This window comes from Elephas maximus, chromosome 1, assembly GCF_024166365.1.
Source record: "Elephas maximus indicus isolate mEleMax1 chromosome 1, mEleMax1 primary haplotype, whole genome shotgun sequence".
Classification (NCBI taxonomy): Eukaryota; Metazoa; Chordata; class Mammalia; order Proboscidea; family Elephantidae; genus Elephas; species Elephas maximus.
The window spans coordinates 112,851,972-113,140,329 of NC_064819.1; the positions used below are offsets into that span (position 1 = coordinate 112,851,972).

The following is a 288,358-nucleotide window of genomic DNA, read 5'->3' on the forward strand; positions in this document are numbered from 1 at the left end:
ACCTCACAAGGTAAAACACAAATTCTGTGGAAACAAATGGGAATCAAATGGGAAAGAGAACGCTTATGTGATACAACCACAAAGGAGGGCAATTTCTTTCATAGAATATTCATGCATAATCTATCTTCAAAGAGGTCTGTGGTCTTTGGAAGAATTGATGGGATGACATATAAACATGCCTTTTTTTTTTTATTAACAAATATTAAGCATGGTCTAAGTTAGCATATGATTACCTTTAACCATAAGAGGTCAAGAATCTAATTTTTAGTCAAATCATTCAGATGGGAACACCTGCAACAAATCTCTTCCAATACTGTAGGTGAGTTCCTCTTTGAAGCTTTATAAACCATCATGGGGAGTAGAGTTAATATGGTAATTTCTTATTCAAATGTAAATTCTGAACAGGGGAAACAAATCCACATTCTAGTTTAAATTCAGAAGAGATGTGGTCTCTACAAACTTACGAATTTCTTACTTTAAGAGAAAAACTCATTTCAACTAAATAAAATACTCCACACATCTGAGAGAGTCCCCACAATTTCTTCTCTTCTAGGAGTTGATGGGTCACCTGTTGGCAGATCAGTTCTGAATTTGAACACCATCAGCACTTCAAAGATGGACAGAACCATGGGAGTAAACTTGAAAAATTAGGGAGAGGCTCATACAAGCTACCAAACAAAAAAGGTTAAGGTTGGGGGTTACCTGCAAATCATGATCTCATATTTTAGAATGTATCTTGGCATTCAGTAAATGGAAATGTTGGAAATATATGTTTCACAGTGAGGTTGGGAGGTCAGAGGATGCTCAGTAGATTCTTCCTGGACTTAAATTATCTCTGAGGACTGGGTTAATGCATTTTGGGAGGTATGTTAACTCTTCCAGAACAAAGAATTCCATCTCAGTAAATTATCGCTACAGTTCACTAAAGAGTACCAAGGTGTCCTGGAAAAGATAATGTGCCTTCCAAAATGTCACCCCCCTAGCCACTTGGACCATGAGAAATTATACTTATCTCAGACACTTTGATCCTTAAAGATATAACCTAAAAGAAAACTGTCTTCCCTATCCAAGTAAAGATTATCTGGATGGAGAAATGCTATTAGAAATGCCCTATTGGTTTGGCAGTATATGCCACTATCCCCATATGCGTTCAGCAATTGACATGCTTGCTTCTTTCTTTATAATAAGCCCGTCAATCTTCTTTGCATGTAGAATAGTCTTTGATAAGCAGGGGAAAACTGACCCAAATAGGCAAATTTTAAAAATAGCTGAATGAATAGAGCATGGCTCACTGTGGAAAGAAATGGAGTGATAGTTAATGGAATTTCTCAGCGGACTACCTACCATATTTTGAAAGAGATGTAAAACAAATCTCTGCAAATGATGGGTAATCAGTGAAAGAGGAATTCCTCTACCCCTCAAACAAGTAAACTCATCGGAAATTTCTGCTTCAGATATGAGATCATGGTCTGGAGGTCTACTAGTGCCAAATAGCAGTTCATCTTAGCAGAGTAGTTCATGAAGCAAAAGGCTAGTGTTATCTGTGGCATGACTTTACAATAATGCAAAAACAACACTCTGGTTATAGGCAATCCTTTTCCATATCCAAATTCATAGATCTTGTGCCCAGACAAACATAGTCAAGAAGATACGGATTATTTCTACTAGAAAGTCAATAACCTCAAGGTAGGACAAGATAAACTCCATTCAGTAAAATATAACTTTGTGTAGATGTTTGTCATCTTAGAGGCTGTTCTGCTTTCCCTTAGTATTCTGGTGAACTATTTATTTGTGAAAGCACAACCGTTTTGTTACTTCATTAATCTATCAACTTCATTTCCAAATACTGAAACCAGAACAGAATGGTTTGTATCTCTTTTTTGAACTCAACTGAGTCCAGGAGTTTCTTTATTTTGTTTTGTTTTTAGGTTTTAATAATATAAATTCAATTAAAACTGCAGCCAAAGTTGGTGGGAAACAGTGTCATCTTTCAGGTAAAAGAGCTTACTGGCAGATTTTATAATCATTGGGCATTTGTTCAGTCCTACCTGAAAATGAAGTTATTTTACTGCTTGACACAAGAAAAGGCATTTTCTAGTAATTTTCTGTGACAGGAAGCACAACATTAATTCAAGTAAGCACCCAACAGACTAAAGTCTATCTGCTAGGGAGCAGTTTTAAACTTAGCTCAATGAAAACATTTGCCTCAGAACTTCTTTTTTTTTTTTGGAGAAAGAATTCAGCAGCGGTTACAGTTAAAATGCCACCTGTAGAAAGCTGTCACCACCCTAGGAGGTGAACCCATGAGGAGCATTTTCCAGGTAACAAGAGCAATGATATTGCAGGAAGCTACAAACAATATTGCTGTAGTTACGGTGACCACTACTAGAGCGGTCATGGCCTGGATTAATGTTCCAAATATTAATGCAAGGAACACACTAGAATTTATAGGATTAGAATATTTTGCTTATGCTAAGAACCAGTTAACGGCGCGCGATGAATAGTGACAACCCGTTTTTCTCTGTTTCACTCCACGACAAGTTTTAGTTAGATCTCCTTTCTCCTATGTTAATAATCTATTCCACGGCAGTATATTTTCACCATCTGAAATGAGCATGCTACTAACTATGGAACGCCCCAATTCACACACACACTCTCAGAACCCTACACGCGTATGTTTGAACAAAATGTTGGAAGTGCTCATTTGCAGTTGAGTAAGCTCGCTGAAGGCAGTCATATCAGCCTTCCCAAGTACAGGGAACCATTTAAAGCCAGTGGAAAGCCATATGAACTATTCTGTAACGTGAGATTTTAAACTTTTTCCATGTGGAAATTAATTCAAATGACTTTTGTCGTCTCTGATAAGTCATCCAAAGCAAAAGTCTCATAGGGTCTAATGGACTCACATCTCTGTTTATTTCACTCTCACACAGTTGAATGACACTCTTACTGCTGAAAAACTTGAGTTGATTTTGAGCAGCCATCAATGAGTCCATGTATTGGACCGAGGCTGATTTGATGTTTTAGAAAAGGCCAACCTATCTGCAAATGGACATCTCTCTCCACACAAACATCAATGTACAGTGAAGATAAGTCTAAGCATATGTATATATAAGCATATATACATATATATGTATGTACACATAAAATGGATTGGGAAATCCTTTGGTTTAAATGGGATTAAATATGTACTTCCCAAATGCATAGGTTTCCTTTGACCAACCTGTTCAAAAAAACAAATATGAAAAGTGCCATGGCAATTTTGACATTTCCTGTGTCTTTTCCCCTATTTAGAGGCCCCCTTTCCTCTATTCTCCACCTCTCCCATTCATTTTCTTTCTAAAAGCGGTTTGGTCTTTTGACCATCTATTTTAACACTCCATTGATTCGTCCATTCCTTGGAGGAGCTTTAAGATCACGTTCTGAAACTTATCCTTAGTGGAGAACAAGGTTTCAAAGAACTTTTCCTCCTCTTTTATTCCCTCTCCCCCCCCAGAAGTGGGCACCTTTGATGTATCATGAATAATTCACTCTTGATCTGACTTGCCTTGTTACCCCTGGCCAGCCCAAGCAGCTGAGGTCTGAGCTTTGCCTGCCCTGCATCGTTGTGCAATACTTGAAAAGAAAATTAATCCATTGGTCTACACCCCTCAGACTGTGGTGACGTGATCAGGGTTCTCTTGAATTTCTATGCATTCAATTTCCTCTCTCTCCTTTCGTTTGGCATGTTTCTTTTTCTTGTGGTGCTTTTTGGAAGGGGGGAAAAAGGTTAGGAACACAGGTAAAATAACAAAACAGTGCAAAAGTGTGCAACCCCCGGTGAGCAGCAAGCATTTGAACAGTGTGAAGGTCAGGTTCGAAGGCACAAATAGGAGGGGGACCAACCCAATAAGAAAAGAAGTAACATTTTGCAAAATGGCTGTCCCATGCTCTTGCAGGGAACTCTTTATACATTGTGTTCGGGTGTGCTCAGTTGCCAATACAAACGTGTAAAGCAGTGGTGCACAGTGGTCAATGGCGAAATTTAAAGTGTAGATAAGGCACAAGATAGAAACGCAATCCATGTCAACATTCCATAATGTCATTAAGCCCAGAACGCCCAGCTCAATTGAGGTGACACTAAGAATCAGCCAGAAGTTTCCCAGAGGGTGGATCACTAGGAAGAATGTCAGGATTAACACCAGGAGAACACCAAAGCCTGCAATTAGAACAGGCACGGTGACGGACAAACTGTAATGGTCCATGAAAACAAAGGAGGGGTTGAACACAATAAATCGAATGCTCTTCGAGAGGGACAGGGGCCTCAACTTCTCCAATACTTCGACGACTTCCTTCTGCTTGTCTCTGCTAGTCCTGGCCACCAAATACAAGCGAGATGCAATGATATTGTTTTCATCCCCTGCCTTGGAGAAAATGATATCGTTTCGAAAATGCTGGAATTCTGGCTTTTTTAAAAAGGAGCTTTGCAGAATGTTGATGAAGTCACTCTTGTTATTGGCACTGATGTTGCTGACTTTCAGGAACTGGTAATACTGCTCCACCCAGGACACTGCAGTGAACCCACTACAGAGTCTCCGGAGATCCTCCTGGACGCTGCTGTTCCAGTACTCAAGGGGCTCATAGACGTAGAATCCTATCACAGGGCTATAGTTGCTGAAATATTTTTGCTGAACCATGGCATAGGAAACGCTTGGGGAATCACTGACTAGTAGATTGATGATGTTGGCCCCTTCACTGATCTGCAAGCACCCCATAAAGGAGAAGGAGGCATAAATGAGATAGAGGATGACGACAAATGGCTTCACGTAGATATTGGTAATCCATTCATTGTAATGTTCACGGAGGAAGTGCTGAATGAAGTGGTGCTGGTAGGGGTTCGCTTCATGATGGGATGCCTGCTGATGCCCATCACTCATCACTGCCTGGAACCACACAGGCTTGCGGTCCAGGTACTCTGCAGAAGGGATCTTACAGCAAAAGATGCTGTGGTAGCGGTTTTGCTCGAGTTGGCCAGCGAAGACCAGACAGGAGCCAAAGAAGGAGAAAATGTAGAAGTAGTTCAACAGAATGGAGACACACATGTTCTGAGAGAAGACTTTCACAGCCTCTATGTTCGTGAATGGGCTGGCACCCATCCCAAAGGTGATGAAGTACAGGGAGCTGGTCATGGTATAGGTGACCATCACATCAGAATAGGCATCTGCCACCCTGTCTTTGAAGGGCAAATTCTCTCTGGTTCTCCGCCATCCAGACAGAAGCTCAAACACTCCTTTAGTACCATGACCTAGTGTTAAAAAAAAGAAGAAAAATAATTTTTTTTTCTTTCTACCTATGGTTCAAGTGAATTCCTTATAGATTACCTATGCTGAACAGTACTTTATACTAGAGTTAATACCAGGTTAGAACCTTCAAAGTGCTAGAATCCTCCTATCAGGGTGTCAAAATTTGATTTATATAACATGATATATTTGGTCCATGTTTCCATTTTAGCAAAGTCAGAATTTATTGGCATTCTGAGAAAAAAGAAGCATTTATCATCTATTCTATTAGTTTGAGAAGTTGTAAGTACGATGTTCCATTATGAAATGATTTTTTTATGATATCCCTAAATGGATCATAAGTTGTTGAGGACAGGGGCTATTAGTTGTGCATCTTCAAATTCCCCTCAACACCAGTTCGTGTGTATTCAACTGATTCATCGACTGATAGTCCCTAACCCTTATTTCAAGCTAACTTGTATGTTAATTTAGGAAATTACAAGATAATTTCAATGCTTAAAAATGAGTTTCAATTGATTTTAAAATGTTGATCAGTTGCCTGTTGGCCAAATGGCTTAGAAACTAATTCCTGTTGAGTTGATCGACTACCATTGGATGTGAGCCAAAAAACTCTGCCAGGCCACAAAAAAGCTAAAGCAAGAACTTCTGGGCCAGAGAGCACAGCGAGTATTTCCCTCAGGCCACTTGCACAGCTTTTAATCCCAGGGAGTGGGTGCCGACTACATTTTTTTTTCCTAAATTTTATTTATTTTGTTGTTATTTTTGAGAATATACACAGCAAGACGTACACCAATTCAACCGTTTCTACACGTACAATTTAGTGACATTGATTACATTCTTTGAGTTGCACAACTATTCTCACCCTCCTTTTCTGAGTTGTTCTTCCCCCATTAACATAAACTCACTGCCCCTTAAGGTTCTTATCTAATTTTTCCAGTTGCTGTCATCAATTTGATCCCATACAGACAGTTCTTAAAAGAGCACAATACTCAAGGCAGACTTTCTTTACTAGTTAAGCTAAACAATTGTTGGGTTTTAAGAAGGCTTCAGGGAATATTTTTGGTATAAGGTTTAAAGATTACCTCAGGGCAATTGTTGATTCAGGGGTTCATCTACCCTCCATGGCTTCAGAAAGTCTAGAGTCCATGAGAATTTGAAATTCTGTCCTACATTTTCCCTCTTTTGATCAGGATTCTTCTATGGAATCTTTGATCAAAAGGTTCAGTAATGGTAGCTGGAACACATCCAGTTCTTCTGGCCTCATGGGCACTGGTCTCGTGGCAGAGGAGGCAGTTGTTCATGGAGGCAATTAGCTATACACTCCTTTTACTCCTTCTATTCCTCACACTCCTTCTTTCTCTGTTGCTCCAGGTGTATAAAGACCAATTGTTGTGCCCTGGATGGCCATTTGTTTTTGCCTGCCTCATTAAAGTGGATGAAGAATGGTTCTTTTTAATTACTTCTCTGCATTCTTTGATAAGGATAAATAGTCAAAGGCTTTTACTTGCAGCCGAACCTTTTCCTAAATGACAAAGTCAATTTTATAGATGAGTTTACATTTACTGAGGCCTCTTTTGTGGGAGTCTAAGAATTCGTGCTTTATTAACTAATTTGATTACATTAGCAAAATTAATTTGACTGTTTATATATATAGGTTTTAAAGCATATGATGCTTATTTTTGATCACATTGTTCAATCTATTTTGGGATTATCATCAATTATTAATTGTTATTGAAGGGAGCTAGGCGTTGGAGTTCTTTTTTCCCCCAATATAAGGCCTATTTATTTTCTGAAGTTCTCATTACTAGGTCTCTAGTCAGGAAGAATAAGGTTATCCCAGAGGTCTCTATCAGGTAGAAAGGGTAATGAAAATTGCAGATAGGTAAAGGGAGGTGGTTTTTGAGGCAACAATCTATTCCATCTTGCATTTAATCACTAGCTTAATATAAACTAAGTCTAGTAATTATTAGCGAACAACATTGGTTGCTCACTCCTATCTTCTGCAAGAATCCTTGACCAAACAGAGTACTTGCTGTCTGATTCCCTTGACAAAAATCTGACATTAGGATAATAGTTAAGGTAATTAAAATACTTCTTTAATTAGAGCTCCTCTCTTCAGAAATCAGGACTCTTGCTATCTTTGTAGTCACAAGGGGGAAAAGGCTACATGGGGTTATGGCTAAATTTGACTTGCCTTTGCTAATGGTCACTTTTATGGAACATTAAGTGTGCTATGTAGGCCAGACATTTGCTTTATATAGTACAAGGTCTGTGTAAGTGGGAAGATGATGTGAAACCATATTAGGTCAAGGAATCACTTTGTGGACTAGAGACCGGATGCCCAACTTCCAAACTTTGTTTGGTAATGGCATATTTCACTCCATTCATGGGTTTAGATATTTTATAAGATATTCCAGTAGTAACTCACCCATTTGATTCTCACTATGAGCAGTTCAAATTTGTTACCTGCTATAGCCAGGGGTGCTGTGAGTCAGAATCAAGTCGAAGGTCATGGGTTATAGCCAGGGAAGTCTTCTCACTGTCCTATGCACTTATTCATGATCAGTCTTAACTTTTTAGCTTTGCTCATGCTATTTTCTCTGTCTCACAACACCTTCCCCTCACCACTGGTTGTGTTAAAGTTCTATCTATTGGTCTGTTAAGAGTTAGTTCAATTTTTGTCTTTTCCATGAAGGTATCTCTGACGATTCCAGATATGTTGATTTTTTTCTGTTCCTTAAACTCTCATTGAACTAATTAGTTACTCATTTTGAAACTCAACCACATGCTCAGGAACAAAATGGTTTTCTCGGGATATGTATGTCATATCCCTTTGGTTAGAGTGCAAATCTTCAAGGTCAGAGAATTCATTTTATGTTACTTTTATACTCTGCAGAACATCTGGCAAAGTGATAGATACTGAGAAGATGCCTACTAATCTCGTAATGAATTAAATCAATGTTAATCCTTGATTCTACATTGGTATGAAAAATGTATCTTTTTTCTATTACTCTATCTAAAACGTATTATGCATCTTTATAACTATGTTAAATATGTTCAGAAGAGTTATACATTATTTAATTCAATTTAATCCAACATATATTTATTTACAGTTTGCTGTATACAAAGAACTGTGCTAGGGAATATAAACAAACAAACAAACAAACCCATTGCCGTCTAGTCAATTCCAACTCACAGCAACCCTATAGGACAGAGTAAAACTGCCTTATAGGGTTTCCAGGGAGCACCTGGTGAGTTCGAACTGTTGACTGAAAGGTCAGGAGCCATAGCTCTTAACCACTATGCCACCAGGGTTTCCATGGCAATATAGAAGACATAAATATAAACAAGAAACACAATCTATTCCAAAATCTGTCAGTCCAGAATATCACTTACTTGGGTAATTCTGAGACAGTGATTATAACTACAAATGTAACTTCTTCAAAAATAGGGGTGGGAAAATGGGAAAATACAATGTCACTTATGCCCTGTGACAAAGCTGCAATATTTCTATATAAATAAAGAAACAATGACACTGGTTAAAAAAAGAATATGATCAAAATATGCGGTTTTTATAGGTATTTCTTCTAGTTTCATTTAATAAGAAAATATGCTTTCTTCTTGAGGAAATAGCTTAATAGGGTGCCTATTGTGAACCCTCAGTCATGCAAGTCGAATGTTTTTATTTGTTAGAGTGTTAGAAGTTCATTAAGTTTTTAGATTTCAAAATAAACAAATTAACCTGAAATAACTAGGTATAATATGAATGGAATTAATCGTAGGGAAAGATAATTGCTTTATAAAAGCTTTATTTGTTTAACTCAGTTTCTTAATTTTGACACTATTGACACTATGGGATGGGTAATTGTTTGCTGTAGGGATCTGTCTTGTGCATTGTAGGATGTTTAGCAGCATCTTTGGCCCCTATCCAGTAGATGCCAGTAGCACACCCCACAGTTGTGACAATCAGAATATCTTCGGACATTGCCAAGTATCATCTGGAGAGAAAAATTACCCCTTATTGAGAATTACTGGTTTAAACAAAAGGAAATATATATATATATATATATAAAATAACACACACACATTTAATTATCTTTTTCTGATTATAAAATCAGGACATGTCCCCACAGAAAATTTGAAAAACACAAAAAAATAATGGAGAAAAAATTATTCTATATTCCCACAACCCAGATAACTGCCGTTAACATTTGTGTTTTCGGTTATTTATATACTCATTCACTTGTTTGCTAAATCAATCAATAAATCTATCTACATACCTACCTACCTATCTCTCTGTTTCTATCATCTACCTACCTATGTATCTATGTATCTACCTACCCAATCTATCTATCCATCTAGATAGATAGATAACCACTTAAATAATTCATTGACAGAACTGAGCTCCTAACAAGGAAAATTGTTGTTGTTGTTATTAGTTGACATCAAGTTGATTCTGACTCATGGCAACCCCCATGTGTTACATGGAAAAATACGATATCACTTATGCACTGTGACAACCAAAACCAAACCAAACCCAGTGCCGTCAAGTCGATTCCGACTCATAACGACCTTATAGGACAGAATAGAACTGCCCCATAGAGTTTCCAAGGAGCGCCTGGCAGATTCCAACTGCCGACCCTTTGGTTAGCACCTGTAGCACTTAACCACTACGCCAAAAGTCACCATATTTCTACAGAAATAAAGAGACAATGGCACTGGTTAAGAAAAGAACATGATCAAAAAGAGAGTTTTTTTTTTTATTAACTTTTATTGAGCTTCAAGTGAACGTTTACAAATCAAGTCAGATTGTCACATATAAGTTTATATGCATCTTACTCCGTACTCCCACTTGCTCTCCCCCTAATGAGTCAGCCCTTCCAGTCTCTCCTTTCGTGACAATTTTGCCAGCTTCCAACTCTCTCCATCCTCCCATCCCCCCTCCAGACAGGAGATGCCAACACAGTCTCAAGTGTCCACCTGATATCATTAGCTCACTCTTCATCAGTATCTCTCTCCTACCCACTGTCCGGTCCCTTTCATGTCTGATGAGTTGTCTTCGGGGATGGTTCCTGTCCTGTGCCAACAGAAGGTTTGGGGACCGTGACCGCCGGGATTCCTCTAGTCTCAGTCAGACCATTAAGTATGGTCTTTTTATGTGAATTTGGGGTCTGCATCCCACTGATCTCCTGCTCCCTCAGGGGTTCTCCACTGTGCTCCCTGTCAGGGTAGTCATCGATTGTGGCCGGGCACCAACTATTTTTTCTGGTCTCAGGATGATGTAGGTCTCTGGTTCATGTGGCCCTTTCTGTCTCTTGGGCTCTTAGTTGTCGTGTGACCTTGGTGTTCTTCATTCTCCTTTAATCCGGGTGGGTTGAGACCAATTGATGCATCTTAGATGGCCGCTGATTAGCATTTAAGACCCCAGACGCCACATTTCAAAGTGGGATGCAGAATGTTTTCATAATAGAATTATTTTGCCAATTGACTTAGAAGTCCCCTTAAACCATGGTCCCCAAACCCCCGCCCTTGCTCCGCTGACCTTTGAAGCATTCAGTTTATCCCAGAAACTTCTTTGCTTTTGGTCCAGTCCAATTGAGCTGACCTTCCGTGTATTGAGTGTTGTCCTTCCCTTCACCTAAAGCAGTTCTTTTCTACTAATTAATCAGTAAAAACCCTCTCCCACCCTCCCTCCCTCCCCCCCTCGTAACCACAAAACTATGTGTTCTTCTCAGTTTATACTATGTCTTAAGATCTTATAATAGTGGTCTTATACAATATTTGTCCTTCTGCCTCTGACTAATTTCGCTCAGCATAATGCCTTCCAGGTTCCTCCATGTTATGAAATGTTTCACAGATTCGTCACTGTGAAAAGACAGTTGTTATAGGTGTTACTTCTAGTTTCATTTAATAAGAAAATATCATATTGTGAAAATAGCTTAAATAGGTTGGAAACCCTGGTGGTGTAGTGGTTAAGTGCTATGGCTGCCAACCAAGAGGTCAGCAGTTCTCATCTGCCAGGCGCTCCTTGGAAACTCTATGGAGCAGTTCTACTCTGTCCTATAGGGTCACTATGAGTCAGAAACGACTCGATGGCAGTGGGTTTGGTTTTTGGTTTAGGGTATTTAGTGTGAATCCTCAGTAATGCATGTTAAACTGCTCCATAGGGTTTTTTTTTTTTTTTTTTTTTTGGCTGTAATCTTATCAGAAGGAGTTGGGATTGCTCTTGCTGCTCTGTCCAGTAGGCCTGAGAACCACAGGGAGCTTCCTTTCTAATCAACAGTGTTTTCTCAGTTTTTGTGGCTGGGCTTCTCTCTTGGCTTCTTACTTTTCACTTTGGTTCCATTCTGGGGATGAACAATTTGCTGAGCCTCTGCTTGCTTGATAGGAGCCCTAACTAACTCTCTGCCTAGCTTTTTATGAAAGCATATGTTATTCTCCATTGTCCTACCCTTACTCTGAGAGTCCTATTCCAGTTCAAACAAAGCCTCTGGAACCAAGACGCTGGTGCCCATTAGAAAGATACTGGCAGCCCACCATCTCAGATGGTGATGCATAGTTTAAGCCACACATAAGTGTGATTTGCCCCACTGAAAAAGAACCTGAACTAATTCCATTCTATTAATTCCCAAGACTCCAGTCCTGATTGTTCTTTGCTTCTCTTTTTCCAGCAAACACTCAGTCTTCACTTAAGACCTCAGTTTGTCTTATAATCAAGTCCAGCCAAGTTCCTGTCTGATGAGAGAGACATATATGTAAACATTTAACTGATATGTAAGGAAGAATTGCATTCTTGCCAAATAGGGATGTAAGCTGTATACTGTGAAAATGTAGCTGATTCTTTCTGAGGGATCAAGGAAAGCCCCAAGAGATTTTGATAGGCAGAGAATGAGTCTAAGTGAAGTCCAGGCTAAGTAGATAACATGAAAAAAGGCAAAAACACCTGAAAACTAAGAGGAGCTGGTGAGCTTTTTAATGTTTAAAATTATAATTTTTTTTTTTTTTCTCTCAGCAAAGGTTAGCTTGCTAGTACATCAAGTTAAGCTATTGTCTGAAAGGTACATTTTATTTAATGTTCCAAAAGATGACTGCCGATCTGTGATCCCTTGACTATATTAGTATGGATTTGCAAAATATATTGGAATAATATAGTCAACCTTTCGCCTGGTGCCTTATTGGATGACTAATATTTCCTTTGGCAAAGTTTCATGAAAGGAAGGAGAGATGACTCTTAGGAGTGCACAAGGTTTGGACAGAGGGGGAACTAGGGGAAAAATTCAAGGAGGGAGATTAATAGAAATCAAAGATTTGTGTGTGTACATGTGCACATCAAACATTCCAAAAGTCTTAAGGGATGCTGCCCAGGGGAGACTTCTTTCTAAATGAAAATATTGTATAATAAGAATGAAAACTTACATAGCAGTTTGTTAATACACTGCATTTAGCTTTTTAAAATTTTTTTAATATGCTCTGCTATTTGCAAAGGAGACATAACAACAACAAAAAATCATATGGGTTCTTCTTGTAACAGTGGTGGTGCAAGTCAGCCACAGCAAATCTTTTAAATGATTAAATTAAAAGCAAAACAGAACAATTTTCTGTTACCAGACAGAACAGATCTCAATCCTAAGTGAGCTGAACCGTATTCAGAAGTGGTGAGAGCTCTATTTGCATCTCAAGTAGTGATTCTCCAGCAAATAAAGAGGACTCTTAAAGTGAGATGGATCTTCTCAAGAACCAGTTATAATCCACATTTAACAACGTTACTCCAAACTTTTGCTTTGCCTATGGGAACTTTCCTACTGTGACCGATCGCTCCTAATGTTGCTGCAGGAAAACTCTCTGGTGACATGGCTTGTCTTCAAGTGACTTCTTTCAAAGGAGTGTTAAACTCCCGTGAACCTAATATAAATTTTACAGTTACCATTTTAATCCCAAATTCATTCTCCCTAAACCCCACAATTTCAAAGAAAATAGTTTTAACAAGGATCAAATCCAATCAGAACTAATTGTAACTGACTCAGTTAGCACTCCCTACTGGGTTATTCTTTGATGTACTGTTTTAACTAAGCACCATCTGTGGGTTTCTAATTCTTTCTAATCAGCAGAATTAGAATTCTCTACATTTGCCTCAGGAAGACCTACTGGTGGGTCTACCTTTCCACTTGAACATTTTAAGCCCTAGCAGGACATGGGAGTTTGACACTTGCATCAAAGACATAAGAAATAGAAGCAAAAATTATTCCTCCTCACAGCCTGTTCCAGAGCAATCTTTCTATTTTCTCTTTGCAGTTGTTTCTTCTTGGTTTAGCTATGCTTTCAAGAATCGCTTTGGTGGAAACCACCCTTGAGCTCAGGTGGAAAAGAGCATTTTGACTTTTTATCTAGCTTTTAGGGTATGTGGCTTCCTTACGTCAACCAAATAAATGAATAATGAATGAAAAAATAAGAACCCAGTCAACTAAGAAAACGAAAAAACCAAACCCACTGCTGTCAAGACGATTTCAACTTATAGAGACCTTATAGGACAGAGTTGAACTGCCCCATAGTCTGCTGTAGTCTTTCAGAAGCAGACTGTCACATCTTTCTCCCAAGGAGCGGCTGGTGGGTTCGAACACCAACCTTTAGATTAGCAACTGAGCACTTTAACCACTGTGCCACCAGGGTTCCTTCCAGTCAACTAAGCAGCTGAAAAAAATCTGGATACTGAATCAGCATTCTGAATCATTTACACATTGTTCCTCTTCTTTAGTTGGCTGATTCCTATTTAGCTTATTCAGATGCTCCTCAAGCATGATCTCATCCCTGTAACACTCACCCCTTGGCCTCTGCATCCCCACTTCACCGGTGTAGGAGCCTCTCTTCTCTGTGTCCCAACATATATTGTAGTACTTACTACACACATCTGAAATTATTCATTGGTGGGCTTGTTTTTCCTACCAGCTCCTCACTGTCCAGCCAAGGGTCTTGTCACTTTCATTTTTGTAACCCAGTTATTTGGCAATACAAAAACAAACAAACCAGTTGCCATTGAGTAGATTCCAATTCATGGTGACCCATGTATGGCAGATTACAGCTGAGCTCCATAGGGTTTTCAATGGCTGATTTATCAGTAGATTGCTGGGCCTTTCTTTCAAGGTGCCTGGAGTGGACTCAAACTGCCAACCTTTTGGTTAGTAGCCAACTGTTTGCACCACCCAGAGACTCCATTTGGCACATAGTAGGTGCTCAATAAATGTTTGTGGAGCCAAATTGGTCACAATTAGCATCTAGTTTCAAAGATATTTTAACAAGTTCCTGCAATAATTATTATTAATGGTCCTATGTTCAGCACAGGATTCTGTGAAATAGATACAAGCTGCCTTATTCCACTGAAAGGGATACTTGCTTGAATGTTGCCCATGATTCTATGGCAGATATGGTGATAGATATCAGTGATACCCAATTATAAAATTAACATGCAATTCATTAATTTGGTTGGTTCAGCATTATGGATATGAATATGGGAAGAGTGGAGTCCATAAGGCACTCTTGCTAATCTAAGATAAACTTTTTAGACATTTTCTAATTCCCATGGTTCCTAACCCAGATGTGGTGATCAGTGTGTGTTTGTAGACTGACTAACTAACTCTCATCTAGAACAAATAGGTGATTATCAGGCCTCCTAAAGGTTATTCAGTTCCTAAAGAGTAGCCAAGTCTTTTGCTTCTTTGTGCCTATATTCAGCTTACAAAGACAATGGGTAGGGAGTGATTTAATAGGAATTCTCCAAGTAGCTGTTGTCAGGAGCATAATTCATGGTTTTATCTAGAAACCTGTGGTGGTGTTGTACAATGAAAAGGGCCTAGTTTGTGTTGCCCTGAAACAGGAAGTGATTCCTCCTAAAATGTCTTCATCCCAGTATAGAACAATGCAGGGTAAAACACAGGCAGAAAGGGAGAGGCAGGATAATACACGGAAAAGGAATTTAGAAGGAATGAATTTGCTGGCCTTAGCACTTAGCAGGGGGTTACAGAGTTTTATTAGACCCCTAATTAAAAAAAAATGAATTTAGTAACTGATTCTCACTGTATGATATTCAGAACTATTATATATTTATATGTATCTTAATGTAGACAAAAAGGCACAAAGTTTCATTATAGAATTTGCAGTCAGTTATCTGCAACAATTTATTTTGCAATTCCACCAAGCCAAAAAAAACCAAACCAGTTGCCGTTGAGTCCAACTCATAGCCACTGTATAAGACAGAACTGCCCCATAAAGTCTCCAAGGCCATATATCTTTACGGAAGCAGACTGCCACATCTTTTCCCATGGAGCAGCTGGTAGGTTAGATCTGCTGACCTTCTGGTTAGCAGCTGAGCACTTAACCACCACGCCACCAGTGCTCCTCTGTAGCTCTACAGAAAGTCAAAATTTTAGAGAATCCAGTATACATATATATAAAGATGGGAAGAAGGCTCTAAAACCTACTGGTTGTTACAGTCAAAGTTCTAATGCTTACAGTGCACAAAGCAGTTAAGTAGCTCTATTTGATACTGTGGTTAGGGGCACATTCCCTACAACCAGACTGTTTGAGTTTAAATACCAGATAGCCTACTTCTTAGCATCGTGACCTTGGTGCAGATTGTTTTTAATTTTGTTTTTAATCCCTCCATGTCTTCGGTTCTTCATCTGCAAAAGAGAGTAATGATGGCACCCACTTCATAAGATTGTTATGACTTTTAAATAAGTTACAGTAATATATGTAGTTGCACTGGGTTTGGGTTTTTTTATGTAGTTGGCACGCAGTTGGCACTACGTTGATTGGAAAAGCTCAGTTCTGCCAACTGCGGGAGGTTTGCCAGGAGGAATATTCCGAGTCATTTGACTTGGACTGCCAGCCTCTGAGTGCAGCTTGGTTACTGATTTTGGTTACTTTACCACCATGGCTGAGTTGGCCTTTTGGGGAGGATCTGCAGCACTCTCTTTTTAGCTTTCCTTGCTGGGGGTCCTCGGTGCTGCCAAGCTCTGAATCATCAGTGCAGAGCCTGCACATACATGGTGGTTGGCTTTTTGTTTTCTCCCTCTTCATGATATTCCCATGGCGGGGCGTGGAGGAGGGCGGAGGAGGCTATCAAGAAGCTTTTCATTTTCCTCTCAATACTGTCTTTCTTTCCCAAATTTTATGAAATAAATATCCATTATTTTTGAGACAGAAGAAAGCAGCTCCTGACAACTGGGAGCTAGCCTGATATTGTCAAGTAGGCCTAGGTATGGCCAGGAGCTGCTGTGGCCAGTCTCATGGACAACATCAGACAAGGGCACTCTATGATCGAAATGGTGTAAGACAAAGCAAGACTACTCTGTAATCACGTCTGAGCACAGACAAAAACACATTGTCCAAAACACAAAATGGACAAAACATTCTCTATCAGGGAGGTATTGCTGCTTCTTTAACAATTACAACTCTTGGTTTGCTCTGGTCTTCTCAGCTGAAGAATTATTAAGATAACCAATCATAGAATTATCTTACTTTTCCGACAGTACCCAACTCAGACAAAGTCTTGTTTCCTGGGCCCTGCTCCAAGTTACCTATTAGACAAAATCCTGTATGTCCTTTCTAATAACGTCTTCCTGAAATGCTCCACAGTTCCCATGTTCTGTCTTCCTCATTACAATGAGCCAATAAGTCCAAATTTGTTGCACCGTTGGTGCATTCCTCTACCAGCTGTCTGTCGGTTTTTCCTACTGTGGTGACTTTCATGTTGTTATTATACTGGAAACTATGTCACCAGTATTTTAGATACCAGCAGGTTTCAGCGGAACATCTAGACTAAGACAGACAAGGAAGAAAGGTTGGTGAGCTACATCCAAAAATTTGTCAGTGAAAACCCTACGGATCACAATAGAATAGTGTCCAATATAGTGCTAGAAAATGAGCCCTCTAGGTTGGAAGGACTCTAGGTTGGAAGGACTCGATGGCACTGGGTTTGGTTTTTTTAGGTTGAAAGGCACTCCAAAGACAGTGGCCGTAACAATGGACTTGAGCATACCAGTGACCATGAAGATGGTGCAGGACCAGGAATGTTTCATTCTATTGTACATGGGCTTACTATGCATTGGAGCTGACTTGACAGAAACTAACAACAGCAACAAGAGGTGTATTCCTGGTGTTCTTTGGCTAGAGAGAATTGATGTTTTATAATAAATAATATGTATTTTTGGAAAATGAAATTAAAATTGCTGTTACTGTTGACATTATAAGATGTTTTTTCTGAGTATAGGTGTTAGAGCAGGGTCATTGCAAGGGGTTTGAATTCCAAACCCTGCCACTGGTAAAAGAGATGGCTTCCTGGTGGAAGTAATATTTTAGTTTCTCTCCAGGGCTTGAAACTGATTTCTTCCAGTTTGAACCCCTGATGAAAATTTGCATTTCCACCCGAGATAGACTGAATCAGAATCTATATTTTAACAAGATCCCCAGGCGATTCTTAAGCATAACAAATTTTGAGAACCACTGCTCTGTTAGTGGTTGTTAAAACTGGTTTCTACCCAGCAGTATTAGCATTGCCTGGGAACTTGTTAGAAACACAAACTCTCGGGAGGCGGAGACAACATGGCACTATAGATAGAAGCATCATGCCATCTCTCTGCAGCAAAGACCTGGAAAACTAAGTAAAACATACAAACGTCAGTTCTGGAATGCCAAGCATCAAATGAAGTGATAAAGAACTAGATCAAGCACTGAATGGAAGAAGAAACTGATGGAGAACAGAGAATGAGGAGATACAGAGTGGATGTTCCCTGCCAGCTAACTTGGCACAGCTTTGCCATCTTGAAGCACAGCCACCAATTACCCTGGACAGGGAGTATAGGGAGGCAACTTCATGGAGCTCCCAACAGGAGACAGAGCACCTGGTAACCAGAGAAACACTCTTTCCCACCCCTTCCTCTTCTTCCCTGTACTCTGCCTCTGGCCCCTCCCAATGGGCCACAACCACTCAGCAAGAGAGACACTGGCTCAGTGCTACCCTGGGTCCACCCGGAGCCCACCAGTCAGCTCCTGCTGAGGCATTTTTTCCTCTTTCCCTTTCTTCTTTTGTCCCTCTTACATAGTCCCCTGTGCCACCTCTGCCCCTTTCGGAAAGACTGTGTTGCATAGCTCAGCTGGAGAGGTATTGGCTCACCCCTCCCCACTGCCTTACCCCACCCCACTGGCCAGCTTCTGCTATGCCAATTTTTTTTTCCTCTTTCCTTTCCTTCCTTTTCTTTCTCTCTCCCACCTAGCCTCGTGTGTTGCTTCCACTCCTTCCCAGTGGGTTGTGCTGCACTGGTTGGCTAGGGAGCCACTGGCACACAGTTGCTACAGGTCTTCCCTGCTCCCCCCCCAGGCAGCTTCTGCCACACTACCATTTTTTCTTTTTGTCTTTTCTCTGTTTCCCCTTCTTATTTTTTGTTCTTCCTCCCACCTAGCCCCATATGCCGCCTCTACTCCATGCAACCAGGCCATGTCTCACTGCCTTGGCTAGAGAGCCACTGGCCCACTGCCACTTCAAGTCTGTCCTGCCCCCACCTGCCAGCTTCTGCTGCACCACCAGTTGTTTTATTTTTTCTTTTACTTTCTTTCTTTTCTTTCCACCTCCCACCTAACCTCATACACCACCTGCCCCCTTTTTCCCGCAAGTTCCCAGGTCCACCCAGTCCCCACCTGCTGGCAACTTTTTAAAAATCTTTCCCTCTCTTTCTTCCCCTGCCACTTAGCCCCATATGCCATCCCACCTTCCCACCAGCCCCTGATGTGCTACCGTGGCTAAGAGTACCCCTGGTGCTCAGGTAAGCTGCCACACCAGGCCCACACCTTTTGAGCAGCTTCTGAATGGTGGGAAGAAAGCCCACACCACTCCCCATCCAACTCCCCTGCCTATCTGGCAAGGGGCTGTGAAATCTCCCACACCCTTGGACCAACATCAGAAGACAGTGCTTGCCCAGTCTACCCTCAGCCAAAAGCCAAACCAGTATACAGCAGAGTGGGCTCACCTTGCCTGCTGCTGCCCTGCCCACCCGAAAAGGTGGTGAGAACTATAACGCACACAGATGAGCAAGCAGCAAAACATACCTGGTCTCCCTGCCCTGACATATCAAACAAAACAAAAAAGCAGGATGAAACAAATGAACAAACAATCAATAAATAAAGAAAATTATGCTTTAAAGTCTCAGAGACAGCGGACAATATTGAAACATAAAAATAAGCAGGAGAAGCTGGCTCCAGCAAGTGACTAAAATAATCAGATGACCTTCTGGTAGAAGAAAAGGCAGCGGAGCTACCTGATAAGGAATTCAAAAGACTAATATTTAGGGCTAGCAAAAGATTAGAAAAGAAGTAAAGAAAAACACAAGATAAAACCAAGGAAAAAATAAACAAAATCATGAAAAATACAGAGAAAAACATAGCCAAAGTCAAGGAAAATACAAAGCAATAGAAGAATTGAGGAAAATAATACAAAAACAAAATTTCAAAATAAACAAACAATTAGAAATTACACACAAACAGCAACTAGAAATCTAAAAGATGAACAAGATTTCAGAAATGGACAATTCAAAAGAAAGTTTTAGGAGCAGATTTGGAACAACGGAAGACAGAATCGGCAAGGTTAAAGACAAATCCATGGATGCCACTTTGAGCAAAAGTCAGAGAAAAGAATGAAGAAAAATAAAGAAAACCTAAGAATCATGTGGGACAAATTTAAGAACAAAAATCTGTGCATGATCAGAGTGCCAGAACAGGAGGAGAAAATGGAAAACACAGAAAAGATTGTTGAAGATTTGCTAGCAGAAAACTTCCCAAATATCATGAAAGACAAAAAGCTCAATAAACCCCATATAGGATAGACCCTTAAAGAAAGTTACCAAGATACATCATAATTATACTTGCCAAAGACAAAGCAAGAATTCTGAGAGCAGCTCGAGAAAAAGAAAAAGTCACTTTCAAAGGAGAAACAATAAGACTAAGCTGTGATTACTCAGCAGAAACTATGCCAGCATGAAGACAGTCGGATGACATATATAAAACCTTGAAAGAAAAAAAACTGCCAGTCAAGAATAATATATCCTGCAAAACTCTCAGATACGATGGCAAAATTAGGGCATTTCCATATAAACAGAAATTAAGGGAATTCAACAACAACAACTACGAAAACTTAAATACTAAAAGGAATCCTTCATTTAGAGAACCAACAACATCAGACAACAACCAGGATCTAGGACATAGGACAGCATCAGCCTAGATAAAGTACATTCAATAATAAAACAAAGCTAAAAGACTTAAAACAGGGAAACAGACATCAATCTGTAAATGATGACAACGTTAAAACAGTAAAAGGTGGAATAAATGGTATAGAACTTTAAATGGAGAGGAAGTCAAAGTGATATCAAGTAATAAAAGACTGGTTCAAACTTAGGAAGATAAGGGCAAATATCAATGTAAGCACAGGGAAAGCTAACAGACCTATTCATCAGAATAAAAAAGAAGAAAAATATAAAGATTCAGTAAACACAAAATCTACAATAACAAAAGAAAATCCACAAAGAAAAGGAACTCATCACAGGAGAATAAGAGGAACAAAGAAAATGTCAGCACCTCACACACAAAAAAATGACAGCAATAAACTCACACCTATCGATAATCACACTGATTATAAATGGTTTAAATGAGCCTGTAAAGTTACAGAGAACAGCAAAACGGATTAAAAAAAAAAAAGATCCATCAACATGCTCTGTACAAGAGACATATCTTAGGCACAAAGGCATAAATTTATTAAAAATTGAAGGATGGAAAAAATGTATCAAGCAAATGGTAGCCATAAAAGGGCAGGGCTTGCAATACTAATCTCAGATAAAATAGACTTTAAGGCAAAATTAACAATAAAAGACAGGAAGGATATTATATAATGATTAAAGGAACAATTCACCATGAAGGCATAACCTTAATAAATATCTATGTACCCAACGACAGGGCCCCAAAATATATAAAGCAAACCCTAACAACACTGAAAAAAGAAATAGACAGTTCCACAATAATAGTAGAAAACTTCAACACGACACTCTCAATAAAGGACATAACATCTAGAAAGAAACTCAACAGGATACAGAAGATCTAAAGGCCAAAACTGACCAACTGGGCATCATAGACATATATAGAACACTCCACCCAACAGCAGTAATGTATAAATTCTTTTCCAATGTGCATGGAACATTCTCCAGAATAGACCACATGTTAGGCCACAAAGCAACCCTCAATAAAATCCAAAACATAGGAATAAAGCAAAGCATTCTTTCTGATCACAATGCCATAAAAACAGAAATCAGTAACAGGAAGAGCAAGGAAAAAAATCAAATACATGGAAACTGAATAACACCTACTTAAAAACAACTGGGTAATAGAAGAAATCAAAGAAGGGATAGAAAAAAATTCCTAGAATCAAATGAGAATGAAAACACATCATACCAAAACCCACGGAACACAGCAAAGGCAGTGCTAGGTGTCAATTTATAGCAATAAATGCACACATCAAAAAAGAAGAGGCCAAAATAAAAAATGTTAGCCCTATGACTCGAACAAATAGAAAGAGAACAGCCACCAGAAGAAAGGAAATAATAAAGATTAGAGCACCCACAGGCAGCAGGTTAGAACATAAATAAATGAAATAAAGAACAGAAAAACAATAGAAAGAATCAACAAGACCAAAAGTTGGTTCTTTGAAAAGATTAACCTAATTGACAAACGATTGGCCAAACTGACAAAAGAAAAACAGGAGCAGAAGCAAATAACCCAAATAAGAAATGGGGGAGGGGGGGAGTGAGGTATTACAATAAAACCAACTGAAATAAAAAGGATCATAACAGAATACTATGAAAAACTGTATTCCAACAAATTTGAGAATCTAGAGGAAATGGACACATTTCTAGAAACATACTACCTTCCTAAACTAATACAAAGTGTGATAGAAAAACTAAACAGATCCATTACAAGAGAAGAGACCGAAGAAGTAATAAACACACACACACACAGGCCCTGGCCCAGATGGCTTCACTGCAGAATTCTGCAAAACTTTCAGAGAAGATCTCTGTGTACTACTATTTTGAGTAGTACACTAGTACTACTGAAAATATTTCAGAGCATAGAAAAGGAAGGAACACTCTTAAATTCATTCTATGAAGACAGCATAACCCTGATGCCAAAGTTAGACAAAGGCACCACAAAAAAAAAAAAAAAAAGACAGAAAATTACAGACCAATATCTCTCATGAATATAGGTGGAAAAATTCTCAATGTAATTCTAGCTAACAGAATTCAGCATCAAACAAAACAAAACAAAACAAAACAAAACAAAACAAAACAAAACAAAAACATCAAGACCAAGTGGGATCCACACCAGGTATGCGAGGATAGCTCCAAACCAAAAAAACAAAAACAAAAACCAAACGTGTTGCCATTGAGTTGATTCCGACTCACAGTGATCTTATAGGACAGAGTAGAACTGCCTCATAGGGTTTCCAAGGAGCGCCTGGTGGATTTCAACTGCCAAACTTTTGGTTGGCAGCCATAGCTCTTAACCACTACACCACCAGGATTTCTGAGGATGGTTCAGCATTACAAAATCAATCAATGTAATCCATCACATAAATAAAACAAAAGAATCACAAGATCATCTCAACTGATGAAATAAAGGCATTTGATAGAGTCCAACACCCATTCCTGATTAAAAAAACTTCCAGCAAAATAGAAATAGAATGGAAATTTCTCAATGTGATAAACGGCATCTATACAAAACCAACAGCTAACATCATTCTTAATGGAGAGAGGCTGTAAGCATTCTGCCTGAGGAAGGGAACAAGACAAGACTGCCTTTTATTACCACTCCTATTTAACATTGTACTGGAAGTCCTAGCTAGAGTAATAAGGCAAGAAAAAGAAATAAGGGACATTCAAATTGGTATGGAAGAAATAAAACTATCCCTATTCGCAGATGATATGATCCTATATATAGAGAACCCCAAAGATTCCATGAGAAAACTACTGGAAAGATTCAGCAGAGTAGCAGGATACAAGATTACCATACAAAAATCACTTGGATTCCTATACTCCAACAAAGAGAACTTCAAAAAAGAAATCAAGAAAACAAGACCTTTTATAATAGCCCCTAAAAACAAAAAACTTATGGATAAATCTAACCAGGGATGTAAAAAACCTATACAAAGAAAACTACAAAACACTACTGCAAGAAGCCAAAAGAAACTTACATAAATGGAAAAACATACCATGTTCATGAATAGGAAGACTCAAGTTCATGAAAATGTCAATTCTACTCAAAGCAATCAACAAATATAATGCAATCCCAATCCAAATACAACAGGATTTTTTATAGAGATGGAAAAACTAATCACCAACTTTATATGGAAAGAAACAGGCTCCAGATAAGTAAAGCACCATTGAATAAAGAAGAAGAAAGTAAGAGGTCTCGCACTACCTGATCTCAGAACCTACTATACAGCCAAGGTAGTCAAAACACCATGGTACTGGTACAACAGCAGACACATAGACCAATGGAACAGAATTAGAATCCGGGCATAAATCCATTCACCTATGGTCACCTGATCTTTGACAAAGATACAAAGTCTGTTGAATGGGGAAAAGAAAGTCTCTTTAACAAACAGTGCTGGCAAAACTGGATGTCCATCTGTAAAAAAATGAAACAGGATCCATACCTCACACCATACACAAAAACTAACTCAAAATGGATCAAAGACCTAAATATAAAACCTAAACCTATAAAGATCATGGAAGAAAAAACAGGGACAATGTTAGGCGCCCTAACATACGGCATAAATAGTATACAAACCATGGCTAACAATGCAAAAACACTGGAAGATAAACTAGATAACTGAGAACTCCTAAAAATTAACATTTATGCTCATCAAAAGACTTTACCGAAAGTGTAAAAAGAGAACCTTTTGGTTATAACGTATCTGACAAGGGTCTAATGTAAAATCTATAAGATACCGCAACACCTCAGCAACAAAAAGACAAAGAATCCAATTAAAAAATGGGCAAAGGATATGAACAGAAACTTCACCAAAGAAGATATCCAGGCGGTTAACAGATCTATGAGGAAATGCTAGCAATCACTAGCCAATTAAAAAAAAAAAAAATTAAACCCATTGCTGACAAGTTGATTCCAACTCATAGCAACCCCATAGGACAGAGTAGAACTGTCCCTTATGATTTCCAAGGAGCACCTAGTGGAATCAAACTGCTGACCTTTTGATTAACAGCTGCAGCTCTTAACCACTACACCACCAGGATTTCCCATTAGTCGTTAGAGAAATGGTATCTCAAGGTTTTGATTTGCAAATCAAAACACTGAAATACCATCTCACTCCGAGATTACTGGCATTAATTAAAAAAACAGAAAATAACAAGTGTTGGAGAGGTTGCAGGGAGACTCGAAATCTTATGCACTGCTGGTGGGAATGTAAACTGGTACAACCACTATGGAAAATAATATAGTACTTCCTTAAAAAGCTAGAAATAGAAATACCATATGATCCAGCAATCCCACTCCTAGGAATATATCCTAGAGAAATAAGAGACCTCACATGAATAGACATATGCATACCCATGTTCCCTGCAGTGTTATTCGCAATAACAAAAAGATGGAAACCTAAGTGCCCATCAACAGACGAATGGATAAACAGATTATGGTACATACACACAAAGGAATACTATGCAAAGATAAAGAGTAATGATGAGTCTGAGACATACCTCACAATGTGGATGAACCTAGAGGGCATTATTCTGAGTGACACACGTTAATCACAAAAGGACAAATACTATATGAGACCACTCCTATAAAAACTCAAGAAATGGTTTACACAGAGAAAGAAACAGTCTTTGCTGGTTATGGGGGAGAAAAGGGTAGGGGAGGAGAAATCGTTAACTAGATAGCAGATAAGTTTTAGCTTTAGTGAAGGGAAAGATAATACACAATATGGAGGAAGTCAGCACTGCTTCACCAAGGTAAACTCATAGAAGCTTCATAGACACATCTAAGCACCCTGAGGGACTGAGTTGCTGGGAATCATGGTCCCAGGGTCAATTGGCAAAACAAAATTTGTAAAGAAAATGTTCTACATCCAACTTTGGTGAGTGGCATCTGGTGTCTTAAAATCTTGAGAGTGGCCATCTAAAAGACCTCTACTGTTTTGATCTTTTCTGTAGCAAAGTAGAATGAAGAAAACCAAACACACAAGGGAAATATTAGTTCAGAGCATTAATGGGCCACAAGTACCACAGCCTCTACCAGTCTGAGCTCAGAAGAACTGGATGGTAACCACCTACCTCCACCAACTGCCCTGACAGGGATCACAATAGAGGGTCCTATACAGAGCAGGAGAAAAATGTAGAACAAAATTGAAATTTACAAAAAAAAAAAAAAAAAAGGACCAAACTTACTGGTCTGACCAGAACCCCTGAGACTACCAGCACCGGACACCCTTTTCACTCAGAACCGAATCTACTCCTGAAGTTCACCCTTCAGCCAAAGATTAGATAGGCCTATAAAACAAACAATAACACATGTGAGGAACGTGTTTCTTAGTTCAATAATGTGTATGAGACCAAAAGGGCAACAACTATCCCAAAGCAATGACGAGGTGGCAGGAAGGGAAAATGAAGAGATGGAAATGGGGGAAATGGGGTGTGAAATGGCAGAGTGTTGACATATTGCAGGAATTGCAACCAATATCACAAAGCAATTTGTGTATAAATTGTTGAGGAAGAAACTAATTTGCCCTGTAACATTTCACCTAAAGTACCCCTCCCCCCCCCAAAAAAAGTGGGAAAAAAAGAAATGCCAGTTCTCAGCAGGGATTTCAACTGAAGGAACTGGTTCAAAGCCCTGTTTCTTGAACAAAAGTGAATGCCAGTTGGGCATATGGAGGTGGGAAGATGGTGTGAGAGGAAGACAAGATGGAAATTAATATAGGATGAGGGAGGAAGAGCCGTGTGGAACTAAAAGCCCATTGCTTCAGGAAGAGAAGAGAAATGAATGGAAGATTTTGGTGGCACTGACCATCTCGCTATTGGTGAGGGGAATGGATGGGAAGTTGAGAAACTTGTTTTAAAAAAAGCCAAGACCTACGATACAGGATAAGATTAACGAAGGAAACAGTAAATGCAAGACTTTGTAGAAATGAAAATTTAGATAACCTTAGCACGTATTGAGCTAAATAAATTTAAAGAACCAATATTAATTTGAAAATTAATTCACTCATTTGAAGGACATTCCCTGCGTGCCTCCCACTAGGTAGCTGTGGTAAAATGCCATTGCTTTGAAGCTTAATAACTCCTATTTGTCCTATTTGAAAACCACATCACATTGATAAGTCTGAATTTAACAGTTCATTAATTATGAGCTTTGGGGATCTTCTATCCTACAAAAAGTTAGAACTGATGATGAATCAGGATTTCTGTAACACCAAGAGCTGGAGAAAGCTTTAAAATGCATTAATAGCGTGCTTTTAAAATGTCTGATCCAATCAGTAGAAAATACTTTTGAAATGGAAGGACTTTTACTCAGCAAATTTAAATTATGCATAGTTTTAGTTTCTAGTGAATATCACTCAAGAGAAGATCTTCAAAGTTGTAGCACAAATGCTTGATAAAAGCACAAGGACTCAAAGGGTGAGTTTTCTGGGGCAACTCTAAGTGTTTTGCTGACTTCCTCACCAATAAAGATGAAATAAAAACATTCCCTGGGCTGGAATTCTCTCAGAACAGAATGGCCTGAAGCCAGTGGAAACTCAATTAACCGGAAAGCTCACCAACTGGATCACTCTGGTCATTTGAATAGTCATTAAATTAATCAACCAGAACTTCCTTTTTGGTTCAGCTTTCATTAGTTGATTAACTTTATTGGGGAAGATCTTTCTAAAATGCATTAACCTGCCTTCATCTTCTGTATCCAGTCCTGAAAAGAAACAAAACAAAACAAAACAAAACAAAAACAAAGCAGTATGTATAAAAAAAAAATGAAAAATATACACTCTGGAGTTAGGTATTTTGATTCCAGCTCTGGCTCCATCACTATGTGAAGTCTAATGTGGGGAGAATTAATTTAATCTCTATGTGCCTCAGTTTCCTTATCTGGAAAAGGGATAAAAATACCACTGGTTTTAAAAGGTTGATAGGAACATCAAATAATAGTTGTAATGTGCTTAGAAGAATGTCTGGAACACAGAAAATACTCAATAAATGTTAGCCGTTGTTATTTGTTAAATACACTTCAGAGTCATTATTTTAAGCACTAATAAACAAGAGGCCATATGATGTACTAGTTAAAGCATTGAGGTCTGTGGGTTTACATCTCCAAACCACCATTTATTATATGTGTGACCTTAGGCAAATGAACTACTCTGTGACTCAATTAAGGAGCTCTGGTGGCCCAGTGGCTAAAGCACTCAGCTGTTAACCAAAAGGTGGGCAGTTTGAATCCACCAGTCACTCCTGAGAAGAAAGATGTGGCAGTCAGCTTCTGTAAAGATTTACAGTCCTAGAATCCCTATTGGGCAGTTCTACTGTGTCCTATAGGGACACTAAGAGTCGGTATGGACTCGATGGCAAGGGGTTGGGTACTTTTGGCTTTATGACTCAATTTGTTAATCTGTAAAATGGAGAGAATAACAAAACCTGCCTCTTAGGATTGTTGTGTTAAAAGAGACACACTTAACTCCATTAATACAAATATTTGGTGTATAAATTAATGCTCCCATGTTGTCTATCATTGAATAATATTATATTGTTGTAGAAAGTGTGCGAGTTTGTATTGAATGTGTACCACATTTAGAGCAGAGTTCAAAAGTTTTCTCCTCGGATAATTATTTTGAAATTTGTTCCATTTTGACTTTAGAAGCTAGTTGTGAAAAAAAATGCTGACTAATAAAGGGTTTCAGTTAACTGGATTAAACCAATTGAGGCATTCCTTACATATGTGTCCTTATTCAAAATAAGCTAATAAAGTTGCTCTTGTTTAGCAGGAGAGAAGCTGAAAGGGGGCTTTCCAGAGCTTAGTTTATTCTAAAACTCAGAAAGCAAACCAGAGTTATTCCCAGGAAGAAAAGAGAGGCTGCAGAGCCTTCTGGTCTAGTTCCATTAGTCCATGGGGTAAAGAGACCTTTGTCAGAGGTCTTCTCAGAAGTGAGAAGCCAGGTGTCATTTGACTGTATCCCTGATAAGTAACAGTAAACCAGTTTCTGCCAAGTTGACTCTGAGCCATGGTGACCCCATGTGTGTCAGACTAGAACTGTGCTCCTTAGGGTTTTCAATGGCTGAATTTTTGGAAATATAGATCACCAAGCTTTCCTTCTGAGGTGCCTCTGGATACTCGAACCTCCAACCTTTCATTTAGCAACCAAATGTGTCAACCATTTGTACCACCCAGGGACTGCCTAATGAGTACAAACTCCCCTTTCAGCTGAAAAGGGCCTCTTCTCACTATGTTGTTGTTAGACGCCTTTGAGTCAGCTCTGACTCAGAGCAACCTCATGTATAACAGAACAAAATGTTGCCTTCTTGTGACACCCTCACAATCCTTGCTATGTTTGAGCTCATAGTTGCAGCCAGTGTGTCAATCCATCTCACTGAGAGTCTTCCTCTTTTCTGCTGACCCTCTACTTTACCAAGCAAGATTTCCGTCTGTAGCAATTGGTTTTTTCCTGATGGTGTGTCAAAAGTAAGCGAGATGATATCTTTCTATCCTTTCTTTTAAGGTGCATTCTGGCTGTACTTCCTCCAAGAGAGATTTGTTCCCTTCTTCTGGCACCACAGTTTTAGCATGAGTATTAGGTGACTGAAATATCATGGCTTGGGTAAGGCACATCTTAGCCATCAAAGTGACATCTTTGCTTTTTAACACTTTAAAGAGGTCTGTTGCCGAAGATTTGTCCAAAGCAATTTGTCGTTCTAACCCTATTTTCTGTAACCAGTCTGACTTCAGCAGTCCGTAGCTTAGCTTGGGTTTATCACAACATACATTTATAAACTGAAACTGTCTCAGAAAATGTTCCTGAAAGCAAGGGCAGAGGGTGGAGTAGGGGTGGTGGGGTGGAGTATAGGGGTGCTTGTACAGTCTCTAGTATTCACTGCTTGGGTTCAAAGCCAACGCAGCTTCACTACTTCCTTACCAAACAACTTTCAATAAGAAACCTCTCTAATCATTTTCCTCACATTGAGAACAGAGAAGGCAAGTACCTACTTCACAGGGTGGCTGAGAATAGTAAACAAGATAAGTTGTGCCTTTGGCATATATTAAATACTCAATAAATATTAGCCATCATTTTTATTTATTGGTAAATAGTCATTCGGGGTCTTAGCTAGATACTCACAGCACACTAAAGTACATTTCTGTGATTCATTCTTAAAGTTATCAATAGAAATGACAGTTAATCATGTTAGCACATCAGAGACCCAGCAAAGCTTCAGTGAATAGGAGATGTACTTATTGCTCTCTTGTGATAAATCTCATCCTTTCTTTCCCTCTGGATAATCTGCATGGACTTGTCCTGTCCATTTCCATCAGGTGAAGATTAATCAAGAAACACTAAATATGCCACAGCCAAATGAAAACTCTCCAGATAGCTACTACTCAAAAACAGTTAACCGGACTCCAGGTGAGGATGACTTTGGCACGTGACCATCAGGAAGTTTAGGCAAATGATCCGAAGGCTTCCAAACCTTAGATATGAAAACTCCAGGGCTACTGAAGCAATTTAAATAAAGGAAACAAACCAGATTCACATTATTTCTTTTCAGAACATTTTTACCTCTAATTAACTGAGAACAACACAGGGCCTAGAAATATTACATAAAGAGCCAATAAAAGCATGTCAGAAGCTTAAAGAAATTTATTACCTCTCTGACACTTGCTAAGATTTCTCATGGGGTGAACAATATTAACAACGGAATGGGAATCTTCAGTAAAATAGCCTGCCTCTCAAGGAAGTCAATCAACTAATCCACAGGCATTAATTAAGCACCTACCATATCTTGGTGCTATGTGCAACAGGGGAAATAGAGGCATCCATAATCTTGTCCTTGACCTCCTAAAATCTTAGAGCAGAGAGTACACTTAACATTCCCCCTGATGCGTGCAGTCCTTCTATGTGCCCAGCAAGTGCATATACTGTCTATATGCTTTCTGAAATTTGTAAAGTTCTTCTGTATTTAGAGTTGAAATTGTTGTTTTTAGTTGCCATTGAGTCAGTTCTGACTCATGGCGACCTTATGTATAACAGAATGAAACACTGCACAGTCCTACACCATTGTTACAATTTTTGATATGTTTGAGCACATTGTTGCGGCTATCATGTCAATCCATTTCATGAAGTGTTTTCCTCCTTTTCACTTTCTACTTTACCAAGCTTTTCTATTGATTGGTCTTTCCTGATGATGTGTCCAAAGTAAGCAAGACGAAGTCTCACATCTTTGCTTCTAAGAAGCATTCTGGCTATAAAACCATACTTTCTCTAAAACTGATATGTTCATTCTTCAAGTACTCCACGATATATTCAATATTCTTTGTCAACATATTTCAAATGCCTCAGTTCTTCTTTGAGCTGTCTTTTTCACTGTTCAGCTTTTGCATGCCTGTGAGGCAATTGGAAACCCTGGTGGCATAGTGGTTAAGTGCTACAGCTGCTAATCAGAGGGTCGGCAGTTCAAATGCACCAGATGCTCCTTGGAAACTCTATGGGGCTGTTTTACTCTGTCCTGTAGGGTCACTATGAGTCAGAATCGACTCAACGGAAGTTTTTTTTTTTTTTTTTTTTTTTAATAAATGAGGCAATTGAAAAGACCATGGCTTGGGTCAGGCACACCTTAGTCATCAAAGTGACATTTTTTTTTTTTTTTTTAACATTTTAAAGAGATCTTTTGCAGTAGATTTTCCCAATGGGTTTGATTTCTTGACTGTTGCTTCCACGGACATTGATTGTTGATCCAAGTAGAATGAAATACTTGACAAAAATTTCTTTGCCATTTATCAAGATGTTGTTTATCAGACCTGTTGTTGAGTTTTTTTTTTTTTTTTTTTAATGTTCAGGTGTAATCCATACTGAAGGCCATAGTCTTTGACCTCCATCAGTAAGTGCTTCAAGTCACCTTCAGTTTTGGCAAGTGAGGTTGTATCATTTGCATATCCGAGGTTTTTAATGAGTCTTCCTCTAAGCCTGATGTCACATTCTTCTTCCTATAGTTCAGCTTAAAAATCAGTCACCCTGAAATTTCCCAAATATGCTCCAAGTTGTATCCTTTGGTATATATGCCAGTTATGCTCCCACATACCCATACTTTAAATATCAGACACAGTACCAGGTACCTTCCATCTTCCTCAGACTAACCATTTCATTACTTCCACTGTTTCTCTGATGCCACTTGCATGGAATTCCATCTGAAATACTAAACTGCTGTGAAAGTGACTTGAATCAAGGACCATGTTTTCATTTTTATTTGCTCCTCACTATCTAGAATTGTCATGAGAATAGCCAGTACTCAAGACATACTTTTTGAGTGTAGTTCTGATAAAATATTTTGAGGCTGAATTTGCAAAGCTCAAAAAAAAAAATAGGCTGAAGCATTACAGGAAGCAGCAGATCATAACTTCTTGTGATCATCACTTAATTTTAGTTATGCAAGGAAAACAGCCGAGGAGTTGATATTCATAAGTTTTGAGTTGTTACACCCCTTCTGTCTTCTCCTGTACTGTAGTGAGTGATGACACTCCTTCCCAACTTGAGGGCTGAGGTGATTCCTGCGGCAGATGTGGTCAAGTCAGTATTGCACAAGGCCTGTCCTCTTTAACTGTGGAGGTCCTCAAAGGAAAGACCCATTTCTCTTACATGAAGCAGAACATACAAAGAATATTTTTTGATAGGTTTACAAAGTCTATGAATAAATTAATATATATTAAAAAAAAAAAAGGAATTCATGAATTTTCTATACTGGGTCTCCATGGAGCAGAGCTGGCCTGAGTTGTCAGTGGAGTTGCCTGCTACTTAAAAATAACTTCAGAAAAAAATCTTACCACATGAAAATTTACAAATGAAAATTGTTTTATTACTCAATTTGATGAGTTAGTCTTCTATTAAAATGTGAATACACCTGGAAAGAACCAGTTTATAAGAAAAAAAAAAAAACTAATTACCAGTGAGTCAACTCCAACTCATGATGACCCCTCATGTGTCAGAGTAGACCTGTGCTCCAAGAAATTTTCAGTGGCTGAATTTTTGGAAGGAGATCACCAGGCCTTTCTTCCAAGTACCTCTGGGTGAACTGGGACTTCCAACCTTTCAGGTAGCAGCCAAGCATGTTAACCATTTGCAGTACTTATTCCTTTGGGTGAATGAATTATCCTTCCCTGGGTTGACAAAGTAAACTGGGTGCAAAGAAAGGGCCCACTGAGAAGATATGCTCAAAGAAAACTCTAGAGAACGTCATAATATCTGGATTTCATGAACTCCTTGCAAGGCAGGTATATAACTTTCCTCCTTCTTTGATGGTTAGTAAATGGAAATTCAGAAGAATCGGAGACTTATTGCGATTACAGAATTTGGTAGTCAGGACCAGAGCCCAAATCTTTAGTTTCTTACCCCAGTATGAGTGGACTGTGAGCTCCTTGAGGACAGAGACTCTGTCTTGCTTTTATTTTATTTTTTGTGCTTTAGATGAAGGTTTACAAAGCAGATTAGTTTTTCATTAAACAATTAATATACATATTGTTTTGTGACATTGGTTGCCAACCTCTTGCTCTTATTTTTGTATCACTATTTCCTAGGTCAGCGCCTGGTACATAGCGAGGCACTTAGTAAATACTTATTTTAAAATTGAGGAATGAATGTGTGTGTTTGAGCTTCCAAGCTTCCTGGTGTTTCAGTATGTTGGGGTGGAGATACTTGTTCCCTACTTCTCATGCTTCCATGAAGCAGGGACTTTCACTAACTCCCATTTGGGCAATGTTAGAGAGCACGCTTTCATCCTCCCTACTCTGCAGCAAGGTCACACTTCTCCCTGTGTGGAAGAATCCAGTGAAGGCATCAAATTATCAAGTGATGAGTGGATAATTAAAATGTCATATATATATATATATATATATATATATATATATATATATATATATATATACCATACATATATTGTCTTAGTTATCTAGTGCTGCTACAACAGAAATCCCACAAGTGGATGGTTTTAACAAAGAGAAATTTATTCTCTCACAGTCTAGGAGGCTAGAAGTCTAAATTCAGGATGCCAGCTCCAGGGGAAGGCTTTCTCTCTCTGTTGGCTCTGGGAGAAGGTCTTTGTCAACAATATTCCCCAGTTGAGGAACTTCTCAGCGCAGAGACCCGGCGCCCAAAGGATGTGCTGTTCTCTTGGCTCTCGTTTCTTGGTGGCATGAGGTCCCCATGTCTCTCTGCTCACTTCTCTCTTTTATATCTCGAAAGAGATTGGCTTAAGACACAACCTAATTTAGTAGGTTGAGTCCTGTCTCATTAGCATAACTGCCTCTAATCCTGCCTCATTAACATTATAGAGGTAGAATTTACAACACATAAGAAAATCACATCAGATGACAAAATGGTGGACAATTACACAATACTAGGAATCACGGCCTAGCCAAGTTGACACATATTTTTGGAGGACACAATTCAATCCATAACATATATAAGTACATACATTCATACAATAGACTATTATTCCACCATAAAAAGGAATGAAGTAATGGGATCTTGATAGGTATTATACTGAGTAGATCAATTTGGGGAAATATTTCCATTTTAACAATATCAAATCTTCCTAACAAATGGACATGAGATATCTTCTCATTTACTTAGGTCTTTTAAAATTTCTTTCAATGTGTTTTGTTGTTTTCTGAGTACAAGCTTTGCACGTCTTTTGGTAAATTTATTTCCAAGAGTTTTATTCTTTTTCGTGTTATTATGAATGGAATTTTCTTAACTTCATTTTTGGATTGTTCGTTGCTGGCATATAGAAATATAACTGATTTTTTTTTTTTTGTATATTGATATTGTACTCTGCAACCTTGCTGAACTCTCTTAATAGTTTTAACAGGTTTTTTAGTCATTTTCTTGGGATTGTCAATATACAAGATCTTGTCACTTCCAAATAGACATAGTTTTACTTTGTCCTTCTGATGTGGATGCCTCTTATTTCATTTTCTTGCCTAACCACCCTGGCCAAAACCTCCAGTACGGTGTTAAATAGAAAGGGGACATTCTTGTATTGTTCCTAATCTGAGAGGGGACTCTTTCTTTCATCATTAAAGATGTTGTTAGCTGTGTTTTTTTCATAGATGTCCTTTATCACATAAAGGAAGTTCCCTTTTATTTCACTTGCTGAGTGTTTTCATGTTTCCATGAAAGAGTATGGAACTTTGTCAAGTGTTTTTTTTTTTTTTTTCCTGCATCTATGGAGATAATAATGTAGTTTTCCATCTTTATTCTATTAATATTGCATATTACATTTATTGGTTTTCAGATGTTAAACCAACTCTGTATTCCTGGGATTAAATCCCAGTTTGTCATGCTATATAATCCTTTTCCTATGTTGCCAGATTCAGTTTGCTAGTATTTTGTTGGAAAGTGTTGTGTCTACATCCAAAGAGATACTGGTCTTTAGTTTTCTTTCTTTGATGCTTTTTTCTGAGTTTGGTTTCATGGTAGTACTGGCCCATAGAGCGAGTCGGGAAATGTTCTCTCCTCTTGCTTTTAAATCTCTTGGATACAAAAATTGTTCCTACCTCTTGTATCTTTCCAGGTAACCTCTTTCATTTTGTTTAGAAATTACAGCACATCGAAACTTCCTCATCAGTCGGTACTTAGGAAAGTACCTACGTGATTTGAACCAATTTACTCTCATCACCAAACAGTATTTATAAAGCTCCCAAATGATTTAAAACAACTTAGTATTCCCAGGAGAGAAGCCAGGAGAGGGAGGAGAGAGAAAGGTTTCTGCTGCAGATGTGGGGCAGTTAAGCACGTGGGAGGAATGATTAAGTTAAGGAATGCCTGGAGGATACCAAGCTACCCTCCAAGCAGCACAGAGCTAGTTTTTTAGACCAGAATAAAAGCTCAGTATTCCACAGATCACTCTGCTTCTTATTATTACTGCTACATTGTTTCCGAAATCTCAGATTCTAGGAAAGAAGTGTTCATTCCTAAACTTCCAAATCCTACTGCTTTCTTTTCTTCTTACCACCGAAGGGTTTCCTTCTCTCCTTCCCTCCCTCCTTTCCCCTTCCTTCGTTCTTTCCCTCTTTCCTCCTGCCCTTCCCTTTCCTTCCTTCCTTCCTTCTTGGCTCCCTCCCCTCCCTTCCTTTCTCCCTCTTCTCCCCCTTCCTCCTTCTCGTGCTTCCTTTCTTTAGCTAGAGCTAAATTTTCTACTAAAAAAAACAACCCAGTGCCGTCTAGCTTGAGGTAAACTCAGTGGAGGTAACCTACTGATGCCTTAAAAATACCATAAGTAAGTCAGTAACTAGAGTTAGACTAAGTGTTATTTTCTTAGCCTAACTCAAATATCAGACTTACTATTGTGAAAACACCAGGGAAACCGATTGTAAAACAACAGCAGCAGCAGCAGCAGCAGCAAGGGAAACAACACAATAACCTACCTACTTCTGGAAGAGTCAACACCTTCTCACTCCCCTAACAACACTAGCGTTTACTGTGATATTCCATTTCAAACACGGTAAAAGTATAATCCTTTAATTCTTAGATGTTTGCTTCCTTTGATATTTCTTCTTAAAAAATGAAGTTCAATAGGTATTTCTTTAGTAACTAGTCAAAGCCAGTTGGTGTGGTGTCAATTCCAACTTATGGCAACCTCACGCATGTCAGAGCAGAACTGTGCTCCATAGGGTTTTCAGTGGCCGATTTTTCAGAAGTAGATCATTAAGGTTTTCTTCCAAGGTGCCTCTGGGTGGACCCAAACCTCTAACCTTTAGGTTAGCGGCCAAGCGTGTTAACCGTTTCCACCACCCAGGGACTCTCAGTAACTAGGCTGTGCTAGGTATTGCAGGATTAGAGAGGAAAGGAGGTTCAGGTACTTTCTATTTTGAGGGGTTTACAGTTTCATTGAGAGCAGGCATACATTTGAGAAGTGCTTATGTAACACTTGAAGACACTTTAAAGAGCTTTAATCCTGGGAAACAGGCATTTATTGTTTATCTACTATGTTCAAGGCACTGCATGTAATTCAGAGGGGAGAGGAAACATAGACTTTGCTATAAAGGCTCAGGAAAAGGAATAAGTGGGAAAGCTGACATGAAGGAAATGATTCTGAATTCAGGAAGATGGTGAGGATGTGGATTGATAAAGAAATGGAAGACCCCTGTGATGAGTTCAGCCTGCAGATTAATCAGCCATGTATTTTCCCTACCGTTTCAAACAAAACCAGCAACCTTAAAGTGTCAACTGATTTTCCTTACTGTGGTCTCCTTTTGTTCTTTTCTCACATAGAAATAAATTCAAATATTAATCTTTCTTTTGTTTTATCTCTTTCCCTCTGAGGGGTCATTGCCAAGTACGTATGGATGAATTAGGGAGGAACTTAAGGAGGCAAGAGGCATTAGGGTTGAGGTTGCAATTTTAGGTAGGGTGGCAAAGCAAGAAGACGGTTTTGGGGCAATGATGTAAAAGAGTGAAGGAGCTAGCGTTGATGTCTTCAGGAGAAGAGCATTACCGGCAGAGAAAACAACAAGTGCAAAGGCACTGAGACAGAAGCTTGTCTGACATGTTCAAGGAACAGCCAGTGAGCCAGTGTGTCTGAAGTGGACTGAAAGAAAGGAGGATTGATAGATGAGCTCAGAGATCATGCTGTGGGGCAGACAGAGCCTTGTAAATCACATTGAAGACTTTGGCTTTTACACTGAGTAAGATGGTAGATGCCTGGACAAAATCACTTTGGTTGCCGTGTTGAGAATAAAAGGCAGGGGAGCAAATGAAGAAGAACTGAGACTTTTACAATAATCCAGGCCCTATGGATTTGCTATCTAAAACCGTGTCTGTGGTCATTTAGAACACCTATGGGCCAAAATCAGCCTGCTGCCTGTTTTGTGAATAAAGTTTATTGGAGCACAGCCACACTAACTCATTTATATATTGTCTATGGCTGCTTTTCCTTTACAACAGGTGAGCTGAGTAGTTGTGACAGACCATATGGCCAGCAAAGTAAAAAAAAAAAAATTACTATCTGGCTCTTTGCAGAAAAAGTTTGCTGACCTCTGACTTAGAATCTCCTGGGGAGAGGATTATGGCAGTGAAGTTGCTTCCTAGATATGCAAAACAATGCAGGCATAAACCATTTTTTCTCTTCACTATGATTCTATTTAATGTATACATTTTGCAGAAGATAGAGGGAATTTTTTCTGGGTTCTATTGAATGGAACAATATGAAAATAAGATTGTCTTTCAATAACAGATAATGAAGAATATCATTCATTCATTTATTCAAGAAATATTCTTTCAATGGTTAGTTTGTGCCAGGCACTGCTCTCTAAAGATAGTAGTGAAAGATAGTAGTGAAAAAGACATTTATCACGTACGAGATTTAGTGTGCTTGGCTGCTAATCAAAAAGATTGGCAGTTTGAATCCACCACCCGCTCCTTGGAAACCCTATGGGGCAGTTCTACCATGTCCTATAGGGCTGCTATGAGTTGGGATCGACTCAAAGAAACATCCAATAAGTAAACACATAAAGAAATATATAATTATAAGCAGACTAAGTGCTATGAAGGAAAAGGATAGGATTCAATGAAAGAGAATAATGGGGATAATACTTTAGATTAGGGAAGCCAATGGAAATATCATTTGAGACCTGGAGGATGAATGGGGAAGGAAAGTTGGGGGAAGAAGCATTTCATTTACAAGGAAGAGCGAAAAGCGTATACAAAGGTGGTAAAAGTGGATGGAGAATTACAGGAACTTAGAAGAAAACACATATACATACAATGTACATGAATGAATGGATGGGACTTTGACAGCAATGAGGAAGAGTCATGAACTATGGTTGGAGATGAAGAGAGGGTTGGAAAATACTGGGCTTTGTGAATCATGTGAAGGAGTTTTTATTTTAAGACTGCTGGGGAGCCACTGAAGGGTGGAAGGCAGAAAAGTCATGACAAATTTTGGCTTTTAGACAGCACTCTGGCCACAGTGTTGAGTATGGATGGAAGGGGGCCAAGAATTAAAGTCTAGGGTCCAGTCAGGAACTGGTTTTCGGTAGTTCAGGAGAGAGATAATGAAGGCTTGGACTAAATTGGTGTCTATGGTTTAATTCAATGAACATTTATTGAATTTTTACTGTAAACCAAATATTTTTCTTGATTCTATGAGTGGGGAGGGGAGAAGATAAATTAGAGATTGTCTCTGCCTTCAACATACCTACAGTCCTAAAGAGTAAAAGAAGTATACAAATACTTGTTTTATATACTAGACTAAGATAAATTCTGTATAACCACTTGAGAGAAGAATCCTATTGAGGCCTAAGGGAAGGAAAATTTCTATTGCTTGATTGGTGAGAGAATTTTTGTTACCCCTCTACTCCCAATGCTAAGAACAGTACCTCAACCACAGTGGATGCTAGGAAATATTGGGAGAAGGACTGGAGCATGTCACTGGACATGTGGATCAGTCACTTGTCTTGTTCATTATTTCCAAACACACTGATTTCAGTAACTGGGTATCCCAATCTCAGCTTCCTTCTGCATTGATATGTTTCCACCTTTTGCTTTAGCTGCTTGACGTATGAGAGCAAGTTTCAGAGTCCCCTCTGACATCCATCTTGGTCCTTTCTTTCTTTTCTGTCTTTTCAGTGACCTCTTGCTTTCTTCATGTATGATGTCCTTTCACATCAGCTTGCTCTCAAACAAACATCCAGCAGCTAAAGCAAAAGGGAGAAATGATGAAGTAAAAGAACTGAACAGAAGATTTCACAGGGTGGCTTGAGAAGACAAAGTAAATTATTATAATGTCATGTGCAAAGAGCTGGAGATAGAAAACCAAAATGGAAGAACTCGCTTGCATTTCTCAAGCTGAAAGAACTGAAGAAAAAATTTAAGCCCCAAGTTGCGATACTGAAAGATTCTAAGGGGAAAATATCAAACAATGCAGGAAGCATCAAAAGAAGATGGAAGGAATACACAGAGTCATTATACCAAAAAGAATTGGTCCATGTTCAACCAAATCAAGAGGTAGCATATAATCAGGAACCAATAGTACTAAACGAAGAAGTCTAAGCTACGCTGAAGGCACTGGCAAAAAAACAAGGCTCCAGGAAATGACAGAATATCAGTTGAGATGTTTCAACAAATGGATGCAACACTGGAAGTGCTCACTCATCTATGCCAAAAAACATGGAAGACAGCTTCTTGGCCAACTGACTGGGACAGATCCATATTTATGCCTATTCCCAAGAAAGGTGATCTAACCGAATGTGGAAATTATAGAACAATATCGGTAATATCACAGGCAAGCAAAATTTTGCTGAAGATCATTCAAAAGTGGCTGCAGCAGTATATCGACAAGGAGCTGCCAGAAATTCAGGCCAGATTCAGAAGAGGACGTGGAACCAGGGATATCATTGCTGATGTCAGATGGATCCTGGCTGAAAGCAGAGAATGCCAGAAGGATGTTTACCTATGTTTTATTGACTATGCAAAGTCATGCAACTGTGTGGATCGTAACAAATTATGGATAACATTGTGAAGAATGGGAATGCCAGAACACTTAATTGTGCTCATGAGGAACCTGTACATAGATCAAGAGGCAGCTGTTCAGACAAAACAAGGGGATACTGATTGGTTTAAAGTCAGGTAAGGTGTGGGTCACGGTTGTATCCTTTCACCATACCTATTCAATCTGTATGCTGAACAAATAATATGAGAAGCTGGACTCTATAAAGAAGAATGGGTCATCAGGATTGGAGGCAGACTTATTAACAACCTGCAATATGCAGATGACACAACCTCACTTGCTGAAAGTGAAGAGGACTTGAAATACTAGTGAAGATCAAAGACCACAGCTCTCAGTATGGATTACACCTCATCGTAAAGAAAACAAAAATGCTCACAACTGGACCAATAAGCAACAGCATGATCAACAGAGCTAGGATTGAAGTTGTCAAGGATCTCATTTTATTTGGATCCACAATCAACACCCATGGAAGCAGCAGTCAAGAAATCAAAAGATGCATTGCTTTGGGCGAATCGGCTGCAAAAGACCTCTTTAAAGTGTTGAAAAGCAAAGATGTCACCCCGAAGACTAAGGTGCACCTGACCCAAGCCATGGTATTTTCAATTGCATAATATGCATGTGAAAGCTGGACAATGCATAAGGAAGACTGAAGAAGAATTGACACCTTTTGTAGTGTTGGCAAAAATATTGAATATACCATGGACTGCCAAAAGAATGAACAAATCTGTCTTGGAAGAAGTGCAACCAGAATGTTCCTTAGAAGCAAGGATGGTGAGGCTGCATCTTACATACTTTGGACATGTTGTCAGGAGGGATCAGTCCCTGGAGAAGGACATCATGCTTGGCAGAGTACAGAGTCAGCGGAAAAGAGGAAGACCATCAGCGATCTGGATTGACACAGTGGCTGCAACCATGGGCTGAAGCATAACAACGAATGTAAGGGTGGCGCAGGACCTGGCAGTGTTTTGTTCAGCTGTGCATAGGGTTGCTACGAGTCGGAACCGACTTAATGGCACCTAAGAACAACAACATGTTTCCCCCACCTGTTGCTTGCCACCAGATCCTCCTGATACCATGATTAGACAGCCTGCCAAAGACAACTGTGCACCTCCCCAGTGCTAGCAGCCTGCTTGATTCTGCTTCCGCACTGGGTTTTTTTTTTTTTTTTTTTTTTATAGCCAGTTACTGGTTGGGCCTCTGTAGGCCTATCAATTATCTCCATATCTGTCAGTCTGTTTCTGGGCTCACAGTGTGAAAGGGAGCCAGGAGTAAGAAATGAACAGGCCAAATAAAGTTGAAATAATTTCCCAAAGTCCAGGCTATAACAAATTCATCCTGTAGTGTGGCCAAGACATAACAATTCAGGCTGGATCTATGTGTGGGTTGCAGAATCCCAGCCCATCAAAGAGTCCCTTGCATACATTAAGAGTTTAATGAATGTCAGTTGAATCCAAAAATTAAATGTAAATTATGGTGAAGCTTCGGTCAGGCCAGTTCACCACAGTCATCCTACACAGTGAAGAATATTTAGGTATGTTTTCCTGCTGCTAGTGAGAGGCTGCCAAGCCCCATTCTTTCCTTTTCCTTCCAAGCTGGAATCACTTTTACCAGTAGGATCAGTCTCACCCAGCATGAGTCCACTCAGTGTATTATAAGCCTTAATCGCAGCAAGAGGTGGAGCCTGGAATTGGGCCTGGGAGCACAGACTCAGTCATTTGGGGGCAGAATAGAGTACTGATTGAAGCGATTTGGAGACTAACTTCTCTCATTTCCTCTCTGTGCATTGCCATTTGAGCAAATTTCTTAGCTTTCCTGAATTCTAATTTCATCATTTCTAAACCAAAACCATCCCAGTTGCCATCAAGTCAATTCCGACTCATAGCAACTGGATAGGAAGGAGTAGAACTGCCCCATATGGTTTCCAAGGAGTGCCTGGTGGATTCAAACTGCCAACATTTTTGTTAGCAGCCACAGCTCTTAACCACTAAGCCACCACGGTTTCCTCATCATTTATAGATGGTGGATAATGAAATCTCCCATATAGGATAAAGTCCTTAGTGTAAATCTAGACATCGGATTAGTGTTAGATAAGTGATTGTTTTTGTTAGTTGCCATCACGTTGGTTCCAATTTACGGTGACCTTATGTATTTTTTTTTTTTTATGTATAACAGAATGAAACCTTGCCTGGTACTGTACTATCTTCATGATTGTTGGTACGTTTGAGTCCGCTGTTGCTGCTATTGTGTAGTACCTTTCAATCTTGGGGGATTGTCTTCCAGCACTATCCTGGAAAATATTCTGTAGTGATCCATAGGATTTTCACTGGCTAATTTCTGGATGTAGATCACCAGGTCTTTCTTCCTAGTCTCTCTTAGTCTGGAAGCCCCACTGACATCTGTCCACCATGGGTGACTCTGCTGGTATTTGAAATACCAGTGCTATAGCTTACAAAATGATAGGAACATGCAAACCACTACAGTATGACAAACTGACAGACGGGTGGTAGGGGTAAGTGGTAAGTGGTAAAAAGAAGAAAAAAAAACTACAGTATGACAAACTGACAGACGGGTGGTAGGGGTAAGTGGTAAGTGGTAAAAAGAAGAAAAAAAAACTTAAGTGGTAGTTACTGTAAAATCCCTGTGGAGCCGTGCCTCCATTTTGCAAATTTTGGGTATAAGGGAATTGTCAGTTTCCCACAGCAGGCTCAACCTCATCATTCTATTAACTTTGCAACAGTATGACCTTGACTTTTTTGGATTCCACTTACAGAATTAGGGTGAGTTTTACTATATTATTATTTGTTGAGCTATAATGTTGTTGTATGCTCATGCAGAAATCTGACATGAATTTTAAGTAAGTCTGAGAAGAAGACAGAAAATTGCAACTCTGCCACCTTTCCTCCCATCTTTGTTTTCCAAAGCAGGACCACTTTGAATGGCCAACATTGGCATAATACCAGGATTTAGTTCTTTTCACATATGTGAAACAAACGTGCCTTCCGATCCTGAGAAGTTATGTCTCTAGTGGCCAGGGAGAACTGGTGGAAAGGGATTTTGGAAATTACTGCACCTTGGAATTGAGAAAACCTTTCTGAGTCTAGAAGGCCGTTTGCCTCCCCAGGGGGCCAATAACATTTCCTATGATTCTGCCAGCCAAACAGTATTGGTCTTATTTTACATTTATCCAGGTCCCCGGGAGCACAGCCATAGTGAGGATGTGTTTTGTTAATGGTTATAACAATTAATGTTATTACTGTTATTGAGGTGAGATTTTTGGTCCTGAACAAGATAGAAAAAAACTCATTTTTCTCCATATCGCCTGCTAAGAATAATTACAAATCTTGGACCTAATACAACAGACAAACATAAGAAGACTGAACAGTGGAAAGAAGAGGGACCTTAAGACATGAACGATAAAAGGTTAACCCCCTATGTTTTATTTATTCCTTCCATATTTCTGGGACTGGGTGTCGGGGAATCCCCTGACTCGGAAAATGCCAAAAGGCAGAGACAAAAAAAAAAAAAAAAAAAAATCCCAAGAAAAGGATGAGGAAATGGTTAGCCTAGAAGGAGGGCCGATAACGTTTTTGACAATAGCTTTTTTTTTTTTTAACCTACTCCAGCCAAACACTGTGGAGAAGCCACGTCCTTCACTGTAGTGCCAGGAGAGTCGGAGTGGGGAGTATGGACTTTTAACTAAGGAGCTCTGGTGGCATAACGGTTAAGTGCTCAGCTGCTAACTGAAAGGTTGGTGTTCGAACCCAGCTAGTGGCTCTGCAGGAGAAAGACCTGGCAACCTGCTTCCACAAAGATTACAGCCTAGGAAACCCTAAGGGACAGTTCTACTCTGTCACATGTGGTCACTATGAGCCTAAAATCAACTCAATGGTACCTAACAACAATAACAAGTGGCAGTGGTGATTCAGTGGTAGAATTCTCACCTTCCATGTGGGAGCCCCGAGAGCCCCTGTGGCATAGTGGTTAAGAGCTATGGCTGCTAACCAAAAAGGTCAGCAGTTCGAAGCCACCAGCCACTCCTTGGAAACCCTAGGAGGCAGTTCTACTCTGTCTATAGGGTCACTATGAATCGGAATTGACTTGACAGCAATAGGTTTGGTTTGGCTGCTGGAGACTCAGGTTTGGTTCCCAGCCAATTCACTTCGAGTGCAGCCACCACCCTGCTGTCAGTGTTGGCTTACATGCTGTTAGGATGCTGAACAGGTTTCAGCAGAGCTGACAGACTAAGACTAGGAAGAACAGCCTGGTGGTCTACTTCTGAAAATCAGCCAATGAAAACCTACAACCGATCATAGAAATGGTACAGGACCAGGCAGTGTTTTGTTTTATTGTGCCTGGGTCCTCATCAGTTGAGGGCTGACTTGATAGCAGCTGACAACAAACAACAGGAGTAGCACATATCAAGGTTGTAGGTAGGACTTCTATTCCTCTGCAGCCTGGGTGTAGTCTGCAGAGGCCTAGGCTGATGGCAAAGCCTGGACTCCTACCAATTAAACAGTAAGGGAGGGTTTTGAAGAGGAGGGTGCTGGATAAGGTTTTTTTTTTTTTTAATCTAAGTATATAGTCCTGGGCAGATCCTAGTGGCCCACACATAAAACTAACTAGAATTAACTCTATAAAGGGTTTGTGAACCGAGCTACAGTGTAAAGTACCACCCAAGTTTTCAGATTGGCTTCTGGTTAACACACAAAGTAGACCAAAATAGCAAAGGCTTTGAACACTAATTTGTCAACGGAAGCACAAAAATAGCCCGTGAACTGAATGATTAACCCAAAGGAGGTGACTCTTTGCTGAAAAAGGTTAGCTAGGGTACAATGTTGCATAACAGGATACCCAAAATGACCAGTTACGGATACTGGAATGAGCTCTGAACACTCTAATACTCAGTAACCAATTCTTGGCCTGCTCTGGCCCTCCAAATCTTGCCCATTTGGCATGACCTATGAATAGGAATTCTGTTTTCCTTTTCCTGTCTAGCACTTCGCACCTTGATTCTCCAGGACATGACTAATATTTCAGGAGAGGCAGCTGGTTCTGCTCCACATGTCTCCCGCAGTGAATATGCAGCAGTGAATGGACCAATTGAATAGAAATACGATGCTGCCCCATTTTTCTGGGCCTTCTTGGATATACTGTCCAAAGGAGCCCTAGAGCTTCATCAGTTTCTCTGATGACACTCTGCCCACCCAGTATGGGCTGGATTAATTCCACCTCTCCAATAACCTATGCTGTTGAGATCCCACCATGATTTCTGCCAATGATCTCCTAAAGAAATATCATGGTTTTCATCAAAAATGACAAATTGAACCCATCAAATATTTTGGTCATATTTCCTTCTGCCATGACTCTCTAAATGCAGCCATATAGGGCCTGCATCTTTCCTAGTAACTTCAATTTTTAAAATATCCATTTTAATAAACTTCTTTCCTGAGAATGAGCTTAAAGCTGTAGGTGGCTAATGACCCGTTTGAGAAGATTACAACCTGTGAATAATGAAGTAATAGTAGTGATATAAACAGAAAAGACCACACTGGCTCCCTTATTTTAAAAGCCTCTCTTTCTCAGGAATGCTGCATGGATTGACTGTGAAGCTACCTAGCAGGTGCCTGGTATAAAGTAGGTGCTCAATGTATATTTGATGAAATTAAAACCACAAGTTACGGTCTGAATGATTTGTTCATACTAATGGACAGTCCAAACTCTGTTTTAATCGAAATGGTCAAGAGAAATCTAAAAGTGAAATATAATGCTGAGATAGAAGTTATCTTGTATTTGAAGTAGTGACTTCGTGTGGAAGTTGTTTAAAAACCAGCAAGAATACAAGTCAGACACCTAGAAACCATAAAAATAGATGCTGTTAAGTCACTGAAGATCTATAATCTCAGGGGAACATTTACTTAAATACTTTGCTTACATAGCCTGAAGCAGATTAGTAACCAGGACCAAGTGCTTACCCGGTGGGGAGATTGAAAGAGTTTGTTCACTTGATACTATTACAAACCACTAATAATACAAGGGGGCATTTCTTTAATATAACTATATTAAAGATGGCAGTCATATGCTTGAAATATTATCAATATTAAAAACAAATTTTAAGATTTTAGTATCTTCTAGTGTTAGGATGGGGGTCTGGTAGTGCAGTGGTTAAGAGCTACAGCTGCTAACCAACACGGCGGCAGTTCTAATCCACCAGCTGTTCCTTGGAAACCCTACGGGGCAGTTGTACTCTGTCCTATAGGGTTGCTATGAGTTGGAATCAACTCAATGTAAAAGGCTTTTTTTTTTTTGTTTTAGTGTTAGGATGCACAGGATGGAGCATTTTCTTTGATTTGGAGATCAGGGCCTTAAAACTAAGAAAACAGTTACTATGGGCTACATGGAGGTGTGATGGTCAGTGGTTAAAAGCTCGGCTGCTAACCAAAAAGGTTGGCAGTTTGAGTCCACCAGCCACTCCTTGGAAACACTATGGGGCAGTACTACTCTGTCCCATGGGGTCGCTATGACTTGGAATCAACTCGATGGTAGTGGGTTATAAGCTACATGACAGACGTTTTTGTTGTTCTCATTTTGTCTAATGATGGTTTATTAGCTTATAGTTCAAACTGAATTACTATGCCATTTCAGTCTTTATTGTTTCATTTCTAGGACTCTTTGAAGTGAGTCAGCAATATTTTTCACCCTTTTTACAGATGAATATACAAGCACTAACAATGAACAGATTGGATCACAAAGGTTAACAATGGAGACAGGGAGATGAGCGATTGGGCTCTGTAAATCTTGCCCCCGCTAGGCTATGGGCTTTGCTGCTTTGCATTGCTGGCAGGCTTCACACATGCATTACATCACACAGAAATAGAATGTGTCCCTCCAAATATAAGGAGTATAAGCCTCTCTCCATGTGGGAATCATGACTACTGCAACGGTAGGATCTGGTTTGGATTCCTTTCCGACTGGGAAAAATCATTTTACCTCTTCCTGGCCAAGTGGGATCGAAGTACTCACCCCACCTTTATGACCTTCAAATTTCAGATCTAGGATTTGTATTAGATGGTTTGTAAGATTTCTTCTGGTATTAAATTCTCTGATCTAGCACCAGAAGATAACAGCTTTCTTTCTTTTGAGTATCTCTTCCTCTGAATTTTTTTTTTTTTCCTCTGAATAGCAGGACCTGTTAAGATCTTGATAGGGAGGTGATTTGATGTGGCTAGAAGAGAAGCTGAAAGGTGAGCTGAGCTCTAGTACACTGCACAGGCATGCACACATGGATGGGTGTGCTCTGCAGAGACGCGCGCACGCGCACACACACACTGCAAATTTTAGTCAGACCCTTGCAACTTGGTTGGGATACAGAGGTATATGTTCTGTTTAAAGGACCTGTTTTACCTTGTATGCTAATTAGGTTTTTACTTATTTTTCATCTATCTTTTTATCTTTCCATCACAGTATGTCTTTGATTTGAAACCAGGTACTGGAGATATAACTGGCCCCGGAGCTGAGGAGAACAAAGGAAACTGAGCAGCTCCTGCTTTTCTGCTCCCCCTAATGTTTGTGCCAGAAACCCTGGTGGCATAGTGGTTGAGAGCTACGGCTGCTAAACAAAAGGTTAGCAGTTTGAATCCACCAGGAGCTCCTTGGAAACTCTATGAGGCAGTTCTATTCTGAGACTCTGGTGGCATAGTGGTTAAGTACTACGGCTGCTAACCAAAAGGTCAGCAGTTTAAATCCATCAGTCATTCCTTGGAAACTATGAGGCAGTTCTACTCTGTCCTATAGTGTCGCTATGAGTCAGAATTGACTCGATGGCAACAAGTTTGGTTAATGTTTGTGCCATCTTTTTCTCTAGCATTGACTGTCCCATAATAATGCCAGAAAACAACAAACAACAAAACAAAACACAGAAAACAAACAAAAAACTGAGACACTTCTGGAAGCCCTTGGCTTAGGAATAACAGGACTTGTCAGTGACAGGTTCGTTAAGCCATACCTACAGTCACGGTGTTGGAAGGCTTCAGCACAAGAGGAACAATCACAGCCATTTGCTCCTCCTCCCACAACCTCCCACACCGGCAACCAACTGCAGGTGCAATGCAGACATCCTCGCCCCATTTCTTCTTTCTCCATTGGTCTGATTTCCCTCTGTAATCCATTTCATACTCTGTCTCTTTCCAATTTTATTGCTTTTGATTTCTTTTCAAATTTTCTTGGCAAAGTCTTTCCTTCTTCCCTCCCTCCCTCCCTCCTTTTCTTCCTTCCTTTCCAATAAATGTCATTACAACATAGCTCCTGGTTCTGACTTGGTATGGGAAATATCAAGTTCATTATCTGAAGTTTATGTCTCCAGTGATTTTGGGGGCATGCTGAAATAAGTTGCTATTAAAATTTCAATAAATGATTTTGTATTTAGCTGCTTTTAGGAGCTTATTAATAACTAATCAATATTTATGAAATCTGACCAGAAGTGGTGAGCTCAGTGGGGGATAATTAAGATCTTGGCACTCCCACCCTTGCTCTTAACTGAACGTGTAAAGTACTTCCTCTCTTTCTAGGACTTTCCCGGTTGCAGACATCGGCAGTATGTCATCTTGCTGAATTATCTAATATTTTGTTGCTTTGCTTTCACCATTTATTCACCTTATGACATTATGGGCCAGACACTGTTTGCCTCTTGCCTCACCCACCAAAGATGTCTGCAGCCATCTGGAGCTCCTCGAAGCCTGGTGCACAGGATGAAGAATACATCAGTCATAGCACTGAGGGAGGACACATTTCCGTCCACGAGAGCAGAGCTTTATTTTCCATTTGTTGGAGTTTTTACTTTCTTTCCTATTTTCCCTTAAATAACTATAATCAAGCTTTTTACTTAATAAAACCCATTAGAAAGAACTTTCCCATCCATGTTAATTTTTTCTTACTATATATTTTCACGTAAATAATAAAGGGAATGAATGTGTTGGAGAAATTCTTTCTTCTAGCTGTGCTAGAAACCATTCCCATTCTGTAATTCAAGAGATCTCTGTGAGCTGCCACGTTAGCCTGAGTCCGTACCTTTTCTGCTCTCTAATATGGCTTTATTCACAGCCCTTTCTCCCACTCCTTAGAATTCCTTCCCTTGCTCCAAGGAAGATTTAGTCTTCTCTCTTGGTCAGGGATAATTTTATACCTCAAGAAGCTGAGAAGTTTTAAAGAATGATAAGCCCTTTATTTGAGACTTTGGATAGAAAAACATGTCCCAAACATGGTGAGTTACAAACACTTCCTCCCCCCCTTATATATATGTCTCTATTTGCACTGCAGTATACCAGGCATGGTTTTAGACACCAGGGATATAGGAGAAAACAAAATTGACAAAGTGCATGTCTTTATAGGGCTTATGTTCTAATGGGGAAGACAGACATTTAAGGAGAAGAACACCACCACCAACAAAAAACAGCTGAGTATATAAAGTCAAGGAGTGATTATTTTTTTTTAGTCCCTTGCTACTGGGTTGGGTGGTCCCTTGCTAACTGCCCTCAGATCCATTTTCAGCGCTTCCCTTGGAAAATATATTTCTGAGGGTCCCTTGCCCCGGCTTCCAGGTTTAGCCAATGAGAGGCACCAACAGGAGACCAGAGGAGAGAAGGATGGGAAAATACAGGCTATTTCTCTTCCCTTCTCTCTGTTTCAGGCAGTTTGTCATATAATGGCTGCATGCCCTATATAGTTCTAGCTCATTCCAGATTGACTCCATCCTTGGTCCCTGCTCCTATCTGGAAGTCACCATGTGAATCCACCTCTCACCTTCATTCCAAGGGCGGCCTAGGCTCTTGAGCTGTAGTGATACCATCTCCTTCTCCTTCCAGGACTAAGGGTATAGCAGCTTCTAGTTCTTGCTAATCTCTGTGTTGCCTTTTCCAACACCTTTGTAACTATTTCCTTATGTTATAGTTTTTCCTTAGGGCCACATAATCTGAGCTCATACATTTCTTGAAGGCACAGATAAGATTGTATCGTATCCCCAGGATTTGAAAACTGTACTTGCTGGAGTTGTAAAAAGTGGCAGTCCCACCTGGGATGGTACCTGGAACACAAAATTTGCTCTTAATTGTTTCTTACATTAGCAAACTGTAGAGTATCAATAAGGCAAAACCTCCAAATTTGCCATTCATTCTAGAAGCAAAATTACTTGCTGTAAGCTTCCCCATTAATTGCCATCAGATTCAGGGTGAACAAATAAACAATTGCTTATCTTAATTTTTACTGCATCTCTGTATACCACTTGTTTTTATACCCTCAGAAGGCTGATTTCTGCACCACACCCCATTGACTGAGTGCCAGTTATTTGCCTCTTGGCTCTCAGGCTCCATTCTTTTGTAGTCTGCCCTGCATTGTGAGGGGCTGGAAACATGCAAACTATATTCTCCAGGCTCTTTTGTCAGTTAGCTTCAGGGTATGATCTACCAGGGGTAGGCAGTGGCGGAAGAATGGAAGGCAGGAGGAAGGGGAGATACAGCTTTCTTCCTCCTGTGGTTTCTGGTGGAGTTTTGCCAGCAACGGAGGGAGAACACAACTGTGGCTACAGAGTTGACAGCTATAAGAGCACTGGCGGTGGTTTCAGCCCTGGTCGAGGTGGAAATTCCTTGGTAGATTCAGAACTAACTGTGACAACATCTCTAAAGGTTCTGTTGCAGGAGTAAGCTTGTGGCTCCAGCCCAGTGATAATAGCAGCTTCTGATCTCTGGCTACCACACCTTCCTACGTTTTGCTCCTCCAGGTACTTCCTTCTGCTTTTGATCTTCTAGCTCTTCCAGCATCTTTGCGACTAAGCCCCTGTATTAAATTCTCTGTTGGAGATATTTAGAGTGGTTTGTCCTGTCTCAGCTGGGCCATGACTGATACAGATTGTATTGGAGATGATATGCATGGGAACTGTCTAAAATGTTGTTCATGTTTCTATTCAGAAATTGTTACATACATTTAGTGATTTACTGAGAATTTCAGGGCATAGTCTTTGGTTGTATTAATCTCTCATATTTTATCATCAGTTGCAATAATTTTGGATGCCTCTGTCCTGTACATTTTTAAAAGAGAGGCACATAGTTCTGCCTAGAAGTGAGCTAAACCTCTGACTCAGCAAGCACGGTTGTGCAAAACAATAGCTTCTCCAGTAAGTGATAATTAACTCAGCCCCTTAGGTTTCCAGGAGTTTCCTTTCTTCCATTTGGTACAAGTAGACTTTATTACTAGTGGAGGAGCCTAGTGGTATATGTTCCGTGAACTACCTTTTATGGTGCTCCCCACGGGGACAGTGTTTCTCATGATTTTCCCCACCAAGAAAAATCTTATTTATTCCTCTAATGAGGACAAGTATTTCATACTATTTAGCTTCTTTTCAATTTGAAAACCAACCCCTGTAATCCCAATTCTCATTCCCAAAAACTGAAGCAATGGTCTGCTCTTTTACGTTGCAGTTTTTTCCCTTCTAGTGAAAGATCAGGGAAAGAAAAGAATTGAGACAAAAGGTTTTGCACTTTCAGGATTGTCATGGGTTGACTTGTGTCCCCAAAAATATATGTCCACTTGGCTAGGCCATGACCCCAGTATTGTGTGATTGTCCACTGTCTTAGTTATCTAGTGCTGCTATAACAAAAACACCACAAGTGGATGGCTTTAACAAAGAAAAGTTTATTTTCTCACAGTAAAGTAGGCCAAAAATCCAAATTCAGGGCATCAGCTCCAGGGGAAGGTTTTCTTTCTCTATTGGCCTTCTCATCAATGTTCCCCTAGACTAGGAGCTTCTTTACTCAGGGACCCCTGGTCCAAAGGATGCCGCTCTATTCCTGACACTGATTTCTTGGTGTTATGAGGCCCTTCCTCCCCGCTCTATTCTTTCTTTTATGTCTCAAGAGATTGCCGCAAGACACAATCCACTCTTGTAGATTGAGTTCTGCACCTCACTAACACAAATGCCACCCATCCTCCCTCATTGACTTCATAGAGGCAGGATTTACAATGTATAAGAAAATCACTCAATACTGGGAATCATGGCCCAGCCAAATTGATACACACGTTTTTGGGGGGGACACAATTCAATCCATGACAACCGCCATTTTGTCATCTGATGTGATTTTCCTATGTGTTGTAAATTTTGCCTCTATGATGTTAATGAGGCAGTATTAGAGGCAGTTATGCTAATGAGGAAGGACTCAATCTACAGGATTAGGTTGTGTTTTAAGTCAACCTCTTTAGAGATATAAAAGAGAGAAGCAACAGAGAGACAGGGGGACCTCATACCACCAAGAAAGCCGCACTAGGAGCAGAGTGCATCCTTTGGACCTGGGCTTCTTGTGAGGAGAAGCTCCTAGTCCAGGAGAAGATTGGTGACAAGGACCTTCCTTCAGAGCTCACAGAGACAGAAAGCCTTTCCCTGGGGCTAGCACCTTAAGTTTGGACTTTTAGCCTCCTAAACTATGAGAGAATAAATTTCTCTTTGTTAAAGCCACCCACTTGTATTTCTGTTATAGCAGCACTAGATAACTAAGATAGTGGCGAACAGGCACTTACTTGGTAAAATGAAATCATTTTACTCACTATAGGGAAAATATTATAAATTCTGGATAAGACTGATGAAGATAAAATAGCAGAAACCCCTTTGAAAAGAACTTTTACCGTAAGTAGTGAGCCCAGTGTAGAAAAACAAAGAGATTCCAAATTTCTTCCTCAGAGCTCCCTCTATTTACAAGTTACCAGTTGCCTTCCAGTTGGTTCTGACTTATGGTCTCATATGTGTCAGAGTAGAACCTTGCTCCATAGGGTTTTCAATGGCTGATTTTTCAGAAGAAGATTGCCAGGTAACTCTTCCTTGGTACCTCTGGGTGGACTTGAACCTCTATCCTTCTGGTTGGCAGCTAAGCTTGTTAACTATTTATACCACCAGAGGCTCCTCGCTCTATTTAGGCTCCAGTTGTTTCAAAGAAATAGGCTATGAACAGAGGTTCTCAAACTTCAGTATGCTTGAGGGGGTTGAAGCTATTGAGGTTGTTAAAATGTAAATTCCACTGCGCCTTCCCCAGACATTTATCTGTAGATCAAGTTGGAGTTCAGAAACCTGGATTTTTAACAAGCACCTGAGCAATTCTGATGCCTTTCATCTCTGGATCAGATTGTGTGGGTCTTTAAATTTTATTGTGGTAAAATATATATAACAAAATATTTGTCATCTTGACCATTTTAAAGTGTACAATTCAGAGGCTTTAATTACATTCACCGCGTTGTGCAGCCATCACCACTCTGCATTTCCAAATATTTTTCATCACCTTCAACAGAAAGCTCCCTGTAAACCAATTACCATCTGGTTGACTCCAACTCATGGTGATGGATCCAGTGGCCGATTTTTCAGAAGTAGATCACCAAGGCGTTTCTTTCCAAACAGCAGCTCAGCACCCCTTAACAATAACTTCCCACTGAAGTACTCTGTATCTAGAAGGCTACATCCTGTGGCAATGACTTCTTATTATTTTAGAATATGCCTTGTTCACCAGCTTTAACATGATGCTGATTATTTTCTGTGATGTTTGTTCTTGTCCAAACATTCAAATCCTCTAAATACATTCAAATATCTGAATGTTTGGATGTATATGGATGACAAAATTGGGTTTTTCTTCACCAGTATGTTTCCCACGTATTAATATCATAGAAACCAATAAAGAAGAAAAAGGAACGAGTACTTCACAACTCAGTCCCTAAAGACAGCATGAAAATAATACATTATTTATCATAAGGTTCTCTTTCATCAGCTTTGTCAAAATTCCCCAAAGCTATTTCCTGAATCCTTATTAGAATTCATTTCAGATTTCGGGCAATAAAATACATCTGCCTAAGGCAGTGATTAGCCATCCATACTGAAGGGTCTACAATGATAATTCCAGGGAAAAAGAAACCTAATTAAATGTCACAGGCTTTTTACTACTGCTCTGCTTAAAAAAGTAAAGCATGAAGAGAGTCGCCTCAGGCTCTTCAAAATGCTTGTCAATATGAATTGTAAGAGCTGATGTTAAATCTTTAAGTTCTTATTTACTCAAGAGAATAATACAGTGTTTCTTTACATGGCTAGGTATGCTGATTTACGTATTAGATTGTAATAGTTACCACTGCTGAGGCGTAGTTGGAATTTAAGTACATGCCGGAATAGAGAAAAACTCTTTATGGAGATCACTTCACAGTGATGACAGTTCCTGGGTATGGAGGAGATCTATCTTTTGCCTTTGGATGTTCTCAGCAGCTTTCATGATAGTTACATGAATTCTGAACTAAACTTGTGCGATGTCTCCAAAAGGCTCTGAGTTGGTAGGGTAGACTCATAGAAGACACAAGAGAGATTCTTATGCATATAAGAAAATTGAAGATTAAAAAAAAAAAAAAAACCAGTAAAAACTAAAAGGTGCCTACTAGAAACTAGGCTTCTCAATGCCATTGACTTTGTAAGGAATTTAATAAGAAATTATGTTGTTGTTAGCTGCTGTCAAATCCATTCTGACTTATGTATACTCCCTAGGTTACAGAGTAGAACTGCTCCGTGGGGTTTTCTTGGCTGTAATCTTATACGAAGCAGATCGCCAGGTCTTTTCTTCTGTGGTACTGCTCTGTGTGTGAACACTAGGTTAACAGCGTGCTTAGCATTTACCTAGGCCACGGTAGCTAATGTGTTGTTGTTAGGTGCCGTCGGACTCACAGTGACCCTATGCACAACAGAACGAAACACTGCCCGGTCCTGTGCCATCCTTACAATCGTTGTTATGCTTGAGCTCATTGTCGCAGCCACTGTGTCAGTACACCTCGTTGAGGGTCTTCCTCTTTTCCGCTGACCCTCTACTCTGCCAAGCATGATGTCCTTCTCCAGGGACTGATCGCTCCTGACAACACGTCCAAAGTATGTAAGACACAGTCTCGCCATCCTTGCCTGGAAAGAGCATTCTGGCCCCACTTTTTCCAAGACAGATTTGTTCATTCTTTTGGCAGTCCATGGTACATTCAATATTCTTCGCAAACACCACAGTTCAAAGGCGTCAACTCTTCTTCGGTCTTCCTTATTTGTTGTCCAGCTTTCACATGCATATGATGCGACTGAAAAATACCCTGGCTTGGATCAGGTGCACCTTAGTCTTCAGGGTGACATCTTTGCTCTTCAACACTTTGAAGAGGTCCTTTGCAGCAGGTTTGCCCAATGCAATGTGTCTTTTGATTTCTTGACTGCTGCTTCCATGGCTGTTGATTGTGGATCCAAGTAAAATGAAATCCCTGACAACATCAATCTTTTCTCCGTTTATCATGATGTGGCTCATTGGTCCAGTTGTGAGGATTTTTGTTTTCTCTATGTTGAGGTACAATCCATACTGAAGGCTGTGGTCTTTGATCTTCATTAGTAAGTGCTTCAAGTCCTCTTCACTTTCAGCAAGCAAGGTTGTGCCATCTGCATATTGCGGGTTGTTAATGAGTCTTCCTCCAATCTTGATGCCCCATTCTTCTTCATATAGTCCAGTTTCTCGTATTATTTGTTTAGCATACAGATTAAATTGGTATGGTGAAAGAATACAACCCTGATGCACACCTTTCCTCACTTTAAACCAATGAGTATCCCCTTGTTCTGTCTGAACAACTGCCTCTTGATCTATGTACAGGTTTCTCATGAGCACAATTAAGTGTTCTGGAATTCCCATTCTTCACAGTGTTATCCATAGTTTGTTATGATCCACACAGATGAGTGCCTTTGCATAATCAATAAAACACAGGTAAACACCCTTCTGGTATTCTCTGTTTTCAGCCAGGATCCATCTGACATCAGCAATGATATCCCTGGTTCCACGTCCTTTTCTGAAACCGGCCCAAATTTCTGGCAGTTCCCTGTCCATATACTGCTGCAGCTGCTTTTGAATGATCTTCAGTAAAATTTTGCTTGCGTGTGATGTTAATGATATTGTTCTATAATTTCCACATTCGGTTGGATCACCTTTTTTGGGACTAGGCATAAATATGGATCTCTTCCAGTCAGTTGGCCAGGAAGCTGTCTTGCATATTTCTTGGCATAGACGAGTGAGCACCTCTGGCGCTGCATCTGTTTGTTGAAACATCTCAATTGATATTCCATCAACTCCTGGAGCCTTGTTTTTCACCAGTGCCTTCAGAGCAGCTTGGGTTTCTTCCTTCAGTGCCATCGGTTCCTAATCATACGCCACCTCTTGAAATGGTTGAGTATCGACTAATTCTTTTTGGTATAATGAGTCTGTGTGATCCTTCCATCTTCTTTTGATGCTTCCTGTTTCATTTAATATTTTCCCCATGGAATCCTTTACTATTGCAACTCGAGGCTTGAATTTTTTTCCTCAGTTCTTTCAGCTAGAGACACACCGAGCATGTGCTTCCCTTTTGATTTTCCATCTCCAGCTCTTTGCACATGTCATTATAATACTTTACTTTGTCTTCTCGAGGTGCCCTTTGAAATCTTCTGTTCAGTTCTTTTACTTCATCAATTCTTCCTTTTGCTTTAGCTGCTTGACGCTCAAGAGTAAGTTTCAGAGTCTCCTCTGACATCCATCTTGGCCTTTTCTTTCTTTTCTGTTTTTTCAGTGACCTCTTGCTTTCTTCATGGATGATGTCCTTGATGTCATTCCACAACTTGTCTGGTCTTCGGTCACTAGTGTTCAATGCGTCAAATCTATTCTTGAGATGGTCTCTAAATTCAGGTGGGATATACTCAAGGTCATATTTTGGCTCTTGTGGACTTGCTCTGATTTTCTTCAGTTTCAGCTTGAACTTACATATGGCCTTGTTCTGACTGATGATATTGAGCTTTTTCATTGTCTCTTTTCACAGGTGTAGTCAATATGATTTCTGTGTGTTCCATTTGGTGAGGTCCATGTGTATAGTCACCGTTTATGTTGGTGAAAGAAGGTATTTGCCATGAAGTCGTTGGTCTTGCAAAATTCTATCATTCGATCTCTGGCATTGTTTCTATCACGAAGGCCATATTTTCCAACTACTGATCCTTCTTCTTTGTTTCCAACTTTCGCGTTCCAATTGCCAGTAATTATCAATCCATCTTGATTGCATGTTTGATCAATTTCAGATTGCAGCAGCTGATACAAATCTTCTATTTCTTCATCTTTGGCCGTAGTGTTGGTGCGTAAATTTGAATAATAGTCGTATTAACTGGTCTTCCTGGTAGCTAACGACAACATATTTATTAGACATGTAGGCTGGGGCTTTCCCATTGCCTCAAAATTTCCCAGAAATGGGACAAAGAAGCATAAAGTACCCTGAGAACACCACTAACTTGCACAAAATCAGAAACACAGTCTTAAAGAAATCATTGAGTGTCTAAATGTAAGAAAGAAATTAATTTTCGAGAATGGGGGTGGGTTGGAGATGCAGGCTATGCTCCAAGAGAATACTGCAGAGAGACTGTTTGGAAGATTTCTGAGCTGTACCATCTGAAGCCCATTCCAGTGCTGTCATCTAGTGCTCGATGAAACGTTTCTTGAGAGACTGTGATGAGCACGCACCCTCTGAAGCCGTAAGTGTGAACAAAGAGATTGGTGGCTGCTTCTGGTCTGCCAGTTTCAGAGACTGATGGAAGGCTGCTGAACCAGTTCACACCAGCCAAATGGAAAGAGAATGGACTGATATGTTGTGTGATTTGGGAGAAAAGGGTGGCAGCTCTCTCCTCAAGTTCTCTGTGGCTCTCTGAGTACGTAGAGGAGGACCTTAGCAGCTCTTCTAGCTCCAATAAAGGGGCAGGAATGTAACTGAAGGAGGCAGGAGACAAGCTGCCAAGGCATAAATTAGCCAAATGAAGTAATACCCCACCCAGGACTCCATAAGCTGGTGGGTCTGAAGGGAGATAATTGATCCTCTTTGAGGTAATTCTCAGCAAACTACCCCCATTATCCAACTGGAGACTACCCTAACTGTGGATTCCTCAAGAGGTAGGTGGAGCCATTTTGAATCAGAACAGGATGGGGGGGGGGTGCCCTCTCACCAGTTGTTTAAGAAGATCTGCCCTCTTAATAAGGTGTTGCAGTGGTTAAAATGACCAACTGCTAACTGAAAGTTTGGCAGTTCAAAACCACCAGCAGCTCCGTGGGAAAAGATGTGGCAGTCAGCTTTCTTAGAAATTTATGCCTTGGAAACCCTATGGAGTCGCTATGAGTTGGAATTGACTTCATGGTGGTTTGGCCCTCCTAATTGATTCCCTGAGTGGTGAAAATGGTTAACATGTGGCTGCTAACCAAAAGGTTGCAAGTTCAAGTCCACCCAGAGGCAATTTGGGAAAAAGTCTTGGTGATCTACTTCCAAAACTGCAATCATTGAAAGCCCTATGGAGCACAGTTCTACTCTGACACACATGGGCTCACCATAAGTCAGAGTCAATTTGATGGCAATTGGTTTAAAACTGGTTTGCCCTCCTAATTCCTCTTCTCCATTCTCAGTTACAGAAGAACTAGACCCAGGAGAGGGAGCAGGTCATGGATGAAGTGAACCTTCCCTCCCCCATAACTACATATACACGCATACCCCTCAGGAGTTAAAGGGTAGGAACATGTCAGTTCTCCTCCCACTAGCCTCCTTGGTGATGTATAATGGGATAGGTGGTGATGGATAATAGGATAGGTGGTATAGTGGTTAAGAGCCATATCTGCTAACCAAATGTCAGCAGTTCGAATCCAACAGGCACTGCTTGGAAACCCTATGGGGCAGTTCTACTCTGTCCTGTAGAGTTGCTATGAGTTGGAATTGACTCAACGGTATCGGGTTTGGTTTGCTTTTTTTTTTTTTTGGTCCTAGATTAAGGCTCATATTTAAGGCAGTAATTGTAGAAAAATAAAACCACTTTGTATTTACACTCCCCCAGGTCTAGGCTTGCTATGAGTCGAAATTGATTCCAGGGCAATGTTTTATTTTGAGGGGGGAGGGGGTGGGGAGGGATTGGCCTTCCTTACTAAAACTTTTAAAGAAATTCCCTGATTTTAAAACATCTGAATTAAATAAAATCCAGTGGTTTATCTGTGTTACAAAGACTCCTTCTCTGAACTAAAACTAGAGCACAAAGTAGCACACAGTGAGCAACTTGGCATTTAAAATGTTTTTTTCACAATTCAAAACATATCAACTTTTTAGAACAATACTATCTTTGACTAAAACAACTACTGTCTTTCTGAGAAATTGTTTTAATTCTACTAGAATACAGATTTCCGGCTTCCCTAGAAGTTGGGGTGTCCTTTTGAACTTTAAGCCTTGAAAAAACTGGTTCCTAAAAACCACCTTTGAGTCAAACAGTGGTCTAGATAAAGTAGTAAGATCATTTTGTTTTGGGTTTTGTACTGTTTCAAAGAATTCAGTCAGTTTCAGGAAACACTCCAAGGGTCAGAATGGGAGCTACATTTAGAGTAAATCAGTAATTGTTTTAATTGTTCTTCAAGAGAGTGCCGTTTGAAAATCCTTCCTGACCAAAAATTTCTTTTTCAGTTCTGACTGTTTTTTTTCCATGGCAATGCCAATAAGACTGGGTATAAGAGTGTTTCAAAGTTCTCTCATCTTCTGAACTTTTTTGACTCTCTAGTCAAAATGTTGGAGCCCTGGTGGCACAGAGGTTAAGAGCTTGGTTACTAACCAAAAGGTCAATAGTTGGAATCCACTAGCTGCTCCTTGGAAACTTTATGGGGCAGTTCTGCTCTGTCCTATAGGGTCACTGTGAGTTGGAATTGACTTGATAGAATTGGGCTTGGTTTTTATTTTTGGTTTACTCAAAATGTTACCCCAATTTGCAAAGAGCATATTAAATAAACTTCAATCAATTTCTATTATTGGCTTAATACAGTTTTTGTTTTAACATTTCTAAAGAATCAGAATAAGAGAATTAGTCATTCCTTCCAAAGTTCCTATGCCATGAAGAAGTAAATTGTTCAAGGTCATTGTCACAGATTGAATTGAGTCCCCCCAAAATATGTGTCACCTTGGCTAGGCTATGATTCCCAGTAGTGTGTGGTTGTCCTCCATTTTGTGATCTGTTGTAACTGTCCTATGTGTTGTAAATCCTAATCTCTGCCTGTGGTTAGTGAGGCAAGATTAGGTTATGTTAAAGAGGATTAGGGAGGGTTGAACGCTCTTAATCAAGTCACAGCCCTGATCCAATATAAGGGAAGTTTCCCTGGAGTAGAGCCTGCACCACCTTTTCTCTTATAAGAGATAAAAGGGGAGGAAAGTGAGCAGAGAGAGTGAGACCTCATTACCAGGAAGCAAGAAGAGCCCGGTGTGGAATACATCTTTTGGGCCCTGGGTCCCTGTGCTGACAACCCCCTAGACCCAGGGGAAGATTGATACTGAGACACATGGGGATCTCCAAGGTATGTTGGGCCCACAGATGCTGAAAAGAGACAAAGATCTTCCTCCTAAACTGTGAGCCAACAGAGAGAGAAAGCCTCCCTCTGGAGCTGGTGCCCTGAATTCAGACTTCTAGCTTCCTAAATTGTGCAAGCATAAAGCCATCCACTTGTGGTATTTGTTATAGCAGCACTAAATAACTAAGACAGTCATATTTTAAGCCTAGTTTAGAATTGAATGCATCACCAGTCACATAATAAAAGCCAGACTGATGAAAAATGTATCATCAATGCAATGGATGGTGTTGTTGTTGTTAGGTGCCGTCCAGTCGGTTCCAACTCATAGTGACCCTATGCACAACAGAATGAAACACTGTCCGGTCTTGAACCATCCTTACAACTGTTGTTATGATTGAGCTCATTGTTGCAGCTACTGTGTCAATCCACCTTGTTGACAGTCTCCCTCTTTTCTGCTGACCCTCTACTCTGCCAAGCATGATGTCCTTCTCCAGGGACTGGATAACATGTCCAAAGTATGTAAGACACAGTCTCGCCATCCTTGCCTCTAAGGAGCATTCTGGCCCCACTTCCTCCAAGACAGATTTGTTCATTCTTTTGGCAGTCATGGTATATTCAATATTCTTCACCAACACCACAATTCAAAGGCATCAATTCTTCTTCTTGGATCCACAATCAACAGCCATGGAAGCAGCAGTCAAGAAATCAAAAGACGCATTGCACTGGGTAAATCTGCAAAGGATGAAATGGATAGTGACTCTGAAATACACAAATCATGGAGATTATCTTGTAGACAGGTGCTGAAGAATACAAGGACCCCGGTCTTGAAATGGTTTTATTTTTACTCTTCCTTCTTTAAGGATCCCATAACTCTTTTAGATCGCCAGCTAATCTTAAGGAAAGTACTTGATTCTACCCTACATATTCTTTTATAAATTTTCTCAAACTTAAATAAATTGAGACATTTTCTAGAGGAAAGAGTTTTGGAAGCTCCCAAGTGCCAATTAAAGTACAGCATGTATGTTTTAAGTATAGTTATTAGAAGGCTAGAAGAAGATTTATCTCCAGGAATCTCAGCTTACTTTCTGGAGACATACATATGTGAAAATTTATTTCTATCCTGATATGTTAAATGTGTTGTTGTTGTTGTTACGTGCCATCGAGTTGGTTCCAACTCATAGGGACCTTATGCACAACAGAACAAAACACTGCCCACTCCTGAGCCATCCTTACAATCATTGCTATGCTTGAGCTCATTGTGCTAAATGTACTCACAGGGAAAAAGGGAAAAAGGAAACTCAAGTAGCAAGATGGTAAGTCATGCAGTTGTAACTACTAAATAATATAAATGAAGTAGTAAAATTAAAACTCCAGCTGAGCAGGATTTTATCACAAGGAATAACTTTCTACAGCAGTAGAGACTACTTGTGGCTGGCTATGGGTGGAGTGATGAAGATGATGTGCTAACAGTAGTCAGGAAAAAATCAGTCAAGGGAACAGCTTCCCAGCACACATTATCTAGCTTAAACTCAACATAGAAGTTACCTTTCCACACAAAATCCAGGGAAGCCTCCGAGGTCCTTACAGTACACATGCAGAGGGCATTCATAGCCACTACTGAGAAGCTTAGAAAACTCATGTTGGCATCAGAAAGCCACAACTTTCAAATTTTCAATTTGAAAGGATTAGCACATTTCTAAGGAGGAAAAGAGCTAACTAAAGCAATCAAAAGTCAATGCAGTGAAGACAAAATACATTTGCATTTTAAAGATTCAGAAATCCAGAGAATTCTTTGCAATTAGGCTATAGCTCTAAAACAGAAAGAATTCAGACAAACCTGGGGAAATTATACTGCACAGAATGTAAGAATGAGTAAGAGACAAGTACCAGGGAAACCAAAACAACCAGAGAAGTTGAATCAGAACTAGGACAGAGATTGTCCTTTACCATTTGGCAAAGATATAAATGATATTTAAATGAAAAGGGATTGATGGTTGGCATTTGAATATTTGCACAGTATTTGTACTTGGCTAGTTATACATTGGGTTTTTTTTAGTTATACATTGAGCCCTGGTGGCACATCGGTTAAACTCTCTGCTGCCAACTGAAAGGTCAGCAATTCAAACCCAACAGCAGCTCCATGGGATAAAGACCTGCTCCTGTAAAATATTACAGCCTAGAAAATCCTATGAGGCAGTTCTACTCTGTCCTATGGGTTGCTATGAGTCAGAATCGACTCAATGGCACACAACAACAACAACAACAACTATACATGTGTTTAAGTTAATCTTGCCAATATTATAGTGATCACTCCATACTTTAAGTGCAATCCTTTACAATGAGCTTTTTTTTTCTCTTATTAAATTCTAATTTATAAAGGGGGGAGACAATATTTAAAGTATTATGGCAGGGATTGGTAGGTTCCTCTTAATATGTGTACTCCTTACTTATTGACACAGCTAGGTTCCAAAATTCAGGTCATTATGTGAAAATCAGGATTATGCAAAAATGTAGGATGACCACATCTGATCACAAAATGGAGGATGATGACATGATTACGTAACTGCCAAATTACATCATTACATAACTGCCAAACCACTGAGATTCATGGCCCAGCCAAGCTGACATATAACCTTGACCATCACAGGCAGCATTACTTTCACCTCACACCTTGACATTCATTACTGCCAGGCATATGCTGTTAACACGCAAAATAGTAAGATAGTAGATTTTTTACTATTGTTGTAAATGTGAAATGTCAGAAAATGAGAAAGTCGACAAGTGAAGAGTAGGTGTATACTTTTTCACTTTCTATAAAAACAGAAACCAAAATTTTTATCTTAGGACATGGCTACACTAATTAAGTCTACATTTTTCATCCTCTGTCACAACTAGGTATGATCACATAACTAAGTTCTGGCTAATGGAATGTAAGGAGAAATAATGTGTTCAATTTCTGAATCCTGTATATAAAAGTTAGGGCCCTATTTTCTCCCATCGGGTAGTTGGAATGTGGGTGAGGTGTGAGCCATGGTGGGCCAGTCGTATTAGGACAGCACCTTACTGATAGCAGAGCAACAAAGTAGGAGGAACCTGAATTTTGACTCTATGGAGCCTGTATATCAGTGCTGAACTGCTTAAATCTGGGCTGCTTATACCTGAATTATTTACTTGAGAGAGAGCTAAGTTTTGATCATATTTGAGGCCCATTAATTTGGGTCACTTTTACAGTAGTGAGTGCAAACTCTTATCCTAACTAAAATAGGCATTCATTCATTCAACAAATTGATATTTTATACCCATCATATGTCAGTTACTGTTACAATGATGGATTTGACAGGGGACAAAACATACTAACTAGGTCCCTGCTTTAAATTGATATAGAGGCATCAGACAATAAATAAATAATATTATATATAAGGTAATACTTCATAATTATAAATGCTATAATAAAAAGAGCACATGGTAATCTAACAAAGAGAAGTTTGGGTATGCAGCAGGGCTACTTTTAATGAGGTTATGGATGTCCTCTCTGAGAAGGTGAGAATTAAAATAAGATCAGAATGATAAGAAAGAGCCAAGTATCTAAAGATGTTGAAGAACAGTGTTCCAACAGAGGGGACTGTGCAGTTTCTGAGGCGCAGATAGAAGGCCAGTGTGTACCAGAAAATAGTTAACAAAAGGAAATGTAGAAGTGTCCCAGGTCAGCGAGACACACAGGTATTTGACCATTTAAGATTTTGTAATGAGGGTAAGAAATTTGCATTTTGATGTAATTGCAATGGGCAACTATTGAAAGGCTTTAAACAGGGTAGTGCTACACTCTGATTTTTAATGCTTTTGCAAAGACACTGTAACAGTTATAGAAGAAGGAAATAAGTGTGACAAAAACAATGGTATGTTTTCGCCAAATTTTGTTTTATTTTCTTCTGGCCATACAAGAAGACTACATCACGTAGTTTCTCTTGCAATTGTTACTGCTGTCGTTAGTTGCATCGAATAGGCTCTACTCATCATGGTCCTATGTATTGTGGCCATTGTGTGCTGTCAAGCATATTCCTACTCTGAGAGATCCCATGTGACAAAATAGAACTGCCCTATAGAGTGTCCTAGGCTGTAATCCTTACAGGAGCAGGTCACTTGGTCTTTTCTCCCACGGAGTTGCTGGGTGGGTTCAAACTGCTGACCTTTCGGTTAGCAGCTGTACACTTAATTATCACACCACCAGTGCTCCTTGACCTCATATATAGCAGAATGAAATGTTTCCTGGTGCTGTGCTATCTCCATCATCATCGGTATGTTTGAGTCCATTGTTGGGCTGTTGTGTCAATTCATCTCATTGAGGGTTTCCTTCATTTTCATTGGTCCTTTTCTTCACAGGAAATTAGTGAGGCCATTGTTTGAGTTCTGGCCAATGGATGTGAGTGGAAACAATGTAGGCCTCAGTCCTAAAACCTCTCATAAAGCTCTCCAGTGGTGCTCTCTTTCTTCACTTGCTGGCTGGATGCTGTAGTTTGAGGCCTTAGCTGATGGTGAAGTCATTGCTTGAAGGAACCTGGTCCCCTGAATGACTACATGGAGCACAGCCTCCTTGCTGACCTTTGACAAACTGTGTTAAGAGCAAGAAAGACTCCTTTATTATACTAAGCCACTGAGATTTGGAGACGGTTTGTCAAAGCAGTCACCCAAACCTGACTACTACATACAGCTAATGTGGTAGTCTGAATAGGAAATGATGGTGGCTTAAACCACTGGAGGAGGTGTGAAGTGATTGGAATTAGGATATAATTTGAAAGTAGAGCAAACAGAACTTTAATGGTGGATTAAATGTGGATAGCAGGAAAAGGAACAAAATAAAAAGTGACTCTTCAGGTTTTTTATCTGAGCAACTGTGTAGCTTGTGATTTCATTAACTGTGGTAGAGAAGACTTGAATAGGGGCAAGAGAGTGTATGTAGTGTGGGACAGATCATGTGTTCTATTCTGGCAAGGGTACTTTCTGAAATACCTAACTGACATCCAAATGGAAATGTTGCATGCATGAATCTATATCCCAGAGGAGACAGAAAGACTGAAGATAAAATTTGGAATCATCATCCAATGGATAATGTGAACTCAGTCGACATTTGCATTAACAATCCTTGTTCACAGAATGGGTTGGCTCTCATAAGCATGCCTGTCCCTTACCAATGTCTTCTGTTTGAGTCCACAGACTTACGAAGGAAAATTATACTAGAGAAGAACATTAGTAAGACGTGAGCCTGCATCAGCCAGCTAACATAATGTGAAGAATTAGATCATGGATAGACACCTGGTTTTTTTTTTTTTTTAGTTAAAATGCCATTCCTAAGAGAATGATGGCTACCTCCTGAGTGTCAAAGAAAAAGATAAGACAAGAAGACTGCGGACTCCTAAGTAGAACTAAATAGACTTTGCTGATTGTTGTTGAGATTATAGGAAGGGGAAAGAAGAAAAGATGATCACTGAAGTATAATTCCATTTACCACACTGTCACAGTTTAGATCACTGGGCCAAAAACAAACTGTCTGTGGCAAAAGTTAAAAAGGTATGGTTAAAAAAAAAAGATTAATATTTAAAGATTATTACTGTTATTACTCCAAGTCTAAGACATGCTGTTTCAAAAAAAAAAAAAATTATTTGAAGTCCCACTGCTCCAAGGTAACTATTGTTAACTGTTACACTTTTCTATAAATACAATTGGTTGTTTTCTTCGTGATTGTCATACTGAATATAGAATCATGTATTCTGCGTTTTATCAAATTTTATCCTTCTACATGAGTTGGAATCAACTGGATTATAATGGACTTTTGGGGGTTTACCTTGATATCTGTGATTAATATTATTATTCAGCATTTTTTAAGTACCTTTTTCAGGGGTTATTCGATAGGATTAAATGCCATCCCTCTACATTAATTTACATTTCTTTGATTACCAGTATATTACACATTTATTCTCCTGTATATTACCTGTTTTTGTCAATTACCTGATCAAATCCTTGGGCTTTATTTTTATTTTATTTATCTTTTATTGCACTTCAGATGATGGTTTACAGAACACACTAGCTTCTCATTAAACAGTTAGTACACATATTAATTTATGACATTGGTTAACAACCCCACAACATGTCAACACTCTCCCTTCTGACCTTGGGTTCCCTATGACCAGCTTTTCTGTCCCCTCCTGCCTTTTAGTCCTTGCTAGTGTGCCCTTTTTTTTTTTTAGTGTGCCCCTTTAGTCTTGTTTTATTTTATGGGCTTGTCTAATCTTTGGCTGAAGGGTGAACCTCGGGAGTGACTTCATTACTGAGCTGAATGGGTGTCCGGGGCCATACTCTCAGGGTTTCTCCAGTCTCTGTCAGGTCAGTAAGACTGTTTTTTTTGTGTGTGTGTGTGAGTTAGAATTTTGTTCAACATTTTTCTCCAGCTCTGTCTGGGACCCTCTATTATGATCCCTGTCAGAACAGTCAGTGGTGGTAGCTGGGCACCATTTAGTTGTATTGGACTCAGTCTGGTGGAGGCCGCGGTAGTTGCGGTCCGTAGTCCTGTGGACAAATCTTTCCCTTGTGTCTTGTTTTCTTCATTTTCCCTTACTCCTGAAGGGGTGAGACCAGTGGGTATCTTAGAGGGCCACTCACAGGCTTTTAAGATCCCAGATGCTACTCACCAAAGAAGAATATAGAACATTTTCTTTATAAACTACTTTATGCCAATTGAGCTGGATGTTTCCTGAGCCCATGGTCCCCACATGGGGTTTATTTCTAAAAACGTACATTTGTCTTTGTGGCAGAGACTATTATTTTCCAACTCAGACATCTATCTTTCCCTTCTTTGAACCCCTAATTTAGCTGCGCTTAAGATAACTTGGAATAATACAATATCTCTCAGGTTCCCTTGTAAGTAGGTGTGGCCATGTGACTAAGTTCTAGCCAATGATATGTAATCTGAAATATACTTTAGCAGCTTCTAGAAAATTTCTTTAAGAGGCATCGGAATGGACCCTTTACCCACTTCTTCAATCCTGCTCCTTAGAATATGGTGTCTGTATGTCCATCTTGGACTCTGAGGACAAGGACCCACTCTGTAGCTGGCTGTCTGGAAGCACACTGTGTCCCAGGTTACAGGGGACTGCCCACATCCAGACTTTTACCTGAGAGGAGAACAGATTTCTTTTTTTTAGATACTATTTTGCTGACTTCTGTTACTCACAGCTCAGCCTAATCTTAGCTAATATAGATACCGAATTCAGGTTTTCATTTTAACACTAATGTTAGTTTTAAGAGATGCCTTGAATGCAGGATAATTGTTGGAAGAAATCATGAAAAATATTTACTTAAAAAAAATTCCACATTGAATATTTTGACTTGTTTCCTTCCCTGTGACTCTTCCCCTTCCATTTCTTCATGTTGTATCCCTCCCCATTCCTTTCTCCCCTCACCACTTCCTTTTCATTCTGGATATGCTTGCTTGCTTTTCTTCACCAGGACCTCTGCTAGCCTAACTGACTCCTTTGTGGGAATTAGAAAGGTACGATCCTCAAGGTGGAAGCAGTTCCACTGTTCCAGGGGTTGGCAAGAGGGTTGATTATGAGATTAGAAAAAAATACCCTTCCTCCACACAGTGGAAGCAGCTCCACACAGTGCATATCACTTGGCAGGATTTCCATCCCCATTCACTGGTCAGAGCTACCCTTGGCATTTCTAGTTCTTATGGACACTACCTGTGATTGTTAAGGTTGTGTGCCAAATTGGCTGGGCCATGATTCTCGGTGGCTTGGCAGTTACAATGTAATTTGGCAGTTACGATTTAATATAATGTGATCACTTCCATGCTGGGACCTGCTGTGAGTAGCCAATCAATTGAAAGGGACTTTCCTTGAGGGTGTGGCCTGCATCCAATATAGTGGACTTTCTGGTAAGGCTTATGGGCTTTTGCTTGTTCTGGATCCTGTAGCTGGCTCCTGTTCATCTGACCTCCAATTCTTGGGACTTGAGCTAACAGCTTACATGCTGTCTTGCTTGCCGATCTTGGGATTCGTTGGTCTCTGCAGACTGTGAGCCAGGAGAAGCCTCTGGTATGACCCACAGACTTGGGACCTTCCAACTTCTACAACTGCATGTGCCATTTCCTTGATATAAATCAATATCTCTATATATTTCTGGAGCCCTGGTGGCACAGTGGTTAAGAGGTTCCCTGCTAACCAAAAGGTTTGCAGTTCAAATCTACCAGCTGCTCCTTGTATACCCTATGGAGAAGCTCTACTCTGTCAGAATCAACTCCACAGCAATGGGTTTTATATATATATTTATACACTTAACTGGTTTTGCTTCTCTGGAGAACTCAGTCTTAGACACTACCCTATATATCTCTACCTTCCTAGGTGCTGTATCTTGACTGGCTGAATCCTTTATTCCCTGACTGATTTCTACATGAAATTCAATCTCTTGATCAATGTTGGCAGCCTGATCTTCTGAGATGCATGGTTCTAGCTACTCCTGGCCAGCACTGCCCTACTACTGTTCATGGTTTTGCACACTGGGCATGTGGAAAAGCCCAGAGAGATGATACTTCAGAACGAGCATGAGAGAGAGGGAGAGAGAGAAGAAACCTACTTCAGAAGGAGCATGAGAGAAGAAGGGAGAGAAAGAAAGAAGTCTAAGAGGCTGTTTCAGGCTATTCTGAAAATAATGATTAAGATGGCTTTGAAACTCAGTTGCACAGAGATATTCAAATTTAAGGTAGTGTGTGTGAAGATTAAGGGCAAATGAGTAGATCCAAGAGTGAATTTTAGCCTGTACCTTGCTATGGAGTCTTGGGCTGGTTTCTTATCTCATTTGTAAAATAGGAATCAGGATATCTCCCTTATGGACCAATAAGGATCACAGAAGATAAGGCATGTGGCCCACTTAGTACCTGCCTGGCCAAGTAATAAACATTCTGTAACTGGTAGCTCAACGGAACGAGTTCAGGAACCCTGGTCTTCGGTTTGCAAGAAAATTTCACTGAGACTTTGTTCAAAAACAGCTGAGAGCAGGTTGTAATGTTTTCAAGTAAAGAACACAAATAAGTTATTTGCCTCTAAGCTTTCCTTTCACTCTCTTAATTCAAATCTTTGCTCAAATGTTACCTTTCCAAAAAGATTCCCTGACTATGTAAAATAACACTTCTCCTCAGTTTTTTTCTCCTTGCCTTGGTGTGTTTTTCTTCCTAGTACTTGTTACCAGGAATTGTATTATATTATATGTATGTTTGTTGTTGTTGTTGGTGGCCTCCTCCATCAGTGTATGTAAGCTTTTCTTATAAGCGAAATGACTTTGTTTTGTTTACTTCTGAATCTCTAGAACCTAGAACATTCTGGGACAAAGAAGGCATTGAACGAGTATTTGTCAAGTGAATTGCAATGAAACACTTATTTCTTACTTCATGTTTATTATTATATTGTGGTTGTTATGGTGAATATCTGCAGCCACATATAGACACAGGTATAGTGTCACTGACAGGGTATTTCTGAAGTGTTTTTAATTTTCTTGGCTATAGAGTTTTTCTGTAACATGTGACACCAGCTCATCCAGAGAATGCCATCAAAGGACCGAGTCTGCTCCCTGGAGGACCTGACAGGCCCCTTCCAGACTTGCTGCAATCCTAAAAAAAAAAAAAAAAAGAAAAAGAAAACCTGGTAACGACACAACTTCTTAAATCTTTTTGCCTCTGTCTGAGGTGGAGCCCATGACCTGTGCCAACAACCACAAAGCTGGGCATTCACTGGCATTGGTGTCTTTCTTTGTTGGCTTGCTTTTAGTCATTCCTTCCTTCCCAGTAAATATACATGGCCTTTCCTTCCTGTCAGACGCAGGGCTGCTGCTTATTCTGCTCAGTCCCAGGAGCAATTTACCAGTACTTGTTTCCAACTTGCTCCCCTTTGCACATGCCTCCTTTATTTCATCATGCTTCAACTGAGCAAAGAAGAGGTTCTGGGGATTGATTAGCAGAGCTTCCTGCACTAATGAGCAATTTGTTGTGCAGAGGCTTCGGCTTTACCTGCAGGCTGGCGGAAGGGCTTCCAGGAGCCCTACATGTGAGACTCATGCTCATTTTTCTCCTTCTGTCAGGTACTGTGAACATGTCTGTGTTAGATGGGACATGTGAAGGACGTCTTCTTCTCAATGTTGCAGCTGCAATTGTGTAGAATCTTTGACAGGGAAGAGGCTGAAAGCCAGTGCTGGAGGTGAGGAGGGAAGGTGAGGCTTTAGGTTGACAGTGGTCACTGAGTAGATGTGTCTCTTGACACCTGGCAAGTTTTAAGATTTTAAAATGAAGAGTAGATTATTATCCATATATACATGGAGCCTTGGTGGTGTAGTAGGTAAGCTTTTGGGTGCTAATGCCTGTGAATGCCCGGCTTTGTGGTTGCTGGCACAGGTCATGGGCTCTGCCTCTGAGAGGAGCAAAAAGTTAAGGAGTTGTGATGTTTCCAGGTTTTTTCTTTTTTTTTTTTTTTAGGATTGTAGCAAGTCTAGAAGGGGCCTGTCAGGTCCTCTGGGGAGCAGACTTTTTCCTTTGATGACATTTCCAAGATAAGTGGTGCCACATATTAGACAAGAACTGCTATCAAAAGGTCAGCAGTTCAAATCCACCAGGTGCTCCTTGGAAATGCTATGGAGCAGTTCTTCTCTATCCTACAGGGTCACCATAAGTCAACATCGACTCAATGGCTTTTTAAAAATCTATGTATATACACACACATATATACATATATATAAAATCTTAAGTATATATAACATGTATCTATGTAGACATGTATATACCACATGCACATACACACACACACATACACACAGAAAGAGAGTGCCCAAGAGAGAGTTTTTCCCCCAAAGAGCTTAATGGTGTACAAATATATGATTCCAATGTAATACAACTGCCTCTGGAAAAAAATGTTACTTATTTGATAAAACCTGGGATATCATTATTTTTTATTTCTTAATGATTGTCGTTGTGTGCCATGGAGTGGATTACAACCCACAGGGGCTCCATGTGACAGAGTAGAAATACCCCATAGGGTTTTCTAGTTGTAATCTTTATGGGAGCACATTGCAAGTCTTTCTCTGTAGTAGCTGCTGGTGGGTTCAATCCGCTGACCTTTCGATTAGTAGCTGAGCACTTAACCATTGTGGCACCAGGGATCCTGATTTCTTTCTTTCTTTGTTAAAATAATGTATTTTATTTTTGTTGTTGTTGAGAATTTTCACAGTAGAACATACACCAATTCAACAATTTCTACATGTTCAGTTCGGTGACATTGATTATATTCTTCGAGCTGTGCAATCACTCTACCCCCTTTTCCTGAGTTGTTCCTCCCCCATTAACACAACAAACTCTCTGCCCCCTGAGTTCTTATCTAATCTTTCAAGTTGCTATTGTCAATTTGATCCCGTATAGATAGATGTTAAAAGAACTCAGTGCTCAAGGCAGACATTCTTCACTACTTAAGCTATTGTTTGGTTTTAAGAAGACTCCAGGGAATATTTTTCATTTAAGATTTAAAGATTATCTCAGGGCAATAGTTTTTGGGATTGTATGTGATTTTCTGTAACTTAAGCATCCCAAAATCCCATAGAATGAGGCAGTTAGGCTAGATTATCCATAACCTCCTTTATGTAATCACAACTCAAAGTGTAGTCTCTGGACAAGCAACATCAGCTTGATATGGAGTGTTGTCAGCCCACACGAGAGCTACAGAATCAGAACCTGTATTTTAACCTCAGGTGATTCATGTGCACATTACAGTTTGCAAAGCACTGGCCCTGAATTCTAACATTTTGAGATTCTATGGTTGTATTTCACAGGTAATATAATATGATCTAAGTATAAATAATAGCACATAATGGAAAGAAGCATAAGATTTGGAATCGGGGACCTGGGTGGTGGAAATGATTAATGCCCTTGGCTTCTGACCAAAGAGTTGGCAGTTTCAGTCCTCTCAGAGGCACCTCAAGAGAAAGGCCTGGCAATCTATTTCCAAAACAGCAGCCACTGAAAACCAAAACAGTTCTACTCTGACACAAATGGGGTCACCATGAATCAGAATCGACTTGTTGGCAACTGGTAGACTTGAGTTTGGATTTCAGCTGCTTCAGCCTCAATGGGACCAGCGATCCCCAAGTTCTACAGACCCTGGGAAAACATCATTTCCTGACACTGCCCCGAAGAGCTGGCAGCTAAACTCACTATACAACAACTTGAACTCTGAGCCCAGCATGTTTATGTGCCCCCTAGCTCCTCATCTCATACTTGCCTTATTAAAAAGGAGATCTATAGGGGGCAGAATCCCTCTATGCGGCTGTGACTCCTGTTGTTTGCCCTTTATATAGCACAAGTGTGAGCAGAAGGAGGTATAAACATGTTGTCTCAGCACCAAGTTGTTTCTCTGTGGCTTCTCTGCTGGATGCTGAAATAATAGGTGCTTTTTTTTTTTTTTTTTATGGTGTAAGAGGAAACCCTGGTTGCATAGTGGTTAAGTGCTATGACTGCTAACAGAAGGGTCAGCAGTTCGAATTTACCAGGCGCTCCTTGGAAACTCTATGGGGCAGTTCTACTCTGTCCTATGGGGTCGCTATGAGTTGGAATGGACTTGATGGCACTGGGTTTGGTTTTCGTTTTTTGGTTTATGGTGCAAGATGAGGAGCCCTGGGTGCGTAGTAGTTAAAATGCTTGGCTGTTAACTGAAAGGTTAGCCATCTGAGTCCACTAGCCGCTCCATGGGAAAAGATGTGGCAGTCTGCTTTTGTAAAGATTTAGAGCCTTGGAAACCATAATGGGCAGCTCTACTCTGTCCTCCAGGGTCACTATGAGTCAGGATTGACTTGACAGCCGTGGGTTTGGTTTTTGGGTATGGTGTAAGACTACCACCTGTCTGTCAGTTTGTCATACTGTGGTGACTTGCATGTTGCTATGATGCTGGAAGCTATGTCACTGGTATTTCAAACACCATCAGCGTCACCCTTGGTAGACAGGTTTCAGCAGAGCTTCCAGGCTAAGATAAGCTAGGAAGAAAGGCCTGGTGACCTATTTTCAAAAAATTAGCCAATGAATACTCAAAGGATTCACAATAGAATACTGCCTGATAAAATGCTGGAAAATTATTCCCTAGGTGGGAACCCAAAAACCAAACCCATTGCCTATAGTGACCCTATAGGACAGAGTAGAACTTCCTCATATGGTTTCCAAGGAGCACCTGGTGGATTCAAACTGCTGACCTTTTTGTTAGCAGCTATAGCTCCTAACCACTATGCCACGAGGGTTTCTCTAGGTGGAAAGGCACTCAGAATACACAGTGGCCACAACAATGGACTTAAGCATACCAGTGACTGGGAAGATAGCACAGGCAACATTCCGTTCTGCTGTACATAGGGTTGCCATAAATCGGAGCAGACTCGTCAGCAGCTAGTAACAATGGCATGAGATGGGGACCAGAACTGGTTCCCTTTTATTAAAAAGAAGTAGGACAACAAATATTTTACTGGGAGCGGAGACTTGGAGGACCCCTGGTGGCACTGTGGTTAGGCTCTTGGCTGCTAACCAAAAGGTCAGCAGTTCAAATTCACCACCCACTTCTTGGAAACCCTGTGGGGCAGTTCTACTCTGTCTTATAGGGTCACTATCAGTTGGAATCAACTCGATGGCAAGAGGTTTCAAAGGATATGGAGACTTGAGTTCTAATTCTGACTCTAATTCTTTGGATCAGTTATATGAGTCATCTCTTCTACATTTTAACAATCTGGGCCTTGACTTTATGTGCATTGAAATGAAAAACCCAAAGACATTTATTTGTAAAAACTTGACATATATTTTCATCGTTTCATATATAATACCTTATACCACTTAGATTAAAAAGTGGTTGCTTTGTTTATTATTCTTCATATAAACGATATGTGCCCCATATGAAGTTAGGAGGAATTCCATCACTCAGTGGCTCTGTTTTTCTGGGGTATTGCCTTTCCCAAGCATGCACATGCACACACATATTTAAATGTTTTCCAGGTGATTGGTTTTTAAAGCACTGCTCCTGTAGCAGTAAAAATAGCTTCTCTGTATAGTTTTGAAAGGAGCATCCTTTATTTAAGATGAGTGAAGATTTTCATTCCAAGTTTAGCCAGGAATAGTTTCTACAACTGGCACTGACGATTATTTCCATAAATAGGAAAGTCAGTGAGAATGAAACAAAGAGATCTAAAGGAATGCTGAGTTCTGAAGGCAGGGACTCAAGACTGAAGATGAAATTTCAAAAAAGTCTTCCTAAACTACTGAGGAAAGAAAAAGTCTGAAGCTACTTTTAACATTTTCTTCAGGCTTTGTTGATTTGGGCTAAATTATTCCAATGGATAACAGGTCTAGATTTAACCCACTACCCTCTTGTTAGAGTTCGCCCCAACCAATGTTATCTCCCCTCCATTTACTCCCAACCATGAAGAATTTCTTTGTTTAGCACTATGGTTTATACTTAACTATTTTGTTACATAAAATTATATATCATATTCTAACATCTACTCTAACCAAAAAAATAAACCCGTTGCTGTAGAGGGGACTTACCACCCTGTAATTCCTGTTTACATTTCTGCCCACCTTACTTGACTATGAGTTGCTTAAGGATAGTGAACCTGTGTTAATCATCATTGTACTCTCATGGACTGTCATGGATTGAATTGTGTCCCCCCAAAAGTATGTGTCAACTTGGTTAGGCCATGATTCCCAGTGTTGTGTGGTTGTCCTCCATTTTGTGATTGTAATTTTATGTTAAGAGGATTAGGGTGGGATTGTAACTTTACTCAGGTCACCTCCCTGATTCAAGGTAAAGGCGGTTTCCCTGGGGTGTGGCCTGCACCACCTTTTATCTCTCATGAGATAAAAAGGAAATGGAAGCAAGTGGAGAGTTGGGGACCTCATACCACCAAGAAAGTAGCACTAGGAGCAAAGCGCATCCCTTGGACCCGGGGTCCCTGCGGGGTCCCTGCCACTGAGAAACTCTTCAACCAGGGGAAGTTTGAGGACAAAGAATCTTCATCCAGAGCCAACAGAGAGAGAAAGCCATCCCCTGGAGCTGACACCCTGAATTTGGACTTCAGCCTACTTTACTGGGAGGAAATATATTTCTCTTTGTTAAAGCCATCCACTCGTGGTATTTCTATTCTGGAAGCACTAGTTCTACTCTGTCCTATAAGGTCGCTATGAGTCGGAATCGACTTGACAGCAGTGGGTTGGAGATGACTAAGACAGGGACTGAGGAAGTACTTGTTGAATGAGTGGATTTCTGTGCAACGTATTAATATAAGGAGCCTATTTTTTATTATAACGGTGCTTGACAGAAGTGTTACAAGTGTAACACAGTTTTCCCATGTTAGGGTGGAAATTTCAAAACTAAGCAAGATTTGGGTTGAGCCTAGCCACATCTCGGGTGTAGAGAATGGTTTTAAATAGTAGTACTCTAAATGGAACTGTATTTAGAATGGGCCTCTCATTCTTATTAAAATAACCAATAGGCACTTCACACTTAATAACTAGACAATTTTAATACAGATCTCTATTGAGTGTTATGTAAGCTTCATGATATGCAAAATTTTCCTTTACAAATACAAGGAATTATAAAAAAAAAAAAAAAAAAAAAGAATTGGCTAAGCAAGTAAAGCAATCCACACAGAAAAGGCAATTTACATACCAAAATGGAAACGCATAAGGATTTGAAGTCAGGAAGGAGATTTAGCAGAAAGTAAAAGTATTCTGCTAAAAAAACATTCAAATAGGTCAATGAACATCAAGAGCCAGCCTGCAGCCTGGTGGCAAGTTATTACTATTTTAAATTTTTATATCTATACATAATAAAACCATAATGGGGAAGGGTATCTGATAAGCCCAAAGGGATATTCCCCTAGCGATGTATTGTAATTCATCCTCTCTGCATCTTGAGAGCATTTTGAGTCCCCGCCTACTCTGTGAAGAGGAGATTGATTCAAACCCTTTAGCCTTGCAATAGGTAAAGGGGTTGTAAACCAACAAATCGCCACTGCATCTTAGTTTACGACACCCCAGTGCCACACACTTCTCTAGACATGAAATTGTGAATTTCTAGAGAGGAACTCCAGGCTGCTGTAAGGGGTTTGAATCATTGCCTGGGAAGCGGGGTCCTGCATGCTCTGGCGCTGTTCTGTGGATGATTTGTGGACATTCACCCAGTGTACAACAACTGAATGCTGACTTAAGCCACCCCACCGTGACAATCCTGCTTCCTGCCGAGTATTTGTTGATGGTTCAGTATAAACCCCTTCTGGCCCCTTTCACTTCTCATTTCACATGGGTGGGAGCACTCTACAGTCCTTACAGATTGGTGAGTCAGAGGTCATGCCCAACACAAGCAATGTCTCCTGCTCTTTGCTCCACAGCTTTCTTACAGCTTCTTAGATTCACTTCTTTTGTGTATGTTGTATGTGTGTTTATTGTTGTTGTTGAGAATATATACAGTAGAACATAGAGCAATTCAACAATTTCTACATGTACAATTCAGTCACATTGATTACATTCTTCAAGTTGTGTAACCATTCTTACCCTCCTTTTCTGAGTTGTTCCTCCTCCATTAACATAAACCCATTGTACCCTAAGGTTCCTAGCTAATTTTTTCAGTTGCTGTTGTCAATTTGATCCCATACAGATAGTTCTTAAAAGAGCACAATGCTCAAGGCAGGCATTCGTTACTAGTCAACTAAGCTACTGTTTGGTTTTAAGAAGACTTCAGGGGATATTTTTGGTTTAAGGTTTAACAATTATCTCAGGGCAATAGTTTTATCCAGCATCCATGGCTCCAGAAAGCCTGGATTCCATGATAATTTGAAATGCTATTCTGCATCTTCCCTCTTTTGATAAGGATTCTGCCATAAATTCAGTTTTTATATGACAAAATACTCAGAGAGTTTTAAGAAACTTTCTATGTAATGTCAATAAAAAAGCCTGTTATGACTAGGTCCATCAACCTTCATGCTCTGAGGTTGAAGCTATGTCAGTAGCCTTAAATCATTGTCAGAAAATAGTATGATTTATCTAACCTGGATATGAAAGTAATAAAAGAGAAAGAAGAAGTGAATGGGGTGAGAGGCAGCACATTGGAGTCAGTAAGGAGACACACTCTTTGAAAGGGTAAAATGCAGATATTTACAGACCTACAACAATATTTTACACCTTAACATTCAGTTATATTAAGAAATTCCAAAGATCTATACCAAACATATCTAGGCAATTGGATGACAATTTTGCTTTTCACATCCGTGTTGTTGTTGTTAGGTGCCATTCAGTTGGCTCTGACTCATAGAGACCCTATGTACAACAGAACAAAACACTGCCTACTCATGCGCCATCCTCACAATCTTTGTTATGCTTGAGCCCACTGTTGCAGCCACTGTGTCAATCCAGCTCGTTGAGGGGCTTCCTCTTTTTCACTGACCCTTTATTTACCAAGCATGATGTGCTTCTCCAGGAACTAGTCCCTCCTGATAACATGCCTAAAGATTTGGAAATGAAGTCTTGCCATCGTCACTTCTAAGGGGCATTCTGGATGTACTTCTTCCAAGACATATTTGTTCATTCTTCTGGGAGTCCATGGTATATTCAATATTCTTCACCAACATCATAATTCAAAGGCGTCAATTCTTCTTCAGTCTTCCTTGTTCATTGTCTAGCTTTCGCATTCCTAAGAGGCAATTGGTGAGGCTTGACTGAGGTTTACCTTAGTGAAATCTTTGCTTAGTAACACTTCAAAGAGGTCTTTTGCAGCAGACTTGCCCAAAGCAATATGTCATTTGGTCTCTGCACTGCTGCTTCCATGGGTGTTGATTGTGGATCCAAGTAAAATGAAATCCTTGACAACTTCAATCTTTTCTCTGTTTATCATGATGTTGCTTACTCATCCAGTTGTGAGGATTTTTGTTTTCTTTATGTTGAGGTGTAATTCATACTGAAGGTTGTAGTCTTTGATCTTCATCAGTAAGTGCTTCAAATCTTCTTCACTTTTAGCAAGCAAGGCTGTGTCATCTGTATATCACAGATTGTTAATGAGTTTTCTTTCAATCCTGATGCCCCGTTCTTCTTCTTATAGTCTAATTTCTCAGATTATTTGCTCGGCATACAGATTGAATATGTATGGTATCTGATAGAAAGTTTGTAATAAAACCAAAGCCCAAACCTATTGCTGTCAAGTTGCTTTTGACTAATAGCAACCCTATAGGACAGAGTAGAACTGCCCCATAGGGTTTTCAAGGCTGCAATTTTTACGGGAGCAGATTGCCTCTTTTTCCCATGGAGCTGCTGGTGGGTTTGAACTGCCAAACTTTCAGTTAGCAGACGAGTCCTTAATAATTGCGCCACCAGGCCTCCTTAAGTTTATAATAGGGACATGAATTTTTAATGTAGAATTTCCCAGAATAAGGTTCTTTTTAGTCTTCACAATATTAATCCTTAGAGCAAAACCTTAGCTATTTGTCTCTACTAGATGGTCACATTTCTGTGTGTACCCAGGCACATATCCCCAGGGGTCCATGTACACATTAAAGAAAACATTTTCAGATTTTCTTTGCAGAAAATGCAAATAAAACATTCATGAGAACGATGTATGTTTAGAAGATATGCAGAGTCATATCAAATATTATATTCCAAGTGATACTACAGCAGTTTGAGATGAACGTGAGTTAGCATCTTCACATTACATAGGCAAGGTCCTAGACATATTTTTTCTGCTTTCATATTATAAATGTTGGTATTACAAAGAAGTGAGTGCACTTATGAAATGTATATTATACTCTCTGATTTTCTACTAGCTATTTGTTGGGGAGTGTGGGGTAAGGGGAGTGTGGGGTAAGGGAAGCCTCTTGGCGGCATAGTTAACATGCTCAGCTGCTAACCAAAATGATGCAGGTTCAAGCCTACCCAGAGGCTCCTCAGAAGGAAGGTCTCACAATCTACTTCCAAAAAATCAGTCATTGAAAACCCTATGGAGTACAATTCTACTCTGACACTCCTGGCGTAGCCATAAGTCAGAATTGACTCAACGGCAATTGGATTGGTGAACTAAGGAGGCTCCAATACTTTGTTAACCATAAAAAAAAGAAAACAAAACAAAAATTCCACAGAATTGTGTCTGGATATAAATGTCTATATTGGCTTTTTTCTTAAGTATAAAAATGGTTAAACATTCATTGAGTGGCAGTCACTTGGGTAATGCAGGATACATTCTGTTCTGGTTTGCATTATTCAGAGAACTCAGGCTAAAGCAAACACAATTTGACCTGTTTTTAAAATTTTTCTCCCCAGGTATAATTGTAGCAGGTTTCCTCTTTCTCTTAAATGGAGCATGTCACTGACAATAACTAGACAATATTTTATATTAATTTTGTCATCTGAGATGGATTAAGAAGCGTTCTTAAAAACTTTAAATTCCTTAAGAAAAGGAACTCTGCCTTTTATTTATTTTGGGAGTTACTACAGTGCTAGACGCAATTGTTCAATAAACATAATAATAAACCTGGTTGCTATTGAGTCATTTCTGATTCATGGGGACTCCACGTGTGTCAGAGTAAATTGTGCTCCATAAGGTTTTCTGTGATTAATTTTTCAAAAGTAGATGGCCAGGATTTTCTTACAAGCTGCCTTTGGGTGGACTTGAACATCCAGTCTTCCGATTAGAAGGGGAGCACTTTAACCATTTGCACCACCCAGGGGTATTATTTTAATACTCTTACTCAGCAGGAGTTGTGAGAAAACAAAAATTCTCACAACTGGACCAATAAGCAACATCATGATAAACAGAGAAAAGGTTGAAGTTGTCAAGGCTTTCATTTTACATGGATCCGCAATCGACCCCACGGAAGCGGCAGTCAGGAAATCAAACGACACATTGCATTAGGTGAATCGGCTGCAAAAGACAGCTTTACAGTGTTAAAAAGCAAGGATGTCACCTTGAAGACTAAGATGCGCCTGACCCAAGCCATGGTGTTTTCAATTGCCTCATATATATGCAAAAGTGGACAATGAATAAGAAAGACTGAAGAAGAATCAATGCCTTTGAATTGTGGTGCTGGCGAAGAATATTGAATATACCATGGACTGCCAAAAGAACGAACAAATCTGTCTTGGAAGAAGTACAGCCAGAATGGTCCTCAGAAGCAAGGATGGCAAGACTTCGTCTCACATACTTTGGATATATTATCAGGAGGGACCAGTTCCTGGAGAAGGACATCGTGCTGCATAAAGTAGAAGGTAAGTGAAAAAGAGGAAACCCCTCAAAGAAATGGGTTGACACTGTGGCTCCAACAATGGGCTCAAGCATAACAAAGATTGTGAGGATGGCGCAGGACCAGGCAGTGTTTCATTCTGTTGTACATGGGGTTGCTATGAGTCAAAACCTACTCAAGGGCACCGAACAATAACAACTGACCAAGAAAACACTCTTTCAAGGACACCCCTTCTTGCCATAAACTTCCTTCTAACGGAAGATATATGAAATTTGGATGTCATAAGGATAGATTCCCTGTTGTCAGAGAACGGGTGTTCAGCTTAAAAACACAAACAGAAATATGAAAAATATGCAGGATTAAAAGTATTCACATGCATGATTTAGAGAGCTGAGAGAGGCACACAGAGCTTAGGCTCTGGGTTAGGAGCCATGGGGGAGGGACTACATTCTTCTCTGGAAGAAAAGAAGGGTGGGCACCTGGGAGCTGGCATGTCTACAAACCTGTGGGTGACGAATGAATCAGGCTTATTTGTCCTTAGCAGTTCTTGGAACAGAGTTATTCCTCAGCTAGAGGAGGGTGGGCTAGACTTTTGGGCGAGCACCACGTCCTTCTCCACGAGTGAGTAGATCACAGACTGTGCCATTTAAGCTACCCACCTTTGTTTTCTATGAACTGTCAGGTGGGTGGCCTTTAGGTAGATCTCCTCTGCTTCCAGAGATTTCCTCTGCACCCCACCTTCCCAATACCTTTACCACTTTTTGATACCTGAAGAAATCCATTTTAAGAAAGTATATGTTACAGAGGAGAGAGAGAGAAAGATTTCATAACTGAGCTTAAATTGAAGCTCAGCTAACACTCTGGTGTAAATTGATTTCGGTCAAAATTTAATTGGGTTTGTCAGCCTGTAAATGCCAGGTTACCAGGTCCTTTACAGTTTGGATACTAGAAGGAATACTGAGAGGGAGTTAGGCATCATAATTTACATCAAGGAAGGATGCCAAAGGGGGCAGAAACATGAGGCTGGGGTGGAGGGGCGGGGGGGAAGGCAACTTAGAGAGTTTAATGATTTTTCCCTAGATAGGCCTTGCTTCTCTTTAAGCAGGACAGACAGCTGATGTACGTTATGGGATTTTTGTCAGACTTTTATTGGAAATGGCAGCATCTTATCTCACATGATTTAGGAAGAATATTTTGGTTTCTGTGACACTGACTTCATGTAAGATAACACCCTTCCCAGAAGGTTCATTACTTGACTCTCAAGGTGCCCTGAGTGAGGAATTTGGCAGTGTCTTGTTTAGCACTAGAGTCCCCGGGTGATGTAAATGGTTAATGTGCTTGGCTGGTAACCAAGAGGTTGGTGTTTTGAGTCCACCCAGAGATGCCTCTGAGGAAAGGCCTATCTACTTCCAAAAATTCAACCACTGAAAACCCCATGGAGCACAATTCTACTTTCATACACATGGTTTTGCCATAAGCCAGAACTGACTCTATGACAACTGGCTGGTAACTGGTTGTTTAGCACTTCCCTATTCACCACAAACAAGGAAGGACCATGGGGCTGCACCTATGTCCAAAATGGTTTCCAGCCTCACCCCAGTCAGCTGCCTGTTCCCAGCCGCTCAGTGGCTATTTGGTCTTACCATTATGCATGCAAATATTATGAGTTTAAGAAAAAAAAAACAAGAGTATATATATATATATATACATATATATATATATATGGTTTTTATACACACATAACTTTCTTTTTGACCCTGCTTTATAGGTTTCTAGGTATGCCAACGCCCAGGAGCCCTTCTTTGATATATACAGTCATGCACCACGTAACGTCCATTCAGGCAATGTCCAACAGCATACATGTCTGTGGTCCTATAAGGTTATACAGGCAGTCCCTGGGTTATGAACATCTAACTTCCATACAACCCATAGTTATGAACCAATCCTTGTAAAGCCTATTCTATTAAAAATTCGAAGTACATTCAATGGCTTGAAATAATAAATGGGTGTTACTTTGTGATACACATCAAAACATTATTATTACTGTATTATTATGTTAAAGATGTTTTAATGTATCTGCAAGCATTTCTTTAATGATTTTTAGGCACAGAAAGGTACACTATATACTATATACTAAGACAAACATTTGACTAACTGGTGTTAGATACGAACCACACCTAAGTGTTTCGACTTACATACAAATTTTATGTAAAGACATATTTAGAAACAGAACCAGTTCATAATCTGGGGACAGCCTGTATGTAATACACTGTTCACACAACATCAAAATCACATACACATGGATGATAAGTGACACATAACTGTATATATGGCACTTTCTTTTTGACGAGTTTTTCCATATTTGAAAGGGAAGTATTTTTAGACAGATGAAAAACACGACATAGAAGACGCACAGCTAAAGTCAAGTATTTTGAATGGCAACTGCAATGCATGAATAAAAGAACACATTCATAGAGGCACCTTCAAAGGAGAAAAACAAGTAATTGTGTTAATTATTGCTGTTTGACCAAGGACCAATGAAATACCTCTTTTACTTGTTGTTAAAATGCTATTTTCTTTTTAAACATATTCTCCAAGTGTGATATGAAGAAACAACAAGTTTTCACTTTCCTTTAGACTAGGTCCTCTTTGAATAAGCATATGGCTCCTTCCTTTGCCCTGCAGCAGGTAAAAAGCACCATTGACACAATAATGGTATAACAATAGCAGGGATAATAAAATGTTCATCTCTGAGGAACCACAGAATTTTCTTAGACAGGGTGTCCTGAACCTTCCCAAGGTTCCTAAGGAGGAGATAAACAGCAGCCATTATCATAGTGATTTTGTTGATGGGAAATTAATGTCTAGGCATGAAGTGACCCAGGGACTAAATGGCTTCTCAGGGACACACTGGACACTACAGACATCTACATAATGCTTGAAACCCAAGCGTGGGCTTCAAATTCCATGCAGCATGGCGACTGCTCCCATCTAGTCCTCTGGCATTATTCTCTGCACAGACTGTCCCCCTTTCTAGAAACACTCTCTTGCTTGACTTCCCTTACTTACTTACTTACTCTCCCAATTTTCTCCTATCTCTCCATAGCAAAACCATTGGGCATGGTGGTTAAGATCATCAACTCTGGAGCCAGGCTGACTGGGTGTGAAGAGTCATTCTATCCCTTGCAAACCATTTGACCTCCCACAAGTGACTTATCCTCTGTTGCTCTCCATTTCCTCATCTGTGAAGTGGGAATTAGGAGTTCCCGGGTGGCTAAAAAAGTAAAAAAAAACAGTGCTCCAATATTAGCTGAAAGGTTGGCAGTTGGAATTTACCCAGAGGAGCCTCAGAAGACAGACCTGGCGATCTGCTTCTGAAAGGTCATAGCCTTGAAAACCCTGTGGAGCAGTTCTACTCTGCACACATGGCGTTGCCATGAGTTGGCAACAACAAAAACGGGGATTATAACGGGTACCTCAGGCATTGTTAGGAGGATTCAGTACTGATCTTTGAAAGACACTTGGAACAGTACCCAGGGACACGCAAGTCTTAGGTGTCTGTTAAATAAATAAGGTGACTCATTGCTTTCCTCTTGCCTTCACGTTTTATTCTCCAACAACGGCAAACTGTGGTTTCATAAACTTACCACCCAGTAAATTTACCTACATGCCTTTGCTCAAGATGTTTTCTTGTCCTGGAGGTCCTTTCCCCTTTTTGTCACTCCTCCTGCATGATTTAGCTTTGATGTGACTTGCTCTTCTATGGCTCACATAGCTGACTGATCCCACAGTGCCCCACAGGTATTCCTATCAGTAACCCACTGCCGTTGACTTGATTTTACTCATAGTGACCCTGCAAATCTTTATGGAAGCAGACTGCCACATCTTACCCCTGTGAAGTGGCTGATGGATGCCTACCTTTTGGTTAGCAGCTGAGCACTTTAACCACTATGCCACCAGGGCTCCTTATTCCAGTAAGCACTCCTATTATATCATAATTATGAATGGAACCAACTGACGTTCACTTTTCCTTGATTTCCATTTTCCTCTCTCCTAGTTTCTCCCTCTCTCTGGCCAATCCATTCCAGTTGCCTTTTTGGGTGCCACTTCCCTACTTTTAGGGCTCAGTTCTAGATTCCCTTTGCTTCTCTAAACATACATCCATAATGGCAAATCCTTAAACTGACCATTTCTAAAGCTATTTTCAGATCTCTCTTTGCAGTTTCCAACCCAACAATCAAATGGTTACCATGTGTGTTTACTCATGTGTTCCAAAGGCATTGAAACCTCAACATATTCAGGATGCACTCAGTATCTTTCCCCCAAACCTAATCCTCCCCTAAAGCAGTTACTGTCCCCAGTATTTGTCTAAAGTGCCAATGCTCAAAGACTACTACTCATTCTTCCCTTTCTCTAGAAGAAGGACTACGTGTAATTTAGGCTACACACAACAAATAACATTTCTTGCAGCTGTACTTTTGATGACAGTTAGGAAGCAAGAGTTCGAGATTACACTTTCTGACAAGAAGTTAGCCCACAAAAATTCTACATGGCTGATTAAGGGAGGAACCATATGCTCTGATAATCAACCAAGTAGAAGGCTGGGCTGTATCCTGGAATGGAAGTTCAGGAACCCAACTGAACACATGGTGAATGGAGGGCCAACCCTCTATCAAGCTTGACCAATGAGGGGATACAAATGGTTCTCAGGAAAAAGTTCTGGTTCCACCCTGATATACACAAATATTCAAGGTCTTGAATTCTGTGCAACAGAGAAAACTTGGGTGAAATAATTTTAAGTTTGGAGAATTTTCAAAGAGAGCATAAATATCTATCTGCCATATCTGTAAACCTCAATAAAGAACAGAAAACATTTTAAGAGCTGCAAATTCCTGATGCTGCAAGATTAACTGGATTCAGATATACTTCCAGATAACTGAAAGTTTGACCTGCAGGACACAGCAATAAGACAAGAGTCAATCAAGAATTGGAAAGCAATGGCTTTTGCATTAGTTAATATAAGTCCGTCATTTTAAGGCCAATATTAAGGTCAGTCCTCATTTATGATAGTAAAGTGCCTTATCTTAAATTAGAAGAATAACGATACCTCCTTTCTTCTCTATTTTTAGCAACAAAATTTACCTCATGATTATTTTATTGAACTCCTATTTTGATATTTGTACAATATAAAACAAATGATGGCTTATTCATAAAAGGTGTCAAATGATTAACTTTGTTATGTTTCAGTTTGATTATTGCAATAAACAGCTTGCTGTCTTTATAAATTCTTGGTAGAATAGTATTGTCATCTGCTTACAACTGAAAACATTAACATATACATAACTTGTCGTCTTTGTTATCAAATTCCTCATAAAACTATCACTTTGACTCTCTGTTACATATGCAGACATTCTGGGTAGTAAGTCAAGAAACAAGAAAAGTTAATGTGATAAATGATTTTCATCACATTAACACATCATTTTACATGTCATTGGGTTGCTATATGTCAGAATCGACTTGATGGCACACAGCAACAACAAACCTAGTAGCTTAATCGAGTAGCACAAAAACATACTGTGTGTGACTTTGTTTGCCGAAACACGTATGAACAGTTAAACTTGATGAGTATGACTTTCAGTATGCTTTTCAAAATTATTTCTTCTTAAATATGTTGTTTAAATTCCTCTTAAAACTGAATTTTCTTCATGAAGCTAAAATGAAATGCTACCTCTTCAACCCCTCATTCCTCCCTGCCACCAAACTCTGAATTTATATATTCACTCACTTCCTCCTTTATCCACTTTGATTCTGTTATAGTCATCTGTTGGTTGGGAATATTATTTGTTATTTGACTTAAAATCTATATTTTACCAATATCAGTTTTGAGAAGAGGGATTTTAAATAATTTTTCCAACTTCTAGGACTTTATGAAACAATTGCCATCTAACTGCTTATTTGAAATTGTTTAGAGTAAATATTTTATTTTCAGTAAGTCTAATGTGGTAGAGTCAGCCTTAGAAACTTCATCTTTTTTAAGAGTCTCTTATCTTGGAATTAAAACCCTTTTCCTTTACGTTGTTGTTATACGTTGCATGTGGCTTATCATCCAATGTACAATTCTGTTCTTAGGCCAAAACCATAAATGAAAATATGAAATTGACTGGGAATTGTAAAATCTTTATGCTAACTCCTCGTCTGTAGTTTTAAATTGTGTTTGGAGATTTCTTTTTATGGTGAGCCTAAATTAGGGAAGGAATTAATATGCTGGATTCTTTGAAAATGAGAATGTGCCCTGGGGCACTTGGCATTGTTCGTAAGTCCGCATGAACCCAAGAGGAGTTAACAACTCCTGGCGTACCCTGTGCTTTCTGCCACCTCTCGTTCACATCACCACCAAAGCTGATTTAATATTCTCTTAAAAAAAAAAAAAAAAAAAAAAAACTCTTTTTCTTTTTTCTCCTCATATACCAAACTGCATCATGGGAGGCCTCAAACACTGTGAGAGCACTGCAAGGGAAATTCATCAGAACCAATGCACCTCATATCCTGGCCTGGTTGCTATTACTCTTAGCCAGTTGATTTAAACTTGGCCCGCATTTAATCATGCCTTTCATTTCTTTTATTCATTCATTTATTCAACTAATATACAGATCGCCTATTAGGTGTCAGACATTGTTCTAGGTGCTGGATGACACCAACAGAAAAAAAAGGATGCCCAGTCTCATCGAGATTACCTTCTGATGGGAGAGACAGACAGTACATAAATGCACCCAAAGCATATATGTATATGTTAGGTGGTGATAAGTGCTGTGGAGAAAAGTAAAACAAATGAAGCAGATAAAGAGGCTAGAGAGTGCTGGTGACAGTGTGTTTGAAAGGGAGGATTTGCCATTTTATTACATAGGGTGACATGGTGGTATTTAAATAGAGAGGTGAGGAAGGTTGAGATATGTGGATATGAAGGGGAAAGGAATTTCAGGCAGAGGAGCCAGTCAGTGCAAAGGCCCTGAGATGGGAGCATGTCTGGCACATTGGAGGACCAGCCAGGGGTCTAGAAAGGCTGTACTGAAGCAAGCATGTGGGAAGTAGCAGGAAAGGAATTCAGAGATGTAATGAGCCTTGCAGACCAGGATAAGTAGTTGAGGTCTTGTTCTGGTTGAGAGGGAGAGCCTTGGATGATGTGAAGCAAAGGAGTGACATAACCTGATTTATGTTTAATAGGATCCTTCAGGGTGATATGGAGAGAACACTCTTGTAGAGGCCAAGAGAAGAGAAGACAGAGGGTTATTGCAGTTGACCATGTGAAAGAGGATGGTGGTTTGGACCAGGGTAGCAGTGATGGAGGTAATGAGAACTACGAGGTTCTAGATACATACATTCGATCTTTGTGATTCATTGATTCTGTATTTATGAATTTGCCTGCTCTTTAAATTTATTTGTGACCCTCTATATACTCGCAGTACTTTTGTTGTCATCTGTGGACCTGAGGAGAAAGGTGAAAAATTTGAGTCACCAGACAGGCACATTCCCAGCTGAGGTCAGACAAGGCGATGCTCTGCCCTCTTATTTCAGCTCTCATAGCATAACCTGATTACAATGCAATGCAAATGTTTGTTTAGTGTTTCCCTTCTGCTCTGTATCAGAGGCTTCTGAAGCCAGGCTGCTTTCTGGGTCCTAGTTTATTAGTTTTGTGACCTTGGGCCAGTTGTTTACCTCTGTGTATCTCCATTTGGGAAGACAAATGAGGTAATCTGTGATAGAGTATTTAGGGAAGTGCTAGCATGGGGTGAGCTCACTAAACTCAGCATAATCTTAGCTGCTGCTTCTTCATTTCCTTTTATTCTTTATTTAAATGAGCTTTTCTTTAATCCCCTCTCTTGCTCTAAAATTAGTCTTTTACCCTCTGGTTTGATGCCGACCGCTACACTTTTATTTCTTAATGCTCTTTGGGATTTAAAATCCAACTCTCGTTACAAATGGAACTTTGGTGTTTAAACATCCATTCCTTCAATCTAGGGCTGTTGGAAACATAAAGGCTTTGACATAACATGAAAGTACCCTCACTCTGCGATTGTAAAAACCCCTTGCCATTGAGTAGATTCTGACTGTAAACTATAATTATAATCATGATAGTCGTTTTCTGTAAAGGTCTCTCTCCCAATGGTGGGAATGGGTTGACTGTAGCTTTCTTTTTTTTAATCTTTTTGTCTTGGATCTTGTACATGAGCAAAAGGAAAATCATAAACAAAACTACAGGAGAAATATAGAGAAACATTTCTACTGCATCTTTAATGTCATTATATAATCTCACTAGACAATGCTCTTAGTCTGTACCCCAAACCAAACCATTGCCATCAACTCGATTCTGACTCATAGTGACCCCATAGTACAGAGCAGAACTGTCCCATACGGTTTCCAAGGATCGGCTGGTGGATTTGAACTGCCAGCCTTCTGGTTAGCAGCCAAGCTTTCCACCACCGTGCCACCAGGGAACTGCCCACATCATGTTTCCTGCATTATGCCCCATGCAATGTAATTCGGAAGAAGTATTAGGTGACTGCCCAGCAAATCATAGGGTCCTTGTCGTTCATGTACTTTTTCCCCTCAGTGGATGCTTTACCAAATAAATTCCTTAAAAAAAAAAAGTGAAACAATTTAACAAATGATAGTTTTTCCATCTCCAAAGAGATTACCTCAGAGTCATTCAGCTGAATATTTTCCAAATCTTATGCAATAAAGCTTTAGTCTTTCTAGGTCACTGTATTGCATCTGAGCCTAAAATTAAAACCATAAATACTTAAAGCCTTAACTTCTACAACTCCTTAAAAGCCAGTAAACACAGGCATTTTCCTTTGCCACTTTCCTATGCTTATTTATATGAGAAAGAGCCCTTTGAAATTTACAGCTTCAAACAGCCACACACAGAATGAAGGAAGAAACAAGCCTATTTACATGTTTCCACTTTTCTTCCCCTTCTCTTTATTCATTCATGCTTATTATCAGGACTCATACAATTCTCTATCTACTTTAGAGAGGGAGGAACTGGCCATCCCAAGTGTCATGGATTGAATTATGTCCCCCAAAAATATGTGTATCAATTTGGCTAGGCCATGATTCCCAGTATTGTGTGACTTTCCTACACATTGTAAATCCTGCCTCTATGATGTTAATGAGGGAGGATGGGCAGCAGTTATGTTAGTGAGGCAGGACTCAATCTGCAAGACTGGATTGTGTCTTCAGGCAATCTCTTGAAATATAAAAGAAAGAAGCAAGCAAAGAGACAGGGGGACCTCATACTACCAAGAAAGCAGTGCCTGAAGCAGAGCACATCCTTTGGATACTGGGTTCCTGCGTGGAGAAGCTCCTAGTCTGGGGGAAGACTGATGAGAAGGCTGACGGAGAGAAAAAAGACTTCCCTTGGAGCTGATGCCCTGAATTTGGACTTTTAGCCTCCTTTACTGTGAAGAAAAAAATTTCTTTTTGTTAAAGCCATCCGCTTGTGGCATTTCTGTTACAGCAGCACTAGATGACTAAGACACCAAGCTAATAGTTAAGTCAATATTAAAATATGGAAAGTGGTCGTATACCCAATACCCCTTACAGCACCCATCCCAGTGCCAGCTCACAACAGATAACTAATAAATATTGATTCCTGGACACTGAGTCTAAGCATAAGAAAAAAAAAGAAAGCATAGGCCTTTTATTATTTACTCTTCCTACTCAGTCATGGTATCAGTTGCTTTGAAATTACCCTTCCTGACTTCCTATAGCATCTAACCATCATTTTTCCCACTCTACGCTCTCTCGCAAGACGCCCATGCTTTTTGAGTTCCTGGGTGGTATAAAGGGTTAATACACTTGGCTAGTAACGAAAAGATTGGACATTCTAGGCACCTCAGAAGAAAGGCCTGGTCATCTACTTGTGAAAAAGCAGACACTGAAAATCTCATGGAGCACAGTTCTACTCTGACATGCATGAGGTTGCCACGAGTTGGAATCAACTTGACACTAACAGATGGTAAAAATATAGTACTATGTGATTTTTGCCTAAAAAAAAAAAAAAAACACAACACATTGACATGTCCTTAAAACTAGTCTCCTTGTGAAGCTGGAGAGTAATTCCAACGATCAAAACATTCTGGGAATGAGGACATTTTGAAATTGTGTTGACACTTGTCTTAAGTATCTACTGCTGCTATGACAGAAATACCAAAATTCAATGTCTTTAACAAACAGAAATTTGGTTTCTCAAAGTTTAGGAGGCTAGATGCCTGAATTCAGAGCGCTGGTTCTAGGGGAAGGCTTTCTCTTTCTGTTGGCTCTGGGGGAAGGTCCTTGTCTCTTTTCAGCTTCTATTCCTTGGTGATCATGTGGCCTGGCATCCATCTTCCCTCTGCTTTTTTTGCTTCTTGCTTAATCTGCTCTTTTATATCTCAAAAGAAAATAATTTCAGATACACCCTTCACTAATACTGCCACATTAACATGATGAAGACACTCCATTCCCAAATGGGATGACAACCACAGGTATAGGGTTTAGCATTTACAACATATATTTTTGAGGGCTACAATTCAATCAATACCAACATCAGGCACATTAGAAAAACAGCAATTACTGACCCTATTCTATTCTTTGTCCTAGTGTACGAAATTTCCAAGTCCCTGTATCTCTAAGAGTCTACCTCAGTTTTGGATGAAAAATTATATTATGTGATTTGGCCACTGATCTTGTTCATGTTCTTTAACTCTGAACGATTTAGGACTGTTTATACAAAACAAACACACCCTTAAAAGATGAAGCATTGCTACCCTCAAAGAGGTTCCAAACAGTGTTGCAGAGAATCCAAAGGGATTCCAACCGAGGAGTTGCAAATGCATCCTAGATGATGGCACAGCCACTGGCATAAACTCATAGCCTCTCAGAATAACTATTTTGAAAGGGATAGAACTCTTTGGTTGATACATTTAAAGAAAAATCATTTTTCCATTATAACAACCCATGAGTATTGGGAGTTGTCCTTCATAAATTCTCAAAGATTGCAGTGAGGATAGAGAACAGCAAAACACAACACAATTAAAAAAAAAAAAAGTAAGACAAAACAGCTTCAAGGACGGAGAATATAAACTACAGGGTCATGACAATCTTTCTCTGTTTCTCTTCCCACAGCTGGTCAAGGTTGCAAGGCTGTCCCCTAATCCTTAGGCACAGACTTATATCTGAAAGTTCCAGTTTGGAAAATCTAGTTTCAAAAAGCAAGTCTTCTTGTCCCCTAAAAAACTAGCATTTGACCTTCTATGCTCTTCCTTGCAAACATTTCACAGTTGTGCAAAGTGAGACACTGTTTTTTTTACTGGCAGATGCCACCCATGGGAGAAAGAGGGGGAAAAAAAAAAAAAAGAAAAATGAAAAAACAACTGTTTTTTTTTTTTTCCTCTCAGGCATAAAAATTGTCCCTCTGGTTTCTTAGTGTCTCAGTAATCAGTTGAGAAATTCACCCAGATTATGCCAGATCATCTGAAAAATATTTTTCCAGATGTTTGCATTAACATAGAATAAAAGGATTCTGTGGCAAAACTGGAGCCTGTAACTTCCCATGGACTAATCATTCTTTATGCAGAGTTTTACCTGAGAAATGATCCAGTTAATCAGTACATTTCAATTCAGCTGAATTCAGGTATCACTAATTTATTAACAGGGATTTTGGGGCATGCCTAGATTCCTAATCCTATCCATTTAGGCCAAAATCTCAGATTAAAGACGGCCAAGATCTTATATTTTTTGTAAATCTGAGATTGACCTATTAAGTACCTAGAATGTTCTGTCTGCTTTATGTAAAGTTTCTGAAAAAAGTGAATACCTGTAGTTTTTTATTTTTTAATGATTGTACAAAAATTACAAATTATTTCATTTCTATAATTTTCTGGGGTTATCCTAAATATTTTCCCATTCATTCATTCAACAGATTCTAATAAATACCCACTGTAGTTTTTGACTAGCCCCTGGGGCATATAGTTCCTAATTTGGATGAATTGACAATTTGGAGGGGAAAGCTGGAGGGAAGGGAGTTAATTGTATTGATTATCAAGTACCTGTCAACACAGTGGTTAAATTTAAGTACATTTATCAAGCTCATAGAGCCCTGGTGGTGCAGTGGTTAAGAGCTCTGCCGCTGAACAAAAGGTCAGCAGTTTGAATCCACCAGCCACTCCTTGGAAACCTGTGGGGCAGCTCTACTCTGTCCTATACTGACTAGACGGCAATGGGTCTGGCTTTGGTTTTATCAAGCTCACATACCTGGAAAAATATTGTCTATCTCTCGCCAAACTATGGTCTGGGGACTAAATAAGGCCTGATATCTGTTTTTATAAATAAAGTTTTATTGGAACACGGCCAAGTTCATTCATGTATGTATTGTCTGTGGCAGCTTTCCAAGGCACTCACTGCTGATTAGTTTTGGCAGAGTAGTTGTGAAGCCTAAAATACTTGCTATCTGGTCCTTTAGAGAAGTTTGTTTTTACCTGGTTTAGATTATTATAGTTGCATATCAAGCATCTGAACACCATTCTGTCTGGCTATAAAGCCCATTTCACCTTATCATGGCGTGCTTTTAGAATCATAAGTATCTTTAAAAAGTTCTGTACTTATTTTTTTATTATTAAGAAATATTTTTCAATAAGGTTCTTTTAAAAACGTTTCTGAAGTTGTACTAAAAATTTCCATCCTCAGCAATTATCATTCTCCAGAAAGAGATTTTATGCTGCACATACCAATTCAGAAAGGGAATGGTAGAACTGGGCACCTCTGAATAAAATGAGGGAGTAGGACTAAATTATCTCAAAAGAACCTTTCAATTCCAGCATTCAATAGCTCCATGTTTCTATAATAACACCATAGGCCAAAATTAAATATAGCACTGCAGCTGGAGCAAACACATGGCCCAGTGGTTGATGGAAATAAGGATTGAGACAAACCTGACAATAACTGCATCATTAAAAATTCAAATCTCCCAAATTTTATTTTGCTAAAATTCACTAGTATAAAAAATAGGGATAACCCTTAATCAATAACACATTATTTAAAGAACTTTCAGAGAAAATCAATGAAAATAACTTGGCAGCTTTCCCAACCTATCCTCTGAAACTTCACAAATATTCATTAGATTCTAACAGGTGAATACAAAGTGAAATACTGCCCTTGGAGAGTGAAAGACAAAATATCAACAGAAGAGCTGATGGAAATAGTTACCTCTTCAAATTATCTGGTCTTAATGACCCATTAAGATGCATGGTTCAAGCTTTAATGCAGACTTTTGACTTGAGAATGCCCTCTTTACATCTATATTGTGAGCCATGCTGGGAGACTTCTACTTAACTGACAGCTGCAGTGCTAAGAGGAGCCCCTGAGTGGTAAACGGTTAACGGGCTTGGCTGCTAACACAAAGGTTATAGGTTCAAGTCCATCCAGAGGCACCTGGGAAGAAAGTCCTGCTGGCCTACTTCTGAAAAATCAGCCTTTGAAAACTCTATGGAGCACAGTTCTATTCTGACACACTTGGGGTCATCATGAGTTGGAATCGACTTGAAGGCAACTAGCTTGGTTTTTTGGTACAGTGCTAAGGGTAGAGGAAAAGAAAGACAGGGAGGCAAAGGAGAATAGCCTTCAAGTTCTTCTTTAGGCTGTTATAATTACTTTCTTTCACCAACATACACGGCGACTATACACATGGACCTCGCCAGATGGAACACGCAGAAATCAAATTGACTACATCTGTGGAAAGAGATGATGGAAAAACTCAATATCATCAGTCAGAAGAAAACCAGGGGCCGACTGTGGAACAGACCATCAATTGCTCATATGCAAGTTCAAGCTGAAACTGAAGAAAATCAGGGCAAGTCCACGAGAGCCAAAATATGACCTTGAGTATATCCCACCTGAATTTAGAGACCATCTGAAGAATAGATTTGACGCATTGAACACTAGTGACCAAAGACCAGAGGAGTTGTGGAATGACATCAAGGACATCATCCATGAAGAAAGCAAGAGGTCATTGAAAAGACAGGAAAGAAAGAAAAGACCAAGATGAATGTCAGAGGAGACTGAAACTTGCCCATGAATGTTGAGCAGCTAAAGCAAAAGGAAGGCTTGATGAAGTAAAAGAACTGAACAGAAGATTTCACAGGGTGGCTCAAGAAGACAAAGTAAATTATTATAATGACATGTGCAAAGAGCTGGAGATAGAAAACCAAAAGGGAAGAACATGCTTGGTGTTTCTCAAGCTGGAAGAACGGAAGAAAAAATGCAAGTCTAGAGTTGCAATAGTGAAGGATTCTATGGGGAAAACATTAAAAGATGCAGGAAGCATCAAAAGAAGAGGGAAGGAATAAACAGAGTTATTATACCAGAAAGAATTAGTCAATGTTCAACCATTTCAAGAGGTAGCATATGATCAGGAACCGATGGTACTGAAGGAAGAAATCCAAGCTGCTCTGAAGGCGTTAGAGAAAAACAAGACCCCAGGAATTGACGGAATATCAATTGAGATGTTTCAACAAACAGGTGCAGCGCTGGAGTTGCTCACCCATCTATACCAAGAAATTTGGAAGACAACTTCCTGGCCAACTGACTGGAAGAGACCCATATTTATGCCTATTCCCAAGAAAGTCAATCTAACCAAATGCAGAAATTACCGAACAATATCATTAATATCACACACAAGCAAAATTTTGCTGAAGATCATTAAAAAATGGCTGCAGCAGTATATTGACAGAGAACTGCCAGAAATTCAGGCTGGTTTCAGGAGAGGACATGGAACCAGGGATATCATAGCTGATGTCAGATGGATCCTGGCTGAAAGCAGAGAATACCAGAAGGATGTTTACCTGTTTTATTGACTATGCAAAGGCATTCGACTGTGTGGATCATAACAAATTATGGATAACATTGTGAAGAATGGGAATTCCAGAGCACCTAATTGTGCTCATGAGGAAACTTTACGTAGATCAAAAGGCAGTTGTTCAGACAGAACAAGGGGATACTGATTGGTTTAAAGTAAGGAAAGGTGTGCTTCAGGATTGTATCCTTTCACCGTACTTATTCAATCTGTATGCTGAGCAAATAATCCAAGAATCTGGACTATATGAAGAAGAATGGGGCATTAGGATTGGAGGAAGACACATTAACAACCTGTGTTATGCAGATGACACAAAGTTTCTTGCTGAAAGTGAAATGAACTTGAAGGACTTACTAATGAAGATCAAAGACTACAGCCTTCAGTATGGATTGCACCCTCAACATAAAGAAAACAAAAATTCCCACAACTGGACCAATGAGCAACATCATGATAAACGGAGAAAAGATTGAAGTTGTCAAGAATTTCATTTTACTTGGATCCACAATCAACAGCCATGGAAGCAGCAGTCAAGAAATCAAGAGGCGCATTGCATTGGGCAAATCTGCTGCCAAGGACCTCTTTAAAGTGTTGAAGAGCAAAGGTGTCACCTTGAAAACTAGGGTGTGCCTGACCCAAGCCATGGTATTTTCAGTTGCATCATATGCATGTGAAAGCTGGACAATGAATTAGGAAGACTGAAAAAGAATTGACGCCTTTGAATTGTGATGTTGGCAAAGAATATTGAATATACCATGGACTGCCAAAAGAACGAACAAATCTGTCTTGGAAGAAGTACAGCCAGAATGCTCCTTGGAAGCAAAGATGGCGAGACTGCATCTTAACATACTTTGGACATGTCGTCAGGAGAGATCAGTCCCTGGAGGACATTATGCTTGGCAAAGTACAGGGTCAGCAGAAGAGAGGAAGACCCTCAATGAGGTGGATTGACAGTGGCTGCAACAATGGGCTCAAGCATAACAACGATCGTAAGCATGGTACAGGACCGGGCAGTGTTTCGCTCTGTTGTGCATAGGGTTGCTATGAGTTGGAACCAACTCAATGGCACCTAACAACAACAATTATATCCACGTTTGGTAACAAAACTTGGGAGCATCTCTCTTGTTCATTCATTCGTTCAACAATCATTTACTGAAGGCCTGGTCTTTGCCAAATACTGAGCTAGGAACAGAAATACAATGGACAACAAGGCAAACTTCCTCCTTACTTGATGGTGCCTATGGTTTAGGGAGTGAGAGCAATAAAATATCATCTTTTTTTTTTAGAGGGTGTAGGGGAATACAGAATTCTTCAGGAATATAGGCCTGGCAGATCTGACTTTGTCTAGGCTAGATTATCAGAGTTCTCCTTGGGAAGTCACCTCACTCCTGAGGATAAGTGGAAACTAACTAGCTTTTGTTTCTTACTTCCCTTCCCTCCTCTTTATAGCCCCTTTTCCTCCCTTTCTTGTTTACCACCTCACAAAGTCCAAAAATGTAAATTGATGCCAGAGCAATTTGAGAATGCATATAAATGTAGGGTCATGTAACCAGCCGCAATCATCAGTATAAGTAGATGCTAAGCAGGTAATAAAAATAAGGTGACAACAAATCTAAAAGCAACAGAATCCATTTACTTCTTCAAGTCAAATATATAAAGTGGGCACTAGGCAAAGCAGAGTGTGTCTGCCATGGAAATTGAACAGCATCATTTTACTATAATCATTAAAAAAAAAAAGTATGACTAATTAGCATTGATAATAGTAAAACATTTTAAATACCTTTAAGTAAAGTGAATATTCCAAGAATGTACCTTGTTTATTCTGTCTCTGTGAATCTATTCCTCCCAATACAGCCTAGGGTTCAGTTAGCCAAATTGAGAAGTATAATATTCTTTAAAAATATTACTGGCATGTGTAACATGTTCATTTAAAAGAAAATTTTTTATACCTGTGCACACCTCACCAAGCTCAAGAAATACAGCATTGCAAATACCTTTTCCTACCATAGTCTCAGGGGACACATCTAGGTCAATTGGCATAACATAGTTCAAAAATATAATGTTCTATGTCCTAGTTTGATGGGTAGTGTCTGGGATCTTAAAAGCTTGTGATTGGCCATCTAAGATACAAGTATTGGCTTCTTCTTGTCTGGAGTAAAGGAGAACAAAGAAACTTGAAGACTCAAGGAAGCAATTAGTCCAAAGGACTAACTGCCGACATAAACAACAGTCTCCTCTAACCTGAGCTCAGAAGAGCTAGATGGTTCCTGACTACCACTACCCACCACTCTGACTAGGATCACGACAGAAGGTCCTGGTTAGAATGGGAGGAAAACGTAGAACAAATTCAGATTCACACACACACACACACACACACACACACACACACACGCACACAAAATAAGGACCAGGCAGCTTACTGTTCTGATTGAGATTGGAGGAATCCCAAAACATTGCCTTAAGACAACCTTATAACATGCAACTGAACCAAGTTCTGGAGACCACTTCTCAGACAAATAATAGACAGGACTATAAAATAAACAATAACACCCTTAAGGAATGTGCTCCTTAGAACAATCAACTGTATAGACTAAAAGGGCGGCATTTGCCCCAAAGCAAAGATGAGAAGGTAGGGAGGGCCAGAGAAACCAGACGAATGGAAACAGGGAAACCAGAGTGGAAATGGGGAGAGTGCTGACACTTTGAGAGGATTTCAACCAATGTCATGGAACAATTTGTGTATGAATTATTGAATGGAAAACTAATTTGCTATGTAATCGTTTACCTAAAGCACAATAAAATGTTAAAAAACAAAACCAAAAATCTAAATGCCCTTTCCTAAATTCCTCTTTCCCTCTTCTCCCAGACATAACCTCTCTCTTAAATTGTATGTTAATCATTTTTTCTTTAGAATGCTATGTCATCCGTAAGTATTTCTAGACAATACATTGTTTAACGTTGCTTATTGTTGTACTTTATATAAATGGGATCATTTGTATATTTTTATATTCATACTCAACTTCATTGTACACATTTTCTTAAGTAGTTTTTTGTTTAATTATAGGTACTTTCAAAATTTCATTGAGATTTTTTTCTTTAATTCATGGGTTATTTAGAATTATGCCTTTGATTTACTAACACATGGAATTGTAGTTTTCTTCTGATTTTTAATTTAATAGCACTGATGTTAGCTAATGTGATAAATATGATACCGATTCTTTGAGATTTGTTGAAATTTGTCATGTGGTCCAGATCAGGGTCAATTTCCACCAAAGTTTCAGGTGTGCTTAAGAGAATGTATATTTTTATACTTTTGGTGCATATGGCCATTAGAATGTGTTCATTGCGTTTTCAAATTTTTTATATTCTTACTAATTTTTTTAGCTAGATTTACTGAGATAGGTATGTTCAGATCTTTCACTACAGCAGTATATTTTCAATTTCTTCTTGTAGTTCTACCAAATTTTGCTTTATAAACTTTGAAGTTATGGTATTAGGAATACACCAGGTTAGAATTTTTATACCTTTCTGATAGATTGAGCCTTTTTGTCAATGTGCAATAACCCTCTTTGTCTCTGCCAACATTTTTACCTTTATGTTTTTTTTTTTTTTTTTCCTTTACCTGCCTTAGCTTGGTTCCTATTGGCTGATCTGTATTTATTATTTTATACTCACCTTTTCTTATCATTGTTTTTAGGGTGTGTCTTTTGTAAAAAGCATACTGCTGACTTTTTTAAAATGAAATCTAGCAATTTTTAACCAGCTATTTTAGTTCATTTATACTAGTTGTGATTACATTTCCATCCTCTTATTTTGTGTTTCTAATTTATCCTGTATATATTTCCTTTTTGATTACTCTTGATTCTTTTGTTTTGAACTGAGTTTTCACCAAATAGTCCTATTTTTTTCCTCTGCTGATTTTGAAATAATGCACACATATTCTATTTTATTTATATTTAATGGCCACTCTAGAAATATTAATGTGTACACTTAACTCTACAAAGTTGCAATTTCTCAATATCTTTACCTTTCTCCCAAAAAGTACAAGAAGTTTTTACATAGATCACCCTACTTTCCACATATATACTATTTTTTGCCCAGTGTTTTAGCTCTGTCTTGATATCTTTCTCCTAACAACTAGATATTGTTATTGTTTTTGTAATCAATGCTAGTTTAATATTTGCTGATGAGCTTAAATTTTCTCTTTTCACATTTCTTCTTGTATCTCAAACCTTCCTCTGGGATCATTTTCCTTCTTCCTGAATTATATCCTTTGGAGGTTGCTTTAGTTGTATAAACTAAATCCAAAGCTACCTGCTGAAAATGCCATTACTCTGGCAAAAAAAAAGAGTTTACTACATTTGGCATTTGGTTGTGTTTTTGTTTGAAATGTAATTATTTTATCCTTATTCTTAAGAAATATTTTTGTTGAATATAGAATTCTGAACTGACAGTTTTTCTTAGCACATTAAAAATAATTAAAGATAACTCTACTTTGTACAGTTGTTAACATAGCAGTTTAGTTTTTGTTTCATTGTAGAATATCTTTTCTCTTTCGCTGCCTTTAAAATCCTCTTTGTCTTTACTGTTTTGTAATTTCAGTACACTGTGTTTGGATATTTCTTTTTATATTGTTTGAGTTTTTTGGACCTTCTGACTCTGACAAATGGGATTTTATCAATTTCAATAATTTTATCAATAAATTGATTTTTTCAATTCAGGAAATTTTCAGCTGTTGTATCTTTGAATTATTTTATTATTTATGTTCTTTCCTTCTGGGGTTATGGTTAAATGCGTGTTAAATTTTCTAACTCTATCTGTATGTCCCTTAACCTTTCTTTCATAATTTTTATCACCTTATCTCTGAGTACAGCATCTATAATTTCTTTGGACCTATTTTCCAGCTTGCCTTCTTTCTCTACCTAATCCACAGAGTTTTGAATTTCATTATTGTATTTTTTTACTTCTATAAATTGTATTCTTTTCTTTTTCACATCTTTCTTATCAATTCCAAGAATATTGTAACTATCATTCTTTCAATTCCTTCTTTTTTTAATATGTGTAAATACTTATTTTTTTTTTTTTTTTACTATATTGCATAATTCATATATCTGTAAGCTGTAAGGTCTAATTGTAGAGTTTGTTCTTTCTCTTGATTTTTTACCTGTGGTTGTTTGTGGGCATGCACTCTGCTTAAAAATTTATTTCCTGAAATTAGTTGTAAGGTAGTGCTTAAAGTAAAATTTTCAAAAGAGGATCTGTGTTTGCTTCTGAGTGTGGAACTATCAATAGAAATTCTTCAATTCTTCTTTCTCATTTTACCTCTTTTCTCATTTGATAATATCAAAGGCAAGAAAGACATGTCCTCCCACTATTTTTCTCTGCAGAATCAGTTTTTTCCAGCTCATTCAGTAAAGGCCCTTTGAGAGTCCTGCATCATGTGTACAGTTCAAATTCGGCCTCCTACCTTGCTCATGTGCCAAGCTTTTCCTCTTGTCTTACTCAGACACAACCAATATGGAAACCCCTGCGCTAGGCTGAAGGGTCAGCAGAAACCCTCAGGGCAAACACTAGCTTCAAGGCACAGTTATATCTTTGGATTTGTCCTTCCTTATATTTTATAAACTCTGATTCTTTTCATTATTCCAGCTCAGCTTTACCCTATAAAAGATTTCTAAAAAAATGTTTGGCACTCTTAGGTGTTAGTGATGGGTGAAGTTTTCCTGAATATCTAAACTGCCATATTTCTGGAAAAAAACTGATAAGTATAGTTTTCGTTCCTACCATAGAATAGTATTTGAAGCAAATTTGATATGATATTAGCAGTGATTATCCCTGTATGATGGAACTTTTTATTTTTTTTGCCTATCTTTGTCTATCCATCTCTCTCTCTCTACCTACCTATCATCTTTCCATCTATTCATTCATCTACCTATTATGACTTCATATTGCTTTGGTGATTTAAAAAAAAATTACTTTGAATAAACAGTAAATTCACTCTGAATTTCCTGAAAGTAGGTGTATAAAATAAACCCCAGCAAGCTACTGAAAATGCCATTGCTCTGGCTATTAAAAAATGGAAACGTGCTCAGATAGATTGAGATAGATAAGCCTGAGTAGGAAAAAAAAAAAAATCAAAGTTTCAAAGGAGACAAAAGATAACGTAATAACAAAAAAGTAAAATAGGGGGATAGGCCTGTAAGAATTCTTCGAATATGCTTTGGGGGAGAAAATTGTGTAAAAAGAAATAGGAAATTTCAAATGTAGTATGTTAAAATGACAAGTAAGCATTTGGAGGATGTGGAAATTAACAGTAAGGCTGACTGTGGATCTGGTGCCAATTTTCCTAGAGCCTTGCTGCAGAAATCTGTTTGGGGGAGAGACTGGACATACTCAGAAGGCGGATCACACATCTGCCAAGGTACCAAGGAGTGTGAGGAATAATTAACGAAGCACTGTTGGATAGTTTAATTTTTTTTGTTCTTCAACATTATGAAGAAAGACTACTCATTGGAGAAAATGCACCTTGATCTGTAAGGCAGGTGGGACAGGGTGAACAATGAGTTTCCAAGTCAGAAAGGAGCTAACCCTGAAAAAGGGCAAAGAAAAAGATACTTGGCAAAAAGATACATGCAAGGGGTGTTATCTTTCGGTGAGTATGGCAACTGACTGGAGTTCAGCAGGCTTTCCCTGGACCTGATTAGAATAGCTCTTCTTTAGGAAAAAATTGTGCATGCACGTATAGGGGCCAGATTCTCAGGGCTTTCTGAAGGTGTCTCTAAAATACCATTCTGGACCAGAGATCTCAGGCCTCAGGAATTTGCCACAGTTCATTCTTCCATTTGCTCATCAAATATTTCAAATAAATCAATTTTTGAGTGACTATTACCTGCCAGGATGTGCTAAGACTAAGGACATAGTGTGGAACAAAAGATGTGATCCCAGTGTCCTGGTATCAGGGAGCATGAAGTCTATGTGGAGTCCCTGAGCGGTGCAGTTAACATGCTTGGCTGTGAACTGAAAGGCTGGAGGTTCAAGTTCACCCTGGGGCACCTTAGAAAGATCTACTTCCAGAAAATCAGCCATTGGAAGCCCAATGAAGCACAGTTCTACTCTGACACACATGAAGTCACCATGAGTGGGGATCGACTTGATGGGAACTAGTTTGTTTTTTGTTTTTTGGTTTGCTCACCATCTTGAAAATTTTAATTTTTGAACATGGAGCCCTAGATTTTTATTTTACACTGAGCTTCATAAGTTATGAAGCTGGCCCTTTTCTCACTAATTATTTGTTGAATAATTAATAGCACATGCCCCAAACAAGGAAAGTTGGATAGATAGAAGGTAGGTGGATAGGCAGACAAGTAGATAGACATTTTTTTAATTTCTTTTGGCTCTGAAGTAATTCTTCAAGCTTTCTATCCTCCTTTCTACCTTTGAAGGATATTTGACCAAATATCAGTCTGTCTGAAACAAAAAACAAAAAAACAGAGAAGTATTAAGGAGAAAAACCAAAGATCAGCACACAATAAAAACTGATTAATTTGGGGGGTATATATACATTATGATGATCTTTAAAAGTTGCCTTGGATATAAAAGAAAAACCAGGATAGAGATGTCACATGATATACCCAGATCCTTATCTTTAACAGCTTTCCACAGTGGTCTGGATTTGCACAAAAAAGTTAAGAATCCTGCTCTGTAGGGAAAGTCATTTTGAGAAATCTACCTACATTAAATTGCTATATTTATCACCGCATTTAGGTGAAATTTCAATCAAGAAGTAACCTTGGTAGGTTTCAGTCCCCTACTTAAAATGTAAGTAAAATCACCCCTGCCCAGTAGTGTCACTGGAGGGTTGCAGGGTGTGCGTGTGTGTACTTCACCAGGTGACAGTGTCAGAGGAGCTACACCAAAATGACTGTCTATAAAATTTTTTATGCAGTGTTTCAGCAAATATTCATTACTTTTTTATTAAAATTTTTTAATGAACATTTTTGTTATAAATTTGTTTTCATAAACCCAGCTTACATGTATCAAAATGCCTACGAGGCTAAAACTATGCTAATGTACTTTTTGAACTTTCTAATGTGCTCTATCAGAGCTGTCATTATTACCCAATTACAATGATGCTTCAGATCACATGGTTTCCGCTGCATGCACCACAAACATGCACTGTTGTATTTGCTGCTAGTGAGGTTTTTATAGTCACTGATTTTATCAAATTTTCTGGTGTTTTAGCTACAATATTGTGGCAATTAGCATGGGGGGGCAACACCATGAGTTACCACAATGGGTGACACCAACCCTAGTGACACCACTGCCCCTGCCAACTTGGAAAGAATTCCATTAAGTTAAATGCTCAGAGATATCCCTACAGGAAAGACTCTTGTATGAATACGCACAAAGAAAAAAAAAAAAACCGCTGCCGTAGAGTCGATTCTGACCCATAGCGACCTTATAGGACATAGTAGAACTGCCCTACAGGGTTTCCAAGGAGCACCTGATGGATTCCAACTGTCATTCATTTGGTTAGCAGCTGTAGCTCTTAACCACTATACCACCACGTGGTATTATATTGATTTAGATTAAAAGCAGGGTACCTGGTAACTGTTGGTGGGTTCCGACTCATAGTGACCCAATAGGACAGAATAGAACTGCTCCATAAGGCTTCTAAAGAGTGGCTGGTGGATTTGAACTGCTGATCTTTTGGTTAGCAGCCAAGCTTTTAAGCACTGTGCCACCAGGGCTACAAAATCAGGGTAGTCACTGAATAATTGGAACCAGAATATAAAGCATAAGGCACATAAAATGCATTAATGGAGAAGTAGAACGAAGCCAAGTATATCTTGTCCAAAGGACTTTGCATGTAAAAATATTCCATTAAGAAAAAGAGTATTTGGATGATGTATTAATGTTACTATACATAAAAAACAAAACCCAATGTTACTATGGACTATGAAATAATTTCCTAGGAAAACACTGACTGCTTAAATGATTACATAAAACATTGTCTAGCCTAGAGTGAAACCTTCCTTCAATTTTGAATACTGTCTGCCAAAATGAATCATAGGAGCAGAATTTAAACATCATAGTATCTTGTGAATGTATAATTTTTTTCTAACATTGCTTGTGGGAGTTTACACCCTAATTAGATAGTTAAGAAGAGCTCTACTTTTTAACCCTTTAAATGTTTCCTGTTTGACATAATCTTCTCCACTTTGCTACTAAAGGATAGCTAGTAATTAGAAGCTTAGTATGGTTAGCCCTCCATATCCAACCAACCACGGATCATTTGTTTGAGCTGTGTTCGCCTGGAGTCTTGGTCATTCGCTACTTGTGTTGTATGAACACTTTTTTTATGTGTGTCATTCATTATTCCTTAAACAATACAATAACTATTTACATAGCATTTATATTGTATCAGGAGTTATAAGTAATCTAAAAACAATTTAAAATATGCGGGAGGATGTGTGTTATATGCAAATACAATGACATTTTATATAAGGGACTTGAGCGTCTGAGAATTTTGTTCTTTGAACATTCTGGAACCAATTCCTTGAGGCTAGCAAGGGACAACTGTAATGAATCTTTTTTTTTTGTTGTCATGAAGATTCAGACTTTTCATTCATATATGTATTATATGATTAAGTGCCTGTTCTATGCTAAGCTTTTGCTAAGGTTTTGAAATAAAACATAAGACAAAAATCTTGCTCTCAGAGAATCTGTGTCCAGTGAGAGAGATGGGTGTAGAAATCAAGAAACACAGTAAAGCAAAGCAGATGCCATCAGAGTTATACTTTTAAGTATGGCAGCATTAGTATTGGCATTATAGTTTTAATACATGGCATCATCAATATTTTAAAATAGTAGTATTGCTGTGGTATTAGTGTGGTAGACTGTATTTTCCAAAAATGGCCATAGCAATATTTGTGGTCTCATATGCTCTTTCAGAATCTTGCCAATCCCCTGTCAATAACCCGCTGCCATCGAGTCAATTCCAACTCATAGCAACCCTGTAGGACAGAGCAGAACTGCCCCATAAAGCTTCCAAGGCTGTAAATCTTTACGGAGGTAGACTGCCACATCTTTCTCTTGCAGAGCAGCGGGTAGGTTCGAAGCGCCCATCTTTCCGTTACCAGCCAAGTGCTTAACCACTGTACCAGTGGGGCTCCTCCCCCGTCAATAGGTGCAGTCTATTTTCCATAGAATGCAGCTGAAGTAGCTGTGTGATTTCTAATGCTAGGTCAAGGAAAGCAATTTGATTTCCACCTGAATTGCCGTCTCTTGGGTTGCTCTTGGAAGTCAGCCACCATGCTGTGAGGAAGCCCCAGCCCTACGGAGGGTGGAGGGTGTGGGTGTTTTGGCTGCCAGTCCTGGCCAAGGTCTCAGTTGACAGCCAGGAACAACTGCCAAGCACATGAGCTAGCATCCTTCAAATGATTCCAACACTCAATCTTCAAGCCATCCCAGATGACTCTGAGTAGGGCAGAGAGGAGCTATCCCCACAGAGCCCTGCCCAGATTTATGAGCAAAAAAAAAAAAAAAAAAGTCATTATTCTATTAAGTCACTAAGCTTTGGGTGGTTATTATGCAGCAACTGATAATGGAAACAATTATATAAAGTATTAGTTGGAAGATGTATAAAAAATTTATATTATAAATAAACATGTGATTTAACAAAGGAACATACAAATTGATGTAGAGGTTTGGCCATATAATCTCATTTGAACAGGTGACAACATCAGGAAAAAAAAAACTTCATTAAATAAATGCACTTTGTCAAAAAAAAATTTTTTTTTTGCAAAGACACTTGAATTATGAGTAAGATTTAGCCAAAAAAGAGATAGTATAAGCCCATGAGGCTGGGGCTGAACAGGAATACAAGAAACAGCAAAGGAATGCAGAGATGACTCACTGAGATGGTGGAGTGTGGAGAATAGTGAGTGGTCCAGTTAGGAAGATTTTTTAAAATGGAAGCAGAGACCCAATACTGAGCTGTGAAATCAATTCAGAGAAACAGATCAGCATTTAAATAAAATGAAACAGAACCAAACAGATAGAATAGAATAATAAACAAAATAGTAGAATGCATTGCATATAGTAAGGTTGAGTACTGTGTTGTGAAACCTTAATTTATGCGATTACATAAATGTGTGAACCTGGGTTATGATATAAAATGATTGACTGTAAACAAATAAGTGAACAAACAAAAAACCCAAGTCAGTTGCCATTAAGCTGACTCTGACTCATGGTGACCCCACGTATGTCAGAGTAGAACATACTCCATAGGGCCTTCAATGGCTGACAGAAGTAAATCACCAGGCCTTTCTTCTAAAGCAACACTGGGTGGACTTGAACCACCAATCTTTTGGTTAGCAGCTGAGTGTGTTAACTGTTTGCACCACCCAGGGACTATGGTTGACTGTAGGACCACCAAAAACGTTTGAAAAACACTGTAGAGTTTAAGTTTGGAGGGACAGTAAGAGAGAAGACAGTAATGGTAGGTAGGAAGACTGCTCTACTCCATCTCCAGCACTGCTGCTCTAGAACCAGCCTCAGTCTCTCACATCTTTCACCTAAAATTAATGGGTTTAAATACTTTATGAAGCATTTTTGGGGGTACATTTATTTTAATTAATATTTACTGATTTTTCCTGACATATTAGTTTCATTATATATTAGTTTTGACATCTGAGAATATGTATCTACCTCCTGTCTTTATATTACTTCTGCTCTCATTCATGTGGTTTCTGGATGAATGAGCACAGCGTTGTGACATATTCTTTTCATCAAGAAAGATATTATTATACAAGAATGAAAAGAAAGTTTACCAGTCTACGCTATGTTCAAGAATTTAAGATTTTGAAGAGATTTGCAATCTACTATCTGCTTTAGATTGATCACTGAAGAAAAACCAATTCTCTCTTTAAAAGTATTAATAAACCAAGCAAGCACCATGTAAAGAGAGCCTTGCATATTGGTACAGCCTTTTTGTAAAACAGCATCTTAAGAACCACTCTCTGAGATGTATAACTCAGTGGGAGCAGAGATACAAATATGAATGTCTAAGGACATTTAGAAGTAACTCAGATTAAAAAAATAGCAGATAATTCAGTAGATTACAGACCCTTACTTAAGATGATGGAATGTGGTCATAAAATATAGAGTTATAAAGGGTGTACAGAAACCAGTAAATATAATAATAGCTAATATTTAATGAATGCTTATTATGTGCCAGCCTCTGTTTTTATTATTTTAGAAATATTATTCTATTAGACACTAGATTCTCATAATATCCTCATGAGGTAAGTAATAATGCAGATTATACAGACGAGGAAACTGAAGCACAGGTATATATATACAGATATATATATATACATATACATATATATATATAAACAACTTGTCCAGGGTCAGAGAGTCAGGCAGTTGCAGGGTGAGGATTTGAAGCCTGGGAGTATGGTGCAGAGCCATACTGCACTATGCACCCCTTGGTTTAAACTGTTCACGCATACACAAACACAGATAAGGGTTAGAAGTTAATAAAGGTCTGGTTTTAGGGTAGTAAGACTATGAATACTTTTATTGTTATTCTAAATTGTCTGTAATATATTAATACGTTTAAACAAAACAAAACAAAACAAAAAAACCCGAGAAATTTGATGACTAAGAGTGAAAAACAAATGTAGTTTCAATCAAGAAATACTGCAGTTGATTGCACATTATATGAATCCTCAAAACCTACTTTGAGCCTCATTATTTAAGCTACATCTGTTATTGCAGGTCAAATTTCCATTATTTGTAAGACCACGCAGAAATTCTATTTCTAAAGCTGCGTGTTCTATTCTTGTTACGGATTTTCAGACCAAGTAACATATGGTGCCATTTTTTATAAAGTTTAATCTGATTTAGTTACTCTGTGTTCCCACCCCCAGTCTCTCCAACCCAATGAATACTGCAAATGTATTTTTATCATTCAAATTCAAAACTAGATCCATATACATCAACACTAAGTAAGTATGTCTATTGGGGGCTGGAGAGAACCAACTGAACTTTAATTTTCCCAAGCTGTATTACGTAGAATTCTCAGTATTCAAGACAGAACTTTCTCTATTAATAGAATATCTAGTGGCTCTCTTGTTATAGAGCAAAAAAAGAAAAAAAGATTTTTTTTCTTTTTTTGCTCTATAACAAGTCCAGAAGTCAAAGATGTTTTAAGCTACTGTGTTTGTTTTTTATTTTAAGTCAATGGACACTTTACTAATTGTCTTTGTAATTTGGGGGAAAGGGTTTTTTATATGCTTTATTGGTCAGTATATTCTAGATTATGTTTTGGTAATAAATTAACCTCAAAATCTAAATGCCTTAGACTTCCACTTCTAGCTAAGCTAGAGTATCGAACCACCAAACTCACTGCCGTGGAATCAATTCCAACTTACAGCAACCTTATAGGACAGAGCAGAACTGCCCCATAAGGGATTCCAAGGCTGTAAATCTTTACAGAAGCAGACTGTCACATCTTTCTCCTGGTGGAGCTACTGGTGGGTTTGAACCCCCGACCTTTCAGTTAACAATTGAGTGATTTAATCACTGCACCGCCAGGCCTCCTAACAGAGTAACAGGGACCATATTTACCATGCTACCCTCCTAAAAAAAACTGGACAATGAAAGGTCTTGATTATTGATTAATAGGAAACAAATAAGTTGAGTCCTATAATTAGAATATACTATGGACTGCCAGGAGAATGAACAAGTCTGTCTTGGAAGAAATACAGCCAGAGTGCTCCTTGCAAGTGAGGATGGTGAGACATTTCATGTACTTTGGACCAGGCCCTGGAGAAGGACATCATGCTTGGTAAAGTAGAGGGCCAATGAAAAAGAGGAATACCCTCGATGAGATAGACTCACACAGTGGCTGCAACATGGGTTGAAGCATAACATTGATTGTCAGGACCAGGTTTCATTCTTTTGTACATAGGGTCATTGTAAGTCAGAACAGACTTGACAGCACCTAACAGCAACAACAACTTACTGCTTTGCGAGAGTTTCCGGGTCACAGTGTATAACAGAATGAAATGTTGACTGGTCCTGCACCATCCTCACAAAAGTGGGTATGTTTGAACCCATTCTTGCAGCCACTGTGTCAGTTCTTGTTAAGGGTCTCCCTCTTTTTCACTGACCCTCTACTTTACCAAGCATGATGTCCTTCTCCAGGGATTTGTTCCGCCAGATAACATGTCCAAAATTAGCGAGACAAAGTCTTAAAATTCTTGCTTCTAAGGAGCATTCTGGCTGTACTTCCTTCAAAACAGATTTGTTCATTCTTCTGGAAGTCCATGGTATATTTGATATTTCTTTCATCAGCATAAAATTCAAATACATCATTCTTCTTTAGTTAGTCTTCCTTTTTCATTCACATGCATATGAGGCCTCTGAAAATATCAGGACTTGGGTCAGGTGCACCTTAGTCATCAAATGTACAGGGAACATTTTTAAAAATAGATTATATTTTGTGCCATAAAACAAGTTTCAATAAATTTAAAAGGATTTAGTTTCTAAAAAGTATGATTGCTAACCCAAATATAATTAAATTAGAAATCGATAAGAGAAAAATCTCTGGAGAAACTTTGAAAAATTGGGAAACTAAATAATACACTTCTAAGTAACCCATGGGCTAAAGAAAAATATAAAAAAAGAAAATTAGAAATTGAACTGAATGAAAATTAAACACAACCAATGAAACTATGTGCTACTGAAATGATGCTTAGGAGGAATTTATTGCACGAAACACTTATATTAGAAAAGAAGAAATAGCTGTAATCAATAATGTCAGTTTCCATCTTATAAAACTAGAAAAAGATGAACTTAAATTAAGCGGGAGGAATGAAACAATAAAGTCAGAGTAGAAATAAATCAAATAGAAATTTTAAAACAATGTGGAAAAATCACTGATATCAAAAGTTGGTTCTTCAAGAAGATCAAACAATTGACGAACACAAATTACCCGTCTCAGAAATAAGAGAAGTTACATCACTACAGACTCCACCGATGTTTAAATGACAATAAAGAAACGTACTGAAAAACTTCATGTCAAAAAATTAGATAATTTAGGTGAAATAAACAAATTCTTTGAAAGATGCAAACTACCAAAAACAAGCACTCACATACGCTAAAAACAGTAACTTAACCAAGGTTTCATTCTTGTTTAAGCTACATGTCCTTTGAAGATTTATGGGAGCTTTGCTCCACTGACTCACTCAGGCTTTGAAAGCTGCATTGAAGATGCCTCATCTGCTGCATCGGGGCAAGAGCAGGACTGAAGAATCAGAATATGACTTGTGTTCACGCTTGGCCAGTAGTCACATGGCTCTACCTAAATGCCAGGGTGTTGGGAAGTGCATGGCGAGCTTAAATGTCTCTTTCACAGACTGACGATAATTCAGTCATGATATCCAATGCTACTACTTACCAAAAGGGAAAAAAATGCACACCGACAATTCTAAATATCTCGAATTACATTCTGTATTATACCCAACAGCAATTTTAGATAAGTAGTTTCATTTTGGGAATGAATGATTTAATCTTACCACTCTCAGTTACATCAACACTACACATTTGACGTTTTGTTTAATACTGTAGATAATTTGACTGTTTGAGAGCTCCAATAACTTTGCAATAATCAGCAGAATATACTCCTACATTAAAGTTTAGTTTGAAATAACAATTTTATTTCCTACGCACTATGTCATTGCTGTGTTGGAGAACAGTTTGAGGATTTAAAAATCAAGCACTGTATGGCTCTTTTTGCATTAAAATACCACCTAGGGCCTGACAATACAATATTGATAACTGTCATTTCATTTTGCACACAGTAATTTTAGTACCATATGCAGACAGTCCCGAACAGTATCTTTTTGATATGTAAAACGGTGAACAGGGAAAGTCGATGTCTTGGATTCTTAGAGGTAAAAAAAGCTCTTCTATAATTAGAGTCTAGAGCTAATCAGGGGAAACATTATAAAGAACCCCCATGCTCCCTGAGAGAGAGGGAAGAAACTGATACATATTGTATTAAAGTATCCAACCAGTTCATTCCTAATAACTGGCTGTATATACTTCACTAATCTCTCTAGTTCTTGTTCTAAATCTCCAGGGATTATATTCCTTTCTTTGCTAGGATCCCTGTACTGATTAGCTTGCAAAATTCCTATTAAAACAAGACAAATACATTTTTGATATGTTGGATAAACTTTATAGCAACCCAGAACTGTTTATTTCTCATCATTTGATTCCATTTGAAATCAGTAAATCTTTTTGCTTCATAAAACTTCATTGGATCTTGTTAAAAAAAAAAAAAAAGGGGGGAGTTTACAAATTAAATTAGACAAAAGGAAAGAAAATAGGGCTACTGATGATCTATTCAGCTCCTAAACTTCAGGAGTTTGGGAGCACAGAGGGAGAGTGCTTTATTTTCACATGTATTTTCCCCTTGGATGTTCCTACCAATGACCTGCTTGTGTTAACAGAACCAAAACTCTGGCATCAAGCCTAGCAAGTGTGCATGTGCTTAATGAGATCAATTTTTGCATTCACTGATTCAGATAATGTCTTTCAGCATCTACTACTATGAGGTACCACACTAAAAAGTATGGAAAAAATATTTGTGTATATAAAAAATATATATATATATATTTAAATTGTACTCACTATCACAGCTGTATTTCTAAGTAACTTTGAAAAATTCTATTTAAATTCAAGAGTTGGTAAACTTAAACATAAAATAATATACTAAATTTTTCCAATTAAAATAATATACTAAATTTTTCCAATTAAATTTTGCTAGCTTTTATTTTATTTTTTTAGTGAAGCAAGAAAGGAAATAAATTAAAATTAGAAGGAAATTCTTTTCAGGAAGCTTGAGAAATATCCCAGTAGTTAATTTTCATTTTACCTCAGACTAGGATAAATAAAAATTAAGGTCATTTAAAATCCTCAGAAATGGGAATTTCAAGTAAAGATGGCCATATGAAGTAATTTTCTATTCTAGTCTACTTCTAAATTCACCATCATTAGCAGCAAATGAAATTATATAAAAAAAATTTATCTTCAGTGAAGCAATGTCATGTCCATAATCCAAACAATAAACTGTGAATTAAATATTGTGAAATACAGGCCAAAATAAATAAAGAAGCTGTGAAAGTTGATACATAACTCCTTTCAAAATCTTACCTATTTTGGTCCCTAAAGGTAAGAGCAGAGTCTGAGTACATGGTGTAGCATGGAATAAGAAAGGACTGTTGCAATACAAGAGAGCCATATGCCTACGGCTATATCCACTGTCTATAACTTATGTCTTCATCTAGCCTAAGGAAGCCATCAGTGGGGCAAGAAGGTAAAGAAGGGAAGAGAGATTTCTAAGACATAATAGGCTGAACATATGCATTGATATCTGTTCTGTCCGGAAGTCGCATCAGAATGACATAGTGTTATAAAGGATAAAAACTCAAAAAACAAAAAGAATATGAGAAGATTCAATGATAGATGAAGTGTCAGCAACTGAGAGAAATGGAAAGCAAGTGGAAAAACAGTGATTGACTAAGCACTGGGAAAGATAAAGCCTGAGTGCCTGAACAAAAAGGATGCAAATGAAGATTTAAGCCCCAGAACCTTGGAAAGATTCAGGAATTAAAGGGAAGAGGTACTTCAGGAGTGGGAGTGAGAGGTTGGGCTGAAAAGATGGGATCTTGCTGAAATCTTTATACTGAGCAGTCAGACCCCTAGGTAGGGTAGGGTTTATTGTCTGAAGAAATTACTAGAGAGCTGGCAACTTGCAAAACACTAGGCACAATGGAGATCTGGAATGTTAACCTTCTTGAAACTGAAAGTTTTAGGAAAAATTGGATTGCATTTTCTCTAGATCAGTGGTTCTCAAATTGTGGCCCCAGGATCAGCAACACCAGCAACACCTGGAAACCTATTACAAATGCAAATTCTCAGATTCTACCTACTGAATCGAAAACTCTAAGGGTGGAGTCCAGCAATTTGTGTTTTAACAAGCCCTCTAGGTGATTCTGGGAGTCCTTGGATAGCACAAACACTTAAGCCCTTGGCTACTAGCTGAAAGTCTGGTGGTTAGAACCCACCCAAAGGCACTTTGGAAGAATGGCCTGGAGATCTACTTCTGAAAGATCTCGGCCATTGAAAACCCTATAGAGTGCAGTTCTATTCTGAAACACATGGGGCTGCCATGAGTCGGAATCAATCCTATGGCAACTGTTTTTTTTTTTTTTAGGTGATTCTCGGGCACACTCAGGTTTGAGAACTACTGCTCTAGAGAAACTGAATGGCTCTAGAAGTCTGGTGCCAGCCAGATCATCCTACCATGAAGACTAAGAGTCGGCTATATACAAGCATGCACAGAGTTTCCAAAGTGCTTTATAAATACCGAACACGTAAGGGATCACGAGAAATTTGAGGAAAGTCTTGAAGATGGAATATAGAAACCTAAACAAACAGGAAAAAGGACAAAGAGAGAAGTGTGATATTGGTGAGAGCAGAAGAAAGTTCAAAAACTGTAAAGGATATATATCTCCAGAGACTGGATTCATGAAACCAGACCAGATGCTAAAAAAACTAAATAACGGGAAAACAAAAAATAGCTCTTGGAAACTGAAAGTACGACTGCTCAAATTAAAACAGGAAAAAAAAAAAAAACCCTCTGGAAGAGTTATATGTGAAGGTTATCGAAATCAAAATGTGTCACTGTGTACCAAGCACAGGAAGGAAAAAGTACCTGAGCTAAGCACCAAAACCCAAACCAAACCCACTGCTGTCAAGCCGATTCTGACTTATAGTGACCCTATAGGACAGTGTAGAACTGCCTGAAGTTTCTAAGGAGTGCCTGGCGGATTCAAACTACCAACCTCTTGGTTAGCAGCCATAGCACTTAACCACTACGCCACCAGCGTTTCCGCATTAAGCACATCATCATGAAATATCAGAATAATAAGGGCTTCAGAGATGTGAGAAAAGTGTTACATATAAAGGCTGGAGAATCAAAATGGCACCTAGCAATGCGGCAGCAGCAGCAGCACTGTGTAATCTAGGAGACAATGGAAAAAAAAAGTTCTGTAAATTTCAGGGAGAAAATGGTTTCTAACCAATACCAGGCAAGCTACCTTTCTAGTGTGAGGATAGAACAAAAACATTTTCAGATAAATATCTCAATATTTACCTCCCAAGTGCCCTTTCTCAGAGTGTGCTCCATGTAAACAGGAGGACACGGGATTTGGGAAACAGGGCCATCAACACAAGACACAGAGGAAAGCAATCCTCACAAGCCAACGCCACAGGAAATTCCAAGGGTGTTCTGTGCATCAGACTTAGAGAGTAACCAGCTAACTGGCTCTGGAGAACTGGGGCTCCAGGATCGGACTGATGTCTGTGGTGAGGGGTGGGGGGTATGGACCTGTTACCGGAATGAGGTTCTTGCCTCTCACTGGTTAAGAATGAGCAGGTAAGGCATGTAGAGTTTTCCACATGAGCAAAGCTTTATTGAAGAGGCTTGCAAGCAGAGATGAGGAAGGCCTAGAGCAACGCATACCCCTGTCCCACAGAACAAAAGACGGGCCTGAGTTTTTAAAAGTTCTTGGGTGGGAAAAGATTCATGTTTACTCATAGACACAGGCCGGTGTGTGTTAACTAAGGTGCAAGCATAGCAGCTTTCCAAGATGGCTCCTGTCCTGGAGGCCTCTGGGATTCATAAACCAAAAACCAAACCCAGTGCCGTCGAGTCGACTCTGACTCATAAGCGACCCTAAAGGACAGAGTAGAACTGCCCCATAGAGTTTCCAAGGAGTGCCTGGCGGATTAGAACTGTGGACCCTTTGGTTCGCAGCCGTAGCACTTAACCACTACGTTCATAGCAGGACTTAAGGGGTGTTGCGCCTGCACAGTCTCTCGCTCTCCAGGTTCAATTTCCCAGCTGGGGCTGTAGCCCCTCACTGCTCCTGGTGGAAGGTCACACAGTGGTCACAGGTGGATGTTCTGCGCATGTCCTTGGGGCTGGTTTTCTCCAGCTGCTTCTGAAAGACAACTTTAAAGAAGTTTGCAGGCTGTTTTCTGATACCCTGCCCCATTGTTCTGGGGAATGGCTTTGTTTCTGTGCCCTGGCCCATTTTTTGTACTTTGTTTGCAGATTAGGGGGCCCTCTGTTCCCTGTCTTAATAAGTCCCTAAGTTCCACACCCAACCCCCTATTACCTCCCTGACAGTATAGCCTATCTCTCTTTTACATGCTTCTCCTCTAACCACACCAGTCTCTTTGCTGTTCTTCAAACAGGCACCCTCTGCTCTCAGGGCCTTTGCTCCCTGTCTTAGACCTAGTCTATTACTTTCCCCCTAATCTTTTCCTTTAAGCATTTTTCTATGTGGAAAATAATACTGAACTTGGGAAGAATTGTGACATTAACATGAAAAAAAACAAGGCAATTATTAATTTGAGGAAAAGATTGAACAGTAGAGGAATGTAATTATCGTTCAGTTCTGAAAAATGTTTATACAGTAATATTAATGTAGGTACTGACTACTGATTTTAAAAAGAATAATGATATAATCATAATGGGAGAATGTGAGGGGGGGAAGCATGTGAGGCAGAGGCGGTGTGAGTGGGCTAAATTCACACATTCCATAATAGGAAGTCAATAGCTAACGTGCAATTGTTAGTCATGACACAGCAGAATAATCATGCTCAGATTCAGGGAAAAGGCTAATGGTGAGCCTGGACTCCAATTAAGTAAAGAATTGATACTAGACAACTGGAAGAATAATGGATATGCTATTAAGATTATATAATAATTCAAAAAGAGCCCTGGTGGTGCAGTGGTTAAGAGCTATGGCGACGAACCAAAGGTTGGCAGTTTGAATCCACCAGCCATTCCTTGGAAACCCTGTGGGGCAGTTCTATTCTGTCCTGTAGGGTTCCCACGAGATGGAATTGACGCAACGGGTTTGTTTGTTTTTATGGTTAATAATACAAATAACAAAGGTTAGGGCCTGAGGAAGAGGGATTTATAAAAACATTAATTTCAAAATATTTCATAGTAGGAAAGAAATAAGAATGGTCTAAAAAATCAAAAACGAATATGTAAAAACTATAACCTCCTAATGTTTTTCATAATCTTTTCCTGTTATCTATAGAAATTCTATGGAAAGAGTAGTGGTACAGTGGTTAAGTGCTCAGCTACTAACTGAAAGTTTGGCAGTTAAAACACACCAGCTGCTCCATGGGAAAAAGATGTGTCAGTCTTCCATAAAGATTACAGCCTTGGAAACCCTATGGGCCAGTTCGACTCTGTCCTATAGGGTCACTGCGAGTCAGATTCAACTAGACGACAATGGGTTTGGTTTCATTTTCCTATGTATTCATATATACAATAAAGCACATAGGTGGCAGGAATACATTTACTTCTTAGACTTAACCAAACACCTCTCGGGATTGGCTTACGGGGCCTGAAGGCTTAGGACCATGGTTTCGTGGGATAACTCAGTCAATTGGCATAATATAGTACGTAAGGTTTATGTTTTACATCCTAGCTTGGTGAATAGTCTCTGGGGTCTTAAAAGCTTACAAGTGGCCATCTAAGATACCACCACTGGTCTCTATACCACTGGAGTAAGAGAAAGAAGGAAACCAAAGATTCAAAGACGAAACTTGTCCACAGGACTAATAGTCTACATGAACCACGACCTCATCCACCCTGAGACCAGAAGAATTAGATGGTGCTTGGCTACCACTACTGACCATTTTGATCAGGACCACAATAGTTGGATCCTGATAGAATGGGAACAAAAAATGGGACAGAACTCAAATTCTTAAAAAGTCGAGACTGACTGTACCATTTCAGACTGGAGGACTCCCTGAGACTATTTCACTGAGATACTGTTTAAACCTTGAACCAAAACTATTCCATGAGGTCATCTTTTAGCTAAATAAAAGATTGGCTCATAAAATAAACAATACCATCCAGGAGTACAGTGATCCTTTAAAAAATCATCTATATGAGACCAAACAGTCAACATTGCCTCAAAAGCAAAGATGAAAGGGTCAAGAGGCAGGGAAACTAGATTATTGGAAATGGAACAACCAGAATGGAAATAATAAGAAAGTTGACACACTATGAAAAGTCTAACCAATGTCACTGAATAAATTCTGCAGAAAATGTTAAAATAGAAACCTAATTTGCTGTGTAGACTTTCACTGAAAACACAATAAAATATTTTAATTTGAAAAAAGAGATTCTAGAAATAAATACTTCTTGATGTTTTTGAACTTTATAGGAAGTGAAGCAAATCTTTCAGCTCCAATTACATTACTTTTTTTTTTGCTTTTTAAAATTTCATGTTAAAAAGTAATCATTTGTAATAAAAAACATTGTATAATATCATTTAATTTTTTTATTCTATCCACTTATCTTATTTTTCTAAACCTCCACCCCCCAAAAAAAAACAGGCAAACCCATTACCATCAAGTCGATTCCGACTCATAGTGACCCTGAAACCTCTACCCATCCACACTTATATCTGCATAAATACATGGAGAACATCTAGAATGATGTTCACCAAATGTTAATGATTTTTGTTCTGAGTGGTGAGACTTGGAGCCACTTTATGCTTTTGTCTTTGTATTTTTTGTATTGGTTGACTTTTTAAAAAATAATAATGATATCGTTCTTAAAAATATTTTTAGAATCTTGAAATTGGAGAAACTATCTTTTAATGACTTTTATGGCTTGCAAGCGATGAAATTGAATGATGTCATTTCCTTTTTACCATGCTGCTGTTTTTTTTTGTATTATAATCTCTCACTATATGCTTTTTTAGCACTCTTATAATTAAACTAGTTGTTTCATGTTGCTCATTTCCTCATTTACCATTTTTTCTCCACGTACACATCATTACCTTTCTTATTCCTATGAGTCACAGGCTTGAGTTTAACTTATAGTATTATTTATAACCCTCTATATAGTTCACATTTGAAATGAACACAAACAGAATGGTCACATTTTTGCAATGGATTTGCTACATAATTAATTTTTCTGAAAAAAGTTTATATATTTGTATATGTCGCTATGAGTCAGAATTGACTCCATGGCAACAGGTTTTTTTTTTTTTTAAATATATATATATATACACACACACACAAACTTTTTGGAAATTTATGAAGGAATATTGTGAAACACCAAATTATGTTTGATATCATAATAAGAGGAAACCGTGGTGGCATAGTTGTTAAGTGCTACGGCTGCTAACCAAAGGTTGGGCAGTTTGAATCTGCCAGGTGCTCCTTGGAAACTCTATGGGGTAGTTCTACTCTCTCTTATAGGGTTGCTATGAGTTGGAAATGACTCGACAGCACTGGGTTTGGTTTGTTTTTTTATCATAATAAGAAAGGTTTTCTGTTTACCTCTGAAACATTCAAACATGTATTCAAAAATTGAAAAAAGGAAGGATTTCTCCTATTTTACTTGTTGGAATCTAAGAGGATAAGCGCTACCTCCACAAACAATAAGGGCAATAAGAACAAAATGACAATAGTTGTAGTCAGGGGCACTATTCAAAATATTAGGAGCCCTGGTGGCGCAGTGGTTAAGAGCTCACCTGCTAATCAAAAGTTTGGCAGTTTGAATCTTCCAGAGGCTCCTTGGAAACCCTATGGGGCAGTCCTACTCTGTCCTATGGGGTTGCTATGAGTCGGAATCAACTCGATGGTAATATGCTTTGATTCAAAATATTTAACACTCTGGCCAGGGGGAAAGCTGGAACCGGAGAATTAGAGCAGAAGTTACTAGAGCTGAATTAGGTCCAGAAGGCACTCCTTGGGGACAGGTATTAATCCATTTGTTCTGAGTTGAGGGGGAAACGGATAAGGGTCTGGGAATGGGCCTAGATCACCCAGAATGGTGGTGGGCATTGAGGAAACAGGCTAGAAACTATCTATCAGTATGGATATGTAGTTAACTACCAGTAGTTAACCACAGCCAGTACTATAGCCAAGGCTGAAGATCAACCTTGGTTACAGTATCTTACATATATAGAGTTAGAATTTTTATACAAATTCAAGCCTAGGAAACAAGGACAAAGTTAAAGGAACTCTGGTAAATCATGGCCTGAAATCCCAGTATCATTGGTCAATGGCTTTGGGTTAAGCATTACCAACCTTTCTTTTAAAAATGAAAGTACGTTTATCAGGCAGTAACATCAACGCTATTGTTAGCTATTGACATTGATGAGGGGCTTTCTTAAAAGGTTAAGAACAGGATACCAAGTGAAGGGCAGTTTTGAAAGAGAGGAGGACAAAGGAGACAATATAAGTAATGGAGCCTTTATATATATGGATGAGCTCATAGCGACTCATAGATCACTATGAGTCCGAATCGACTCTATGGCAAGGGGTTCTTTTTTTTGGTATATGGCTGAGCAGACAACAAATGAAGATTAGACATAAAGAAGGGCAGGGGATGGACTATCAATAATGATAAGACAGTTAGAAAAAATGCCAGAGACAATCTTTTTCTACTTGCTCTCGCCCCCGCCCCCTCCCTGGGCTCCCTTCCAGAAAGAAAACAAGAGTTGGCTTCAATATTTCATCTCATTTTAACAGCAGGGAAATTGCTAGCCATTCCGATGGCAGCGGGGAGGGGGTCTCATGCTTCCTCCTTTCCAGATCTAAAATGCATTTCCTCCTCCATATTTCCTGCTGTATTTTGTTCCAATTAGTAGCTAAATATATTTGCCATAATAAAAACACAGACTTGGAGAACTAGAATAGTTTTAAGTGTTTATGGATAAAACCATCTTGTAATGATCTGTGCCAAACAGAATAGACCCTGATTCCAAAAATCAAGGTTTCTTCAGCCTTGGCAATATTGACATTTTGGGTCAGACAGTTCTTTGTTGTGAGAGCTGTTCCGCACATTGTAGGGTGTTTACCAGCATCCCAGACTTTCCTTTCTAATTGTGTTTAATGTAGGCTAATGTTAACTTTTTTTTTTTTTAATGTTAACACCGGTATTTATTTGCTGATCACATGTCACTGGTGAGCAGGGGGAATTGGCCGATAGATGTAAAAACGTGAGCAAGAAATCAATTGTGGATTTAAAACATTTCATACTAAACCATATTTTCATAGTTAAGCTGTGGCAGCATCATTCATTCATTATTTCATTCAACAAATATTCATTTACCAGGCACTGTTCATGAGTTGCAATCAATTTGATGGCAGTGGGATGGGTCTTGGTCCCTGGGTGGTGCAAATGGTTACCGTATTTGGCTGCTAACCAGAGGTTGGAGGTTTGAGTCCACCTACAGGCATCTCAAAAGTAAGGCCTGGTGATCTACTTCCAAAAAACCAGCCATTGAAAATGCTGTCAGTGCAGTTCTACTCTGGCACACATGGGATTGTGTCTGCCTTGAGTCAGGGGTGGCAACTAGTTTGATTCTGGTACAAAAAGACGTTTGACTCTGTTGTCATGGAACTTACATTTCTGTGTCCACACACAAATATTCCAGTAAAAGGTAAAAATTAGTTATGTGCTAACCGATCTTTGACCTTTATGTCTCTCTGTACTTAAAATCATTCTAAAACAGCATTCAAGAAAGGTAGTTATTTAGGTGGTGCCAGTAGGGGTACAACCGGTGGTTATAAAACTAAAAAAATTCCAATTAATTTAAATGTCCACTTCCCACATAGGTTCCAGGAAGTATCCACACGGAAATACATTCAGTTTCCTGAACCCTGGAAGCTTTTTCTCAACTCCAGATGTTGATGTATTCCACTGTTTCTTCTAGGAATTTATTCTCAACACCCCTCCTCCCGTTAACTCTCCCCCCCTCAAGTCCAATGACTTCTTAAATGTGATTTGTTCATTGTAATTGTCATTCCTAATTATTGTTATCTTCTCCAGAAAGTCTCTATCTTCTCCAAAGCTGAATTAGGGTTCCTATTGGAACTCCCCTAAAACTCTCTCTGTACCCCATCACAGCCTTTATTCTGTGTTGTAATTGTTTGTTTCTTGATGTTATGGGCTGTACCTTGTTCACCAACATATATCCAGTGGCTAGCATATTCTCTGTCATATATCGTGTGCTCAATGTTTAGTTATTGAATAAGTAAATGGATGATTACTTCATTAGGGAAATGCTTCCTGCCATGGATTCTAAAATACAGGACACAGCCTGGCTATGGGAGGCATCCTGCTCGATTCCTAACATCTGTTGTCCAGCTTCCATGGTTTTCATGTATTTCTCGGTCTCTGAGTTTACGTAATTACTAATCTTGCCTTGCCTTTGACATACCCTTTTTACAATAACCGCCTTTTTGAGGTTGATGTTAATAGCCACATTTCACCATCACTATTCTTTAAGTCACTCTTTGTACATTCATCTATATTTCTGTTGCGCCTTATCTAAGACTTTTCCTGGCTTTGCAACTACATTATTCTTTAGTTCAAGTAGTAACATTTTTAAGCATCTATTACGAATTTAGGTCGTTATGAGTTGAAATCGACTAGACAGCAATGAGTTTTTAATAGGTGGCACAGTGGTTAAAATGCTTGGCTGCCAACCCAAAGGTCAGCTGTACAAATAAATGCACCAGCCACTATGACGGATAAAGATTTGTCAGTCTGCTTCCATAAAGATTTACAGCTTTGGAAACACTTTGGGACAGTTTTACTCTGTCCCGTAGGGTTGCTATGAGTTTAAATGGACCAGACAGAAGATTCTGTTGTTGTTGTTTTTTATTATGAATTTGACACTGTGCTTAGCACTCAGTGTATAAAGATGAATGGGTCAGCCCCTGGTCTTGGAAAGCGCATAGTGTGCCACCTGCTTCTTCAACTTGATTTACAATTCCTGCCCCAACTGTGCAAAAGAGGATTACGAGAGGAAAAATCAAAACAAACCCATTGCTGTGGAACCAATTCTGACTCATAGCAACCCTATAGGACAGAGTAGAGCTGCCCCATAAGGTTTCCAAGAAGCAGCTGGTGGATTTGAGCTGCCAACATTTTGGTTAGCAGCCTGAGATCTTTAAGCACTGCACCACTAGGGCTCCATTGCCAGAGGTCATGTTTTCAAGACTGGTTTCCAAACAAGCTTTCAATCTTATTATCTGAGCTCATGTTTGCCCCTTTCAGTCATCATTTCCACTCTCGGATGCCTTGTCTGCCCTATCCTTCTAGCCTAGTAACACCATTTTGTGGCTTTTACAGACCATATCGAAGGGGTCCTGGTGATGAAGTGGTTAAGTGCTTGGGTGCTAACTGAAATGTCAGCAGTTGAAACCCACCAGTGACCCCATCGGAGGAAGATGTGGCAGCCTGCTTCCATAAAGATTACAGCCTTGGAAACCCTATGGGGCAGCTCTACTCTGTACTATAGTGTCACTACGAGTTAGAATCAGCTCAATGGCAATGGAGAGTGGAGACAGACAACATCACTCTCCAATTTCTTACGTTCTTCTTTACTTAAAAAAAAAGCCCTTCCTGAGACTGTTATCCCAGTGAGGCACTTCACTCAACTTGTTTCTGGAGTTCCAGAACCTTTGAAAATCCCTCATTAGGTATGGCTCATTGCCTAGGGAACTGCTTCTTACCTGGATATATTTAGGAGTCGGATCAGACGTGCAATTTTCTTTTCCCAGAGAGAAAAAAGAGGACTCCCACAGAACCTTTTTCTCAGCTCCCTGCTCTCAGATAGGAAAATAATTCCTATGCTGGTGGAAAGTCTGCTAAAATTTCAACGCATCAGTCTTTTCACAGCATTTACGTTATAAAAGTAGATAACTATAAATTAATCATTCCAAAGAAAATGCCTCGACTTAAAAATGGCAAAGAATAAGAATGTATAAGTCACAAAACAAGAAATTTATATTGCCAATAAGGATATTTTAAAAACTCTGCCTCAATAATAGAGATATTAAAATGAAAATACAATAGCAATTTTTTTTTGATTTTCAAGTTATCAGCAGTTATTAAAATGAAATTACCCAGAATTTGTGAAGGTTGAGGGAACAGATACTGTCCTGCCCTGCTGAGAAGATAAATTAGTATCACCTTGTTAAAAAGTAATTTGAAAATATGATTATAGATGCATTTATCTTTGACCTAGCAATTCTACTTTTCAAAATTTATTGCAAGGAATTTATCAGAGACATGAATAAAATACATGTCCAAGAATGTTCACAGCAGCATCTTAATAATTGACATAATAACATTAATGGTGATGATGATGACAGTAATAACTAAAATTCATTAAGTGCCTACTATGTGCTAAGCACTATTCTTATAATTCCATGAGATAGGTACTATCGTTCTTTCCATTTTACCGATGAAGAAGCTCAGACATACAGAAGTGCCTTGCCTATGATCTCAAAGCCACTAAATAGTAGAACCAAGATTCCAACCCAGGCATCGCTAGACTAGTTTGTAATCACTAAGAATCGGGGACTGATAATATTACCAAACATCACATGATGGAATGTTATATAGGCTCTTAAGTCATTTTAAATACTCAGTTGCATCGGAAAATGTTCACAATATATTGTTGAGTGAATAACGCAGGTGAAAAACATCTTTTACAGCCTGTTATCAGTTTTGTAAAAATTAATGCACAGGTAGTCCTCAGCTTATGATGTATTCAGTTACCATGAACCACAATTATCACCTTTCTTTTTTTGTATGTCTTAGTAATATGTTGCAGTACACAATTTGCTGATGTCATTGTTCTTAGATGTTCATTCCCAGCTGTTCAATTTTAGGACTATTTAAAACACTGCCAGGTTTAAAAAGATACTGATAACAAAAGGCAATAAAAATGAAAGTTTTTAATAGATGAGGTATTCGATTTATGTCAGAATAGACAGTATGGAGTCGTCAGAACAGAACCCCGTTGTAAGTCAGGGAATATCTGTGTATATGCTGTGGTAGGCAGAGTTCAGAGTTGATCTCTAATGATCCCTACATCCTGGTGCTCACACTCTCTATAGTCCCCTCCCTTTGAGTGTGGACTGGTCCGAGTTGCTTGCTTTTAATGAATAAATGCAGGAAAAGTGCTAGAATGTCACTTTTGTGATTGTAACCTCTTGTAACCTAATGCTTGCAGACTGTCTTGTTGGCTTTGATTAAAGGAGATGCTATCTTGAAGAAGTGCATAGGGCAAGGAATTGAGGACAGATTCCAGCCAATAGCAAGTTAGGAACTCAGGCCTTTAATCCAACAGTCTTTGTGGAACTGAATCCTGCCACCAATCACTGAGTGAGCTTGGAAGCAGATTTGCCCCAGTTGACCTTGATTCCAGCCTTGTGAGAAACTCTGAAACAGAGGACCCAGTTAAGCCATGCCTGACTTACATGTTGACACTAAATGTTCTTATTTTAAGCTAAGTTTGGGGGTAATTTTTTATGCAGCAATGAATAGCTCAAACATACATATTTACAGAACATTTACAGGACTGTGTCTGCAAACTGTGATTATGATAATACCAATGACTTCTCTTTGCAAACTTGGCTTTTTTTTCATACCTCATTTTTTAAATAAATAGTACATTTTGTTGATATAATTATCCTAACAATCATTGCTGTGTTTGAACCCATTGTTGCAGCCACTGTGTCAATACATCTCGTTGAGGGCCTTCCTTTTTCTCAATGATCCAAAAAAATAATAGCTACCAGTTATTTCAGCCTAGCTACAATCCACACATACATTTTCTCATTTGTTTTGCACAAACATCTGTGAGATAGATATTACCACCCCAGTTATAGATAAACAAACTGAAGTTAAGTAACTTGTCTAGCAATAAAACAATAGAACACTAAAGCCAGAATTCAATACCAGATTGCTTCATGTTTCTCATGTGGGATGTGTACCACTGGTGAAATGATTTTAGGATGGATACAAAGTCATCTTCTGTTTCCTGTGGTACATCAAGATTCCAATAAGCTTAGAAATAACCAGAGCACTCTATTCAATTTTAGATTTTCATCAAGAATATTAACATTGAGTTATTAGTAACATTAAAAAAGTAAACTCTTATGTGGGTGATGCTCAAAAACGTTATCACCAAGTAAAAGAAGTTTTATACCAAAGAGTACATGCTATATGGGTCTATTTCTATGAAGTTCTAGAAAACAAAATAAAACAAAACAAAAACATCAATGATGGGATACAAAAATAATAGTTTTTGCCCCCAAGGGATGGAGATTGACTGGAAAGTGATGTGAAGAAATTACTTGGGGTGATGGACTGTTCTGTACTTTGATAGGGTTTGGGTTACACAGGTCTTTTTTTTTTTCCTTTAAAGTCACTATTGTACAATTGATATTTGTGCATTTATTGTATAGAAATTTTATCTTAAAAGAACTGTAAACAAACATCAAACTCTAGTAAATGACACGCACACTGAAGTATTCAGGGGTAAAGTGTAAAATGCATCAAAAATCGCTGATGAATAGACAGAGGATGGTTAGATAAATAAAGCAAGTGTAGTGACATGTTAACTATAGAACCTATGTGGTAGGTATAATTTGTTCAGCCTTTTTGTGTGTTTTAATAAGAAGGCAGGGAAGATCAGGCTCTTAAATGACAAAAATCTGTTGACTCTTCATTACCTGTTGTTGTTGTTAGGTGTCATCAAGGTGGCTCTGACTCATAGCGACCTTATGCACAACAGAACTGAAAGCTGCCTGGTCCTGTGCCATCCTACAATACTAGGTATGTTTGAGCCCATTGCTGCAACCACTGTGTCAGTCCATTCATTGAGTGTCTTCCTCTTTTTTGCTGACCCTCTACTTCACCAAGCATGATGTCCTTCTCCCGGGACTGGCCCCTCCTGATAACATGTCCAAAGTAAGCTAGACAAAATCTCACCATCCTTACTTCTAAGGAATATTCTGGCTGTATTTCTTCCAAGACCGATTTGTTTGTTCCTCTGGCAGTCCATGGTATATTCAATATTCTTCACCAACACCATAGCTCAAAGGCATCAATTCTTCTTCGCTCTTCCTTTTTCACTGTCCAACTTTCACGTGCATATGAGGTGATTAAAAAGACCATGATTTGGGTCAAGCACACCTTAGTCATCAAAGTGACATCTTTGCTTTTCAGCACTTTAAAGAGTGCTAAAGAGAGCTTTTGAGCACTTTAAAGAGTGCTTTTTGTGAAAGCAGCAGATTTGCCCAATGCAAACAATTACTGCCTAGCAAACAATTATGTTCATTAGATATTCAAGAACATCAGTCTATACTTCTAAATCTGTACTGGATTTCCCTGGTACACATATAAGAAGAGAAAATTATATTAAAAATTTAGAAAGGAGAGAAACGGTACTTAGGTAAAGCACTACAAAAATCTAAAATCTTGTGAAGTCATAACTCATTAAATCAATCACTACCATTTCTATAATTCTCTTCTCTGAATCTTTGACATCCAAAGAACTAAAGTACTTTTGCTTATTAAATCTGAAGGAAGTTGCAAGGAACCAAGACTAAATTTACAATGTTCTCTTCTGGAAAGGAATACTGTTTTTTAAGACGATCATCTATTTGCAACGAATTTTAAAACAAATTGTATCTTTAGCATTCTTCAACAAAGTCTTCATCAATAAGAATATCTGTTTGTATTCAATTTTTTCCATGCACACGTTCTAAAATGATTCTTCACAATAACATTACACATTAAGCGTACTTTTTTTATTTTTATTTTTTATTGTACTTCAGATGAAGGTTTACAGAACTAGTTTCTCATTAAACAGTTAGTACACATATTGTTTTAAGACATTGGTTAACAACCCCACAACACATCAACACTCTCCCTTCTCAACCTTGGGTTCCCTATTGCCAGCTTTCCTGCCCCCTCCTGCCTTCTAGTCCTTGGACCTGGGCTGGTGTGCCCCTTTAGTCTCATTTGGTTTTATGGGCCTGTCGAATCTCTGGTTGAAGGGTGAACCTCTGGAGTGACTTCATTACTGAGCTAAAAGTGTGTCTGGGGGCCATAATCTTGGGGTTTCTCCAGTCTCTGTCAGGCCAGTAAGTCTGGCTTTTTTTTTGTAAGTTAGAATTTTGTTCTACATTTTTCTCCAATTCTTTCCTGGGCCCTCTATTGTGATCCCTGTCAGAGCAGACAGTGGTGGTAGCTGGGCACCATCTAGTTATACTGGACTCAGACTGGTGGAGGCCGTGGTAGTTGTGGTCCATTAGTCCTTTGGACTAATCTTTCCCTTGTAAGCACAAGTTTTTTTTAATCACAAAAGGGAAATCATTCTATTTAAGGTCTATGCATTTCTATGTAAGAGAATTAAAATATGAAGGAAGATGATTCCCCAGAGTTCTTATATAGAACAAGGGCAAACCCATGACCTTTAGGCCACTAAACTACATTTTTATATTCACATATTGGTAAGCTACAATTTTCATTTTTTCATGAAAAATCTACTCAAGGTTGTACTTGAATAGTTCCATTCATCACTTCTTCATATTCTTTTTAATGTGTTCTTAATCCCATTGCTTCATTTATAACCGTCTTTTCTCCACAACTATTAATCTTTTTAAATATGTAAGAATTTCCTCTATCCTTCCACAAATTTTCAAGGAAATGAAATTCGATTACACGAATAATTTTTTTAAAAATCATGTTATAAATACAATTGTCTAGTATCAATGACAATTACTGAATTCTTTCTATAACTTCCACCACACATCTGTCAGTCCGTCGTACTGTGGTGGCTTGTATGTTGCTGTGATACTAGAAGCTATGACACTGGTATTTCAAATACCAGTAAGTCACCCATGGTGGAGAGGTCTCAGTGGAGCTTCCAGACTAAGACAGACTAGGAAGAAAGGCCTGGCTATCTACTTTCAAAATTTAGCCAATGAAAACCTTATGGGTCACAAAAGAATACTGTCCAACTTGGTTGCTTTGGACACATCAATGGGGCAGGATCAGTCACTAGAGGAGGACATGATGTTTGGTAAAGTAGAGGGCTAATGAGAGCAAGGGAGACCACAACAGTGGACTCAATCATGCCAGTGATCATGAATATGGCACAAAGCTGGGCAGCATTTTGCTCTGTTGTATATAAGGCCTCCATGGGTGGGAGTCCACTGGACAGCTATCTATCCACCCACCCATCCACCCACCCACCTACCCACCCACCTACCCACCCACCTACCTATTCTCCATAACTTAAATGGATGTTATTTGATTTTTCCTTCAAATACATTCCTTGAAATAAATCACTGAACTTCACATGAAATTATGCTTACGATTATAAAGGTTCTAAGTCATCCTTCTAAGCAAAAATGATTTTAAAAAGTATGGAAAAATTAAATGGTTAAGACTTTTTTTTAAATTTCACTTTTCAACACTAAATACTAAGTGTGGACGAGAGGCACACAGAGTTCTCATCCCCAGTTTTGTTATTTACAATATAATTTTTTCACATTTTTAAGGTTTTTGCTCCACCAAGGACTCCTAAGATTTACAATAGTTGCATTTTATTCTATAACTGTCATTCTCAGAACTGATGGTTTTGGTTCTATATGTCTGTATCTTTATCATGGCTTCTCCATTTCTAAGCTTTTCTTTTTTTTTTTTGTGACTGTGTTTTATCAAGTAGCTTCTTTTTCAAGAAGAAATATGTATGTTATATCCCCCCAAGTCTTTACATGTAGAAGATCAACAGTCTTTTATCTTAATGCTTGAAAGACAACTTGGCTAGTTCTGAATATATTATTTCTGTTCCATATTTTTATATTTTGCAGAATCACAATTTATCATTACGTTTATGCCTTTGTCTCTATATCACCTCCACTCTAATCACTTTTCTATTTTTGTCCGTCACATTTTTCATTTTGTGTGATTTCCTCAAGCCTGTCCTCCATGTTTCTAAATGTGCTTTCGCTCTTATTTACGTAGTTTATATTCTGTGGCTTCTAAACTAGCTCATCTCTCTAATAATGGCTTTTATTCCTTCCATTTCATTTTAGAGCTCTGCCAGCTATTTTTTCCTGCCTTTTTGCTGTCTCTTCAGTTTTTCTGTTTTCTTTTGGGTCTATTTTTTCACAGTTGTGTAACCCTTAGAGAGGTCATGGTACTTGTGTCTTCTATGGAGAAAGTTTTGAGATTGTTTCTATTTTGGGGGATAAACTACTCTTCTGATAGACTTTTATAATTTGCATTTTGCTTATGCTCTTTTCTTCTTTATTTTATTTTTTGTATGGGGGGGCTGGCACCTTTCTGGCTATTCAATGAAGGTGATTCCATCTGAAGCAGCTATTTGCTGAACACGGAGCTGATGGTAGGGTGACCTGGGCTTGCCCTTGAGTTTTGATTTTGACTGGCCCTCTCAGAATCTCCCTGACTAAATCCGCTACATCCTTTATCCTGGTTGCACAGCTCCACTTCACATTTGGCATTCAGGAGGTCAGTCTGGCTCCTGGAGGCTTCCTTTAGATAAAGAGAAAATGAATGCCCATTGCTCTCGTTCCAGTCTCACCCAGGCCACTTTCAGCAGTGAAGACTATTCTTCCTTTGCCTCACTTTCCCCTACCATTTTACTCTGACTCAGCTTTTGCAGGGATGTCTTCTACCTCTCTTCGAGTTTGCCTAGGCTCCTGCATCTCATTCCTCTATTCAAAGGATGATCTGTGGCTTCTCAGAACTGTGACATTTAACTAGCAAGAAACCTGCAGCCTGCCATAAATCTGAGGAAATGGATAGCATATATGTTCACAATTTATAATTTGGGGTTTTGACTTTGTGGTTGTTTCCCCTGGTCTGTAAGGGAGAGGAACTTTCAAAAACGTCTGTAGTAGCATCTTTAACTGGAAACTTTGCCTACCTGTGAGGCTGGCAGTAGTTCCATCTTTTCTGGAATTTTCTCCAACAAATCAACCACAACCTAGTCTCTCTCCTTCCTGGCCTCTTCATTATGCTTAGTATTTTACCCCTGTATCAGGTCATGTCATTTTTTTATATGTGTAAAAAAAAGAACATAATCTTCATGAATGAGGGGTCACATAAGTTTGGTTTACCTCTTTGTTCTCACTACCTAGTACAGTGCCTAGAAAATAATAGGTGCTCAGTCAGTATTTTGAATGAAATGACATATTAATTTATGAATGAAGTATAAACTCTTGATTTCCAAACAAGACTATATTATCCTTGAAGGCATCCCATGTTATGTCTAGATAAATGAAACAAATTACACACATTATCCATTGCTTTCGAGTCGATTCCAACTCATAGCAACCGTATAAGACAGGGAAGAGCCGCCCCCATAAGGTTTCCAAGGCTATAATCTTTACAGAAACAGGCTGCCACATGTTTTTTCCATGGAGCAGCCGGTGGGTTTGAACTTCCGACTTTTCAGTTAGAGGTCAGGTGGTTAACCACTGCTCTACCAGGCTCCTCAAAAAGGATGATAGAATAATTTATACTATGTACGTTATTAAGCAGAGAGTGAACAAGTGATTACATCTTGAGAATTAAATAAAGAGGTAAATGTAGAGATACACTTGAAAGATTGCTTATCTAGGTTACATATTTCTGAAAGTGAGGGTAGAAGCAAAATGTAGACATAAAAAAGTCAAATAGATGACAAGGAATAGGTAGGGAAATGATGTCACAGGTAAAAATAAAGGAAAATTGTTTGAGCACTAAATAAGTGGGTTTTATTTGTTTTTCGTTCCCGCAACAGAAAAAAAAAAAGAATTTTCAGCAAATTAAAAGAAAATGATTAAGTTTTAACTATGTCTTCAAATTCCAGTGCTGGATTTATGCATGATTCAAAAATGTGTTTGAATTTCTGAAGAGAAAGTTTTAGTTCCCAGTAGTTTAAATATTTAGTTTTCTTACTATTCTTACATAGAATTTCAGATAAACACTCAGAAGTAGCTCAAAAGCTTTGCATACAAATGGCTTTAGAAAAAAAAGTTTTTTTTTTTTTTCTATTCAGTAAGGCACATTTGGTATTTCAAATTTTTAACAGGCAAATAACTAAAATTTATAAACTTAGTTTTTTATAGTATAACCATGTGACAAAACTCAGCTTTTGAGAGTAATAGAATAAAATTTTGGTAAATGTCTAAATTTTTTTTTGTGTGTGTGCTCTAAGTGAAAGTTTACAAATCAAGTCAGCCTCTCACACAAAAACTTATATACACCTTGCTACATACTCTCAATTGTTCTTCCCCTAGTAAGACAGCCCGCTCCCTCCCTCCACTCTCTCTTTTCGTGTCCATTTCACCAGCTTCTAATCCCCTCCACCTTCTTATCTCCCCTCCGGGCAGGAGATGCCAACATAGTCTCAAGTGTCCGCCTGATCCAAGAAGCTCACTCCTCACCAGCATCCCTCTCCAACCCATTGTCCAGTCCAATCCCTGTCTGAAGAGTTGGCTTCGGGAATGGTTCCTGTCCTGGGCCAACAGAAGGTCTGCTGGCCATGACCACTGGGATCCTTCTAGTCTCAGTCAGACCTTTTAACTCTGGTCTTTTTATGAGAATTTGGGGTCTGCATCCCACTGCTCCCCTGCTCCCTCAGGGGTTCTCTGTTGTGTTCCCTGTCAGGGCAGTCATCAGTTGTAGCTGAGCACCATCTAGTTCTTCTGGTCTCAGGCTGATGTAGTCTCTGGTTTATGTGGCCCTTTCTGTCTCTTGGGCTTGTAATTAACTTGCGTCCTTGGTGTTCTTCGTTCTCCTTTGATCCAGGTGGGTTGGCACCAATTGATGCATCTTAGATGGCTGCTTGCTAGCATTTAAGACCCCAGACGCCACTCTCCAAAGTGGGATGCAGAATGTTTTCTTAATAGATTTTATTATGCCAATTGACTTAGATGACCTTTGAAACCATGGTCCCCAAACCCCTGCCCCTGCTACACTGGCCTTCAAAGCATTCAGTTCATTCGGGAAACTTCTTTGCTTTTGGTTTAGTCCAGTTATGCTGACCTTGCCTGTATTGTGTGCTGTCTTTCCCGTCACCTAAAGTAGTTCTTGTCTACTATCTAATTAGTGAATACTCCTCTCCCACTTCCACCCTCCCCTCTCTTGTAACCATCAAAGAATATTTTCTTCTTTGTTTAAACTATTTCTCAAGTTCTTATAATAGTGGTCTTATACAATATTTGTCCTCTTGCAACTAATTTCACTCAGAGTAATGACTTCCAGATTCCTCCATGTCATGAAATGTTTCAAAGATTCATCAGTGTTCTTCATCAATGTGTAGTATTCCATTGTGTGACTATAACATAATTTATTTATCCATTCATCCGTCAATGGGTACCTTGACTGCTTCCATCTTTTTGTTATTGTAAACAGTGCTGCAATAAACATGGGTGTGCATATATCTGTTCTTGTAAAGGCTCTTATTTCTCTAGGATATATTCCAAGGAGCGGGACTGCTGGATCATATGGTAGTTCTATTTCTAGCTTTTTAAGGAAGTGCCAAATCGATCTCCAGAGTGGTTGTACTATTTGATATTCCCGCCAGCAGTGTAGAAGTGTTCCAATCTCTCCACAGCCTCTCCAACATTTATTATTTTGTGTTTTTCAGATTAATGCCAGCCTTGTTGGCGTGAGATGAAATCTCACTGTAGTTTTGATTTGCATTTCTCTAATGGCTAATGATCAAGAGCATTTCCTCATGTATCTGTTACCTACCTGAATGTTTTCTTTAGTGAAGTGTCTGTTGATATAATTTGAACATTTTTTTAATTGGGTTATTTGTCTTTTTGTAGTTGAGTTTTTGCAGTATCATGTAGATTTTAGACATTAGGCACTGATCGCAAATGTCATAGCTAAAAACTTTTCCCAGTCTGTAAGTAATCTTTTTACTCTTTTGGTGAAGTCTTTGGATGAGCATAGGTGGCTGATTTTTAGGAGCTCTCAGTTATCTAGTTTTTCTTCTGCATTGTTAGTAGTCTTTTGTATACGTTTATGCCATGTATTAGGGCTCCTAACATTGCCCCTATTATTTTCTCCATGATCTTTATTGTTTTAGATTTTATATTTAGGTTTTTGATCCATTTTGAGCTCATTTTTGTGGATGAAGTGAGGTATGGGTCTTGTTTCATTTTTTTGCAGATGGATATCCAGTTATGCCAGCACCATTTATTAAAAAGACTGTCTTTTCCCCATTTAACTGTTTTGGGGCCTTTGTCAAATATCAACTGCTCAAATGTGGATGGATTTGTGTCTGGATTCTCAATTCTGTTCCATTGGTCTATGTATCTGTTGTTGTACCAGTACCAGGCTGTTTTGACTACTGTGGCATTGTAAAAGGTTCTAAAATCAGGTTGAGTGAGGCCTCCCACTTTCTTCTTCTTTTTCAGTAATGCTTTACTTATCCAGGGCCTCTTTCCCTTCCATATGAAGTTGGTGATTTGTTTCTCCATCTCTTTAAAAAATGTCATTGGAATTTGGATCAGAATGGCATTAAATCTCTGGGTCGCTTTTGGTAGAATAGACTTTATTATAACGTTGTCTTCCTATCCATGAGCAAGGTATGTTTTTCCACTTATGTAGGTCTCTTGGTTTCTTGCAGAAGTGTTTTGTAGTTTTCTTTGTATAAGTCTTTTACATCTCTGGTAAGATTTATTCCTAAGTATTTTATCTTCTTGGGGGTACTGTAAATGGTATTGATTTGGTGGTTTCCTCTTTGATGTTGTTTTTGTTGGTGTAGAGGAATCCAACTGATTTTTGTATGGTTATCTTATATCCTGATGCTCTGCTGAACTATTAGTTTCAGTAGTTTTCTTGAGAATTTCTTAAGGTTTTCTGTGTATAAGATCATGTCGTCTGCAAATGGAGATACTTTTGCTTCTTTCTTGCCAATCTGGATACCCTTTATTTCTTTATCTTGCCTAATTGCTCTGGCTAGGACCTCCAGCACAATGTTGAATAAGAGCAGTGATAAAGGGCATCTTTGTTTGGTTCCTGATCTCAAGGGGAATGCTTTAAGGCTCTCTCCATTTAGGATGATGTTGGCTATTGGCTTTCTATAAATGCCAATATGTTATGTTAAGGAATTTTCCTTCTATTCCTATTTTGCTGTTTTTATCATGAATTGGTGTCGAACTTTGTCAAATGCCTTTTCTGCATCAATTGATAAAATCGTGTGATTCTTGTCTTTTGTTTTATTTATATGATGGATTACATTAATTGTTTTTCTAATGCTGAACCATCCCTGCATACCTGGTATGAATCTCACTTGGTCATGGTGAATTACTTTTTTGATATGTTGTTGAATTCTATTGGCTAGAATTTTGTTGAGGATTTTTACATCTATGTCCATGAGGGATAGAGGTCATAAATTTTATTTTTTTGTGGTGTCTTTACCTGGTTTTGGTATCAGGGATATGGTGGCTTCATACAATGAGTTTGGGAGTATTCTGTCCTTTTCTATGCTCTGAAATACCTTTAGGTAGTAATGGTGTTAACTCTTTTCTGAAAGTTTGGTAGAACTCTGCAGTGAAGCAGTCTGGGCCAGGGCATTTTTTTTGGTTGGGAGTTTTTTGATTGTCTTTTCAATCTCTTCTTTTGTTATGGGTCTATTTATTTGTTCTACCTCTGTTTGTGTTAGTTTTGGTAGGTAGTGTGTTTCTAGGAATTCATCCATTTCTTCTAGGTTTTCAAATTTGTTAGAGTACAATTTTTCATAGTAATCTGATTTGATTCTTTTAATTTGAGTTGGGTCTGTTGTAAGATCACCCATCTCATTTCTTATTTGGGTTATTTGCTTCCTCTCCTGTTTTTCTTTTGTCAGTTTGGACAACGGTTTGTCAACTTTGTTGATGTTCTGAAAGAACTAGCTTTTGGTCTTGATTCTTTCAATTGTTTTTCTGTTTTCCATTTCATTTAGTTCTGCTCTAATATTTATTATTTGTTTTCTTCTGGTGCCAGAGGGTTTCTTTTGTTGTTCTTTTTCTATTTGTTCAAGTTGTAGGGATAATTCTTTGATTTTGGCCCTTTCCTCTTTTTGGATGTGTGCATTTATTCATATAAATTGACCTCTGACCCCAGCTTTTGCTGTGTCCCAAAGGTTCTAATAGGAAGTGTTTTAATTCTCATTGTATTCTATGAATTTCTTCCTTCCATCCTTAATGTCTTCTATAATCCAGTCTTTTTTGAGCAGGGTATTGTTCAGATTCCAAGTGTTTGATTTGTTTTCCTTATTTTTTCTGTTATTGATTTCCACTTTTATGGTCTTATGGTCAGAGAAGATGCTTTGTACTATTTCAAGGTTTTGGATTCTGCTAAGGCTTGCTTTATGACCTAATATGTCGTCTATTCTAGAGAATGTTCCATGTGCACCAGAAAAAAAGTACACTTGGTTGCTGTTGCATGGAGTGTTCTGTATATGCTTATGAGGTCAAGTTGGTTTACTGTGGCATTTAGATCTTCTGTGTTTTTATTGAGTTTCTTTCTGGATGTCCTCTCCTTCACTGAAAGTGTTGTGTTGAAGTCTCCTAGTATTACTGTGGAGCTGTCTATCTCACTTTTCAATCCTTATAAAGTTTGTTTTATGTATGTTGCAGCCCTGTTATTGGGTGCATAAATATTTAATATGGTTATATCTTCTTGGTATATTGGCCCTTTAATCGTTATATATAGTGTCCTTTCTTATCCTTTATGATGGATTTTACTTTAAAGTCTATTTTGTCAGAAGTTAATATTGCCATTCCTGCTCTTTTGTGATTGTTGTTTGCTTGATATATTTTTTTCCATCCTTTGAGTTTTAGTTTGTTTGTGTCTCTAGGTCTAAGGTGTGTCTCTTGTAGGCAGCATATAGATGGATCGTGTTTTTTAATCCATTCTGCCACTCTCCGTCTCTTTATTGGTGCATTTAGTCCATTTACATTCAGTGTAATTATGGATAGGTATGAATTTTAGTGCTATCATTTTGATGTCTTTTTTTGTGTGTTGTTGACAGTTCCTTTTTCCCACTTAATTTTTTTGTGCTGAGTAGATCGTCTTTCTATATTGTCCTTTCCTCGTATTCGTTGTTGTTGATTTTGTTTCTGCTGAGTCTCTATTTTTTTCTTGTATTTTATTTTGATGTGTAGGATAGTTTGTCTCCTTTGTGGTTACCTTAGTATTTGCCCTTATTTTTCTAAATTTAAACCTAACTTTTAATTCTTTTTATCGCCTTATCTTCTTCTCCATATGGAAGATGTAAGACTACATTTCTTAGTCCCTCTTTATGGTTTTAATGCTATCTTCTTTTACATAATAATATTGTTGTTACCCTGTTTTGAGCGTTTTTTAAATCTTGATCTATATCTGTGATTTCCCTGTCTAGGTTGACTTTTGATTGCTCTGCTCAGTCTTGGGTTCTAGTCTTGGGTTGATACCTGATATTATTGATTTTCTAACCAAAGAACTCCTTTTAGTATTTCTTGTAGTTTTGGTTTGGTTTTTACAAATTCCCTAAACTTCTGTTTATCTGGAAATGTCCTAATTTCACCTTCATATTTGAGAGACAGTTTTGCTGGATATATGATTCCTGTCTAGCAATTTTTTTTCTTCAAATTTTTATATAAGTCATTTCCATTGCTCTCTTGCCTTCATGGTTTCTGCCGAGTAGTCTGAGCTTATTCTTATTAACTTTCCTTTCAGGTGACTTCTCGTTTAACCCAAGCTGCTCTTAAAATTCTCTCTTTATCTTTGGTTTTGGCAAGTTTGATTATAATATGTCTTTGTAACTTTCATTTAACATCTACCTTACATGGAGTTCGATGAGCATCTTGGATAGATATCTTCTCATCTTTCACAATAACAGGGAATTTTTCTGCCAACAAATCTTCAACAATTCTCTCTGTATTTTCTGTTATCCCTCCCTGTTCTGGTACTCCAATCACTCATAGTTTATTTCTCTAGATAAAGCTCCACATGATTCTTAAATCTTCTTCATTTTTTAAAATTCTTTTATCTAATTTTTCTTCAAACATATTAATGTCAAGTGCTTTATCTTCAAGTTCAGAAATTCTGCCTTTTACTTGCTCAATTCTGCTCCTCTGACTTTCTATCGAGTTGTCTACTTCTGTAATTTTATTGTTAATCTTCTGAATTTCTGATTGCTGTCTATGGATTTTTCTAGCTTATTAAATTTTTCATTATGTTCCTGAATAATTTTTTTAATTGCTTCAATTGCTTTAGCTATGTGTTCCTTGGCTCGTTCTGCATATTGCCTCATTTCCTTCCTGATGTCTTGAAGGGTTCCGTGTATTAATCTTTTGTGTTCCACCTCTGGTAATTCCAGGAAGGCACTGTCATCTTGAAGATCCCTGGATTCTTTGAGAGCTTGTCGAGGTGATCATGGTCTGTTTCTTTATGTGACTTGATATTGGCTGTTGTCTCCGAGCCATCTATAAGTTATTGTATTAGTTTATTTTATGTTTGCTTTACTATGTTGTAGCTTCTTACTTTGTTTCGTTTTGATATGTCCAAATGGGTTGCTTGAGTGAGCTAGCTTGATTATTTTCGCCTCTGGAGCTCTGATGTCCTGCGCCCAGATGGCTAGAGCTGTTACCATGTGTATAAGTCTAAGAGTCCATTCACTTTTCTTGTATGAATTCAGCTCAGGTGTCCAGGTAGCTGATCATCAAGTGTGTGGTGCAGGCTCTGTCCTACGGTCTTAGAGGGGCAGGGGTGATTGGTGTAGGTACAGGTATCTGGTTGCAGCAGGGGGTCATCCTCTGAACAAGGCAGGGGGCTGAGAAGCATCCCCCACATATCTCTGAGGAAAGCATGTCCCTTTTCCCTAGAGTGTACAGGCGGGTGGGTTGATGGACCATGGGCACTCAATGTTTTTGGTCATAAGGTCTGTGAGGTACCAGTTATCCTTGGACTCCTTTCATTGGTGGCTGGGTGACCTGAGTGGAGCTACCAGTCCTTAGGCCCCTGATGTGGATAGGTGAGGACCCTGTTTAATAGGCAAAGCAATGTCAAACATCAAACACCCACCTCTCCATTGCACAGCTGAAAAGGCTGGAGTCTGCCAACAAGGGCCTATTTTCCTGAAATAGGCCCACACAGGTACATGCAGACGGGAAAGGTACTCAAAGTCCATGGGCTGTTTGTGCCTGGACAGGAGCCACTTTTGTCCTGAGCTCCCCCGGTTAGTGGAGCTGTGAAATTATCTTTTTCCTCAAATTGCAAATTTATTCCTTCTCAATGCCTCTAAGTGCTCAGCGGGGCCTATCTCAGGCCTAGGGAATTCAGCCACTGTAGCTGGCTTGGGAGTGGTGGGGGGGTGGAGGAGGCAGTAAATACATGCAAGTATTTAGCTTTTGCCAATAGCGCCATTCTCCTCAGGTTCCAGAGGTGTGAGTAGGGTGTGTGGCTGGCTGCTTCTCCCTGAGGAAACTGTGGCCAAATGCTAGTACCAGCCTGCCACTGCAGCTCCCAGGAATGGTGCCTGAGGGCTCCCCACGATTCAGAACCAGTAACTCCTCTCCGCTTCTGAACCGTCTCTTTCTCCCCTGCCCCTCTGTTCGTTTTCTTAGCTTGCCTTTGATGTTCAGGGCTCCTAGCTTGTCATAAATATACTTATTTCACTTCCATTTTCAGGTCTTTGTTGTAAAGAGGGCTTGCCAGAAGCGTCTCTCTATTCCACCATCTTGGCTCCGCCTCCCCTAAATTTTTTTACTATGCACCCGGTAATAATAAACAAGGCAGTAAATTACCAGTAAACTTAGCAAAATACGTGAGCAGCTTAAAAGTTTATGAAGTTCAAATTTAAGTACGCTAAATATTCTAGTAATCTAGGTTTAAACTATCATTGTAATCTTAAAAAAACGCCCATTGCCATCGAGTCAATTTCCACTCACAGCAACCCTATAGGACAGGGCAGATCTGCCCCATAGGAGCTACTCGTGGATTCGAACTTCTGACCTTTTGGTCAGCAGCTGAGTTCTTAACCGCTACGCCACCAGGGCTCCATTCTAATCTTAGAATCTGGTAAAACAAATTCTAATCTTGCATTTACAAAATCACAAATATTTGACAATAAGCCTAAAGACATTTGAGTCCAATGCTTATGTAAATCATGAGGTAAAAAACATTAATATTTAAGCAAGGCAAGAGACATTTTCTTCTCCTTGTAATATGGTGTATGTTCTCTTTGTTAGTTGTTATGGAGTCAATTTCAACTCATGGTAATCCCACATGTGCAGAATAGAACTGCTCCACAGGGATTTCAAGCCTGTGAACTGTGAACTGCCAACCTTTGGCTAGTACTTGAGCACTTAACTGTTTAAGCCACCTAGGCAAGAACTCCAACAATATGGTATATATAAAATGGAAATGATAAGCTCAAACTAACATATAAGGAGCCCTGGTGGCACAGTGGTTAAGTGCCTGGCTGCTAACCAAAAGGTCAGCAGTTCGAGCTCACCAGCTGTTCCTCCAGAGAAAGATGTGGCAGTCTGGTTCCATAAAGATTACAGTCTTGGAAACCCTATGAAGAGATTCTACTCTGCCATATAGGGTCACTATGAGTTGGAATCAACTCATCAACAATGGGTTTGGTTGTTTGGTTTGATTAATATATGAATAGTGATTGACATTTTCAGTAAGTGTTTTATTAGAAACATATTTGCATTAATAATGTTTCTATAGAAATACATTTATAATTTGACAATTGGCACTGACTTCATAATCACTTAGATAACAAAAAAAAAAAAATCCAAGATTTCTCTACTTTGCCATATTTAAAACTTAAAAACAATGATTTATGGGAGATTGAGCTAAACACGATTCTTTTTAAATAGGAAAGCCCCTATTTCAGAGAGGGATTCAATGCAGATCAGTAAATATCTAAGGGAATAAAAAGGTACATATATGGGTACCATTTCAGAAGATATTGACCACTGATGATAAATCAGAAAGGAAAAAAAAGTTCTTATTTTATATCATCTTAATCAATTACAAATACGTTTTAATTAGCAATTTAATATCACAGGTCATTTGTCACCTATGATCTAAAATAAAATGATGTGCCATATACCTTGGGCAGAAAAAATTTCCAAGTTAGGGAAAACAATCAGTAATTTATAAATCATGTTTGTTGTTAAAGAAGAATCTTCATATCTTCAATTGTATTAGGATTTTCCCAATTTTTTTTTTATATGACTACAAGGTTAGCTGAATTTTCAGCAATGAAATGCACAAATGGGAATTTCAAATATAATTGTGATCATTCCAGTACATTTTCATTTACTCATAGGAATGGATTTTTATTCATCAAACATAATATATCTCTTCTTGTGATTCCATGGGCTTATTCTTAGAACTGAACTTCGTATTGTCTGATACTTTTCCTATGCTTCATAGCTTTTATTCTCACTACTTCTTTAAGCTGACATAGTTGAATAAAGGAGTACTTGGTGGTGCAAATGGTTAACATGCTCTGCTGCTAATTGAAAGGTTGGAAGTTTGAATCCATTCAGAGGTGCCTTGGAAGAAAGGCCTAGCAATCTACCTTCAGAAAATCAACTACTGAAAACCCTATGGAGCACAGCTCTTCTCTGACACGCGTGCGGTCTCCATGAGTCCAAACGGACTTGGTGGTAACCACTAACAGGTAGTTCAATAAATGTTATGCTAGTAGAATTGGTTCTCTATGCCTTAAATGAATATTGAAAAGAGGTCACACCATAAAAGATAAAGACCATGATCAAATCTATAAATGTTACAAGGACATACATTAGGACACAGATGGAATTTTATGCAGTAATTAGCTACAATGGTCTAGTATTTTCAGACTGTAATAAAATTATTTGCAGTAACAAAGCATATGCACAGATATCAAGACACTGTATGAAAATGATTTATTTAGAAGTGAAATATTTTAATGTTATAAAACTTAAAAACACATTTAAAAAACCCTGGAAGAACAATTTATGATATATTTCAATTCCTCAGTTTTAGATGAAATTCTTCCTTTAATGGAAGGTGAAAGAACTTGCTTTAATTAAATAAAATTCATGCTGATTCAACTGTTACTTATGATGTGTATCCATATTCAAGTAAATTTTTTTTTTTTAATTACTCTGCCCTATTTTTCTCACTGTTCATTTAAGGTATGAAGAAGCTGTCATTTCAGAATGAAGATTTCCATTCAAACACATTGTTTTTTTTTTAAATCAATACCCATGGAGTCTTGAGAAAAACTTATGGTGATGTTATATTGAGGTGAGTTTCCTTTCTTTAATTTTGTTTGGTTGGTTTTGAATATCTAAATTATTTTTCAATGGAGATGAAAGCAGATAGGCCTCATGCATTTTGTTTGTATGTGTATATATTTTATTCCTTCCTTTTACCAAATGAGAAAGGAAAAACTGAGAGAATAAGATAGATAGTATTAACTTTGTTCGTAAAGCTTCAATTGGTCTAAATAATTAGCTCCTGATGAGCCCTTGTGATGCAATGGTTAAGAGCTTAGCTGCTAACCAAAAATGTGGGCAGTTCAAATCCACCAGCTGCTCCTTTGAAGCCCTAGGGGGGCAGTTTTACTCTGTCCTAATATTTTTTAATATACAAAAAAAAAAAAAAAAAAAGGGTCAGAATCAACTCAGCAACATTAGGTATGATGACACGTAGAGACAACAAGCTGGTGGTAGAGTGCTTGCATGGAGCCAGGGCTTCTGTGTTTGTATCTTAGCTCCATTACTACTATCTGAGGTGATCTTTGGCCAATTACTAAAATCCTCTGTATCTCATTATCTTGATGTGTAGCTTCTCTATATTGGATTGCTATGGGGATTGTCAGTCAATATCCGTAAAGTGCTCAGCACTGGGACAAAGTAAGTGCCCAATACATTTTTATTATTAAATCTCCATTGTTAATTACCCTGGCTCCCTGACCACCAGAAGTGTCTTATATAGTCCATGCATTTATACAAATTGAATTTGAATGCTTTTAGGTAGTGTATATATTCTCTAGTGCACAAATCTCCACCATTTCTATTGTCTTATAACTGTTTTCTGTACATAGCAGTGTTAGCAGCCTGCCTCCTGAGGCATCTGAGTTCAAAGCCCTTGACGAGGTGATATATGTATCTGTTCTTACTCATATTCACCTGCCTTATAAGAGATTCTTTGTATCTTATTGTCATCAGCTCACTGCATCTGTTCTGATTAGTGGAGGTGTATTAGTGTTCTGCTTAGCGTTCTGTATTAGGTTTTCTACCAAACTGGCCAAAGTTTGATATTTTTGAAATATAAACTATAAAAATTACTATGAACATTATTATTATTTCTTATAATGAACATCAAAATTGTCTTGATCATCTCGTGCTGCTGTAATAGAAATCCCACAAGTGGATGGCTTTAACAAAGAGTTTATTTTCTCACAGTCCAGTAGGTTAGAAGTCTTTCTCTGTCTGTCAGCTCTGGGGGAAGGTCTCTGTCATCAGTCTTCCTTTGGTCTAAGAGCATCTCAGTGCAAGGACCTCAGGTCCGAAGGACTCATTCTGCTCCCAGCACTGCTTTCTTGGTGGTATGAGGTCTCCCTGTTTCTCTGCTTGCCTCTCTCTTTTATATCTCAAAAGAGGTTGGCTTAAGACCCTATCTAATCTTTAAATCTCATCAATATAACTGCCACTAATCCATGTCATTAACTTCGTAGTGATAGGATTTACAACACATAGGGAAATCACATCAGATGACAAAATGGTAGACAATCATACAATACTAGAAATCGTGACCTAGCCAAGTTGACAGATATTTTGGGGGCACACAACTTAATCCATGACAAAAATGTATGATAGGATTACCAACAATATAGTCCAGTAATGTGGTGATTGAAATCCTCTCTACATTTGGATCATGGATATGAAAAGTAAGTCACCGTAAGAGGAAGACACTTGTTTAATATCACCCTCCACATTGGTGAAGTTGTACTGTCAGACTCTGGATAAAGTTACTCTATTGAACTTTATGTTTCAAAATATTTTGTTTCTACATTCTGAATAAAATTCTCATAGTGAGAAAATCTTTCCTTTGGGAAGGAGATATTAGTGTTTTAATGAAAAAAGTAATAATTGCTCTACAATAAAAGTAAGATTGAAAAATCCGTATTTGAATAGTATCTATTGGGTCAGAAATTGAAGATAACGAATGCATTGTCACCTATGGAATTATGTGAAGAGGAAAACTGGGTTAGAAAGCAGTTAATATTAGTCTTTAACACATACATATGGAAAATACTAAAATGGCGATGGTTTAAAAACAGAGTCCAGAATAATATCCAGCCATTAAAAGTGATATTGAAAGTGCTCTGGTTCCTAATATTACAAGATTGTGTTATTGGGATTAACCTTCTAGTTAAAAACAAGAAAAAATGTTGGATAAATAGTAAACACACACATATACGAACAAAACTCATTACCTGAAAGTCACTAAAAAGCTTAAAATAATCTGAGGAACATTAAGGCCAAATTCTTAGGAAAGACTGAACCTAGGGAGGTAAAGAAGCCCTGGTGGCACAGTGGTTATGAGCTACAGCATGCTACAGGTGCTAACCAAAAAGGTTAGTTTTATCCACCAGCCACTTCTTGGAAACTCTATGGGGCAGTTCTACTCTGTTCTACAGGGTTGCTATGAGTTGGAATTGACTGGTGGTGGGCAGTGAGAGGTAAGCAGAATTTCATTACAATTTTATTTTTCCCCTGAGGAAATTTTCCAACGGTGCACATTTGGGCTTCAGGTTAGTAGATCCAAGGAATGACAGGGACAGAAATTTAACTCAAGCTCTTATAGGGACATTTTCTCCACCACAAGCTGGGACCTCAAAGGCTATAGTCTCAGAGCATTGACATACAAGAACTAATCTCCCCACGTCACTTCCAATCACATTGGAAGAGATCATTGCCTTTGTGCTGAGCAGGAAAAGAAAAATGAAAAAGGAAAAAATAGAAGTTATGTTTACAGATAGGTCTTTGTGCAGACACCATAGTCTGGGTGGAGTAGGGAACCCAAGTTTTGAACTAGAATGGAGATGGTCCGCAGTTAGTAGTTTCCCCAGGCATAACCACAAAGCTCTGCTGGAAGAAGGAATACCATTGTAAGTATCTGAAAATACCCATAAAATATTTTTTAAAGACAAAAACTACCACAAACTCATAGATAACCAATCACACAAGAAAACAAGATAATTGATTTAAGACCTGCACAAACAACAGACAGCAACAGAGTCACAGAGACCTTAGATACTGGAATGAGTATAAAAAGTATACAAGCTAATGCTTACTGTATTAGAAAATCAAATATAGCTTTGAAAGTATCTTCAGATAACATGAAACAGAAACAGACACAGGAAAATCAAACAAAGACTAAACAAAACTTCTAGAAATTTAATAAGATGAATTATAATTTTAATAGGTATGTTTAACAGTAGACTAGATGCAGTCAAAGAGAAAATTAGTAAACTGAAAGATATAAAAAAGGAAAAATTATTCAGAATGCAGAACAGAGAGACAAAGGGATGGAAAATAGAAAAGGGAAGGTATGAGGCAGAAGAAGTTGTATGTTTGATTAGAATTCCAGAGGGAGAGAAAATAATAAGATAAAAACAATATTTGAATAGAGAAAGATGATAACTTTTTAGGATTTATAAAATAATAATTCATGAAATCAAGAGGCTGATTAAATCTTCAGTGAGGTAAGTACAAAGAAACTTACATCTAGGTGTAGTGAAACTGCAGAAAACCAAAGACAAAGAAAATCTTGCAAGCAGTCAGAGAAAGAGAGAATTGAAAAAAAAAATATGATTGAGAACAAACATTTTCAATGTAATGATAGAATTCTATACCCAGCAAAAATAACTTAAAGGTATGAGGACAAACAAACAAAAATGTTCAGAAAAACAAACAAACCAACAAAAACTGAGGGAGTTTGTCACTAACAGAATATCTTTAAAGGAACTACATAATATCCTTTAGGGATAAGAAAGTGATCCCAGATGAAATGGCTGAGATGCAGGAAAATATGATAATCAAAGAAGTGGTAAATATGTGGGTGAAGAAAAAAAAAAAAAAAAGACATGGCCTGTACAAGAAATCTCTAGTATAGTCAAATGAGGCTAAAAAAAATAAAATTAGGATTAAAGTACTACACAGTAATAACATGCAAGTCTGGAGGGGGTATAAATGGAACTCAAATAATCTAACTCTTTTTATCAGGAAGGAAAATGAGGGTTTGATAAATTTTAGATTTTGATAAGTATGCATATTTTAATTCTAGAGCAACCACAAATCAGAAGCCAAACATTTACCTTTCAAACTAGCAAAAGGAAAAAAAAAGTTTAATAAAATGTATTAATTCGACCCAAAAGATGGCAGAAAAGAAAAATCCAGATAGGACATGTGAGACAAATAGAAAGCACAAAATAAGATAGTAGATATAAATCCAAATATATCTGAAATTATATTAAAGACACTAAAGCAGCTAAACTATTCATATAAAAGATAAAAATCATTAGACTGGAAAAAATCTTCCCATCAAAGTTTATGCAATTTAGAGATCTAAGAAAACAGAAAGGATGATAGTAAGAGAATAGAAAAAGATATGCTTAGTGAACAATGAAAAAAATGTTTCTGATGAAGCTGTAGTAATAACAGAAACTAGACTTTAAAGCAAAAACCATTTCTGTTTTTTTTGTTGTTGTTAGGTGTCATTGAGTCGGTTCTGACTTATAGTGACATTATGTACAATAGAATGAAAGACTGCCTGTTCCTGTACCATCCTTACAATCGTTGCTGTGTTTGAGCCCATTTGTCTTAGTCATCTAGTGCTGCCATAACAGAAACACAAGTGGATGGCTTTAACAAAGAGAAATTAATTTTCTTACAGTCTAGTAGGTTACAAGTCCAAATTCAGGGCATCGGCTCCAGGGTAAGGCTTTCTCTCTCTGTCAGCTCTGGAAGAAGGTTCTTGTCCTCAATCTTCTCCTGGTTGAGAAGCTTCTCAGGCACAGGGACCCGGTGTCCAAAGGATGTGCTCTGCTTCTGGTGCTGCTTTCCTGGTGATATGAGGTCCCCAACTCTCTGCTTGCTTCCTTTTCCTTTTATCTCTGGAGAGATAAAAGGTGGTACAGGCCACACCCCACAAAAACTCCCTTTACCTTGAATCAGGGAGGTGACCTGAGTGAGGGTGGTGTTACAATCCCACCCTAATCCTTTTAACATAAAATTATAAGCACAAAACGGAGGACTACCACTGAATGCTGGGAAGCATGACCTAACCAAGTTGATACACACATTTTTTGGGGGACATAATTCAATCTATGACACCATTGTTGCAGCCACTCTGTCAATCCATCTTGTTGAGGGTCTTCTTCTTTTTCACTGACCTTCTACCATTTCTACAGTTGGAAAATCACTTTATACTGATAAAATATTTAGTTCACCAAGAAGATAGGATATAATACTGTAGGTGGTGAAACTACTAAGACAGACTAAGAGCTGATTACTATAAAAGTCAAGATATTTGTTAACCACAAGTTAGGAGCCTGTTGTTAGGAAAAGACACGCTCAGGAAACTGCTGGAAAGTTGGTAATATTCCATTTCTTGATCTAAGCGGTATTCATACATGTTAACTTATAACTATTAGTAAAAATCATATACATACATATTTTATGTATCTTCTGCATATATGAAAGTTCTTGATTTATCATTAAATGAAAAAACAAGCTGAACAATAGTATACATATAGACTCATTTCATTTTTGCTTTGTATCTAAGTATTTATACATTTATCAAGGCAACCTGGGTGGTACAAATGGTTAAGTGCTGAACTACTAACCGAAAGGTTGGTGGTTCAAAGTCACCCAGAGACACCTTGGAAGTAAGGCCTGGCAATCTTCCTCCAGGCCTTCTTCCAAGGCATCTCTCGTGGGTCTGAAAGGTGACAGACAGCCTTGAAAATCCTATGGAACAGTTCTACTTGTATGCATTGAGTTGCCATTAGTCAGAGCTGACTTTATGGCACCTAACAACAAAAAATATATTTATCTAACTGTCTACAGATACAAAGGAAATACTTGAACTTGTTATCAACAGTTGTCTCTGGACAGTGGTTTTTATGTCCCTTCTCCCTCGAAGTTTTTTTTACAATGAATTTGCATTGCTTTTGTAGTAAGGGGGAAAAAGGAATTAAACAAACAAAACTCTATCTAGGAACAGAAAATAGAATTTCTAGAGAGAAGAGAAGTTGATACAAGTTGGTAGAAGGATATGTGTCAACCTTGAAAATGGAAAATGAATAGCTTTGTGGAAAATGAGACACAGATACTCAATGAGAAGGAAATACTTGGAAAGCAACAGGGCTGAAAAGGACTTCAGGCTGAGTGTGGACAGCAAATTAGATAGAAGCTTGCAGTATAATGTGCCAGGAATGAGTGCCAATGCTATTTTGAGCTGCAAAAGCACAGGCACCATGGCACAAAACAAGGACAGGCAGCTTCTTTTTATGTATATTTGGAAAGTTTGAATGTAAGGCAACAATTTCATGTCAAACTACTTTTAGCCTTAAACTAGGCACAGGGAAGAAAATAGCTACCCTGACTTAAAAATGAGGATGGAATTCTCCAATGAGAAAATTTCCCCACTCTTGCTTTTCAGAGAGCACAGACTCTAAAAATATCAGCCACAAGCCTAGCAAGGGTAGGGGTAAAAAATTGATGTTTGAGAAATTCTCTTCAGGCTCTTTCTCAAAACAGAGATATCACAATAGACATGGTAAATACAAAAATAAAACTCTGCATAGGAGGCTTTGCCCTCTAAGTTTAATAGGAAGGCAGGGTCCAAGAATGAGTAAAGTAGGGGAAATGAATCCTGATTTAAGATTCTGAAAGGAGGTGCAATGTACACTGTCCTAAGGATACTGTGAACTTAAGATATCCAAAATGGTGGAAGGCTACAGCAGCAGATGCCCAGGTGTCAGCTGACACTCAAACTCAGGTGAGCAATGCAGACTGCTCCCACGTTCATTGATGGCCAGGAGTTGGGCTGAGAACACGAGTAGGAGGAGCCTGTGCCTTTGAAAAAGATCTGCTGACAAGAGTTGGCAAATTAAGACAAGTAGATGGGCTTTGGGGCAGGACTTCATTGGCATGCTATATCAGATCTAGTAAGATATTGGGATGCTTGGCACAGAAATTTCTCAGATGGTATAAATAAAAATACTTTAATTAAAGGAGTATTTATAGAAGTATGGGCAGAACCAAGGGAAGATCAAAAATGAAAAACAAGAATGTTGAGGCATCCAGCAACTATCAAGAGCAAGAAGCTATTAGCACTTTTAGGTCTAAAAGAGGAAGGGAGGAAATGATATTACCAAGGTCTTGGAAGAACTGGAGATGTGGAAGAGGGACTGTCTACCAGAGGCTGAAGTTGTTATCAGGGAGGAAAGAGGAGCAAAGAAAGATCTTGATCTTTTTCTGTTCTTGCCCTCCTATATTCTGGCAGTGTCTCTTATTGGCCAAACCCAACCAGAAGCCAGAGAGCTGCAGATGGGGAATGCAAACGGAGAGTAACCAGCATAAGTACTATGCAAGAAAATCACGGTAAAGGCCAGTTATGCATAGTAGGCCAATTTCGCAGAGCATTCCCTGTTCATCCAGTCCAAAAATAATTTTAAAATAACTGCTCTGTTGTGCTAGGCCCTCTCCTCATTGTGGAGGAGACAAAAATATTAAGTCTTGGTGCTTTCCAGTGAAGCGTTTGAAGCCTAGCATAAAGGTAAAGATAAACATGTAAATAAGGATGAAGAGAAAGCCAAAAAGGAAAATAATCAGTCATTCTTGAGTTTGGAGGTGGAAGTCAGTACAAGATATAATTGAGCAAGGGGCATCTGAGTCTTGAAAATCAGAACAAGAAAACGTAGAAGGGGATTTTTAGAAAAAGGAACATCATAAGACATAAAACTATATTGTGCATTTGGACATATATCAGCTGGGTTTTGGTTGGAGCCAAGAATGTGAAGGAGATAGTGAAATAGCTGGAATTAGAAGCTGCACAGAGACTAGGCTCATGGTCCTTCTTGGCTGCACCCCTTTCCCTGGCTAGGTGACTAAAGAAACACAGCAGTGCTGAGCTCACAAGTAGATGGCATGTTGGTAATGGCATTTGGGTAGGATGCGGGAATATAGGAACTCTTGAAAAATGTGCTACTTCTCTAAGGTATTCATCTTTCAGGATAAGATCCAGACGCATTAGCAAAATGGGCAAATAGAGTAGCAATCTGGCATAAAAAACTCAACCTAAAAGGAAAAATATCATAGAAGTTTCACAGGGAAAGTAGTAGAGAGGTACCTCGAACACTTGAAAATCATAAAAAGATGGTTACTCTCTGATGACTAAAGTCATTTGATCAATATATAAACAAAGGAGAAAGAATGTATCCCAGTATCAACAGAAACACTCTTTACTGAGTTCATTTGCTAACAAAGTCATTGATATTGATTCATCTTAGAGAAAGTTTATCAACAAAAGGAGGTGGCCAGCATAGAATGACAGGGTCAATCGATGTGAGTGAGCACTCACATTGTATATATAGAAGATATAGAAGTTACCAGCGAAGAATGACATTGAATCTGAGAGGCGTGGGTGGGCATTTTGGCAACATTCCGTAATGGAACACAGAAATTCATCAAACATCACCTTGCTTTAATCTGTGCTCATCACAAAGTCTTATGACTTATATATATCTAAAAGAAGTATAGCAAAGGAATACATATAAACCAATTCTCAGGGGGGTAATCAGAACAGGTTGTTGTTTGTTGCTGTCTAGTCAATTCCAACTCATGGTAACCCCATGCGTGCAGAATAGAACTGCTCCACAGAGTTTTGAAGGCTGAGGCATTTCAGAAGCAGATCACCAGCCCCATCTTCTGAGGCACCTCTTAGTTGGGTTTCAATCCCTGTTTGGCTAGTAGTTGAGCAACTTACCTAGTAGTTGAGTGCTTAACCTTTTGTGCCAGCCAGGGACTCCATACCAGAACAAGGATTCTGGCTAATATATCGATCCCTTGTCAGTTTAGTCATGGGATTCTTTCATGGAGAATCTGGCTTTGTCACTGTGCCTCTTTTAATAAAAATTCTTGACCTGGAACGTGGTAAAATTGTGAAAATAATTCCACCCTTTGGGGTCTCTTGGCAGGCTCACTTAGGTTCCCTGGCAACAATATACACTCATTGTCTCCCTTTGGATTTTCAACATCTTAAAAATAGGTCAACTTCTCTACAGGAAAGAAAGTTAAGGTGTTAAGTAGGCATCACACCTCTAGAAACACTTCAGTAAAATGACTACAGGAAGTATGTGTACACAACTCTTGATTGAAGCATTGCCACCCAGGTTGCAAAGCAAATTTACTTCATCTGAAGTTTAGTTTTTACCTTACATTATATTTGGAAAGAGGCACTATAAAATGGTAGGGGAGTGGTAGCTTTCAAACTTTTTGTTTTTCCAATTCACAGGATTTTTTCCCTCAAATTAAATCTTTATGGAAACATGTCATGACCAGAAGCAGAGGGGGAGCTCCTGGGAACCCTGCTGGCTCAGCTCCTCCCAGACCCTGCAGTGCCCTAATAAGACACCCTGAGGAGCCTCCAGGGCTTTGTTTGAGAAATAGCTAGCAGCGTGCAAGGAGCCTGGGAGGAAGAGTCAAGACACATGGGTTCTGATGCTGGCTCCACAACAGCCTTGAAAATGGTTCTGGTGACATTACTTCCTTATTTAATAGAAACAGCTGCTGTGTACTCACCTTTTGGCAAGTAAGGCTTCTGGTGGGTTTCGTGACTCTGATGGCCAAGGGAATACTTTCATATACTTGCACCAAAGACACAACTTTCAGATTAAACTCTCATTTGAAAATCCCAAATTCCTCTCATCATCCAATCACTTTCACTTTGTTTAAAAGCCATTGTTTCCCATTTCAACAGTAAGTGTTGAAACGACAATTTGTTACACATACAGTTACCACAATTTTTTAAAAAAGAAAAAAGTGAAGAGATTAAAATATTAATTGCTGTATAATATAATGTGCTTTGATATGGAAAAATACAGTGTGCCATGGCAGGAAATACTCATAATACAAACTAATTTTATATGCAACTGTGTTTTTGAAGTCAATTTTTTGAGCTATAACTTATATATATTGAAATGCACCCACTTTTAATGTATAGATTGATGAGTTTTAACAAATGTATAAACCCACGTAATCACTGCCTCGAGTACTATACAGGCTGTTGCTTTCACCCAGAAAGTTCCCTCATGCCTTTCCCAGACAATCTTTTTCAAACCATGTCCTCAGACAACCCTGGTTCTGATGTACTCATTACAGATCAGTTTTTCCTGTTATAAAACTTCATATACTAGAAATTATACTCATATCCATCCATCAGTTGTAGTCCCAGAATCTGAGTTTAAATTCATTGACTAAAACCCATCACGAGGAGAATGCAGGTAAAATAACAAGCTGGGTCTTATATTGTAGAATGCTATAATAAGCAATTCTATTGAATTTGTAAAAATAAATAAATAAAGCCATTGTTCTAAAAATTTTAAAAGGATGCATATAATTACACATGCAGATTTATATCTTTTTTTTTTTAATTTATCTTTACCTTTGCTGTGCGCTAGGGAAATTATAAGTCACTCATTCAAGGAATAATTATCGAGCACTTATTATTACCGAACGTAATGCCAGCACTCAAACCAAAACCACATCCGCTGGTATCGTGTTGATTCCGACTCATAGTGACCCTATAGGACAGAGTAGACCTGTCCCACAGAGCTTCCAAAGAGCGCCTGGTGGATTCGACTGCCGACCTTTTGGTTAGCAGCCATAGTAGTTAAACACTACACCACTAGGGTTTCTGTGCCAACATAGTGACATATATAAACTTGCCCTGACCCTTGACCATGACAGGTAGAAGGGGAAGGTGATAGAGTGAATCCATCCATTTGGCGTTAAGTACTATAATGAATCCTCATTATGTTCATCACAGTCTCCCCCAGAAATCTACTAGTTATCTGCCTTTCAGTGGTCTCTTTTGGTGATCTCACTGGGTTTTCATTCAATGAAGTGAGCCATCTAACATGTTTTCCTTTTTCTTTTGTCTGAAAGGAACATTAGTTAATTTTGCACTCAATTCTTTCCGACAGAATTGTCTTCTTCTTCTTCATTATTTGGTTTTTATCGTTCATTATTAGGGTTATAACTCCATCTATGCCTTTTATTACTTCTCCTCAAATGCTATTAGTAAATATTCTCAACTAATACATTTCTGGTTTATATTATTGAAAAGTATTATTTAGGATGTTCCCCATAACATGGAAATAATCACTGGCCTGGACATATCATTCCTATTTCCACATTCTACATACATTCCCTTACGTATTTAGGCCAAGTTCAACGCGGGGAAGCAGTAGGAAAAATAGCAGCATCCTCTTTATACTAAATTTAATTTAAAGTCAAATTCAGGGTCTCTAAGAGTGCATATCTGAAAGTCAAGGCTTGAATTTAGAGTTATGCCGCAGTCCGGATGAAAGCATTACTCATACACTAAAAAAGAAACCAACGCCTAACTACAATACACAGACGTTTGATGCATACATAGCCACAGTGTTGCAGGAAGGCAAATGGGAATCAGTGCTCTGGGATTCTTCAGTTCCCCTTGAGAACCTAAGACTGGCCTCTAGGATTCTCAAACCAAAGTAGGTGTTATCTCATTGTTTCCTGCTGATTTTCTTTTTTGTTAGACGACTGTGTATAAAAATACTGGCTTGAAAAATAATTGAACCTAGGAAGCCAGTCTCCAGTTTTTACATGATTTTTACTGGAAGGAACTTTGTTTTTCCTCAGGAAAACTGTGGCATATGCCTTAATGAGTTTCTGCCCTTCAAGTCTCAAGTGTTTGAATTGCAGTGTTTACCTTGATGCAGCACCGCAGAAAACCCCATTCTGGTTGGCAATTGCTGCTCTCCTGCATCAGGAATATTTTTCTGGGAACATTTTGACATAACAATCAAATCAACTTCAATGAGCATAGATATGGTTGCTTTTGACAGACACACATTTGAGAAAGGCTTAGGTGTCCAAGCTGGAGAAGCAGAAGTACCTGACATATTAATAATTCTTCCATGTGCTAGATAAATTGATGGTGCTTTCATTTCCCTGTCTGTTTAAATATTCAGGCTGGATTGACTATCTGACTCAAGACATAAAATGCAAGAGCAGCACATATTAGACAAGAGACATTTACAAATCTTTTCGTTTTGGAAGCTATACTTGAGATAAACAAGACCACCAAAAAATGTCCATATGCTTCTCATCCTGAGTAAAATCATGTTATGTAACTGTACTCGTTCTCATTCCTTAACACCCGCCACTACTGGAGGAAGCACAAAAAAGTGTAGGAAATGGGGGTGAATGCCAAAGAAAATGAAGAAACCTAAAAGAGTCAGGATATAGTTACTACTAATACTTCATTTTATTTGGGTCCACAATCAACAGCCATGGAAGCAGTAGTCAGGAAATCAAATGACATATTGCATTGGGTAAATCTGCTGCAAAAGACCTCTTTAAAGTATTAAAAAGCAAAGATGTCATCTTGAAGACTGAGGTGCACCTGACCCAGGCCATGGTGTTTTCAATCATCTCATATGCATGCAAAAGTTGGGCAGTGAATAAGGAAGACCATAGAAGAATTGGTGCCTTTCAATTATGGTATTGGGAAAGATTATTGAATATACCATGGACTGCCAAAAGAATGAACAAATCTGTCTTGGAAGAAGTACAGCCAGAATGTTCCATAGCATCAAGGATGGTGAGACTTCTTCTCACCTATTTTGGACATGTTATCAGGAGCAACTAGCCCCTGGAGAAGGACATCATGCTTGGTAAAATAGAGGGTCAGCGAAAAGGAGCAAATCCCTCAAGGAGATGGATTGACACAGTGGTTGCAACAATGGGCTCAAGCGTAACAACGATTGTGAGGATGGCACAGGACAGGCAGTGTTTCATTCAGAGGGTCTCTGTGAGTCAGAAGTGACTTGATGGCACCAAACAAGAACAACAACTCTTCTCAATGCTATATAGTAAAAAGTACATGCTATTCAAGGCTGGTGGCACAGTGCTAAACAAAAGGTCCAGAGTTCAAATCCACCAGCCACTCTTTGGAAACCCTAGGGGGCAGTTCTACTCTGTCCTACAGGGTCACTATGAATAAGAATCCACTCAATGGCAATGGGTTTATTCAATGCTGCTTCAAATGCAAATTCAAATTCTTAATTGTTATGCCAAGATCTCTTCCCTTTTCACCTTCTCCAAAAAGTCTACCAAATGAGTTAGTGGGGCAGTGTCTTAACTCTCACTAAAAACTGCTGACCCAAGAGGTCCCTGTCAAAGTTATAGAAGAATAAAAATCAATGTAAGGAAAACAAAAACTAAAGAATAAAATATATAAAAACAGGGATATTAATACATCCAAGCTCAAGACAATGAAACGTTAAGACTTTTCTTGCTCTAGGAAAACTGGTGTTGTAGCGGTTAAGAGCTACGGCTGCTAACCAAAAGGTTGGCAGTTCAAATCCACCAGGCACTCGTTGGAAACCCTATGGAGCAATTCTACTCTGTCCTGTAGGGTTGCTATGAGTTGGAATCGACTTGATGGCAACGGGTTTGTTTTTTCTTGATCTAAGAATGCTAACAGTTAACAAAAGCCAGAAAGTTTATAAAATGCCTACTATGGGCACTTTGGTCTAGACACTGGGAAGGCTGCCAAGCAAAACCAGTTCTAGCCCCCAGTGAGCCAGGAATCTAGATGAGATGACATACTGGAAAGTGTCAAATGAATGGCTTACTGATTAGAGAGTACAGGTGGAAGAGAAGTGAAAGAACAACCAGGCTAAAATTTACATGTTATGGGAGAAAAAGCATCCGAGATCCAGGAAGATGAAGTCACCCAGGGAGACGAAGAGGCAGGGTCTGGACTGGACTCCAAGTCTTCCTACTCCAAGCCTCCAAGCATAGGGATATTTCTTACATCATTAGCCAGCCTCCTCCCAAAGGAGATAACTGATTAACTATCATCACAAGAAGGATGGCTGAGATTAACAGGACTGAGAAAGAGCTCCAACTGAATTCTCTTGATACCGTCATAAAGTCCTTCCTCTTCCAGCAATGGGGATATTTTGTGAAGGCTTCTGATGCGCTTAGCGACCCCAAGTAAAAGAGACCCTATAGTAACACTAACTCACTGAGAAACATTTCCAAAACCATGTATCCTAATGATCAAAAAACTTTATCCAGCCATCAAGTCTTTATCGAGGGCTCACTAAGTGCTAAACACTGGCTAAACCAAAAAAAGCAAACCCATTGTCATTCAGTTGATTCCAACTCATACTGACCCTATAGGACAGGACAGAACTGCCCCATAGAGTGTCCAAGTAGCGCCTGGTAGATTTGAACTGCCGACCTTTTGGTTAGCAGCTGAACGCTCAACCACTAGGCCACCAGGGTGTCCAAACACTGGCTAAGGAAGTAGAAATGTCCAAGACGTCACACGTTGCTCCTTATGTCCCCAGCAATCCTGCCCCTTCCTAAGTTCAGATACTGCTCCAAGTAGGACTAAGAGGAGCAGCTCCCTGTGCTCCTGATGAGGACCCCAGCTGCCTCCCCACTAAAAAAATAAAAAACAAAAAAACCCTATACCATGGTTTGCTTAGGAGATTGGTCCAAAGAAGTCCTTAGACAGTGTTTTTCTAAAGATTTCAACTGTGACCCAAATTTAAAAATAAGTTTTTACATCATGACTTATTATTCACATGTATAGTAAACTGAAAAGTATGACGCAATAATACTAATTTTACTATGTGAAACTCCCTCTGAGATTTTCTATTCCTTCCTGCTTTTTTTCTTCTCTGTAAATTAAACAAAATTGCTGGCCATGATGCATTAAATTGATTTAATGACTCTTTAGTAGATCACAATTCATTTGAAAAACACTCAGAGGCCATTCATTCACTAATTCTCCATATATTTATTGGTTGTCTACCGTGAGCCAAGAGCCCTGGTGGTGAAGTGGTTAAGAGCTCGGCTGCTAACCGAAAGGTCAGCAGTTCGAATCCACCAGCCACTCCTTGGATAGGATCTTACAATTAACAGAATCACCACGCCTGTTGGGACCATCAGTGCTACTGTGGAGTCATACATCCCTTCTTACTCACTGATCACAAAAGCCCAAGATTCCCAGGTCTTTGCTTGGGACTATCATCCCCCTAATGTGACCATTTTTTCCATCCCTTCTTATCTCCTGGAAACCCTGGTAGCATAGTGGTTAAGTGCTATGGCTGCTAACCAAAAGGTTGGCAGTTTGAATCCATCAGGTGCTCCTTGGAAACTCTATGGGGGCAGTTCTACTCTGTCCTATACGGTCACTAATGAGTCAGAATTAACTCGATGGCACCGGGTCTGGTTTGGTTTGTTTGGTCCCTACATCTTAAATCAATGCCTTCTGGAACTCACCAAGATTCCGTACATCCCAAAAGTCTTCTCCAATTATTATCTTTATCTTCTTCCTCCAGCGAAAACTAGCTGACCCCTGAAGACACTGCCTTCCCTGCAACCCTCTTCTGTGCAGGCTATTCCATTCTGCCACGTCTCCTTTACTCCTGAACCCAAATGCAGTATTGATATTATCTTTGATTCTTTTAGGAGGTCACAGATGTCTTTTCCTTTTCCTCCTTCAAACTGTATGTCACATACTATGCAAATTACTCCTCTTGCTTGTATTCATTTATAGACCTCAGGGTCAGTTTCTCTTATTTTTGGAAGATACGACTCAATGTCTCTATGACCAAAGAAATACTTGTCATAATTTTTGGTGATTTCAGAATCCACAGGGAAACTCCTTTCTATAGTCATCTTCTTGAGCCTTTGTACTCCTAATGTCTTCAGTCCAACATCAGTCTCTCACCCCAAAATGATTAAATTATAATCATTTTTATTAGTAATAATCTTTTCTCAAAAACTGATATGAAGTATCTCTAGAATTCACCTTGATCTTTACAGCTCACTCACATTAAGACTGTGGCAGATTGCCTTTTCCAAAGGTGGCCACAACAGTAGCTCCCGTCCCACATGCTCTTCTGCAGTATGACCTTGCCACTCCCTTATCAAGAGGTAGAGTCCAATTGCTCTCCTTTTGAATCTAGGCTGGCTGTAGTGACTAGAATGCAGCCAATAGAATACGGCAGAAGTGATGCTATGTGATGTCTGTGTCTAGGTCAACCTTGCAACTTTTGCCTTGCTCTCTTAGAACACTTTTCTTGGCACCTTGAGCCACCATATGAGAACTCTGACTACCCTAGATCACTATGTCAGAGGGGTCACATTTAGATATTCCCAGTGTCCTTCAAAAAAATCCCAGCCTCAGTGCAGGCCATATTAGTAAAGAAGGAATTTTAGAAGTGGTTGCTCTTACCCCAGCTATTCCGGCTCCCAGCCATTCAAGTCATCTTCAGCCATCGGAATTATCTCAGCAGAGGCACAAGTGTTGAGAAGAGCTGACCCCACTATTTCCTTTCCAAATTCCTGACATATAGAATCCATGAGCATAATAAAATGATTGTTGTTTTATATCATTAAGGTTCATAGTGTTTACTACACAACAATAGATAATCGGAACAGACTTCTCCGACTCCACAGAGAATCCTAATATTTTGACCCTACTAGCTTTTTACTGGAAACCCTGGTGGTGTAGTGGTTAAGAGGTGTGGCTGCTAACCAAAAGGTTGGCAGTTCGAATCCACCAGGCACTCGTTAGAAACCCTATGGGGCAGTTCTACTCTGTCCTATAGGGTCGCTATAAGTCAGAATCGACTTGGCGGCAGTGGGTTTGGTTTTTTTTGATTTAGCTTTTTACTGGGCGGAAGGGGGAGGGGGTTGATAGTTCAGTGGTAGAATTTTGGTTTTCCATGCAGGAATGTGGGAGACCTGTGTTCAATTTCCAGCCAATATACCTCACGCACAGCCACCACTCATATGTCAGTGGAGGCTTGTGTGGTGCTATGATGTCCAACAGGTTGCAGCAGAGGTTCTAGACTAAGACAAACTAGGAAGAAAGGCTTGGCAATGTACTTCCAAAAATCCACTAATGAAAACCCTGTGGATAACAATAGTTGGATGTTCAACCCATCATGGGGATGGTGCAGGACCAGGCAGCATGTTGTGCCATTTCACGTGGGGTTGCCATGAGTTGGAAGTGGACTGGATAGCACTAACAACAACAGCTTTTTACTATAATGGTGATTGTGAATGAAATCCTAATATCCTTTATTATTGGGCTTAGTTTATGTGGAAAAGACAGTGGATGCTCACTAAATAATCCATGTGCTCGCCTACATTTTCTACATACACTCCTTTGCTAATGACTTGTACCCACGTGTCTAGTTCTGGCCTTAGAATGTGATGGGAAGTAACTGTCTCACTCTGGTACAAGGCAGTTAAGAGTAGGTGTGAATTCTCTATTTTCTCTTCTGTGTACACGGCTGGAAGCACAATCTCAGAGAAGACAGAATTGCAAGATGGAGGCATCCTGGATCCATGAGTCACTGTTAGAAGAGAGCTGTCAAAGAGAGTTTCCTGACATCCATCAAACTGTGATGGTGCAAGAAATAAATGATTGTGTGTAAAGCCAGTTAGATTTAAGGGATTATTTGTTACTGCAAATATTTTACCTGATTCTGACTAAAACAATTCTCATTATTTGTCATTATAATAACTTTTTTTTTGTATATATCTTAAACCCTCTCATTTTTTTTCTGGAATTTTTGTCTAGTTAAGTTCACTTCAGTGTTTACTCAACTCCTCCATCCAAGCAGCTGTATTTGGTTGGAAGAAATAAACTGCAAACCATTCTAATTGATTTCTTTTTTTTTTAATTCATGAACACAGGATTCAAGTGTGCCTTTAGTGATTCCTAGTTATCCTCCTAAATTTTCTTATTTAATTCATTCTCTAATTTTTTTCAAAATGATTGTTTCAAGTTTTCTTTGCTTTCCTCAAATCAACACCTCCTTCTCCAAATTAATTTTCAGCTGATGACTTGCTCCACATTTTACTGACAAAGTCGAAGCCACAGAAAGAATCTCCACATGCTCTCATCTGCACATGTACCAGTATATCCAGATCTGTCCATGTGTACTGTCTTCCCTTTTCTTCCAATAGATGAACCGTCTATGATCTTATGTAAAGTCAATGCCCCCACCTGTGCTCTGAATTCAGTCTCACCTCTCCTACTCAATGATGTTGCTTCTGCAACTTCCTTCTCTCTGCTTTACTATAAAGTTTTCTTTCTCTCCTTCACATTTCTATCAGCATACAAATATTTTCCTTCCATTATTTCCCTGGTGGTGCAATGGTGGCATGCCTGCTAACCAAACAATTGGCAGTTTGAACCCATCAGCGGGAGAAAACACCTGAAAATCTGCTCCGGTAAAGATCACAACATAGGAAACTCAAGGGGGCAGTTCGACTCTGTCTCAGAGTCACTATGAGCCAGAATGACTTGATGGCATACAACAACAGCAATACAAAACTCCTTGAATGAGTTATTTTTACTCACTGTCTTTATTTCTTCTCCTCCAAGCTCTATTGAACCTACTTAAATTACTCTTTCCTTCTCAGCACTCAGCCAAATCATTTCTTCTCAAGGACACCAATGACCTTCATGTTGCCAAATCAAATTGCAAATTCTCTGTTCTCATTGGACACAATTTCTCAGCAGCTTTTAGCACAAGTGATTTCTTGCTCCTTCATGAAACACCTCTTTACTTGGCTGCAGGGACCCTACTTTCTAGGTTCTCCTGCTATCCCACTGCCTGATCCTTCCTTATATTTCTAATCCCTTTTTATCACTGCCACTGCTACCATGCTATTTCTAACCTCAGATTTCTAACCTCTAAAGCATTAGAATGCCACAGGACTCAGATGCCAGACTTCTTCTATTTTCATCTGTATTTATCGGTCTAGTTGATCTCATCAGATCACATGGCTTTCAGTATCGGCTATGCCATGATGACTCCCAAATTTACATCTCCAGCCCTGACTTACAGATTTTACCTTATAACTTAGAATACATACTGTCCTATAAAGCCAACTTCACATTTCTCCACTTGGATTCTTACTAGGTATCTCTAATTTAGCAAATAAAAAAATCTCTTAGTTTTTTTCTCCACAACTTACTCCTCCCATGACTTTCCTATTCTAGTGAGTGGCAACTGCATTCTATTAGCTATTCAGTCCTCAAACCTTGTGGTCATCCTTGACTCCTCTTCCTCTTATGTACCATATCCTTCAGCAAATCTTGTCAATTCTATTTTCAAATATACTGCCTGAGTCTAATCCCTTTTTATCACTGCCACTACTACCACCATGTTATTCCAAGCAGACTGGAATTATATCTCATGCAGATTTTGCAATTACCTCCTAAATAGTCTCTCTATAACCATCCTTGTCCAACTGCAGACTAATTTCCATAATGTAGCCAAAGACATTGTTGAAACATAAGTCAGATCATACCCTCCTGTCTCAAAATTCTTTAGTTTTCCATCCCACTCAGAATAAAATTTGAAATATTAAGTTCTGCAATGACCTACAAGGTCTGGCCCCACACCACCTCCCTGACCTCTTCCTAACGTTCAGACAGTTGCCCTCTCTGCTCCAGCCATACTCCATTTCTTGCTCTTTGCAAGTATAGTTCTCTCTGCCAGAGACATTCTATCCCCAGATCACGATGCCTCGTTTCACTTCAAGCTTTCTTCTTCAATTTCATTTTTCAAAGAGACTTTTCTATGACCACCTATGCTCTCTAGCCCCCTTTTCTGCTTTATTTTTATTCTTTATGTCACTTAACAAAAATAAAATAGTTTATATTTGTTTATTTGTTCATTGTCTGATTCCTTTCTTCTGTGGACGTAGAATGTAAGATCCATGAGGGCAACAACTTAACCAGTTAATTCAATGCCTTTTATTCCAGTGCCCCCCCAAAATGTAGTAAGTGCTCAGTAAATATTTGAAGAAACAAATAAATAAATACAGTTCTCAGTTTGGGATGAAAGTGAATGTTTTATATCTGGAGACCCTGGAATCACCTGCAACAAACAAGTCATCCAGTGGCATCAAGCCAAGCTGAGTAAAGTAAGACTCTTACCACATAAAACAAATGCAGATGGACAGAAAACAACAACAGTGAATCAAGGTTGCTAATGTCCCTGGCAACTCTCCACAGAAGATCAGCAAAATAAAGCATGAGCCAGCTTGGCATCTGCATGCTATATTAGCCATATTTCTTCTTTGAGAAAGAAGAAACACGTCCACATAAAGCAAATGAGGTGAAAAAAGGCTGACAATGAGTCATAAATTAAATTAGTGGTCTTCTTACTGGTTAAGAATATTAGGCTGGAGCTAAATGGGGTCATTTTTAGGCAGCTTTTTTTTTTTTCTTAAATCTAATTCTGGATTAGAGAAACCACATATGTTTGCAATCATCTTCTTTCATAAACTCAAATCTGGAACCTATGATTTGATAAATATAAATTGACATTTGACTCTAGGATGAAATATAAAAATTGGTACTGGTTTGGAAAATGCAGGAAATGTAAGTACAGAAGATAAGCCTCTGGATACCCAAATACTGGGAATAGTAAGTGGGTGTGAGAACAGAAAAAAGAACCAGCAGATGCTCTACACAAAGAAGATCCAAACTCCCAAACCAAACCCATTGCTGTCGAGTCGATTCCGACTCAAAGCGAAGATAGGTGGTCTAATAAGATGGTTGAGCTCGTTTAGCTTAAAGTGCAGAACACTACAAGGGATAAGTTCTGATGAGAATGAAAGGTTTGAGTATTGCAGCATAATGGAGTTCACTGCCTCAAATAAATCCTGTTAGGAATATAGAGACAGAAATACAGGTATATAAAAAGAGTTGAGCTTCTTTTTCTTAAACCAACTAATTTTGAATTACACTGTATTGGCATCTCATAAACTGTAAAACAAGGGATTGGTTTTGTGCTCAGTGTTGTGTCCACCATCAGCAGATATACACCTGCCCACCTCAGCTTATTTATGCTCAACATCACATTCCACCCCACCATCTTTGCAAGGCTGTCATTTTTTAATTCTAAAATCTGTCTCTGTCGCTTGCTAGCTCTCTTTCTCTACCTCTATCTATATTTCTTTAACACTAGATGTAACAGGAGACTAGAGATTAAGATACATAAGGAAATGATCAAATTCTAACTTCAATAGAAGAATGAAATGAGTAATAGCATACCCAGAAAAGACCCAGTGCCGTCGTAATAGCATAGGATTTAGAAAATTTAAGACTGAAAGTTCAAATTCTTCATTTTAGATATGAAGAACTGGGACAAAGGGATTACTTTTAACCTGCCCAATATAACACACAAGGTTAGCGGAGAAACTGGGATGAAAATCCAGGTCTCCTAACCCTGTGGAATGCTCCCTTCATTTCACGACTTCTCAATTTTGGTATCTTTACTACAACACTTATTTTATCAGAAGGAAGGAAATATGGAAGAAAGGGAGGGAGGGAGGGAGGAAAGGAGGGAGAAAGGAAGAAAAATTCCTCCTTAATGGTGCTAAAAGTTTAAATAAGTATATATTTACAGATCTTTTGTTGCTTTGTTTTCAGAACATAGTAGAAATGTTCTTTTCAGGTTAAGGACTTAAAATTGCAGCAATAGTGAGAAGTAATCATTCACCAAGCTTCCTAGGGGTCTGCACCTACAATGTTCATGGCTGGTTTATGATTTTAAAGATCACCGGGAGTACAGAAAAGTGGCCGTTGCAGAGTCTAGACTTGTCCTTCCCTATGGCTTTCAGTGTTTTATTTGTTTAGGGAATGAAAACACTACTATGCTTTTGTAGAACCTAAGTTCTAATCCAGCATCAGCAGAGACAGCTTTTCATCTATTTTATATGGAATATATAATTCTATCTTTTCCTGATAAATATTCCCATAACCTAATTAGCTTGCCATCAGTTTTAGAAAAAGTCTTAGTAGGTACTAAGGTACCTAATTTGTCAGCCTAGAATCAACCATGTCCCATTTGTGAATTGTGCTGTATGGTTCTTATACTTACTTGAATTAAGTCATGAGACTGAGTCCAAAAACATAACAAGTATAAATGGTTCACCTAGGTCACCATTGTCACTGCTGACAAAGATTTTTCATATCATTCTTTGGGAAAAAGAAAAACATTTTTTAACAAGATAAGTATGCATTTAGAGATAGTATGTAAAATCCAGGAAGACTTTCAATTTCTTGAAGGCAAGGACTATTTTATCATGGAATTCATTGCATTTAACATGCCAAGTTAACTACTAAAACTTGCTGATATTTATCAAGCATTTTCCATTTGCTATTAGCTGTAACAATATTCTGTTACATTTGATAAGCACATCTATGAGGACAGTACCATTTTTGTTCTTATTCTACAGAAGAGAAAACTGGGGCTTAAGGAGTTGATCTAATTTACTAGGGCCACAGTGAAGTCGGGTTTTCAAATAAAGGATCCCAGAACTTACAATATAAATACACTTTCCAGCATCATTTCAAAAAATGTTTAAGATAAAAAAAAAAAAAGCATGCTGATCATTTAGACTTTGTGGCTGTATGTCTGCATCTCTTTAATAATAAAACTCTAATTTAGAGATGATTTTAACCTGAAGAGATGAAAATAATTATTCTTCAGCTGAAGACTCTCCTGCTCATGCCAGTTCACTACCTAGAGGCCATTTTTACACCTCATTCTCCAAATTTCTACACATAAGAAATTATATCACGCCTGACTGAACCCTTCGGCACTACCATAGATACTACCATTATCATCTCTTTTCAGATGAGACCCATCAGTCTTGCTGATGGGCCATCACTCATTTTTTTTTTCCCCAGACTTGATCCTCTCTTTTGCAAAAGCACACATACACACCCACACCTCCCTCCACACACACACCATTTTCTAGAATAATCAAGTGTGGCTGAGAGAAATCTTAGTATTTATAGGGATGGCAGAATTGAGTATATTTTCCTCAAAAACTTTGAAATGAATTAATAAACAAAGTTCACTGAAGAAGTTCTTGGAAATTGGGATATGTCAATGAGTCTCAGGAATTTTCATACCAAGATATTCACTCTTTACCATCAACTTAAAGATGCCTATGAATATGAATCACAATATTTTGTTTCAAATAGTTCTTAAATCTACCCATAATCCCAACCAATATTTTTTTTAAAAGCTAAGAAGACAATTCCAATGTTATATAACTTAAAACAATGTCACAGCATTAAATGCCCCAACATAAATGGAAAGAGAGCTTGGTCAGCCCATAATTTGCTGAAAGGCTCAATAAGGTGAAGCAGACATCACCCAAGTAAAATTTTACATAATCACGTAGACACACCAATGTGAAATTAAAACAGATTTTCACCTGAGAATTCAAGAAATGTACTACCTTGCCCCAAACAGGTAAGAATCCGATTACCACAAGGATGGATAGTTACCCATGGCGAAGAATGGGATTCCCAGCAGAGTGGAGTTGTACTTTCCATCAGTGATGAAGAAGATCCCTGCTGCTGTGATGATGGAGATGCACACTGTGAGCACCCCCAGGAGGCCCAGGAAGGGCTTGCTTCGCAAACAGTCCTTCATGGAGCTGGAGAGGGTGGCTGTGGTCAGGATTAGCACAAGGCTCACCAGGACCTTGCTTCTGGCCAGGATGCTGGTCTTATGAAAGTCTCTCCAGAGGCTAAAGGATACTAAAGTGAAGAGCTGGAGGTCCTGGTGCTCCTCCTGGAGCTTTCTCATAAGCTGACAGAACTCATTCTCCCACTTCTCCCCTATGAGGTCTTGGGTGGCAGAGCCATAGGTGTGGAGGTAGTAGGTGATTTGAATGGCTCTGGCTGACTTGACCCGCTGGTCCTTGCTGTTTGGCATTTCCACTACCCCGCCCAGTTGGTGTCCAATAAAACTGTTCCTCCCATCCTTGAAAACAAAAAAAAAAGGGGGAGACTTAAGTTACCAGTGGGATGCACATTCCGGAGAATGAATTCTTACTCTAAGTGAAGGAGCACATGGAAGGCAGAGAAAAGCTCTAGCAATCACAGAACTGATGTGGATGGAGTGGTGTGTTAGGATTTTATATTGAACCTTTTGGAGCTACATGGGATATCATGCAAGATGATCAGGAATAGAAAAGATGCAGAGTATTGTGAAGCTATACAAGACTTGCCACATGCATAAGAAAAGGTACATAAATATTATTTTGATTTCACCCATAACCTTGTTCCCACCATTTCCTTCTGTAACAATCTAGTACAAATTCTTAATGCAGGAATCAACTTTTCTGACTCAGTTTCAACCAAAAAGAGGCATGGCATGAGCTGACAACATTTCAGAAAGTAAAATAATTATCAGTTCAATAATAAACATGCTCAACTTTCTAAAGTTAACACACACACCTACACACACATACACGCACAAACATCTTTACTCATTCTTTATGTTCTAGGGGTACAACTGTGTATTGCAGAATAGTAGAAAAAAAATACCCTTCCCTAATATTAATCTAATGGTGTTAAATGCTGTAATACCTAAATATCATGTAAGCACCTCTTTACTTATTACAACGTACCCTCCAAACACCTGCTTCCAACATAGGTTGATCTTTTCTCACAAATGACAGTGGACATATGCTCTAAATGAAACTAAGATTTTCAGGTATGGTTGCCAAAAGTCATCACAATTTCTGAGTTTGACATGAGGTAGAATAGGCAAGATCCTAAGAGTAGGAGATTGGTGAGAGAAGCAATTACTCCTCTTTAAGGCATGCCTAAGTTTTTGCCCTTAGGATGGCCACTGAGGTACTTAAATGGGTTCAGAGCATTCTCAAACAGCGGTCCTTGACAGAAAGAGATCCCTGGAATCTCAAAGTCGAAAATTTTACATGCGACACCACTGTCATGTACTTTAATGACAATGATCGTCAGGTGGAATACTGAACCTATTCTCAAGTCGCATGAAAGAGTTGACTGAAAATGTGCTGCAGGAGCTGGGCGAGAGGCCAGAGAAAAGTAAATTCATGCCATAGAAGGATGTCCTGTTTACTAGAACAGACAAGATGTTTATCTCATGAGGACAGAAAAGAGTATAATGAGGGCAGGAAACACATCCTTTTAGAGAGGGTAGTAAGGAAGGGCAATAAACTCAGTAGTATTATAACCATGGACGTATTCATAGAACTGCAAAGCATTGTTATCCTGTAGGAGACACCTACAAATGCTGTTATGTTAGCAGGATCTCAAGAATTGCAAGGGAGAAATTTCACAATCACTCCATAGACGTAGTTTCTTTCCCTGTATGTCAAACAGAAACAATAGTTCTATATAACTCAACCTGACCCACTCCAAACGAATGATATTATTTTTAAATAAAAAATTGTATAAGGATATTTTATTGTTGCTTTGCTGCGTTTTGGTTTTTTGTTGTGCAAGGTGTCTCTCACTTCCAAGCCATCTTTGTAATTTTCCCATCTCTTTTCCTTATTTTATATATATATAAAAAACTAACTGAAATTCTGAATAGAGGTTCCCAAGGCTCTCTCTTGGCTAAGCTACATGAGCTATTCCAAAGAGCTGCAAGTAGAAAGGTAGAAAAGCTTGGAGCAAGGAGGCAGGGGTCCTGTCTTGGTGCTGAGAGGTTGCTGAAACACTGTTTCATTATGGCCCAAACTGCTCCTCAATGAGTTCCATTTATTATTGTCTTAAAAAAAAAATTTTTTTTTTTTTTTTTATTGTCTTAAGAACGGTATAATTTTTAGCTCCACCGTTGTTTCTACTGTCTGAAAGCTCATCTTTGATGCTGGCTTATGCTTATGATTACTTGGAAGAGGAGGTATTTTAAGGTGTTCTTTATTCATTTATGAACGTGCAGCTCTATCTATCTTTACACATTTCTGTCATCCAAAGACTTCGCAGGGATCGTTAGCAGTGGCAGAAAGATTTATGCATCCCTCAGGCTTCATTTAGAGATTATTGTGGATCAAAGAGGGTTTGATAATGTATCTGGCCAAAGTCAACATTTTAAGGAAGAAGAAATATAGATCTTTAAATAATAGATGTTCACTGGGTTTGGCTAGCTATTAACCTCCCTTTCCAAGCTGTTCAATTTCCATTTTCATAAAAATTACTCCATAAAAGATATGCTTTCATCTTTTCCCATTGTATTTAAATCAATGTAACAAATAGAATGAATTTCTCTCCCCTATTCTGCTCCACTGCATACACCAAAACCAAAGAAGCAAGTTCTCCTAAATGGAAAATGCTATTGAAAGTTCCAGATGCTGTAAATGCAGTTGAGCCCATCACGCTACTGACTATAATCCTGAGAAGTGCAGGTGGTGGTCCCCGATTTACGACAGGGTTTTTCACTCCAGTGACTCTGTCGGTTCTGATGTAAGTGGAATACCTTTTTTTTTTTTTTTTTTTTAGTTTTCATTAGTATTGCCTTTTATTATCAGTATCTTTATAAATCCCATTTTTATTTGCCTTTGGGGGTTGGGAACATTACATATAAACATCAGCAAATGAATATCTGAGAATGATAACATCAGCAAATCATGAGCTGCAGTATTGTATGTAGTGTATGTTACTAACAATAAGAGGTACAGGAACAAAACGAAACAAAACAGATGGTCGTTAAGTGTGGTTCGTTGTAACTCAAATCGGGGACTACCTGTACGCTTTACATGTTACTCATATGGGAAATTCTACTATTTTGTAAGGAGTGGTAGAAGTTGGTTAGTTTCCCAAACTGCCCAACTTATAGAAGAAACAAATAATAAATATAATAAATATTGTAATTATCAGCTGGGAAGAGCTTCCCTGGACTTACATGAAGTTAGGTAGACTAATGGAGAGAACATTTAATTAGGAGTTATGTGACCTGGGCTGCAGCCGTGCATCCGGCACTAATTGGATAAATCACCCAAAACAGTTCTCTTTCTCCTTCTAAGTTTCAGTTTTCTCATCTATAAAATGAGAAGTTAGAAGACCATGATTCTGGAATAATTTTTCAGTTCTACTACTTTATTAACTTTTCTGTTCTGTCGTACACAGGGTCGCTATGAATTAGAACTGACTGGACGGCACCTAACAACAATAACAAACTATTAATATATCACATATTAATTTACTCTAAAGATATCTGAATATCAGAAATTATGTCATTATAACTAAAATGGCTATGGATTGGTTATTTTTACATCTGGACAATATCTTACCAAGCACCTAGTAGAACCATTGTTTATTATATGAGGAAATTAAGAGGGCAAACCCATTAAAGAGATAAACCCAGAGTTTCAACTCAGGGCTTTTGATTCCAAGTCTAGTCCTTTTCAGGATCCTGTGGAGCCCTGGTGGCACAGTGATTAAGTGCTCAGCTGCTAACCAAAAGATCTGCACTTGGAACTCACCACCAGCTCCACGGGAGAAAGATGCGGCAGTCTGCTTCTGTAAAAAGGTACAGCTTTGGAAACCCCATGGGGCAGTTCTACTCTGTCCTATAGGGTCACTTAGAGTCAGAATTTGAGTTGACAACAATGGATTTCATTTGTTTTTTTAATGGGGGTAATTTCAGGTTTGACACTTGGAATCCTGATCCCCACTCACTTTGAGATAAAATTTTTTTTTACTTGTAGATCCATTTTTCTAATATCTTTCTATCTACTTTAGCAATTGCCTGCCATTTAATATGACAGAATGCTCCCAGTCACAAAGATGGTGGGACTTTGGCTTGCCTGTTTTGGACATGTCATCAGGAAAGACCAACTGCTAGAAAAGGACATCATGATCCATAAAGTAGAGGGTCAGCGAAAATGAAGGACACCGTCAATGAGATGGACTGACACAACAGCCTCAACAATGGACTCAAACATACCAATGATCACGAAGCTGGTGCAGGACTGGGCAACATTTTGTTCTGTTATAACAAGATTCCCATGATTCAGCGCTGATTCAATGGCAACCAACAACAACAACAACCATTTAATACGTTCATTGATTCAAGGTCTCCCTTTTCAAATAAAATCTTCTATACAATTTCTAAGGAACCCTGATGGCACAATATTTAAGTGCTCAACTGCTAACTGGAAGGTTGGTGGTTCAAATCCACTAGGAGCTCCATGGGAGAAAGACCTGCAGATCTTCTCTTGTAAAGATTACAGGTTAGGAAACCCAAAAGTGCATTTCTACCCTGTCCTGTAGTGTCGCTATAAGTCAGAATAGACTCGATGGCACACAACAACAACATACAAATTCTAAAATGCCTTTAACAGTAGAGCTCACCTTTTATGTCTCAATGAATATAGAACTTAAAATTAAATAACCCATTGCTTTCAAAGTTCTCCCCATTTCAATCCTTCAGCCTTCATGTGAACTGACATAATTTATATGATATGACTTTAAGTTCCTAACTCATCTCACTGTGCCCTCTCCTGCTATCCCTCAATCTACTTCCTAAACAGAAGTCAGAACTAACTTGAACAAATCTCAATGAGACTGCATTATCTCCCCTCTGAAAACCTTCCACTTGGGTTAGGAATAAAATAGAGACCCGTTACCAGGCCTGCAAGGCCCTGCATGGCTTATCGCTGGCCAAGGTCTCTGACCTTGCCTCTCAACACTCTTCTCTTCATGGACTCTGTTCCATCTTTTCTGGACTTTCTTCCTACTCCTTGACACACCAAATTGATTTCCTTTCATATCACAGCCTTTGTGCCTGCTGTTCCCTTTGCCTGGAACGCTTTTCCTCCATTCTTCTTATGATTGAGGCCACTTCCTGTCATGAAGATCTCTGTTCTAAAAAGGCTCTTTGCTACCATATGATCTAAACTAGACACCTCCTCCCTCCATCACTCTATCACATATTCCTATTTTATATTCTTCCTGGCAAGGAATGATCTTATTTAATCATTTAATTGCTCCTTTTCTATCCCTTCCACTAACTCGTTAAGAGCTGAGACATAGCCTGTCTTGTTCACTGATAAGTTCTCTGTGCCTAGGATAAGGCCAGGTATACAATAAAAACCAAAATCCAAACCACTTGCTGTTGAGTTGGTTCTGGCTCATGGCGACCCCATATGTGTTAGATTAGACCTGTGCTCCATGCAGTTTTCAATGGATGATTTTTCAGAAGTAGTTTGCCAGGTCTTTCTTTTGAGGCACTTCCATGTAGATTCAAACTTCCAGCCTTTCCGTGAGCAGTCAAGCGCATTAAACTTTGCACCACCCAGGGACTCTAGGTATATAACAGACACTCTGTAGTATTTGTTGGAAACCCTGGTGGTGTAGTGGTTAAGTGCTACGCTGCTAACCAAGAGGTTAGCAGTTTAAATCTGCCAGGCGTCCTTGGAAACTCTATGGGGCACTTCTACTCTGTCCTATAGGGTCGCTATGAGTTGAAATCGCCTCGTGGCAGTGGGTATAGTATTTGTTGTCTGCTGTGTGAATTCACGGAGAGGTGTAAAAAATCACAGGTTCTCTTTTACAGATTTTGCTAAGACTAGGAAAAGCAGGGACAGCTTGAAGTGCCTGAGAATAGTAGGGACTCAGATGAAAAGAGAAGGGTGTATAGAAATTAGAGGCTAGGTTGGAAAGAACATACTTTATCCTTTTCTTGATTTGCTTTGTCTGGTGTAACATTTTCCCCAAATATGTTCCCTCTTCTCTTTTCACCACACATCAAATATGCACAGTAAACTAGTAAGCCAACAGAGGGTCTTAGGGAGTACCAGGGGAGGGATTTGCATATACACGGGCCTGGAGACAAAGGACAACACAGAATGCTCAAAGAACTGAATGGCGTGAAGGAAGTTGAAGCTAGAGAGGAAAGTCTTACTGTCCAGTAAGGGCCGTGAAAGCCTTACTAAGAAGTTGACCTGAATTTCCCTACCATGGGAAATTGTTGATGGGTTTTAAGCAGGAGAGTAACATGATTCATTTTTTTGAGTGCTCCCTCTGGTTGCACCGTGAAGAACAATTCAGAGAGCAGGGGTGACTCTAAAAGGAAGGGCTCACTTAGGAAGACCTTGAAGTATTCCAGGTTCTTGCTACAGCATAAGAGAATGTCAGCCCAGGCAGTCTCTGGTAGGTAGATCGTTCCAAGGTGAATCAGTGGAATTATAGCCTTAATGCTATTTTATAGCCGTGAACCGCCTTGTCACATTATCTCCCCAGCAGCAATAATGTAGAAAAAAAAAAAAAAAAACTTTCTTGTTTTGTCTTTTGTCTTATTTAAAGTTACCACTTTGTAGCCTTTAAAATTGTTGTTGTGGGCTGTAGAGCCAATTCTGACTTACTACAGCCCAATGCGACAGAGTAGAACTGTTCTATAGGGTTTTCTAGGCTGTAATCTTTACAGAAGCAGATTCCCAGTTCTTTTCGCCCTCAGAGCAGCTTGTGGGTTCGAACATTCATCCTTTTGGTTAGCAGCTGAGCGCTTAATTGTTGCACCACCAGGGCTTCTCCCTTTAAAATTATTGTTGTTAGCTGCCCCTGAGTTGGTTCCACCTCATAATGACCCCACGTATAACAGAACTAAACATTGTCCGGTCCTGCACCATCCCCACAGTCATTCCTGTGTTTGAGCCTATTGTTGTAGCCACTGTGTGAATCCATCTCATTGAGGGTCTTCCTCTTTCCCTGACCTTCTACTTTATCAAGCATAACGTCCTTGCTGAGGGATCGATCCTTCCTGAAGCAAAATGAAGTCTCCCCATCCTCACTTCTAAGGAGTGTTCTGATTGTACATCTTCCAAGACTGATTTGTTTAAAATTATTCTCACCCAGTTCACATCTCTATAGTGGAAAAGGAAACTAAACTCTCAGAGATAAGGTCAAAGAATACATCCTTAAAGTGATAGGGGAGGAGAGATATTAATGTCCTAGAAAATTGCACAGAGAAAAAAAACACTCTATGATGCTTTCAAAATATTATGGGGAAGCAAGCGTCATATGGAAACCCTGGCGGCATAGTGGTTAAGTGCTACAGCTGCTAATCTAAAGGTCGGCAGTTCCAATCCACCAGTCGCTCCTTAGAAACCCAAGTTCTACTCTGTCCTATAGGATCGCTGTGAGTCAGAATTGACTCGACGGCAACGGGTTTTTATTGGTTAAGTGTCGTATTTGCTCAGTATATGTCCTAGGTTGAAATTCAGATATGTTCTGTGACTACAAGATGATCTGGCAGCACAGTTTCTGTCCAAGACAATTGTAATTCAGATTTCATTAATTTTCAGTGAAGTAGACACTGCAAGGATATTGGACAGTTTTTGATGGTTGCTTGTCTTTTATTCCTGGAAAGAGAATCTTTCCTTTATATAGTAGTAGATGGTATTTCTAAAGGAAGAGTGAAATTTTTTGGTCTGCTTTTCTTTCCACAATAAGCTTTTTCCTCATATTTATTTTCTAATTTATATATTTTTTTGTTTATTCTCATTTTCAAGTGTATATACAAATTAGGGTTAAATGAAATCCTCAGTTATCTCGAGTTTCTTTTTCAGAGCTTCATGTTTAGTAGAAATAAGCAAATAGTGAGAAAGCAAGTTCCTACAAGGTATCTAGTCAAAACAAAATGAAACAAAACAACAACAAAAAATGGGGGTGTATGTTTTACGCATCATGTGAGAGCTCAACCAAAGATTCCACCAATATCAGTACATAAAAATATCCAAAGTAATTTTTAAAATGAAGAACTTAAATCGTTAAAAAATATCCTAAATAAGAATAAATTAAACATTTATATGCCACTTAACTCAGGTAGGGAACTGCAGTGGTGTCTTTTTTCAAAGAGACTTTTTTTTTTTCCCAAAAGAGAAGAGTTAAAAAACATGCTTCTGTGTTATTGCAAAAAAACAAAAACTTTAGACAACCAGAACATAAAATAAGTTTAACAGAGCACTGTAGCATATCAATTAACTGAGACTTGGTTGGAAAATATTTAAATATGTGGCAGACGCTGTACTAAGACTCAAGAACTTTATATGTAAAAAAAAAAAAAACAAAAAACAGTGCTATATATATATATATACATATATATATATAGACAAACCTCAGAGTAGAGCTCAAAGTATTGTCATGAAATGGTACAGGTAGGAAAGGTCAGAAGCTTAGGCACTGAGGGTGTCTAAATGGAGGCTACTGGTGAATCCTTGGGTACCCAAGGCCATGACACACAAGTGGAAATAAGGAACAAGGGCAGAATCATTCATTCATTCAAAAAATGTCTAGTGAACTATGCTCTGTGTCAGCCAGCTACTGAGGATAGACAAACAGTTTTTGTCTTCAAAGAGTCTATGTTCTGGGATGGGAGAAAGGAGCTATAAGTAAACAAGTATTTTTTTAAAAAGGCTTTTTTTTTTGGTAAATGTATATATACGTATATGATAAGTAATACGGTATGGGTAAACACAAGATATTAGGGGAACACTGAGAAGGACACCCACCTAGTCTAGTGGGATTCAAGAAGGTTTTCCAAAGAAAGTGTTATTTTAGTTGAGCCATGAAGCATGAGTAACAATTAGCCAAGTGAAGATGGGGAGGTTTGGTTGGTGATGGAAAGGAATGGTCTTCCAGGCAAAGGGAACAGCGTATGCCCATGAAATACTGCCCTAGTAAGAAGCTCGTCCTGAGTGCAATGAGAAGTTACTGAAGGATTTTAGTGTGTTAAAATGCTCACTTTGATTGCCATGTGAAAAATGAACTTTAGGTGTGCCTTGGGGGTGGAAATGGGCTCTAGAGAAGGGGCATTGTATCAGTTTTTTGCCTTCCTCACAGCTTCATCTAAGGCAAGGCCGACCTAACTGATTATATGAGCATTAAAAAAAAAAAAATCTTCAGATCTTATGGAATGTGCACTATTCTGAAAATAAATTTTCCCCACACCTGGGCCTTTTTCCAAAGAACCAACTCTTTTGGAGCCCTGAAGGACTCTTGGGGAAAAAGTTTACTTCCTAGAGGTGTGGTGGTAGCTGAAAGTGATCTACTTATTCTAAAGATTCCTGTAAACCCAAGAAATTAAACAATATTTGTGTTGAGTTCCTGGGAAGGGTAGCTTGATAGTCTATGTGTAGTAAACAAGATAAAGACAAACACATGGAAGATAAAGTCTCTTCCTTGGAAGAGTTTACACTTCAGTTAGAGAAACAAAACACGTAATAAGATGGTAAGAGAATAAAGCAGCACAGACCATTAAAAAAATTTACAATACATTAAACGCTGTAATTTTATATTGTATTTACAAAATGGTATTATTTGTTAAAAATAAAAAAAGGTGTGTTAAGGGAACTGAATAAAGAGGAGATTGGAATGGGGGGGATACATTAGGTACCATTTCTAATGAAACTTCACTTAGGCAGTCATAGAAGAAGAACTCAAAAGCAGGACTCCCTATTCCCAGACTCAAGTTCGAAGCATTTGGCCTCACAGCTTCTGAGTCAGCTTGATTTCTAATGGTCCTTCTCGAGGCATTCTTTGCCATGAAGAACTTTGCTTTAGCCTATTGAGACATTCTGAACAATGGTATCCTACTTAAAGTTAAAAGTAAGTAATATCAGATTTCTGGCTGCTGAGGGTCGCCATGAGTTGGCATTGATTCAACGGCAACGGGTTAAGGGTAGGGTAACATGCTGACATACAATTCTGGAGCTCATCTGACCTTACACTTGGCTAAATGGTGTTTTTTTTTTTTTTCTTTCTTTTTTTCCAAAGAAAAGATCATGAGAAAATTGGTGGCTCATTATTACTTTCCTTTTATTGAACTTGAATTCTAAACTGGCTCTCGTGAGGCTTTTTTTTTTTCCCCCTAAAACTTGCCTGTGTATATTTTATTCCCATGTATTTCTTTTTAATTTGAGAACAAAGCCCAATTTATTTGCCCAATCAAAAGATAGTTTTGTGTATGTGTGTGTGTATAAAGCATCGTGCTAAGTGAAAGCTGGCTTGTTCCTTTCTTGAATTACCCATACAGCTGTAAATGTGTGGGTCTAGGTTAGGAGGCTGATTAACTCCTATGGAATACGCCATGAATTTGTGCAGTCTGGAAATAGCGTTGCCATTTATGAACTCCTTTCCCCATCGTTATTTGTGCATCTGTCCTATCACTCTATCTAGACTCCTAGATTCACTTGAAGATAGGGGATGAAGAAGGTACCTTTTCTGAGCTTCAGGAAACGAACTTGTCGCTCATATCTCAAGGAAATATAGAGAAACGAACATATTTTGAAAAAAAGTGAAATCGAAAACGTAGCCTTTATATGCAGTTGCAGCTGAGGTTAGCTTTGTCTTAATCCTTTGATAAGACAAAAGTGACACCTTTGTCTCTCTACTGAAGACGATTCCGATCTTAATATTAATTGCCTTATTTGAACATCCTCCCCACCTTTTCCTTCCTATTTCCTCCCTGCCCTCTCTCTGACCCTTTCTTCTTCCTTTTCCTCTCTTCCCCCACCTTCTCTGTCCTTCCATTATTTGAAAGACAGCTATCTCAAAGCCACAGTGAGGGATAATTATTGAACTATGTCAGTGAAATGCTAGATAAAGAATACAATGCTTGCTTAAGTCCTTTTTATCTTCACTAAATTACCTTTCCTTTTTTAATCCCCAAAAGGACAGACACGCTTTAAAAATATCATGTGTGATATACATTCTAATGAGAGCCAGGCAGTTGTTCTTTGTTACTACCAAGATATTCAGCCTCAAAGATATTAAAATAATTGAAGGCCTTTCCATAAAGCCAAGACAGTAAGTACTCTCCTATCTCCCTGCTCCACGTGGAAGTTAAGTATTAACTTCACTGAGCAGAGCAGACGGGGTGCAATGGCTCACCTTTGCAAGAGCATTAACATTTTCTCAGATGTTATCATTTATTTTAGTCAAACTCACTGGTGAATTTTTGTATTAAACTGTATATTCCTGGTTGCCTAGCAAAGGAGAAGCAAGATATGCCTTGGGAAGGTAAAATTTCCAAAAAATAAATAAAACTTAACACACCTAAATGAAAAACTAACTCAAGAACAAAGTGCATTTTTTTCCTTAATAATTTAACTTATTGCAGTAGATTATCCAAAAATTATTAATGATTTAGAAAATAGATTTCTGTTTTTAATTCTTGAGAGAAAAAAAATGTCTTTCTGGTTGTCTCTGTCTAAGGCTAATATTACGTTGGCTTGCTACTTGTCTGACGTTGGGAAAAAAGTTACCCATCCAAGTTAAGTATGTTATAAGGAAAGAAATAATTCAGAAGCATGTCAAGTTACATAAAATGACTATAGACTTCGGCTTTACTGAAGCAGGTAAAATTTCATGTCGTTTATTATTTAAATGAGATGAGCATGGAACACTTGAGTACATATATTTTTACTTTTATGCCTTTTTGAAGTTTTTCAATTAATATTATTTATGAATTTAAATCTTTTGTTTCATCATATTCTCCATTTTTAGTTTGGAAAATACGGTAACCTTAATAAGTCAAGTAGTGGTCAAAATGAGTTAAAGTACATATGACTGGATAATCCCAAAAGGTTCTGACAATTGATTTGCTTAGATTTTTATGCAATAAGAAAAATATTAAGGTAGACAGTCTCACTATAATGAAGACAATCATTATTATGAATTTACTATGCAAAATTAAGCCAATTTTAAATGAACCAATCCACATTCCAGCCCTTGGGAATTTAATTTTCTGCACTACAGAAACATGAAGAGGCCCTGGTGGTGCAATGGTTGAGAGCTTGGCTGCTAACCAAAGGTTGGCAGTTTGAACACAGCAGCGACTCCGTGGGAGAAAAGACCTGGCATTCTGCTTCCCTAAAGATCGTTGTTGTTATGTGCTGTGGAGTCGATTCCAACTCATAGTGACTCTACAGGACAGAGGAGAACTGCCCTATAAGGTTTCTCAGGCTGTAATCTTTACTAAAGCAGATTGCTAGGTTTTCTCCGTTGGAGCTGTTGGTGGCTTTGAACCACCCACCTTTAGGTTAGAAACCTAGCACTTAACCATTACGCCACCAGGGCTGTTCCCATAAAGATTACAGCTCAGGAAAGACTATGGGGCAGTTCTAATCTGTCACGTTGGGTTGGGTCGCTTGCTAAGAGTTGGAATTGACTCAAACGTACCCAACAACAACAAGATATAAACATGATTGCTGCTTCTTCCGGCCACACATAAATATCCCTCTTAGCTGTGTCAGCTCTGATGCCACCTAGCCCTATTTCATGGGGTTTGGAGAGAAGGCTTCTAATAAAAATTGCTCTTTTGTTTTAGATTTATTTAAATTTCCTTCTGAATTTTCCAAAAATGGGGGGTAGTTTCAGTGATCCAATTTCTCCTATTTTAACAACCAATAGATTTTTTCTTTTACCTTTGTTTTCGAAGGACAAAAGTTCATCAGAGAAAATTCTCCCAATTATAGTCAGTAATAAGTATGAAGAAATGTGCTGCGATCAGTTCCCCGTTTCCGAGAAAAGATCAGCATTGCACACTAGAGGTCACCTGACCTGGTCGCCATGGCAACATTGCAAAACCACTTTGGTATCCAAGGAAATATGGCTGGCAGTACTTTTTTGGCTTTAAAGTCTGGAGAACTCAGCTTTGATGCCGATTTAACTAATCACCTGTTGGACTTTGGCAAGTTAATTCTCTGAGCCTTTTTCTTCAGCTATGAAATGGAATGGCCTAACTCAGAAGCTTTATTATGCAAATTAAGTGAGGTGATACTTGAAGAGGCACCTTACCTGTTATTTTGTAAGGGCTCTCTCAATGGTTATTACCTAATTTGAAAATGTTTGAATAATTAAATGATTTTAATGTTTAAAAAACAAACGAACTAAAAGGGACCACAGCCTTTGGCACCAAAAACATTTCATCACACTATAAAAATACAGAAGGTTTCTGGGACACCCTAAACACCTGCTGCTGTGGGGTCGATTCTGACTCATAGCGACCCCATAGGACAGAGTAGAACTGCCCCGTAGGTTTCCAAGTAGTGCCTGGTGGATTCGAACTGCCGACCTTTTGGTTAGCAGCTGTGGCTCTTAACTACTGTGCCACCTGGGACGCCCTAAGTAGGGTTTATTTAGCTCAAAGGAGGAAAAGAATGTACTGTGTTTGTCCCAGTCCTGAAGATTCACTCTCTATATGAACTACAGCTTGTCTCAACTCACCACTGGTTCAGGGCAGGAACGTTATTTGGTGTATTTAGAGAAAACTTGAAGGACTTGGCCCAAATTTTCCTCACATATACTCCAAACCACCATCTGGACACGGACATTCTCTAATCTAGAAAACAATTCATGGTCATAGGAAACTTTCTGAGGCAGCTGAGCTCACGGAGTTTATTCTTCTCCACGGTAGGCATCCCAGGATCTCTTGGGACATAGAGAGAGGCCTGCATGTCAGCACTGCTCTTGGCTTTTATTCCAGGCACCAAACTGATGAGGTTTTGGAAGTACGAAATTCCACGGTGGTGCAGCTTTGTGGTGTTCTGTGCAAGGCAAGACTGTGACCAAACCTCCTGATTTCACAATATAGAGGCCCCTGCCGAAGCGTCCTTCTGAAACTAAAAACAACTGGTGGAGTCATGAAAGAGTCTCTCGGAGATTCCCTATTTTATCACCTAACTTTAAATGTCAGACATGCAAATGACAGCATGCAAAATCCACATGAGGCGATTCTATACTCACATAGTTCCGTTTTGTGTTTGCTGCTCCATTACTTGAACACCCTACTAAACTGTCCAGAGGAATGTAATTTCATCAAAATAATTTGCAGGAAAAAAATGATTTTAATATATGTTTCCAGGGCAATATTTCGTGCTTGCTATGGATGTTAAATGTTTTCTCCAAGATTCTGTGACATGCCACAGGCATCACTGATATTTGCTCAAAAATGCAAAAAACACTGTGTCTACAGCAATGTTAAGAAAGATTCAGTGTACTTCATTGTCCCCACTAATAGTGGAAATCTTAATTCAAGTGACCTGATTATATTAAAATAAAAAGAAGGAAACAATTCAGAGTAAGAAATGCAAATACGAAAAGGGTACACATAAACATGGCTTGCAACATAACACGCTCAACTATTTTTTGAGAGCACTTGCTATAAACAAAGCTATTTTAATAAGCACGAAAATATGAGGCTAGCCCTTTGTTTTTAAGAACATTTTCATCGCCTTCCCTTACTGCAATACAGATTAATTGCTTATAATTTTGCTAGTAGTCAGAGAATTCAAGGTGACTATGTCACACCTTATGAACTAGATGAGAGGCTCTCTTCTTTAGAGATATTATGTATGAAAATTTAACAACTTCCTTTGCATGGAGGTACTTTGTGGAAGCATGATTAACTGGTAAGTGGGTGTCTGCTTTGACTGAAAAATAAGGGCCATTTGAAGCCATTGAAATCAGTTACAAAAGAAAGTATTTAGGGGAGGGATTTCACATGCATATCGTTATATCAGTGCACTGTTAAAAACACTGATAATAACACACACACCAACTCCCTCAGAACTGGGGCTGGTAGCTGCCTGAACCTCATTGCTATTTACAAGGAAATACTGAGTGAGGCTCTATCTGAACGTATAGAATAGAGCTCAGAACTGGGCCACGCAATTTGGTATAATAAAGAATTTCTCCTGGAGTGGACTTGGAAGACCAGTCACTCCCTCCAACAGTAGTTTCAGCAATGACATTTGCTCATCCAGACTTTAAAACAAAACAAAAAACCTGAAAGAGAGATCAGAAGAGTCTTGTGTACCATTCTGAAGAATTTGAGATAGCTGCTGTTGAAAATCTTTAAAACTAGAAGTGATCTGATGAGACCTGTGTTTAGAAGTTCTCTCTGGTAGTAGGAAACCCTGTGGGGCAGTTCTACTCTGTCCTAGAGGGTCGCTATGAGTCAGAATCAACTTGACAGCAAAAGGCTTTTGGTCTCTGGTAGTAATATGAAGAATGGCCTGGAATGTGTGTGTGTGTAGAGGGTGCTGAGATGTGATGTTGAAGTTTTACAATAATACAGATAGGGAGGCAGGTGAGTAGGTTCCAATAGTCATCCAGGTGAGGGACAATGAATTCCTAAATTAAGCAAATAGCAATACAGAGAATGAGTTAAGAGATGATTAAGAAGCAGAATAGAGAGAACTTGGAGACTGATTGAATGTAAGAAAGGAAAAGAAAGGGTAAGTAGAAGATGAGGTCATACTTTTTCTTAGGAGCCTGTAGAAAACAGTGGACTCACCAAGCTGAAGACACATCTGTAGGGGATTAGGGGAATGGGAATTGAACTCTATATATTTGTTGAGTTTTAACATCAAGGTGGAGATACCTACAGATGAGCAAAGTCACGGGAAGTTTGCATAATACAGAGACTAAAGATAAACATTTCAGCATTTTCAGCTTATAGATAATGGCTAGTGCCACACTTGCACAAGGAGAGTTAATAATGTGGGAAGAACGTAGTTTTGGGAAGAATCCATAGAAATAAAAAAATAAGATCAGGAAAATTCTTAAAGAGGCAAAACAGTGCAGAAAAACAGCAACACTACTATGAGTCTATATTGATGAAACATTTCATCAACTCTGATGGGAAAAATATGTCAAACAAAAGAGGAATTATAATGGATGCCAACTCATTTGCTGATATTTGTTTAACTACCTCAGAATAAATTTTTGTAGGACATTAAGATGCACACAAATTTTCCAATCATTGAAATGAAAATGGTTCAGGCCCAAAAAATAGTGTTCAGGTGGAATACTTTTTCATTTCTTTAATAGGGAATTCCCATCAGTCAAGTTGAAGTTGCATGCATCCTATTCAACCTTTTGAGATTAAGGATTTGCCTTTTAATTAGAAATCTGCATTTCATTATAATGATATATCCTCTGTCCTTGACTTGGTTATTCTCCACAGAAGCAGGGGCTTCTTGGGACCAATGTGCTCAGCATATAGTAATGACAGATTGTGGAAAATTTATCCCTGACATTAAAAAAAAAAGGCATAGCTAAAGGAAGGCAGGTGTGAAAAGCACACTCTCCCTTGCCGGATGCAATTTAAAGAAAATCCTTAGAGGTGACCTCATAAATTTTATGTTTCACAGTCAGGCATCTGTAAAGTCTGAACTAGTCATGAAAAGTGCTGTATTAGATTAGGTCATTGAATAGGTTAAGCATTATCTGTAAATGGGAGCTTGATTATTCAGGGCTACATGAGTCAGCAGTATATTTTAAGCAGGGAAGTAACTGTTGGGGGCGGGGGTGTTTCCCAAATTCTTACTTAATTTGGCACAGCAACATCTTGTATAGACAGAAGTTAGATTAAATAATAAAAGAATTAAGAAAAAAAAGAGCTCCTATTTAAAACCAATAATAGTTCTGCATTAAGAATAATTTTGACATGTTAATACATTTGCTATTTATAATAAAATGGACAGGTTATCAAGTTGGATCATTATGACCATTAAAGACACGGTATTTCTGAGGAAATTTCAGTAATGTCTGATAAATCAGCTAATTTGCAAGATTATTTCTTATCTGTGATGAAGAAAAAGTAGAACTGACATAAATATTCTCAAGAACCTTAAACTGGAAGGAATCCTCAGAACTCTTGTAGTATTCCTGTCCTGGATTACTCCTATGGCATTTATAATTATTAAATGATATTTTCATTATTTTTGTTTCTCCCCTTCTATAATGGAAACTTCTGGAAGACAGAATAAGTGTTTGATTGATGTATTATCATTATTATTGCAATTGCCTACCATATAGTATCTTCTCAAAAATCATGTATTGCACAAAGAGTGGTATGCACATGTAGGATAATCCTATTCAGCTATTTGCATCCCCTCCTAATGGAGTCAGTTTTGCTCTTTCCCGAAGCATGCTGGGGATGAATTTGGGATGGACTCGGGCTAAGGTACAAGGTGCGGTATGGCATGACTGGGCCTGTGATCGAGGTCGAGGAACACCTTAGCAACAAGAAGAAAAACATCTGGGCCTGGACATGAAGTCCCTGGGAATGCTGGCTGTTCAAGGACTTGGGAGAAAAACAGATGAGCCTTAGTTCCAGTCGGAACGGTATATAAGCTTGTGTCCCCTGCTAGGTGGTTGTGGAGCACTAAACTGGTCCAGCCGCCACCCTGGACTGACTGTCCCATAAATAATCTTCCCAAACAAACCATATGTCATGATCGCTGGTTCCGGAGTCTTTCTTCAGGCTCTTGGAAACGCAGCCAAAATTGGGTCCAGGTGCCGCTGGATTGCTACAGAACAGCCTTATATTAGCTAAAATCCTTTCTTTTTAAATTGTGTGCCTTTTCTGAACAGAAAAGGACAGGGTCATGATTAGATGAACCAGTTGGTCTAGTTTACACACGAAATTCCCAAGTTTGAAATTGGCTTGTAGCTGCTACAGCAAATAATTTTTCAGGGGTTATTTAGCTAAGCGTCTTTTCAATATCACAGGAGATCCCATTTGCCTTAATTGGATGGCTCTGGAATGCTGTAATTAAGGGATTCATTCACCTTTATTTCCATGGAGATTGCAGGAAGCTGAGAGTAAGAAGCTGGAGGTTCTCTAAAAAAAAAAAAAATGCTGCTTTGTACTCTTTGTACCCTTTCTGGTAATCTGTGCAGCTTGGTTGCTATCTGGTATCTTTGACAATCAGGGACACAAAATATCTTTATAACTTAGAAGTCACGTCCTAAAGCCTCTGCCTTTTTTATCATTGACCAGCCCTGTAAGCGGATGCCTCCTTCCAATTTTATTAATAAGTTGTCGCAAGGAGTGCTGCCTTGGTGGCACATTGGTCAAATGATACAGCCCTTTACCTTCGTTCATCTGTGGACTTAATGTGGAGTACGTGCAAACACTGCAAACAACACCCCAGACCACACGCTCAGCCTTTTTCACAATGCCCAGTCATGAAGCGAGGCTTTAAGAAATTCTAAGCTTTTGGAAAATGAGAGCCAGATGCATGGAGCCTTATAATATCAGATCAAAGCAGTGGCAGAGGGCAAAACATGAAAGTTGCAGGCTGGTGGATGGATTCAGGTAATTAATATTTTTCTTTTAATGTCATAATAGAGCTTGACCAGCACCTAATGTATTTACATGGCTACTTCTGAAAAACTGCTGTTCTCAAAACATATTTTGTTTTGATTTTCCATAGTCTTGCATTCACCTCTTATTTGGGACTGAATTCTTACTATTAACCACTACTCTACGGTCGCTATGAGTCGGAGTCGACTCGATGGCATTGGGTTTGGGTTTTTTGGTATCATGTGTTTAAGCCTTCAGCTGCTAACCAAAAAGTTGGCAGTTTGAATCCACCAGGTGTTCCTTGGAAACCCTATGGAGCAGTTCTACTTTGTTCTATAGGGTCGCTATGAGTTGGAATTGACTCGATGACAATGGTTTATCGTGTGCTAAACAATGAAAAAGGTGGGGACATTACCCAGAAAATCACTTTGAAAATTAACTCAGGAGGGTAATGATAAGCTTGGATGCTGTATCTTTTTGACAAGTAGGTCAGCCCAGAGCAACAACCTGTTACCTTGGAAAACACAGAGCAAGGCCCTGAAGTAATGACCCACAAAATAAATAGGTTTTGAAAAGCCAAACACAGGACATCCTTTGAGGAACTATAGGCCCTGGTCAAAACTGCATTTTGTAGGAAAACCTGGGCTACTGGATATTGGAGAAGGAGTAGCTTGAATATAGGAGATTGCCCAGTGACCCTTGGGTTAATATCTTATAGGACAAAGCTGAGGGGATGAAAGCATTAAAAGTATTTACATTTTACGATTTGATAGAATTACAGTGTTGCCAGTATGTAAATGTAAGCATGAAATCTTAAAAAAAAAAAAAAAATTGCAAAGGGAAGGTGTTGAGGTGGGAGAAAGGATGTTCTCAGAGTAACTTCTCCATCCCAGTGGTGCCTTTCTTCACGTCTGAGGCTTGGTATGCTGTGCAGGTTTCGACATCTGTCAGCCAGTCCATCACCATCCAGCTCTCAAGACCTCATTAGTGCAGGCCCTATCTCTTATCAGAATAAACTCCCTTTGCAGGGTTGTTATGAGTCAGAATTGACTTGTTGGCAGTGGGTTTGGTTGGGTATTTGGCAGCCAATGAAGAATTTGCTCTTAACTGTATATCGCTGCACTCTCCAAACAACGAATGATTAGGAGATGGAATGTCCTGTGACAAGAAGCGAATAATAAAGATAGCTGATAAAGATATCAGGAGAGTAAGTTACTTTTTCAGAGACAGCAAAATACCTTCCTTTCCAGAAGAATTTACTGTTGTACACACTCTGCATCTGCCCGCAAAGAAAGGAGGAGGGTATAGTTCTCACAAAAGTTGAACCACTTCTTCACGATGCTTCATTATCCTTACATATTAAATGTGCATCACATGCAAAATATAAATGCCTTTTACTTATTTATTTCTAAAAATCATCTTTTTTCTTTAAGGGGCAGAGAGCTTAAATTAATGGTGATGAAACAATATGGGTAGATAGTGAGAATGGTGACACAATGTGAAGTATGTAACCAAGGTTATTGAATTGTTCATGTAGAATTTGTGGATGGGTGCGTGTTTGGTTGTATATATTGCCACCAAAAGTAAATCAAATATTCTAAAAAAAATCATCCTTTTTTTTTTACGTGGAGCTCCGGTGGCACAGTGGTTAAGAGCTTGGCTGCTAATCAAAAGATTGGCAGTTTGAATGCACCAGCTGCTCTTTCAAAACTCCCTGGAAAAGTCCTTAAAAAAAAAAAAAATCTATATGGCAGGAGAATAGAGAGTTCTTCATTTTGTAGAGAAATAAATTGAGGTATTATAATTTTTCCAAAGCCATGTAATATACCATTGAAACACTTCCTTGAAAGATGGTAAGACATGAATCCAAACTAAAAGATGAAAACATCGTTTATAGCAACAATATATGAGGAATGATGAGTTGGGTCACTCTCAGGAAAATCAATCCTTCAGAAGAGCCTGATATTTCACTGTGTTTCAATGGTTTAAAAAGTGTGCTCCCTGGACCAGCAGCATCAATATCACTTGGAAACCGGGGAAAGGGGCCCAGCAATGCATTTTTTCCTAAGCCCTCCAGGTTAGTCTGACGCATGCTCAAGTGTGAGAACCACTGCCCTAGAAGAACTTTCTCCTGTGTTTGCAATGTCAGCTTGATGATGACAGTCGAATTTTACACCAGAAAGAAGCTTGAGCTTTCTTATTCCTGAGGAATTATGTATACATTAGCAAAAAGATGGCTACAAGGCGTGGACCAAGACAGATGTGATTTACAAAAGAGAAAGAGGCATGCCAGACTCAGGGTCCTAGGCAGCCAGAAGAAAGGGTAAAACATTAAGAAAGGTGAGGACATAGGAAGGTGCTTAAAGGTGGCATGTTACTTTGAAGAAATGCAGGGGTACAATACCTCTAGAAGTCAAGGGTATTTTTTTATAGAGGAAGCGCACATGGCTGTGTGCCTTTTTCTTTTCTTTTCAGATCTCATTCTGATCAAGTATAGGCTTCGTCAGACATGCACTCTGAACTTTAGAAAGGGAGACTTCAAGAATTTAGAAGAAAAAGTTGACAGAATCTATGACATGTAACTCCATAACAGAAAAAAGGCAGTTCAAAAATTGGAAAACTCTCAAAACATAATTCAGACCATGCAAGCAGAAAGTAACCCCACTGAGGAAGGAAAAGGAGTGAACCTACAGAAAACAATGAGAAGGCATAGAATGTTCTCCAATGAGCTTAACTTCTAAAAGAATAAGCTGAGATAAGGGAAAGAAACAGACAATTTAAAGGAACATCGTGGCGCTAACAGTGTTCAGAAAGCTAAATTAAAAATGAGTAACCACTTTTTGAACTGGTAAAGGTAAGAAGGAAACCCTGGTGGCATAGTAGTTAAGGGCTACGGCTGCTAACCAAATGGTTGGCAGTTCAAATCCACCAGGTGCTCCTTGGATAACTCTATGGGGCAGTTCTACTCTGTCCTATAAGGTTGCTGTGAGTTGGAATCAACTTGATGGCAATGGGTTTTTTTTTTTTTTTGGTTTAAAGGTAAGAAAAATGTTCTTTTTATTTGTTGTTACTATTTGATTTGCTTTCTTTTTCTTTGTTTGGATCAAGACCACCAGAGAAAAAATGGGCGTATTGCTTTGGTGGCTGACCAAAAAGAAAAAAATGAAGAGTAAAACTACCATTTACATTTTGTTTTCTCTCTCAGTGAGAACGAAGAGGTGGAAAGGATATAGGGAAAAAAGAATTAAAGCTGGAGAAGAAATAGAAGATGATGGAAACATTGTTTAATGACATCTTTAAATTATTTATGTCTCCTGGTCTGTGTTAATTACAACCCAATGTTCTAAGAGGGGCGTCCCTGGGTGGCTGCAAATGGTTAACGGCTAGGCTACTAACCAAAAGGTTGGTGGTTCAAATCCACCCAGAGGCACCTTGGCAATTTACTTCCAAAAGATCACAGCCATTGAAAAACCCACAGACCACAGTTCTACTCTGATACGTGGAGTCACCATGAGTTGGAGTCAACTTGACGGCACTGGTTAACCTAGTCTAAGAAAACATGAGAAGGTGACTTTGATCTGCCGACAGTGATGATGCTGCAGCCACAGAGAATAGAGGGGTATCAGAAGCCAGGGGACAGGCAAATCTAATTTGCATTAAAAAGGGAGAGAACGTGAGTTTCTCACATGGGTCTATAAGAATTGGTGTTGATTTGATGCCTGATTTTTCAAGGAGTGAGTGAGAAGTGAGAAATTACTGAAAAGTGGTTTGAGCTGATTTTTTTTTTTTTCTTAAGTAGGGTCACAGGCTGATATATCAAAGAATCACAGAAGACTTAGCGCCCTGGGCTCCATCAAGACAGCATCTGAAAAAGCCTCTTATGGGCAGTGACAGGACTCTTGTTTATTCCACTGGTGAGTTTACAAATTGGTAGAACCATCTTGGGAAACCTTCTGGCATTATCAACTAAAAATGAAGAAGCACAGGCTCTATGACTCCAGGATTCTTCTTTTAGCATTGTAGCTAGAAAAAGTTTTGCAAGCATGCACTAGGAGACATGTGCAAAAATGTTCATGGCCCCAAACAGGAAACAACACAAAGATCCATCAACATTAGAATAGATAAAAAATGAAACTGTTTTTGTTGTTGTTTCTGAGTGCCACTGAGTCAATTTTGACTCACTGTGACCCCATATGATAGAGCAGAACTGCCCCGTAGGGTTTTCTAGGTTTTAAGCTTTACAGCAGATCACCAGGTCCTTCTGCCAGGGAGCCTCTGGGTGGGTTCGAATTACCAATCTTTCAATTAGGAGCCAAGTGCTTAACTACCATGACCATTGAGGGACTCCTCTATTAGAACCCAAAAAGTCCCTTGCCATTGAGTTGACTCTGACTCACAGTGACCCTGTAGGACAGAGTAGAGCTGCCCCACAGGGTGTCCAAGGAGCAGCTGGTGGATTCAAAGTGCTGACCTTTTGGTTAGCAGCCAAGTTCTTAACCACTACGCCACCAGAGATCCATCTCTTAGAACAGTGGGTTGTAATTAACCCAGGTCAGGGGACACAGATAATTTAAAGATGTCATTTAATAATTAGAACTCGATAAAATACTATAACATCAATGGAAAGAAATCAGTTAAAGTGGGACATGGATAAAGCACACAAATCTAAGGTTGGATGAGGTAAAGAAGGGACACATACAGTACAATTCAATTTATATAATGTTCAAAAACAAGCGAAACAGAGGCATATTAGTTAGGAACACATACTTATGTAGAGAAACTATAAAGGAAAGCAAGGAAAAGATTATCTCAGAAAAGTCACATTAATGGTATTATTACTTTTTTTTTTTTTTTACTATAGGAAAGGAAAGGGATGTTGGGGTATTGGCAGTGATTTTTTTTTTTTTTTAACCCTGGTGGTGGCTATATGGGTATTTGCTTGATAATTTTCCTTTAAACTATACATGTCTCTTCTATATATTCTTCTGTATATGTGATATTGATATATTACACAATTAAAATGCTAGAGAGACTGTCTCCTGTGATATTATTGTGGAGAAGATGAAGAAAAAATATTCGAGATGAAGACATTTAATTAGATGAATTTGCATAACTGAGCAAGATGCTTATTTGAGCACTGATATCAGACTGGGCTTGAGAAAGTTTTCCAGAGAAGAACTGGAAGGCTCTGCCCTCAGCTTTGTTTGTTGATTCAGTGAGCACTTTTTATGAGGGACTCAGATAAAAATATAAGATATGCTTATCAGATTTGAAGCTGACATGAAGTGGGATGGATATGGACCTGGCTAGTGCTTTTCAAACTCTGTGTATAGGAGTCACCTGGGAAGCCTGTAAAACTGCAGGCTCTGATTCAGTAGGTCTGGGGTGTGGTCTGAAGTTCTGCATGTGTAACAAGCTCCAGGAGCACACATGTTGCAGGTCTGTGATAGGACTGATGGCAAGAGAATAGGTGATCTTAAAGGTCCTTCTCAGTCCTAAGTTTTAATAATGCTGTGATTCTAAGTCTTAAGTTAGGTACATGCATGAGTCAACCTCATTGTACCAAGGCCATATGACTCAGACACACAGGATCATAAGGACGATCTATCAGTCTAAGATTGGAGTGCTGGTGGCAAGTGGTTAAGAACTTGGCTACTAACCAAAAGGCTGGCAGTTTGAATCCATCAGCCCCTCCTTGGAAACCCTATGGTGCAGTCCTACTCTGTCCTGCAGGGTTGTTATGAGTCCAAATTGACCAGATGGCAATGGGTTTTTGGTTTATTAGTCTAAGTCTTATTTCCTCATTTTTCCATATTCTCCCTTACCTTCTTCTAACATTATTTAAAGTGACTTTATTTGCATTCATTCTGAAATGCAGTACTGGACTAGGTATTCACCCTAGCTCTTTCCTTATAACAAGCAAAGCAGCAGAAAGTGGAGCCACCATGATCTAGAAGCAATCTCCCCTCTCCTTCAATGATGCTCATACTGTGAGCAAGTCAGTTTTTGTCTCAGGGAAGTTAGAATGCCACGAAGGAAGAAAAATTACTAGTGTGTCTTGACAGTTTTCTAGTTCCCATAATGAGGTAGTCAATAATCACTTTTATATATTTGAGGGTCAACAGGGTAATTCCAAATTATGAGCACTTAGCATTTTATGAACAAGTTTATAGCATGGAAAAGAGTGGGTTTAGAGGAAGAAAGAAAAAATAAAACTTACTTATTTAATGTCTACTATTTTTATTTGCCAGACACTTTAGTAGGTGCTTTCCTATCCTTTAATTCCCTCAGCAAGTCTGGCAAGTGGATATTATTATTATTATTCACATTGTACAGGGAAGAGCCAAGTGGTTTGTCCAAGTCAGTACAGTGGTAATAGAGTCAAGATTAGAATTCAGTCTTCTAACTCCAAAGACCCATGTGCCTAAAGCACCTAGAAAGAGGCAAAATCTCATTTTGGTGAAGCAAGGATAAGAGGATCCATGCATTTTAGGTTATTCAGAGATGTCTTAAAAATTGCATCTCTGACAAATAAAAATCTATGGTGGTGATTATCCAAAAATCAAACCCACTGCCATCGAGTCAATCCCCACTCACAGCGACCCTCTAGGGTTTCCAAGGCTGTAAATCTCTATGGAAGCAAGTGGCCACATCTTTCTTCCATGGAGCAGCTGGTAGGTTCAAATTGCCAACCTTTTGGTTAGCAGCTGACTGTGATTATAAAAAAAAATATAGTAGGTATTAATTCTGAATATCATACTTTAAAAAAATCCAAATATCAACACATGATGTGTAAATTACCAGTTTCTTTGGATTACCAGGAGATGAGCTTTGTTCTAAATACTACTTCCTAAAGAATTTAGCACTGACCAGTTCAATTTAATGAGTAAACTGATTCAAACCACAGAGGAGAGAGGAAGCAGAACTCCATCCAGTGAGAATCTCATTAGACTCTAGATTTTCATGACAGAGTATCAACCCTGCTACTACCACCTCTGGTTTCCAAACATGGTCAACCCTCCCCGGCCCCCACCCCTGCCCACCTTACTTAGTAATATAGGACATCCGCTCCTCAGTTCACTATCAAAGAGTACAACTTCAAACACTTCAAAATCCAACTCTTACCAAACGTCTGGCTAAATAAAGCAACACTTGGTAAAGGCTGCCTAAGGGACATGTTGTCCACTGACTCCACGGGATACTTTATAATCTCTCTTTGGTACAAATTAGAGCTGAGAGGCCTATACAGCTAGTTAGATCAGTTTATCTTCCTCGCAGAACTCCCATCATTAAAATGTTTAGTGCTATGTTCTCAATTTGTTTGATAGTTTACTGTAAGCTGCAAATACACTTCCCTCTGTGCTGGTCAAAAATACCATTGGGATTATTGTTTACTACAACAATCCTTTAAGACTCAGTGTTAGGAACAATTAGTAGCCCATCTCCTTCCTGTTAAGAGGGTCATGCTTTTTTAAATTGTATCCAGTAGCATGCAGAATAGGGTTGCTATCAGTTGGAATCGACTTGATGGCACTGGGTTTGGTTTCTGGGTTTAGCATCCAGAAAACTGATCTAAATACGAAGTTGAAGCTCAGCAACCATTTTGACCATAATTGTTGCTTATGTGCAGTCAACTTTTTAAAATAATATTGCTTTTTCAGTTAAAATTTACGTGGCAAATTATGTTCCCATGTGACAATTTCTATGCAAATTTTCATTGACATTAGTTACATTTTTCACAATGTATCAACATTCTCTTCAATTGTGTTTTGATCGTCCCATGTCTACTAGTTTCCCTATTCCTAATCTTCTCATTTTTGCTTAGGAGTAATTGTTGACCTTTTAGGCTCATATAGATTTTTTTTTTAATAATTTATTTTATTTTTTTGTTGTTGTTGAGAACATACACAGCAAAGACATACACCAATTCAAGTTTCTATGTATGCAATTCAGTGACATTGATCACATTCTTCAAGTTGTGTAACCATTCTCACTATCTTTTTTGAGTTGTTCTTCCCCAATTAACATAAACTCACTGCCCCCTAAGATTCCTATCTAATCTATCATTGATCCCATTTGGATAAATCATAAAAAGGCAAAATGATCAAGGCAGACATTCTTTACTAGTTAAGTTAAACTATTGTTTTTTTGTTTGTTTGTTTTTAAATAATATTTTATTGAGTTTTAGGTGAAAGTTTACAAAGCAAATTAGGTTCTCCCTTAACGTTTTTTATATATATTGCTCTGGGCCATTGGTTACAATTTTTACAATGTGTCAACATTCTCATTATTTCCATTCTGTTTCCATTGATCTAACTTCCCTTCCCGTCCTTGGCTTCTCATCTCTGCTTTCCGGTAAATGTTGACCATTGGTCTCAAATAATTAATTTTTTAAGGGGACACATTACTCACAGGTGATATTGTTTATTTTATAAGGCAATTTATTATTTGGCTGAAAGGTGAAATGCAGAAATATCTTCAATTTCAGGTTCAAAGATATCTCAGGACAATAGTCTTAGGGGTTCCTCTAGTCTCTATTGGTCCAGTATAAGTTTAGCCTTTTTTAAGAATTTGAATTTTGTTCTACATTTTTTTCCCGTTCTATCCAGGTACTTCTATTGTGTCCCTGGTCAGAACTGTTGGTAGTGGTAGCTAGGCACTATCTAGTTCTGGTCTCAAGCTAGAAGAGGCAGTGGTTTACATGGGCTGTTAGTCCTGTGGGCTAGTTTTTTCTTTGAGTCTTTGGTTTCCTTCATTCTCTTTTGCTCTGGAAGAATAAAGACCAATATTTGTATCATAGATAGCCACTTGCAAGCTTTTAAGAACCCAGACACTACTCCCCAAACTAGGATGTAGAACCTTATCTCTGTCAACTATGTTATGCCAATTGACTAAGCTGTCCCCCTCATATAGACAGTTTTTCAATGGAGCACCATCCTCACAGGTAATGTCCTTTACTTTGTGTGCCAAACTGTTATTTCACTAAAAGGTGACCTCAGGGAATTGCTTTGGTCCAGGGTTTAAAAAATATTTCAGGCTGATAGCCTCAATAGTCAAATCTTTATTATCTTCTTTTACACTTTGTTTTCTTATCTTTTCTTATCAGCCTTCTCAAAATACTTGTGAATATTTATATAGCTAGTAAAAATTTAAAAGTATTTAAGTTGCTGAAAGAAAGGACCTTGAACTGAAAATTTCCTTTGCTGAACGGTACAGTTTAAGATATGTGCAGAAACATAGCGATGGACTGATTATAAGCTTGTTGCTCAAGGCCATGACTGAGGGAACCATATGGGCTGGCTTCTGTTTCAGACTTCACAATTTGTGAATGGTAGGAGATATTAAGAGAGGCTAATGATATGCTGATAAGTTTAAAAACTTTTTTTTCTCATTGATTAACTTCAAGAAAAGAGAAAGGAAATTTGCCCCTCCTCATTCTCTCTTTAGTCTTCCTGCTTACTCTTATGACCAGGCTGAACAATTGTAACCCAAATCCAGACCCATAAGCATAACTTTCTTCCACAGGAGTAATAGCTTCACATAGCTTATTACTAAGCAGTGTGCAGAAAGTCAAAACTCACAGACTTGGACTTGAATGTGAGTCCGCTTTTTCCTAGTTTGTGTCCTTGGAGCAATCACTTGCTTCCAGGGATCTTAGTTATTTGATCTTTTAAAATGAGAATACTAATGAAAATGAAATTCAATACAATATAACGTGCTTCTGTGCAAAATGAAACAGCAATAAAAGCTCCAACCTTTTTCTGGGCTAGAAGGCCCCCTCCTCCCTGTAAAACAAATCCTTCACAGAGGCTGCGGTGTGTGACAGAAGTATAAACTCAGCCCTCTGGACAGAAAAATGGACTAGAATGAAGACAGCCACCCTTTCCAAACAAGTTGCTCACCCACTCTTGTTATTGTCGATGCTGTTAGCTCTTTGAGGCAACCTCCCCAGGCCACTGCATTGCAGTTTCTTTCCTCTTATTTTTCTACCTTGCAGTTCTATTCTGCAATTTCTAGGCCTTGTCTTAGTCCAAACACTAGGCACACATCTGACACCATGGAAACCTAATAAATATTATATCAGTCAATAAAGTGATTAATCAGAAACACCTGCCAATCAAATTCAGCACCTCCAACAGTTGCCTGTATTTTCTCGTTCACTTAATTTTTACCCAGGGAATAGTGGCCAGAAAGAAAGACTGCCAAACTAACATCTACTCTGATTTCTGAGGAATGTCAGTGGTCTTAAGTCTAATTCCTTAGCTGATGTATTGAACACATTTGTTGAGTTTCCACTGTATACAGAACCGACGGAAATCATTAGTGATTATTTTGAGGATATGAGGGAACAAATATTAGCACTGGGACAAATTAGATAAACATAAGCAAAGGCCTGAAAGGATAAGCAAATGGACATAGTCACTGCAGTAGAGGTATGATTCCGACAGATACCCCAATAAGCAAGGTAAGCATGGGCTTAACTGTGCTTACTTACTAACCAGCACTGCCCAATTGCACACAGGGTTCACCACATCTTTGAAGTGGTTGCAGTACAGATTAGTAAGCAAATACAATTGAGCCTGTGCATACCTTGCTTACTATAAGCTGACACATGCCGTGCTTACTCGTTAATCCACCCTGGGTATGAACATATCTTTAATACAGATAAATACACCATATATATGTATATATATATATATTTTTTTTACTTCAAATTCTCTTTAATTTCAATGCATTTCCATGTCAATCCCAAGCCTTCCCAGAGTGGTTATCCAACAAGAATAATTTTCTGATCCAAACTGTTCTTTTCTATATCCATAACAATATTAATAATGCCCAGATGCCAGTCTGAGGCACACACTTCACAGAGTTGCTAGAGAAAAATTATTCATTGCCTATCAAAGTATGTATTTAATTACTCTTTTCATGCTGACAATCAACATTTTCTGATGTTCAAAATCAGAAGAATGTTGCAATTCTATTTCTCAATTCTTTTTGTTTTAGTCTCAAAGTTCTGCCACGAGCATACCTGCCCTGTTGCTACATTTCTTTCCTCTTATTTGAAGTCATTAGGATGATAGCTTAAAGCACAGGTTTGCTCTAAGGTGTGCTTTCTAGCAGCAAAGCATGGATAAGATCTTGAACCTAAAGAAGTTTTCGGTTCTTAAATTCAAATGCCTGTGCTTGCTATTCTCACTATGCACAATGTCTCTAAGAAATGCCACCAAAAATAGGTGCCAAGCTAATAAAAATATTCAAAAAAATGAAAAACGTGCTTCCAGATGCCAAGTATTTATAAAAGTGATGCTGTCTGCCTCCTGGAGGGAATAAAACTTATCAGGAGCGTTGTAACAGTTCTACAGAACTCTTGCAGATCTAAAGAAGAGATGCTATTTAACCTGGAGGTACAAGCAGGGAGTTTTCAGGCTTAGAACCTTGATCCAAAACCTAAAGTAAAGTTGAATGCAAATTTTGAGAATCAGAATGCAAAAACTGCAGAGATTTGAGGAAAACGGTAGGAGAAAGAAATATGAACAGAAACTTCGTTTTTTCCAACTGAGCTTGATTGCAGGGCCCAGTAGAAGTTTTCTCTTATGACACCTTTCTCAGGTGGAATTTAATTGCTGCTGTTTTATGTATTTTTAGTAATATTTTAATTTTTGTACTTACATCCTGAGGCAATTTCATGAAGACAGCAATTTTAGATGAAGAATATGACATTTTCACTTCCTTTTGCCAGAAACTATTAGCCATGAGGATATTCTCATCTCACTGGGAACTACGTTCTTTTCACCCATCCTTCCAGCGTCCACAAATTCTTTCTAAACTGACTGCTGGTCAATAATACACATTTGTAATATATCTGTAATACGTTTGTCTCACTTTCTTTGTAGATTTGAATCTTCCTAGTTTAGGTGCAGTTTCTAGGTCCTACACTCTGAAGATGGCAAGAAAACACATATACACAACCCAGATTTGGCAGCGGGGGCATCAGATACTCAGCAGAGGGAAGCATTATTCATCATTTTGAAAGAGTAGGCAAACAAGAATTCCTGGACAAATCCAGGGTTTACCTATTTTATAAATAAAGTTTTATTAGTACACAGTCACGATCATTCATTTATGAATTGTAAAGCCCTTTACAGAAAAAGTTTGCTGATAACCTGGTCTGGAGCATGCAAAACAGGTATCTCTATGTTCTGATTCTATAGACTTCCACTTTTTATTGGGCTTAAAATAATTTTTTACTGCAATGAGTAACTTATAAATTTGAAAACAAAGAAACATAGGAATCTAGAGGTTTAAATCAACAAATATTTTTGACATGTACTACAAATGACTAAGTGCTCCAAACCCTGTCAAACAGCATCTTATAGTCTCAAATGTCTGTTGGGCTTTAATGCAATAGTACCATAGGTTTGGAGGCTGCACTTCCAAGCAGAATTTGCAAACAGAATGTATATCTTGGTGTATCTGCATCAAACCTTTAAAAGAATATGCAGCTCCACACATTACAGAATGTGCCCTGTTCTCTTTTAGAAATATAAGCTGCCACCTATTTCTCCTGACCTTTTACTACAGCCTTTCCATCTATGCCATGATGGTTTATTACATATTGTCAACTCTGCATATGATCCCTGCATCAATCATAGGAGGAGAGGAAGAGCCTAAAGATCTCACTTCTCTGGTTCCAATCAGCCGTGCATCCAGATCACCCAGGGAAGACAGCTACATGTCGTATTTCTAAAAATACCATTTTTTGGGGAATGATAAATTTCACTACCATCCTTTAGAATTAGAAACTCTTCCTTAGGCCTATTCCTTTAGTTTAATTGTATTCCCTCCTCTAAACTCAGGAGAAATGAGGACTAGAGGGAATCCTTGATCCCACTGAAAAATGAATAGAAGTTATACTATTACTAAAATCTCCAGTTTTGCTTTCATCTGTATGTTGTTGTAAGGTGCTGTTCAGTTGGTTCTGGCTCATAGCTACCCTACGTACAATAGAACGAAACACTGCCCACTTCTGTGCCATCCTCACAATTGTTATTATGTTTGAGCCCATTGCTGTAGCCTCTGTGTCAATCCATCTTGTTGAGGGTTTTCCACTTTTTCCCTGACCCTCCACCTTAACAAGCATGATGTCCTTCTTCAGAGACTGATCCCTCCTGATAACATGTCCAAAGTTCATGGAAGAAGTCTCGCCATCCTCTGTTCCAGGGCCACTCTTGCTGTATTTCTTCCAAGACATATTTGTTCATTCTTCTGGCAGTCCATGGTATATTCACTATTCTTTGCCAACACCATAATTTAAAGGCATCAATTCTTCTTTGGTTTTCCTTATTCATTGTCCAGCTTTCACATGCATATGAGGCAATTGAAAATACTATGGCTTGGGTGGGACACACTTTAGTCCTCAAGATGACATTTTTGCTTTTTAACAGTGTCAAGAGGTTTTTTGCAGCAGATTTGCCCAATGCAATACGTTGTTTGATTTCTTGACTGCTTCTTCTGTGGGTATGGATTACGGATCCAAGTAAAATGAAATCCTTGACAACTTCAAACTTTTCTCTATTTATCGTGATGTTTATTGATCCAGTTGTGAGGATTTTTGTTTTCTTTGTATTGGGGTGTAATCCATACTGAAGACCGTAGTCTTTGATCTTCATTAGTAAGTGCTCCACGTCCTCTTCACTTTCAGCAAACAAAGTTGTGTCATCCACATAATGTAGGTTGTTAATGAGTCTTCCACCAATCTTGAAACCACGATCTTCTTCATATAGTCCAGCTTCTTGGATTTTGTTTAGCACAGAGATTGAATAATTATGGTGAGAGAATACAACTCCGATGCACACCTTTCTTGATTTTAAACCACAGCAGTATCCACTTGTTCTGTTTCAATGACTGTCTCTTGGTCTACATATAGGTTATGCATGACTATATTAAGTGTTCTGGAATGCTCATTCTGTGCAATGTTATCCATAATTTGTTATGATCCACACAGCAGAATGCATACAAAGGCATCAACTATGCAAAGGGTTAATAAAACACAGGTAAACATCTTTCTGATATTCTCTGCTTTCGGCCAGGATCCATCTGACATCAGCAATGATATCCCTTGTTCCACTTCACCTTATCAATCCAGCTTGAATTTCTGGCATTTCCCCGTCAATGTACTGCTGCAACCATTTTTGAATGATCTTCAGCAACGTTTTACTTGCATGTGATATTAATGATATTGTTCCATAATTCCTGCATTCCATTGGATCACTTTTCTTTGGAATGGGCACAAATATGGATCTCTTCCAATCAGTTGGTCATACACCTGTCTTCTAAATTTCTTGGCATAGATGAATGGGCACTTATAGCACTGTATCAGTTTGGTCAAACATCTCAATTGATATTCCATCAATTCATGAGGGCTTGTTTTTTCCCATTCACTTCAGCGCAACTTGGACTTCTTCCTTCAATACTATTGGTTCTTGATCTCATGCTGCCTCCTAATATGGTTGAAGGTCGACCAATTCTTTTTGGTACGGCAACTCTGTGTAGTCCTTCCATCTTCTTTTGATGTCCATACAAAAAAACCAAACCAAACCCAGTGCCACCGAGTTGATTCTGACTCATAACGACCCTATAGGACAGAGTAGAACTGCTCCATAGAGTTTCCAAGGAGCGCCTGGCAGATTCGAACTGCCGACCCTTTGGTTAGCAGCCGTAGCACTTTAGCACTACGCCACCAGGGTTTTCTTGATGTCCATAGAATCCCTCAAAATTGCAACTCTAAGCTTGTATTCTTTCTTCAGCTTGAGAAATGCTGAACATGTTCTTCCCATTTGGTTTTCTAACTCCAGATCTTTGCACATTTCATTACAATGCTTTACTCTGCCTTCTCTAGCCATCCTTTGAAATCTTTTGTTCAGCTCTTTTATGTCTTCATTTCTTCCATTTGATTTAGCTACTCCACGTTCAAGAGCAAGTTTCAGAGTCTTTTCTGACATCTATTTTGGTCTTTTATTTCTGTCCTGTCTTTTTAATGACTTCTTGCTTTCTTCATGTATGATGTCCTGGGTTCATCCCACATCTTGTCTAGTCTTTGGTCATTTGTGTTCAATGCGTCAAGTGTATTCTTGAGATGGTCTCCAAATTCACGTGGGATATACTCAAGGTCATATTTTGCCTCTTGTAGACTTGCTCTAATTTTCTTCAGCTTCAACTTGAACTTGCATATGAGCAATTGATGGTCTGTTTTGTAGTTGGCCCCTGGCCTTGTTCTGACTGATGATATTGAGCTTTTCCATTGTCTTTTTCCGCAGATGTAGTTGATTTGATTCCTGTTTTTTCCATCTGGTTAAGTCCATGTGTATAGTCATCATTTATATTGTTAAAAAAAAAAACATGTTTGCAATGAATAAGTCATTGGTCTTGCAAAATTCTGTCATGTGATCTCCAGTGTCGTTTCTAGCACCAAGGCCATTTTTCTTCTTTGTTTCCAACTTTTGCATTCCAATTAGCAGTAATTACCAATGCACGTTTGATCAATTTCAGGCTGCAGAAGTTGGTAAAAAATGTTCAGTTTCCTCATCTTTGGCATTAGTGGTTGGTGTGTAAATTCGAATAATGGTTGTATTAACTGGTCTTCCTTGTAGCTATATGGATATTATTATATTACTGACAGTGTTGTACTTCTGGAAAGATCTTGAAATGTTCTTTTTGATTATAAATGCAATGCCATTCCTCTTCAATTTGTCATTGCTGGCATATTAGGCCATATGATTATCTGATTTACAATGGCCAATACCAGTTCATTTTAGCTCACTAATGCTTAGTGTATTGATGTTTATGCATTCCATTTCATTTTTGACTATTTCCAATTTTCCTAGATGCATACTTCATACACTCCTTGTTCCAATTATTATTGGATGTTTGCAGCTGTTTCTTCTCATTTTGAGTCATGTCACATCAGCAAGTGAAAATCTTGAGAGCTTGACTCCATCCACGCCATTAGGGTCAACTCTACTTTGAGGAGGCAGCTACTTCTCAGTCATATTTTGAGTGCCTTCCAACCTGAGGGGTTCATTTTCCAGCAGTACAGACAATGTTGTGCTGCTATTCATAACGTTTTCACTGGCTGATTTTTTCAGTAGACTGCCAGGTCCTTCTTCCTGGTCTGTCTTAGTCTGGAAGCTCAGCTGAAATCTGTCCAACAGGGGTGACCCTGTTGGTATTTAAAATACCAGTGGCATAGCTTCCAGCATCACAGCAAAACGCAAGCCACCACAGGTATGACAAACTGACAGGTGCGTGGGTCTACCCACACAGGGTGGCTCATTTTCATTCTTCTTGCTCCTGTGTTGCCAAGGTATCCTTGGTTCCCCCACTTTTCAGGCCTCTATAATACAGTCATACTTATTTTTAAAAATGTATTTCTCCCCTTCATACACAAAGAACTAAAATTTAATTATTGCTTATTTTGTCACAGTCACTGAAAAATGTGTGTCCTTTTAATCCTTCCAATAACCTATTGCACCAACCAGTTGCCATCCAGTTGATTCCAATTCATGGCAACCCCATGTGTGTCAGAGTAGCACTGTACTACATAGCATTTTCAATAGCCTATTTTTCATACGTAGGTTGCAGACTTTTATTCTGAGCCAGCTCTGAGTGTATTCAAACCACCAACCTTTTGGGTAGTCGCTGAGCAAGTTAACTGTTTGCACAATCCAGGGACTCTGTCTATAGGGGAGTTTCTACCTTTATCTCCATTTTAAAGCATAGAGAGATAATGTCATTTATCCAGTACCACACAGATAATAAGTAACACGGCCAGGATGCAATTCCCAATCTGTCTGATTCTAGAAATAGGACTTTTGCCCATTGGGCTCTGCAGTTTCTTGGGCAAGGATTAAATTTAATGCATCTTTGTTTTCCCAGGGTCCAGTACAGGTTCTGATATGTAAGAGATTCTCATTAAAATGTATCTTGAGTGAATGAGTGGTTAAACACATTCTTAACAAGGGGGTTTGTTTAAAGTCTATGTCAAAAATGTTGTCTGTATCCTTAGTAGTAGCCATGTTTTGGTTTAGCTATGACTGAGCCAGCCCAGCTACTTCAAAATTTGTTTGAACCAGACATTCAGAGAAAATGGAAAATTGGAGAGTTGATACTCACATTTATAAGTAAAATGATAACACTAGGAGAACAAATTAAAAAAAAAACAACACTAAAATTTGCCATCTCTGAACTTGTTTACCTCAGCTAAATTTCAAAGGTCTTTCCTCATGACTAAGGTCTTTCCATCCCATATCCTTGAGTCATTGATTGATTCTAAGGCATTCACCCGTGTTTAAATCTGCTTACCTCACTCAATCCCATCAGAGCTACTCTTTTATGGAGATAAAAAGAATTCAAGGTGCAAGCAGCTGTTGGGAAGCCCAGTTCCTACAAAACTTTTTGAGTGAGCTTTCCCAGTCTTCTTTGACTAACGGCTTTAAAAGAGTCAGTTATATTCCTAGCACCATGATTTCACTTTACATTAAGTAACTATACATTGAATTAATAGCATGGGTTGAGTCTTTTCTAACTCTTAATAGGTATAAACTAGTATTTTAACTACATTAAATATCTTATCTCGTTGTTGTTAGGTGCTGTTGAGTTGATTTCAACTCAAAGTGACCCCATGTGACAGAATAGAACTGCTCCATGGAATTTTCTGGGTTATAATCTTTAAGAGAGCGGATCACCAGGTCTTTCTCCTATGCAGCCAGTGGGTGGGTTCGAACTACTAACTTTTTGGTTAGCAGTTGAGAGCTTAGATATGGTGCCACCAGAGCTCCTTCGTCTTATCTCTAGGGACACTTATTTTAAACTTATCAAAATCTTCTGCTTTCCTTCCATTGTATACTTCTAAATATGCTGATATAATATTGGAACAGCTTTCTGAATTGTTCTAACATTTAAAAAGCCCTGCATCTTATTTAATAATATATATCTTACCATTTGGAAACCCTGGTGGTGCAGTGGTTAAGTGCTACGCCTGCTAACCAAAGGATCAGCAGTTCGAATCCACCAGATGCTCCTTGGAAACTCTATGGGGCAGTTCTACTCTGTTCTGTAGGGTCGCTATGAGTCAGAATCGACTCGACGGCACTGGGTTGGGTTTGGTTTGGTTTATCTTATCATTCATTGTAACATCTGATGTTTGTCAATTTTTAAATGAAATAAAATGCGTCTAAAATAAGGCTGCCCAAGGAAGACATCTTTGAAAAATAATAAAATGGAGGCTTGCTTGAATTAAATGCTCCTCTTTTGGGTATGTTAAAGCAAGCTGTGTTATTAAGACACTAGAGTAGCACAGGTTATATTCCCTAACTTCTGAAGAAAATATCAAGAAGGGAAAAATAGTATGGATGCTCATAAAACCTCCCCTGGCGCCACTGTCATAAACTCAGTATTGCTTACAATGCCTTGGATTCACTGTCAGAGCCTGACTATTGGGTTGCTTGGGCCATGGGTTCAATCATCAAAATGGCTTTTTCCCCTCTTTGTTCTCATGAGAGAAGAAGCGTTTTGTAAGCAAACCAAAACAGATTTTGTTTGCTAGAATTTTCCCTTTCTTCTCTTCTCTCTTATTCTAATAACTAGTGTTCCCCGCCCCCCGCCAAAGAACATAGCTGCTACAAATCACGCCTGGCCAGTTTCCAGTTGGGAAATTCAATTTTGTCTATGTACCTCGAGAAAATCCCTCTGGATAAAGAAACTAAATTATCAGTTAGAAATTTGTATTGCCTTGATAAATGCAATGGTTGCATGCAGGCTTACTCTATTACCTTTTGCCCTTGTCTACATTTACTCTCAGAAGAGCTAAATTCAAAAAAGCAGGGCCTGACCAATGGAAAATATTTTGGTTTTTATTGTTCATATCATATGGAGTCAAGCACTCAAGCAGCATAAATCAAAACATATAGATTTCTGTGATCATTTAACAACATAAATTCTCATTAGAGCTTCACAATAAGTGATTCTTGGCTGAACTGGTGGTCATACACGTGTGGAGTGTGCACACAAAGATCCTGTCACATTTGAAGAAGGATATTGTCTCATAGAGATAAAAAATAGGTATTCTGGCAAGATTACCTCTTTTAGGGCACAGGGATAGATTTTAATATTACTAGTTCCTGAGAAAGTGTATTTGAACTACTATGGAACACTGTTGTAGGAGTCTAGCATTCTGTAAGATTTAACACAATTTACAAAGTAATTTGAAATTACAAAGTAATTTGGAGTCCCTTGGTGGTGCAAACAGTTAAAACGCTCAGGTGCTGACCAAAAAGTTGGAGGTTCAAGTTCACCCAGAGTCAGAAAGACCTAGCATTCTACTTCTGGAAGATCAGCCACTGAAAACCCTATGGAGCACAGTTCTGCTCTGACACACATGGGGTCTCCATGATTCGGAATCAACTCGACTGCAAGTGGAAACAAAATAAAACAAGCGGAACAACAACAAACAAACTAATTCAAAAATTGGAGATGAGCTTATGACAGGTACTTAGACAATTTGGACTGAAATAGGTTATGCAATAAATAGCCACATGTGAGAATAGAATCTATAATGAGGACTATTTATCACCGAGCAGTCGCCCGAAGGTCATCTACTTTCTACAAATTGGAATGGAGCAGGTGGTTCTCCATTTCCATGATTACCTTCTGATATCTGGGGAAAATAATTTTTAGAAAGGTCAGGATATTTCACTTGAAACATGAACCATATGCATGAATGACACAGGGCATAACAACACATAATATGTAGAAAAGCTGATTTTGCTTAACTGAGTTTCATAAAACTCTCCCAGGGCAACTTACCTTGCCCGTGTTATCAAAATTGGAGAAAATACAGTGAGCAAATAGCATTTCTTCTACAGCTTCTCCTAAAGCTGGGTGGGTGGCCTCTGTGATTTAGTAGGCCTTTTCCCTCCCTCCCTAGTGCCAGTGACTAGGTTTTGTAATATTACCTTGAGGATTTAGCATCTCAGCTTAGCTGTTTCTGAGTCTCTAAACTGAGGAAGATGAATTATTTAACATCCAGGAAGCACCAGCTGTGCTTGCTTCTAAATGCTGAGCTTCCCTTACTAGCTGGATTTACAATTGAAATAGGTTTCTAATCTAAATAGGACTACAATTTTGACAAGTGAACAAGCCTAGAGAGTTTTTCCTCAGTGAACAAGAGATATTAGTGAGCTTTTCTTAGTGGCTTTCACTGGGCATCCTAGAAATTCTCCAAAGATTACAGCCCAGCTTCCTGCCAAGTGGATGGACTACTGCTGATATAGGAGGCACACCTTCATTTTCACTGAAGAAGAGGACTTAGTATATGCAATGCAACAGATTTAGGTTAGGTAAAAAGGTCATTTGCTTCAGGGTCTCTGTAACAGGAGGAGGAGAGGAATCTGAGAGAACTATTTCCCCGAATGTTCATAGAACTATAGCCATGGCTCTCAACGGGGAGAGATTTTTGTCCCCTAGGGGACATTTGGCAATGTCTGAAGACATTAATTTTTGTGTTTCACAATTAGAGGGAGGAAGGAGATGTTACTAGCCTCTAGTGGACAGAGTCCAGGGATGCTGCTAAACATGCTACAATGCACAGGACAGTTCCCACAACAAAGAATGATCCAGCATAAAATGTCCATAGTGCCGAGGTTAAGAGACCTTGAAGCAGAGAACTTAACAATTTTTTGGACTTCTCTTAAATGCTGGCATACTTGAGGGTCTTACAATAAAATATTTCAACACAGCTTTCTGTGATTCTAATTAACCTACCTAGCCCAGTTCTAGGAAATATAAATAATTCTTCCCATTTATTTAATAAGTATAAAAATGTTGTTTTCTCACCCAAGTGAGCATGCTCTAAAGATTGTTTCTTCTTTTGCTCAGAGTGCCATCCTTGTTCTTCTCCAGCTAATGCCAACCTTTGCTTTTGGAAGCTCAATCCCATCTCATCCTAAAAGTGTTATCCATTGTTCCTCTGGTCCCCCTTCTTTAGCAAGTAGTGTCTACATGCCTCATTGGGCATTTATGGCCTTGTAGACTCACTCTATATGTGTGACATCTCAACTAAGTTGCAAATTCCTTGCAGGTTTTCAAACTCCTTCAGAAACACACTATCCAATATCTTGCACATAATAAGGACTCTATAAATGTGTATCTACCAATTTTTCAAATATTCTGGGTATCTCAGCGTGGTGGTTATTAAATAAAACGAGAAGAACTTTGGCTGCCAGTCCCCCCCAACCCCAGTCAAATCTGGGGCAGGAAGAGGTCATTTTAAGATAACATCAAATATGTTTCTGTTTACAGTGGTTCCTATTCTACAAGTCTGGGTGTGAATTTTTATTTCTGATGTTCATTGAAACCAAGTATTAGCATGACTTATTAAAAAAAAAAAGAATTATTTAGGGTCATTCCATGTTGTTGTTAATAGAAAAAGGAATAATGTAATATAATAAAGAGAAATAGTTTTATAATCGAGAAGTACCATAAGTCAGGTTTATTAGGGCTTTAGAAGAGTATTCCAAGAAAAGAGGCAGAAATTCGATCAATTAAGTGATGTACACATAAATTGAACTTAATAAAACTGCCTAAATTGCTTCTGGAATAAAATGCTGTAGGGGATATACTTTAATTAGTTCTAGGTGAGGATGAAATTTGATGATGCAATTAATCCTTTTCTGTTTTTAATCTTAAATTTCTATGAAAAGCATCAGAATAACTTTTGAAATATTTTGTGCAACTGAGCTAACAAATGAAGGAACCTACAGGGTGTCAATGGTTTAGCAGTGCTTTTTAACAATGTGGGCTCTGAAGTTAGGGGACTGTGTTTGAACACTAGCTCCACACCAATCTGGGTGGTCTTTGACAAGTTACTTAACAGTCTGTGCTCAGTTTCCTCATTGTAAACATGAGGATAATATAAGTAGTTTTCACACTGGGCTGTTGATGAGGGCCAAATGAGTTCTTGCACGTAGTGTTTGGAGCAGTGCCTGTACACGGTGAACACTTGGTACATGCCAGCTCTACCATTACATGGTAGAACACACACTATGGGCCTGCATCACACATGACTTGTTCTATCATTGCATTAAGTCCCTGGGTGGTGCAAATGGTTTGTGCTTGGCTACTAATCGTAAGGTTCGTGGTTTGATTCCACCCAACAGTACATTGGAAGAAAGGCCTGGAGACCTACTTTTGGAGATTACAGCCACTGAATGTAATTCTGCTACGATGTGCAATTTTACTCTGACACATGTGGAATTGCCATGAATCAGAATTTGGTTTTGGGGTTTTTATCTCTGCCTTAAAAAAAAAAAAAAATCAAGAAAGTGATTTCCCAACTTGCAGCCTTACTTTGAATTAAAATAAATAAATAACGTCTACAAAACAGAGAGCTGAAATAATTATGGAGATAAAGGAAAACAAAAGGTTTTGCCATAGGACAGTCAGCTAATAATACTTAGATTTTCTATCTGTGATATTTGAATTCATTGGGCAATTATTTAATGATGCACTTCACTTTGCTAGTGCAAAGACTACTCACGAAAACAAAGAAAAAGGGCACATTAGAGTCCTACAATTTTTACAAAAACAACTCAGGAACATATATCAAATAACCTTTCCATCAGTGTGAGACACCATTTGTTGATTATTTTTACCTTTCCTGTTCCAGAAAGATTTAACATGACCTTTTGTTAAATATACAGAAACAACTGGTTTGTTTAATAGGAATAAAAATGCTAATTTATCATCTAAATGGGCATAAGTCATATAACAGAGATGTTTATTAAATAAAATATTTCCCAACCAAAAATAGAAATTAACTCTTTATTCTTCCTCCTCACTCATATGCAACGTCTTGGCTGTGGCTGCTTCATAATTTATAAAAGATGTTTTGTACTTAATAGATGCCTGACTTCTGGTTGTTAAATAGTCCCATTATTATCTCAACAGCTACTACATCCTAGTAAGGAAAGGCCCGAGGGTAGGATGATTTTTGGAGTCATGGAAAGTTCCACTATCCAACAATCTTCTGGCCAGGTCCTGCGAATGATTAATAACCCTGATGTTTTTTCATCCTGATACTTTTTGGTTCACGCCCATAAAATTTTCCTTCTTTGTATTCATTTTTTAAGTCTATAGCATTTTTTTTATAGCATTATTAGGATTTTATGCTGACTTAATAACCTTCAGAGTAACTGATCATAGCAAAATACTTGCCTGCTTACAGAAAGTAGCTCTCCGTTGACCTCAATTTTAACACTATATTTTGAAAAAGAAAATATGTGTTACCAATTGAAATAAGCATCTCTGAAAGATTTCCCCTACCAGAAAAGTCCATTTGCTTTTAATATAGAGCCCTTGAAGAGGCCGAATCTGGACCATTCAGAGCTCTGTATCATTTTGGACTAACCCCTAAAACTGACATTACTACACTGTACTGCTAACTTCTTCTTATTGACTTGTCTTCCTTCCTCACTAGACTGTAGGTTTCTGGGGGACAGGGTCTGTGACTTATGTCTCTGTAACCCTCATGCCTAGCCCAGTGTCTTAAATGATGTAAGCATGGAATACACTTCTAACAATAAAACCAAATAAATAAAAAGTGCTATTAATTGAGATAGGGCAAATATGAGGAGGAGAAATTTTGGGGCAGGGATGACGCTTAGATATCTTTATAAGGAATACAGCATATGTGTTTAAGACTTAGGAGACATATCAATTTCCTGAACTGAGAAGTGTAATGTCTCAGATGCTAAAAACAAGAAGGCTGAGAAGTTGAAAACAAAATCTATTTGTAAGAAATTATTCAGCTCGAGAGCAAAAGACCAAGAAAATATAAATAACATTTCCAAGGTCACAGGTAGAAGATGGATAAAAAGATAGTAGTGACCAGGGTTCTTCTTCACTGAAGGAGGAACAAATAGAAATATCTTGAGCTACAATAAAACTGTTTTAAATAGGCATGAGGAATAATTTTCTTTTATAGAAAAAGAATTGGTCGACACTTAACCATTTCAGGAGGTAGCATATCCTCAAGAACTGATGGTATTGAAGGAAGGAGTCCAAGCTGCACTGAAGGTATTGGCAAAAAACAAAGCTCCAGGAACTGACAGACCAACTGAAATGTTTCAACAAACAGGTGCAACGTTGGAAGCGCTCACTCCTCTATGCCAAGAAATTTGAAAGACAGCTACCTGGCCAACTGACTGGAAGAGATCCATATTTGTGCTCATTACAAAAAAAGGTGATCCAACAGAATGTGGAAATTATGGGATAATATCATTAATATCACACTCAAGTAGAATTATGCTGAAGATAAGTAAAAAACGGTTGCAGCAGTACGCAGCAGTACACTGACAGGGAACTGCCAGAAATTCAAGCTGGATTCAGAAGAGGACGTGAAATGAGGGATGTCAGTGCTGATGTCGGATGGATCTTGACTGAAAGCAGAGAATACCAGAAAGATGTTTACTTGTGTTTTACTGACTATGCAAAGGCATTTGACTGTGTGTATCATAAGAAATTATGTACAACATTGCAAAGAATGGGAAGTCCAGAATACTTAACTGTGCTCATGTAGAACCTATACTTAGACCATGAGGCAGTCGTTCAAACAGAACAAAGGGATGCTGGGTGGTTTAAAACCAGGACAGGTGTGAGTCAGGGTTATATCCTTTCACCACACCTATTCAATCTATATTCTGAGCAAATGATCTGAGAAGCTGGACTATGTGAAGCGGAATGCAGCACCAGAATTGGAGGAAGACTCATTAACACCCTGCGTTATGCAGATGACACAACCTTGCTTGCTGAAAGTGAAGAGGAGTTGAAGCACTTCCTGATGAAGATCAAAGACCACAGCCTTCAGTATGGATTACATCTCAACATAAAGAAAATAAAAATTCTCACAAATGGACCAATATGCAACTTTGTGATAAATGGAGAAAATACTGAAGTTGTCAAGGATTTCATTTTACTTGGATTCACAAGCAATGCCCCTGGAAGCAGCAGTCAAGAAATCCAACAACGTATTGCAACGGGGAAAATTTGCTGCAAAAGTCCTCTTTAAAGTGTTAAAAAGCAAAAATGTCACCTCGAGGAATAAAGTGTGCCTGACCCAAGCCATGATATTTTCAACAGCCTCATATGGATGTGAAAGCTGGACGATGCAGAAGGAAGACCGAAGAAGAATTGATGCCTTTGAATTACGGTGTTGGTGAAGCATATTGAATATACCATAGGCTGCAGAAGAACAAAGAAATCTGACTTGGCGACAGTACAGCCAGAATGCTCTTTAGAAGCAAGGATGATGAGACTTCATCTCATGTACTTTGGACATGTTATCAGGAGGGATCAGTCCCTGAAGAAGGACATCATGCTTGGTAAAGTAGAGGGTCAGTGAAAAAGAGGAAGACCCTCAATGAGCTGGACGGGCACAGTGGCTGCAACAATGGGCTCAAACGTAGCGATAATTGTGAGTATGGCACTGGACTGGGCAGTGTTTCATTCTGTTGTTTACAGGGTTGCTATGAGTCGGAACGGTCTCATGGGTACTTAACAATAACAACACAGAGATATTAAGTGGTGTGGTATAATCTAGTATAACCTATATTTAACAGGAATTTTTGAAGGTGTAGATTAGATAACCTTCTAAAAGTTCCCTCAATGAGGCTTTGTGAAAATATATGCCAAAATATGATGCTTATGTCAAACTTCTTTGAGGTAGTTCACAATTACTTAGCACCTTTTTCTTTAGAACAGTAGATAGAAGGGAAGTTAATTCCCTACTTTATATGGCTCTACACAATATAAGACAAAAAAATCCTCAGAACTTCAAAAGGTGCTTTTAGCTTTTGGGGAAAGATGACGTATTTAATATAAAGGTGGTAGTGAGATACCAAATGTTTGAATTTATAATTTTCAGTTACTAGTGGCCAGTGGCCAGTGGTGCACACTACATTGCTCATATTGACTGGAAAAACACCCTTTCACTTCACTGTATCAAGTGATTTATAATTGCCATTTAAACACAGTAAGAGAGGGAATATATAATTTGTGAACCCACTGGGCTGCTAATGGTAATGCTTTCTACTGACCCAAGAAGGGTACATAGATTGCTATGGCTCCTATGCAGCTAGAACTAATTTAAATATTCATTGCACTTTAATGAACATTCTCTTCCTTTAATTAGACATTGTGTTAATAATGTTTTAATATGGGTTGAATTACCACATTGATCTGTGGAAGACAGGATCTAACTAGGAATAAGTTAGAAGTTTTAAGCTTGCTAAACTAAAACTAGTAGTTAATCTTCTTAGCGCTCATGTATCTTGACAAGAAATGCAGTATTATTTTCACAGGTGAAGAGACAGAAGATAAATGATTTGGCTGAAGGTTGTCTAGTGAGTCTGGGTTAAGCTGAGACCCAGATAATTTAAAAATTCTTTATCATGCCTTTAATACTATTAAAAATGTGCAATTAAATCCAAATAATTAAATCACCTGATCTTTCATTCATTAGACAAATATTTCTTAATTTCCTACTATGTGCTTATCAAAAAGATGGGGTGATAACGGATAACATTAACAAATCCACTACAAATTAGCAAACATGAACACCTCAGGATACGTAGAAATTTAGACTATCTTGATGGAAATAAGGGAGCTAATAACAATTTAACAAAAACTGAAACTGTATTTCAAGTCCTAGTATTACACTTCTTTGAGCTATCGAGATTTATTACCTTTGGCTCTATCTCCATAATAATAAATATTTACCATGGGTCTACAGGTTTTCTTTTTAATCTCCTTGCAGAAATATATTAAGTGAGGATGCCTTTTAAAGTGTCAAGGGATATATTTTTCCAATGATAGGCAGTTCAGGACATCTTTGGAGCATAACAAATTGATTAAGAGATCGTATTTCTGGACAGTCATTGCCAGATTAAAGAAGTACAGGAGAAGATGGAGTTGCTCCCTTTAACTAAAGAGTTCCCATGGAGGCAGCTTACCTGCTCTCTCCTTTGAGACCCCAGACTAAGCTGAAGCTGAGATACATGGGCAGCAGCATGAGTTCTGCTTCATGTGTTCCTTTAACCTCCTAGTTCATCTATCTGCGAAAGAGCTTGGGGAGAGTATCTTTTTCTGGTCTAACATCCACCAGTGTTTCTCAGCCTGGTTATCCACTGGAATCATTCAAGGAACTTAAAAAAAAAAAATACTAATGCTTATATCCTTTTCCCCAGAGATTCTGCTTCAATTGGTCCCGGGAGGGACCCTGGGCATTGTATAATTGGAAAGTTCCTCAAGTGTTTCTTTTGAGAACCATTGCACCAAGTAAAAATCGGTGAAAATTACTTCACAATAGGATAAGCCACAAGGTACTCTAAGAAGCTGAATCTTGAATGTGGTCCTTAACAAAGCAATTTACAGCATTTTAAAGTTGATCTATAAATAACTCAGGTCCTCCTAATTTCTATCCAAGGTTTTTCTTGAGATACATGATCCCCTGGAACTTGTTGACCCATATTTGTATTTTGCTTTCATAAGTCCATATACTTGTGAAAGCAATATTTAAATCACAGAAGAAAATGCTCTTCTCTCACAGCTCCTATTGACAAGCCAGAAGGTTTACATCAGCGCCACTTGATGGACTTTTGTCTAATCAGTAAAATGATAATTATAATACTTATGAAAAAATAAGAGCAAGTAGGATCAAAAAAGATATGCATCCCATGATGACAACTGTGTATTTTCAAGTTAGACTGAATATGAATTTTTTATAGAATTGATGCGTGGCATTGTGAGTGATTTTTTTTTTTTTTTCCCAACCTGGCTTCCTAAACTTTCTGTGGTATTGTTAGAATGTTGGCTTTATATTAATAATAAAATAGCTAATTTTTTTTTAGAAACTACCAAGTGTTAGGTATTTTGCATACCCACAGAGGAGATAATTACAACACTATTTTTTTTTTAATTAGAAAAGCTGAGGGAATAAGACATTAAGTAACATGTCCAAAGTCACACAGCTAATAAATAGTGAAACCAGGTTCAAACATAGATTTGTCAGTTTTCAATTTATTATCCTCTGCATTATTATTTTAAAATTTAAAAACAGGGATTCAATCAATAATTAACTTCCCTGTCTCAACTCGTTAAGTAACAGGACACACCACAATAAAAACACTTGTCACTTTAGCTAAAGGGGCCAGATTGACAATGAATGCTGATAGCGGCTACTTTAACATCATCAGTAAGTCGGTAGGATATTGAGCTGAGAAAAAATGGGATGAGGATCTCTCAGCAATTTAGTTATCAGTTACCAAAATGTTCTTTTATCAGGAGGAAGGCAAGCAGAATAACGTCAGCAATTTTTTAAGGCAAGTGAATCCTAAAAATATAAACATTGTTTGATAAAAGGCACCCTGATAAGATATAATTAGTTAATAATAAAAGTCTAAAGGAACCCTGGTGGTGCAGTGGTTAAGCACTCAGCTGCTAATTGAAAAGTTGGCGGTTGGAACCCACCAGCCCATCTGCGAGAGAGAAGGATGTAGCGATCTGCTTCTATAAAGTTTAAAATAAAAAAAACCCAAACTTCTTGCCATTGAGTTGATTCTGATTCATAGCGACCCTACAGGACAGAGTAGAACTGCCTCATAGGGTTTCCAAAGTTGTTATCTTTACACAAGCAGACTGCCACATCTTTCTCCCCCACAAAGATTGCAGCCTTGGAAACTCTACGGTAGTTCTACTCTGTCCTATAGGGTCCCTATGAGTCGGAATCGACTTGACAGCAACTGGGTAATAAAAGTCTAAATAAAAGTTTCGTGGCCTAGAAAGGATCCAATTGCTTAAAATAATCCCCAAGGTAAAAATGGTTGAAAAGAATGAAACGAAAATAAAAGTCAAGTTGCTAATATCAGTGTTATGTGCTATTCCCTTAGAGAGGGATGCTCTATCTATGAAACGGGGTCATTAAACTAGTTCAAACCGTGAGTTGCTCTCATTTCCCTGGGGAGTTCTGGCAGGCTGAGTATCTGTCTCCAAGGGACTATGTGCCCCACCTTCCCTGTCCTCATGCTCCTTCATGCAGGCTCTCCCACCAACCTAGGCCTTTGCCCTACAGAAATCACCTCCCAAATCACATCGTGCAGGGAAACGTGGTCCCTGAGAAGGGGAAAATGACAAGCTAGGCTTTTCCCATAAGGGATGAGCACCATGGGAGAGTCACGATGTTTTCCACTTTTATTGGAAAAGTACATTAAAGTTTAGATGAAATGCAGCCCAGCAATCAGAGTCAGAACTCAGTGAGAATCCCCTTCCCAAACAAATACGTTCACATTTACTTCAATTAATGGAGGGCTTTCTAATATGCAAAACTTTGTTTTAAATTACACGAAGGCTAGAAATGTGAAGCAGATATGATCTCTGCCCTTAAAAGATTTATAATTTTTAAGGAAAATAAGGCAGGTTCTAAATAGCATATACGCTTATTAGTGTTGTTGCACAAGTGTTAAGGCTACACTTCATCTTTGTTTTAATTCAGCGTTTCATACATGGACAGGATGACCTGTCCTGTTCAGGGCTTCAGGCTTTGCCTGTAAATTTTCGCCAATAAGTACCCGTCAACTATTTCCACTAATCGTATTGTTCTCTTCTGTACATATCTTATTATGATTAAAATATACAACAAAGGACACTTCTGCTAAGTGGAATCTTTATCCAGTGTAGTCTCTTGGATAGTTCCTTTCATTTTATCACCCAATTTACATTTCTAGCAAGCAAATACTTGGAATTTTTGAGACAATAAATATAACTTGGGTTTTCTATGGCCTTGGTATACAAATGAGGTCATAGAAAGAGAAATTTCAATTTTAATTGCTTGCATTGCACTTGAATAAGATGGGAACTCTGGCCCCTGCAAGTTTTCACTCATGTATTTCTGGAAGTTCTTAGCATAATCTTTAACTAGTTCTCAACTAAACCTTTCATAGTTTTCCTCTCCAGCCCCTTGGCTGATGACCACTACTCAGAGAGCACTTGGGGTCAATATGCCTTTCTGTTGCAAGTTAGAATGGCTGCTGGTGGCCCTGTGACAGTGTGAAGTCTGTACCGAAGTCTCCAAATGTGATTCTGTGAATTCGCATGGAGTTAGGGTTGCTAGATAAAATACAGGACACCCAGTTTAATTTGAATTTTATATAAGCAAAGAATGCAGTATTGGAGACATAAATGAACTACAAAATTTTTTTTGTTTGTTTATCTGAAATTAAAAGATTGAGGTAGTCAAAGATTTCATTTCACTTGGATCCACAATCAATACCCATGGAAGCAGCAGTCAAGAAATCAAAAGATGCGTTGCATTAGCCAAATTGGCTGCAGAAGACCTCTTTGTCAAGTGTTGGAATGCAAAGATGTCACCTCCAGGACTAAGGTGCACCTGACCCAAGATACGGTGTTTTCAATCGCCTCATATACATATAAAAGCTGGACAACGAATAAGGAAGACCAAAGAAGAATTGATGCCTTTGAATTGTGGTGTTGGCAAAGAATATTGAATACACCATGGACTGCCAAAAGAATGAACAAATCTTTCTTAGAAGTACAACCAGAATATTCTTTAGAAGCAAGAATAGTGTGACTATGTCTCACATACTTGGGACATCTTATCAGGAGGGATCAGTCACTGGAGGAGGATATCATGCTTGGTAAAGTAGAGGGTCAGCAAAAAAGAGGAAGACCCTCAATGAGATGGATTGACACAGTGGCTGTAACAATGGGCACAAACATAGCAACAATTGTGAGGATGGCGCAGGACTGGGCAGTGTTTCGTTCTGTGGTAGATAGGGTCACTGTGAGCCAGAATCGACTTGACAGCACCTAACAAACAACAGCAAATCTGGCAACCCTGCATGTGCCCAAGCCACGTTAAGCTCCTTGCAACCTCTTCTGAGCTGAAGCCACAGGGGTGCTGTGTACAGGTGGGAAAAGTTTCTCTTCTCCCTCTTCGTGTTGCTTAGTCTCCTGAGCCCACAGCAGTGTTGCTTGTGTCTTGTGTATCTCAGTTCACTAATGGAAACATCTTTCAATATCTTTCTGTGGCAGTCTCTCTTTAGGGCTTAGGCACAATCTTAGGGACTCAGACCAGGATGGAATTCTTTCCCTGTTTCCTTGTCACTTCTCCCAACGGTTTGTCGCACAGGCTTCCTCTTTGTTGGCTAGCTCCTCTCAGGCAAATCAATTTATGCAAAGAAGGCCACAGGCGCCATTCGTTCATTACATAAATATTTTAGCTGAGAATTGTTACAAATCTATACTGCAAGGTAGAACTATTACTTCCAGTGTAAATGGGAGTGTTTTCTATTTTTGGAAGTACTTAAGTAATTTCCATGGAAAAAGTGGGGCTCCAGCTTTTAAGAGATGTGTGTGATTTTGACAAGGTGAAAGAAATTCCAAGTGAAGGGAAGAGTGTGAATGAAGGTAAGCAAACAGGAAGTTCAGGATGTGTTTGCTTTGGTTTAGTTGCAGCGTATGATTTTCTACTGCTTCCAACTACAAGGGAAGGCAGGGGCCTGGATAAGGGAAGGTCTCAATGGCAATGGTCAGGACCTTGTAACTTCTTCTCTGGCATTGGGCAGCTACTGCAAGACTTGATTAGGGGAAAATATAACCAAGTGCTGCATATGATTCTGCTACATAGGCTAGGTGGCAATTGTGAGAAATTATAGTGAGAGAGATTAGATTATCAAATAAATAAAATAGGTCTTAAGAGGCAATGAAGGCCCAAGGTAGAGGTCATGAGAACAAAAAGGAGAAGACATTTGAAAAGGGGAATTGGTCCTCAACCCTGGTAATCCATTACAATCTCCAAAGGAGCTCTTAAAAATCTCAATGCCTAGTCCACTCCCAGACCAATTAAATCAGAATTGCTGGAGATGGGGCACATGTATCAGTATTTTTAAAGCTCCCCTAGAGAATCCTACACTCAGCAGAGATTGAGTACTTTTTTTTTTTTTTTTACCGTAGAACAGGAACCCTAGTGGCTCAGTGGTGAAGAGCTCGGCTGCTAACTAAAAGGTCGGCAGTTTGAATCTAACAGCCCCTCCTTGGAAATCCTATGGGGCAATTCTACTCTGTTCTATAGGGTCACTGTGAGTCGGAATTGACTTGATGGCAAGGGTACTGTAGAGCAGTGGTTCTCACACATATACAAGAATGAGAATCACCTGGAGAGTGTGCTAAGCTCCACCCTCAGAGTTTCTGATTTAGTAGATTTTTGGCCCACCACTTCTCTGCCAGTTTGTTATACTGCAGTGGCTTGTGTGTTGCTATGATGCTGGAAGCTATGCTACCAATATTCCAAAAACCAGCAGGGTCAGACCATCAGTTGCTCATATGCAAGTTCAAGTTGAAGCTGAAGAAAATTAAAACAAGTCCATGAAAACAAAAATACCTCAAGTATTAAAAAAAAAAAATCAAACTCTTGCCATCAAGTCAATTTCCTACTGATAATGACCCTAAAGGACAGAAAAAACTGCCCCACAGGGTTTCCAAGGAGTAGCTGGTAGATTTGAACTGCCGACATTTTGGTTAGCAGCTGAGCTCTTAACCACTGCATCACCAGGGCTTCACCTTGAGTATATCCCACTTGCTTTAAGAGGCCATCTCAAGAATAGATTTGATGCACTGAACACTAATGACAGGAGACGAGATGCATTGTGAGATGACATCAAGGATATCGTGCACAAAAAAAGAAAAAGGTCATTAAGACGACAAGAAAGAAAAGACGAAAATGGGTGTCAGAAGAGACTCTGAAACTTGCTCTTGAAGGTAGAGTAGCTAAAAAGAATGGAGGAAATCATGAAGTAAAAGAGCCAAACAGAAGATTTCAAAGGGCTGGTTGAGAAGACAAAGTATTATAATGACATGTGCAAAGAGGTAGAGTTAGAAAGCCAAAGGGAAGAACACACTCAGCATTTCTCAAGCTGAAAAAACTGAAGAAAAAAATCCAAGCCTTGAGTTGTAATTATGAGGGATTCTGTGGGCAAAATATTGAATGATGCAGGAAGCATCAAAAGAAGATGAAAGAAATACATACAGTCACTGTACCAAAAAGAACTAGTCGACATTCAACCAGTTCAGGAGGTAGTATATGATCATGAAATGATGGTATTAAAGGAAGAAGTCCAAACAGTACTGAAGGCATTGGTGAAAAACAAGGCTCCATAATTGGAGGAATACCAATTGAGATATTTGAACAAATGGATGCAGTGCTGGAAGTGCCCACTCATTTATGCCAAGAAATTTGGAAGACAGCTACCTGGCCAGCCAATTGGAAGAGATCCATATTTATGCCTATTCCCAAGAAAACTGATCTACCTGAATGCAGAAATTATTGAACAATATAATTAATGTCACAAGTAAGTATAACTTTGCTGCAGATCATTCAAAAGCAGTTGCAGCAGTACATTTACAGGGAACTGTCATACGTTCAAGCCAGATTCAGAAGAGGACAAGGAATGAAGGACGTCATTGCTGATGTCAGATGGATCTTGGCTGAAAGCAGAGAATACCAGAAACATATTTACCTGTGTTTTCTTGACTATGCAAAGGCATTCAGCTGTGTGAATTGTAACAAATTATGGATAATATTGCAAAGAAAGGGAATTCCAGCACACCTAATTGTGCTCATGTGGAACCTGTACATAGACCAAGAGGCAGTTGTTCGGACAGAACTAGGGAATACTGCATGGTTTAAAATCAGGACAGGCGTCAGGGTTGTATCCTTTCACCATACTTGCTCAATCTGTATGTTGAGCAAATAATCTGAGAAGCTGGACTATATGAAGCAGAACGAAGCATCAGGATTGGAGGAAGACTCATTAATAGCCTGTGACATGCAGATGACACAACCTTGCTTGCTGAAAGGGAGGAGTACTTGAAGCACTTACTGAAGAAGATCAAAGACCACAGCCTCCCGTATGGATTACACTTCAACATAAAGAAAACAAAAATGCTCACAACTGGACCACTAAGCTACATCATGATAGATGGGGAAAATACTGAAGTTGTCTTACTTGGATCCACAATCAATGCCCATGGAATCAGCAGTCAAGAAATCAAATAACATATTGCATTGGACAAATGTGCTGCAAAAGACTTCTTTAAAGTGTTAAAAAGCAAAGATGTCACCTTGAGGACTAAGGTGTTCCTGACCCAAGCCATGATATTTTCATCTGCTTTATATGCATGCAAGAGCTGGACAATGAAAAAGGAACACCAAAGAAGAATTGATGCCTTTGAATTACGGTTTTGGCAAAGAATATTGAATATACCATGGACTGCCAGAAGAATGAACAAATCTGCCTTGGAAGAAGTACAGCTAGAACGCTCCTTAGAAGTGCGGATGGCAAGACTTTGTCTCATGTACTTTGGGCATGTTATCAGGGGGGACCAGTTCCTGGAGAAGGACATCATACTTGGTAAGGTAGAGGATCAGCAAAAAAAAGAAGACCCTCAGTGAGATGGATTGACACAGTGGCCGCAACAATGGGCTCAAACATAGCAATGATTAGGAGGTTGGTGCAGGACTGGGTAGAGTTTAGTTCTGTTGTACAAAGGGTAGCTACGAATCAGAACCAACTTGACAGCACCTAACAACGAGAACCACTCAGATTATGGCTCATGGACCGGGAGCATCAGTATCACCCGGGAGCTTTTTAGAAATGCAGACTATGAACCTACCCCAAACCCACTTAATCAAAATATGCATTTGTAACAAGATCCCCAATTGACCATTAAAGTTTGAAAAGCACTGTTTTATGTATTATGAATTCATTTAATCCTCTTAATTCCATGAGGTAAACCAAAACCAAACCCATTGACTCATAGCGACCCTACAGGACAGAAAGAACTGCCCCATAAGGTTTTCAAGGAGTACCTGGTGGATTCGAACTGCTGACTTGTGGTTAGTGGCCATAGCACTTAACTACTACGTCACCAGGGTTTCCATTCCATGAGGTAGGAGATTTTATTAGGTAAATGAGTTACAAAGAGGATAAAAAATCTGCTCAAATTCATAGAGCTAATAGGGGCACAATCAAGCTACAAACCTAGTCGATTTGTATTGATAGACTATGGTCTAAATTATGCTACAGTTACTCTCAAATTCTTAACATGGTCCTCACCACTGTCACTCTCTAACCTCCATCCACAAAGTCTGTCAATGCATCTAAAGTACCACGTCCTCCCTGTCATATTCTTGTCTCTACCTGAATTGTTCTCATGCCCATCTAGCCCACCCGTGTGTGTTTACTCCTTTTCAGCCTTCTGATTCAGGACTTTCAACTGGTTCATTCTGGTTTGAAACCTTGCTGAGAATTTGCATTTCTAATAAGTGAGCAGGAAGTTATACATGAGAATCTCCTGGGGATCTTGTTAAAATGTAGATTCTGATTCAGCATATCTGAGATGGAAATGCAAATTGTCAGTAAGGAACTTATTAGAAATGCAAATTCTCAACAGGGGTTCAAACTGGAGCTAACTGGCTCAAAGCCCCATTCTGATCTCAACTTTCCTTAGGAAAGTTGCTAACACTCCGAATCTTGGTACTCTCAGAGTACCATGTATTTTATCCATCACCACCTGTAATTATTAATTTATCTGTGTGATTTTGGTCTATTTTACTGGACTCAAGCTCCTGGAGGGCAAAGACCACATCTGTTTTGCTCCTTAGTGACTCTCCAGTGCCATCCACAGTGTCTGTCCCATAGTAGTCACTTCTGATAATTACCTGAATGAATGCATACATGAATAGCTTTTGAATTAAAGGTATATCTTACCCTCATCAGGATGACCTGCAGTGACAACCAGAAGTGAACATTCTCTCCCTCCAAATAATTAAGTCACCTGGTTAGGTGAGAGAATGGACTTGAATGTCCAAAGGGACGAGTAAACCTTGAGGGGGAATGCTATACATCCAGCCAAGCCTCGATCTACCATGACCACCTGGAGTTGCCTGCAGGACCTATCCTAGCTGTGAGAATGTGTTACACACATTTCTTGCTTTCCAGAACACAGAGCCTGTTCTCTATCTTCAGGACTTTAACACAGCAGAGAAAAATGAAAGTGGCCCAGGTGAGACCTCTCCATGTTGGGAGGTTAGCTCCAGAGAGGAAACATTGGCTGTTCCAACCCAATTTCTGTAGCTAAACAGAGTCCGTTCCTTTTGAGTACTAGTCATCAAGTACCATTCAGAGGTCCTGAATTTTGCTCAGTAACAGAGAATGAGCCCTGATTTCAGTGAGCGGTTCTGCCACAATAATTCTGTCTGAGGAAAGCATGGATTGCAGAGACACTTTTAAAATACACTCCGCTGTAATTCTGTGTTTCATTTTCCTCAAATACTCTTGCTCCTGGAGTATATGGTTCCTATACCTTGTGTTCTCACATAATATCACAAAATTGGGTCTACCAAAAAGAACCAAACCCATTCCCAGTGCACAGAGAACCTATAATTGTGTCTAACTACGGTTTAATGTTGCTACTATTGTGAAATGACTGCTGGGGCATTTGAGAAAAAATGCTGCTGATTTTTTTTTTTCCTCAAAGAAATGTTTAGATTTAATTTCAACATTTTTAGAAATACCGAATGACAGTAATCACCTTTAAGCTTAACCAGGTGATAAGCCCAAGTACAGATGATAGGGATGAGGGTTTTTCAATGTAAAACAGTGGCCTGATAATTCTCTGGGCACTTCTCCCTTGTCTCCATCACGTGCCTCAATGAGATGGCTAAGGGCTCAATTGCTCTACTTATGTTGTTTTTCGTTTGGATCAACACTTGGTATGTCAAGTTCAAGTCATGACTTAAGCATACTAGGTCAATCTTCAATCTTAGACCTGAGCTTTATAAACTACAGTGTGTATAAGAATCACCTTGGGATCTTGATAAAATGCAGATTCCTACAGTGGGGCTCGGGATCTTTAATTTCTAACAAGCTCCCAGATACTACTACTGATGCTGCTGGTCCACACATAACACTTTGAGGCGCAAGTTCTTAGAAAACAAAATGAAATTAATTTTGTTGCTTGCAATACAACTTGGCATGCTTCTGAAGCACTGCCTAAATAGCTCTGCGTGCCAGGGCTGTTACAAATGTAAACTTGTCCACCAGCACACTGGCAGAAACAATCCAGGGACATGAGTCACTCCTATGATTTCACCCTGGGGAGAAAGCCTGGGCGATTTGTTTGACTAAGTTAGGGAAGAAGTACACCTGCTGTCCACTTTAGACCTATCTGGGGCAAATCGAGAAGCTTGGGATTTCCAGATTTCTTCTTTAAAAATGTTTTTATTGAACATGTGTGGAAATGTCTAAATGTGTCTGGAATCGGTCTGAGCATATGCTGATTGATACTAAAACTGAATTAAAAGTAACATGACTCAATCACAGTGTAATAGCTAATTGGTTAAAACATAAAATACTCACTAAACGCAGTATCATTTGAAACACAAAATACGATAAATTATTTCAGTAATACTAATTTTTTAAAGTAGGAACATTTTTTAAAAAGAAAAAGCTGTGTTACAGTTAATTAGGGCTTATGATGGCAAGAAAGGCAAAGTGGCTTTTTGGGGGAGGTGGCTTCAGGTCCCTACTTTACTTCCAGCATGTTGTATGTGTCTCTTTTTACTTTCCCACCCCACCGCAAGCTTTGGTGTCCTTAGTCCACTGAAAAAAGTACCATCGGATCAGATGAGGGTAAGGAAATGGAAAGAAGAGTATAGACAACCATTTCTGTTCCTTTTTTTTTTTTTAACCCTCCCTTAAGCCTTAAGTTCCAGAAATGGAAAGAAGTGTAAATAAGCCGTGTATAAAGCCCCTAGCATCACTTAGGATAAACTGAATGTTTATATATGGTAGCAATTTTTTCCTCTATTGAGAGACAGAATAAGAAATGTAATCTTAAATCAAAATGTCAGAGAAGATCCTGACATGTATGTCTGAAGAGTTTTGAGAATAAATTAGGGAAAGAAATTCATAGAATAACTTTTCTTGGAACTTCCAATAATGTTGGCCTAACTCTCCATGTTGACTTAAATTGTCCTTCCATTGAGATTGAAAACAAATAATTAATGACAACATCTTCCATGCCTGAGATGATAAAATGTACCCGAAGAAACATTATCCTTTGTTGAGAAACATGAAATATGCTCCTATTTTTAAATATGGTACTGTAAGTACATACTGTCTTCACTTAAACATCTGTTCAGAGGTGTGGTTATTAATGGAATTTACCACAAGACCTGGCTGCAGGGGAGATAAATCTGCGTCATTCCTTCCTTACTGTTTGCCAAGGTGTTGGGACAGAGAATACCTTTAAAATAAAATTCCAAAGAATTCCAAAAGTAATGATTATTTTGTGATATTGCAGAACAAATGTCAAAGTCAATCAATAAACTAATCGGCAAATATGTATTGTAAATATATATACTATTTAGTCAGCACTGAACAAAGTTGAGATGGGAAAAGTGAATAGTGCAGAAGGAGTATAAGACATGGCCTTGGTGCCTGATCAGAGGTATGATAATATAAAGATTATAATGAAGGACAAGATTGTAGCATTCAGGTTATACAGGCATAGGCATAGGGGTTTCAGATTTTAGCATTGTTTCTACACAGCTTTTGAAAATGTATGTATGTTTCATTTCTTCCGTAGTATTCTAAGCCAACGCTGCTTTTTTCATACTAGCTTTATTTAAGCGTCTGTTTGGAATTTCATACAAGACAACTTTCTGTGTCCCTTCTTGTCGGATAATCATGTTGTCAAGATAATCATGTTGATCAGAAGTTCTAAACCTTTCTGTGCTCAGGACTACTTGGGTGTCTTAACGATATTTGGGAGATACCCTCTCGATTGTCAAAACTAAGGTTTTTGACTGTTCCTGTCTGCCAATCAGCATTTATACAACTTCAGATTATCTCCAAGCACTGATCTATTGCTTCTTTCATATCAAATGATTGCCAATTTCTGTTCATATTATTTAGTCACTGCTACTTATTCTGCATTTTTCTTCAAAGGATTCCCTGCCCACCGATGACACCTTCCAGTGCTAAAATTTTCCATATTGGCCAGAGTTGGAAGGAGTGGTGACCCAACATTAATACAGGAAAACAAAATTAGAGAGTAAAGAAAATGTATGTATAAAATTTCTCATTGAATACCATACACCAAGAGTTCTAAAACTGTAGCATTTAACAGCAACACAGGGACCACATTTTGAGAACCACTGATGCACATGAATTCAAACCATTTTCAAATAACACTTAATCAAAATGAAAAGCCATCACGCTTTTGCTCTGTGTCAGGGAACACTTAACCCGGAACGATCTAGAGACGTTTTGATAGGTTTCGAGGCATCACGTTCCCCTGAAATTGTATTTTATATTATATGAGCATGTGCAAGATTACGTCTGGATGCGTGAAAGGATTCATTGCTTTCAAAAGATTTCCAGGGGGTTCATTTACCCAAGCACAGCTTAAGGACCCCCCAGTGATGCCAAGCAGAAAGGGTTAAGCCAACACCCTTGAGGAGACACTGATATAAGAACATAGCAGAATAGGAAACTTTACAGTTTAGAGCCATGTGTAAGCCTATTACGACTACCTCGATATTTGTAATCAATTACTCTATGTTTTTGTGCTTATCCACTGACCAAGATGTATATCAACCAACCAATCAGTCAAGTTGAGAAGGAGCACCTATTATAGGCCTAACATGGTGTTGACTCTCCAAAGAGTGCAGAGGCCCTGCTCAAATGAACGTCTGGGAGAAGACACTGACATCTAATACTTGTAAACCCCCTGAGAATAAGAACTGTATCTGTCTTGACCAAAACTCTGTCTCTAGTGCCTAGAAGAGCACCTGATAAATGGTAGAACCACTCATTAAATGAGTGAATCAAATACCTCCAGATATTTGTATTGTAAATATCATAATGACATTGCCAGATGAGCAAAATGTCCCCAGTGGTTGATTGGACAAGGCTCTTAAACTTGGAGAGTACTGCTGAATGAAGGAAATAGGGGATCCAACTAACAATGCATATTAATAACATGCAAACTTGACTAAGAGAAAAACCTGAAATTTAAATATGACAGAGTTTAAAATTTTTCTTTATATCTGATGTTTCATCATAGGAAAAAGAACTCATTAAAAGACTGTAGGCTAGGAAAATCACCTCTCCACCAAGTAACCTTTCTTTAGCAAGCAGTAATGTTGAAAAAAAAAATTTTTTTTTTTTTCTAATGTTGATGGCAAAGGATTCAGCAAAGGAAAAGCATTCCAGCCCAACCACACAGATCCATCATCCTCCCTTGAATAAGTGTGAGGCAGGCAAGCCCTTACCTAGATTTAAAGCTAATGAATCATCTGCCCAATTTCCCTAAACCTCAAGGGGCTGTTCAACTTTGTAAATCTGAAACCCTTGTTAGCCTCTGGATTCATTTAAACAAGGACAACGTTTAAAAGGAGGCACTTAGAAGGTTTCTTAAGGAATCTCTAGTTTCTAATTGCATTAGATCTTCTTTCAATTCAGGAAAAAAAAGAAGGCTTTTTCTCTCTAAAATCCTGAGAAAGTTTTTTTAAATTATGCATAGGTGCTGACGATATGGAATAAATAAATAGAAATAGTAGTGATTTCCTATATTAGATCATCTATGTATTTGAAACTGAGGTTCCTCCATCTCCCACCTCTGCATGGAAGCTCACACACCCCCTCACACACATTAGAAGAAAGGAAATTCCTTCTTCTGGGGAAACACCTGTCTTGAGAGTTCTTAGCTGGGCAGTTTCTGAGCGTGCCTAGGGCCGAGCATACAAATGGTGCAGTGACTCTCTTAGAAGTCACATTTGTCCCTGAAACTTCAGTCACCTGGAGGCTGCATGCCTCATTGCCTGCAGCAGCTCAATCCTGACAGTGTGAAATGAATTTAGAAATCTCATTTGAGCAACAGAGTTTGGATTGAGAGCCTCAACAGCACAATGTATTTAATGCTGAAATAATTTTTCTTTGTTATTTTTGCTGACTGTGGATTTTTTTTTTTTTCTTCTTGTCTTTTGCTATTGGGCTGTTAGGATAACCCTGCTTTAGTTTGGAGTCTTTAAGGAACAAGGAAGACAACAGACTCTGCAGACTAGTGCATCAGTTAGGTGCACAATCATTATTTTTACACATAGAAATTTCCTGCTTCTTTTGCTATGCAAACACATACACACTTAATTCCTGGAATCCCTACTACATTCATAAGCCACTGCGTGCAGACACACACACACACACACACACACAGAAGCCACAGAAACACAAACTCTCTACATATCAAAATCAAGCCAGGCTGAAGATGCGAATAGGCGGATATGGCACCAGGTGGATGTGTAATCAGTAATAAGAAATACATAGAGCCCCATAATGAAAAGAAATCCCCCGAATTGTTCAGAATTCCCCCTCCCCCTTCCATTCACTGATTTATTAACCCTGAACAAAGATGTAATTGCAGGGTCTCAGAAATAACTTTTTTTTTCATTTTTTTCTCCATTTTTTGATGTTTGTTTTGTTCCACTTTGAATATCTAGTTGTACCATTCATTGCCTGTTTTCTTCACTCAGTTGCCCATCTTTCCCGCCTCCCCCCCCCCGCCCAGAAATGAAAGAAGCATTAGCTTCTGAGTCTTAAGGATGAGACCTCTGCATTTTCTTTGCTTGTTTAGGGCAAGAAATGAAGTGCTGCCTCTTTAATTGGCAGAAGCATGCAGGAGGAGCATACCTTTAATTTAGTGTTGGGATACCTCACTTGCACCCTGGCTGTTGTCTTATTGGAGACGGCAGCCTGCCTGAGATCCTCTAGCACTGAAACAATATCATCCAGCACGCATTTCTTATCCTGATTTCTCAACACACACAGATGGGAAAAAGTATAATTATAGCCCTTGTGGTTCACCTTCATCTCCAGCACGGCTCGGTGGGTCTGCAGGATCCCCTCAGCCTGGAGCAAAATATTGTCCCCGGGTGGGGAGAGGAGGATCACCCTGCCATACCTCCCAGGGGTGTGTAAGTCCGAATAGAGCTGGCTTTTGGACTGGTCCAGGGGGAAAAGGCTGCTGGCCAGGCTGCGCTCGATCTTGGCCAGGCTGTGGCTGGGAGCGACCAGGCGCTCCAGGTCGCTTTCGGGCTGGAAGCGGTTGAGCGCGCTGAGGCCGAAGGTGATGGTCAGGACTGCGGGCACGGTGAGGAAAAAGACCGGGTGCCGGCTCACACACAAGCCCAGCCTGTGGCAGAACGACTGGAGCCCTCTGCGAAGCACCTGCCGCAGCATCCTCCACCAAGTCCAGCTTACAGGCGCTCCCGGCCGTCTTAAAAAGCACATGTGACATGTGTAAGCGCCGGGCTATCCCGGTCTCCCCCATCCCGCCCCTCCGGGCCAGCCCCCCTACCCCCCACCGCTGCCTCTCCACCCCCTCCGTGCTCACCCCCCAACCGCTCCGCCTGGTCTTTCCCCGGCCCCACCTCCATGCGCTCCTACTACTCTTTCAAACACTGCAGCAAGTTGCAGCAAGGCGGGCAAATATTGACAGCGCGCGTGGGGGCGGGCGGCGGGCGCTGCGGGGGCGCCGCGGGGCCCACCCCTTCCCCGGCCTCCCCGCGCCCTCGCCGCCGCCCGCGCCCCCTCTCACCGCGTGAACAGCGTCCCCTCGGCTCAGCCCTTCATCTCGCTGCTGCAGTCCCCCGGCCTCCCTCGCTGGAGGTGGTTCCGTGCCGAGCGTCCCACAGATGTGCCTTTCCTCTCCGTCCTGACCGGGTTCGGTGCCTAACTGGAACCATGTGCCTCGGTGTTGTAAGAAGCAGACAAGTGCCCCGTGAGGGGGGAGGGGAGGGAGGCGAGGGGAGGGGCGGGAGCGGCGGCCGGGGGGGAAACTAAGCTTTTCTTTTTTTTTTTTAAGGCGCTGACAGTTATTTTTAGAGTTTTGTTTTCCCTCTTCCCTCCCTGGTGGAGTAAATGGAAGAGGAAATGGGTGAAGGTGCTGCTCCATTGGAGCAGGGGCAATTAGAGTCCAAGAAGGGGGGTGAGGCACGGAGGGAGGGAGCTCCAGGGCTCTGGGAGGCAGCCCTCTTGCCCCTCCAGCTTCCCTCTGCCCTCGAATTCTGCTTTTCGGCGGAAGAAAAGGAGCAGAGAGGATGATGCTGCGTTTTTAACATGCCACAAGGCATGCAAGAGATTTCCTTGCAACATCTTCCACGCTGTCAGTCCACAGACTAGTTTGCTGCAGCCCAGGGCTGTCAGAGACCCCGTGTATCTGTGGCGCGTTGGTGTCTCCGGATCCTTTCCTTGCTTGAGTGATTGGAAAGGAGGTATTTGCCAATAGCAGTCGCCTGTGGCTTGAGAGGTGTGTATGAGTGTGTGGAAAGTGAAGATCCACAGGCAATATGTAGTTTCTCATAAAATATTACATTCACTTTCTGCACTCTTGAGGTTTGAGGACTGTTTCTAGCCATCTGGTGTAGTCATCTGAGTTAAACCAGACTGCGAGGTGATCCTTTGTTTTAGTAGAATTCCAGAAACGAACACTTCTGAACATCCATCAGGTAGTTTTTCCTGATGGAAGACGGATAGGTGGGTAGGAGAAAACACACTGGAGTCACTTGATGTGAAAAACCGGTGTCGCCTTTACCACATAGGGGGAAAAAAAAACTACCACCAAACAATAGGTGCTCAAAATGTAAGGGTGAGGAACTCTCAGCGCCTAGACCAGATCAACTTCATCAACTTTAATATTAATAAGCATGTGTGTGTGTTATTTTTGACCTATTAGTACTTTTCACAAGTTTGTGTTCTGGGAAGACTATGAAAAAAAAAATCCTGAAGACAAACTCAAAAGTCTGATTGTGAACTGGAGATTTGCTTTCCAAAGTTTCTCTTCTTTTTAGAATGACTTCATAGAGATTGACTTTCAAGAGATGATTCATGCACACCTTCTTAATAACAGTGAAATGACCCATCTTCAGTAACCCATTGCCATTGAGTCAATTCTCATAGTCAATTCGGACTCATAGCGACCCTATAGGACAGAGTAGAACTGCCCCGTAGAGCTTCCAAGGAGCGCCCCATAGGGTTTCTAAGGAGCGGCTGGTGGATTTGAACAGTTGACCTTTTGGATAGCAGCCTGAGCTCTTTACCACAGAGCCACTAGGCCTCCATTAGAGCCAAATGATAAGTGATGGGAAATTATATATTTTTATAATATATAAAACTCAAACCCATTGCCTTCATTGATTCTGGCTCATAGTGACCCTGTAGGAAAGAACAGAATTGCCCCACAGGGTTATGAGGCTGTATTTACAGAAGCAGACTGCTACATCTTTTTCCCACAGAGTGGCTGATGGGTTTGAACCACTGATCTTTAGGTTAGTAGCCAAGCGCTTAAGCACTACACCACCAGCACTCCTTACAGCAAAGTGGAAATACATCTATCATCCATTTTCTACACCTTCTTTATTATATTATGTATTATCGATCATATCCTCTACATAAAATTTCCTAGGAAATAGCCCTTTTTGCAGATTATAGAATAATAGACTTTTAGAAATGGAGATTGTTAAGCAAATTATGTAGTCAATTTTATAGATAAAATGGAACTGTAGAGATTAAGTGACTCAGAGTTATTTGTACCAGTGTCTCAGTTTTTTGTTTCTTGACCCATTGAGTTTTCCCTGGCAGCATGGATCAGGCCCACCTTCTATTCTCACAAATAAAAATATGTATCAGAATTGTCTTCTCTTTTTGCACTCTCCTCACTCCCCATACATCCTACCTCAATAAGTTCAACGGAATTAGGGAAGAATAAAAATGCCAATAGATAATTTAATAAATAATATATAATCTATCTCTAAGAGGAGCCCTCGTGGCACAGTGGTTAAGAACTTGGCTGCTAACCAAAAGGTCAGCAGTTTGAATCCACCAGCTGCCCTTAGGGAACCCTAAGGGGCAGTTCTGCTCTGTCCTGTAGGGTCCCTATGAGGCAGAATCACTCAATGGCAACGGGTTTTTGGGGTTTGGTTATATTGCTAAGATGAACTACTCTGATATGAATACAAACCATGTTATAAAATTATAATGGCATAGAAATGTATTCACTAAATGTTAAGTGAAAAATTATAGTATGCAACCACTTTTAAAAATAAAAATCTACACACAGAAAAAGGTGAAGTCTGCATTAAAATGTTTACTGCTAGGTGATGAGATTATGGGCGATAGTAAAAAGAAACTTCTTATTTTAGAACAATTTTACACTATGGAAAAGCAGTGAAGATACCGCAGGGAGTTCTTATATACCCCATGCCCAGTTTCTCCTATCTTGACATTAGTATGGTACATTGGTTACATTAATGCACCAATACTGACACATTAATTAGTAATAATTAATTAGTATTAATTAGTAATAATGTGTCAGTTTCGGTGCATTTCCTTAGTTTTTACCTAATGTCCTTTTTCTGTTCCAGGATCCCATTTAGGATACATTACATTTAGTCATGTTTTCTTAGGCTCCTCTTAATGGTGATGGTTTCTCAGATTTTCCTTTTTTTTTTTGTTTTTTGTTGACCTTGAGAGTATCAGGGAGTACCGGTCAGGTGTCATTAGGATGTTCCTCAATGGGCATCTGCCTAACGTTTTTCTTATGATTAGACTGGGGCTAGAGGTTTTTGGGAGGAAGGCCACAGAGGTAAAGTGCTATTTTTATCATATCATATCAAGGGTACATGCTATCAACATGACTTATCACTGTTGATGTTGACTTTGATCACCTGGTGAAGTAAGGTTTGTCAGGTTTTCCACTGTAAAGACACTCTTTTTCTCCCACCTTCTATACTGTACTCTTTGGAAGGAAGTCACTATGCACAGTCTGTACTATAGAAGTTAGGAGTTCTGTTTTACCTCTTTCCTCCCTGGTGGAATAGCTGCATAAATTATTTGGAATTTTTATGCATGAAAGATTTGTCTATTCTCCCTATTTATTTTTTATTCAATCATTTATTTATATCACTTTGAATTCATGAATATTTATTGTATACTTTGGGTTCAGATTGTTCCACCCTTGGCCCTTGGGAGTTCTTTCAGCTGATACTTGTGTCCCCTTGACATGCTCCATTATTGTATGTGTGTGTGTGTGTGTGTGTGTTTAATTCCTTATTTTTCCTTTCTGGCCCTACATGATGGCCCAGAATTATCTTGTATATTTTCTTCCTCTGTCCTAGAATCAGTCATTTCTCTAAGGAGCATGGTTTTTTTTTTTTTTTTTTAATTGGAGATTAGTATTAGGAACCAAGATTTGGGTGCTAGGGCTGTTTGTTGCTACTGGGGTGTTGTTGCTTCTAGGCTGTCTCGGCTGAAAGAACAAGGAAATATATGTGTGCATACTGATTCATGTATATCTCATATTTATAACTAGTTCTTTATGTGACCATCTGATATATATTAAGCTGATGTGGCCACCTCTATTAGCACATGAAGAACTCCAGCTTCCTCCCCTTGCTTATCTGTAAGCTCCTACTCCAACAGTGAGAAGCCTGGATGTGTGGGTGATATCTAAATTGCTTTTTTATAATGAAAACATATTAAATTGTCATTAGAAAAAAAGGTTGAAGGAAAGGAGGAAAAGCATGACTCCTTAATTTTGAAACTGTAAAAAGCTAATGCCAAGAACAATTAGGGACACATTAGAAAGATAAATTGTATGCAAAAAGGAAGGGGAATGTGAGCAGCATTCCTGAGTAACTTACAGAAAATGAATTTTCACTAAAAACATCCGTGGGTATCAATCACAGAAGAATTCTTGTAAAACGGATTTCAAATGAATTGCTAAAAGCCATATGTTTAGGAGCCAATTAGTAACAGCACAATGAGAACTTTTTAGTTCATATAGTGTTTGTCTTTTCTGATATATTTTAGTCAATATCAGTTTTCGGGATTTGGAAACAAGTCAAGATATATCAGCTTGTCTTTTTTGCAGGATGGAGCACTTGAACTTGGAAACAGGAGAGCTGAATTCTAAGCTATTTCCACAACTCACTTGCTGGGTGTTTGGGGCAAGACAGCTAACTCTCTGATCCTCTGTTTCCTGATTTATAAACTTAGATGGTATTAACCCAGTTATCCATTTCACGCATATCACTGTGCATCCAAACTGTGAAACTCTGCTGTATTAATTAATGCTAAAATACTAGCAATTGTAACAAACTTCCAAAACTCAGTGACATATAAATAATAAAATCTTATATTTAGTTCAAAGTAACAGTTCACTGTCAATATTCCTGGTTGGAAGGGAAAGGTATAGCACAAGCGTCTCTGTTCCATGAAGTCATTCATCCACCTTCATCTCACAGCTCCCAAGGTCATTCTAGAGGTCATTTCCTTGCCAGCCAGTCAGAGGAGGAAAAGAGCCTGAGGAACACACCTGGGAGGTTTTTATGGGCTCTTCTGAAAGGAACATACATCGCTTTCTCTTATCCTTCTGACTAGAACACAAGAGAAACTAAATAATGTGGTTTAGCGATGTGCCTCGGGAGGAGATAAGTTAAATGATCAGGTAGCAAATTTCATTACCCTCTTTCTGGATTCTCTTGCCCTGTTTATTCCAAATTCTATTATGTGTTCAATCTGCCCCCTCCAAAAAAAAACAAACCCATCACCTTCTAGTGGATTTCAACCCCTGTTGTTGTTGTTAGGTGCCGTGGATTTGGTTCCAACTCATAGCGACCCTATGCATGACAGAACGAAACACTGCCTGGTCCTGTGCCATCCTTACAATTGTTGGCTATGTTTGAGCTCATTGTTGCAGCCGCTGTGTCAATCCACCTTGTTGAGGGTCTTCCTTTTTTCCGCTGACCCTGTACTTTGCCAAGCATGATGTCCTTCTCCAGGGACTCATCCCTCCTGACAACACGTCCAAAGTATGTAAGACGCAGTCTCACCATCCTTGATTCTAAGGAGCATTCTGGCTGTACTTCTTTCAAGACAGATTTGTTCGTTCTTTTGGCAGTCCATGGTATATTCAATATTCTTCGCCAATACCACAATTCAAAGGCATCAATTCTTCTTTGGTCTTCCTTATTCATTGTCCAGCTTTCACACGCGTATGATGCTATTGAAAATACCATGGCTTGGGTCGGGCACACCTTAGTCTTCAAGGTGGCATCTTTGCTCTTCAACACTTTAAGGAGGTCCTTTGCAGCAGATTTGCCCAATGCAATGCGTTTCTTGATTTCTTGACTGCTGCTTCCTTGAGTGTTGATTCCTAGCAACCCTATAGGACAGAGTAGAACTACCCTATAGGGTTCCAAGGAGAGGCTGGCAGATTTAAACTGCCTACCTTTTGGTTAGCAGTCGAGCTCTTAACCACTGCACCACCAGGGCTCCATTATGCATTCAAGGTGAATACTAATCCCCTTGTCATTTCACAGGGGACTCATTCTGCACTTCTATCTCAAGCAGTGCTGGCCTTGGCACTTTAAAATGCTCTTTGAGCTCCTCTTGCAATGGTGTCAGGGAGCTTGCAGTGGATTAGCCATACTCTAGGCTTAGCCTCTTGTATCAAAGAAGGGCATATCTGAGAGAGAAAGTTTTTGAGGAAATTTTTATCTTTAATCAATTGGTTTAAATAATGACGACATTTGTTACCTCATATAACATGCTGTTCAGAAGAAGGTCAGTTATTGAACTGGTTTATTTAGAGGTCCAAGTATATCATTAAGAATCAAGATCTTTTTTGTTATTTTGCTATGTTTGCTTTGAGAGCATGAGCTTTGTGTCTATGTTTTCTCCAGAGCCAACACATCCACAACAAACAAGATCCTGAGGAAGAAGAAACTGCTTCTTCCTGTGTGTCTCTTCAAAGAGTGAAAACACCTTTCTCAGAAGTCCTCCACAGATTTACTCTTAAGTCTCATTTTCTGATGCCCATGTCTAACTCAATCGCTGGGGACAGGAATGATAGCTCAGTAATTGGCTTAGACCAATCTGGACTCATGCTGGGGCAGGGACTGGAGCCAACCTCCTCTCTGAGCACACTGTCATGCAGGAGTTTAAGTGGGGTGTATTTTGTTTGTTCTGTTTTCTTTTAAACCAGTTTCTTTAGTGAGAAGCATGATGGGATGGTGGGGATAGATGGATGTTGGGTATCCATCTATCCTTGGTGCTTGGTTTTTCTGTATGAAGCAGCTTAGTTTCTGGAGACCATGTTTTCTGAATGGAAAATAGAGATAAAGGATTTTTTTTCTGAGTTTTAATTCATTTATGTTAAAAAAAAGCTCTATAATATTACGTGAAAGAAGTCCAGCAATGTTTAATAATTTAAAATTTACCTTTATTTAAATTAGGATACTGTGTTGATTAATGTTATGTGTCAACTTGACTTGGTTATGATATTCAGTGGTTTGGCAGACACTATGTAATCCCTCTCATTTTCTGATCTGATGTGAGGATGGCAAGACTTCATCTTGCTTACTTTGGATATGTTGGAAGCCAATCAATTGGGAGAGGAGTTTCTGCGGCATGTGGCCGGCATTCATGATATAAACGGATGTTCTGGTAAAGCTCACTTTATCTCTTGATCCTGCATTTGTCTTGTGTACATCTGACCTCCAGTTCTTGGGATGTAAGAGACCTTCGACCTACTGCCTGACTTGCAGATTTTGGATTTGCCGTCTCCCACAACCCCATGAGCCAGCAACCTACTGCCTGAACTGCAGATTTTGGGTTCATCAATCCCTGCAGCCACATGAGTCAGGAGAAGCCTCCAGCCTGCTGCCTGACCCACGGATTTGGGACTTGCAAACATCCACAATTACTTGACCCATTTCCTTGAAATAAATCTCTCTCTATATACGTATGTATTCACACCGCTGGTTTTGCTCCTCTAGAGAACCCAGCCTAAAACAGATATAAATATGTAAGGATTATTCTTCTGGAAAATTGATTGTTTCTGATTATATTCGTATGGAATGGAACTTACTGACTTGAGAAGTCCATGCAAACATCTTGTTTTAATAAAAGTTATAAGACATTTAGATAGGATTTGCATTAATTGACAACCTGGATTTCATATATTGTTGTTATTGACATTAGGTGCCATCAAGTCAGTTCTGATTCATAGTGACTGTATGTATAACAGAATGAAACACTGTCCTTTGCTGTGCCATCCTCACACTAGTAGGTATGTTTGAACCCATTGTTACAACCACTATGTCAATCCATCTCACTAAGGGTCTTCCACTTTTCTCTGACCCTCTACTTTATCAAGCATGAAGTCCTTCTCCAGGGACTGGTCCCTCCTAATAACATGCCCAAAGAAAGCAAGATGAAGTCTTGCTGTCCTCGCTTCTAAGGAGCATTCTGGCTGTACTTCTTCCAAGACATATTTGTTCATTCTTCTGGCAGTCCATAGTATATTCAATATTCTTGGCCAATATCATAATTCAAAGGCACTGATTCTTCTTAGTTTTCCTTATTCATTGTCCAGCTTTCACCTGCACATGAGGCAACTGAAAATACCGTGCACTGGGTCAGGCAAACCTTAGTCCTCAAATCAACATCTTTGCTTTTTAACAGTTCAAAGAATTGCTTTACAGCAGATTTGCCCAATGCAGTCTGTTATTTGATTTCTTCCCTGCTGCTTGCATGGGTTTTGTTTGTGGATCCAAGTAAGATGAAATACTTGATGACTTCATTTTTTTCTTCCTTTATCTCATTGCTGCTTATTGGTTCATTTGGAAGGATTTTTGTTTTCTATATGTTATATTGAGGTATAATCCATACCGAAGGCTGTAGTTTTTGATCTTCATTAGTAAGTACTTCAAGTCCTCTTTGTTTTAAGCAAGCAAGGTTGTATCATCTACATATTACAGGTTGTTAATGAGTCTTCCACCAATCCTGATGCCATGTTCTTCTCCATATAGTCCAGCTTCTCAGATTATTTGCTCAGGATACAGGTTGAATAAGTATGGTGAAAAGATACAACTCTGGCACATACCTCTTCTGATTTTAAACTATGCAGTATCCTCTTGTTCTGTTTGAACGACTTCTTGGTCTATGTACAGGCTGCACACAAGCACGATTACGTGTTCTGGAATTCCCATTCTTCACAATGTTATCCATAATTTGATATGATCCACACAGTCAAATGCCTTTGTGTAGTCAATAAAACACAAGTAAACATCTTTCTAGTATTCTCTGATTTTAGCCAAGATCCATCTGTCATTAGCAATGATATCCCTGGTTCCACTTCCTCTTCTGAGTCCGGCTGGAATTTCTGGCAGTTTCTGGTCCATGTAAGGATGAAGCCATTTTTTAATTACCTTCAGCAAAATTTTGCTTGCACGTGATATTAATGATATTGTTTAATAATTTCTACATTCTGTTGGATCACCTTTCTTTGAAATTTCAAAAATATAGATCTCTTCTAGTTAGTTTGCCAGGTAGCTAGCTGTCTTCCAAATTTCTTGGCATAGATGAGTGAGAGCTTACAGTATTGCATTGGTTTATTGAAGCATCTCAGTTGGTATGCTGTCAATTCCTAGAGCCTTGTTTTTCACCAATGCCTTCAGTGAAGCTTGGACTTATTCCTTCTGTACCATAGGTTCTTGATTGTATGCTGCCTCCTGAAATGGTTGAATGTTGACCAATTGATTTTGGTACAGAGACTCTGTGCATTCCTTCCATCTTTTATGGGTGCTTCCTGCACTGTTAAATTTATATCCATATATACTCATCTGTATTCATATATATGATTGCTTATCAAATGTGGCTTGTAGGTTCAGTCTCATTACTATGCTGTTCTAGCCTGTATGCCTAAAACCTAAAATCATCACCATTCTCATTCTAATCATAAAAAATTCCCCCATGTATTAAAAAACATAGAAACATGGTGTACATATCCACTTTTATACAATGCATAGATAAATCATCTGCACTGAATTTTTGCCATTGCTAGTATTTTCCTATGATGGAAAGTGGATAAAGTTCTGGAGAAGATGTCAGGCAGTTAAAGTGCTAGTTTTGTCTTAACTGTTAGAATCTAGTCTCACTTAACCAGTGTATTACCTTGCTCAATAAAGCTTAGGTTTATATATGTAAAATAATACAAAGTGATAGAATTAAACTAGTAGATCATTAACTTTTCCTCTAGCTGTGATTCCATGATATTCTGGACTTTGAATTCGTGGATTCCATTTGAGGGGTACTACATCTTAACAAAGAACAACCTCTTATTTCCTCCTCAAGTCTCAACCTCCCTTTCCTAGTGACTCCTATGTACTTGGGAAACATCAAACACACAGTTGCTGAAGAATGGGAGTGGTGTAGGAGACAAGGAGAACTTAAGTTTTGGCCTTGGTCTGGAAAAAGATAAATAGAAGTTGGAAAAATACTTTGAAAGTTGTGGTCACAGGGGAATAGCTGGACTGAAGATCCAATACTGCCTGCCAAAATGCAGTGTGGTGCAGAGTGTTGTTGGGTCACCTCACAAGATAACATGCTGCTTTGTACACATTAGAGTTTCAATCACTCATATAAACATTTTCTAATCTGGGAAGAAGTAGATGACATGTCTTCGAAATTTTTTTTTTTAGTTCAATTTTGTCATTTTCTTCTTAAATTCGAATGTAATAGAGATCAATCAGTTTGGCTCAAAGTAACTGAAGGACTATTTACATTTTTTTCTTTCCTCTTTCCCTCTCTTCCTACCGTCCTTCCAATAGGAATTCTTTCTCTCAAGTGTTTGTAGCAAGTTATTCTAAAAACATATGTCTGAAAATCTTTTTTTTTTTTTTCCCCTGGATGAACTTAGTAGTGTATTTCTTTCATGTTGCTTGTTATGAAGTTACACATTTTACAAAAAGCTTTATTCAAATCAGGTTGTTGGTTACCAAACTGAGATTTTGTGGGTGTTTCTGTATTCAGAGAGAAACCTGTAGCTCAAAGATGAGTTGCTCATTAATATTACACTGCACAGACCTGACCATGAAAATGGATCCTATCCCTTGACAAGGCAGCTCTCCCACCAGAGCCTGACAAGATAAACAATTTTATGAGGTCATTTTTTGAGTGGAAGTGGGTGCCAGGCTCACTATCAAAGAGCTATTCTAATGGGGAAGGGACAGGAACGTGCCCTGTGATGGAACATCACATTTATCATTGTATCACCAGAAATTAACATTCATGCCACCATAAAGAAAAAAGCAAAAGAAGAGGACAGTATTCCTAGCGCTGGCAATAGCAGCCCTTGCTGGGTAGGGTGGGGGAGAATGAGAGGTAGAAACAATGAGAAGGGGTCTTTTGGGGGAAGGGGTTGGCACGATGGATGCCATCTAACCCAGCAGGGAGGAGTATTTTATCACTGACATTGCGGTAAGAAGCAGACCAGATTTTAGTCAGTTTTATTATTAAAAAACAAATTTCTACAGCCAATGCTTTTATTGCCTACACCAGCGTGGAGTGCTCCCACTGCTCTGCTTCCTCCAGAACCTTGGTACGCCACTGCCCCTAAAAGCTGCAATTGCGATTTCTAAGTAACTTTCCATTTGGCATTGCTAAATACTGCTGAAGCGATCTGGGTGGAATACATAGCCCACCTGGGATAATAAAATGAAAGACCCAGTTGCTCTTCTGGTGTGATTATAACCTCTGCCCACATGAGGATTTTTCCCCTTCTTAATGGTATATGAATGGAGAGGGAAGAGAGAAGAAAACCTCACTCCTGGTGTAACGAAACCTACATATGGATTAATTTCAAATAGAGTTTTCTTGCTGGGGAAAACAGATTCCTTCAGAAGAAAAACACAAGTGAAATGGCATTAGACAACAGACACACTCAAACTATTTATATGTGTGTTTGACATTCAAAAATTTGGTCATCTGCCTGTCAAACGAAGTAAAGAATTCACTGTGACCTTTGGGAAAATTGCAGCCTTTTAGCCAGGAGAAACAACGTAAACAAAATGAGTTCATATCCAAATGGAAGAATAAAACAAATTTCTTATGACTGCGTGTCACACGTACACAACAATATATCTTCAGAAAATATGTAGACTAAACATCTGGAAATTTAGTCATTTCATGGACATAGCAAAATCAGTAGACATTTACAGAAACTGTGATAAAACGTCTTTCTATGAAATCTCATCTTTGGCAAAGTGCCTTTCATTTGCTAAACAGCCTTAGAATCTAGCACAGACTTCATTCTAGTTGTATTGAAATCATCTATGTTTACTTCATGCAGAGATTGTAGACCTCATGAGGGCAATACTTACTGTTCTCTGACCTTGTGTTCTCAGTTCTTAGCAGAATTTCTGGCACATAATACCCAGTTAATAGCAAAAGAGCTATTTAACTCATTCCAGAATATTGTTATGTGCTGCGGAGTCTGTTCTGACTCATAGTGACCCTATAGGATAGGGCAGAACTAACCCATAGGGCTTCCTAGGCTGTAATCTTCACAAGAGCAGATCGTCAGGTCTTTTCTTCCTTCGAGCTGTTGGTGGGTTCAAACCACCGACCTTTTAGTTAGGAGCCAAGTGCTTAACCATTGCACCACCAGGCTTCCATCATTTCAGAATAGCCCTTCCAGACTAACTGATATACAAAAGTCAATAAGGAAGGTAAGGAGTTCCTGGGTAGTGCAAATGGTTGGCTGCTAACCGAAAGGTTGGTGGCAGTTCCAGTCCACCCAGAGGTGCCTCAGGAGAAGGCCCTGGTGATCTACTTTAAAAAAATCAGCCATTGACAATCCTATGGAGCACAGTTTGGCTTGACACATATGGTCACCATGAGTTGGAATCTACTTGATGGCAACTAGTTTTAAGGAAGGTAAAAGAAGTATAAAAGTCAGTAAGGATAAGACATAACAAAGCACCTTAGATACTGAAGTTCAGTCCTTGTGGCTGATGAGCTTGGTGTGTGGTCTTGTTACTCTGTGTCCACTCAACTTCTTTTCTCATCATCTCTTTGTTTGGGCTCCCTAACCATGCCAATCACCTGTCTTGGCTCTGCTGGTACTAATAGATTGTCTGGGCCTTGAAGCTTACGTTTCTTGTTTTCGGCATTGTGTATTTCTGATAGCTTTTCTCTTTTTGGTGATTTCCAGTCTCCACACAAAGCTGGAGTGTAAATTATAGCTGGGGTGTAAATTCAGAGGCAGGAGTAGCAAAAGAGGCTGGAGAAATAAGCAAGTAAAAATTATAAAGAGGCTTTGAAACGGTGTTCATTTGTACATTCCCCAAAGAGTTACTGAATAAACAAAACGTACAAAGTCCTCCTATGCAAGCTGGACAGGGTTACTACTTTCATGGAGCTTACATTATATATAGAGGGCTTAAAAGAGTTGGAGCTTCTTTCTTAGAGCAATGTGGAGTCACTGACGGGTTACAAGAACAGACTGGATTTTAGATATAGCTCTGCTCAGTGTAGAGAATGAATTGGAGGGTGCAAGAATGGAGGCTGGGTCACTAGTTAGGAGACTAAAACAGTCGTTTGACCCAAAGGCAAGGGCAGCCTGGACAAGGGTAATATGTTACAGGGATAACGAGATATGAAAGAACTCACTAGTCATTTATGGTTGTTTATAGATAGGACTTGATGATGGATTAAATGCAGATGTGTACACTAAAAACAGATAGTTTACCCTTTGAATGCTAAACTTGCACAAAGATAAGAATAAAAGCAATGACAGTAACATTATTTCCCCTGTTTTGAGGTTGTTGGCAATATAGTGTAAAAGATATCTGGACTCTGGACTCAGACAAACCTGAGTTCAAATCCCTTCTCTACCACCTTCTCGTGGTGTTGTTGCTTTGGCCAAGCTATGTAACCACTCTAAGCAGATATAATTTTGTTACACTCCTCATCTATAACAGATGGATAATAAAGGCTAATGTGAAGATTAAATGGAAAACTAAATGTAAACTTCTTGAGAGATAATAAATTCACAAATATATTAATAGGAGTACTACTCATATACAAAGAGTTATAGATGCACTATTAAATGTGTTTCTTGCCTTCAAAATATTTATCTAAAATGGAAATTATCAACTAATTTGAAAATAAAACAAAGATAATTAAATATATATTTAATAGTTATACAAAAGTATATGTAGACATGTTTAGGTATTATTGATATGACTATAGACATTAACAAAGATACAGTTTGGAGGATGGAGTTTATAACAGTGGGCAGAGGAATTCAGCTATGTTGAATGTTTATTATATGCTAAACATTGTGGTAATTACTTTATATTCATTATTTAACTCATTTTTAAACAACCCTGTGTCATAGATATCACTTATCCACACTTAGAGATACTAAAGCTGAGGTTCAGAGAGTTAAGTATTGATGGTATTTGAAATCAAGCCTGCCCAAAGCACCTGTCATTTCTAAAATTTGGGCTACTTCAGTATTAAAAAAAAAAAAGAAAAAAATTCTGTGTCTGTTCTAGCATATCTTGAATAACCCAGTAACCCTCTTGGTTAGCAGTCGTAGCACTTAACCACTATGCCACCAGGGTTTCTGTATCTTGAATAGTCCCTGGTTAAGAAAAACTGCATATCTCTTGACCTTTTCCTAACTTGCTTATTTAAGTATTCAGGGAAAATATTCTACTACCTGCATATGATTTGCCATGTGGAAAAAAAAAAAAAAAGAAAGACCTTTGCTTAAAGATTTCCCCTCTCTTTGTGAGAAGGAAGGTTTTCCACAACTAGCAGGGTCCAGGGGACTTCTCCTCAGAATATGAGTTTAGAGGAGAGGAATTTTGACTAGAAAATCAAAAAGGAAAAATGTGTACCATAAAATAATTACTTTCAGGTCCTGTGAGATTTCACTCAAATATGTTTCACTCATTTATGCTCTGCCCTGCTTGACCTACTTCCGTATTAGGTCTACTCTCAATTTCTCAGTTATTTCTGTTTTGTGGAGTATACTGATGTCCTGATCAAAGAACAGCCTCTACTACATATATTTGAAAGAATTAGCCATATATACACATACATACATATATGTGCATCAGGATTGTATCCTTTCACCATACCTATTCCATCTGTATGCTGAGCAAATAATCTAAGAAGCTGGACTATATGAAGAAGAATGGAGTATCAGGATTGGAGGCAGACTCACTAACAACAGGCAATATGCAGATGACACAACCTTGCTTGCTGAAAGGGAAGAGGACTTGAAGCACTTACGGACAAAGATCAAAAACCACAGCCTTCAGTATGGGTTACACCTCAACATAAAGAAAACAAAAATCCTCACAACTGGACCAATAAGCAACATGGTACATCATGATACACAAAGAAAAGATTGAAGTTGTCCAGGATTTCATTTTGTTTGAATCCACAATCAACACCCATGGAAGCAGCGGTCAAGAAATCAAGTGACATATTGCTTGGCATATCTGCTACAAAGACCTCTTTAAAGAGTTAAAAATCAAAGATGTCACTTTGAGGACTACAGTATGCCTCACCCAAGCCACAGCCTTTTCAGTCACCTCATATTCATGTGAAAACTGGACAATGAAAAAGAAATACCAAAGAACTGATGCCTTTGAATTATGGCATTGGTGAAGAATATTGACTATACCAGGGACTGCCAAAAGAACAAACAAATCTGTCTTGTAAGAAGTATAGCCAGAATGCTCCTTAGAAGCGATGGTGGCGAGACTTCGTCTCAAGTACTTTGGACATATTATCAGGCGGGGCCAGTCCCTAGAGAAGGACATCATGCTTAGTAAAGTAGAGGGTCAGCAAAAAAGAGGAAGACCCTCAACAAGATGGAATGACACAGAGGCTGCAACAATGGGATCAAACATAGCAACTATTGCGAGGATGGCACACGACTCAGCAGTGTTTCGTTCTGTTTTACATAAGGTTCCTATGAGTTGGAACTGTCTCCCTGGCACCTAATAACAACGACAATATGTGTATGTGTGTATGCATGCATATGTACATACATATACATGCATATATATATGTTGTTTTTAGGTGATGTCATGTTGGTTCGTACTCATAACGACCCCACATACAACAGAATGAAACACTGCCTGGTCCTGCTCCATGTATATATAATTTCAGATTTTTACACTTTTTTCAAAGTAAAATCAAATAGCACATAATGGACTTATATGAAAAAAAAACCTCTTGCCTCAAACAAATGGTGCTGGCATAACTTGGATGTTCATCTGTAAAAAAATGAAACAGGACCCATACCTCACACAATACAAGAAAACTAATTCAAAATGGATCGAAGACCTAAATATGAAACCTTAAACAATAATAATCATAGAAGAAAAAATAGGGACAATGCTAGGGGCCCTAACATATGCCATAAATACAATACAAACTATTACTAACAGTGCACAAACACCAGAAGATAAACTTGACTACTGGGATCTCCTAAAAATTAAACATTTTTGCTCATCAAAAGACTGCACCAAAAGAATAAAAACAGAACCTAAAAACTGGGGGAAAAAATTGGCTACGACATATCTGACAAGGGTCTAATCTCCAAAATCTACAAAATGTTTCAACACCTCAACTACCAAAAGACAAATAATCCAATTGAAAAATGGGCAAAGGATATGAACAGACACTTCACCAAAGAAGACATTCAGATGGCTAGCAGACACATGAAAAAATGCTCCTGATTATTAGCCACTAGAAAAATTCAAATGAAAACTACAATGAGATACAATCTCACCTCGACATTACTGGCTAAATAATAATAGTAAAAAAAAATAGAAAGTAACAAATGCTGGAGAGGTTTCAGGGAGACTGGAGCTCTTATTCACTGCTGGTGGGAATGTAAAAAGGTACAACCATCTTGGAAAATGATATGCTGCCTCCTTAAAAAGCTAGAAATAGACATACCACACGATCCAGCAATTCTACTCCCAGGAATATATCCTAGAGAAATAAGAACCATCACACAAATAGACATATGCACACCCATGTTCATTTCAGCATTATTCATAATAGCAAAAAGATGGAAACAACCTAAGTGCCCATCAACAGAAGAATTGTTGTTATTCTTAGGTGCCATCAAGTCAGTTCTGACTCATAGTGACCCTGGGCACTGCCCTGTCCCATACCATCATCATAATTGTTGGTATGCTTGAGCCCACTGTTGCAGCCACTGTATCAATCCATCTTGTTGAGGATCTTCCTCTTTTTCCTCAAGTCTCTACTTTATAAAGGAAGCATGATGTCCTTCTCCTGGGACTGATCCCTCCTGACAACATGCCCAAAGTATGTGAAAAGCAGTCCCGTTATCCTTGCTTCCAAGGAGCATTCCGGTGTACTTCTTCCAAGACAGATTTGTTCGTTCTTTTGGGAGTCCATGGTATATTCAATATTCTTTGCCAGCTTAACAATTCAAAGGCATCAATTCTTCAGTCTTCGTTATTTGTTGTGCAGCTTTGCATGAATATGAGGTGATTGAAAACACCATGGCTTGAGTCAGGCGCACCTCAGTCCTCAAGGTGTCATTTTTGCTTTTGAACACTTTAAAGAGGTCTCTTGCAGTTGATTTGCCCAATGCAATGCATCTTTTGATTTCTCGACTGCTGCTTCTGTGGGTGTTGATTGTGGATGCAAGTAAAATGAAATCCTTGACAACATCAATCTTTTCTCCGTTTATCATGATGTTGCTTATTGGTCCAGTCGTGACGATTTTTGTTTTATTTTGAGATGTAATCCATACTGAAGGCTGTGGTCTTTGACCTTCATCAGTAAATGCTTCAAGTCCTCTTCCCTTTAGCAAAATAGTTGTGTCATCTGCATAATGCAGGTTGTTAATGAGTCTTCCTCTAATCCTGATGCCCCGTTCTTCTTCCTATAGTCCAGCTTCTTGGATTATTTGCTCAACGTACAGACGCAATAGGTATGGTGAAAGGATACAATCCTGATGCACACCTTCCTTGACTTTAAACCATGCAGTATCCCCTTATTTTGTTCAAACTACTGCCTCTTGGTCCATGTACAGATTCCTCATGAGCACAATTAAGTGTTCCAGAAGTCCCATTCTCTGCAACGGTATCAATAATTTGTTATGATCCACACAGTCGAATGCCTTAGCATAGCCAATAAAACACAGGTAAACATCTTTCCAGTATTCTCTACTTTCAGCCAAGATCCATCCGACATCAGCGATGATATCCCTGGTTTCACATCCTCTTCTAAATCTGGTTTGAATTTGTAGCAGTTCCCTGTGCAAATATTACTGCAGCCACTTTTGAATGATCTTCAGCAAAATTTTGCTTGCATGTGATATTAATGGGTGAAATACCATGGGTGGCCTTGCTGGTATTTGAATACCAGTAGCATAGCTTCCAGCATCACAGCAACACACAATCCCCCCCAGTACGACAAACTGGCAGACTCATGGTGGAACAGATGAATAGATAAACAAATCATGGTACATGCACACAATGGAATAGTACACAATGATGAAGAACAATGATGAATCCTCAAAACATCTCACAACGTGGATAAATCTGGAGGGCATTATTCTGAGTGAAAGAAGTTAATCACAAAAAGACAAATATCGTATGAGACCACTATTATTAAAACCCAAGAAAAGGTTTACATACAGAAAAAAAACAAACTTTGATGGTTACAAGGAGGGCAGGGATGAGAAGGGGAAATCACTAACTAGATAGTAGACATGTGTCAACTTCGGTGAAGGGAAAGACAACACATAGTATAGGGGAAGTCAACACAACTTCACCGAGGCAAGATCATAGAAGCTTCCTAGGCACATCTAAACACCCTGAGGGATCGAGCTACTGGGGACCAAGGTCTTGGGGGACATCTAGGTCAATTGTTACAACATAGTTCCGAATGAAAATGTTCTATATCCAACTTTGGTAAGTAGCATCTGGGTTCTTAAAAACTTTTGAGCAGCTATCTAAGATCTCTTGGTCCCATCTCATCTGGAGCAAAGGAGAATGAAGAAAACCAGACACTAGGAAAATATTAGCCCAAAGGACTAAAGGGCCACAAGTACCACATCCTCCACCATCCTCAGACGAGAAGAACTAGGTGGTGCCCAGCTACCACCACTGGCTGTTTTGACAGCGATCACAATAGAGGGCCCCAGACAAAGCAGTAGAAAAATATAGAACAAAATTCTAATTCGCAAAAATTGACTAGACTTATTGGTCTGACAGACTGAAGGAACCCCTGAGACTATGGCCCCCAGACACCCTGCTAACTCAGAACTAAAGCCACTCTCACAGTCCACCTTTCAGGCAAAGATTAGACAGGTCTATAAAACAAACGGTAGCACATGTGAGGAACGTGTTTCTTAGTTCAATCAAGTATAGGAGGCCAAATGGACAACACCTGCCCAAAGCCAAGACGAGAAGGCAGGAAGGGACAGGAAAACTGGACAAATGGACACAGGGAACTCGGTGTGGAAAGGGGGAGAGTGCTGACACATCATGGGAATTGCAACTAAGGTCACAAAACAACTTGTGTGTAAATTTTTGAATGAGAAACTAATTTGCGCTGTAAATTTTCACCTAAAACACAATTTTAAAAAAAGACTCCTGCCTCACACCTTCCCACTTCCAGTCCCACTCTCGAGGGGCAGTTGCTTTTATTTCTGTGGCCCTGGCTTCTTGAAGGTTTCTACATATGCTTTAAACGGTATTCATACACTTCAGGATTCACCACTTTAGAGCACAGTCTTTTTTATTGCTTCTTTAATGCACTTCAAATCAATTACTTTTACAAAAATACCTTTTAATTATAATTATCCCTTTAAAGTATAAAAATATGCATTATTAAAACATTAAAATGTATATAACAAGAATTACCATTTATTGAAAAAACCAGTTGCCATTGAGTCGATTCTTGATTCATAGCGACCTAATTTGTGTCAATATAGAACTGTGCGCTCCATAGGGTTTTTTGTTTGTTTTCATCAAGTTATCCGGTTATTTATTGTTGCATAATGACTCTTTTCAAAACGTAGTGGCCAAAACAACAGCAACTATTACATTATTATTTCTTATGGTTTGTGGGTTAACGGGCTCAGCCGATTGCTCTCCCTCAGGATCTCTCACGTAGTTGTAATCAAGGTGGTGGCTGCGGCTGGAGCTATTTTCGAGTTTTCCTCATTACCATGTCCGGAGGTTGAAACTGGCTCTTGGTTGGGACCTCGGTTGCAACCTTTCCTCCACAGGTTTTCAGTGGCTGATTTTCTAGAAGTAGATCACCAGGCTTTTCTCCCAAGGTCCCTCTGGGTGGGCTACAATCTTCTGGTTAGCAGTTGAGCACGTTAACTGTTCGTATCATGTAGAGATTCCATTTATTGATTTCTTACTTTATCCTAGGAAATGTATTAAGGACTTAATTACACTAAACTATATAGTCCTCACAATAAGCATGTGAAAGAAGGTACTACAGTTGTACTCCTTGGATAAATAAGGAAACTGAGGTTTTGGAAGATTCAGCAACTTTACTCAAAGACTGGTAAGTGGATCATGTTGGTCTGACTCTAAAATATATGTTTAACTCTTATATTATTCTGCCTTCTCATGAAAACCAAAAGAAGAAAATAAAAATAACTTCTAATTCCATAGCCCTCTTTGAAATTTTATTATTTATCCCTTCATTCTTTTTTTCTTGATCAAAAATGGAGTCAGAGTATACACTCTGTAGCATGCTGCTCACTTAAAAGTAGGTAGTGAATATTTTCTATGTCAGTAAGTATTCATCATTATATGATTTTAGTGGCTTAATGGATTTACTTTAACTATTCTTCTAGTGATAAATACCTGGCTTCATCCCAATTTTCTGCCTTTATGCTGAATAAACAAAAACTGTTGCTGAATTTGGGCACACACATAATTCGTTCCCTAAGAAAAATGCCTAGTAATATAATTTCTGGCAACACAATTTTTTTTTCCTTTTTTTTGCAGTTTTGAAACATACTGTTAAGCTTTCTTCTAAAATGTTTGCATCAACTTACTTTTCCACTACAATAGGGATGGGAAAACTCTTTCTCTAAAGGACTAAATAGTAAATATTTTAGGCTTTGTGGACCAAGAGTCAAAATCAAGGATATTATATAGGTGTTTATATAAGGGAGAGAGTACTGATTTTTATACATTTTTTTAATTGACAAAATTCAAAATACAATAATGATAACAATTGAGTACAAATTTTGGTAACACAAATATGCTAATAAGGAGAATGGAATTTTTTTTTATGGTAATGACATTTTGCTTAATTGGCTGTGGTAAGCAGAATAATAACCCTTTGAAGATCTCCACACCCTAATCACTGCATCTTTTGAATATGTTATATAGCAAAATGGATGTTGAAGATATAATTAAGGTTATGGACTTTAAAATAGTGAGAAAAAAAGAGTGAGATAATTCTGAATTATCCAGGTAGACCTAATATAATCACATGAGCACTTAAAACCAGAAAACTTTCTCAGGCTGGACTCAGAGAGATGTAGCAGAAGAAGTTGGAGAGATTAGAAACATGAGTGGGACTTAGCCTTTCTTGCTGGAGGGGTGCACATGGAAAGCATGAGAAGCAATGTGGGCAGCATCTAGGAGCAAATATTGGGCCCCAGCTAACATCCAGCAAGGAAAGAGGGTCTTAGTTCTATAACCACAAGGAACTGAATTTGGCCAACAAGCTGAATGCGCTAAGAAGCTTAATCATTTCCAGAACTTCTAAAAAGGAATGCAGCCCTTCTGATACCTTAATTTCAACCTTGTGAGGATCTAAGCAGAAGACACAGACCTCTTACCTACAAAACTGCCTAAGACAATAAGTGAAGGTTGTTTTAAGCCTCTAAATTGGTGGTAATTTGTCACAGCAGTGATAGAAAACTCATACTTTGGAGTTCAAAGTTGGTTTTCCCTATCATCAAAGTTGATTGCAAATGTCCATTTATTAATGTTGATCTGAAATGATTTTTTTCATGTTTCATCTATGAAGTGTCTTTACACAGATAGGTATTGCCAAATACTGATGACAATCTAGAAGCATATGATTGTAATTGAGTTTATTTACCTACGGCATTTATAGATACTATTAGATTCTCCTCTTGATATTTGCCTTTTAACATGTATGACAAAATCACTTCCAATTAAATATTAGGTGGAAGCTCCTCAACTGCACAGTTAAATTGATTTTGAAATATGTACGATTCCTTTGTACTTGAATCAGGGTAAGGGAAATGCTGCTGCAACTGTAGTTTTAGCTCAGAAAATATCTCACACAAATTTGTGTGGGAATGGAGATTTCACTATTGTTTTAAATATTGATTGTATGGGACATATAAAGCAGTTTGACATTACTTGTGATCCCAACATCAGTTGTCAAAATGATTTTACTACATTACATTTTATAAATGTTTTACCTTTCATAGTGTTCGTTAAGAAATGTCCAATCTGCCTCAAAAGCTAATTTCAAAGCTGCTCAGTGCTTGAATAGTGGTTGAGAGCAGTTTTTCTCATATTGAAAATTTTCCAGTGGGCCCTAAGCTCAAAATCTTGTATCTTATAATGGTTAAGTTCACAAGAGTGAATAAGTTCACTGTTGATACTAAAAAAAAAAAAAAAAAAAAAATACTACTGGCTCAATAATATGTGATAAAACCCGTTGCAGTCAAGTTGACTACGGCTCACAGCGACCCTATAGGACAGAGTAGAACTGCCCCATAGAGTTTCCAAGGAGTGCCCGGAAGCAGCTGCAGCACTTAACCACTACACCACCGGGGCTTCTTAATACATAATAATACATAATAGATCCAGATATTTCCCACAAAATACCTGCCTATGAATGATAAAATGAATAATCACAGACTTTAAATACTTCCCATTTTCACAAGCTTTGTAAAAATAAATAAAAAATGAGAAAAAAAATAAGTATTTTTCTGCTCCATACATTTTTACTACCATTGGTTGTAATGTATTTTAGCAGATTCCACTTGAGGTCGTACTAAATTAGTTCAAGTTCTTTAAAAATATTCTCGCCTGTAGTTTTTCCACACAGTTTATGCATAGAGGCTAATTCTTCCATCTTTTTAAACTCACCATTGACTCTTTGAACAAGCAACACCTTAGCAATATTGGTAACACCTACTGATGCATGAATAGCCAAGGAAAACCACTCAATATCATTTGTCTTGCTTTTTAATTGACTATTGATGTTGTTCCAACATTTTCAACTCTTCAAGAACTTTTCTTGTAAAAAGCTGATAGTATTAATTACTTGAACCAAGTACATTTCTTCAGCTCTGCAATAAATCACTTTTCAAATGCTTTTATTAAGTCACCATTGATAAATGGACTTCCTTGCTTAATTAATAAATGAGACACTTAGAAATTTACTTTGATTTCAGTCTCACCGTTCAAAAACACTCTTTTGAAGAAATTCTGTTGTGATGAGATATTCTGTTTTAAATTTTCCACTTTTTTCTGACTTGTTTTTCTGTGAGTTGGGAATGTGATGAATGCTTAGTCTGGTAATGTTATAGTTATTTTGTTCTTTTGCACAGATATAGTGTCACTGTTTACTAAACACAATATTTTGCTAACTAATTGGATAACAAAATAATTTACACTCCACTGTACCTTCAAACTGAAATACACAAAGTCTACCTTACTTTTCTTTTGACGTGATATACACTAAACAATAAAAAAAAAGTTGTAGTACAGCAATATACATGGCGCTAGAAATATTGTAAAATTTATAACTGCATCACTGTGATTCGTAGTGGACCAAGCAGCAACGCAAAACAATAAGAGTGCACCATGTGATCTCTTTCACAACTACTCAAAACTCTGCTATTATAATGTGAACACAGACATGTTGTTTTTGTTGTGCTGTTGATTCCAATTCATGGTGATGCTATGTTTTATTGAATAAAACTGCTCCATGGGGCTTTCTTAACTATAAACTTACTATAAGCAGATTGCCAAGCCTTTCTTCTGTGGTTCCTCTGGGTGGGTTAGAATCAACAACCTTTAGGTTACTAGTAGTCAAGTACAAAATGTTTGTGCCACTTAAGGACTTTGAACACAGCCATGATAAATATGTAAATGAATGAAGGTGGCTGTGTTCTAATAAAACTTTATGGATGCTGACATCTGAATTTCATATGCTCCAAATTATTATTTTTGTCTTTAACTTACTTCAATGATTTAAAATTTAAAGCTCATGTTTAGCTCATAGTCCACACAAAGCTGATAGCAGGATGGATTTGGTCTTTGGCTATAGTTTGCAGACCCCTACATTAGAAGGATATCCGTTAATTAAAAAAAAAAAAATCAAAATTTTTAAATAGATGAAATATCCATCATTTCTTCTTCTTTTTCTGGCTATACCTAAGTGGGAAATAGCAGGGCAGAATGGGGATTCTGGAGGTGAAAGGAGAAATACATATTCACTTATTTCTTAGAGCAAATCTGCTTACAAATGAACTAAAAATTCTATTTCTAATATGAGTAGGGGCAGTAAAGAAAATGAAAAGTTGCATTTAGATTTTTTCCCCCCTTATCTTCGCTTATTTGGGGGGAGGAGGGTGATTCAGAGAGTGTCTGTGGAGAAAAACCATCACATATATAAAAAGGAATAAAACATTCCCACCTTTTATCATTGCTGTGTGGTTTTAACAAAGGTTAAAATATGTCATAGCACACATATTGATATAAAAACAAATAACTTCTCAGTAAGGAATACCAGTGCAATTTTTTGATACATAACCCTCTTGGCTGCAATAAATTGAGAGTATCATCAATAGTTACATTTTATTTCAAAATCAAAATAAATTCTAGAATGGGCATGCTAGGTTATAAGATTTTCAACAAGGAAACCCAGGGTCATAGATTCCTTGCTATTTCTTATAAGAAGTTTTACAGGGTTGCATCTAGTGTTTAAAGTCCCTTTGAAAACCCTATGGAGCACATTTCTACCCTGACACACGTGGGCTGGCCATGAGTTGATACCCACTCAATGGTAACTGGTTAGTTGGTTATCTAGTGTTTGGTTGATTGGTCTGATAAAACAAAAAACAACAGTAGTCTTCATATGTTTTAGAACTCTCAACTCACAGCGTTTTGGTGTACCATACTTGGAATGGTGGGCCTCCTTAATAAGGACAGATGCATTTAGCATAGATTAACTGCTCAAGAATTATGTTGATTTGATTTCACAAAATCGAGTTCATGAAAATTCTCAGTTGCAAAATGGGTAAGTGATTTATAGTTTACAAGGCTTTCTTCTTTAAAAACCATTTGTCTTTTGGCCTTTGTTTGATGACTATCAATGGATTGTGAAGATAACTATGAAATAGATCAAGGAAAACAATGCATGAAACAAACACACATAAGTCTAGGTGATTGTGTATAAATGTGAATGTGAGTTGTTGAAGGTAGCTTTTTTTTTTTTTTTTATATAGCTGTAATCTGAGAATTAGCAAACTCCAGCTAAATCCAGCATATGCTGTAAGAATATCAAGTGTTTGAGGGACTAAAAGACTGGTTTTAGTGCAGTGGAAAGGTACCCGTTTCACAAAGTAAAAGGTAGCTGTCTTTTCTCCAAACACATAAGGCCTTGGCCAATTCTTTGCTTTGAAGCAATGTGAGGACCTATCACCCTGATGCAAGCTTGTTCTTTTGTGCCGTTGAGTTGATTCCAACCCACAGTGACCCTATAAGACAGGGTAGAATTGCTCCATAGGGTTTCCCAGCCTGTAATCTTTACGAGAGCAGATCACCAGGACTTTTCTTCCACGGGTGGGTTTGACCACTGACCTTTCAGTTAGCATCTGAGCTCTTAACCATCACACCACTAGAGGTCCTTGATGTAAGCTTGCACATATTGAAAACAAGGGAACTCTGATGTCAAAATGGAGTGAGATTGGTAGTAGTAAAGCTAGATAAGGTAGAAATTCCCAAAGGACTAATAGTAATTAAGTACTAATAATAGCAGGAAAATTTATAATGTGCTTATTCTAGGACAAATGTGGCTTTAAGGTGCTCTGAATATTATTTATTTAATCCTTTCCATAATGTTGAACTCAGACTCTGGGAAGTTATGGTCACTCTTTAAGTGACGGAGCTGTGTACAACATCAGTCTGTCCCCATAGGATGAAGAAGAATCACAACTAGCTATATCTACACAGAACATATTGTATTCCAATTGGAACATATTGATTCTATTGATTGGTAATAAAATGTTAACACATTTTATGTATTTAATCATATCATGATTATAAAAATAAACAATCACATTCATATAAAGCATGGTTGGAATTCAATGAAGAATCAACAGAAAGATGAACTAACACATAGATTACCGATTTAATTTTGGTACTCATTGACACAACCTCCATTGCTGAATTGTTTCCTTGTATGACTTGGTGTTTTTTTTTTCACTTAAATGTATATCCCTTTAAGCAGCTCTTTAATTACAGTAGGTATCTCACACAGCAGGTTGGGTAACCACTTTTCATGGTGACTGTATTCAGTGTGTGTTATCAGTTGACAAGAAATTCTTAGTCTCAATGTCGTAAATTGCAATTTTCTCATCACAGGTGTCCCATCTTATTTCTCCCATGTTGATTACAGCTGGTAATTATTTGTATGCTGCATGACTACATGATTCGTGTGCCTCTCTTCTCATTTATAATTGTTTTCCTTTTTCTTTAATGCTCTTTATCTGCCTTCTTTGATACAGAAGTTTATTTTGGTTGAATGGTCAATTTGATGTGTCCTTTAATGTCTCTTCACCGTTCTTCTATAGTTTTTCAGAGTTAGTTCACAAAATTCAGTCAATTTCAATACTTCTCAAAATACTAACCTCTGATTTAATAAATATTCAGACTCTATACTGTTATAAAAATCATTATAGTCTGTTTAAAGTTCAAAGTAAGCGATGTGTGTTTAATGTTAAAAATTCTAAACTTAATTATGATAATATTAAGTAAATATGCATTCAGAAATGTACATATTTCTTATAAACAGTCATTACCCATCTACCATCTTTTTGTATCAATATTTATATTTTAGCAAGTGTGGATTTCACATTGTAATTGGATGCTTGACTGGAGGGAAAGTCATTCCCAAGGAAGATTATGAAAACATTGCTCACCCATAAACAATAGTTGCTATCTGCTGGGCAGTTTACAGGCTACTTACTTCTAATCCTTACGGCAACTGTGCAAAGCAAATGTTCTTTGTGCCATTTTCCAGCAGATTCAGAGTGGTCATCCTGCTGAACTGGGATTTGCCTAATTCCTGTGATTTTCCTGCACATGCTGGAGGGAAACATCAGAAGAGGGAAATACAACTATTCCATGAGAAAATCGTGCTGCCAAGAGCTGCAGAATCCCCTGTCATCTCTCCCTGCGTGTGGCTGAGCACTCAATAATGCGCACAATAAGTGGTAATATAGGATGAGCATGCATAGCTAGTTGGAATCCATCAATGGCCAAATCACTAAAATAAGTCATGTGTAATATTCACAAACTGTCTCACTTTAGTCTTGAGTTGATTGGTTTATTCTTTAACAGAAGTCAAATCACAATAGTGTTTTTAGGCATTCTTTAAAAGAGAATGGTCCCAAAGTATTTAAAATATAGTTAATTCTACATGCTTTCGTTTACACCAAAGTTTTCAGGTGCACATTTATTATACAATAAAGTATCTAGCCTAAATAGTATTTCCATTAAAATGTCATTGAAAATCCCACAGTAAGCAATTTCTGATACTGTATTATGAAACTTTACCACCTCCTGCTGAACGGTCTCTAACAAAGCAAAAAGAAAAGGTTTTTTTTGGAATATGGGCAAAACAACCATAATTCAGGATAACTGAGGTGAGGAAAGGAGCCCTGGTGGCGCAGTGGTTAACAGCTACTGCTGCTAATCAAAAGTTCGAATCCACCAGTCCCTCCTTGGAAACCCTATGGGGCAGCTCCACTCTGTCCTATTGGGTTGCTATGAGTCAGAATCTACTTGACCACAAGGGGTTTGATTTGAGGTGAGGAAGACTATAAACAATGTTTATATTTAAGCACATTTTAGTCACTCAGTTTAACCTTTTTAACTCTTTATTGCTTTTAATCACTTTAGCCCCAAACAAAGGTACTATTTTTTTTCCCCGATATTTAACATCTGCTGATGGCAATAGCAAAAAATGAACTTATACAAGAGAAGTGCTACTAAAAATATGGACCTCAGTCAGGCAGACAGGTATCATCCGAGAGCTTGTTAGAAGTGCAAATCCTAAGGCACTGCCCCAGGCTCTGAAGCAGTATCTCTGGGGCTGGAGACCAGTAATCTTATCAAGCCCTCTAGGTGATTCTAATGAACACTAAATTCTAAGAAGCACTGTTATTGTTGGGTGCTGTTGATTTATTTTTGACTCATAGTGACTCTATGTGACAGAGCAGAACTGCCCCGTGGGGTTTCCTAGGCTGTAATCTTCATAAAAGCAGCTTGCCAGGTCTTTCTTCCGTGGAGCTGCTGGTTGGGTTCGAAATACCAACCTTTCAGTTAACAGGTGAGTGCTTGACGGTTTGCACAGCACTATTAAACATGAGGTCCTCAGACTGGCAGGATCAGCATCACTGAGTACAACATTGGGACCACACTCCAGGCCCAGTTATAATCTTGGACTACACCCAAGCTGTTATTGTTGTTGTTAGATGCCATCAGGCTGGTTTCAACTCATAGTGACTCTATGTACAAGGGAGTGAAACACCGCCCAGTCTTGTCTCATCCCACAATCACTGTTATGTTGGAGCCCATTTTTGAAGCCACTGTGTCAATCCATCTCCTTGAGGGTCTTCCTTTTTTTCACTGACCCTCTACTTTACCAATATGATGTTTTTCTCCAGAGACTGGTCCCTCCTTGATAACATGTCCAAAGTATGTGAGACAAAGTCTAGCCATCCTCACTTCTAAGGAGCATTCTGGCTGTACTTCTTCCAAAACAGATTTGTTCATTCGTCTGGCAGTCCAGGATATATTCAATATTTTTTGCCAACACCATAATTCAAAGGCATCAATTCTTCTACTCTGATCCTTGTTCAATGTCCAGCTTTTGCATGTATATGAGGCGGCTGAAAATATCATGGCTTGAGTCAGGCACACCTTAGTCTTCAAAGTCACATTTTGCTTTTTAACACTTTAAGGAGGTTTTTTTGCAGCACATTTGTCTTTTGATTTCTTGACTGCTGCTTCCATGGGTGTTGACTGTGGATCCAAGTAAAATGAAATCCTTCACAACTTCAGTCCTTTCCCCATTTATCATGATGTTGCTTATTGGTCTAGTTGTGAGAATTTTTGTTTTCTTTATGTTAAGGTGTAGTACTGAAGGCTGTGGTCTTTGATCTTCCTCAGTAAGTGCTTCAAGTCCTCTTCCCTTTCAGCAAGCAAGGTTGTGCTATCTGCATGTCACAGGTAGTTAATGAGTCTTCCTCTAATCCTGATGCTGTGTTCTTCTTCATGTAGCTCAGCTTCTCAGATTATTTGCTAAGCATGCAGACTGAATAAGTATGGTGAAAGAAGGCAAGCCTGGCACACACCTTTCTTGATTTTAAAAACCATGCAGGATCCTCTTGCTCTGTTGGAATGACTGCTTCTTGGTCTATGCATAGGTTCTGCATGAACACAATTAAGTGTTCTGGAATTCCCATTCTTCGAAATGTTATCCGTAATTTGTTATGATCTACACAGTCGAATGCCATTGCATGGTCAACAAAACACAGTGGGCTTTCTAGTATTCTCTGCTTTCAGCCAAGATCCATCTGACATCAGCAATATATCCCTTGTTTCATGTCCTCTTCTGAATCTGGTTTGAATTTCTGGCAGTTCCATGTCGATGTACTGCTGCAACTGCTTTTGAAGATTTTCAGCAAAATCTTACTTCTGTGTGATATTAATGATATTATTTGATAATTCCTACATTCTGTTGGATCGCCTTTCTTTGAAATGGGCACAAATATGGATCTCTTCCAGTCAAATGGGCAGGTAATTGTTTTCCAAATTTCTTGGCATAGAGGATTGAGCACTTTCAGCATTGCATCCGTTTATTGAAACATCTCAATGGGTATTCATTCTGTCAATTTCTGAAGCCTTGTTTTTTTGCCATTCCCTTCAGTGCAGCTTGGACTTCTTCCTTCAATACCATCAGTTCTTGACCATATGCCACCTCCTGAACTGGCTGAACATCAGCCAATTCTTTTTGGTACAATGACTCTGTGTATTTCTTCCATCTTTTTTTGATGTTTCCTGCTTTGTTTAATATCTTACCCATAGAATCCTTCAATATTGCAACTCGAGGCTTGAATTTTTTCTTCACATCTTTCAGCTTGAGAAATGCAGAACATGTTCTTCCCTTTTGGTTTTCTAACTGAAGGCCTTGCATATGTCATTATAATATTTTACTTTGTTTTCTAGAGCTGCCCTTTGAAATCTTCCTTTCAGCTCTTTTACTTCAACATTTCTTTCTTTCACTTTAGCTACTCTGTGTTCAAGACTAAGTTTCAGAGTCTCTTCTGACATTCATTCTGGTCTTTTGTTCTTTCCTGTCTTTTTAATGACCTTTTGCTTTCTTCATGTATGATGTCCTTGATGTCCTTCCACAACTCATGTGGTCTTTGGTTACTAGCATTCAATGCATCAAATATATTCATGAGATGGTCTCCAAATTCAGGTAGGATATACTTAAGGTTGTGTTTTTGTTCTCATGGACTTGTTTTAAATTTCTTCAGCTTCAAGTTGAACTTGCATATGAGAAATTAATAATCTGTTGTACAGTTGTCCCTTGCCTTGTTCTGACTGATGACAGTGAATTTTCCATTGTTTCTTTCCACAGATATAGTCAATTTGATTCCTGTTGTTTCTATCTGGTGAGGTCCATCTCTATAGTTCCCATTTATGTTGTTGAAAAAGGTATTTGTGATGAATAAGTCATCAGTCTTGCAAAATTCTATCGTGAAATCTCCAATGTCATTTCAATCACTGAGGCCATATTTTCTAACTACTGCTTCTTTGTTTCCAACTTTTGCATTCCAATCACTGTAATATCAACACATCTTGACTGAACATTTGATTAATTTCAGACTGTAGAATTTGGTAAAAATCTTCAGTTTCCTCATCTTTGGCATTTGTGGTTGGTTTATAAATTTGAGTAATAATTATATTAACTGGACTTCCTCTTTAGGCCTTTGGATAGTATCCTTTCACTGTCAGTTTTGCACTTCAGGATAGATCTTGAAATGTTCTTTTTGACAGTGAACATGATGCCATTCCTCTTCAATTTGTCCTTCCTGACATAGTAGACCATATGATTTTCTAACTTAATCCCTCAGACCCAAGCAGAAATTGTGTTTTATAAGATTTTCCAGGTGATTTGTTTTTTCATGTATGTATTTTTGGATAAGATCTCACAGGACAACTAACTCCAATATATTTCAACATCTTTCTTCTGTCCTAAAACTGTTAATGCTATTGGCTATGGTTCCTTTATTATCCCTAGGTGCTACAGTAGAGTACATACCAGCTCTTGCAATGTTGGTGTGCAATCCTCTTCCATTGGCCTTGCCAATGCTAGATGGTCCACTTTGTTCAAGCTCTTGGGTTAGGGCATTGAAAGCTTTTGCCAACGTGCAGCAAGAGGGTACGTTACCCCTCGTCAGTCAGTACTGAGACTAGAATTAATTTAAAAGATAATAAGCTATGGTGAAGGAAGCATTGGGCTGCAATTCAGCCCTGGTATAACTATATATTAGCTGTGATTTTGGACAGTCTGTTTACCTCTCTGAGTCTCAGTTTCTTCATCTCTAAAATGAGAAACATGGCAACAATCATTTGTAGGCTGTCTTGAAATACAGATCAATCATTTCAGTTACTTAGGTGACCAAAACAGGGGCATCAAGCAGGTTTGCTTTGGAATGAAGAAAGAAGACAAGCGAGAAAAGGTTTAGCACAAAGAGGAAGCCACTGGGCATGCACTGTGGAAACAGGTGCCCTGGGATACCACCAACTCCTCTTCTGGTGCACATGAATGGGCCTTAAGGCCAGCAAGGCAAGATCTTTTCATGGAATCTCTTCCCCGAGGACTAGTACTTGCTTATATATTATCACCTTCTTGTTTGAATTTCAGGAATATCTGCGCTCACCACTTACCATGATTATCTGCTCCAATTGAGGAATTCTTGTCATCCTTTTCCTCTTTATGGAGTTACACTGGGCACAGGCAGAGCTGGGGATGCCACTGACAGCAGCTATCCCCAGGCTCAACAGACTTCCCTGGCATGCTTCATTTAATAAAAATAGTCTTTGGCACTAGCATAAAACCTTTCATCCTTGAGTCTTAAATTATTCCACAAATATTGATTCTTGCGGAGTTCCTGCAAGGCACATATTATAGAGTTACAGATTCATGGAGGCTTGGAGATGAAAGGAACTTCAGAGATTCTCTACCTCAAATTCCTTCATTTTTCAGGTGAAGAAATTCAATTCTCAAAAGTTGAAATGACTTGGCCAGGCACTTTTCTTTTTGTAAGTATGAATTCAAGACAGTTAAGTGAATCACTCGAAGCTATGGAGTGCGTTTTTAATTTTTGCAAAAATTAAACTTTAAATTTTATTTCCTAGGTATTTGGGGAAAGTTTTGTCTATTTTTTGCAGAAAAAACTAAGGGTTGAGGGAATGGGCAGATAGGTTTGCAAAACCCATCAGTGAATAATGACATTTACAGTAGATCAAAGCACTGTATCAGTGAGCAGAAGAAAGCAGTGTTATTTTTACTTACTTAATTTCAAAGCTAGAAGATGGGAAAAATTGCTGGAAAAGATTCCCTCTTTACAACCACTTTACAACCACTCCTCTCATTGTAAATCCTAGATTCAACCATCTCTGTGTCATTGTCACCTTGTGGTGTAATGAATTACTTACTTAATAATTGTGTGACTCACACACAATTATTGAGTGGGACTATGCCAATAAGGTATATGGAACTTACAATGGTTGGGGTTATGTGTCAACTTGGCTAGGCCATGATTCCCAATATTGTATAGTTATCCTCCATTTTATGTGTTGTGGATCCTGACCTCTACATGTTGATGAGGCAAGATTGGTGTAGGGTGTGTCTTGGGTCACAGTCTCACAGGAGGACATGACTCAAGTCCCACACATATTCATGTTACACCTTTCCCTGGGACGTGGCCTGCATCTAAGGCATATATTTGTAGATGACCTGCATCTAAAGTATACATGTGTAGATGACCTCTCTGCATCTGGATCCGTGGCCAGTTCATGATCAACTGACCGCTTGTTCTTGGGACTTGAGCAAGAGGTCTGTTGTCTGACCTACCTGTTCTGGGATTTGCTGGCCTCCACAGCCCCGTGGGCCAGCGGCCTATTGTCTGCCCTGATTTGCCAGCTTCTGCACCTTTATAAGCCAGCAGCCTGTGGTCTGAACTACTGGTTTGGGTTTGTCAGCCCCTGCAGCCACTTGGGTCGGGAGAAGCCTATGCCTGACCCACAGATTTGGGACTTGCCAGTCTCCACAAACACATGAATCATTTCCTTATATGGTTTGTGAGTTCTGTGAGACATTGCAGCAAATTAGGGAACCCAAAGACAGGGGAGAGGCAGAAGTAGCAAGGAGAGAGGGAGTAGTTGATGTTAGAGATGTTGGAGTGGTAGAGCGATCTGGAAACATTGGACATTTGGGACATCTTTAACCTCTGCCTCATAGGAATCAGCTTTGTGCTGATACTTATAAAATAAATTATTTGTTTACACCTCCTTCTTCTACCACCACATTAATAACTTCAAAGGAAGAAGAAATTTGGGAGAAGGAGAAGAAACTGACAATCAAAAGACCTGCTGGGTCATGAGGGTTAATGAAAAGACTGCCATGTAAGCAGAAGCATCTGTTCAGAGAAGGGAGAATGGCACAAAAGCTGTGGAAATAATGCTATTTATTGAGCAGCCTTTGGGTGCAAGGCATTTTGAAAAATTCAAAGCTGCTGTCTGAGAGTTCAGGGTCAACAGGAAAGATAGACCTATGCATACTGAACCCTACCACAAAGTTGATGAGACTAAATGTGTAGTAACTAGGCAAAGGAGTGCTATGTGAGCACATGGAATAGAGAAAGGAATTCAGAATAGATGGATTTGGGGAAATTCCTGGACGAATTTGAGGTTTAGCCTAGAAAGATGGTTGACAAAAGAGATTGATAGTGAAAGGGTATTTCAGAAAAAAGGCATATCTGCAACCTGAGGTGTCATATTCTTTCTCTGGAAGACAAAGACAAATAGAAGTCGTCCCAGGGATAAATAACAGTATTATGGTGGAGCCAGGGACTAATGTGTAAAGGATAATGCAAAGAAATGAGGCTATGAATCATGACTGGTGACGGTGAGTAGATTTCAGTTGAGGAAACTTATTTGGATAATTTGGGAGGATTTCAGTGCTGTGTTGATGGGCAAAGTGAAGAAAGGGGAAATAAGGTTACATTACAGAGAAAATTGAGAAATATTGAGATCATTAGAAGACAAGGGAATCTTCAAAGGCTCCATTGAAAGCTGTGTAATACAATCAACTGAGGACAGCATAGACAAAACATTAGAAGACATATGGATTTGACCATGCCATAAAATGATTTCCCTCTCTAAATTCTTTTGTTGTTGTTATTGTACTTTAGGTGAAGATTTAGAGAGCAAACTAATTTCTCATTGAACAATTGTGACACATATTGTTTTTTGACATTGGTTGCGAACCCCACAACATGTCAACACTTTCCTATTCTCAACTTTGGGTTCACCATTACCAGCTTTCCTGTCCCCTCCTGCCTTCTCTGCATTGCCCCATGGCTGGTGTGCCCATTTAGTCTTATCTTGTTTTATGGGCCTATCTGGCCTTTGGCTGAATGGTGAACTCAGGAGTGACTTCATTACTGAGCTAAAAGGGTGTCTGGGGGCCATACTCAGGGTTTCTCCAGTCTCTGTCAGACCAGTAAATCTGGTCTTTTTTTTTGTGAGTTAGAATTTTGTTCTATATTTTTCTCCAACTCTGTCCAGGACCCTCTATTGTGTTCCCTGTCAGAGCAGTCAGTGGTGGTAGCCAGGCATCATCTAGTTGTGCTGAACTCAGACTGGTGCACGCTGTGGTACTTGTGGTCCATCAGTCCTCCGGACTAATCTTTCTCTTGTCTTTGGTTTCCTTCATTCTCCCTTGTTCCAGGCGGGGTGAGACCAGTGGATTATCTTAGATGGCTACTCACAAGCTTTTAAGACCCCAGATGCTACTTGCCAAAGTAGAATCCCTCTGGAAATTCTTGAGGTTTGCTTCTTTAATTCTTCTTTTCCAAAAAATGTGTTTAAATCTTGAAGTGCATATTTCAAAAACCACACAATGGAAGAGCTGTGACTGAATATCTGAGATTATGAGGAAGGGTTAGGGTAGTATGATAAACTATGTAGATGATGGTAACATTTTAAGATCACAGATAAATATGGTATATCATCAATATTGCAGCAGGTTAGAGCAAGAAGGTATTTTTAAATTTAAGACCCTCCTATTACAGATGAAAAAATGTAGGCCAAAGAGGTTGAGTGACTTGCCCAAGGTCAAAGACTTGAACAGCATTTCTCCCTCCATCCCTGAATACTCTGATGATTTGTAGATATGTTTATATGACTGTCTGGTATCTCTCTTCGGAAGTCAGACAGGCATATCAAATTCAACATGTCCAAGTATATCACATCTTTCAGTTGCCAACCTAGTCTTCTGCCTGTATTCTTTATCACATAGGGAAACCTATATCTCAAGAAGGAAACCTGCATGTTATGGTAGACTCTGCTCTTTCATCTTACTGTTACTTATAAAAAAAAAAAAAACTTTTTATACCAGCCTAAAATCGGAGGACATACCCAGACAAATCTTTTAAGATAAACAATAAATATTCCCTTCTTTAAAATATTTAATCCATTAACATGCCTAAATAATTTCACCTTCTTTATCAACAAGTGTGTGAAGTGTGATGTAATATTTTATTTTCCATTTTGCAGATGATAATATGAGGTAAGTTTCAAAATCACTATGTAAATCAATGCCACAGTTGGGATCCGAGTACAGGCATACTGACAACAGGTCCAAGGTCTTTCCCACTCTACCAATAGATTGCAAGAATAGTCCATGTGCCATAGAGTTATAACAGTTACACACACACACACACACACACAATGGAATAAGTTTCCTGTCCTTCAGGAATAAGAGATGCCCTGTAGCAGATAGGCATGTCTTAGGTTCCAAGTTAGTCTGGGATCTTCAAGAAAGTGTTTGCCAAGACTCCTCTATACTCTGGGTGTAGATAGATTTTTCATCATCCATATTATTTCTTTTCTCTTTTACACTACTTTATTAAAGTGTAATGGGCATACAAGAAAATACCCATGTGTAAAATGTACAATTTGATGTTTTGACACATTTGTTCACTTATGAAACCATTGCCAAAAGTTTCCCCAAAGTTTCCTCATGCCTCTTTGAAATGTCCCTTACCCTGTCTCCAATCCCAACCAGTCACTGATCTGTTTTTTCTCCCTATAGAGTAGTTCTCTTTTTTGAAAATTTATATAAATGGAATCATGCATAATGTACCCTTTTTTTTTTTTTTGGCTGGCATCTTTCATTCAATAAAATTATTTTGAGGCTTAATCAGGTTATTGTGTGTATCAATAGTTTATTCCTTTTTATTGCCAAGTATTATTCCATTGTATAAATTGACACAATTTATTTATCCACTCATCTGTTGGTGGATATTTGGGTTGCTCCCAATTTTTGGCTATTTTTTTTTCTTACTATGTTATTAAGTGATGCCAAATGCAGAAGAGGGGAAAGACTATTATCACACTTTGCAGTAATCCACTGACAACCTTTTTGGGGAGATTAAATAGACAAATTGAATCAATGTGCCTCAAAAGTGATTCTGGAGAAAATAATGTAGAGTCACAGTAATAATTTTTAATGATTCCAAAGAAAACCATATAATTCCATCATTTCAGTAAATATTTAAATTAGAAAAAAGTAATCTAAACTATTTTTATGTAATTTAATAACTATTTCTTATTGGTACCGGGCAAGGCTATAAAAAAACAAAAATCAATACAATGTGGTCCCTTCTCTCTAGAGGGGAACATTCCGTGTACATGTATATAAGCAAATGAATTATAAGATATCCTAAATTTTATAATACAATTATGATCAGAATATAGTAGAAGTACAGAACAGGAAAGGAATTAATTACCTGAGGGTGGAGGAAGTGACTTTTCCATTGTTTTTTAAAGAAGTCAGAGAAAGGAATGTGGAGATTCAATATGGAAGAAATATATGCAAAGGCACTTGAGGGATGACTCAAAGTTCATTGTTTTGGGAGAAGAGAGTAAGCATGGGAGGATGTTGAAAGATGAACTAAAGACAATATGGAAATATTTTTTGGGACTTGAATGCTACCCTGGAGAATTTAGATACCAAGGAACCATAAGAATTTCTAAGTATGCAAATATTAAAAAAAAAAAAAACCCACTGCCATCGAGTCAATTTTGACTCATATTGGCCCCATAGGACAGAGTAAAACTGCTTCATAGGTTTCCAAGGAGAGGCTAGAGGATTTGAACTGCCAGCCTTTTGGTTAGCAGTCATAGCACGCCATAGCTCTTAACCACTGTGCCACAAACTAATATATATAGGGCCCTGGTGGCTGTTAACCGTAAGGTCAGCAGTTCAAATCCACCAGCTGCTCCTTGGAAACCCTATGGGACAATTCTACTCTGTCCTGTAGGGTTGCTATGAGTTGGAATCAACTCGACGGCAGTGGGTTTTGGGTATATAGGCATGTATATACACATATGCATATACATATTAGTTTTATACTGACTATATATTACTATATATATTTCATACTCTCTCTTTCTGTATATATATATAAACCAAAACAAACCAAACCTGTTGCCGTCAAGTCGGTTCTGACTCATGGCGACCCTATAGGACAGAATAGAACTGCCCCATAGAGTTTCCAAGGAGCACCTGGTGGATTTGAACTGCTGACCCTTTGGTTAGCAGCTGTAGCACTTAACCACTGTGCAACCAGGGTTTATATATGTATACCTGTACCCCTCGCCATTGAGTTGATTCTGAATCACAACAACCCTAAAGGACAGAGCAGAACTGCCCAATAGGGTTTCCAAGACTATAATCTTTATGAAAACAGGCTGCCATCTCTTTCTCCCACAGAGTGACTGGTGGGTTCAAACTGCCAATCTTTAGTTTAGCAGACAAGTGCGTAACCATTGTACCACCAGTTCTTCATATATAGCAACAGACAAGTAAAAATAAATAAATACACTAAAATAATCAGTGCAAAAATAATTAACTGATTCAAGATTTGTCTTTCACAACTGATAATTTTGGAGGTATATAAACAAATTGGTATAACAGTGCAACTAAAAATCTCCATAATTTTATTCCATGCAAAAATGATTTTTTGCTTGTAAACCTAACTTAACATGTGATAACTAGGTAAGTCATGAATTTATACTTTTTTGTTATTTAATTTAAAGTTTCCATAATAACATATTACCATAAAGACTCCCTAGTAAAATACTGACTAAACTTAGCTTCCTCGTGGGAAATAAAGACTTGTAAAATTTAAAAGTGCTTGAGAAGTGCAAGAACAGTTTAAAAAGAAATGGTTCTTAATAGATTTAAATTAAGAAAATAGCATTTAAAAGAAAAGAAAATAATTAACATATCTCTTTGAGATGTACCCAGTAGAAAACTTGTATCTGGACCAATGTTTTAAGTGGAGTTGGTTGTTATTTTTCTTTAGCCTTGAAATTCCCACAAAGTTCTGATATATCCAATGTTCATATCTATTGTCTTAGTATGCCAGGTAGAGTGTTGTAGTTCCAGTATGTATTCGGGTGTTGGGAGGGTTTGAGTTTAGCACAGGCAATGACAATTATTTGTTGGGTAACTTTAAGCGAGTTATTTGCCCTCTCTAAAACTCAATTTTCCCAAAATGGGAATAATAACAGTATCCAAATCATAGGATAGGATTATTGCAATGTATAGGTGAAACAATTATTCTAAAATACTTAACACAATGTTTTACATACAGAGAACCTCACTAAAAATTAGATATTATTGTTGTTGTTATCTAGACATATCGATGACTGAAAAGGCCAGTGTGAGACTTTTTCATGCTGAATATGTCTATGGCTCTATGGAAAAAGTACCACATTGGAGAACAGAAAAACAGGTTTTTGCCACAACCTTGACATTAATGAGCTGTGTGACCCTGGAGGAGTAATATGATGTCTCTTAGATTTTTTCATCTATAAAAATGAAAGGACTGGACTATATGCTTGATTTGAAAAGTATACTTTGAGGTGTCATAGTAATTCAAGGAATTCCCTAGTTAATGGTCAATGAATGGGAGAAAATGGGGAGGTGATAAGATGGAGCACAACTATCTCTACATTTGCTTCAACCAGAATATCCTAGCTAATTTATGGTTTAGTTTTGAGTCTCCTAGAAGAATTTTCCTTGAACAGAGCATCCCACAGCTATGTAAATTTGAAAACCACTAGATTTTGTGATTTCTAAGTTTCCTTAGGAACTTTTCATCTCTACCATGTTTATACTCAAGAAAGGTTTTGGATGCTGTTAATCTGATTCAGAGCTTATAAGTAGTCAAAAATAGTTGCAAAACTATAGAGGTAAAGGAAACTTGGAAATCATGAAATTTAGTTGTCTTCAAACTTACATAGCTATGGGATACTCTGTTCAAAATAACTATTTACTGTTAGCATGGAGAAATTCATATGAGATGTAATAAATATAATGCTTAGCAGTTTAACATATGTCACTTAATTTAATCCTTATAAAAACCTTATAAAAGTGTCATGACCCCATTTGAAGGACCAAAAATTGAGACTCAATAAGTTTAAAACATATTGCAATTAAAGAGTGGATTTGGAATTTAAAGTAAAATATAGCTAACTTCAAATGTCATGCTTGTTCCTATACACTTAATAATACACTAACAAAAAAGCCAATAATAGAGTAAGAAATATTCCAAGTGCCGTTAAATCATTTTTATGTGATCCACATTGGGCTCTTGAATTTTTGAGCACTTACTCTATGTCTGTCTGGCACCTTGGAGTTTATAAAGATAAGTAGGACAAAGCCCCTACCCTCTAAGGACTCATAACCTAGCCAGGGAGAGAGGTCCTTAATAGCAAGCTATTATAAGAGTGATAGAGGTATATGGTACAGTCTAGGTTTGCTGGGGGTGGGGAGGATAAAATCAAAGAGATCGTCAATACAGAAATATAGTTCATTTACAAATGGTAAAGGTTCAACTTTCTGGATATATGTGGAACAGAGTGAGTGAGCCTGACCAAGCCCTGAAGCAGGAAAAAGAGGGTGAACTGGTCTCTTAAAATCAACTTAAGAAGGAGAAGGTAGTGGAGGGCAGAAAATAGATTACATAAATCCATTCTTAGTAGCCAAGTTCTTGTATATTATCTGTCACACAAAAGCAGCCAGGTCTTATCACCCTGGCAAAAATGACCTGTATCCCTTTGTAAGGTTTCTAGCTCTAATTACTCAAACAATCTCAGACATTAGGAAAAACCCTGGACCAAACAACCACTGAGGCCATCTTCAGCCCTCGTTAAGATTATGGTTCTCCACCAGAAAACAACTGCAGTAAGAAAAAAAAAATTCTGATGCCAGGTATAAAAAGCAAACATATAAGTTGCTTTAGATTAAAAAAAAAAAAAAAAAAGTGAAATAAGTACAGACTAAGTGGATTGATAAAGTAACTGGGATTTCATGAATATGATAGTACAGTATTACTTATCCAAATTATGCTTATGTTTGATACTATCTATCACCACTTGGTACTTGTAAAAGAGACAGTGATCTTGTCAACAAAAAGCCTTTCTGGATTTTGTTACCTCTGAAGCTGTTCACATCTTATTTAAGTAGTTAAGGGGAAAAGTAGAATCAAGTAATGGAAATAATTGCTATCAAGCCTAAGATATAGCTAAAAATTAGAAGCGAAATTAAGAATTGGACAATAAAAATGGAGCCATTGAAGTAGCCCAGTAAACAGCATATTGTACCTTATGTTCTTTTTGAAGACTTAAGGGCCTAGGTACAGATTTCTTAAAATGAAAACAAATTATGTTCCTCTAAAACAATTTGCTTCATATTAAATAGCATTTCAGCTTTTTTTTTTTTTTTTCCCTGGAATTGGTGTGACCAAGAAGCTTATTTATCTTCCTTTCATTTGAGAAGCTGCTTCCTTTCTGGCAGTAGTGAAGCTGGCATAGCTGATGCAGACATAGTCCAGATTTCTAATGCACACTTGGAGAGGGTTTTTCAAACTGCAGGATGTCTGAAGAGCGGCTGCCAGTCTGCACCATTCCAGTCCTTAAAGGGACACCTACTTTAAGGGTCAGGAGTCGCTATCATGACTGAACATGTAGTAAGGGGCTTCCATAAAAAGTGGGCTTTCTAGATACCCCTGGAAATTCTGCTCTTCTGAAACTTGGTATCATGACTATTTGCACTTTGTTTCATGGAGGTGGCCCAACTCTGCTTGTTTCTCTTCCACTCCATGCAATGGATATAGGGCGTCGCTTACAAAGGATAACAGGAACATGAGATAGATATGAAAGGCATCTTAGCTGAAAAGGAAAACCATTGGAATGGAGATGAAGGAAACAAATTCTAAGCATAATCTCTGCCAACTAACACAGAACCCAAGAGCAAACCACCTGCTTTCAGCCATGATTGCCTCACCATAATAGAAACAATGCACTTTTGGATCCATAACAAAAGGTAAAGAATTATTGCATGAGGTACAGGACAAAGAGTCCCAATGCTCAGTTCTGTCACTACCTCACTGCATGTCCCAATGCAAACACCTTGGCTTCTCTGAGCTTCATTCTCCTTGATGAGGGACCTTTGAGGTTCTTTCTACTTCTAAAGTCGTAGGATAGTACAGTATTACTGCTATTTATTTTTAAACATGCTCTAATTATCAGGGAGCTCTGGGGGCACAGCAGTTAAGAGCTCAGCTGCTAACCAAAAGGTCGGCAGTTCAAATCTACCAACTGGTCCTTGAAAACACTGTGTGGCAGTTCTACTCTGTTCCTATAGGGTTTCTGTGAGTCAGAATCGACTGGATGGCCAAAGGGTTTCTAATTATCAGAGAGATAATGAATATTAAACAGTATGCTCTTCAAAGGAAAGACATTTTAAATGTGAATACCAATGTATACACATAAACGACGCCCACAACAGAAGCTATTTTCTATGTGGGATTTTAATGTTTATTGATGTTATAATTATATGATATTTTCAATCTCTGATCTATGTAAATTCATTGCTTTTTATTCTAAAGATATCTATAACACAATTTTGCCAATTTAAGATTTTTCACATGTAAAATTTAATGACACTAATTACATTAATCATGCTGTGTAGCTATCATCAATATTCCATTGCCAAATTTTCCATCGTCATAAACAGAAACTCAATTTTTACTGCTGAAGAGACACAGGTACACTTCTAATCTCTGACTCCAATGATGACTTATAGTTGGAAGTTCAGATGTGAAACTGTCTGAAGTTTCCTGAGAGGCACGGATCTCAAGGCACGGAGGCAATGCTAGCTGGTCACTGGTGACGGCACTGTGTTTTCTGTATTCTTGACTCAGTGTATTGATGCACGGAATAAATTTATAGTTAAACATAATAGCACAACATAATAGACCCTTAGGTTTATAAGTCATCTCAAGGATCATCTGGTAAAATTCTTATTCAGCATTCGATTATCTCCTCACAAACAAAAAAAACCCAAACCCTTTGCTGTCGAGTCGATTCTGACTCACTGCGACCTCCCATAGTCTCCTAAACTGCCATCCTATATTCAGGATAGTTTCCAAAATATTCTAAGGTTCTACAGCACAGCATGGAGGCTTCGATGGTGTGGTATCCTCTGGAGATGGGTCTGGAGTGATACTGCTACACATCTCACCTTGCAGGACAAGTCCCATATTTCAGTGTTGTACCCCAAGTCTAATTCTTTTTGGTATAATGACTGTGTATTCCTTCCATCTTTTTTTGATGCTTCCGGCGTCATTCAATATTTTCCCCATAGAATCCTTCACTATTGCAACTCAAGGCTTGAATTTTTTCTTCAGTTCTTTTAGCTTGAGAAATGCCAAGTGTGTTCTTCCCTTTTGGTTTTCTATCTCCAGCTCTTTGCATATGTCATTATAATACTTTACTTCGTCTCCTCCAGCCGCCCTTTGAAATCTTCTGTTCAGTTCTTTTACTTCATCAATTCTTCCTTTTGCTTTAGCTGCTCAACATTCGTGAGCAAGTTTCTGAGTGTCCTCTGACATCCATCTTGGTCTTTTCATTCTTTTCCGTCTTTTCAATGACCTCTTGCTTTCTTCGTGTATGATGTTCTCGATGTCATTCCACAACTTGTCTGGTCTTCAGTCACTAGTGTTCAATGCATCAAATCTATTCTTGAGATGGTCTCTAAATTCAGGTGGGATGCACTCAAGCTCATGTTTTGGCTCTCGTGGACTTCCTTTGATTTTCTTCAGATTCAGCTTGAACTTGCATATGAGCAATTGATGGTCTGTTCCACATTCAGCCCCTAGCCTTGTTCTGACAGATGATATTGAGGTTTTCCATCATCTCTTCCCACAGATGTAGTCAATTTGATTCCTGTGTGTCCCATCTGGTGAGGTCCATGTGTATAGTTGCCATTTATGTTGGTGAAAGAAGGTATTTTCAATGAAGGAGTCGGTCTTGCAAAATTCTATCATTTACTCTGCAGCACTGTTTCTATCACGAAGGCCATATTTTCCAACTACCGATCCTTCTTCTTTGTTTCCAACTTTCACATTCCAATCACCAGTAATTATCAATGCATCCTGATTGCATGTTCAATCAATTTCAGACTGCAGAGCCTGATAAAAATCTTCTATTTCTTCATCTTTGACCAGGTGGAGGAATACACAGAGTCATTATACCAAAAAGAATTAGTGGATGTTCAAGCATTTCAACAGGTACCATATGATCAGGAACCAATGGTACTGAAGGAAGAAGTCTAAGCTGCTCTGAAGGCACTGGTGAAAAACAAGGCTCCAGGAATTAATGGAATATCAATTGAGATGTTTCAACAAATGGATGAGGCACTGGAGGTGCTTACTCATTTATGCCAAGAAATATGGAAGACAGCTTCCTGGCCAATTGACTGGAAGAGATCCATATTTATTCCTATTCCCGAAAAAGGTGATCCAACCAAATGCGGAAATTACAGAACAATACCACTAATATCACACGCAAGCAAAATTTTGCTGAAGATCATTCAAAAATGGCTGCAGCAGTATATCGAAAGGGAACTGCCAGAAACTCAGGCTGGTTTCAGAAGAGGATGTGGAACCAGGGATATCATTGGATATGGGATATCAGATGGATCCTGGCTGAAAGCAGAGAATACCAGAACGATGTTTACCTGTGTTTTATTGACTGTGCAAAGGCATTCGACTATGTGGATCATAACAACTTATGGATAACATTGCAAAGAATGGGATTTCCAGAACACTTAATTGTACTCATGAGGGACCTTTACATAGATCAAGAGGCAGTTGTTCGGACAGAATAAGGGGGTACTGATTAGTTTAAAGTCAGGAAAGATGTGCGTCAGGGTTGTATCCTTTCACCATACCTATTCAATCTGCATGTTGAGCAAATAATCTGAGAAGCTGGACTATATGAAGGAGAACAGGGCATCAGGATTGGAGGAAGACTCATTAACAACCTGCGCTATGCAGGTGACACAACCTTGCTTGCTGAAAGTAGAAAAAGACTTGAAGCACTTACTAATGAATATCGGAGACCACAGCCTTTAGTATGGCTTGCACCTCAACATAAAGAAAAGAAAAATACTCACAACTGGACCAATGAGCAACAACATGACAAATGGAGAAAAGATCGAAGTCATCAAGGATTTCATTTTACTTGGATCCACGATCAACAGCCATGGAAGCAGCAGTCAAGAAATCAAACAATACATTGCATTGGGTAAATCTGCTGTGAAGGGGCTCTTTAAAGTGTTGAAAAGCAAGGATGTCACCTTGAAGACCAAGGTGTGTCTGACCCAAGCCATGGTATTTTCAGTTGCATCATATGCATGTGAAAGCTGGACAATGAATAAGGAAGACAGAAGAAGAATTGACGCTTTTGAATTGTGGTATTGGTGAAGAACATTGAATATGCCATGGACTGTCAAAAGAATGAACAAATCTGTCTTTGAAGAACAACCAGACTGCTGCTTAGAAGCAAGGATGGTGAGACTGCCTTTTACATACTTTGGACATGTTGTCAGGAGGGATCAGTTCCTGAAGAAAGACATCATGCTTGGCAAAGTACAGGGTCAGCGGAAAAGAGGAAGACCCTTAATGACGTGGATTGACACAGTGGCTGCAACAATGAGCTCATGCATAGCAACGATTGTAAGGATGGCTCAGGACCAGGCAGTGTTTCGTTCTGTTGTGCCTAGGGTCGCAATGAGTCAGAACCAATTCAATGGCACCTAACAACAACAACTCCAAGTCTAATTACAATTCATGCATATAGGTCCACCACTTAAACCCAGAATGTCCCTGCATCTTCTCCTAGATTTGGAACCCTGATTTTATACTTGTCTGCTTTCAAAGTTTTCTTCCATTGAACATTGTGATTATATTCTCTGATAAGTTAACGTTGCCTGATTACTTAGGGTTTTCAAGAGTGTCATTTCAGTTTCTTTGCTTTGTTTTTGGATTTATTTCTCTAGGCAGCAAGAACCTTCTCTATACTCTGATGGTCTCTTATGCACCTTATCAAATGGCTCCCACCTATTATACTCTCTAGATTAAGGCACTATCATGGTTGGACTTACACTCAACACATTATATTGATAGATGAAACAAATACAAAGTTAAATATAATAGATATTATCATAGATTCTCAGGTCATTGTAGCATTTCATGAATCATCTGATTAAATCCTTATTTATTACTTGAATCTTTCCGCCCACATCCCTCTAAGAGATCATTCATCCTATATTTAAAATGTTCCTATGAATTCCCTAAAGTTCTGTGATCCAACCCATAATCTTTGTCTCTACAAAAAAGTTTATTTTTGGGTGTCCCAACTTTTTTGGATTCCATATTATAATTCTTTTAGGGCAGCAACTACTTTGTTGCTTTATTTGTTTCTAGGCTTTGCTATGAATAAAGCTTTTGGAAGTAGGTGTTCTGATGCAGAACTTAGAATACAGACTGTTTTTACACAGATTTAATATACCCCAGAGTTTTCAGGTGCATATTTACTATGCAAGCAAGTGTTTAGCATAAGTAGTTTTTCTATTAGCAAACACATTGTAGATACCCCAATAAGAAATTTCTATTAGTTGCTATATAAAGGAAGCTCAGAGTCACATGATGGTTTGATGATCGTGAACTGCAAGGTAAATCTGGATAAACACACTATTATTCAGGATAAATGTAGCCAGGGAGAGCACAGTTAAAACAAAAAATTGTTGGTACATAGCTTATAAAACTGAAAATAACCTGGAACTTTTAAACCTTAGATGATATTCACATGGAAGGTGAATGAGGTGATACGAAGCATGCTAAAGTTTTTGTTGCATGTAGAATTAGATGCAGATATTGAAAATGTTTAGATACAAATAGAAAAATGAATGAAAATGTGTATTAAGCTGTCATATCATTAAAATGGTGATTACCAAAAGAAAGGAAAAAAAAAAAACCCATTGCCAACGAGTTGATTCTGACCCACCAAGACCCAAAAGGACAGAGCAGAACTGCCCCATAGGGTTTCCAAGGAGCAGCTGGTGGATTCGAATTGCTAACTTTTTGGTTAGCAGCCATAGCTCTTAACCACTGTGCCACCAGGGCTCCAAAAATGACGAAGATAGATTGTAAAATGTCTAACTACTGGAGAAAACTAGATTGGCCCTAAATGAGTGAACCTTAATGGACATTTCATGTTTTTCTTTGCATTGTAATTCCTTCCCCTGTCTTATTAGCAGAATCACCCTCTCCAGTCCTGGTGATCCACTTCCCAAGCAACTATCATTGATCTAACTGTAGGCATATGATCAAAACCAGGCCAATCGGAAGCATTTCCTAAATTGTCTTCTGAGGAAAAGATGTAGATGACTCTTTCTCCCTCTCCTCCTCCTGAAAATTGTAGGTTACAAGAATATGAGTCTAGAGCTATCAGCAACCGAGTTGGCGCTATATGGAGAAGCTTGAGAATGAGGCCAATAAGGAGAGGAAGCTTAGCTTGGTAACAGAAAGATGGAGAGGTTATCCTGACTCTGTCTAAGCCCTGATAACCTGTCAGACATGAAGGTAGCTTCACTCTTACTGTACTGTGTTTCCCTCACTAAAGCCTACACACACATAAAAAAAATCCAAAAACACACACACATACGCATACGTTTTGAGTTGTATATCTATCACTTGGAACAGAATCTTCAACTCAGGAAAAGAACAAATTATGTAAAAATGTCATATGATAAATTAACAACCTAAAATAACTTACCATGTTTAACATATCTGTAAGTGTGTGTTGCTGGCTTAGTGGTATAATTCTCACCGTCCATTTGGGAGACCCTAGTTCAATTCTCAGCTAATGCTCTTCGTGTATGGCTACCACCAGTCTGTCAGTGGAGGCTTGTATGTTGCTATGATGGTGAACAGGTTTCAGCAAAGCTTCCAGATGAGATAGACTAGGAAGAAAGGCCTGGCTTATACTTCCTAAAATCAGCCAGTGAAAATCCTAGGGATCACAAGGGTAAAATCTGCAATTGATCATGGGGATGGCACAGGACAAGGTAGCATTTTGTTCCACATGCATGCAGTCATCATGAGTCAGGGGCCAACTCCACTGAAGCTAACAACAACACAACAACCACATCAGCAGTCAAAAGAAATATGAAAGCTTAAACTTTTCCTAAGAGACAGGTATTGTTGGATTAGGTAAAAAGGTTAAACAGAGAAAACCAGAATAAAACCAAATAAACAAGTCAATTACTATCTAAATGTTATTTTCAAGAGACACACCCCAAACAAAATGGCAAAGAGTCAAAAAAGGAAGGGATGTAAAAATATATCAAGTAAAAATTTATTTTAAAAACTGGCCTAGTGACATTAATATCAGAAAAAAATCAAATTAGATGTGAAGATTATTTGTTTGGACAAAGAGGCCTATTTTGACAAAAGTTCCATTTTACTAAGAAGTTATAACAACCAGAAGCCTTTATTCTCCTACCTACATCAGTTCAAAATATGTCAAACAAACCTGATGAAACATATAATAAATAGTAGATAAAGACATAATTGTAATCAGAGATTTTAATACTTCCTCTTAGAAACCATCAGATTAAGCAGGTGTAACCACAATGGGGACAACCATGACTCATGTGAAGTAGTCATAAAGCAACTCTACTTTTGCCTCTCACAGTCCTTTTACATTGGTTCAGTGGATCAATTTCTTTCCCTCTTCTCTTTTCAGGTAAATGGGGCTGTCCCATGATTTACTTTAAGGGAATTTAATTTACCAAACAGTTTCAATTCAACAATTAAAATGTCCAGACCTACAGAATCATCCAACCTTGATTTGAGGCTCCCTTCCAGGCCCTACTGCAGGCAACAGCTAAGGAAGGGAAGCTGGCTGGCTGCTGCTTTTTCCTCCTCTAGTTCTTCAACTCTTTCTCCACTTCTGGTTAATTGACTCGTCCAAGGATGGAGCTGGGATGGGCAGATGAGGAGACCAGGAGAGAGGAAAAGTGAAGAGGTCTTACCTGACTGGTATCATGGTGCTTTCTGGAATTGATAGGTATATAGTAATAATAATTCTTTCAGTTAAGGGCACTTTCTTGAGGATCACCATCTGGCAGTATCTTTGACATAGACTACATATCTGTTCTGCACAGTATCTGCCACAGCCTGGAGGCGTTTACTGGATCTTGCCTACCTTGCTTCTGCTGAGGTTCCGTCTTGCAAGCAAGGCCTTTCGGGTGAGAGCTAAGTCAATCCCATGCTGTCTCCTATAAATATCTGGTCCACGGACATTACAAGTATTTTTCCCAACAAACTCTGGAAGAACAGTTTCCTACTAGTCGTCAGGCCTCTACTTTGCTGCTATAGGGGCCAGGTCAGCCTGTACGTTGCATGTTAGCTTCTTAGCCTTGACTCAAATCCTGGTCCACTATGTCTCTAACTGCAGAATACACAGGTTAAACTCTGAGTTTAAAAAACGCCAGTTGCCATCAAGTCAATTCTGGCTTATGGTTACCCCATATGTGTCAAAGTAGAACTGTATGCGATAAGGTTTCGATGGCTGATTTTTGGAAGCAGATTGCCAGGACTTTCTTCCTAGGAACACGTGGATGGACTTGAACCTCCAACCTTTCAGTTAGCAGCCAGGTGCATTACCATTTGTACCACCCAGGGACTTAAATTCTGAGTAGTCTCCTCAAATCCATTGCCTCAAATCCCCTCTTTAGTGACATGGTGTTGGCGGTTAGCACACTCCACAGTCTTCTTTCATATGGAGAGAGACAGATTGAAACTCACAGTGGAGTTCACTCCAAAAAAACCCTCTTCAACATTTTTTTTTTTTTTTTTCCAAATTCAACTCTTGACCCTTTATTATCCTAAATGTAACTGGGGGCCTTAAGAGTTGTCTGAAGTTTTACAAATACCTACTTTGATAATTCTGCATTGTGAGTGTGCCACCTCACTTTGAGACTAGTTTTTAGTGTTTCCGAGTCTCAGCCCAAATCCATTTTAATGTCCTATTATGTAAGTGGAAACCCTGGTGGCATAGTGGTTAAGAGCTACCTATGCTAACCAAAAGGTCGGCAGCTTAAATCCACATGGTGCTGCTTGGAAGTTCTATGAGGCAGTTCTACTTTGTCCTGTAGGGTTGCTATGAGTCAGAATTGACTCGATGGCCGTGGGTATGGGGGGTATTATATAAGTAAAAACGGAAAGTACATCAATGACAATGTGTTCTCTCATTATCTCTTTCCTTCCTAATTGGTTCTCAGAGAAACAGTTATGGCATTTATCAGAAAATAAAAGAAGTAAATAACTATATTGAGCCTTTAATTTAAGATGTTAGGAAATAATTCCAAGAGGGACACAACAAGAAAGAACAAATAATCATAAAATTGTCTTCATAATATATATTTTAAAAAGTTAATGTGATTTAAAATGGCAAAAAACGAATTTTATGGAATGTAAAACATTTGCAAGTCTGATTAGCAAGAAAAAAGAGAATTCGCTAATAATCCACATCAGGAAAAAGAAACAGGATAAAATTGCAGATGTTGAAAAGATGGAAAATAATAAGAAAATACTACGTACAGATCTAAACCAGTATATTTTAAAATCTAAATGAAATAACTATTTTCTAGGAAAACACAAGTGACAAAAAAAAATGAAGAGCAAGTAAAACACTTTAATCAACCAATAACAAAAACAAAAAAGTGAAAAAAATATTAAAAGCAACACTGCTTTAAATGACAGCTTACAGGCTAAGCAATGCTATCAAATCGCCATATAAGGGTCTTAAGGGTAGCCGAATAATTCTTGTTACTTAAGTTGCTTCAAAGTAAAGAAGAGAAAAATCTTCCTTATTGATCACAAGGCTACCATAACACCAATCAAAACAATACAAGAATATCACATGTACAAAAAAATTGTAACAGCTCAATGTCACATGTGAACGTAAATATAACTTTTTTAAAATCAGAAAATTAGATATTTACTGTAACAACAGACCAATATACCATAACCAAGTATATCTACCCCAGGGCTGCAAATAGGATTCAAGAATAAGAAATTTCTTTAGTTTATAATAGGCATGGTATTTCAAATAATTGGGAAAAGACTTGCTAGTCAGTAAATGATATAAAACAATTGAATATCCATATAGAAAAAATTAATGTTACAATTCTATAACTCATCATTTACAAAAAGAAGTTTCATATAAATTAAATTTCTACATTAAACAAATTGTTAGAAAAAAATACATGAGAATATCTTTATTCCCTTGGGATAACAAATGTCCTAGCAAAATACTACAAACCCAGAGACCATAAAAGAAAGATTATGAAATGTAACTAAATAAATATTGCAATGTTCTGAAAAATGAAAAAGAAAATTAAATAAAGTAAAAAGAGGAGCAAGAGATTGGAATGAAATATTGGTTAGCAAAAAAAAAGCATAAAATATAAAATTTTACTAACAATCCAAAAAAAACAAACCCATTGCTGTTGAGTCGACTCATAGTTTTAAAAATGTGAACAGAGGCGGGGCCAAGATGGCGGACTAGGTAGACGCTACCTCGGATCCCTCTTGCAACAAAGACTCGGAAAAACAAGTGAATCGATCACATACATAACAATCTACGAACCCTGAACAACAAACACAGATTTAGAGACGGAGAACGAACAAGTACGGGGAAGCAGCGACTGTTTTCGGAGCCTGGAGCCAGCGTCCCAGTCAGGTAACCTTGGCGCCGGGCTTAGGTCTGGGCCCAGAGGAGCTGAACACAAAATCTTCTGACGGTGCAAACAAGGGGCACAGCCCTACCCCCCTGAACTGACCCCGGGAGGGGGCCCAGCCAGTCCACGCAGGCGGCGTGGCGACGCGGCTGGTGGGAGAAGTCCCCAGGAGGCAGTGACTGGTTTTGGAGCTGGGGGTGCAGCGTCCCAGCCAGGGAACATTGGCGCCAGGCTTTTGACTGGGTGCTGTCACGGCGCAAGCACGGGGTGCAGCTCTATTCCCCTGAACTAACCCCGGGAGGGGGCCCAGCCGGTCCGCGGGAGTGGTGCGGCGACGCGGCTGGCGGGACGAGAAGTCCCCGGGAGGCAGCAACTGATTTTGGAGCTGGGAGTGCAGCGTCCCAGCCGGGGAACCTTGGCGCTGGGCTTTGGACTGGCAGCGGAGGATCTGACCACGGCTTCAGCAGGACAGACCCTCGGGGGCAATCTCCACACAGCCAGCACACATAGGTGACATGCCCCTCGGGAATCTCAGATAAAATAGTCATTCCAAGCAAGATAAGTAACTTTGGCTATATTTCGAAGTGCTACTCTCCTATTTCTCTGAACCCTCCCCCACTCTTCCCAGGCGGCTTCACTAACGTTGGAATTTCCTGAGCCAGAGGGAGAACAGCTCTGGCTCCGCGGCGGCTTTGCTTCCCCCCCCCTTTTTTTTTTTTGGTCTTTTCCTAACCCATTCTTCTGGCCTGAGAGAAGGAACTACAAAAAATCCAGCAACCAAAAATCCACCCCTAATTGGACTAAAAACACAGAACCAGCTACAGCCAAGCATATATGATCCAAATCTCGGACTTTCATCCTTACAGGGAACAAGGTGGCGGTTATAATCCAAAGGCAGTTATGATAGGGATCTGACTGCATTTTTTTAAGCAGATTTTCTGGAAAAACAAGTTTCCCAGGTCTGACATCTCTGCTTATTCAACAGAGCCCTAACTGACCCACAACAGGGAACTGAGGGCTGAAGCTCCCCCCAGACCACCTAGCCTCTTGCCTTAGGGGTCTAAGGAGGGTGACATCTACCAATCAGTAGAGGTACTTGCATTGGGGGCCTAAGGTACAGCTGCAGTGCCCTCCCACCAAGGTGCTACAGGAATAGAGACACACCTACCTCACTGACACTTGGGGGAAGCCTGTCAGCATCCTGCCCCCCCCGGAGGGTGAACGCCAGCTGCTAATAGAATCTGGTGCACACAACTATCATCAGTACTTCTCGAGGTGGATAGGTGTTAGGGTGCAGCACACACTTGATGACCCCAAATCAGATTCTACTCAAGAATAGTGAATAGACTCAAGCATATATATCTGGCAACAGCCCAAACCAGCTAGTAATAGGTCATAAGGAAGTCAAGGGATACAACAAACAAGACAGCACAATCTAGTAGCCCATCCACGTATATTGAAAGAAAACAAAACAAGATAAGACTCACTAAGCAATTATAGAATAAACCACTTATGGCTCGGAGACAGCAGTCGATATCAAACCACATAAAGAAGCAGACCATGACAGCTTCTACAAGCCTCCAAACAAAAGAATCAAAATCTTTCCCAAATGAAGATACAATCCTGGAATTATCAGATACAGAATATAAAAAACTAATTTACAGAATGCTTCAAGACATCAGAAACGAAATAAAGCAAACTGCAGAAAAAGCCAAGGAACACACTGATAAAACAGTTGAAGAACTCAAAAAGATTATTCAAGAACATAGTGGAAAAATTAATAAGTTGCAAGAATCCATAGAGAGACAGCATGTAGAAATCCAAAAGATTAACAATAAAATTACAGAATTAGACAACACAGTAGGAAGTCAGAGGAGCAGACTTGAGCAATTAGAATGCAGACTGGGAAATCTGGAGGACCAGGAAATTAACACCAACATAGCTGAAAAAAAATCAGATAAAAGAATTAAAAAAAAATGAAGAAACCCTAAGAATCATGTGGGACTCTATCAAGAAGGATAACTTACGTGTGATTGGAGTCCCAGAACAGGGAGGGAGGACAGAAAACACAGAGAAAATAGTTGAAGATCTGCTGACAGAAAACTTCCCTGACATCATGAAAGACGAAAGGATATCTATCCAAGATGCTCATCGAATCCCATTTAAAATTGATCCAAAAAGAAAAACACCAAGACATATTATCATCAAACTTGCCAAAACCAAAGATAAAGAGAAAATTTTAAAAGCAGCCAGGGAGAAAAAAAAGGTCTCCTTCAAGGGAGAATCAATAAGAATAAGTTCAGACTACTCAGCAGAAACCATGCAGGCAAGAAGGCAATGTGATGACATATACAGAGCACTGAAGGAGAAAAACTGCCCGCCAAGGATCATATATCCAGCAAAACTCTCTCTGAAATATGAAGGCAAAATTAAGATATTTACAGATAAAGACAAGTTTAGAGATTTTGCAAAAACCAAACCAAAGCTACAAGAAATACTAAAGGATATTGTTTGGTCAGAAAACCAATAATATCAGATACCAGCACAACACAAGGTCACAGAACAGAACATCCCGATATCAACTCAAATAGGGAAATCACAAAAACAAATTAAGATTAATTAAAAAAAAAATGCTCAAAACAGGGAATCATTGAAGTCAATATGTGAAAGATCACAATAATCAAAAAGAGGGAGTAAATACAGGTGGCATAGAACTGCCATATGGAGAGGGATACAAGGCGATATAGAACAATACAAGTTAGGTTTTTACTTAGAAAAATAGGGGTAAATATTAAGGTAACCACAAAGAGGTATAACAACTCCAGAACTCAAGATAAAAGCCAAGAAAAACGTAACGACTCAACAAACATAAAGTCGAACACTACGAAAATGAGGATCTCACAATTTACTAAGAAAAACGTCTCAGCACAAAAAAGTAAGTGGAAAAATGAAATTGTCAACAACACACATAAAAAGGCATCAAAATGACAACACTAAGCACTTATTTATCTATAATTACGCTGAATGTAAATGGACTAAATGCACCAATAAAGAGACAGAGAGTCTCGGACTGGATAAAGAAACACGATCCGTCTACATGCTGCCTACAAGAGATACACCTTAGACTTAGAGACACACAAAAAAAAATAAAACTCAAAGGATGGAAAAAAATATATCAAGCAAACAATAAGCAAAAAAGAAGAGGAATAGCAATATTAATTTCTGACAAAATAGACTTCAGACTTAAATCCACCACAAAGGATAAAGAAGGGACGCTACATAATGATAAAAGGGACAATTGATCAGGAAGACATAACCATATTAAATATTTATGCACCCAATGACAGGGCTGCAAGATACATAAATCAAATTTTAACAGAACTGAAAAGTGAGATAGACACCTCCACAATTATAGTAGGAGACTTCAACACACCACTTTCAGAGAAGGACAGGACAATCAGTAAGAAGCTCAATAGAGACACGGAAGGTCTAATTACAACAATCAACCAACTTGACCTCATTGACTTATACAGAACTCTCCACCCAACTGCTTCAAAGTATACTTTTTTTTCTAGCGCACATGGAACATTCTCTAGAATAGACCACATATTAGGTCATAAAACAAACCTTTGCAGAATCCAAAACATCAAAATATTACAAAGCATCTTCTCAGACCACAAGGCCATAAAAGTGGAAATCAATAACAGAAAAACTAGGGAAAAGAAATCAAATACTTGCAAACTGAACAATACCCTCCTGAAAAAAGACTGGGTTATGAAACACATCAAGGAGGGAATAAGGAAATTCATAGAATGCAACGAGAATGAAAATACTTCCTATCAAAACCTCTGGGACACAGCAAAAGCAGTGCTCAGAGGCCAATTTATATCGATAAATGCACACACACAAAAAGAAGAAAGAGCCAAAATCAGAGAACTGTCCCTACAACTTGAACAAATAGAAAGTGAGCAACAAAAGAATCCATCAGGCACCAGAAGAAAAGAAATAATAAAAATTAGAGCTGAACTAAATGAATTAGAGAACAGAAAAACAATTGAAAGAATTAACAAAGCCAAAAGCTGGTTCTTTGAAAAAAATAACAAAATTGATAAACCATTGGCTAGACTGACTAAAGAAATACAGGAAAGGAAACAACCCAAATAAGAAACGAAAAGGGCCACATCACAACAGACCCAACTGAAATTAAAAGAATCATATCAGATTATTACGAAAAATTGTATTCTAACAAATCTGCAAACCTAGAAGAAATGGATGAATTCCTGGAAAAACACTACCTACCTAAACTAACACATTCAGAAGTAGAACAACTAAATAGACCCATAACAAAAAAGAGATTGAAACGGTAATCAAAAACTCCCAACAAAAAAAAGCCCTGGCCAGGACGGCTTCACTGCAGAGTTCTACCAAACTTTCAGAGAAGAGTTAACCCCACTACTACTGAAGGTATTTCAAAGCATAGAAAATGATGGAATACTACCCAACTCATTTTATGAAGCCACCATCTCCCTGATACCAAAACCAGGTAAAGACATTACAAAAAGGAAAATTATAGACCTATATCCCTCATGAACGTAGATGCAAAAATCCTCAACAAAATTCTAGCCAATAGAATTCAACAACATATCAAAAAAATAATTCACCCCGACCAAGTGAGATTTATACCAGGTATGCAAGGCTGGTTTAATATTAGAAAAACCATTAATGTAATCCACCACATAAATAAAACACAAGACAAAAACCACATGATCTTATCAATTGATGCAGAAAAGGCATTTGACAAAGTCCAACACCCATTTATGATAAAAACTCTCACCAAAATGGGAATTGAAGGAAAATTCCTCAACATAATAAAGGGCATCAATGCAAAGCCAACAGCCAACATTACTCTAAATGGAGAGAACCTGAAAACATTTCCCTTGAGAACGGGAACCAGACAAGGATGCCCTTTATCACCGCTCTTATTCAACATTGTGCTAGAAGTCCTAGCCAGAGCAATTAGGCTAGACAAAGAAATAAAGGGCATCCGGATTGGCAAGGAGGAAGTAAAATTATCTCTATTTGCAGATGACATGATCTTATACACAGAAAACCCTAAGGAATCCTCCAGAAAACTACTGAAACTAATAGTAGAGTTTGGCAGAGTCTCAGGTTATAAGATAAACATACAAAAATCACTTGGATTCCTCTACATCAACAAAAAGAACATTGAAGAGGAAATAACTAAATCAATACCATTCACAGTAGCCCCCAAGAAGATAAAATACTTAGGAATAAATCTTACCAAGGATGTAAAAGACCTATACAAAGAAAACTACAAAGCTCTACTACAAGAAATCAAAAAGGACCTACTTAAGTGGAAAAACATACCTTGCTCATGGATAGGAAGACTTAACATAGTAAAAATGTGTATTCTACCAAAAGCCATCTATACATACAATGAACTTCCGATCCAAATTCCAATGTCATTTTTTAAGGTGATAGAGAAACAAATCACCAACTTCATATGGAAGGGAAAGAAGCCTCGGATAAGCAAAGCATTACTGAAAAAAAAGAAGAAAGTGGGAGGCCTCACTCTACCTGATTTCAGAACCTATTATACAGCCACAGTGGTCAAAACAGCCTGGTACTGGTACAACAACAGGCACATAGACCAATGGAACAGAATTGAGAACCCAGATATAAATCCATCCACATATGAGCAGCTGATATTTGACAAAGGCCCAGTGTCAGTTAATTGAGGAAAAGATAGTCTTTTTAACAAATGGTGCTGGCATAACTGGATATCCATTTGCAAAAAAAATGAAACAGGACCCATACCTCACACCAAGCACAAAAACTAACTCCAAGTGGATCAAAGACCTAAACATAAATATTAAAACAATAAAGATCATGGAAGAAAAAATAGGGACAACCTTAGGAGCCCTAATACAAGGCATAAACAGAATACAAAACATTACCAAAAATGACGAAGAGAAACCAGATAACTGGGAGCTCCTAAAAATCAAACACCTATGCTCATCTCAAAAAAAAAAAATAATAAAAATAAAGACTTCACCAAAAGAGTAAAAAGACCACCTACAGACTGGGAAAGAATTTTCAGCTATGACATCTCAGACCAGCGCCTGATCTCTAAAATCTATATGATTCTGTCAAAACTCAACCACAAAAAGACAAACAACCCAATCAAGAAGTGGGCAAAGGATATGAACACACGCTTCACTAAAGAAGATATTCAGGCAGCTAACAGGTACATGAGAAAATGCTCTCGATCATTAGCCATTAGAGAAATGCAAATTAAAACTACGATGAGATTCCATCTCACTCCAACAAGGCTGGCATTAATCCAAAAAACACAAAATAATAAATGTTGGAGAGGCTGCAGAGAGACTGGAACTCTTATACACTGCTGGTGGGAATGTAAAATGGTACAACCACTTTGGAAATCTATCTGGAGTTATCTTAAACAGTTAAAAATAGAACTACCATACAACCCAGAAATCCCACTCCTCGGAATATACCCTAGAGAAATAAGAGCCTTCACACGAACAGGTATATGCACACCCATGTTTATTGCAGCTCTGTTTACGATAGCAAAAAGCTGGAAGCAACCAAGGTGTCCATCAACAGATGAATGGTTAAATAAATTGTGGTATATTCACACAATGGAATACTACGCATCGATAAAGAACAGTGACGAACCTGTGAAACATTTCATAACATGGAGGAACCTGGAAGACATTATGCTGAGTGAAATTAGTCAGAGGCAAAAGGACAAATATTGTATAAGACCACTATTATAAGATCTTGAGAAATAGTATAAACTGAGAAGAACACATACTTTTGTGGTTACGAGGTGGGGAGGGAGGGAGGGAGAGGGTTTTTTACTGGTTAATTAGTAGATAAGAACTACTTTAGGTGAAGGGAATGACAACACTCAATACATGGAAAGTCAGCTCAGTTGGACTGGACCAAAAGCAAAGAAGTTTCTGGGATAAAATGAATGCTTCAAAGGTCAGCGGAGCAAGGGCGGGGGTCTGGGGAACATGGTTTGCGGGGACTTCTAAGTCAATTTGCAAAATAATTCTATTATGAAAACATTCTGCATCCCACTTTGAAATGTGGCATCTGGGGTCTTAAATGCTAACACGCGGCCATCTAAGATGCATCAGTTGGTCTCAACCCTCCAGGAGCAAAGGAGAATGAAGAACACCAAGGTCACACGACAACTAAGAGCCCAAGAGACAGAAAGGGCCACATGAACCAGAGACCTAGATCATCCTGAGACCAGAAGAACTAGTTGGTGCCCGGCCACAATCGATGACTGCCCTGTCAGGGAGCACAACAGAGAACCCCTGAGGGAGCAGGAGATCAGTGGGATGCAGACCCCAAATTCTCATAAAAAGACCATACTTAATGGTCTGACTGAGACTAGAGGAATCCCGGCGGTCACGGTCCCCAAACCTTCTGTTGGCACAGGACAGGAACCATCCCCGAAGACAACTCATCAGACATGAAAGGGACTGGACAGTGGGTAGGAGACAGATGCTGATGAAGAGTGAGCTAATTATATCAGGTGGACACTTGAGACTGTGTTGGCATCTCCTGTCTGGAGGGGGGATGGGAGGATGGAGAGAGAGGGAAGCTGGCAAAAGTGTCACGAAAGGAGAGACTGGAAGGGCTGACTCATTAGGGGGAGAACAAGGGGGTGTACAGAGTAAGATGTATATAAACTTATATGTGAAAGTCTGACTTGATTTGTAAACGTTCACTTGAAGCTCAATAAAAGTTAATAAAAAAAATGTGAACAATGTAGAAAGAAAAAGACGAACAACTCAATAGAAAACTGGACAAAGAGTATGATAATTCATAAACAGAAATATTAATTACTAATAAATACAAATGAACACACTCAATCTCATGGGTAATCAGGGGAAACATTCCAACAACATTGTGCCATTTCCTGCTTGGATGATAGGCAAAACAATGAGATGTGATAACAGTGAGAAATTGCAAGGATCTGGGGAAACTGACACTCTCAGAAGTGAAAGTGCAGTGTTCTGGTGTATTATTTGACTGAACCTATTTAAGTTCAAAAAAATGCCTTCCCTTTGACTCAGCAGTTTTACTTCTAGGTATCTTGGCCACAGAATCATTTATATGTGTGCACAAAGAAGGATGTTCAAGGATATTTATTTTGTCATTGCTGGAAATGGCAAAAAAAAAAAAAGGGTCACGACCTATAATGTTTTATCATCAAATAAATGGCTAAAAAGTTTATGCTATTAACTTGTTTACTGAGGTAAAATATATGGAATGCACTTACAACAATGCCTGGAACCGAGTAAGCAATATTTTCTCCTCTGAAAGTTGTAAGCTTTGGGAGCAGTATGTTTGTCTGTTTTATTTATTGTTGTATACCCTGGGCCTAGAACAATGCCTGGCACCGAGCAGACCCTCAAGAAATATTTTTAGAACGACTGGTATATACATACATACCAAATGAAAATCAAACCTGTTGATGTAGAGTCAAATCCAACTCAAAACAACCCTATAGGACAAAGTAGAACTGCCCCATAGGGTTTCTAAGGAGCAGCTGGTGGATTCGAACTGCCAACCTTTTGGTTAGCAGTAGAGCTCTTAACCATTGCGAAACCAGGGCTGTCGGTTGGTCTTGAGCTTAGTAACTTACTTGTCTCAGTTCTGGTACCTTTTGACAGCTCTTTACACAATGTGAGGGAGCGCTTCATACCCTTCTGCCTCTTTCCTACTTGGTCCTTCCTAGTGCTGGTCCCTCTGTTGTCAAGAATTAGGAGCTGTCATGATCCTGGCCGTGTTTGAAAGCCAGTTTGAATCTTAAACAAGGCAATCCCATTCCCATCCCAAACAGAGCACTGGGGGCTTTATTCAGCTAAATTCAGCATCTGGGTTAAATTTAGGTTAAATTAATCATTTAATTTAAGAAGCTTCTTTTAGTGATACAAAAAATACCAAGGATTTTTGTCACATATTGTAATGTATGGATAATTTTTACTTGCCATAATTTGTTTAAGGTTGAGACTAAATCAATTTAACAGCTATTAATAAATTCAGGAATTTGATTTCAAGTATCATGCTCTGCTTTTGTCATTACATAAGAAGAATTTTCAGAAAAGTTTTATTTTTTACTAGGCAAAGATGATAAAATCCATAGAAGCATGAGGTGAGAATGGAAATTTTACAGAAAACAACTAATCAGTAATGACACAAAATGAAGACAATATCATGAATAATTCAGTAATGGCCTAGAGAACTTTTCTTTCCTTTCTTTGAATTATAATATGGTTACTTTGTTGAATAGATCTGTACACTCTGATACTGATTATTATTTTCAGGACAGTCAGTTTCTGAGTCATGTCTTTAACATGTTGTCTATCCCCTCAAAAGAACACTTATATCAGCAAGATTAACCAGCCAAGTTACACTGTACCAGCTATACCTTCTCCTTGAGTAGCTAGAGCTCACCGTCTCATTTCCTCCTGGTTCCTAACCCTGACATTTGATCGTGACTTTGATATTTTGCTTCACCTGGCACTGGTATCGTCTATCCTGGTACTTGAAAACTTGAGAATTTCATTGTCATTTAACTGTCCTTCTGCACACTTGCCTTATTTTAACCATGGTCAAATAATTGGTCAAGCTCACATCACAGGCACTGAACAACAACAAAAGAAACTGCCATAGATTGGGTTAACTGGAAACAGTCTTAGAGAGGGAGTTGCAAAGAATATGAAGGTTTTTGAACAGAGCAGTGGGATACGCTTTTTTTTTTTTCCTATGATTTTTCCTTTTTTTTTTTTTTTATTGTGCTTTAGGTGAAAGTTTACAGGGCAAATTAGTTTCTTGCTCAACAAGTTATATATAAATTGTTTTGTAACATTGATTGCAACCCCTGAGATGTGTCAACACTCTCCGTTTCCCCATCCTGGGTTGCCTGTTTCCGTCTATCCATTTTTCCTTTCTCTTCCTGCATCCTCATCATTGCTTTTGGGCAGCAGTTGCCCATTTGGTCTCGTATACATGATTGAGTTAAGAAGTATGTCTCTCATGTGTGTTATTGTTTGTTTTACAGAATTGTCTAATCTTTGGTTGAAGGGTGAATTTCAGGAGTGGCTTCAGTTCTAAGTTAAAAGGGTTTCCGGAGGCCATACTCTCAGGGGTTCCTCCAGTCTCTGTCAGATTTTTTTTTGTGTGTGTGAGTTTAAATTTTTTTCTACATTTTTCTCCTGCTCTGTCCAGGGCCATCTACCGTGATCCCTTTCAGAGTGGCTGGTTGGAGCCAGGCACCATCCAGTTGTTCTGGGCTCAGGCTGGTGGAGGTTGTGGTACTTGTGGTCAATCCACCTCATTGAGGGCCTTCCTCTCTTTAGCTGACCTTCCACTTCATTACGCATGATGTTCTTCTCCAGGGACTGGTCCCTCCTGATAACATGTCCAAAGCACGTGAGACGGAGTCTCACTGTCTTTACTTCTAAGGAGCATTCTGGCAGTACTTCTTCCAAGACAGATTTGTTCATTCTTCTGGCAGTCCATGGTATATTCAATATTCTTTGCCAACACCGTAATTCAAATACATTAATTCTTCTTTGGTCTTCCTTATTCACTGTCCA

At 38.7% G+C, this 288,358-nt stretch overlaps 2 protein-coding genes across 2 annotated transcripts; both read right to left on the reverse strand.

Moving 5' to 3' along the window:
- Positions 1-3,650: 3,650 nt before the first annotated feature.
- LOC126069920 (patched domain-containing protein 4) lies at positions 3,651-5,183 on the reverse strand. Its single transcript, XM_049873569.1, has one exon. The coding sequence runs from the start codon at positions 5,181-5,183 to the stop codon at positions 3,651-3,653; it is 1,533 nt and encodes a 510-aa protein (XP_049729526.1).
- Positions 5,184-61,126: 55,943 nt separating this feature from the next.
- Positions 61,127-226,343, reverse strand: LOC126081759 (patched domain-containing protein 4-like). The gene is made up of 3 exons (XM_049893829.1): positions 225,918-226,343; positions 165,279-165,759; positions 61,127-61,197 (listed from the first exon to the last, which is right to left on the reverse strand). The coding sequence occupies exons 1-3, from the start codon at positions 226,341-226,343 to the stop codon at positions 61,163-61,165; spliced, it is 942 nt and encodes a 313-aa protein (XP_049749786.1). The 3' UTR covers positions 61,127-61,162.
- Between the last annotated feature and the right edge of the window lie 62,015 nt (positions 226,344-288,358).

Excerpts from the sequence above, each read along its gene's own strand:
- LOC126069920 (XM_049873569.1), bottom strand. The coding sequence starts at position 5,183 with ATGGTCACCTATACCATGACCAGCTCCCTGTACTTCATCACCTTTGGG.
- LOC126081759 (XM_049893829.1), bottom strand. The coding sequence starts at position 226,343 with ATGTGCTTTTTAAGACGGCCGGGAGCGCCTGTAAGCTGGACTTGGTGG. Across the intron at positions 165,760-225,917 it reads GAGCCGTGCTGGAGATGAAG|GATGGGAGGAACAGTTTTAT; the intron begins GTGAACCACAAG and ends TTTGTTTTCAAG. Across the intron at positions 61,198-165,278 it reads AATCCCATTCTTCGCCATGG|ATTTACCCAGTGCAATGCGT; the intron begins GTAACTATCCAT and ends CATCCTTTGCAG.